General features: G+C 44.8%; 3 protein-coding genes across 7 annotated transcripts; 2 read left to right on the top strand and 1 right to left on the bottom strand.

The window, feature by feature from the left end:
• The first annotated feature begins 393 nt into the window (after positions 1-393).
• Positions 394-33987, top strand: ENTPD4 (ectonucleoside triphosphate diphosphohydrolase 4). 3 transcript variants are annotated; one of them, XM_069766665.1, is made up of 13 exons: positions 394-568; positions 2275-2380; positions 2839-3036; positions 7291-7496; positions 20972-21122; positions 21510-21613; positions 21721-21780; positions 21863-22017; positions 28105-28271; positions 28354-28678; positions 29329-29414; positions 29542-29703; positions 31286-33987. In XM_069766665.1, exons 2-13 carry the CDS (start codon positions 2373-2375, stop codon positions 31512-31514), a joined length of 1851 nt encoding a protein of 616 aa, XP_069622766.1. In that variant the 5' UTR covers positions 394-568; positions 2275-2372; the 3' UTR covers positions 31515-33987. The 3 variants fall into 3 exon arrangements, with proteins under 3 accessions (XP_069622766.1, XP_069622768.1, XP_069622767.1); XM_069766667.1 differs by having other exon boundaries at positions 21863-21993; XM_069766666.1 differs by having other exon boundaries at positions 543-567; positions 2269-2380.
• A 54144-nt stretch (positions 33988-88131) lies between these two features.
• LOXL2 (lysyl oxidase like 2) lies at positions 88132-168939 on the top strand. Its single transcript, XM_069766668.1, has 15 exons — positions 88132-88244; positions 130249-130330; positions 132253-132624; positions 134575-134750; positions 140937-141148; positions 142113-142335; positions 148049-148232; positions 148322-148473; positions 149128-149295; positions 149868-150033; positions 150108-150351; positions 157966-158081; positions 158576-158712; positions 167859-167970; positions 168062-168939. Exons 3-15 carry the CDS (start codon positions 132288-132290, stop codon positions 168139-168141), a joined length of 2307 nt encoding a protein of 768 aa, XP_069622769.1. The 5' UTR covers positions 88132-88244; positions 130249-130330; positions 132253-132287; the 3' UTR covers positions 168142-168939.
• Positions 168940-169240: 301 nt separating this feature from the next.
• Positions 169241-204951, bottom strand: R3HCC1 (R3H domain and coiled-coil containing 1). 3 transcript variants are annotated; one of them, XM_069766670.1, is made up of 8 exons: positions 204813-204951; positions 199609-199753; positions 192846-192983; positions 188583-189891; positions 185057-185229; positions 177781-177851; positions 172534-172629; positions 169241-169917 (listed from the first exon to the last, which is right to left on the bottom strand). In XM_069766670.1, exons 2-8 carry the CDS (start codon positions 199734-199736, stop codon positions 169793-169795), a joined length of 2040 nt encoding a protein of 679 aa, XP_069622771.1. In that variant the 5' UTR covers positions 199737-199753; positions 204813-204951; the 3' UTR covers positions 169241-169792. The 3 variants fall into 3 exon arrangements, with proteins under 3 accessions (XP_069622771.1, XP_069622772.1, XP_069622773.1); XM_069766671.1 differs by lacking the exon at positions 204813-204951 and adding an exon at positions 204551-204738; XM_069766672.1 differs by having other exon boundaries at positions 169661-169917; positions 172538-172629.
• Positions 204952-281000: the final 76049 nt, after the last annotated feature.

A 281000-nucleotide genomic window follows, 5' to 3' on the forward strand; every position in this document is an offset into this window, starting at 1 on the left:
TGATGGAGGTTTCTTCAGCTTTTATCACAGTCTGTGGTAACCGGACAGAACAAGACGCGTCCGAGAGATTCCCCCTCCACAGACTGACACCGGGAGTGTGAGCCCCGATTAATATCGCACAAGTCTCTGCGAGTCAGTGTGAACCAGCCCGTACAGGGACGTGTGAGCAGCCCACAGACTGTAACGGGTAGAATGTGTGTATGGAGCAGTGCTACCCGGGAAACACCGCACACAAGTGAGGAAAACCGAGGTGTGAACGAGGCCGGAGGCAGAGAAAAGACGCACCGACCCCTCAGCTCACTGCTCTTGGATCTCTGCCCGCTGCAAAGATGGCGCCTTTGAGGCCGGAAGTTCCCCTCAGCATGAAATCTCGCGAGCTACAGACAGGTGCTCGGTGGTTGCTAGGGTCGCCTGGTTACCGGGCCTGTGGCTGGGAGGACGGCCCGCCGGCAGCGGATACACCTCCCCTCATCCCTCCCCTGGGAAGAGACGTCTACCTGACCGCGGTGACGTGTCCTTCTCTCGACGGTGGCGGCTGACAGCACCGGGGGAGGCGAGGAGCGAGCAGGTAATGGCGGAGAGGAGGGCAGTGAGTCAGAGGCTGTCATATAGACGGCTGTGTGTAGTGATGATACGTGGCATCTGTATGTACAGTGATGTGTGACGTGTGCAGCCGTGTGTTGTCATACGTGTGATGTCTGGCATTTCTGTGTGGGGTCCTAGACCGGTCCTCCGTGTATATAGCGGCAGCTTCTGCCTTCAGGGGCCATATTGCCTTGAGTTGTCATGTCTGGTACACGTGACGCGTGTTATTACCTGCAGTGTGTTAGGGTATGTGCACACGTTCAGGATTGCATCAGGATTTGGTCAGGGTTTTCCATCAGTATTTGTAGCCAAAACCAGGAGTGGAACAATTAGTGGAAAAGTATAATAGAAACATATGCACCACTTCTGTATTTATCACCCACTCCTGGTTTTGGCTTACAAATACTGATGGAAAACCCTGACCAAATCCTGATGCAATCCTGAACGTGTGCACATACCCTTAGAGGCCATGGATGTCCTGTGTAGAGCAGAGGAGCCTCCTGTCCTCTCACATGTCTGCTGCTCTCTCATTGCAAGATCTCTCTGTGACACATGTAGCGCCCATGTACAGGAACCCTGTTTGCTTCCCCCGTCCCCGTGGGCAGGAGGCTCGTTTGCTTCCCCCGTCCCCGTGGGCAGGAGGCTCGTTTGCTTCCCCCATCCCCGTGGGCAGGAGGCTCGTTTGCTTCCCCCATCCCCGTGGGCAGGAGGTTCGTTTGCTTCCCCCATCCCCGTGGGCAGGAGGTTCGTTTGCTTCCCCCATCCCCGTGGGCAGGAGGCTCGTTTGCTTCCCCCATCCCCGTGGGCAGGAGGCTCGTTTGCTTCCCCCATCCCCATGGGCAGGAGGCTCGTTTGCTTCCCCCATCCCCGTGGGCAGGAGGTTCGTTTGCTTCCCCCGTCCCTGTAGGCGGGAGGCCCGTTTGCTTCCCCCATCCCCGTGGGCAGGAGGCTCGTTTGCTTCCCCCGTCCCTGTAGGCGGGAGGCTCGTTTTGCTTCCCCGTGGGCGGGAGGCCCGTATTGCTCCCCGTGGGCGGGAGGCCCGTATTGCTCCCCGTGGGCGGGAGGCCCGTATTGCTCCCCGTGGGCGGGAGGCCCGTATTGCTCCCCGTGGACGGGAGGCCCGTATTGCTCCCCGTGGGCGGGAGGCCCGTATTGCTCCCCGTGGACGGGAGGCCCGTATTGCTCCCCGTGGGCGGTTGGCCCGTTTTGCTCCCCGTGGGCGGGAGGCTCGTTTTGCTCCCTGTTGAGGTTTGTTGGGTGCAGCCGATATAAGGATACAACAACCTCTAGCTCCGGATGAGGATTTGCTTCAATGTCTCGTTTTGGGTAGCGATGTTTTCTCGTCTCATTCCTCATCGCGTTCCACATTCATTTCGAGATCTCTGTTTGCAGCGATTGAAAGGACATTTCCATTGCTAACATGAAGAGGATGAAGACTCCTCCGTGTAACGTGCAAGCACTTGGTGCCCAGTCACAGCTTCATCTTCTACGGAAGCAATGAAAGATGCTATGTAGAGACCTAAAGCAGGGTCTTTAAAAATGGCGGCTTATATACTAGGATATGGCAGCACTTTTCCCTGTGCCATGGAGGAGCTCTGATGACACCAGAGAAGCTGTCAGTCTGTATCCTCACCATGAGGAATCGCCCGGACCCCTTGTGTAACGCTGCTCTGTGTGTTTTCGGTGCAGGTGGAGAACATGGGTAACCCTTCAGTGCAAGAAATTCGGTAGCAAAGAAGCAAATATGGGTTGAATGTGAGAACTGCTCATCTGAACGTCAGTTCACAATGGGAAGGTGAGTACCAGACCCGAGGAAGAAGTGGTGGGAATTTCGTGGACAGTAACCATGGCGAGCGTGGCCATACAGTTTACACAAGTGTCTGCAGACAGCTATACCTCACTCGCCTATACACATGGACACTCCACTTGGCCGACTGTGCAGGTGTTCTCTAGTATAGTGCTGCATCTTCATTCACTGTCCCTTATTTTTCCTTGCACAGTGGAGCCCCAGGCCCCCGCAGTGCAGAGGAATGCAGCCGCCCCCCCATCCACTTTTGTCTGTGCAAAGCAACCACCAGGCAAAAAAAAGATGGGGGCCAGTATATATCGTCTATCATGTCTTGCATAAAGGGCAAATTCAGTCATAATTTTGGTCAGATGTTAAGACCTATCTCTGAGCAGCATCAGGGGGGCTTATTGTTCTCATTCTAAAAAGCAGTGGTCATATTGGTTCTGTTGTGTTTGTGCCTGCAGGTTAAGCATATCCTGCCTCCTCCCCGCTTCGTGGCACTTTAGTATATCCCCCGGTGGGTGCCCCCGTGCCCTGAATACCACCCTGCGGCAGCTGGTGATTATTGGTGCTGTGGTTAGCATCCTGTTCTTTCTGATCTACTCTCTACTACTGGTGAGGACTAAGTACGGCCGTTCCCAGCGAGACCGACGCTATCACAGGTAAGATGTTTTGGGCTTTTTTTCTTTTATATTATAAACTTGACTATAAAGAAATAATCCAGCCCCCAGCCTGCCCGGAGGAGAGGAGGGTTTTAAAAGAAGTTGCTTTTTGTGCACTTTTGCTCTCGTTATTATAATCGGTCACATCCTTTCTCCATACTGTAGCTTGTACTGGCTTCTTGCCTCAACAGTGCAGCGTTATCTTCTACTTATATTTATCTACTCTAAGCAATGAAATGATGACGTCCGCCATTATACCTCCTTCTCCACCTGTTACAGGGGTGGAAGCGACAGTGGCACTAACCAGTCACCCATTAGCAACATGTTTGGCAGTCATTTACACAGGCGGACCACTCTAATGAAGCGCACTGAACCCTCTGTGATCATGGGCAATTCCCACACATCTTGTGGCGGTCTAATAGCTGCAAAATATGGGTCCGCGGACACTCAAGTACGTCACCCGAGCACCCACGATACTCTGTTCATATCCGAGCACCCCAAGTAAACAAGGAGTAACGAGCACTTGAGCTTATCACTATTAATTACTCGTATGCTAACAGTTCTTGGTAGCATGGGTCCTGTTTACACAGGATGAGGCTGTGCTGAGAATGATGATGTTTTTGTGCAGCATAAAAGATTATTTCACCTTTTCTGCTCACTTATCAGGTGATTGCGAGATTTCATAGACTTCACGATTATGAGGAAAAGAGCTTTCCTAGGAATACTTGTTCACAATAGTCTTGCAGTGTAAAAAGTCTCAATATTACTAATCAGATATACAGGGCAGCATAGTCTCAATCATGAGTCTGGCATAGTACTGGAGCAAGTTCACTCCTGAATTGGCAAAAGCTGCACATAATGTAAATTGTGCCGTTTGGGTAATGGGAGCAATTGGGGAACACGGAGCACATTGTGTATTTATTTATTTATACGCTCCCTTTGCGTCCCCCCCCCCCCCCCCCTTTCATTCTCCTATATAGGTAGATACACAACAGCCAGCCATCAATTGCCTCCCAAGGGGGCAGTATGAGGTCCACAAATACACCAGAAACATAGTCTTCATGTTTAATGATGAGCGAGCGTGCACTGATAAGGTGTTATCTGAGCATGCTCGAGTGCTAAGAGTATATTCGGGGTGCTCAAAAATATGTTTGAGTCCTCGCTCCTGCATGTCTCACAGCTGCATGATGGCCACAACACATGCAGGGATTGCCTGTTTCTTAAGGTACCGTCACACTAAGCGACGCTGCAGCGATACCGACAACGATCCGGATCGCTGCAGCGTCGCTGTTTGGTCGCTGGAGAGCTGTCACACAGACCGCTCTCCAGCGACCAACGATCCCGAGGTCCCCGGTAACCAGGGTAAACATCGGGTTACTAAGCGCAGGGCCGCGCTTAGTAACCCGATGTTTACCCTGGTTACCATCGTTAAAGTTAAAAAAACAAACACTACATACTTACCTACCGCTGTCTGTCCCCGGCGCTCTGCTTCTCTGCTCTGGCTATGAGCGCCGGGCAGCAGGAAAGCAGAGCGGTGACGTCACCGCTCTGCTTTCCGGCCGCTGTGCTCACAGCCAGAGCAGAGAAGCACAGCGCCGGGGACAGACAGCGGTAGGTAAGTATGTAGTGTTTGTTTTTTTAACTTTAACGATGGTAACCAGGGTAAACATCGGGTTACTAAGCGCGGCCCTGCGCTTAGTAACCCGATGTTTACCCTGGTTACCAGCGAAGACATCGCTGAATCGGTGTCACACACGCCGATTCAGTGATGTCAGCGGGAGATCCAGCGACGAAACAAAGTTCTGGACTTTCTTCCCCGACCAGCGACAGCACAGCAGGGGCCTGATCGCTGCTGCGTGTCACACTGGACGATATCGCTAGCCAGGACGCTGCAACGTCACGGATCGCTAGCGATATCGTCTAGTGTGAAGGTACCTTTAGGCAGTGCTCTATTCGCTCATGACTTGTAGCAAAGCTTCAGCATTAGTCGTCTGATGACAGATACACCATAAGGGTATGTGCCCACGCTGCTGATTTTCCTGCGGATTTTTCCGCAGCGGATTTGGAAAATCCGCAGTGCAAAACCACTGCGGTTTTCACTGCGGATATTCTTGCAGTTTGTTCTGCGGATTCTTCTGCGAGTTTTCACCAGCACTTTCCTATTGGTGCTGGTTGAAACCCGCTGCGGAATCAGCACAAACAATTGACATGCTGCGGAAAATAATCCGCAAGGCTTTTTCCGCAGCATGTGCACAGCGGGGTTTTTTTTCCCATAGGTTTTCATTGTACTATAAACTTTGGGAAAACTGCTGCGGATCCGCAGCAAAATCCGCAGCGTGTGAACACAGCCTAAAAGTGTCTAGTGTCTTCTAGGATTAGAAAAAAGGATCTGTTTTTTTTTTTTTTCAGAAACAGCGCAATTTTGTCAAGACATGTTAAAATATTTCTAGTTACTATATATACTATACCATATATAGCAACAGGACAATAATACACGTTAAAACAGCACTCTATTGGGATCAGCCCCTCTCCATCCAAGGTTTCAAAGGTTTTCACCACTTTTCTTTTTTCCTAAATACTCTTCTCCATATTAACAATAAGATCAGACTGTCTGTAAAATTCACGTAGCGTCGGCAGTTCTTCACTTATCCAGTGTCTGCCGATCAATTTCCACGCAACATATAACAATCTGGCTATCGCTAGCTTGTGACAATTGAGCTCCTGGATCTCCTCCACATACCCCAAAATACATACCGCAGGGTCCCTTTCAATCTTACAACCATATATTTTCTCAATTGCTTCCCCAACTTGTAACCAATATGAGTTCAGCCTCGGACATTGCCTCAACATGAGTAGGATCCCTGCCTCCTCGGACTGACACCTCGGACACTCGGAGGTCAGTCTCAATCTGGCTGTATAGAGCCGGATTATCTGGAGTCCTATATACTCTATTGAGCACGTATATCTGCGAGAGTCTACCCAGCTCAGTTAATGGTAATTGGGGAAATATACTCCATGATCTCTTCCCATTTATCCTCTATACTTTCCAGCTCTTCCTCCCATTTCTCTTTTGCTTTAAGGTACCGTCACACTTAGCGACGCTGCAGCGATACCGACAACGATCCGGATCGCTGCAGCGTCGCTGTTTGGTCGCTGGAGAGCTGTCACACAGACCGCTCTCCAGCGACCAACGATGCCGGTAACCAGGGTAAACATCGGGTAACTAAGCGCAGGGCCGCGCTTAGTAACCCGATGTTTACCCTGGTTACCATCCTAAAAGTAAAAAAAACAAACAGAACATACTTGCCTACAGCCGTCTGTCCTCCAGCGCTGTGCTCTGCACTCCTCCTGTACTGTCTGTGTGAGCACAGCGGCCGGAAAGCAGAGCGGTGACGTCACCGCTCTGCTTTCCGGCTGACCGACGCTCACAGCCAGAGCAGGAGGAGTGCAGAGCACAGCGCTGGAGGACAGACGGCTGTAGGTAAGTATGTTCTGTTTGTTTTTTTTACTTTTAGGATGGTAACCAGGGTAAACATCGGGTTACTAAGCGCGGCCCTGCGCTTAGTTACCCGATGTTTACCCTGGTTACCAGTGAAGACATCGCTGGATCGGTGTCACACACGCCGATTCAGCGATGTCTGCGGGGAGTCCAGTGACGAAACAAAGTTCTGGACTTTCTTCCCCGACCAGCGACAGCACAGCAGGGGCCTGATCGCTGCTGCCTGTCACACTGGACGATATCGCTAGCCAGGACGCTGCAACGTCACGGATCGCTAGCGATATCGTCTAGTGTGACGGTACCTTTAATCAGGTATCTTTTTAGAAAGGTATACAACAACACTTTGTAGATATCTGAAACCACTCCTTTTGTCCCCCCTTCGCACATAGTCCACCAGAATATCATTATGAATCTCCATATTACCAACAACTGAACCAAAATCCTTTGAACCGAACCCATGCCATTCACCTCCCTCCAGCCTCTCATCTGTTGACCCTGCGCTGCCAAAAAATAGATCCAAGGGTTCAGAAGTGTCAGTCCCCCTCCGTCCTTATGTCTCTGCGGTAATTCCAACCAATTGCTGTTTTTTCCCCCAAACAAGAGCCCCTTACACTTTAATGTGGGTCTTTTTTTCTCTCTTAATTATTTTTTTTTTTTTCTGATCAGACAGAATTTGTTTTCCAATGTAAGCCTGATTGTAGTGATGTGTGTGGGTTCTTCACATTGTTTCACTCAGCTGTTATTTTGCCGTTTAGATACCTGGCTCGTGTTACCGATATGGAAGCCACTGACACCGGCAACCCCAACATTAACTATGGGATAGTGGTGGACTGTGGAAGCAGCGGATCACGGATATTTGTATACTGCTGGCCCCGACATAATGGCAATCCACATGACCTGCTGGATATAAAGCAGATGAGAGACCAGAACAGGAAGACTGTGGTGATGAAGATCAAACCAGGTAATGACCCAAGGGATGAGATCCCGGGCCTACTGGTGGATTACTTGGCTGTAGTCAGGGTTTGGACTCACAATGTGTATGGAGGCATCTTGACGCCTCACAGCAGCAGATATTGGGGATGTGGGGGTTGGTCGGATGGCAATGTTTTGAGATGTTGGCAGAGGGGTCTGTTGTCGTTGGCTGATTACCCTCCACTGAAAAGTGGCTTGGAAACTGTGCGTCCTTGCCTTTCCTGAAAGGTCATCCCAGGATAGGCTACCAGTGTCTTGCTATCTTATGTACCTGACATGATCTCTTCAGTGATGGTACATCTTCTTTCTCCTCCCCCATTAATACTGGGTCTGTAATTATCCCGCCACATATTAGAGAAGCGTAAGCAGATAATGCCCGTACTGCTGCATCTGGAGTTATAATAAAGTGCCAAGTTCTGAGATTAGTGACGTCTTTGGGAAACCCACAGGGTAATCTCACTGGATCCAGTATACAGGAGGGACCTCTAGGGTTACGGACAGTGTTTCAGTGTTTACTTGCCTTCTAACCCATGATATTGCATTATCTTTTGGGTTTGTTGAAGTTTTTTACATTTTTGCTTATTTTTCATGCAGTGTCGTATTTGAGTCTTATGAGCCCTGGGGAAAAATGTGGATCTACCCCTCCCCTGTCAGCTGATGTCCTGTTATCAGTCCTGCAAAATCACAATCCCCAGCCCCCACCTATTGCTGCTTTTAGAGCAGTTCTCCTAATAGCTACTTGTTGAAAAGCCATGTTATCTCTTTATGCTAACATTATAGTGATAATAGTGTAGGAATCAGAACAAGCATGGAGTGTGTTTCTTTACAATAATAAAACTCTACACAAGTTCTGCTAATTCTACAGCTCTGCCAGTGGCCAGAACTGTTACTTAAAGGTACCGTCACACTAAGCGACGCTGCAGCGATACCGACAACGATCCGGATCGCTGCAGCGTCGCTGTTTGGTCGCTGGAGAGCTGTCACACAGACCGCTCTCCAGCGACCAACGATGCCGGTAACCAGGGTAAACATCGGGTAACTAAGCGCAGGGCCGCGCTTAGTAACCCGATGTTTACCCTGGTTACCATCGTTAAAGTAAAAAAAAAAAAACGCTACATACTTGCCTACCGCTGTCTGTCCTCGGCGCTCTGCTTCTCTGCTCTGGCTGTGAGCGCTGGCCAGCCGGAAAGCAGAGCACAGCGGTGACGTCACCGCTCTGCTTTCCGGCCGCTGTGCTCACAGCCAGAGCAGAGAAGCACAGCGCCGGGGACAGACAGCGGTAGGTAAGTATGTAGCGTTTTTTTTTTTTTTACTTTAACGATGGTAACCAGGGTAAACATCGGGTTACTAAGCGCGGCCCTGCGCTTAGTAACCCGATGTTTACCCTGGTTACCAGCGAAGACATCGCTGAATCGGTGTCACACACGCCGATTCAGTGATGTCAGCGGGAGATCCAGCGACGAAACAAAGTTCTGGACTTTCTTCCCCGACCAGCGACAGCACAGCAGGGGCCTGATCGCTGCTGCCTGTCACACTGGACGATATCGCTAGCCAGGACGCTGCAACGTCACGGATCGCTAGCGATATCGTCTAGTGTGATGGTACCTTAAGGAGGAAGGAGAGCTCAGGGAGGAAGGAAGAGAGCTTTGGGGGTCAGGGATGGAAAAAGGAGAGCTCAGGACGGAGGGAAGAGAGCTCATGGGTGGGAGGGAGGAGAGCTTGGGGAGGAGGGAGGAAAGCTTTGGGAATCGGGGAAAGAGCTTGGGGGGGGGGGGGGGGGTGCAGAACTCCAGAGGGGAGGGAGGAGAGATCGTTGTGGGAGGGAGGAGAGATCGTTGTGGGAGGGAGGAGAGATCGTTGTGGGAGGGAGGAGAGATCGTTGTGGGAGGGAGGAGAGATCGTTGTGGGAAGGAGGAGAGATCGTTGTGGGGATGGAGGGAGTCGAGCTCGTGGGGGGAGGAGGAGATCCTAGTGAGAGATGTGTACAGAATTTTTGCTTTCTTGGCCTTTTTTCAGAGAATATGAATAACAGTAAAACTTTTTCTCCACTCATGGTTAGTGGTTGGGGGAAGCCATTTATTGTCAAACTACTGTTTTCTCTTTTTAAATCATAATGACAACCCAAAACATCCAAATGACCCTGATCAACAGTTCACATACCCTGGTGATTTTGGCCTGATCACATGCACAGAAGTTGACACAATTGGGTTTGAATGGCTACTAAAGGTAAAATCCTCACCTGTGACCTGTTTTCTTATATTCAGTGTGTGTGCATAAAAGCTGAGTGAGTTTCTGGGATCAGACTCTTGCATCTTTCATCCAGCCACTGACGTCATGGGGAAAGCCAAAGAATTGTCAACGGATCTACGGGAAAAGGTAGTTGAGCTGTATAAAACAGGAAAGGGATACAAAAAGATATCCAAGGAATTGATAAATCCAGTCAGCAGCGTTCAAACTGTGATTAAGATCCAAGAAGTATCGTTTCTCCTTGCGGAGAGTGACATAAGCATGTCGAGGTGAAGAGACTTAAAGCCGCAATGCGCCTGTGGGAAATATGCAAATTGTCTCTTCAGAGAGGAAGAGGACTAGAACTCTAGTGCCACCTATTGGAAGTAGCAATCCTAACAGTCAATGTCGACTCTCCACTTTGCACTGACGAGGGGCAGTACCCCGAAACACAGTGTCTGCAAATTGAGATTCTGGTTTGGCTATTATCCTAAAGGTACCGTCACACTAGACGATATCGCTAGCGATCCGTGACGTTGCAGCGTCCTGGCTAGCGATATCGTCCAGTGTGACAGGCAGCAGCGATCAGGCCCCTGCTGTGCTGTCGCTGGTCGGGGAAGAAAGTCCAGAGCTTTGTTTCGTCGCTGGACTCCCCGCAGACATCGCTGAATCGGCGTGTGTGACACCGATTCAGCGATGTCTTCCCTGGTAACCAGGGTAAACATCGGGTTACTAAGCGCAGGGCCGCGCTTAGTAACCCGATGTTTACCCTGGTTACCATCGTTAAAGTAAAAAAAAACAAACGCTACATACTTACTTACCGCTGTCTGTCCCCGGCGCTGTGCTTCTCTGCTCTGGCTGTGAGCACAGCGGCCGGAAAGCAGAGCGGTGACGTCACCGCTCTGCTTTCCGGCTGCCCGGCGCTCACAGCCAGAGCAGAGAAGCAGAGTGCCGAGGACAGACAGCGGTAGGTAAGTATGTAGTGTTTGTTTTTTTTACTTTAACGATGGTAACCAGGGTAAACATCGGGTTACTAAGCACGGCCCTGCGCTTAGTTACCCGATGTTTACCCTGGTTACCGGCATCGTTGGTCGCTGGAGAGCGGTCTGTGTGACAGCTCTCCAGCGACCAAACAGCGACGCTGCAGCGATCCGGATCGTTGTCGGTATCGCTGCAGCGTCGCTTAGTGTGACGGTACCTTAAGTCATGTGACAAGGCTCGTTAAAGAGTTGACATTGACTGTTAGGATTGCTACTTCCAATAGGTGGCACTAGAGTTCTAGTCCTCTTCCTCTCTGAAGAGACAGTTTGCAAACTGTGATTAACAAATGGAAAATCAGGGGCTCTGTAAAAACAAAGCCATTAAAAACAAAACCATTGTCAGGTAGACCAACAAAAAATGTTGTCCACACCACAACTGCCAGGAAAATTGTGGATGCAAAGAAAAACCCACAAATAACATCAGCTGAAATACTGTACTTTCTAAAAACTAGCGGTGTGGCTGTTTCAAAATGCAAAATAAGGAGGCACGTGAAGAAAAATAGGCTGCATGGTCGAGTCACCAGGAGAAAGCCATTACTGTGCAAATGCCACAAAGTATCTTGCCTATAATATGCAAAACAGCACAGAGACAGGCCTCAAAACTTCTGGAACAAGGTAATTTGGAGTGATGAGACCAAAATTTAACTTTTTGGCCACAACCATAAATGTTACATTTGGAGAGAGGTCAACAAGGCCTATGATGAAAGGAACACCATTCCTACTGTAAAGCATAGAGGTGGAACGCTGATGTTTTGGGGATGTATGAACTACAAGGCACAGGAAACATAGTTAAAGTTGAAGGAAAGATTAATACAGCGCGTTATCAGCAAATACTGGAGGCAAATTTGCACTCATCAGCCTGGAAGCTGCGCATGGGACGTACTTGGACGTTCCAACATGACAACGATCCAAAACACAAGGCCAAGTCGACTGGCTACAGCGAACAAAGTGAAGGTTCTGGAGTGGCCATATCAGTCTCCTGACCTCAATGTCATTGAGCCACTCTGGGGAGATCACAAGCGTGCAGTTCATGCTAAACAGCCCAGAAATTTACAGGAACCGGAGGCTTTTTGCCAAGAAGAGTGGGCAGCTTTACCATCTGAGAAAATAAAGAACATCATCCATAACTACCACAAAAGGCTTCAAGCTGTCATTGATGTTAGAGGGGGCAATACATGGTATTAAGAAATGGGGTATGTGAACTTTTGATAAGGGTCATTTGGATGTTTTGGGTTGTCATTCTGATTTAAAAAGAGAAAACACAATAGTTAGACAATAAATGGCTTCACCCAACCACTAACCATGAGTGGAGAAAAAGTTTTGGTGCCATTATTCATATTCTGTGAAAAAAGGCCAAGAAAGCCAAAATTCTGCCGGGGTATGTAAACTCTTGAGCACAACTGTATGTTGTCACGAGTGCAAAATGCTATTCATAAAAAGGCTGGTGTCTAGGAAACACAACCCCCCCCCCCCCGACCTTGCGTAAATAAAACAGGTATAGATAGCTGATTTTTCCCTATTGTTTATTGAGAAAGTTATCAATAAGAAAGAAAAAGTATAAGCAGCGTGTGCAGCCTATGTACCCGTTGTCTGTGAGTCCCAGGATTAATGCCACAGGGATTTTTAGCCATGACCTGTAACCTTCTGTCACTTTTTCCATGGGTGGAATATCGGGAACTGATCATCTGTTCATACTGGAGATTTCGGTGAGCTCTCACTTGTTTGTCGTTCATCCCATCTTTGCACTGAGCTACCAATGCTTTATATATCCTATATATCCCCTGGTGTAGACCGGCAGAAGCAACTCACAGAGAAGTATCCGATTTGTTGAGCCATGAATGTGTCTTGTGCCCGGTAATGACTTCTATCGTCGTTTTACTGCCTCTATATAAAATGACCTTATCACTGATCTCCTTACTAGCGGACTAGTCTGTAAGCAGCCGTGAGAGCTTCCAAAGTAACCGCTTGCCAGCTCATTTATTATTAACTCCTTCATGACCCAGCCTATTTTGACCTTAATGACCTGGCCGTTTTTTGCAATTCTGACCAGTGTCCCTTTATGAGGTAATAACTCAGGAACGCTTCAACGGATCCTAGCGGTTCTGAGATTGTTTTTTCGTGACATATTGGGCTTCATGTTAGTGGTAAATTTAGGTCAATAAATTATGCGTTTATTTGTGACTAGATGGCAGCCCGATTCTAAAGAATCGGGAGTCTAGAATCCATATATACTTTATTTATTCAAATGTAAGAATAATACAATTAATAAATAATAGTAAGAAAGAACAAAAATAATAGGCAGTATATGGAGAAAACACCAAACAAAAGTTCAAAATTGGTGTGAAAATGTCACTGAACCACTTCACAACTAAATATATATAGTTTTGGTAAATGGTATTATCATTTTTTTGACGAAATTCGGCAGGAGCTTGAAGAGCAACGTCACTGGGCCCGCCTCCACGCAGTAGAAACTTGCTGTGAGGTAAAAATTCAAAAATCACACCAAAATGGCGGGCGGAGTGTGTCACAGTACGGCACGTTTCTGATTGGTCGCTCGCAGCAGGCGGCAACCAATCAGACACTGGACACTGTTGACGTCACTTAGCTCCGGACATTAGCTCCGGACATTAGCTCCGGACATTAGCTCCGGACAAAGCCACGGAAGTTGGCACAAATTGCAGGAAGTAGTATTCTAGGCAATTATATATTAGATAAAAACGGAAATTTGGCGAAAATTTTGAAAATTTCGCAATTTTCACATTTTGAATTTTTATTCTGTTAAACCAGAGAGTTATGTGACACAAAATAGTTAATAAATAACATTTCCCACACGTCTACTTTACATCAGCACAATTTTGGAATTTTTTTTTGCTAGGAAGTTATAAGGGTTAAAATTTGACCAGCGATTTCTCATTTTTACAACGAAATTTACAAAACCATTTTTTTTAGGGACCACCTCACATTTGAAGTCAGTTTGAGGGGTCTATATGGCTGAAAATACCCAAAAGTGACACCATTCTAAAAACTGCACCCCTCAAGGTACTCAAAACCACATTCCAGAAATTTATTAACCCTTCAGGTGCTTCACAGCAGCAGAAGCAACATGGAAGGAAAAAATGAACATTTAACTTTTTAGTCACAAAAATGATCTTTTAGCAACAATTTTTTTATTTTCCCAATGGTAAAAGGAGAAACTGAACAACGAATGTTGTTGTCCAATTTGTCCTGAGTACGCTGATACCTCATATGTGGGGGTAAACCACTGTTTGGGCGCACGGCATGGCTTGGAAGGGAAGGAGCGCCGTTTGACTTTTTGAATGAAAAATTGGCTCCACTCTTTAGCGGACACCATGTCACGTTTGGAGAGCCCCCGTGTGCCTAAAAATTGGAGCTCCCCCACAAGTGACCCCATTTTGGAAACTAGACGCCCCAGGGAACTTATCTAGATGCATAGTGAGCACTTTGAACCCCCAGGTGCTTCACAAATTGATCCGTAAAAATGAAAAAGTACTTTTTTTTCACAAAAAAATTCTTTTAGCCTCAATTTTTTTCATTTTCACATGGGCAACAGGATAAAATGGATCCTAAAATTTGTTGGGCAATTTCTCCTGAGTACACTGATACCTCATATGTGGGGGTAAACCACTGTTTGGGCACATGGTAAGGCTCGGAAGGGAAGGAGCGCCATTTGACTTTTTGAATGAAAAATTATTTCCATCGTTAGCGGACACCATGTCGCGTTTGGAAAGCTCCTGTGTGCCTAAACATTGGCGCTCCCCCATTAGTGACCCCATTTTGGAAACTAGACCCCCCCAAGGAACTTATCTAGATGCATATTGAGCACTTTAAACCCCCAGGTGCTTCACAGAAGTTTATAACGCAGAGCCATGAAAATAAAAAATAATTTTTCTTTCCTCAAAAATGATTTTTTAGCCTGGAATTTCCTATTTTGCCAAGGGTAATAGGAGAAATTGGACCCCAAATGTTGTTATCCAGTTTGTCCGGAGTACGCTGATACCCCATATGTGGGGGTAAACCACTGTTTGGGCGCACGGCAGGGCTCGGAAGGGAAGGCACGCCATTTGGCTTTTTAAATGGAAAATTAGCTCTAATCATTAGCGGACACCATGTCACGTTTGGAGAGCCCCTGTGTGCCTAAACATTGGAGATCCCCCAGAAATGACCCCATTTTGGAAACTAGTCCACCAAAGGAACTAATCTAGATGTGTGGTGAGGACTTTGAACCCCCAAGTGCTTCACAGAAGTTTATAACGCAGAGCCATGGAAAAAAAAATAAAAAAATAATTTTCTCAAAAATGATCTTTTAGCCTGCAATTTTTTATTTTCCCAAGGGTATCAGGAGAAATTTGACCCCAAAAGTTGTTGTCCAGTTTCTCCTGAGTACGCTGATACCCCATATGTGGGGGTAAACCACTGTTTGGGCACATGCCGGGGCTCGGAAGTGAAGTAGTGACGTTTTGAAATGCAGACTTTGATGGAATGCTCTGTGGGCGTCACGTTGCGTTTGCAGAGCCCCTGATGTGGCTTAACAGTAGAAACCCCCGACAAGTGACCCCATTTTGGAAACTAGACCCCGAAAGGAACTTACCTAGATATGTTGTGAGCACTTTGAACCCCCAAGTGCTTCACAGACGTTTACAACGTAGAGCCGTGAAAATAATAAATCATTTTTCTTTCCTCAAAAATGATGTTTTAGCAAGCATTTTTTTATTTTCACAAGGGTAACAGGAGAAATTGGACCCCAGTAATTGTTGCGCAGTTTATCCTGAGTATGCTGGTACCCCATATGTGGGGGTAAACCACTATTTGGGCACACGTCGGGGCTCGGAATTGAGGGAGCACCATTTGACTTTTTGAATACGAGATTGGCTGGAATCAATGGTGGCGCCATGTTGCGTTTGGAGACCCCTGATGTGCCTAAACAGTGGTAACCCCTCAATTCTACCTCCAACACTAACCCCAACACACCCCTAACCCTAATCCCAACTGTAGCCATAACCCTAATCGCAACCCTAACCACAACCCTAATTCCAACCCTAACCCTAAGGCTATGTGCCCACGTTGCGGATTCGTGTGAGATTTTTCAGCATCATTTTTGAAAAATCCGTGGGTAAAAGGCACTGCGTTTTACCTGCGGATTTTCCGCGGATTTCCAGTGTTTTTTGTGCGGATTTCACCTGCGGATTCCTATTGAGGAACAGGTGTAAAACGCTGCGGAATCCGCACAAAGAATTGACATGCTGCGGAAAATACCGCGCGGAAACGCTGCGTTGTATTTTCCGCACCATGGGCACAGCGGATATGGTTTCCATATGTTTACATGGTACTGTAAACCTGATGGAACACTGCTGCGAATCCGCAGCGGCCAATCCGCAGCCAAATCCGCACCGTGTGCACATAGCCTAATTCTAAAGGTATGTGCACACGCTGCGGAAAACGCTGCGGATCCGCAGCAGTTTCCCATGAGTTTACAGTTCAATGTAAACCTATGGGAAACAAAAATCGCTGTACACATGCTGCGGAAGAACTGCACGGAAACGCAGCGGTTTACATTCCGCAGCATGTCGCTTCTTTCTGCGGATTCCGCAGCGGTTTTACAACTGCTCAAATAGAAAATCGCAGTTGTAAAACCGCAGTGAAATGCGCAGAAAAAACGCGGTAAATCCGCCATAAATCCGCAGCGGTTTAGCACTGCGGATTTATCAAATCCGCAGCGGAAAAATCCGCAGAGGACCAGAATACGTGTGCACATACCGAAACCCTAACCCTAGCCCTAACCCCAACCCTAGCCCTAACCCTACCCCTAACCTTACCCCTAACCCATTTTGGAAACTAGACCCCGAAAGGAACTTATCTAGATATGTGGTGAGCACTTTGAACCCCCAAGTGCTTCACAGACGTTTACAACGTAGAGCCGTGAAAATAATAAATCATTTTTCTTTCCTCAAAAATGATGTTTTAGCAAGCATTTTTTTATTTTCACAAGGGTAACAGGAGAAATTGGACCACAGTAATTGTTGCGCAGTTTATCCTGAGTATGCTGGTGCCCCATATGTGGGGGTAAACCACTGTTTGGGCACACGTCGGGGCTCGGAATTGAGGGAGCACCATTTGACTTTTTGAATACGAGATTGGCTGGAATCAATGGTGGCGCCATGTTGCGTTTGGAGACCCCTGATGTGCCTAAACAGTGGTAACCCCTCAATTCTACCTCCAACACTAACCCCAACACACCCCTAACCCTAATCCCAACTGTAGCCATAACCCTAATCACAACCCTAACCACAACCCTAATTCCAACCCTAACCCTAAGGCTATGTGCCCACGTTGCGGATTCGTGTGAGATTTTTCAGCATCATTTTTGAAAAATCCGTGGGTAAAAGGCACTGCGTTTTACCTGCGGATTTTCCGCGGATTTCCAGTAAATCCGCCATAAATCCGCAGCGGTTTAGCACTGCGGATTTATCAAATCCGCAGCGGAATAATCCGCAGAGGACCAGAATACGTGTGCACATACCGAAACCCTAACCCTAGCCCTAACCCCAACCCTAGCCCTACCCCTAACCCTAACCCTAACCTTACCCCTAACCTTACCCCTAACCCTATTCTAACATTAGTGGAAAAAAAAAAAAATTCTTTATTTTTTTATTGTTCCTACCTATGGGGGTGACAAAGGGGGGGGGATGGTCATTTATCATTTTTTTTATTTTGATCACAGAGATATAATCTATCTCAGTGATCAAAATGCACTTTGGAACGAATCTGCCGGCCGGCAGATTCGGCGGGCGCACTGCGCATGCGCCCGCCATTTTGGAAGATGGCGGCGCCCGGGGAGAAGACGGACGGACCCCGGCAGGATCGGTAAGTATGATGGGGTGGGGGGAGAGCACGGGGGGGGGGGGGGGGTGAATCGGAGCGCGGGGAGGGGGGTAGAACGGAGCACGGGGGGTGGAACGGAGCACGGGGGGGGTGGATCGGAGTGCAGGGGGGGTGATTGGAGCACGGGGGGGGGGTGATTGAAGCACGGGGGGAGCGGACAAGAGCACGGGGGGGAGCGGAGCACAGGACAGAGGGGAGCCGGAGCAGTGTACCGGACAGATCGGGGGGCGATCGGTGGGGTGGGGTGGGGGCACATTAGTATTTCCAGCCATGGCCGATGATATTTCAGCATCGGCCATGGCTGGATTGTAATATTTCACCCGTTATAATAGGTGAAATATTACAAATTGCTCTGATTGGCTGTTGAAAGTGAAACTGCCAATCAGAGCGATCGTAGCCACGGGGGGGTGAAGCCACCCCCCCTGGTCTAAACTACCACTCCCCCTGTCCCTGCAGATCGGGTGAAATGGGAGTTAACCCTTTCACCCGATCTGCAGGGACGCGATCTTTCCATGACTCCACATAGGCGTCATGGGTCGGATTGGCACCGACTTTCATGACGCCTATGTGGCGTCATGGGTCGAGAAGGGGTTAAAGCATATGTATAGTTTGGCAAATATTTGTTTCTTCCTCCATTGCATTTAAAAGACAAAATCTTTGAGTGGTCATCAATAGGAAATCTCTGGGGGTTCGGCGCACGCTGCAGCACCCCACGATCGTCTGTAATCCAGCATCAGCCAGATATAATGGTGGCTAATGGAATGATTACATTTCTACAATATGAAGCCTGAACCCCGGCTGAACGGTGCATTAGGCTCTGTAATGCTTTTCTCAGCAATAGTCCGTTTCTGTGTTAGAATATGATTTAGTATAGGACTTTGTCACTGGGAGTCCTGTGCCGTACAATATTACAACGGCACTGCCTTTATCCAGGCACTAGGTGGCGCTGGCGTTCACATTACTGCATCATCCGTGGTCTCTGATTGCCCGAACCATGTTTGGTGCAGGCGTTGCACTCCTCACATCTGGCCCTGAGGGGCTTTAAAAGATCTCTTTAGCCCATATGAGAAAACTAGTGCTATTAACAGCCTGTGATAGTTACGGCCTTGTTAGACATTTCGCACTGCTTCATATTATGCCGCTGTCTAGAAGAGATCTGTCCTCATATCTGCACATTCCAGCCATACTCTCAACTACAGCCGAGGAATCCCAAACCTTCACCTCACTGACAGGAGGCCCCATTACAGGGACCCTTCCTCATTGCTGCGCTCCATGCATCTCTATTAAGATCATCAGCTTTTCTGCAGCGTCAAGAATATGATTACTGAAGTATTGGCCAAAGGGACTCGCTAAACCAGTGTAGGACGGGAAAAGGGAAACGTCTCCTTTGTAAACAACGATAGGAAATGAGACCTTTCACCAGATCTATTGTCTGACATGTAAGAAGAATGAGGGGACGTGTTCAACGTAGGCAAAAACTCACAGAAAACAGGCTCTTATGCAGATACTTATTACCGGGTCTGATGTGGAGTTGTGGAGTCGCTTCCTCCACTGGATATCCTCCCTTACAGAGGCGCCCAGTCAGCCTTTATGTAGGGTAGCGGCCTTTATGTAGGGTAGCGGCCTCTATGTAGGGTAGCGGCCTCTATGTAGGGTAGCGGCCTCTATGTAGGGTAGCGGCCTCTATGTAGGGTAGCGGCCTCTATGTAGGGTAGCGGCCTCTATGTAGGGTAGCGGCCTCTATGTAGGGTAGCGGCCTCTATGTAGGGTAGCGGCCTCTATGTAGGGTAGCGGCCTCTATGTAGGGTAGCGGCCTCTATGTAGGGTAGCGGCCTCTATGTAGGGTAGCGGCCTCTATGTAGGGTAGCGGCCTCTATGTAGGGTAGCGGCCTCTATGTAGGGTAGCGGCCTCTATGTAGGGTAGCGGCCTCTATGTAGGGTAGCGGCCTTTATGTAGGGTAGCGGCCTTTTATGTAGGGTAGCGGCCTTTATGTAGGGTAGCGGCCTTTATGTAGGGTAGCGGCCTTTATGTAGGGTAGCGGCCTCTATGTAGGGTAGCGGCCTCTATGTAGGGTAGCGGCCTCTATGTAGGGTAGCGGCCTCTATGTAGGGTAGCGGCCTCTATGTAGGGTAGCGGCCTCTATGTAGGGTAGCGGCCTCTATGTAGGGTAGCGGCCTCTATGTAGGGTAGCGGCCTCTATGTAGGGTAGCGGCCTCTATGTAGGGTAGCGGCCTCTATGTAGGGTAGCGGCCTCTATGTAGGGTAGCGGCCTCTATGTAGGGTAGCGGCCTCTATGTAGGGTAGCGGCCTCTATGTAGGGTAGCGGCCTCTATGTAGGGTAGCGGCCTTTATGTAGGGTAGCGGCCTCTATGTAGGGTAGCGGCCTTTTATGTAGGGTAGCGGCCTTTTATGTAGGGTAGCGGCCTTTATGTAGGGTAGCGGCCTTTATGTAGGGTAGCGGCCTTTATGTAGGGTAGCGGCCTCTATGTAGGGTAGCGGCCTCTATGTAGGGTAGCGGCCTCTATGTAGGGTAGCGGCCTCTATGTAGGGTAGCGGCCTCTATGTAGGGTAGCGGCCTCTATGTAGGGTAGCGGCCTCTATGTAGGGTAGCGGCCTCTATGTAGGGTAGCGGCCTTTTATATAGGGTAGCGGCCTCTATGTAGGGTAGCGGCCTCTATGTAGGGTAGTGGCCTCTAATACGACTTCCTTGTGTAGCTGTCTCACTATTAGGAGCAGCAATGCTATAATGTGAACACCTTCTGCTCCATGTCACCCCGGATTTCTAGCACACTGTCCTCCCCTGCTGCAGATCCTGCTAGATTCAGAGACTGACGCCATTATACACCAATGGATCATCTACTCAGATTTATTAGTAAAAATAATTGATCAGAAGACTAGTAAACCTGCAGCCATGTAGTCCTCCATAGTCATGATTTCTGTATAACACCGCCCCCAGCACTGATTGGCAGCTTTCTGTGTACACTATGCATAGGCAGAAAGCTGCCAATCAGTGCTGTGGGCAGGGTTATACAGAGCTCAGCATTCAGAGAACAAAAACAGGGATTTTTTCAAAAACTTCAGCACATAGCCCAGTAAGTGACACATCACTGGAATCGAGGTGCCTACCCCTACATCATGCTGCTCTCAGATGGGTAATCAAAAAGATGGTGACAGATTTGCTTAAGGCACACAACAACTATGTCATGGTGCCTCCAATTTTCAGTACATGTTTTCATGACACATTTTGCTGTAATTGGGCACAAAGCCACATCTAACCAACCAGCATTTTACTTGTAGGTATTTCGGAGCTTGCCACCACCCCAGAGAAAGCCAGCGACTACATCTCGCCGTTGCTGAACTTCGCCTCCAGCCACATTCCCAGGGAAAAGCACAAATCGACCCCCTTGTATATTCTGTGCACTGCAGGGCTGCGGATCCTGACTGAGAGGTGAGAGGTCGGCCTTCCAAACATCCCTCAGAGTAAAGCTCCCAGCCTCACGTGGTCACATACTTCTCTGGTGTAGGATGTTACCACACCAGGCCTGACATCTTACACAGCTAAGGAACTGCTATAATTTGTAAAGCGCTGCGGAATATGTTGGCGCTATATAAATAAAAATTATTATTATATTATTATTAACTGCTCATCGGTGGTTCACCAGAATGTGGAAATCTGCTTAGTATTGCTTCAGCGCAAGATGTGCAGACCTCTGAACTAGTGTGGTTTGGCATCTGTGCCTGTAATATATTTCCGCCTACTTTTTTTGGTAACTCTACATCTGACCCACATCCTTGTCCACAACATACATGTACTTAGTGCACTTGTTTGTTTCAGCCAGCAGGAGGCGATACTTGAAGATCTGCGGACGGATATCCCCGTACACTACGACTTTCTTTTCTCCGACTCCCACGCTGAAGTCATCTCTGGAAAGCAGGAAGGTATGGTAGATGACCCAGACCGTACGGAGCTCCGTCTTCCCATAATAAGCCATGTTTGCATCGTGTGTAGTGGTGTTTGCCTCACAGCCATGTGTTGGATTTTCTAGGAGTGTACGCCTGGATTGGCATCAATTTTGTTCTTGGTCGCTTTGATCACATAGAAGATGGTGAGAACATTTCCAGATTGGAGGAGAACACCTTCAAGTCATTGCTTTCTCTTTGCTTACCTGTCACTTTAAATCCCCACAGAGGATGAAGCAGTGGTTGAAGTTAATGTGCCCGGCAGCGACAAAAAAGACGCCATATTGCGCAAGCGTACAGCTGGCATTTTGGACATGGGTGGGGTGTCCACTCAGATCGCATATGAAGTACCTAAAAGTGTAAGCTTTGCCTCCTCTCAGCAGGTCATTATCAGTAATACTTTACTTTTTCATTTGCTTTTATTATGCTTTTTTAATTTTATTTTTATAGTCACTAGAGACCAATAATAAATATCTCGGGGCGTGTAAGTTACTCCTATGGGTTCACATAACCTGGTTATAGGTGGGCCGATTCTAACGCATCGGGTATTCTAGAACATGCATGTCCACGTAGTATATTGCCCAGCCACGTAGTATATTGCCCAGCCACGTAGTATATTGCCCAGCCACATAGTATATTGCCCAGCCACATAGTATATTCCCCAGCCACGTAGTATATTGCCCAGCACAGAGCCACGTAGTATATTGGCCAACCACGTAGTATATTGGCCAACCACGTAGTATATTGCCCAGCACAGAGCCACGTAGTATAGAGATGTAAAAAAAATAAACATATACTCACCTATAGCCCGTTGAAGTCCTGCTATAATAATAATATAATAATAATAATAATAATTTTTATTTATATAGCGCCAACATATTCCGCAGCGCTTTACAAATTATAGAGGGGACTTGTACAGACAATAGACATTACAGCATAACAGAAATACAGTTCAAAACAGATACCAGGAGGAGTGAGGGCCCTGCTCGCAAGCTTACAAACTATGGGGAAAAGGGGAGACACGAGAGGTGGATGGTAACAATTGCTTTAGTTATTCGGACCAGCTATAGTGTAAGGCTCAGGTGTTCATGTAAAGCTGCATGAACCAGTTACCTGCCTAAGTATGTAGCAGTACAGACACAGAGGGCTATTAACTGCATAAAGTGTATGAGAACATGATGCGAGGAACCTTTTTTTTTTTTTATTATAAATAGGCCACACAGGGATCGTTAGGTTAATGCATTGAGGCGGTAGGCCAGTCTGAACAAATGAGTTTTTAGGGCACGCTTAAAACTGTGGGGATTGGGGATTAATCGTATTAACCTAGGTAGTGCATTCCAAAGAATCGGCGCAGCACGTGTAAAGTCTTGGAGACGGGAGTGGGAGGTTCTGATTATTGAGGATGCTAACCTGAGGTCATTAGCGGAGCGGAGGGCACGGGTAGGGTGGTAGACTGATACCAAGGAGGAGATGTAGGGTGGTGCTGAGCCATGGAGTGCTTTGTGGATGAGGGTAGTAGTTTTGTACTGGATTCTGGAGTGGATGGGTAGCCAGTGTAATGACTGGCACAGGGTAGAGGCATCGGTGTAACGGTTGGTGAGGAATATGATCCTGGCTGCAGCATTCAGGACAGATTGGAGCGGGGAGAGTTTTGCAAGAGGGAGACCGATTAGTAGAGAGTTACAATAGTCCAGACGAGAATGAATAAGTGAAACAGTCAGAGTTTTTGCAGAGTCGAAATTAAGAAAAGGGCGAATTCTAGAAATGTTTTTGAGATGCAGGTAAGAAGAGCGAGCCAGTGATCGGATGTGGGGGGTGAATGAAAGGTCAGAATCAAGGATGACCCCAAGGCAGCGGGCATGTTGCTTTGGAGTAATGGTGGAACCGCACACGGAGATGGCAATGTCAGGCAAAGGTAGGTTAGTAGAGGGAGAGAACACGAGGAGTTCAGTTTTTGACAGGTTTAGTTTCAGATAGAGGGAGGACATGATGTTAGAGACAGCGGTAAGACAATCACTGGTGTTTTCTAAAAAGGTCGGTGTGATATCGGGAGCAGAAGTGTATAATTGGGTGTCGTCAGCATAGAGATGGTACTGGAAACCAAATCTACTGATTGTTTGTCCAATAGGGGCAGTATACAACGAGAAGAGTAGGGGGCCTAGGACTGATCCTTGAGGAACCCCAACAGTAAGGGGAAGGTGAGAGGAGGAGGAACCAGCAAAACATACAGTGAAGGATCGGTCAGAGAGATAGGAGGAGAACCAGGAGAGAACGGTGTCCTTGAGGCCGATGGAGCGGAGCATAGTGAGGAGGAGCTGATGATCCACAGTGTCGAATGCTGCAGAGAGATCCAAGAGAATTAGCATGGAGTAGTGACCATTAGATTTAGCTGTTAGTAGGTCATTAGAGACTTTAATGAGGGCAGTTTCAGTAGAGTGTAAAGAGCGGAAGCCAGATTGAAGAGGGTCGAGAAGAGAGTTATCTGAGAGATAGCGGGTAAGACGGGAGTGGACCAGGCGTTCGAGGAGTTTAGAGATGAAGGGAAGATTAGAGACAGGTCTATAATTAGCGGCACAGTTTTGATCGAGGGATGGTTTTTTAAGTAATGGATGTATGATGGCATGCTTAAATGAGGAGGGAAAAATACCGGAAGTGAGGGAAAGGTTGAATATTTTTGTTAGGTGAGAGGTGATAGCCGGGGAAAGGGACTGGAGGAGATGTGACGGAATGGGGTCACTGGTGCAAGTGGTCGGGCGAGAAGATGCAAGGAGCCTGCTTACTTCTTCTTCTGTAACTGCTTCAAAGTCAGAGAGTGAACTAGATGCAGTGGGGGAGGGAGGACAGTGCATGGTATGAAGAGATTGGGAGATGATTTCCTGTCGAATGTGGTCAATTTTTTCTTTGAAGTAATTGGCCAGATCGTCAGCACGGAGATCCGTGGTTGGGGCCTGCTCTCTTGGGTTGAGTAGGGACTGGAACGTGTCAAAGAGACGTTTAGGGTTATTGGACAGGGAGGTGATGAGGGTGTTGAAGTAGGTTTGTTTGGAGAGGTGAAGGGCAGAATTGTATGTCTTTAGCATGAACTTATAATGGATGAAATCTTCGGGTAGATTAGATTTTCTCCACAGACGTTCTGCGCACCTGGAGCACCGCTGCAGGAAACGTGTTTGCAGCGTGTGCCACGGTTGTTGCCGTCTGTGCCGAGTTGTTTTATGTATAGGAGGAGCAGCTTCATCCAGAGCACTTTGCAGGGTTTCATTGTAATGCTTCAGAGCAGAATCAGGACATGAGATGGAGAAGATTGGGGCCAATGAGGACTGCAGGTTCTTCATAAGTTTCTGGGTGTTAATGGCCTGTATGTTTCTATAAGTGTGGAAAATGGGGGTGACCTGAGCTGGATGGCAGTTCTTGATAGAGAATGAAAGAAGGTTGTGGTCAGAGAGCGGGAGAGGGGAGTTTGTGAAGTCATCCACTGAGCAAAGTCGGGAGAAGACCAAGTCAAGGGAGTTTCCATCTTCATGTGTTGGAGAGTTAGTATGCTGCGAGAGGCCAAAAGAGGAGGATAGAGATAAAAGGTGAGAAGCAGATGGGGAGAGGGGAGAGGCAATGGGGATGTTGAAATCACCCATGATAAGGGTGGGGGTGTCACAGGAGAGAAAGTGTGGAAGCCAGGTGGCAAAGTGATCCAGGAACTGATGAGAGGGGCCGGGAGGACGATACACCACCGCCACTCGCATGGAGAAGGGGACGTAGAGTCTGACCACATGGACCTCAAAGGAAGGGAAGACAAGTGAGGGTACTTGGGGGATAACTTGGAAAGTACATTTGGGTGAAAGGAGCAGACCAACGCCTCCACCTGCTCTGTTGTCTGATCTTGGGGTATGAGAAAAGTGTAGTCCACCATATGAAAGAGCAGCAGCAGCGGTGGTGTCTGACTGCTGGATCCAGGTTTCAGTAAGAGCCAGGAGATTAAGAGAATTAGAAAGGAAGAAGTCATGAATGAAGGAGAGTTTATTACACACAGAGCGAGAATTCCAAAGGGCACAATTGAAAGAGACAGCAGGCATGCAGGGAATATTAATAAGGTTAGAGGGGTTTCTGGGTGTAGCAATTGGGAGGTTTGACTGGCTATAACATGGGGGGCCGGGGTTTGGAGATATGTCTCCAGCGACTAGGAGAAGGAGGATCGAAAGAGTGAGCAGATGGTTAAGTGATTTGTGAGAGCGTCTCTTGTGTTGGATGTTGGGACTGAATGGATCTGTGCTGTTAAGCAATGTGAATAGAGCATGAGTGCTATACATAGGAGAGGCAAGGACAGAGGGGCCGATATGGATGGAGTGTAGAGAGTTAATGCGAGGGCGGTGAATGTACTATACTTACCCTTCCGCAGCCTTTCTCGCTCCTCGCCACGCTCCCGGGATCGCTTCATTGCAAGCGCCAGCTTCCGCCCCAGGGCTGGTGTGAGCAGGGCCTATGATGACGCCGCGGTCACATGACCGTGACGTCACGGCAGGTCCTTGTCCCACACCAGCCCAGGGACGGGAGCGGAAGCTGGCTCTTGCAATGGAGCGGTCCCGGGAGCGTGGCGAGGAGCGAGAAAGGCGGCGGATGGTGAGTATAGCAGTTTTTTTTTTGCTTTTTTAAAAATTATTTTTAACATGACATATTTTTACTATTGATGCCGCATAGACATATATATACACACACACACACACACACACACGTATACACACACACACACACATATACACACACACACACACACACACATACCTCATACTTGACCCTCACTGAGAAAACCATGGATGAACCAGAGTCATAAAACGTGGCTGTAAATCACTTAGTAAGGTCTATTGTACATGTGGCTGTATGATTTCAGAAGTCGGGAAACAAGAAGCCGGAGTAAGGGTACCGTCACACAGTGGCATTTTGATCGCTACGACGGCACGATCCGTGACGTTCCAGCGATATATCCGTGACATTCCAGCGATCTCGCTGTGTCTGACACGCTCCTGCGATCAGGGACCCTGCTGAGAATCGTACGTCGTAGCAGATCGTTTGAAACTTTCTTTCGTCGTCTAGTGTCCCGCTGTGGCGGCATGATCGCATGGTGTAACAAAGGTGTGCACGATATTGTATACGATGTGCGCATAGTAACCAACGGCTTCTACATCGCACATACGTCATGAAATTATCGCTCCAGCGTCGTACATTGCAAAGTGTGACAGCAGTCTACGACGCTGGAGCGATATTGTTACGATGCTGGAGCGTCACGGATCGTGCCGTCGTAGCGATCAAAATGCCACTGTGTGACGGTACCCTAACAAGTAACTGATGTCAGATTTCATCTAATGGATGTCTCCCTGGAATGACTTCTGACGTGCTACAACTTGGCGGAGCCTTTCTTTTTTATTGGTTTAGTGTAGATTACATTATCACAATCTCTAGGAACAAAAGTCGAGCACTGTACACGTGGAAAACACTAATTCCTGAGCAAACAAGGGGGTTAATAATACAGCAGACAATAAAAGCATTCACACGCATAGCGCTGCAGTAACTACTGCGGTCCTTCATAGTGATGTACTGTACTACACTGGTGGTGCGTCCCCCATTTATAGTGATGGATGTATTATACAGGAGGTCCCCGGATCTACAAACCTAACTCATACATCGAGCAGACGCTCCTGGACTTTTCAAGGATTAACTGCTCAAACAGCCGCGTGAGCAAGGCTGTGATGGAATGAAAAGTAAACTTGTCGCTTTTTTGCAGCTTCATCCTGCTCAGGGCTCATTTATAAAGCCGTTCTGCTGAATCCGCCTGACAGCTGTACATCAGGACAGGGGGACTGACTGTGCATGCAGCAGGCCTGAAGCAGAAGAGGGGGGGGAAAAGCCCCTTGTGCTCAATCAACTGAGATGTTTTTTGTTTTTCTCCTGTCACAGCCCTGCTCCACGGCTGAGTGAGCACATCGGGTATATGCTGTGTTCTCAATGCTGCTCCCCTAACATCCAGGACACCTGTCCCAAGCAGTGTTTCTTCAGGCTGCAGCCCATCCTGAAACGTGACTAGGATGGGTTGCAGCTTGAAATATGTGACGGCAGCCATTTTTATCACGTTCTCTGTGAAGAAGTAAATATATATTTTTTTAGTCGTCCCTGATTTAGACATCATTGTCTCAAATACCTAAGCCCTGGACAGCACACATGCCTCTCTCTAGTATCAGAGAGCTGCTTCAGGGGGAAAAAGACCGAGTAAACTAGCTGCAACATTATAACCCTAAATTATTGTCCATGGGAGCTCTTACTCCTGCACCTCATGTTGATGGGGATGAAAGTTTCCTTGTGGACGCATTCTTCTGTGTAAGACCTTTCTATCCATTAAGTGCTTGCTGTGTTTCCATGTGGGCTGCATGTACTGTTCGCACTTAGCTGCCATCTGACATCTTTCCCACCTTTCCATCCGTCCGCAGGAAGACATGGCTAAGAACCTGCTGGCAGAGTTCAACCTTGGCTGTGATGCCCACGAGACCCAACACGTGTACAGAGTTTATGTGGCCACTTTCCTAGGATTTGGGGGCAATGCTGCTAGACAGAGGTATGAAGAATACATCTTCTCCAGAACGATGGAAAAGAACAGGTCAGTGTCAGACTCGGTCCATTTATAAATAAAGGCCACGTATGGCAGTAAGGAGTATTCTGATCACTGATGTTTCTGCCAGGCTTCTAGGGAAGAAGGTTGGGCTGAGCGAAGATGTGCCATATCTGGACCCCTGCCTTCCTTCAGACATCCCAGACACAATTAAGCAGGGGGGGCAGACCTTATTCTTACGCGGCACGGGCGACTTTCATGTCTGCCGTCAGATCATCCAGCCCCTAATGAACTTGTCCAACGAGACGCAGACCACATTAAATGGCGTTTACCAGCCGCCTCTGCCCTATCACAACAGCGAGTTCTACGGCTTCTCCGAGTTTTACTACTGCACAGAGGACGTACTGCGCATGGGGGGCGACTACCGATCAGAGCGATTCCTCCCGGCAGCAAAGGTAAGGGGAGGACAGCTTCAAAGGAACCTGTCAATTCAGTCTGATCTGTGGACAGCACAGTATAGAGGAGGAGAAGCTGAGCGGAAGATATACAGGTTTGTGGGAAAAGATTCAGTAAAACTTGCCTTTTAATCATTGAAATCCCTGGAGGGGTCCAGTGGGCGGTCATGTTAGTGGTTGACAGCTATTTTGCATGCACAGTCCTGCTGGGAAGACTGTCGATCACTTAGTAGGACCGCCCACTGGACTACACCAGAGATTTCAATTATTAACAGGCAAGTTTTACTGAAACTTATCCTACAGAAATGTATAACATGATGCCTGCAGATCAGAGGCAATTCTCAACCTGACAGGTTCCCTTCAAGACAGTCTTAAAGGAAAACTCCCACTATAATAAAATAATCATTCCACATTACATACTGATAAAACTATCATGGGGCAATATGTGGACACAGGTCTCCAGCAGATTTGGGCAGTATGATCACGCACCATGGATAGTGGAATATTTGCATTTTCCAATATGGCGCTAATGGGTTGGAAAGGCGTTTGTTTTGGTGATTTTTCTGGGGCAACAACTGCGTCCAATGGAGACCATGGGTCCAATTAGAGTGCTAGTTAAAAAAAAATTTAAATTATTTTTTTTCCTTTAGGATTACTGTGCCACAAAATGGTCAGTTTTAAAGGAGAGGTTTAATCGTGGCCTCTACGCATCCCACGCTGACCTGCATCGGCTTAAGTGAGTATCGTACAGACCAGTCTTCCCCATATTATCCCTGGTGAAAGAGGGGCGATCGCTCAGTAACATGTATGTGTGAATATGCGATAACTGAAGAGAGGTGACGTATGGTTTTTCTTTATTCTAGGTACCAGTGCTTTAAATCTGCCTGGATGTATGAGGTTTTCCATACAGGCTTCTCGTTCCCCTCCAACTACAGCAACCTCAAGACGGTCCTGCAAGTGTACGACAAGGAGGTTCAGTGGACGCTCGGAGCCATATTATACCGGACTAGATTCTTGCCATTGAGGTAAAAAGTGGGGGGGAAAGCAATAACTTTTTTTAATGTTAGTCATTAATAATAAGCTTAATTAATTAATAATTGGTCTCATTGGTTGCATGGGTTCTTTTTTTTTTTTTTGCATCTTTTTTATGTTGCCTGCATTGGTTTCCTGAATTTAGGCTCATTGAAGCACTTGCAAGCACCGGAGTGTAAAGGCAGATTTTTGTGACTGTATAAAGACCGTCATATAAACGTCAGATGGATATATTGGAGAAGGCATGATGTATATGGGAAGATCAGGGCGCCCCTAATCCTGGGGTGTACAATGTCTGGAATACTGGCCATTACCAAGAAACCAACACTAAGCCGGAAGGGAGTTTGCTGCACTTGCAGAGCAACTCTAAGGCCACAGTCAGTATTTGGTCAGTATTTTACATCAGTATTTGTAAGCCAAACTCAGGGGTGGGTAATAAATACAGAAGTGGTGCATATGTTTCTATTATACTTTTCCTCTGATTGTTCCACTCCTGGTTTTGACTTACAAATACTGACCAAATACTGGACATGTGAACGTGGCCTTAAGCGATCCGTGACGTTGCAGCGTCCTGGATAGCGATATCGTTGTGTTTGACACGCAGCAGCGATCTGGATCCTGCTGTGACATCGTTGGTCAGAGCAGAAAGGCCAGAACTTTATTTCGTCGCTGGATCTCCTGCAGACATCGCTGAATCGGCGTGTGTGATGCCGATTCAGCGATGTCTTCACTGGTAACCAGGGTAAATATCGGGTTACTAAGCGCGGCCCTGCACACTACATACTTACATTCCGGTGTCTGTTGCATCCCTCGGCGTTCTGCTTCCCTGCACTGTCAGCACTGGCTGGCCGTAAAGCAGATTACAGCGGTGACGTCACCGCTCTGCTTTACGGCTGGCGCTTAGACAGTGCAGGGAAGGTGACGGCGAGGGACGCGACAGACACCGGAATGTAAGTATGTAGTGTTTTTTTTTTTTTTTAACATTTACACTGGTAAGCGGCCCTGCGCTTAGTAACCTGATGTTTACCCTGGTTACCAGGGGACTTCGCATAGTTGGTCTCCAGCGACCACACAGCGATGCTGCAGCGATCGGCATCGTTGTCTAGATCGCTGCAGCGTCGCTTAATGTGACGGTACCTTTAGTAAAGTGACCTATTTAGCTATTCCAGACATTCCTGTCTGCTGTGAATTGAGCAGCGTTGGAAATAACCAAATTAACTACTTGACAGATCGTAAAAAAATTAAAATTGCTCATGAGTCACGGCCACTTAAAGAATCACTCCCATGCATATATTTATTACATTTGTATGCGCATGTTAAGCCCAGCCTAGCAGAGCGAGCCCCATGCAGGCAATGTCTCCTCCTTTCTAGATTGCGAGAAGGTGACTCCTCATTTTCAGGATAGGTGGGAGTCTTACAGTATTTTATAAATGTCCCAGACCGTGATACCACCTTAGGTTTTCTTGTGGCTCTTCGACCAGAAAAGATTGTGCCACCCGGACTCCATTCCTTAGGTGTTTGCATAATGCTGTGATCTCCTCCCCAAATCTCTCCTTGTGCTCTTGTCGCCCTCAGGGACATCCAGCAGGAGCAGTTCCATGGCAGCCACCCTCACTGGCGAGGAGCGTCCTTTGTGTACAACCATTACCTGTTCTTGGTCTGTTTCCTCGTGGTCCTGCTCTCCATTATGTTATACCTGCTGAGGCTGCGCCGCATCCACCGCCGAATGCAGAGGAACACCTCATCTTCTGCCCTATGGGTGGAGCAAGGGTTGCAGCCGCCAGGGCTTCCCAGCCCCTTGTAAAGTACTACTTGCAATATGTTGCACATCTTCCTAACCCTGCTGGATGGAAAGGCCTCTGACCTGACGGTCACTCCTAAAGGGACCTGTGTGAGCTGTCCATTGGGTCCTTGTAATGGTGAGGGGTTGGATATGGTACAAGAATGGCATTATGGGGGTAATCATGGCTCTTAAATCGGCCATATCCAACATGAGAAAAGGCAACTAATTGAAAGCCATCTTTTAAGTCTCAGGGTCTTCTATCTTGTCAGTAATTTTAGGGTGAGGCTCATGTTCCCCATTAACTGCAAAGAGCCTGTGAATGATCCATGTAAGCTTCTGAAAATTCTCACTGAGTAACCCGGGAAAGGCCGGTAGGAAGCTCCATATCCTCTTTACGGACACATAAGGGCAACCATGACATGAGCTAAACCAGGACTTGTTCACTGGGTGCCAGATCTCGCACATCCGCCGCCTCGTCCCTCACTGATGTCTCTCGTTTCTAGAAGATTCAAAGGATGGTCATTGATTAATCCACGCTATAATGCCTTCTCCGGGGGAAAGGGGCGATCTCACTAAGTTTTCACCTCTGTCTATACCTGCTGCTTCCATCAAAGCTTTGCCTCCTTCTCTTACTGCTCTTATGACTTTGTATGCCTCGTAGGAACAGCTGCTGCTATCCGTGACCGGTCGCTGAAGAGTTAAACGGCAGGGGGATAAATGTGGCTGATGATTGTGTAAGTGCAAGCATTTTCTGAGGACACCTGTTCCCTACAGTAAAAGGATTCCTAAATTTACAAATAAATGCTTGCAGATGCGGTCTCCCTCCCAGGAATGGAACTGGCAGGACACGTGTCAGTCCTCGGTCCTGCTAAATGCCTTAAAGAGGGGGTTCTGACCTCCAGTACTGACCCCAATCTACGGATACAACCTCTGGATCTCTGGGCACCCTGTACCTTTTATGTCCTATTTGTTATGCCTCATTCAGACGTCCAGTTTTCACAAGTGTTCGATTCATTTTCTCCATTATAGCCTTTAGGGCTGTTCAGAAGTCAATTTTTGATCCAAGATGTGGAAATTTGCCCATTCAAAAAAAACAATGGGTCCGTAAAAAAAACAACACACAGATGCCAAGTGCTGTCTATTCTCTTACTGTTTAATGGGTAGAGGCTTGGATTTTGATGAAAAATGCAATATTTAGTCTCTTATGCAAAAAATATGGACATCTGAGCATTAGTTGGGTGGAATATATACAGTGGGGGAAATAAGTATTTGATCCCTTGCTGATTTTGTAAGTTTGCTCACTAACAAAGGCATGAACAGTCTAAATGTATATAATTTATACAATGGATTTTATTTTTGATATTCTATCTCTATTAAAATTAGCCTACCTTTAAAATTATAGACTCTTGTCTTTGTCAGTGGGCAAATAAACAAAATCGGCAAAGGATCAAACTCTTATTTCCCCCATAACTTTTCTGGATTTTGGCAGTAGGGCCCAAGCCATATCCGTGGCAAGTAATGTTTTTGTTTCCCTTTTTCGGTTAAAGGCATAAAATATTTTATGGTTAGTGAGCTAGTACACCACCAGTCGGCACAACAAAGAGGCGATCTATGGTTTGGCCCAACTCCGTCACTGCAGTATGAGGCGCAGCGCCATCCTTATGGGTGTGGCTGCATCAGGTACTGCAGCTCAGACAGTCCGGTAGGTGCCATATCTTGAATTTATATCGTGGATATTTATTTTTTTTTCCTCCTCTATACCCAGAATGGCTCAACATTACTGCCATATTTAAGTTGAGCCACTGCTGTATGAAATCCGAGGTTGTATTTTTACATACGAGGCAATTGGTGAAGCTCGGGGTCGGTAGTGGGGTCTGATGCATAATCTGCACAGGAGGCCGTACTTGTGTGTGTCTCTGTATAGAGAAGTCTATTCCCTGGGGTAAGTCCTGATTTCCATAGTTCTCTGCATATGTATGTGGATACACATAGAAGCAGATGATGGAGACACTTCTGTCCATTGTTGCTTTATGGATTGAACTTCTCCTTTCAGTGGATTGTCACAGAGTAAATACTAGTAGCTATTGCTCTGCAATTCTAATGTCCCGATGGACCTCGGACGGGGACGTGTCCCATAAACAGCTTCTTATTTTCCTTTAATAACTGTTTGGGACATTCTCCATTCTCCGAGTGTTGACGTCAACCAGATTCCAGCTGGAAAGACGGACTGCAAAAAAACGCCTGATTCTTGCCAGCCCGGTCTGTTATCCTCTGCCCAGATCTCCGTGTTCTCGCTCACTTGCCTGTCCTCCCCATTCTGCTCTGTCCATGGCTTCTGCTTGATCTTCACCTCTCTACCTGCCTTGTTCTTCCTGACGTCGCTCCTCCCAGGTCCATTTGAAGTTCACTTGTGAATGTGTTTTTTTTTTTCTCTTTAGTTGTCATCCCCTTTGTTAATTTATCATTTTTTTTTTATTATTTAAAGTAAAAATCGAAAGAAAAAAAATCCCTTTTGTAATTGTGTTTTTGTTCTGAAGCTGCAGACCTTCACAGAAACTTTCTTGTCTCCAGCTGGAAGCTTCATGCATTTATTAAATCAAGATGTCTCCTGCCTCCAGGACCCTCCTCATACCGAAAACACGTGAGTGCCTGTGCAACTTGGTAACAACAGGGTGCCGGACATGGAGACACGGCAGAACGTTAGTTGTAAAGCCCCACTCAAATACTTAATGTCACGCATATTGTTTGTAGGATTGGGAGTACAGTCTGCAATTAACCCTGAAAAAACTTCATAGGAAAGACTTGTCTCCTGGGCAGTATTTCATTGTGGGTGTACATACATACTGTGTTATGTCATGTCATGTAGACCCCAAAACATAACTGTGCAAGTATAGGTGGGCTTCATTATTGGTAGAGAGACTGCTACAAGTGGTTCTCTACTTCTGCCCCTACCTGCACAGGGTACAGAGCATGCCCACAACAGTCTCTCATGGAAGTCAATGAATATATTCATTCTGGTTCCTATGGTATGGTGAATCCAGTCTAGCAGCTCAGTTGAGGTGGTGGCCCATAATGATTTACAGAAAGTAAAGTAGGAAAGACTGGCTTGCAATATTCGTTCTAGCTCATCCCCAAATTGCTGGATGGGGCTGATGTCCGCGCTCCGTGCGGTCGGTCATGTTCTTCTACACCAGACCCGTCCAGCCTTGTCGTTATGGAGCTCGCTTTGTGCGCTGGGCACAGTCATGATGAACATAAAAGAACCTTCCAAAACTGTTCTTATAAAGCTGGAAACTACAATTGTATACTTCAGCAGAACGGAAGGGCTTAGGCCGACCCCTGAAGGACAACTCCATAGCATTATCCCTCCTCCACCAAACTACAGCTGGCACAATGGGGTCAGGCAGGTGCCATCCTTCTGGATGTGTGAGCTGTCACTTCTTTTCCACTGCTCCAGGGGCTCTGCATGTTTTACACCACTCCCAACGGACGCTTGGCATTGTCCTTGGTGAGGACAGGCGTACGTGAGCTGCTCGACCATGAAGACCTTAGGAATACTAAAGGAGGTAGGAATGTCATGGACTGACGTGGTATCTTGGTGGCTCCTATTACAGGACCGTGCTGGTGTCGGGGAGTTCTGCACCACCAGCCGTTCTGTCACATCTTAGTAAAGCAGATGGCATGATGGCAGCCGGAGGTTATACATCGGGGGGGCGGCAATGGGACTGAATAACAAACCTGAATTCAGTGAGTAAGAGGTCTCCCAATACTTCTGTCCATATAGTGAATGTCTGATATCTTCCACAAGATTTTTGGTGATTATACACTGTTGCATTATGATGGCTGGACTGTCATATGAATCCTTCCTAGTGTCTGATAGATTTCACATGTCCAAACGCAGATGTCTATTATGTGCCCCTTTCTTTCTCCTTTAGCCCCCATCTTCCTGATGTCTGTCATTTGTCCTTGTCCCCTTGATGTCATGGCATCCCACTTGGCTTTTGTCTCAGCCACACCCTGTGTTTTCAGCTACAATGACGAGAGAGGATGAATGATGATAGAATGGATTTCATTAATCCTAATTTTCCTGACCCCATCCGGCCTCATGGGCTAGATTACTTGTGTAACAGCATGTGCCGGTGCTGGTGGCTGATCTTCACAAAGGCTCTGTTTGTGTTTATTTACGTGTCACAACAAGGACCACAATAGCTTCTTGAGACCATTAGGCAGGAGGCATGAAGGCCATACAATACTAGGTGTCTTGATCTTTGACCCTTCATGTGAACTTCTGAGACATATTGACACCAAAAATCTCTCCTCTTCATGGATACTTGAGTACGTCATTCATTCACTACACTGGGTCACAAAGACCAGAGAAAAGGTGATAATGCCACCTTGTCCCACCCAGTCTGCTTACTGCTCATGGCTATAAGATGCTCTTCTTATCCTTGGTAACCTTACACCTAGGTTATATATCCATGTTATGACTACATTATAGCTCTACCGTCATCTCTGAGCATGACCTTGTGCTCTAAGTGTCAAAGGCTCACACATCTTCCTTGTCTCGCTGCCGTTATGCTTGAGTTCACCTGTACTTAACCACTCCATGACGAGGAGGCTTAGGCCTTCAGGATGAAGCTTCTTGGAATGGAGCGTTCTGAGAGTCTAAAGTGGTTGTACACTCTCATATCTCCACGAAGCCTCGGAATGGTCCAAAAATTGTGACAGGAACTACTTCTACATGGGCAAAAATTGCCAGATGGATTACCGTACATCAACAATACGGAGTCCTTTGTACCAGTGCAGAATAAGGGGAGCGTATCGTGAAAAAGTTTCAAATCTTGTTTTGCTCAAAAATGCGAGGTTTTTGCAATTTTTAAGCCGCTCTTGCCATTTTTGTAAAGTTGACGTGGTTACCTATACAAATGAGGGTTAAGCATTGTTTTATTAACAACCTGATAGTGAATGGTTAGACGTACAGATTCGGTAAGTTTATCATGCAACACTTTGGTGAAATGCAGCTACAAGCAAAAAATGTTAAATTCACTAGTGGTAATTTTCCCCCAATGTCTTTCACAATTGTCACGCTTTATATAAAAGTCAAAGGCCATAATTCATCATTTGCATTTTTTGTTGTTTTTTTTCTTTTACGTCACTTTTTTGGTCTCGTGTAGGGATGAGCCAACCTGTGGAAGTTTGGCTTCGACCACACTTAGTCCAAAGTTTGGTTTGGGTGCAAAAACTGCACCTGATCCTGAACCACATAGAAATCAATGGGGACCTGTACTTTGACACTCGAAAATCTCTCAAAAATGTTTTTTTTTTTTTTGGAGCTGTTTTGTGACTCCATAGCACAAAAAGTTACACGTTGAGCAAACTGGCACAAAAACTGTGCGAACGGCATCAACTGGAAACCCCAAACTCCTGCCCAAAACTGCAAATGTAAGTAAAAACAAGTAAACACCTAAAATAGGCTTAAAAAAGTGCAAATTAGGCTACTTTCACACTGGCGTTTTTTTGAATATGTCGCAATGCGTCGTTTAGGGGAAAAAACGCATCCTGCAAAGTTGTTTGCAGGATGCGTTTTTGCCCCATAGAGTAACATTACCGACGCATTGCGACGTATTGACACACGTTGCAACCGTCGTGCGACGGTTGCGGCGGACCGCCGGGAGCAAAAAACGTTAAATGTAACGTTTTTTGCTGCCAACGGACCGCTTTTTCCGACCGCGCATGCGCGGCCGGAGCTCCGCCCCACCTCCCCGCACCTCACAATGGGGCAGCGGATTGTGCGGCGCATCAAATGCGTAGGAATCTCGGCCTGGCGCAATACGAATCCGACGCTAGTGTGAAAGTAGCCTTAAAAGAATTGGGCAAGTTGCTAATTTTTGGCCTTGTCTAAACTTGCATAACCCTTTTCATTTTTTGCACTCCTGTACAGCCACTTTTCCAGCTCGTTTCTCTTCTTTCTAGAGTAGTAGTCCCAAATATTAGAGTGAAAGAGATAACTGGGACCCCTGTAGACCGGCATTTGGGACAACTAGCAGCCCATGCACCCCTGGACTAGTCCTTTAGTGTTTCTCATCTATCGTTGTGATATAATGGGGAACCTTTTTTCCTTGAGAGTGCCAAGCGTAAGGAGACCCATAGGCCTAGCACTGCTCGTTTTTTAATTTAAATGTGCAAATATCCTTTATAGAGAAGAGCATGAACTCTCGTGCCCCCTAGCAGTCCTAAAAGTCAGTATCCATCCTTTAAGGAGCCTTGCTGCATTAGGATATAAAGTAGAACAAGATACTGTTTGCAGACATGTTCCTGGGTCTTTACCCCTCAGCAGTGTAAAGCAAACAACCCATTACATATCTGCGAATATCTGTTTTGCATTTTTAAATTTGCAGACACATGTTTTGGAGTGTTTGGTTTTCACTGATGAGGGTAAAACAAAAGAAACGTGTCTGTAAATGGCGTGTCTGGTTTGGCTTTTTATCATAAGGCTATGTGCCCGCGACTTGGAAGTGGCAGCGCTTTGGACGCAGTGCATGTAAGCGGAGTCCAAAGCGCTGCGGTCTATTGGGCGCAGGTAAATTCGCATGTGTTCACTGAACCCGTCGGATTCACCAAGTCAAATACAGTCTATTGCTGAAATTTCTCTGCAGTTTCTCCGGAAGAGAAATTGACTTGCTGCGGTCTGGAGAGACGCTTCGCATGTCCATCTCCGTGGGTGTCTCTGGACGCATAGTGGACATGGAATTTCTTGACAACCCATCCAAAATGCTGTAACAGCTGGACGCTGCACAAGTATGTAGCATCCAACTCGCAGCATTTACTGATCGTAGGCACTTACCCTTAGTCCTGGAAAGGCTCATTAAAGGGTCAATATTGACTTCTATAATTGCTGCACCCAGTAGGTGACTCTAAAGTTCTAGACTAGTGAACGGACGTGCTGGGATAAGGTGTTATCTGAGCATGCTCGTGTGCTGAGGGTCTTCAGCGTGCTCGAAAAATGTTTATCGCAGCTGTTAGACAGCTGCAAGACATACGGGGATTTCATGTTTGTTGGCTGCAACCGCTGCGAGAAATGCAGCTGCGGTGCCTCAAACATAGTATTTCAGCACGCCGGAGACACTTGGTTTGCACACGAACGTGCTCGTATAACACCTTATCCCAGCACGTTCGCTCATTACTATTCTGGACCTCTTTCTGAAGAGGATATTTTTTTTTTTAAATTCGTTTATTAATTTCAGAATAGACAAACATTGCACATATTACATTTATCATTATTAAACATACCATCAGATACAAATGATTACAAACATCATCGCATCCAAAGTTCAGAGGCAATAGACTGTGCATGTTGAATCACTAGTACCTACAAAATACCTACTATACAACTTAAACAACTTTAACCTTTAGTAATAAGTCGCCAAAAGAAAACAGATTCAAGTTTGCTCTGCAACGATGTCCCCAAACCCCATGCCCCCCTCCCCGTGCATATATCTAATCCACGCAGACTACAGAGTATGATGAGATGAGTTCCATCTACCCCAAATTTTTTCGAATTTACCTGGGCATCCTCTATTATGGTACAGTGTTCTTTCATATGGGATAACCGAGTTCACCAGGTCAATCCAAGCTCTGAGAGACGGGGAGGAGCTACCCATCCACCTTAATGCCAGTACCTTTCGTGCTAAGAAGAGCGTTTCTCGAAGGAAGATCCCAGTATGGTGATCCCAGGTCTCTGTATCCCACACCCCAAATAGGCAAGTCAATGGTTCAAGTGGGACAGGGATTAACAATAAAGACGTTAACAATGTCGTGACTTCTTTCCAATAATGAAGGATTACCGGGCACCGCCATATCATGTGGGTAAAATCCGCATCATGTGCGTGACACCGTAAGCAGTCTGACGTCTGAAGGCGGCCCATTTTAAAAAGTCGTGTCGGAGTCAGATAAGTCTGATATGTAATATATAGCTGGGTCATCCTATTGTTAACTGAGGGAGAAACTTTAGTTGGAGATTCCAAAATATCTTCCCACTCCTCTCCCAGTGTATCGGGAAGGAGTCCCTCCCATTTCTTTTTTAAGGTGTTAATAGTGAGCCCATCTCCCACGGATAATAGGTATGTGTATAAAGAGGAAATGAGCCCCTGAGGACCCTGTGATTTGAGAATGCCTATAAGGGGTAAAGATGAAATTGCTCGACCTGCACCTGCATTTCGCATATGTGACTGGAAAGCTGACCTCAGCTGTAAATAACGGAAGAATTGAGATCTTGGGATATTGCAGGTATCCCGCAATTGTTCAAAGGACACAAAAACATCTTGGTTATACAAATTACCTACCGAGAGAACACCACATGAGATCCAGAACTCAGTAGACGGGTGATTTAGTAATTCTGGAAAATAACTATTATACCACAGTGGCATTTCGGCTATTATATCTGTATATTTAATAACTTTTTTAATTTGTCTCCATATTAATCTCGCTTGTCGAAGCAATGGCAGCAAACGGGGAGCACTGACTTTCTCCATTTCCAAAAAACCCAGTGGACAGTCAATACGGGCAGAATGGATTATATGGCTTTCTGAATTAGGTAGGGAGTTGCTAGGCATCCATTTGCTTATCGCCCTAGCCTGCCCAGCAAGATAATATAGATAAAAGTCTGGTAAGGCTGCCCCTCCCCCCCTTGTCGGTCTCTGTAGAGTAGATAGCTTGAGTTTGGGTCTAGTCTTCCCCCATATAAAGGACGTGGTCAGGGAGTTTAAGTTTGCAAAAAAAGATTTGGGTATTGGCACAGCACTATGTTGGAGACAATAATTAAATTTGGGGAGCAATATCATCTTAACTAAATTAATGCGACCTGCAACGGAGAGAGGGAGTTTGCTCCAAGCTATGAATTTAGATTTGGCCAGGTCCAATAGTGGATAAATATTAAGTCGTAGGTCCAGCTGACTATATTGAGACATATGTATTCCTAGATATTTGAAATTGGAGACTACAGGTAGTGACGAGAGATTTTCGAGACGGGGCATCGGCGCATGAGACAGAGGCATCAGAGCAGACTTATCCCAATTGATATAGAGACCAGAGAATTTGCTAAAATTATCTATAGTCGTTATTACTCGCGGTAGTGTTTCTTCTGTTTTATCCATAAATATGATCATATCATCAGCATATAAACCGATGGTGTCTACACGATCCGCAATACTTATTCCCTTGATATCCGTGGAAGACCTTATGCGTATTGCCAATGCTTCTATCGCGAGGGCAAAGAGGGCCGGGGACAGAGGACATCCCTGACGGGTTCCCCTATGTAAAGTAAAAGAATCAGAGATAGAATTATTCACAATTACCCGTGCCCTAGGATTCCTATATAGTGTATCTATCCCTCTAATAAATTTATCTCCAAAACCGTATTTCTGCAGACATGCAGAAAGAAAAGGCCATTCAAGGGAGTCAAACGCTTTAGCTGTGTCTAGGGATGCCAGAGCCCAGTTATTATCCAATTCTAGGGAGCTATATTGAATCACTGATTGGACCCGCCGAATATTAATAGAGGTACTTTTCCCAGGCATAAAGCCTGTTTGATCTGGGTGTATAAGATCTAATATGATTGTATTTAGTCTAGTGGCCAATATTTTAGTGAAGATTTTATAATCTACGTTCACCAATGATATGGGGCGATATGATCCACATTCCAAGGGGTCCTTTCCCTCCTTCTTAAGTACAATGATATTTGCATCATAAAATGTTTCAGGCATAATTTCTCCCTCCCATATATTCTGAAGCACCTTCAATAAGAGTGGTGCCAGGTGGTCCCGATATTTTTTATAGAACTCAACGGGAAACCCGTCAGGTCCAGGGGCCTTCCCGGTGGCCATATCCATTATAGCCTGTTCCACCTCCTCCAGAGTAAACTCGGCTTCCATAAAAGCTTGCTGGGTTGGGCTCAGTAAGGGGAATGCCATGTCTGATAGATAGTCTATACATTCAGGGACCCCAAGACCACTACCCGATTTGTACAGTGACTTATAGTAATTACAAAAACTTTGAAGAATTTCCTCGGTGGAGGATACCAACGAACCATCGAGTGTCCGAATCTGTAGTACCGTGTTGGAGGTGTTATGCTGACGTACCAAAAAAGCTAGGAGTTTACTGGCCTGATTCCCCATTTCAAAATAAGACTGACGGGTAAAAAATAATTTACGTTTTGATTTAGTGTCTATATTTTGGGTGTATAATCTTTGGGAAGTGAGCCACTCCACCCTGTTGCCGTTAGTTTGATTGGCCACATAGGCGGCTTCCGAGTCCTTCAGCCGTCGCTCAATCTCGTCATCTTCCCCCGCCGTCACCCTCTTTATATAGGAGATTGTAGAGGACAGACATCCCCTCAAATATGCCTTTAGAGTGTCCCAGAACAGATTGAGATTCGAGGGGTCTGGGTGAGTAGAGACAAAGCAGTTTAACTGATCAACCGTTCTATCACTAGCATCTATTAGTTTCAGCCAGAAGGGATTCAATTTCCAAGGTATATTATTATTTGACTGACCGTATTTAAGTTTGAGAACAATTGGGCTGTGATCTGATATCCCCCTGTTACCATGTTCGACACTATTCACCCACAGCGCTAGGTCGCTAGATCCAAATATGTAATCTATACGGGATAGAGACTGTCTAGTTGAAGAATGACAAGTATATTCCTTTATCTCAGGGTGACGTATTCTCCATAGGTCTAACCATCCGCTACCGTTCATAAATGATGCCAATTGAGAGGGAGATTGAGAAAGGGACCCCCTTGACATCTCACCGTCTAGTCTCAGTCTGTCTTCAAGATTATCCATGACTAAATTAAAGTCTCCCATACAGATAACACTAGCATTAGGATAATTTAGGGAGAAACCCAGTGCCATGCGGAGAACCGATATGCCGGCCGGGGGTGGGTTATAAACACATAATATCACATATTCCTTCATATTAATAAAGGCATGAACAAAAACAAAGCGACCCTCGGGATCGCGTCGTGACTCTCTAGCCTCCCACCTGACATTCCTATGTACCAACAGGGAGACCCCTCTGGAGTAACTGGTGTGAAATGCGTGAAGGGACCACTGCACCCACGGCTTTTGCGTACACTTAGCTGTGTCTCTGGTCAAATGCGTCTCCACAAGTGCTACAATATGTGGATGATACCTTTTAATTTGTGAAAATACCTTAATTTTCTTTCGAGGAGTCTTAATACCCCGTATGTTCCACGTCATACATACAATCTCAGATCCCATATCTACGTTCGGGAAAAGGCATAACATACACCACAGCCTGGGCGGGAATCAGGAACATCATACAGAGCATAAGGTTATCACTGGCGACTAATAAACATAACAAACAATTGAAATTGAAACTGGTGTAAAATACCAAACCAAACAACATTTGAACAGTGGAGGAGTGTAATCCTACACTCCTATAGTTGAGTAGAATAGGGGATACCCTCACTGGAATCAGCGTCCGGTATAGTTGACAAACTCAGCACCCACATAGAGAGCTCTAGATTGTGTTGCCATCAGATAGAAAGAGCTACTCAAGAGTCCGGGGTACTAGGCCCCTTGTATGACCGTAACCATTCGACCGCCTCCGCCGGGTCAGTGAAGAACAGGGAGGAGCCTTCATGAACAATACGGAGTCGAGCTGGATAAAGCATGGAGTAAATGATGTTTTTATCCCTGAGCTGCTTTTTGACTTCCATAAATCGAACTCGCTGCTTTTGAAGTTCCATAGAGAAGTCCGGGAAGATTGATATAGTGGCGTTATTGAACTTAATAGGGGCCTTCTGCCTTGCCAAGCGAAGAATTGCATCCCTGTCTCTGCAGTTAAGGAGACGTGCCAGAAAGGGTCGGGGCGGAGTTCCAGGAGGAAGAGGTCTCGTTGGGACCCTATGGGCCCTTTCCACAGAAAATGTTGAGGAGAATCCGTCTCCCAGGGAGGTTTTAAGCCAGTCCTCTAGAAATTGCTCAGGTTGCTGACCCTCCGAGCGTTCTGGTAGGCCAATAATTCGGATATTATTACGGCGCAGCCTGTTTTCCAGGTCATCTGCCTTTTGCTTCCAGGCATTCACAGAGCCAGTGGCCTTTGATAACTTAGCCTCCATTGGGGCAATGGTGTCCTCTATCTGAGACACCCTTGTTTCAACCTCTGAAATACGCCCTCTCATAGTTTGTATATCTTGTCGCAGACGGCCCACTTCAGTATGCACGTCTTCTATTTTCTCAGTGAGAGAGGACCTGGTGAGAGATATAGCCTGCATCAACTGCTCAGATGCTTGTTTAAGAGTCAGTTCGTCTTGTTCTCCCTCCTCATTGCTGTCAGAAAGACGATTTTTGCGTTGACTCTGCGTGGGATTATTTCTGAGAGAGCGTGTATTATCTGGGGCATCTTCTCTGGCATATTTCCTCAACTTGTCAGCAGCCCCCGCTCCTTTAGGATGATGCATGGTGATTGGCAGAAGATCCCCACCAAATGACCAAATTTATTATTATGGCAGTCTATTCTCCACTAGCAGACCGGACAGGGCCAAACACCGGGATGCACCCCCGAGAGGCAGCAAACCAAGCAAAGAGTCTCAGATATCTGCAAATGTATCAATTTAGGAGTTTGCCCAGGCACTGTGTCCCAGAGCAGCCACAGTTCCCCAGGAAGAACAGCAGGGAGGGGGGAACGATCCCTCCAAAGTAATGGTGCAAGCAGGGGTTTTGATAAGGGGAGTGCAGGGCCCAATTTTCCAGGGCGCACACCGCTCTGCCCCTTTTAGTGTTTCAGGCCGGTAGCTCACCTCCTGAATGCACCGCAGTCTTGCTATATAGCGCCTCTCTCCTTGCTGCTGGAGAGTGCGCTGTGGTAATGGCCGCCGTCTCCCAGGGCCCGCCCGCCGCTCCAGACCCGGCACCTGTCTCCTGCTCCTCGATGTTCCACAGCGTCCCCGCTGTATGTAAGTGCCTGCCGTGCCCCCCGGGGGATCCACCCGGCTTCAGCCGCCGCCGGCACTGCGTCCCGCCCGTCGGAGCCGCGCTTAAAGATGGCCGCCGCAGCCCAGGGACCTCGCCGCTCCTCCAGACCGCCACAGATATCGGCTCTCCAGCGTTCCACCGCCGCCACCCGGGGGGGTCGCCGGTCTCCCGAGCTTTCAGAGCACCGCCTCAGCCGGTGCAGCTGCAGTTCAGGGGGATAAATGGCCGGATTCAGATCAGGATAATGGGAGCCTCCAAAAGGTGCGTCTTCTCTCTTGGCTTACATAGCCACGCCCCCCTGAAGAGGATATTTGCATATCCTCTCTCTGTGGTACATGAAATCCCATACATTAGCATGATGTCATTTGGTGACGTTGGCCACTATATATTCACACATGCCAATGTTGATGAGAAAGATAGACAATTATATATATCTATATATATAATTGTCTAAGGGTTTTTCCGTCTGTCTGTCTTTCTGTCTGTCTGTCCTGGAAATCCCGCGTCTCTGGTCGAGGCCTGGCGGCCTCGACCAATCAATCAGAGACCGGCACAGCATCGACGTAGAAATCCCGCGTCTCTGATTGGTCGAGGCCGCCAATCAGCAACGGGCACAGCGACGATGATGTCATAAAGGACGTAGACATCTCACTTTTCTGATTCAGCGACGGGCACAGTATCGACGTAGATGTCATAATGGTTGCCATGGCGACGATGATGTCATAAAGGTTGCCTCGACCAATCAGCGACGGGCACAGTCTGCCGCAAATTCTGGAATCATCATTGTCCATATACTACGGGGACATGCATATTCTAGAATACCCGATGCGTTAGAATCGGGCCACAATCTAGTATATATATAATTGTCTAAGGGTTTTTCCGTCTTTCTGTCTGTCTGTCCTGGAAATCCCGCGTCTCTGATTGGTCGAGGCCGCCATGCACAGCATCAACGTAGAAATCCCGCGTCTCTGATTGGTCGAGGCCTGGCGGCCTCAACCAATCAGTGACGAGCACAGTGACGATGATGTCATAAAGGACGTAGGCATCCAGCGTCTCTGGCGGCCTCGACCAATCAGCAACGGGCACAGCGACGATGATGTCATAAAGGACGTAGAAATCCCACGTTTCCGATTCAGCGACAGGCACAGTATCGACGTAGATGTCATAATGGTTGCCATGGCGACGATGATGTCATAAAGGTTGCCTCGACCAATCAGCGACGGGCACCGTCTGCCGCGAATTCTGAAATCATCATTGTCCATATACTACGGGGACATGCATATTCTAGAATACCCGATGCGTTAGAATCGGGCCACAATCTAGTATATATTTATATATATAACTAGCTATTGAACCCGTTCTACGCCCGGGTGGCGAGCATTTATATTGGTATATTGTCTCCATCCTGTCATGTGCTGCTCCATCCTGCGTCCCCATCCTGTCATGCGCTGCTCCATCCTGCGTCCTCATCCTGTCATGTGCTGCTCCATCCTGCGTCCCCATCCTGTCATGCGCTGCTCCCATCCTGCGTCCCCATCCTGTTATGCGCTGCTCCCATCCTGCGTCCCCATCCTGTGCTGCGCTGCTCCCATCCTTTGATGCGCTGCTCCCATCCTGCGTCCCCATCCTGTGCTGCGCTGCTCCCATCCTTTGATGCGCTGCTCCCATCCTGCGTCCCCATCCTGTCATGTGCTGCTCGTGCTGCTCCATCCTGCGTCCCCATCCTGTCATGCGCTGCTCCATCATGCGTCCCCATCCTGTCATGCGCTGCTCCATCCTGCGTCCCCATCCTGTCATGCGCTGCTCCATCCTGCGTCCCCATCCTGTCATGCGCTGCTCCATCCTGCGTCCCCATCCTGTCATGCGCTGCTCCATCCTGCGTCCCCATCCTGTCATGCGCTGCTCCATCCTGCGTCCCCATCCTGTCATGTGCTGCTCCATCCTGCGTCCCCATCCTGTCATGCGCTGCTCCCATCCTGCGTCCCCATCCTGTGATGCGCTGCTCCCATCCTGTGATGCGCTGCTCCCATCCTGCGTCCCCATCCTGTCATGTGCTGCTCCATCCTGCGTCCCCATGCTTATGTGCTGCTGCATCCTGCGTCCCCATCCTTATGTGCTGCTCCATCCTGCGTCCCCATCCTTATGTGCTGCTGCATCCTGCGTCCCCATCCTTATGTGCTGCTGCATCCTGCGTCCCCATATGTGCTGCTCCATCCTGCGTCCCCATCCTTATGTGCTGCTCCCATCCTGCGTCCCCATCGTTATGTGCTGCTCCATCCTGCGTCCCCATCCTTATGTGCTGCTGCATCCTGCGTCCCCATCCTTATGTGCTGCTGCATCCTGCGTCCCCATCCTTATGTGCTGCTCCATCCTGCGTCCCCATCCTTATGTGCTGCTGCATCCTGCGTCCTCATCCTTATGTGCTGCTCCATCCTGCGTCCCCATCCTTATGTGCTGCTGCATCCTGCTTCCTTATCCTTATGTGCTGCTCCATCCTGCGTCCCCATCCTTATGTGCTGCTCCATCCTGCGTCCCCATCCTTATGTGCTGCTGCATCCTGCGTCCCCATCCTTATGTGCTGCTCCATCCTGCGTCCCCATCCTGTCATGCGCTGCTCCATCATGCGTCCCCATCCTGTCATGCGCTGCTCCATCCTGCGTCCCCATCCTGTCATGCGCTGCTCCATCCTGCGTCCCCATCCTGTCATGCGCTGCTCCATCCTGCATCCCCATCCTGTCATGCGCTGCTCCATCCTGCGTCCCCATCCTGTCATGCGCTGCTCCATCCTGCGTCCCCATCCTGTCATGTGCTGCACCATCCTGCGTCCCCATCCTGTCATGCGCTGCTCCCATCCTGCGTCCCCATCCTGTGATGCGCTGCTCCCATCCTGTGATGCGCTGCTCCCATCCTGCGTCCCCATCCTGTCATGTGCTGCTCCATCCTGCGTCCCCATGCTTATGTGCTGCTGCATCCTGCGTCCCCATCCTTATGTGCTGCTGCATCCTGCGTCCCCATCCTTATGTGCTGCTCCATCCTGCGTCCCCATCCTTATGTGCTGCTGCATCCTGCGTCCCCATCCTTATGTGCTGCTGCATCCTGCGTCCCCATCCTTATGTGCTGCTCCCATCCTGCGTCCCCATCCTTATGTGCTGCTCCCATCCTGCGTCCCCATCCTTATGTGCTGCTCCATCCTGCGTCCCCATCCTTATGTGCTGCTGCATCCTGCGTCCCCATCCTTATGTGCTGCTGCATCCTGCGTCCCCATCCTTATGTGCTGCTGCATCCTGCGTCCCCATATGTGCTGCTCCATCCTGCGTCCCCATCCTTATGTGCTGCTCCCATCCTGCGTCCCCATCCTTATGTGCTGCTGCATCCTGCGTCCCCATCCTTATGTGCTGCTGCATCCTGCGTCCCCATCCTTATGTGCTGCTGCATCCTGCGTCCCCATCCTTATGTGCTGCTCCATCCTGCGTCCCCATCCTTATGTGCTGCTGCATCCTGCGTCCTCATCCTTATGTGCTGCTCCATCCTGCGTCCCCATCCTTATGTGCTGCTGCATCCTGCTTCCTTATCCTTATGTGCTGCTCCATCCTGCGTCCCCATCCTTATGTGCTGCTCCATCCTGCGTCCCCATCCTTATGTGCTGCTGCATCCTGCGTCCCCATCCTTATGTGCTGCTGCATCCTGCGTACCCATCCTTATGTGCTGCTCCCATCCTGCGTCCCCATCCTTGTGCTGCTCCATCCTGCGTCCCCATCCTTATGTGCTGCTCCATCCTGCGTCCCCATCCTGTTATGTGCTGCTCCATCCTGCGTCCCCATCCTGTTATGTGCTGCTCCATCATGCGTCCCCATCCTGTTATGTGCTGCTCCCATCCTGCGTCCCCATCCTGTTATGTGCTGCTCCATCCTGCGTCCCCATCCTTATGTGCTGCTCCATCCTGCGTCCCCATCCTTATGTGCTGCTCCATCCTGCGTCCCCATCCTTATGTGCTGCTGCATCCTGCGTCCCCATCCTTATGTGCTGCTCCATCCTGCGTCCCCATCCTTATGTGCTGCTCCGTTCTACGCCCGGGTGGCGAGCATTTATGTTGGTATATTGTCTCCATCCTGTCATGTGCTGCTCCATCCTGCGTCCCCATCCTGTCATGCGCTGCTCCATCCTGCGTCCCCATCCTGTCATGTGCTGCTCCATCCTGTGTCCCCATCCTGTCATGCGCTGCTCCCATCCTGCGTCCCCATCCTGTGATGCGCTGCTCCCATCCTGTGATGCGCTGCTCCCATCCTGCGTCCCCATCCTGTCATGTGCTGCTCCATCCTGCGTCCCCATCCTTATGTGCTGCTCCATCCTGCGTCCCCATCCTTATGTGCTGCTGTATCCTGCGTCCCCATCCTTATGTGCTGCTCCATACTGCGTCCCCATCCTTATGTGCTGCTCCATCCTGCGTCCCCATCCTTATGTGCTGCTCCATCCTGCGTCCCCATCCTTATGTGCTGCTCCATCCTGCGTCCCCATCCTTATGTGCTGCTCCCATCCTGCGTCCCCATCCTTATGTGCTGCTCCCATCCTGCGTCCCCATCCTTATGTGCTGCTCCCATCCTGCGTCCCCATCCTTATGTGCTGCTGCATCCTGCGTCCCCATCCTTATGTGCTGCTCCCATCCTGCGTCCCCATCCTTATGTGCTGCTCCATCCTGCGTCCCCATCCTTATGTGCTGCTCCATCCTGCGTCCCCATCCTTATGTGCTGCTGCATCCTGCGTCCCCATCCTTATGTGCTGCTCCCATCCTGCGTCCCCATCCTTATGTGCTGCTCCATCCTGCGTCCCCATCCTTATGTGCTGCTCCATCCTGCGTCCCCATCCTTTCATGTGCTGCTCCATCCTGCGTCCCCATCCTGTTATGTGCTGCTCCCATCCTGCGTCCCCATCCTGTTATGTGCTGCTCCCATCCTGCGTCCCCATACTGCCTCTGACCCGCTCGGCGCCGAGTGCTGGGGGGCCTGAGCAGGCGGGGACACCGGCGCGCTGTGGGGGTCAGGTGCCGGTATCGCCGCCAGCTCAGGCCCCCCAGCACTTACTATATTCACCTGTCCTCCGTTCCATCGCTGAGCGCCGCCATCTTCCCGGTCCTCTGGCCGTGACTGTTCCGTCAGAGGGCGGCGCCGGCGCGCATTAAGCGCGTCATCGCGCCCTCTGAACTGAAGGTTACAGGCCGAAGTCCGGGAAGATGGCGGCGCTCAGCGATGGAACGCAGGACAGGTGAATATAGGCGATACTCACCCTCCTGGCGGTCCCTGCTTCTCTGTTGGAGATCGCGGTGTGCGTTCAGTGTGAACGCACACCGCGATCTCCCGGGAGCGTCACTCTGTGAGGCCCAGACTGCGCCGGCGCTTGCGCCTGCGCAGTCTATAAAGGCTTCGGACAGAGTGACGCTCCCAGCGTTATATTATAGATTGTCTAAGGGTTTTTCCGTCTCTGTCTGTCTGTCTGTCCTGGAAATCCCGCGTCTCTGATTGGTCGAGGCCTCGACCAATCAGCAAAGGGCACAGCGACGATGTCATAAAGGTTGCCTCGACCAATCAGCGACGGGCACAGTCTGCCGCGAATTCTGGAATCATCATTGTCCATATACTACGGGGACATGCATATTCTAGAATACTCGATGCGTTAGAATCGGGCCACAATCTAGTGTATATATATATGACATAATCGTCGCCATGCTGTGCCCGTCGCTGATTGGTCGAGGCATCAGACGCGGGATTTCCAGGACAGACAGACAGAAAAACCCTTAGACAATTATATATATAATTGTCTAAGGGTTTTTCTGTCTGTCTGTCCTGGAAATCCCGCGTCTCTGATTGGTCGAGGCCGCCAGGCCTCGACCAATCAGCGACGGGCACAGCATGGCGACGATGATGTCATAAAGGTTGCCTCGACCAATCAGCGACGGGCACAGTATCGACGTAGATGTCATAATGGTTGCCATGGAGACGATGATGTCATAAAGGTTGCCTCGACCAATCAGCGACGGGCACAGTCTGCTGCGAATTCTGGAATCATCATTGTCCATATACTACGGGGACATGCATATTCTAGAATACCCGATGCGTTAGAATCGGGCCACAATCTAGTAGATATATATATATCTATATAGATAATTATAGAATTTTCACAAGTTTGTCCCTCAGTACACGGCAGTAGCAGTGGGGTCAATTTCTGACACTTCTGGATATATGCATCAGCTCTTCAGAATCCGTCCTGGAAAGTACAGAAGAGTTGCAAAACACATATCAAGATAAGAAAAGTGGCACTCAACCAGTACGTTAAAATTCAGCAAACTTTATTCTGAGGGCATTAAAATTCAGCGAGGAGACAAAATACCACATGCCTGCTATGTAATCTGACTGTAGCATGATGTAGAGACAGAGACCCTGATTCCAGCACTGTATCACTTAGTTTACTGGGTGCAGCAGTTGTGATATAATCAGTTTTCTCTGCAGCAGAGCTCTGAATGCTGAGCTGTGTATAACCCCACCCACACCACTGATTGGTTCTGTCTGAATACACTATAATGAGTGCTGCTAATCCGTGCTGGAACAGGGGTGGACTAGGAGGCACGAGGCCAGTTGTCCCGCAGTCGTAGTCTGCTGGAAATAAAACCCCACAGGTGAATTGAAACAACAAAACAGCCCAGTAAGTGACACATCACTGAAATCAGGGTCTCTACTACATTATGGTGCTCTCAGGTTAAAACTTGTCGACGGATTCCTTTTACCGCCCTTAGAACAGACCTGGGTCAGGCCAGTCTCACATGTCCAGATAATTCCGGTACCGGAATTATCCGTGTCAGTGTGCTCACGTGGCACATCAGTGTGGCACACGAGCGGCATCCGTGTGCCGCCCGTGTGCCGACTGGGTACCACACGCACCGTGCAGGAGACAGCGCTACAGTTAAGCGCTGTCCCCTGCATCTGGTGCTGAAGCCCCATTCATTTCTTCTCTCCAGCAGCGTTCGCTGGAGAGAAGGAATGAATCCTCTTTTTTTTATTATTAATTTTTGTTTTTAAAATAAAGTTGCTGGTAATCTGCCCCCTCCCACCCCTTGTGCGCCCGCCCGCTGGCATTAAAGTACTTAGCAAAAATGAGCGGTCATGTGGTGCCGCTTATTACAGTAATGAATATGCGGCTCCACCCCTATGGGAGGTGGAGCCGCATATTCATCACTGTAATGTGCGGCACCACATGACCGCTCATACAGGACAAGCAGCGACGCTGAGAGGATGTAAGCGCCGAGGGAGCTGGGTAAGCATTTTAATGGCAGCGGGCAGGCGCACAGGGGGTGGGAAGGGGCAGATTCCCGGCAACTTTATTTTAAAAACAAAAATAAATAAATAAAAAAAATAAGATTATTCATTCCTTCTTTCCAGCGAACGCTGCTGGAGAGAAGAAATTAATGGGGCTTCAGCACCACACTCGGGGGGGCGGGCGCTTACAGTACCGCTGACTCCTGCACGGCACACGGACAACATCCGTGTGCGGTACGTGTTTTACACGGACCCATTGACTTTAATGGGTCCGTGTAATACGTGCGCTCCCACGAACACTGACATGTCTCTGTGTTTTCCAAACGGACACATGGTCCGTGAAAACACGCTGACATATGCAGAGACACATTGATTTTAATGTGTCTACGTGAGTCAGTGTCTCCGGTACGTGAGGAAACTGTCACCTCACGTACCGGAGCCACTGACGTGTGAAACCGGCCTAAGATGCATCTGCCCGATTTCGCCAGTATCCTTTGGTTGCAAATAGTGGAGAATATAATGGTGGAGGAGGGAGCCACCCGCTCCTTTCATCATCATTCAGTGTGTGCAGCTGAGACCACAGACGCAATGATGTCACTACAACACATCTGTGGAGAGCATCCGGGCACACAGCAACGACCGGAGCAGTGAGCTGGCGGTGGGGTTTTGTTTTCTTAGTATGTGTGCATCTGCATATAGGAGGGCTATGTGGTGGCTCATACTTTATTTTGGGTCAATCTGTGGGGGCTCATATTGTATACAGGGAGGGCTGTGTGGGGGCTCATAATGTACAGTTGTGGCCAAAAGTATGGACATCCCTGCAATTCTGTCAGATAATACTCAGTTTCTTCCTGAAAATGATTCAATCACAAATTCTTTGGTATTATTATCTTCATTTAATTTGTCTTAAATGAAAAAACACAAAAGAGAATGAAGCAAAAAGCAAAACATTGATCATTTCACACAAAACTCCAAAAATGGGCCAGAAAAAAGTATTGGCACCCTCAGCCTAATACTTGGTTGCACAACCTTGAGCCAAAATAACTGCGACCAACCGCTTCCGGTAACCATCAATGAGTGTCTTACAATGCTCTGCTGGAATTTTAGACCATTCTTCTTTGGCAAACTGCTCCAGGTCCCTGATATGTGAAGGGTGCCTTCTCCAAACTGCCATTTTTAGATCTCTCCACGGGTGTTCTATGGGATTCAGGTCTGGACTCATTGCTGGCCACCTTAGAAGTCTCCAGTGCTTTCTCTCAAACCATTTTCTCTATCGCCTCATTGGGGGACACAGGAACCATGGGTGTATGCTGCTGCCACTAGGAGGCTGACACTATGCAAATAAAAAAGTTAGCTCCTCCTCTGCAGTGTACACCCCACCGACTGGAAGTAGGATATTCAGTTTAGCTTAGTGTCAGTAGGAGGTGGACACGGGTCTTTCATTAGACCCTTATCTACCTCAATGTGCGTCGTTTCTTTTCAGGTACCACGGAGGGATACAGGGTGGTCAGTCACACCTGTAGTCCCACAAAGAGACTATGAGTACGGCGTGTACTGCCACCCCGTATCCTCATATGTCTGGTCGGCAGGACCCCAGCCCCTAACACAGAAGCGTGCTGAGGTGATTCAGACCCGGGCCTGCCTCCGTCTCCCACCCACTCGCCCACCAGAGCCTGTCGGTTCGAGGAGACACGGACGTCCCACTATGCTGGATTATCGGACGTCCGATCTTGGATGGGGAGGTACTCTCTCTCTCTCCCCCCAGGTACAGAGATAAGAAGATCACAGAAGAAAGAAGATCGGGAAAGAAGAAAAAAAAAAAAAAAATTCCTTTATTTTAATAGTGGGCCCCTTAATTCAGATTACCTTTGCAGCAGTTTTAGGGCTTTCCTCAACACTTCCCCCGTGCTCCGGTGGTCATGGGATGTAATCTAGGTCCCGGCCTCTTCCAGGCCTAGCTGCAGAGTGGGGCATCGGGGGTCTTTTCCCCTTTAATTTTGCGGGTATTTGGGGCTGCAGGCATTGTTTTGCAGCGTTTTTCAATCCTCTGCGCCGCTCCCCCATCCTCCGGCGGTCACCAGCTCTAATTTAGGTCCCAGCTTCACTCGGGCCTAGCTGCAGGGCTGGCTCCGCCCCTCTTCTTCCTGCTTTTCGGGCGGGCTTTTTTCCCACCTAGCTCTTAGTCAGCTCCTTCCTGCCGGGACTTAGCTCCGCCCCGGCACTTGGCTCCGCCCCCTGGTTCCGCGATTTAGCTCCGCCCCTTTTTCCTGTCTCAGAGCAGGCTTTTCAGCATGTGTCCCTGCAGTGTGCGCTTTTTCACTCCTGGTCCTGGACACCCTCTTGTGACTGCCATTTTTCCTATTGATCCAGATTGTACTTGTTTCCTGTGGAGCCTTCTCTTCCTGGCACAGCAGCCCTACAGTCTGGAGCTGAATACAGGATGACTGCACCTACTGTGAGTAGCTGCTCTGCAGCCCGACACTCTCCTCGGCTCTCCTATTCCCTAATGTTCTGGCATCAGTTAATGGGTCTGCTCATCATGAACCCACCGGCCAGGAGTTCCTACCCCGGGTGAGACAGAGGCCCCTATCCCTGGGTGGGCTTTCCTTCTGTCTCGGTCTGTGGCGGACTTCACCAGGATGTCACGTCCCTGGTGTCCGTGCTTGACAGATTGTCCCTCCCAGCCCCCCGCAGTTGCCAGTGGGTCACAGGATTCTCCATCCGGCCTTTTCAACACAGGTCACAAGAGATCCAGACAGGAGCGAAATTCTGTCTTTTTCCCGATCCATCTCGCCCTCCGGTCTGGCACGGTGAGATCCCTCTTCCAGATCCTCCTCTCCCGAGTCAGACGGGCGTCCTCGGTCATGTTTTCAGAGGAAGATTCAGACTTTGTTTCACTACAGGCCTCTAGCATGAGTGATAGGGTGCAAAGCCTTATTATTGCAGTCAACCAGACCTTAGGCATCATGGATACATCTACGGAACCCGCAGAAAAGGCGGTTTCGTTTAGACGGTCAAAACCAACTTCCAAGGTCTTTGCTCTACACACTGAATTTGTTGTGGTACTTGCCAGGGGAAAGGTGAACCATACCAGATGCTTTCAGACAGGGAAGCGTCTCGGCATCATATATCCCTTCTCCCCTGAGCTCATCGCTAACTGGACTGATTTCTCGGCAGCGGACTCGTCGGTCCCCAGACTGTCCGCCAACATGGTCCTTCGACTTTTCTAATGCAGCATCCCTCATGGATTCCAAGGATACAAGTATAGAATCGCTGGAAAAATCAGCCTTTTGAAGTGGCTGCTTCTGCTTTGTGCCTCGGCCATTGCCTCTACCTGGGTCTCAAGGACCACAGCTAGATGGACCAAACAGCCTTGTAAGGGTACCACGGCTGGACCTCTTCCGGGGAAGCTGGCCGACCTGACGTACCAGATTTCCTATGCAGGGAAATATTTGGTAGCTGTCTCCCTAGATGCGTGTCTTGTGCAGCTCAGGTATCCAGCAATATGGTGACCATCTGGCGGAATATTTGGCTCAAGACATGGCAGGTGGACTTGTTTTCAAAGAAGTCCCTTACCAGCCTCCCTTTCCAGGGGGCCCGTCTTTGACTACATGCTGGAACAAATTATTAAGGACGCAACGGGAGGCACGAGCGTCGCTGGCCTCCCCTGATATGGCAGTTCAGCTCCCTTTTTGTCCTTTCGCTGGTTCGTGGCGTCAGAATATTCCTCTGGCTAGCACAGACCGCGGTCTCGCCTGGCTAGAGAAAAGGCTTCCTTCAAGCCTACCCCTTCCTGGCGTTCCCTCAATTCCCATGGTAGGTCCACCATGCCCAGACCTGGCAGATCTTCCTTGGCATAACTCGTGCTAAGGGCCCAGTGTTCCTCCCAGTTTGGGCGGGCGTCTGTTTTGTTTTTTTCTTTTTTGCAGGGATGTTTGGCTTGCCTCAGTCGAGGTCAGGGAGGTGGTATCCTCTGGATACAAGATGGGGTTCGCTTCGCGGCCCCGGAATCGCTTCTTCGAATCCCACCCTCTACAAGATCCTAATCTGATCCCAGGTTTCTTTGTGTCCATTGCATTTCTTCTTTGTTCGGAGGTTATCGTTTCCATCTCAGTAGGAACGCTTCACAGGTTTCTATTCAAACCTGCTTGTAGTGCCGAAGAACAACGGCGCAGTTCGACCCATCTGGTTCCTAAGTTAGTGAACAAAAGGTTCTGCCTGCGGCATTTCAGGATGGAGTCCCTCTGTTCAGTATTGGCTTGCATGGAACCACAGGAATTCCTGTTCTCCATAGATATCCAAGAAGCCTATCTCGATGTTCTGATTTTCCCAGCACACCTGTGTCTCCTGCGTTTCGTGGTGCAGAAGAGTCATTTCTAGTTCATCGCCCTGCCACTCGGTCTTGCGACCGCACCCAGTGTCTTCATAAAGATCATGGCTACATTTATGGCCATTTTGAGGATCACGGGCCTAGTGCTCATTCCGTACCTCGAAGACATCAAGGCTCCGCCCCCCTCTCAGGCCCAGGAGAGTGACAATCATCCGACTCCCTGTCCCGTTTCTGGTGGCTGGTCAGCAGAACAAAGTCTTGTCTTGTTCCGAGTCAGTGCCTCGTCTTCTAAGGCATGCTGTTCAACACCTGTCAGTTGAGGGTTTTTTGTTATTTTTTTCTTCTCAAGGAGAAACGGGCAATTCTCCAGGACTGATTTTTCTGCAAGGCCCTTGGCTGCCTTCCTTCCGTTCAGCAATGAAGGTCCTGGGACGAATGGTGGCAGCATCGGAAGCGTTCCCTTTTGCGCTGTTCCACTTCAGTAGGCCATCCTTTCTCAGTGGGACAGGTTGGTGCTGTCTCTGGATCGTCCGATTCGGCCTTCCGTCCGATTCTAATGGTCTCTCAGCTGGTGGCTGTCATCCCCTCTCATTCCCCAGGTCCGGTCCTTCCTTCTCGCCCATGGCAGGTGGTGACGACGGTCGCCAGCCTTCCCGGCTGGGGCACGGTTTCCCACAATCCGTCAGTTAAAGGGGCGTTGGTCGGAGCAAGATTCCCCTCTGCCGATCGACATCCTTGAGATAGCGGCCATTCTTCTGTCCCTGAGTCACTGGGAAAAGGTTCTCAGAGGTCTGCCAGTCAGAATCCAGACGTCCAATGCCACGGCTGTGGCATATGTCAAACACCATGGAGGGAATCAGTCTCTTGGAAATGGCGGAGGTATCCAAGATCCTCTTCTGGGCAGAGGCGACGGTTCCGGCACTATCCGCAGTGCATATTCCCGGTGTTGGCAACTAGGCCGCGGTGTTTTTCTCTGCCACGAGGGCCTTTCGGCAGGAGAGTGGTCCCTGCATCGGGAGGTCTTCCTTCAAATTTGCCTTTGATGGGGATCTCCGGACGCGGATCTCTTGGTGTCGCGACTGCTTAGGAAGGTTCCACCGTTTATTTCCAGGTCCGCGACCCTCTTGTAGTGGAGACCGATGCTTTGGCCATTCCTGGGTCGCATTTTGTATTTCCCTATCTGTTTCCTCCCCTTCCCTTCTTCCCAGGCTGTTGAAGATCATTGCGGAGGGGGTGCCGGTCTTTCTGATCGCACCAGATTGGCCCAGAAGGTTCTGGTTCGCTGAGATCGCCAATCTCCTCGCGGACTTCCTCTGGAGGCCCCAGACAGGCCAGATCTTCTGTCCCAAGGACCGATCTGCCACCAGAGTTCTTGGTTGCTCAATTTAACATCTTGGCTGTTGAATCCTTCCATTTGGCCTTTTCTCAAGGCGGGACTTGATGCTGGCCTTGACCTTAGTCCTCTAAAGGGTCAGGTAGCAACGCTTTCCATTCTCTTTCTGAAGTCCCATTTCAGAAGTCCTTGACTTCCCGTTCTCAGGTCAGATATTTAGATCTGAGAGACCTCGGTGGTTGATACCTCTTAATGGCTAACTGAAAAGATGGTAGCAAATTGCAAACCTTCGAGACTTCTCAGGCCTCTTCATCAGGCATAGACTAATTCAATTCCAAATATTTTATCTACTGGCTATCACGGTACAAGGATATATATTCGTCCCGTTCTCAGGTCAGAACTTTTCTTCAAGGAGTGGTGCATGCAGCTCTCTTGTACCGGACTCTCGTGGATCCCAAGGAGCTTAATCTTGTTCTGGAGGCTGTGGGGTTCCCCCCCCTTGAACCTCCCCATGAGGCCTCACTGTCTGTTCTGTCCTGCAAGGTGTCGTTTCTGGTGGCCATCACCTCCATTAGGCGCGTCTCGGAGTTGGTGGCTCTCTCCTGTCGCCCCATTTCTTGGTTCTTCACCAAGATAAGGTAGTTTACGGCCATCGTCGCCTTTTCTTCCCAGGGTGGTGTCCTCCTTGTTACTTCAATAAGATCGTCCTTCCCACCTTTTTGTTCTGCTCCGACCTAATCTCTGGAGCGTTCGCTGAACAGGCCAGACCTGGTCAGGGCGGTGAGGATCTATTTGTCTAGGACCACCTTCTTTAGGAAGACGGACCGTCTATTTGTCATTCCAGACGGTGCGCCAAGAGGCCTGCCAGCCTCCAAGGTTATGATTGTTCTCTGGATCAGACCTGCTATTCTGGAGGCTTACCAGGTCAGGAACAGAGTGACTCCTCCTGGGATTAAGACTCACTCTGCCCCGGGCAGTGGGCGCCTCCTGGGCGGTACACCATGGGGCATCTGCCCTACAACTTTGCAAGGCAACCTGGTGTTCCATTCTCTCATTTGCCAAATGTTATAAGCTCCATACCTACGCTTTGGCAGTTGCCAGCCTAGGCGGAAGGATCTTGCAGGCGGCAGTGGTAAGTTCTCCGACCTGAATGGAGTTTTTTTCTGCTGTTCCCACCCCAGGGACTGCTTTGGGACATCCCATGGTTCCTGTGTCCCCCAATGAGGCGATAGAGAAAACAGGATTTTTGGTTGCTTACCGTAAAATCTGTTTCTCGGAGCCTTCATTGGGGGACACAGCACCCTCCCAAGTTGAACAGCTCTGTTTTATTGTGTTATATTGTCACAGTTTGACTTTCTATCTTTAACATGTTACTTCTCCTACTGCTTTTTTCACTAACTGAATATCCTACTTCCAGTCGGTGGGGTGTACACTGCAGAGGAGGAGCTAACTTTTTTATTTGCATAGTGTCAGCCTCCTAGTGGCAGCAGCATACACCCCATGGTTCCTGTGTCCCCCAATGAAGGCTCCGAGAAACAGATTTTACGGTAAGCAACCAAAAATCCTGTTTTCTAGTGCTTTTTGAAGTGTGTTTTGGGTCATTGTCCTGCTGGAAGACCCATGACCTCTGAGGGAGACCCAGCTTTCTCACACTGGGCCCTACATTATGCTGCAAAATTTCTTGTTAGTCTTCAGAGTTCATAATGCCATGCACACGGTCAAGCAGTCCAGTGCCAGAGGCAGCAAAGCAACCCCAAAACATCAGGGAACCTCCGCCATGTTTGACTGTAGGAACCGTGTTCTTTTCTTTGAATGCCTCTTTTTTTTTCTCCTGTAAACTCTATGTTGATGCCTTTGCCCCAAAAGCTCTACTTTTGTCTCATCTGACCAGAGAACATTCTTCCAAAACGTTTTCGGCTTTTTCAGGTAAGTTTTGGCAAACTCCAGCCTGGCTTTTTTATGTCTCGGGGTAAGAAGTGGGGCCTTCCTGGGTCTCCTACCATACAGTCCCTTTAAATTCAGACGCTGACGGATAGTACGGGTTTACACTGTTGTACCCTTGGACTGCAGGGCAGCTTGAACTTGTTTGGATGTTAGTCAAGGTTCTTTATCCAACATCTGCACAATCTTGCGTTGAAATCTCTTGTCAACTTTTTTTTTTCCGTTCACATCTAGGGAGGTTAGCCACAGTGCCATGGGCTTTAAACTTCTTGATGACACTGCGCACGGTAGATACAGGAACATTCAGGTCTTTGGAGATGGACTTGTAGCCTTGAGATTGCTCATGCTTCCTCACAATTTGGTTTCTCAAGTCCTCAGACAGTTCTTTGGTCTTCTTTCTTTTCTCCATGCTCAATGTGGTACACACAAGGACACAGGACAGAGGTTGAGTCAACTTTAATCCATGTCAACTGGCTGCAAGTGTGATTTAGTTATTGCCAACACCTGTTAGGTGCCACAGGTAAGTTACAGGTGCTGTTAATTACACAAATTAAAGAAGCATCACATGATTTTTCGAACAGTGCCAATACTTTTGTCCACTGCCTTTTTTATGTTTGGTGTGGAATTATATCCAATTCGGCTTTAGGGCAATTATTTTTGTGTTTTTTCATTTAAGACAAATTAAATGAAGATAATACCAAATAAATTGTGTTTGCAATCATTTTCAGGAAGAAACTGAGTATTATCTGACAGAATTGCAGGGGTGTCAATACTTTTGGCCACAACTGTATATTGGGTCAACATATGGGGTCTCAATGTATATAGGGAGGGCTATGTGGGGTCTCATAATGTACACTGCTGAAAAAAATAAAGGGAACACTTAAACAACAGAATATAACTCCAAGTAAATCAAACTTCTGTGAACTCAAACTGTCCACTTAGGAAGCAACACTGACAATCAATTTCACATGCTGTTGTGTAAATGGAATAGACAACAGATGGAAATTATTGGCAATTATCAAGACACACTCTATAAAGAAGTGGTTCTGCAGGTGGGGACCACAGACCACATTATTATTATTATGATTTATTTATATAGCACCATTGATTCCATGGTGCTGTACATGAGAAGGGGTTACATACAAGTTACAAATATCACATACAGTAAACAAACTAACAATGACGGACTGATACAGAGGGGCTAGGACCCTGCCCTTGCGGGCTTACATTCTACAGGATCACATCTCGGTACCAATGCTTTCTGGCTGATGTTTTGGTCACTATTGAATGTTAGGTTACTTTCACACTAGCGTCGTACGACACACGTCGCAATGCGTCGTTTTGGAGAAAAAACGCATCCTGTAAGGTTGTCTGCAGGATGCGTTTCTTCCCCATAGACTAACATTTGCGACGCATTACCACACGTCACAACCGTCGTGCGACGGTTGCGTCGTGTTGTGGCGGACCGTCGGAACAAAAAAAGTTATATAACGTTTTTTTGTGCGTCATGTCTGCCATTTCCGAACGCGCATGTGCGGCCGGAACTCCGCCCACTCCTCCCCGCAACTCACAATGGGGCAGCACATGCGTTGTAAAACTGCATCCGCTGCCCCCGTTGTGCTGCGTTGTCACAGGATACGTCTGCCCGACGCACTGCGACGGGCCGACGCTATTGTGAAAGTAGCCTTAGTTGTGCTTTCACACTTGTAGCATGAGACGGACTCTACAACCCACACAAGTGTCTCAGGTAGTGCAGCTCATCCAGGATGGCACAGCAATGCGAGCTGTGGCAAGAAGGTTTGCTGTGTCTGGCTGGAGGCGCTACCAGGAGACAAGCCAGTACACCAGGAGATGTGGAGGGGGCCGTAGGAGGGCAGCAACCCACAAGTAGGACTGATACCGCAGCTTTTGTGCAAGGAGGAACAGGAGGAGCATTGCCAGAGCCCTGAAAAATGACCTCCAGCAGGCCACAAATGTGCATGTGTCTGCACAAACGGTTAGAAACCGTCTCCATGAGAATGGTCTGAGTGCCCGACGTCCACAGATGGGGGTTGTGCTCACAGCCCAACACTGTGCAGGACGCTTGTAATTTGCCACAGAACACCAGGATTGGCAAATTTGCCACTGACGCCCTGTGCTCTTCACAGATGAAAGCAGGTTCACACTGAGCACATGTGACAGACGTGAAAGAGTCTGAAGATGCTGTAGAGAGTGATCTGCTGCCTGCAACATCCTTCAGCATGACCGGTTTGGCAGTGGGTCAGTAATGGTGTGGGATGGCATTTCTTTGGAGGGCTGCACAGCCCTTCATGTGCTCGCCAGAGGTAGCCTGACTGCCATTAGGTACCGAGATTAGTGATGAGCGAATATACTCGTTACTCGAGATTTCTCGAGCACGCTCTGGTGTCCTCCGAGTATTTTTTTTAGTGCTCGGAGTTTGTTTTTCTTGCCGCAGCTGAATGATTTACATCTGATAGCCAGCATAAGTACATGTGGGGGTTGCCTGGTTGCTAAGGAATTGGGTTCCTCCTAATGCAGGACAATGCTAGACCTCATGTGGCTGGAGTGTCAGCAGTTCCTGCAAGATGAAGGCATTGAAGCTATGGACTGGCCCGCCCGTTCCCCAGACCTGAATCCGATTGAACACATCTGGGACATCATGTGTCGCACCATCCACCAACGTCACATTTCACCACAGACTATCCAGGAGTTGGCGGATGCTTTAGTCCAGGTCTGGGAGGAGATCCCTCCGGAGACCATCTGCCGCCTCATCAGGAGCATGCCCAAGTGTTGTACAGTAGAGAGGTCATACAGGCACGTGGAAGCCACACACACTACTGAGCATCATTTCCTTGTCATGAGGCATTTCCACTGAAGTTGGATCAACCTGTAGTTTGACTTTCCTCTTAGATTTTGAGCATCATTCCAACTCCAGACCTGCATGGGATATTGATTTTGATTTACACTGATCATTTTTGTTTTATTCTCAATGCATTCCACTCTATAATGAATAAAGATTTGCAACTGGAATATTTCATTCACTGATATCTAGGATGTGGGATTTTTGTGTTCCCTTTATTTTTTTGAGCGGTGTATATTGGGCCAATATGTGGGGGTCTCATTGTATATAGGGGGGCTATGTGAAGGCTCATACTGTATATAGGGGGCTGTGTGGGTGCTTATTCTGTATATGGGGGTGTCGGCATTCTTAATTCTGCTCAATATCTAGTAATACAATTAATATGAAATAATTAATGTTAATATTGAACAGAATTAATTTCAGCCTATTGGTTTGACACTCCACAGCAGTCATGGTCTCTCATGTAACCACTCAAGAAAATTTAATTGCCCACCCCTGCCTTAGAATAAAGTTTGCTGAATTTTAACACTGGTGAGAGCCGCAATTCATCTCCTAATCCTTGTTCTGGATGCATTAACATTATGGAGTCACTACAATCTTCTGCCGTGATGATGAAATCCAGGGGTAGAGCAGCCAAGTCCTTCCAGACATCCAGTACTTGGAGGGGTCGGTGTTGGGGAAGCTCCCAGTTACATTCCAAACGGGATCCAACAATCGGAGAAAAACATTAGTTGTGATAATACGAAAGGGAAATGTACAAAACACTGAGAAACAAGAACACAAGTGACGTGTGTGACCTTTGTCGGGCTGCTGTGTTTTTCTGCACAATTCTCTAAACTATCCTAATAGGAGCGTCTCCTACCAGCAAAATGAAGTCATGCGTCTGATATTACATCTCCACCTCATTCACATTATTCTAAAGACAAATGATGTCCTTCCTGTTCTAACTTAATATCTGAGGAAAGTGTCTTGGGTTTTTTTTTTGGTCTGGCGGGATGATTTTGACTTCATTCACCTACAGTTATCAGATTCATAAACCCATTTAATTATACATACACGACATCCAACTAAAGGGCTGGAATTTCTCTGGGGTATCAGACGTCGAAAATAGAGAGGGGTTCATTAGTCTATATGATTGGCCTGTCTAAAATGATGCGTTATTTGGGTGCACTTGCAAGTGTAGATGATGAGAATTTTTGTCTGGGCTAGCGCATTCCAGACAAGTGGTGCAACATGAGAGAAGTCCCGGAAGGGAATGTGCTGTCTGGATTATGGGGGACTTTTATTGCTATCACACAATGTCTTACATTAACCAAATTTCTACACTGGCTCCTGTTTTACACTCCAACAGATCCTAGGATCAGCCACCAACAATGTGATATCCAGTCTCTTGAGTGTAAGACAGTCCTGAGGATAGATTCTGTCTGGTCCTATCAGAACTTTCACTGTTCTATGAATTTAAGGTCCAGGAAGGATGAAGCCGCAGTGATTGCAGCTTTTTGGGGGAGTTTTTCATTTCCTGATGCTCTTCATGAAGCGGTTTTAAGGAGTCATTGAAGCTTTTTGGAGGAGTTTTTTTCTTTTTTTTTTTTTTGCAGCCTTCTGATTAGACTGTGCCAGGAGGCCCATCAATGAAGTGACATGCACTCTATTTTTTTTCATGCACAAGGCGTTTTTCGTATTTTGGAAAATAAAGATGCTAAAGAAAATCTTCAAATTATGAACAACAAAGAGAATTAACATTGAAATGAATAGAAAATGTTTTTCAAGCTTTTTTTATGAGATTTTGGAGGCTTTTTTTTTATAGAGTGGATCTGTTCAAACTAGAAAAAAAAACTGCACATAGCCACAGGCTTCCTTTTGTTATGTGGAACCTTGTTTCCGGATCACAATGATATATTTTTATTTGGAAAAAAAATAGTGATATCGGTCTCATTGTGAGATGCCACCATGTGTGTCATTACCTGCAGACCATCATTACCAGATTTGTTGACGCTCAGATCACCACCTAGAGGCGATTCAGAGGTACTGCAGCCAAATATGCAGTCTTGGCTATAGTGTTCAATTATGTCACATATTTAAAGGAAATCTTTCACCAGGTATTTGATACCTCATATGAGTGCAGCATAATGTAGGGGCCAAGACTCTGATTCCAGCGATGTATCTCTTAGTTTACTGGCTGCAGCAGTTGTGATACAGTTAGATTTTTAGATGTAGCGGAGCTCAGAAAGCTGCCCTCACCCACACCACAGCTTTCTGTGTATATTTTATACTGACATTAAGATGCTTATCAGTGCTCATTGCATGGCTGGACCAGGGCTCATGTGGGCACTAGTCTGGGCTGTCATAATCTCCTGGTGATAAAACAGTCGTATTGAAACAACAGCACACAGACAAAGGGCTCTTTCACACGTCCTGATATTTCCGTTACTGGAAAAAACAGTACAAGAGATATACGTGTGTGCAAGTGATTCATATGTGTGGCGCCCGTGTGCTACATCAGTATCACGTGTATCGATGCCTGGGAATCAGTGGTACTGTTTGCGCTGTTCCCCAGTGCCGGGTGCTGAAGACAACTTACATCATTGTCCGCTGCTCGTGTTGTGATCAGCGCAAGCAGAGGACAATGTTAGAGAGTTGTATTCAACTGATGAGACAACAGTGAGAGCAGGAGCGGCTGATGGGAGTATTCATCAGCAAGTGCAGGCGCTGTAAATAAATAAAAGAAAATGGCATGGGTTGTCCTGTATTTTTGATAACCAGCCAGGCAAAACTGAAAGCTGCGGGCTATAACCCTAAGCTGTCAACTTTAGCAAGGCTGGTTTTCAAGAATACATGGGTCTCCCACTCCATTTTTTTTTTTAATTATTTAAATAATTTCAAAAAACTACGTGAGATCCCCCCCATTTTTCACGACCAGTCAAGCTAAAACAGAAAAGAGGGCTGATATTCTACCAACCTAAAAATGGCAGCCCATGGCCACCCCAGAAAAGGCACAACTATTAGATGAGCCAATTCTGGCTCTTTGCCTGGCTTTTCCCACTTGCCATGTGGTTGATGTCACCTTTGTATTGCCCGGTGATATCAAGCCCACAGCTTAGTAATGGAAAGGCGTCTGTAAGATATCTATCCATTACTTATCCTATAGTTATATTGTAAATAAACACACAACCAGTAAAAAATCCTTTATTTGAAATCAAAACAAAATACTTTTACATTTAAAAATAACAAACACGGTAACACTCACCTGACACCCATTCTATTGAAGCCCTCGTCTCCTGTAATAAAATAAAAACAACCATATCCCTCACCTATCCGTCGACCTGTCCCACACTCCGTGGAAACACACTGACATTTGCGCAGACCCAGTCACTGGAATGGGTACTGGAGACAGTGACGTGTGAAACCTGCTGACAGATTACCTTTAAAACTATGTAAAATAGCGCCTATACCAAAAGTAGTAGGATGTGCGGCCAATGTTAGAGCGATCTCAAACATATGGGTTTCCGACTGTAGAAAAACTACAGCTCTCAGCATGCCCTGCCAATGTCCGCTAAACGCTCGATCACTGGTAAGACCTTCAATAACCCATAATCGATACAAAAAGTGAACTCGGAGCTGAAATGTTCCGGAGAACACTTAATGGGTCTACCAGCAACATGAATAATCGACAGTACATTCCGTTTTCCATGTTTTTATTGCAAATTAGCCGTTCCCAAAAAGGAAACTAATCTGCGTATATTTTTTTTTCCCAAGGACCATTGCTCTACACCAGATCTCCACAAGAAGAGCCAACACCCCCTGAAAGGATGATGTTCCTAAAGTGTCCACCTGATGGCGACAGCAGCTACAGGCAGGAGAGCTGCAGCAGTTCTCATAGAATGTGAGGATATTTCTCATTCTGTGTTCTCTGAACTGTTTCCAGATGTTCATCATTGCTGCTCCATAAATTATACACATCATAGGAAGAAATGGGCATTTTCCATACAGTGACTACATTCCTGTACAGTCATGTACTGCTATGGATGAATGGCTATGTCACTGCCTGTAAACTTTGCCTTTCTGGTTCAGCTGTGTGTCATCAGTGGCTGCCGTGACTATTGCCAGGAAAGTGGCTGCTTCTGTGCCAGATTCTCCCTGCGATGGCCAAACACGAGACATGTTCCTTTCTGCTGCGCATCTGTGGAAACTATTTAAGAAACTGAGAATAATCCCACAAGAAAGCCAATAGCCGCAAGTACATCAGCACATGAAGTGGGGGTCCCCTATGACATGCTTTTTTCTATAGGGCCCCACCTGTCCTGTACATTTAGGAACTATATAGTCGCATCATTGCTTAGATAAAAAGGAATCCCCTAATCTTCGGGAAAAAAAAGGGCCAGATGCTCCTGGGCTAGGAGAGGGTGAATAAGCAATAATCTCGGAGGCGGCCTCAATCCATAGGGTGAAGTTTGTTTTCAGACTTCTTTGCCCCTTTTTAGAAGCACGGATCCCTTATAAGAATCCCTCACCTGATCTGTGTAAACCTACTTCTGGGTCAAATATGTCTACAAATTGTCCCGATTCTCCTGCTCTGTAGCTTGACATACCCTCTTTCGCCTCTTCATCAGCATTTTGACAGCACCGTAGGTGTAAGAACTTTCTTTTTCCCATTTTCGAGGTTTCATTACACCTGCCATTGTCCAACTACAAACCTGCCTCTTTGTTATCTGTCAGAATCTGAGAGACAAAAACCTGCACTACATCAAATAATCCATCTCGGCTTCCCTGCTTCAATAGACTGATTACACTTGACAGCAGACAGTAGACAGTAATTTTTACAGAAAAGAGACACCTATGATTCAAAATGTTTAACGAAACCCAATTGTAAAAAAAATAATGACTTTTAGCTGCAAATGCATGCATTTATACAAAAAAAAACCTTTTAAGACAATTTCCGTGCTTGCAAAAATTTTGTTCCTCTGGAGAGAATAGTCACACTTCTCATCCAGTAGTAAAGGACATGTAGCCTCTTTCCAACCCATGCGTATACATGTAATACAGTGACCACCGGTGACATTATACACAGAAGCACTGTATATAGTGTCAGTGTACAGGTAATACAGGAATCGCAAGTGATATTATACACAGGAGCTCTGTATATACTGTCCATGTACAAGTAATACAGGGAGAACTGGTGACATTATAAACAGAAGCATTCTATATAGTATCAGTGTACAGATAATACAGGGATCACCAGTGACATTATACACAGGAGCTCTGTATATAGTGGCAGTGTACAGGTAATACAGTGACTCACCATAGACATTATACACAGGAGCTCCGTATACAGTGGGGCAAAAAAGTATTTAGTCAGTCAGCAATAGTGCAAGTTCCACCACTTAAAAAGATGAGAGGCGTCTGTAATTTACATCATAGGTAGACCTCAACTATGGGAGACAAACTGAGAAAAAAAAATCCAGAAAATCACATTGTCTGTTTTTTTAACATTTTATTTGCATATTATGGTGGAAAATAAGTATTTGGTCAGAAACAAACAATCAAGATTTCTGGCTCTCACAGACCTGTAACTTCTTCTTTAAGAGTCTCCTCTTTCCTCCACTCATTACCTGTAGAAATGGCACCTGTTTAAACTTGTTATCAGTATAAAAAGACACCTGTGCACACCCTCAAACAGTCTGACTCCAAACTCCACTATGGTGAAGACCAAAGAGCTGTCAAAGGACACCAGAAACAAAATTGTAGCCCTGCACCAGGCTGGGAAGACTGAATCTGCAATAGCCAACCAGCTTAGAGTGAAGAAATCAACAGTGGGAGCAATAATTAGAAAATGGAAGACATACAAGACCACTGATAATCTCCCTCGATCTGGGGCTCCACGCAAAATCCCACCCCGTGGGGTCAGAATGATCACAAGAACGGTGAGCAAAAATCCCAGAACCACGCGGGGGGACCTAGTGAATGAACTGCAGAGAGCTGGGACCAATGTAACAAGGCCTACCATAAGTAACACACTACACCACCATGGACTCAGATCCTGCAGTGCCAGACGTGTCCCACTGCTTAAGCCAGTACATGTCCGGGCCCGTCTGAAGTTTGCTAGAGAGCATTTGGATGATCCAGAGGAGTTTTGGGAGAATGTCCTATGGTCTGATGAAACCAAACTGGAACTGTTTGGTAGAAACACAACTTGTCGTGTTTGGAGGAAAAAGAATACTGAGTTGCATCCATCAAACACCATACCTACTGTAAAGCATGATGGTGGAAACATCATGCTTTGGGGCTGTTTCTCTGCAAAGGGGCCAGGACGACTGATCCGGGTACATGAAAGAATGAATGGGGCCATGTATCGTGAGATTTTGAGTGCAAACCTCCTTCCATGAGCAAGGGCATTGAAGATGAAACGTGGCTGGGTCTTTCAACATGACAATGATCCAAAGCACACCGCCAGGGCAACGAAGGAGTGGCTTCGTAAGAAGCATTTCAAGGTCCTGGAGTGGCCTAGCCAGTCTCCAGATCTCAACTCTATAAAAAACCTTTGGAGGGAGTTGAAAGTCCGTGTTGCCAAGCGAAAAGCCAAAAACATCACTGCTCTAGAGGAGATCTGCATGGAGGAATGGGCCAACATACCAACAACAGTGTGTGGCAACCTTGTGAAGACTTACAGAAAACGTTTGACCTCTGTCATTGCCAACAAAGGATATATTACAAAGTATTGAGATGAAATTTTGTTTGTGACCAAATACTTATTTTCCACCATAATATGCAAAAAAAATGTTAAAAAAACAGACAATGTGATTTTCTGGATTTTTTTTTCTCAGTTTGTCTCCCATAGTTGAGGTCTACCTATGATGTAAATTACAGACGCCTCTCATCTTTTTAAGTGGTGGAACTTGCACTATTGCTGACTGACTAAATACTTTTTTGCCCCACTGTATAATGTATAGTGTACAGGTAATACAGTGACCACAAAAGATATTATAAACAGGAGCTCTGTGTATAGTGTATTGTGTACATTTAATACAAATATCAGGGATCACCAGTGACCTTATACACAGGAGCTATGTATATAATATATAGTATACAGTGTCAGTGTACAGGTAATATAAGGATCACCAGTGACAATATACACAGGAGTTCTGTATACAGTGATCAGTGACATTATACACAGGAGCTCTATATATAGTGTATAGTGTACAGATAATAATGACAACCAGTGACATTATACATAGGAACCCTGTATATACTGTCAGTGTACAGGGATCACCAGTGATATACACAGGAGCTCTGTATATAGTGTCCGTGTACAGGTAATACCGGGATCACCAGTGACATTATACACAGGAGCTCTGTATATAGAGTTAGGGTAGAGGTAATAAAATGATCATCAGTGACATACAGTATAGACCAAAAGTTTGGACACACCTCATTTAAAGATTTTTCTGTATTTTCATGACTATGAAAATTGTAAATTCACACTGAAGGCATCAAAACTATGAATTAACACATGTGGAATTATATACTTAACAAAAAAGTGTGAAACAACTGAAAATATGTCTTATATTCTATGTTCTTCAAAGTAGCCACCTTTTGCTTTGATGACTGCTTTGCACACTCTTTGCATTCTCTTGATGAGCTTCAAGAGGTAGTCACCAGAAATGTTCTTCCAACAATCTTGAAGGAGTTCCCAGAGATGCTTAGCACTTGGCCCTTTTGCCTTCACTCTGCGGTCCAGCTCACCCCAAACCATCTCGATTGGGTTCATGTCCGGTGACTGTGGAGGCCAGGTCATCTAGCGTCCCATCACTCTCCTTCTTGGTCAAATAGCCCTTACACAGCCTGGAGGTGTGTTTTGGGTCATTGTCCTGGTGAAAAATAAATGATCGTCCAACTAAAAGCAAACCGGATGGAATAGCATGCCGCTGCAAGATGCTGTGGTAGCCATGCTGGTTCAGCATGCCTTCAATTTTGAATAAATCCCCAACAGTGTCACCAGCAAAGCACCCCCACACCATCACACCTCCTCCTCCTCCATGCTTCACAGTGGGAACCAGGCATGTAGAGTCCATCTGTTCACCTTTTCTGCGTCGCACAAAGATGCGTCGCACAAAGACACAGTGGTTGGAACCAAAGATCTCAAATTTGGACTCATCAGACCAAAGCACAGATTTCCACTGGTCCAATGTCCATTCCTTGTGTTCTTTAGCCCAAACAAGTCTCTTCTGCTTGTTGCCTGTCCTTAGCAGTGGTTTCCTAGCAGCTATTTTACCATGAAGGCCTGCTGCACAAAGTCTCCTCTTAACAGTTGTTGTAGACATGTGTCTGCTGCTAGAACTGTGTGTGGCATTGACCTGGTCTCTAATCTGAGCTGCTTTTAACCTGCGATTTTTGAGGCTGGTGACTTGGATAAACTTATCTTCAGAAGCAGAGGTGACTCTTGGTCTTCCTTTCCTGGGGCGGTCGTCATGTAAGCCAGTTTCTTTGTAGCGCTTGATGGTTTTTGCAACTGCACTTGGGGACACTTTCAAAGTTTTCACAATTTTTCAGACTGACTGACCTTCATTTCTTAAAGTAATGATGGCTACTCGTTTTTCTTTACTTAGATGCTTTTTTCTTGCCATAATACAAATTCTAACAGTCTATTTAGTAGGACTATCAGCTGTGTATCCACCAGACTTCTGTACAACACAACTGATGGTCCCAACCCCATTTATAAGGCAAGAAATCCCACTTATTAAACCTGACAGGGCACACCTGTGAAGTGAAAACCATTGCCGGTGACTACCTCTTGAAGCTCATCAAGAGAATGCAAAGAGTGTGCAAAGCAGTCATCAAAGCAAAAGGTGGCTACTTTGAAGAACCTAGAATATAAGACATAATTTCAGTTGTTTCACACTGTTTTGTTAAGTATATAATTGCACATGTGTTAATTCATAGTTTTGATGCCTTCAGTGTGAATTAACAATTTTCATAGTCATGAAAATACTGAAAAATCTTTAAATGAGAAGGTGTGTCCAAACTTTTGGTCTGTACCGTATACAGGGGCTCTGTATATAGTGTAAGCGTTCAGGTAATACAGGGATCACCAGTGACATTATACACTGGAACTATGTATATAGTGTACAGTGTACAGGGATTACCAGTGACATTATACACAGGAGCTCTGTATATAGTGTCAATGTACAGGTAATACAGGGATCATCAGTGACATTATACACAGGAGCTCTGTGTATAGTGTACAGGTAATACAATGATCACCGGTGACATTATACACAGGAGCTCTGTATATAATGTACAAATAATACAGTGATCACCAGTGATATTATACACAGGAGCTCTGTATATTGTGTCAGTGTACAGGTAATACAGGAATCACCAGTGATATTATACACAGGAGCTCTGTATATAGTGTCACTGTACAGGTACTACAGGGATCACCAGTGATATTATACACAGGAGCTCTGTATATAGTGTCACTGTACAGGTACTACAGGGATCACCAGTGATATTATACACAGGAGCTCTGTATATAGTGTCAGTGTACAGGTAATACAGTGATCACCAGTGACATTATACACAGGAACTCTACAGCTAACATAGGGATCACCAGTGACATTATAATGTAAATCCTTAGGAGAAAGTAGCAAACCATTATATACAAATCCTGAGTATGCCCACACAGACTGAAACACTGCAGATTTTCTGTAACAACAAAATCTGCACCAAATCGGAAACGTTTAGTTGCAAAAATGTTGCAGATATGCTGAAGATTACTCTCTGTGCATTGCAGTTCTGCAGAATAACGTGACATGCGGCAGATTTATAATCCACACCGCATGTCTATTTACACTGTTTGGATAAGTACCAATACTATGCCTGCATAGGGGGACAATACTCTTTATGGAGGGGTAAATTCTCCCTATGTAAGCATCTGAATTACTAATGTGGTTTAATGAAAGTTGTAGTATATTAGAAACTCTATTCTCGTCATTTTTCTGGTCTGTCACTTAGAGAACTTTTGTATTATTAAAGCCTTTGATAAATGACATAGTCCAGGCGGTCAGACAGTCAGGAGACACAATGGAGATGCTTGTGATGATGGCCTCTTTCTGACAGCAGCCCGGGTCTAGTAGTGATGTGATCAGTCATATATCTGCAGGGTGAAGCCCTGGACATGTGTGCTCACCTCCAGATGCAGGGCTGAGTCACAGAGCAACCTCTCCCTGGAGGAATGTGTCCCTGTCACCCAGCCATGCCGTGTCCAGGAGCTCAGGGGAGCTGTGGAGAGATGAGGGGAGGCAGCTGTTAGAGAGCATGTCCCAAATCTGTTTATCTTCATCAATCCTGAGCGATCCATCACTTCCGGCTTTTCTTTGCCAAATTTCCAGAAACTCTCATCTATTCCCTGACATTCCTAATCTCTTTTCATGGTAAGCAGTGTATACAGACGTCAGCATAGCGGAGAGGCCCAGTCATCGGATCCCTCGTCTACCTCTGCAATGTTATACAATCTTATACAACATATGGATGATATAATGTTATCATCACAGACAGGCTAACTGCCTGGACTTCAGCTGCAGATTCCCTTCAGCTTCCATCTGAAAATACCAGAGGATGCCTCGGTAGGCCCCGGATCCATTACAGTATTGGGCTCCAAAGTCAAGCTGAAGAAAATCCCATTTGAAGGTGAATTTGAAGCCTGAACGCTTGTCACTGTTGCAGAATTCAGCTTTCAGCAGCATCACTGAGACATTATTGGAGAATGAACTGTTTGGGACATAAACCAAGAAAAATCTGCATCGGCATTGAGAGTAGGTCTGTCTGAAATTAGCTTTCTTTTTTGTCTAATGCTCTATTTATTTGTTGGCCTTTTAATTACCATTTATTGAGGTCCAATTTGGGGCCTGGAGTATACATTATGGTGCACATAACCCTCATTTTAGGGTATAAATGATTCAATAAGGTGACATAGGTATTGTCCGTTAGTCAGTCGATAAATTGATTGCTTACATGGGCAATGACCGGGCATGAGCGTTCTTATGAATGCTTATTGGTCAGTGTTAGGCTAGGGTCACATGAACGTATTTTCTGTCATCCGAGAAAATTGGTCTGATTGAAGAATGGTAGGGCTTTATTAGGGTATCCTTGATGCCTGCTCCAATCACCCATGTTCATACCAGTCATGAGGAAGGACATCAGCCCAAACTTAGTTGCCTCTGCAGGCCCTACATAGCCTCAGTAGGTTCTCCTCGTAAGCTATGTCCACCGCTTTCTGGAGATGGCTCCACTTCTAAGGATGTGTTCCCACTTTGAAATTTTTGGTGAATTTTTGGTGTTGTGGATTTTCTGCACCCATTAAGTAAAATATGTTTCTTGTGTTTTTACTACAATATGCAGTGTAAAACTCATGGTGGGAATGTAACCTAATGCTCTGAGGCCTGACTGAGGATCCCGCGGCACCAGATCAGAGACTTTCCTGATATGACATACAAGGGTGTGTACCTACATGGCTGACGCAGCGCCGTCCTTGGCAATCTGTCCGGCAAATGACTATGGGAATGTTAGCCGTAAATTCAAGCAACCAAACTGTTTTCCAAAATTGACCATTTTATAGCCCATTCCAACGTCGTGTGACACATGGGCATCTGTTATTGGCGTTGATGGATTCTGTGACAATTGTCTTCAGTGCATGGTGATGCTAAACACACGTGTGTACAATTACTGGCATGTAGACGTGTGTGGCCATCATCTCCGGAGGGAAGAGTTGCATCTCCTGGGGGGAGCATTAGAGATCCGGCACATGACATTACCGATGCAGTCACACTGTGGTCAGTGGTCTGGAGACAATCCAGAGGCCTCATCCCTGATGTGTAAGCGTCACCCTCAGCTGCTTCCACCCCAACTATACAGTCACGGTCACCCCATGTAGACCAACCAACTCCATGATCTCGGCGTGGGAGCTTCATCCTTCTACAGGACAACATGCTTAGAGTATCTTACAGGTGAAACCTTTGAAGAATCTCTAGGGCCTCTCTGCTTGTACGTATCAGGACTTCACTGGGGAAAAATGTAGTTTGCAGCCCAAGCCCTTCATCTAAATTCTCTAGCCAAATCAGTATAGCTTGTAGCCACTCTTCTTCATTTGCGTACTTGGATAGGGAATAACCTACTGATCACTGGGTACCTAACCATTAGGAACTGCAGCAACATTGAGAATTGGGCTCCAGAAACCTTTGCAGAGCCTCATCTCAAATTGGGCGGAGGTGCGCATGCTTGGTCATTCATTGACTATGTGACTGCTGGGGAAAGCCGCTTATTGGACAATTTATGCCTCCCTTATTGGATAATTTATGCCCCAAAATAATTGTCCTAGGCAGCACATCTCCCCAAGAGAACAGGGGATGTGCTGCCACAATATGCAAAGAGTATGGGAAGCAACCTATCTTATTATCCATTGTTCAACCCCTCTTAAAGTTTGCTTGAGCCCATCTAAAAGGGAGTTTCAAAAGTCACTCAGAACCGCTGACCTCACTAATTGGCTGCAGCGATGTCAAAGTGACATCAACGCTGCACACCACGTATACTATGGGAAACAATGGAGCTTAAGGTACCTTCACACATAATGATTTCGTTAACGATATCGTTGTAACGTCACGCTTTTTGTGACGTAGCAACGATCCCGCTAACGATCTCGTTATGTGTGACAGCGACCAACGTTCAGGCCCCTGCTGGGAGATCGTTGGTCGCTGGGGAATGATCAGGACCTTTTTTTGGTCACTGATCACCTGCTGTCATCGTTGGATCGGCGTGTGTGACACCGATCCAATGATGTGTTCACTTGTAACCAGGGTAAATATCGGGTTACTAAGCGCAGGGCCGCGCTTAGTAACCCGATAATTACCCTGGTTACCACTGTAAAAGTGAAAAAAAAAAAAAACAGTACATACTCACATTCCGATGTCTGTCACGTCCCCCGCCGTCAGCTTCCCTGCACTGACTGTCAGCGCCGGCCGTAAAGCAGAGCACAGCGGTGACGTCACCGCTGTGCTCTGCTTTACGGCCGGCGTTGACTCAGTCAGTGCGGGAAGCTGACGGCGGGGGACGTGACAGACATCGGAATGTGAGTATGTAGTGTTTTTTTTTTTTACTTTTACAATGGTAACCAGGGTAAATATCGGGTTACTAAGCGCGGCCCTGCACTTAGTAACCCGATGTTTACCCTGGTTACCCGGGGACTTCGGCATCGTTGGTCGCTGGAGAGCTGTCTGTGTGACAGCTCCCCAGCGACCACACAACGACTTACCAATGATCACGGCCAGGTCGTATCGCTGGTCGTGATCGTTGGTAAGTCGTTTAGTGTTACGGTACCTTTACAGGGAAAGATTTCACTTTCTTGGATTGCTTCTGTCGGGAGAGATTGCTCTCCATAAATCTTATCATTAGCCAGTTATACCCTTTGTGAAGGGTCTCAAGTTAATATAATCTTGTAAAACCCCTGGACGTCTCATACGTGGATTTTTTTTTACATCCTGGTGCTGACAATCGCAATTTAAGATAATTACTTCCACACTTGGTCCTCTGGTCTTATTCCTTCCCTATCACACGGACCGCAGACATGGAATGCTGTACGTCTTACAGTAAATTACACGGTACTAGAAAGCACAGATGAGCGCCAGATACGCTTATAAGACCGCAGAAATGGTGAGCGATAATTTATGGGGGTCTATTAACGCCATACTGCAGACGCTTACGGATACCGGAGTGGCAGAGCTGATTTTGTTATTGGGCACAACACATGGGAATATTACATTATACACCGGACTACATCAGCCTGTGACAAATCTAGCACTGCTACATCCATACACATAGCAGCTAGTGCTCTAATACTGGATCTTCTCACTCTGGATTGTCCTTGGTATAATGTGAGATCACTTCTGTTCAGATTTTTTTTTTCAGCATCTCATTGAAATCATGCAATTGTTTAAAGCGGGCAAATTCCCATCTCGTGTGGCTCACGTACGCAGCACATGTGGATTTTATAAGAGGCCAATTCCATGAAGGATGGATCAGTGCAGTATGAAGAGATGGCCGGAAAACACTGGCGCTTTTCCACTGCAGATGTTATTACTCCTGGCGCATACACTTTGTATTAACCTGGTGTTAAGCGGCAAGAAATGAGAATTTCTCATCTACAATGATGACTATGGTTATGGATATATGGACAAACCTCCAGGAGATGTGGTCCATGTCATGATGTTCTTAATGGGGATGAGCTACAATACCAGGCACAGCCAGGAGTGGCGCTGTTTCTAGGATAATAAGTAAACTCTTTGTTGTAAGTGTACAACTCTGCAGAATATGTTGGTGCTATATAAAATCCAACTCTCCCATGGATGAGAAGAGAAAACTCCCAGATGCCAATATTATTACTCACTTTCCCCCAGTCCTGCACTTCTGATCACTCCCTGGCGCCCCACAGAAAATTGTCCTGATGTTTGCTGTCCTGGTGCAGGACGTTCTGTGCAGCAACACCAGGGAGCGATGTGGAATGTAAGCACAAAGGGCCTGGTCTGAAGTCTGTATAGATCGGGGGCTCTGTTTCGGGGTCTGCTCTAGTATATGTAAAGATGTGCAGTTTGTATACATTGGGGTTTCAGTTTGGAGTTTCTACAGAGAGGTATCTAGTCTGGGCACTTTATACAAGGGGACATATTCAGCGGGGATCTGGTGTGGTGTGACAGAGAGACATAACTTACATGGATTGTCCAGGAATTTATCAATGATGGCCTATCCTTAGGATGCTGTTCCCTGTGTTAACAGCAGCCCGAAATGCTCATTTGTGGGGCTGCACAGCACAGTTCCATCAACAGAAGTGTCTTCTGCTAAGTACTGTATATCCTCTGTGCACTGATAGTACCCAGCTGCGGACATTATACAGTTGAGGGAGCTGTGCATTATCATGTCACCACCGACCACCCACAAAGTATGATGCCCCTACACTGTTTTCCCATACAGTATGATACACCCAAACTCCTTCACACAGTATGATGTCCCCACACAGTATGATGGCACCACAGTGTTCCCCGACACAGTATGATACACCCAAAGTTCTCCACACAGTATGATGTCCCCACACAGTATGATGGCACCACAGTGTTCCCCGACACAGTATGATACACCCAAAGTCCTCCACACAGTATGATGTCCCCACACAGTATTTATTAAAGGGACACTGTCACCTGAATTTGGAGGGAACAATCTTCAGCCATGGAGGCGGGGTTTTTGGGTTTTTGATTCACCCTTTCCTTACCCGCTGGCTGCATGCTGGCTGCAATATTGGATTGAAGTTCATTCTCTGTCCTTCATAGTACACGCCTGGGCAAGGCAAGATTGCCTTGTGCAGGCATGTACTACATAGGACAGAGAATGAACTTCAATCCAATATTGCAGCCAGCATGCAGCCAGCGGGTAAGGAAAGGGTGAATCAAAAAACCCCAAACCCCGCCTCCATGGCTGAAGATTGTTCCCTCCAAATTCAGGTGACAGTGTCCCTTTAATGCTTATTTTCTTACTACTATGCTTCTGTAGATTATCGCCTTGATAAAGGCCAATTTTGGCCGAAACGTTGGCTTACTGTATGTCTGGTCTTCTACAATAAAAAGATACTATTGGCAAATTGACTTTTTGATGTCCTCGGATTGATCTATACTATTACAATTTTTTTCTGAGGACTACATAATATTTATCTCAGATCAATTGATCTTGATCCCCTTGATCTGTTTTTGTATACAATTTTTTTGGGGGGTTATCTAAGCTAAACATTATGTCGCTGAGCACGCTCTCATACAACCAATTAGAAGCGGAATCTATCATTGCGCAAGTTAATGTACCGGGCCAATTCCTACATACCCCCGCAGATCAGATGAAGACTCGTGATCTTGAAAGAGTATGGAGAAGGAAGACGGCTCTTCAGCTTCATTATGTGACACTGACCGAATATCATAAGGTTCAGCGTATACCAAGAGGCCTACGGGTCTCACTCAGACCTACCCTTTTTTCTGAAAAAGATTATTTTTGTGATAAATTTGAAGCAATTTTAAACAAATGTTCTTTGGATCTTATTCTCCTAACGGTGGACTATCTCCATAAAGAAATTCCTATTATCGATACGGAAATCGGCAATATTGAACAACAACTTCGCAACACCTTGTCCCAAGATGAATTTAATAAAATTAAGACTCAGACTGATAAAACAATCAATGAATTTCAGCCCCAACTTCAGAAATGGAAAAGGCTAAAATTAATTTGTGATACTGATGATTATCAACGTGGAGAGGTATATCGTTGGACGAACAGGAATTTGGAGTCTACTAATAGGAGGACCTCAAGAGGTTGGAACTCTCCCTTTTCTTCTGGTTCTGGAAGCGACAGCTCCCGATCTTCTTTTCGTTCTTATGATCAGAGACAGGGACGTAATCCTAGGACTAGAGGCAACAGACGTCATCCAGTGGGTTCTGAACCCATTGCTACAAGGATGCAGACTCGTTCACAGGTATCCAATGATCAACTTGTATATAATATTTCATCATATATTTTGTCTCCCACTGAACATTCCGTTTTACAGAAGGGTCTTTCGTTTTGTCCAACCCCCCCTTTTAATGATTTATTTTAGATCAGGAGCTTAATCGCTTCTATAGATCCCTCCGTCTTAAAGTACATTTCTCTAGTTTACAAGCATCCACGCCGATACCCCAGATTACCACTACATCTGGTATTAATAACGAGATACTTACTTTGAAGAAACTCAATCTTACCAAACTTAGTTCGTTCTCTCCTCCCAGAACATATCACCCTATTGAAACTTTTATTTCACTTGTCCAGAAGGACGTACGCAAACAGCTAGTTGACATTCACCATAGTCTCTTCCATGTGAGTAGCAACATGTCGAGGTCGGAGAAATTACCTATCAGTAGTCTTAGGTCCTATAAACATTTGATAATTAAACCCGCGGACAAAGGCGGAGCGATAGTCGTAATGGATAAACAGTACTATATAAGTGAGATTCGCTCACAATTGAGTGATTCCGATACCTATCTCTTTATTGCTCATGATCCCTCTTTCAATATTGCAAAAGAAATTCAGACTATATCTCATCAGTTTAGTACTCTAGGAGTGATTGATCACAAATTGGGTGAATTCCCGATTAATGCATATCCTATTTGTCCAGTATTGTACACAGTACCCAAAATTCATAAAAATCTCACTAGTCCCCCAGGGAGATCGATCGTGGCCTCAACTGAATCACTTCTTTCTCCTTTGGCAATTGTTTGGGAAAACATTTTGTCTCCATTAATGGGTCATATTCCCTCCTTTCTCCGAGATACATCTCACTTTTTGACCTATATTTGTGATTTAAAAATAGTGGCCACTGATTGCTATCTGGTAACTTTAGATGTCAGTAGCTTGTATACAAATATTGATAATGAGAAAGGGATCCAAGCTGTGGAAAATTTTCTTAATAATAATACCCAGTTTCATTATGATTTAAAGAGGGTTTGTGGGACATTACTTACACTTATTCTAAGAATTTTTTTCTTTTTGAAGATGAGTTTTTTATTCAACGTAATGGCACTGCAATGGGCAGTAACGTGGCGCTACCTTATGCCATATTTTCATGGCCGAATTTGAGTCCAAATTTGTCTCTTCCAGCAATATTGCATACTATGGAAGAGGTACATAGACGATATTTTTCTTATATGGTGTGGAGACATTGAATCCCTATTGTCCTTTCATCAGTCCATTAATCAGAGCGTAGTTAAATTAACCTTCACAATACAATATGATCATAAATCTATTTAGTTTTTGGACACTCAAGTCATCATTAATGAGGATGGATCATTCATTATGCACTGATTTATATGTCAAACCAACCGACAAGAATAGTCTATTGCTTTTTACGAGTTGTCATCCTCGTCATATTAAAAGGGCTCTCCCCATATCACAATTTCAGAGGATAAATCGTATTGTATCTGACCGTTCTCAACGCTCTTTGAGATTAAATGATATGGCCTCTAAATTTCGCAATCGAGGTTATCCAGATACTCTTCTTAATTTTTCCTCCGATACCTCATCCTTCTAATGTACTACGTTCCAACATACGGAGAATGGCCTTTGTGAATACTTATTATTGTTTTTCAAATGTATCCTTATTATACTTTTTATTTTTTTATTTCTTAGATATTCCCTGACATATTTTATTCCTTTTACATAGCGCAGCAACTAGTGCTCCCATTTTTTGTTTCACTACGGGTCTTTCCGGTACGCAGTTATCTTCTTTTTCTTTATCTATGCCATGTTCTTATATAGCGTTTGTCAGCATTTCCTCCCGCTGCTGCCCCTCCGCCCAACCATCACAGCGCATGTGCGTTCTGATGGGTCTGCGCTTGCGCAATGGCTCTGAGGTCTTTCTGCCCTCCTTCCGGTTTTGCCCTCCTTCCGGTTGGCGCACAGCGCTTTCGCCATAAAAAGATGCCGTTGCTGTTACACGGCACACCATTTCCTTATTGCGGCTGCATCCTGGACCCTGCATTTCTCACTTCACCAGGTATTGTCACTTTTCATGTTATGGTTGCTTTCACTTTTTCAATTTTTTCTATGGCACTCACTCCTGTGTACTTTATTTTATCGTTTCAGTTTCACTTCCTGTACCACCATACAGGTAATCATGGATTTTCCTGATCATTTTTCTTTTTTCTTTATTCACCAGATCCACCTTGGACTATTTATATATGATTTATCTCTTTCCTTTTTTCTTTTGTCCCATATACTTATGATTATATATAAGTAGGGGTTCACACACTATTTGGCCATATTGTTTTTGGTAGCTACAAGAGATTATATTATTATTGTGGTTTTCCTTATGGCGGTGTTGACGTCGCTCTCTGTATATATCGATGGTGTTATAAAATATATAGATGCATTATGCACAGGTACTGTGATACTTGTTTATGGAATTTTGTTTAGATATTATTAGGTGAATATGCATTTTATTTACTTCTGATTTGTTTTTTTGACCAGCATATCTTTACAATTATTTGATGTACGGTATTTGTTCATTTTTTGATGCATTCATTAATTCTTATTTTCTTACTACTATGCTTCTGTAGATTATCGCCTTGATAAAGGCCAATTTTGGCCGAAACGTTGGCTTACTGTATGTCTGGTCTTCTACAATAAAAAGATACTATTGGCAAATTGACTTTTTGATGTCCTCAGATTGATCTATACCCACACAGTATGATGCACCACAGTGTTCCTCCGCACAGTATGATACTCCCAAAGTCCTCCATACAGTATCATGTCCCCAAATACTATGATGGCACCACAGTGTTCCCAGACACAGTATGATACACCCAAAGTCCCCCACACAGTATGATGTCCCCACACAGTATGATGGCCCACAGTGTTCCCTCACACAGTATGATACTCCCAAAGTCCTCCACACAGTATGATGTCCCCAAATACTATGATGGCCCACAGTGTTCCCCCACACAGTATGACACACCCACAGTCCTCCACACAATATGATGTCCCCAAATACTATGATGGCCTCACAGTGTTCTCCCACACAGTATGATACTCCCAAACTCCTCCAAACAGTATGATGGCCCCACAGTGCTCCCCAGCACAGTATGATACTGCCAAAGTCTTCCACACAGTATTACGACCCCACAGTTTTTCTCCATACAGTATGATACTCCCAAAGTCCTCCACACAATATGATGCCCCCACACAGTATGATGGCCCACAGTGTTTCCCCACACAGTATGATACTCCCAAAGTCCTCCACACAGTATGATAGCCCCACAGTGTTCCCACACACAGTATAATACCCCCGCACACTACATGATGCCACCATTGTTTCTTCACATAGTATGATGCCCCCAAAGCACTCAACACAGTATGATGCCCCTACAGACCTCCACATAGTTTGATACCCCCACATAGTATGATGACCCCAAACAGTATGATGCCTCTACACACATTAAGATGCCTCCACAGTTCCTGTGCGTCCTTCACATCCCTGCTGAGCTGGTCCCTGCTGTACAGTCAAAAGACCTGAGAATGCCACATGAGGTGAAGGTCTTTGCAGGTCTCCAGGCTCAATGCTGAAGTAGGTTTCTGATGGCTCACTCCTCCACCATTATGCTCAACTGTATCTGTGTCCCGGGAAAACAGATACCGTTGAAGCCAGGACATACCCCTGACCTCCAAGACAACAGGACTTCTCCCGAAATTCGGGTCTGTTCCCTGGATATGGGATGATTGGGAGGAATGTATTTAGTGTACATGGATAATTCTAACAGGAAGGACTCGTATCTTGTGAAAGTTTTGAGAATAATTAGGAACTTTCCCCTCTGGAGGATGATTGCTGCACGTTGATTCTCCCTAAGAATCTGTCAGTGATAAAGTGGGTTTCCAGGGAGATCAAAAATGTTCCAGTAGTAAAGGAGTGAAAAATCATCATGGACAAAGCAGCCAATAAAGCCCCTGACACCCCCCCTCCACTGGACAAAGAGCTGGGGTCACGAGGCGGTGACCCTTATACTTTGGCTTGGTATGTCAGGGATGGTCTGTAATCCATACTACACTACATATGCTTTACATGTGAGAAGGGGTATACATAATAAAAACAAGTACAGTAATCTTAACAATGCAAGTCACAACTTAGTAAAGGAAGAGAGAGGACCCTGCCCGCGAGGGCTCACATTCTACAAGGGATGGGTGAGGATACAGTAGGCGATTGGTGGTTACTGCAGGTTGTAGGCTTGTCGGAAGAGGTGGGTCTTCAGGTTCTTTTTGAAGGTTTCGATGGTAGGAGAGAGTTTGATGTGTTGGGGTAGAGAGTTCCAGAGTAGGGGGGATTCACGCTAGAAATCTTGTATGGGATTGTGGGAAGAGGAGATAAGAGGGAGTCGAGAAGGAGATCTTGTGAGGATTGGAGGTTGCGTGCAGGAAAGTACCGGGAGACGAGGTCACAGATGTATGGAGGAGACAGGTTGTGGATGGCTTTGTACGTCATGGTTAGGGTTTTGTACTGGAGTCTCTGGGTAATGGGGAGCCAGTGAAGGGATTGACAGAGGGAAGAGGCTGGGGAATAGCGAAGGGGACAGGTGGATTAGTCGGGCAGCAGAGTTTAGAATAGATTGGAGCACAGAGCGTGAGGTTACATGCGGGAGATGATGAGGGCATGGACTAGGGTTTTTGCAGATTGTTGGTTGAAGAATGTGCAGATGTGGGAAATATTTTTGAGTTGAAAACGGCAGGAAGTGGAAAGAGCTTGGATATGTGGTTTGAAGGCGAGATCAGTGTCAAGGATTACCCTGAAGCAGCGAGCTTGTGGGACAAGAAGGAGTGAGCAGCCATTGACATTGATGGATAAGTCTGGTGGAGGGGTAGAGTGAGATGGGGGAAAGATGATGAATTCTGTTTTGTCCATGTTCAGTTTTAGAAAGCGAGCAGAAAAGAAAGATTAAATAGCAGACAGACATTGTGGGATATGTGGCCCCCAGACTGTAGGTTGTGCACCTGCTATGCTGCAGTTCACACTTATCTATAATTTGTGTAGTAGATTAAGTGATTTTCTAGTCAGTGGGCCATGCCTTCCTGCAAGACAAATCTGGTGATCTGACCCCTGCAGGCTATAACATCAGAGCCTGCTATTAATTACTCCTCCTAGTTCTCCGACAACTCGCAGATACTTCATGCATAAACAAGAACTTGTCCTTTCCATGTATGTTCTAATGGTAATTTAAGGAAAAAGTGTGAGTGACATGGGGGAAAGATGATGAATTCTGTTTTGTCCATATTAAGTTTTAGAAATTTAGCAGAGAAAAAGGATGAAATAGTGGACAGACATTGAGGGATTCTGGTTAGTAGGGAGGTGATATCGAGTCCAGGGACGTAGATCTGTGTCATCAGCATAGAGGTGATATATATAATTTAAAGATTTATAATAAATGAGACCCATACAGAAGGTGAATCACAATAGTCTAAAAGTACAAATGGTTGTGTTGCCCATAGCAACCAATCACAGCTCAGATTTAATTTTCTAAACTGCTCTTATATCTGATCTGTCTGCCTTATTAGTGTAGACAGAGGTAGAGAAATCATATTTGCTCCTTAGAGAAGAAGTCCATGTGTTAGGGCCAGGGTGGGGAATGTTTTTTTTTGCCAACGGCCATTTGGATATTTATACCGCCCTTCGGGGGCCGTCACACGCTAACTCCGCCCACAAAGTACGCCAGACGCTGGTGCAGCGCCCCAGAGACCTGGTCGTTGCAGTATGACGCTCTGCCGCTAAGGGGAGTGATGGTACGTCTGATGGCACTAAAGGAGTTCTTCTGACCAGGTATCACCAGCACACACTACACTTCACACTCCGGCCACTAGGGGGAGAAAAAGGCTTTATTTATTGGGCCACTCCTCACACTGGTAAAACTAGGGGTTGGATAGGAAGTTAGTCAGAAGCTGACTGGGTTAGATTCAGGCAACATCCCGTGGCAGGGGGTGTTGCAGGGAGAAGATTCAGGGGGGTCCCTGTCAGGCGTGGGAACCTGGCAGGTACCAGAATAGAACGTTACGGAACCGCGCCTGCACACCCCACGGCGGTATCCTAAGAAAGAGACAGCGAAGGATATTGTGGAACAGTGAGAAACTAGATCAAGCACAAAGGAGAGTCAGTAGGAGTCGTGCCCGGAGAACGGCAACATCCTACTGAGGAGCGTAGCCGGTGGCCGGAACACCGAGGAAGTAACTGACTTCAGGCCTTACTTCAAACTCCGCAGGACAGTTAATTATAGGTTGGCTGTCTACCTTAAAATTTCCTACGCAGACATAGGGGGCAACACGTGGAGAGGGGCATCTCTAGGGTCCCGGAAGAGCTCCGAGCCTTCCGGGTGCGTCCTAGCCATAACATACCTGGGGGACGAGAAACTAGAAACATCTGGAACAAAAGAGAAAGAATTAGAAAGAACTAGAAAGAACGAACGAACAAGAACAGAAGTTGTGAGGACTATTCCGAATGCTCAGCAGGGTAGCACTACAACACACAGGTGCTATTGGTAGGCAACGATTTCCACCTGTAAAGGGAACTCTGGATGTGCCTTCGGACCGGCCGGTCTCAGACAGCCCTGTTAACTGTGCTCTGGATTGCGGATCCTGAAATCTTCAGTAAAGAGGTAAAGAGACTGCAACCTTGTGTCCTCGTTATTGTCTGCACCTCACACCATCACATCTACATTACTGGGAAGCCCTGGGGATATACTTTACCTGTGGGAAGGTATACCATCTAGCTGCCATTCCATCACCCCAGCGGACCCCAAGCAGCGTCGGTCATCCTGACCGAACACCACAGGTGGCGTCACGAAACCTTGACAGACTGTACCACCTTTCATTGGACGCCCCTTAGCAGGGTCACGGACCGGGTCCAGCCACCATGACAACCCCAGAACTGAGACCTGTGGCCCTGTGTCCGGGGGCGCTCCACTGGCACTGGTGGTGGACGTAATCTGTCATTGCGCATGAACAGTAGTGAACACTGTGTGCATATTCTCACAGAGTAAGAAGAAATGAAAGGGCCGGCAGCCGGCAAAATACAGCTGCAGCAATCACTGCAGCCCTGATAAAAGGTCATCAAGGGCGGTAAACAGCCAGAGGGCCTGAGGCTGTCCACCCCTGCGTTAGGGTCTTGAAAAAATAGATAAATGATGGATAGATAATAGATGATAGATAGATAATAGATGATAGCTAGATAATAGATGATAGATAGATATGCAGGGTCCTGGTCGTTGGAGTAATATCATTCTCCTCTAGGTGGGAGTGATGTTACGTTTGGAGGCAATAAAGGAGATCTCTTTACCAGGTAAAACCAACACACAACACAATTCACACTCCAGTCCACCAGGGGGAGCAATGCTCCTATTTATTAGGGCACTCTTCACAATTAGGTAAAACTGGTGGTCTGGAAAGGAAGTTAGACAGAAGCTGGCTGGGCTTCTCCCAGTTAGTTGCTATCTGAGCTCCGCTCAGGTAGTTGGTCCCTGACAGGGGTGGGATTCTGTCAGAGGCCTAGACAGAAGGCCACCGAGCTGCGCCTGTGCCACGTGCAGCAGCTTTCTAAGAAAGAGACATTGAAAAAGAACTGTATTGTAGAGAATGAGAAGAAGTCATAGCAAAAGGAGAGGAGACCAGAAGGAGTTCTGCCCTACACAGGCTGCCTCCTTCTGAGGCACAGGATCTGGTAGCCGGAACACCGAGGGAGCAACAGTCCTTTATGCCTTGCTCCAGAGACCGTCAGGACAGCTAATTCCACGTTACCTGCCCGCCCTATACCCAGGAGGCAAGGTGGCACCACTTAAAGGCTGGGGCATGATAGAGTCCCTGGAAAACGCCTCACGCCACCGGTCATACGGGTTTGTCCTATCCATCTGGAGGACAGAGAGAGACACAACATCTAGAACATCTACAATAGTTGTGAGGACCTTATGAGAGGCTCAGCAGTAAGGTACTACAACACCCAGGCGCTTGAGGAAGGCTACTGATTTCTACCTGGACAAGGGGACTCTGGATTTGCCTCCAAACCGGCCGGACTCTGCCTGCCCTGTGATCTGGTGCCCTGGACTGTGGATGCTGAAGCCTTCAGTAAAGGTAAAGAGACTGCAACCTTGTGTCCTCGTTCTTCACTGCGCCACTCACCATCCACCATCTACACACTGGGAAGCCCTGGAGACATAGTTCACCTGTGGGAAGGTATACCATCTAGCTGCCATTACCCCAGCGGACCCCTAAGCCACGTCGGTCACCCTGACCGAATACCACAGGTGGCGTCACGAACATTTCCCCTGTAAAGACCTTTCCCTTTTACAACGGACCTCCTGAGGGCCACAGACCGGGTCAGCCACCGTGACATCCCCTTGAGAACCGATAGATGATAGATAGATTGATGATAGATATAAATATAGATAGATATAGATAGATGATAAATAGATCAATGGATACCAGATGTAATACTAAGGCTTGGTGCACATGAACGTATTTTTTGTCATCCGAGAAAATCAGATCAACTATGCAAATGGTTACAGTGTGATCTGATTTTCTCAGATGAGAAGATGGAGAGAAAAAAGTCTCCATCTTCTCCATCGTGTCAGTGCGCAGAAATCGTACTGCACTCATAAGTCATCCGAGTACGTTCTGATGTTTCCCACCCACACAGTGACTTACATGGCCGAGTGCGCTCTGAATATCAGATCAATCTGGGGAATGCTGCGACTGTTTCCTAGGACAGTCATTGTGCGAGAAAAAAAAAAAATCGCACATGTGCACAACCCCATAGAATAACATTGGTCCGGGTGCGATCTGATGTTTTGCCGGACCGCACTTGGACAGTAATTACGCTCGTGTGCACCTGGCCTATGAGAGTCTGCGGTAGCAGAGCTGCGGTTGTTGTGTGGTGGAACACAGTAGGATATTATTGGGGCAATCACTGATATTAGATCAGCATTAGCGCTGTAGCAGAGCGGAGGATGTCGTCTCAGTGTTACACGACACATTCAGCTCTGCTACATCTGGGTCCCTCAGGCACAGCGCAGCTTCAGGTTTCACACCAGACATTATTTTGTGTTTGTCCTCAGTTGGAACATTTCTTTGTCCACTTACATTAATAGCAGAGGACCCATGATTAACCCCTCAGGGGCCAGTGTGTGGGCTCCTGCACAGCTACTAAACTCAGATTACAGCTCCCAGCCATGAGCTCACTGGTTAGGATGGGAGTCTGCTGGGGGCTGGGAGAGGAGGGGACAGGGAGGGAGTTCAAAAAGTGTGCTGGAAAGTTAGAGACTTCAGAGGAAACCTCCATAACACAACCAGGGACCCTCATCACCCCAGCACTGAGCAGAGGCAGGATCTGTGGGGGCTGCTGAGGACTTGTGAGTGTGCACTCAGCCTATGGGGTGGAGGGAGAGAGTAGTGGCCCTACCAGAGCCCAGGACAGCCTGCAAGGTCCATTACAGGAGAGGCTCTGCAGGGTTACATTGTTGTCTATGGGGGAGAGATGCTCTGCAGGGTTACATTGTTGTCTATGGGGAGAGATGCTCTGCAGATGTTACATTGTTGTCTATGGGGGAGAGATGCTCTGCAGATGTTACATTGTTGTCTATGGGGGAGAGATGCTCTGCAGGGTTACATTGTTGTCTATGGGGGAGAGATGCTCTGCAGGGTTACATCGTTGTCTATGGGGAGAGATGCTCTGCAGATGTTACATTGTTGTCTATGGGGGAGAGATGCTCTGCAGATGTTACATTGTTGTCTATGGGGGAGAGATGCTCTGCAGGGTTACATTGTTGTCTATGGGGGAGAGATGCTCTGCAGGGTTACATCGTTGTCTATGGGGAGAGATGCTCTGCAGATGTTACATTGTTGTCTATGGGGGAGAGATGCTCTGCAGATGTTACATTGTTGTCTATGGGGGAGAGATGCTCTGCAGATGTTACATTGTTATCTATGGGGGAGAGATGCTCTGCAGGTGTTACATTGTTGTCTATGGGGGAGAGATACTCTGCAGGGTTACAGTGTTGTCTATGGGGGAGAGATACTCTGCAGGGTTACATTGTTGTCTATGGGGGAGAGATGCTCTGCAGATGTTACATTGTTATCTATGGGGGAGAGATGCTCTGCAGATGTTACATTGTTATCTATGGGGAGAGATGCTCTGCAGATGTTACATTGTTTTCTATGGGGGAGAGATGCTCTGCAGATGTTACATTGTTATCTATGGGGGAGAGATGCTCTGCAGATGTTACATTGTTATCTATGGGGAGAGATGCTCTGCAGATGTTACATTGTTATCTATGGGGGAGAGATGCTCTGCAGATGTTACATTGTTATCTATGGGGAGAGATGCTCTGCAGATGTTACATTGTTTTCTATGGGGGAGAGATGCTCTGCAGATGTTACATTGTTATCTATGGGGGAGAGATGCTCTGCATATGTTACATTGTTATCTATGGGGGAGAGATGCTCTGCAGTGTTACATTGTTATCTATGGGGAGAGATGCTCTGCAGCTGTTACATTGTTATCTATGGGGTAGATATGCTCTGCAGATGTTACATTGTTATCTATGGGGTGAGGTGCTCTGCGGATGCTACATTGTTATCTGTGGGGGAGAGATGATCTGCGGATGTTACATTGTTATCTATGGGGGAGAGATGCTCTGCAGCTGTTACATTGTTATCTATGGGGAGAGAGGCTCTGCAGATGTTACATTGTTATCTATGGGGGAGAGATGCTCTGCAGATGTTACATTGTTATCTATGGGGAGAGAGGATCTGCAGTGTTACATTGTTACCTATGGGGGAGAGATGCTCTGCAGATGTTTTATGGACATGGTGAGATACACTGTTATACATGGGTGGAGAGATGTTCTGCAGATTTTATATGGCCAATTGAGATACATTGTTATCTATGGGTGGAGAGATGCTCTGCAGATGTTATATAGGCATGTGAGATACACTGTTATATATGGGGAAGAAATGCTCTGCAGATGTTATATGACATGGTGAGATACACTGTTATATATGGGGTAGAGATGCTCTGCAGATGTTATATGGGCACGCTGAGATGCAATGTCATATGGGTGGAGAGATGCTCTGCAGATGTTGTATAGACTTTTGAGATACACTGTTATAAATGGAGGAGAGATGCTCTGCAGATTTTATTTGGACATGTGATATACACTGTTATTATATGAGTGAAGAGATGCTCTGCAGATATCACATTGACAGTGATAAACACTGTTATACATTATATGGGTGGAGAGATGCTCTGCGGATGTTAAATGGACATGGTGAGATACACTGTTATACATGGGTGGAGTGAAGCTCTGCAGCGGTCACATTGTCATGATGAGATGCAATGTTATATATGGGTGCAGAGATGCTCTGCAGATGTGATATGGACATGCTGAGATAAACTGTTATTATTATATGAGTGAAGAGATGCTCTGCAGATATCACATTGACACAGTGATATACACTGTTATACATTATATGGGTGGAGAGATGCTCTGCAGGTGTCATGGAGGCATGTACTCGGGGAGTGACATCCAGCTATGACAGATAAGTGATGCTCCTTGCTCTATTTGTACGTGACTTGTCTGAAGTGATGCTCTGCAGAAGTAATATAGTTTGTGATGAGTAAAGTCACTTGCACAAGGGCGATGATCTACAGCTGTGGTGAATGACATGTAGACGTCGCTTTAGTAGGGTAATGCTCTGCAGCAGGTATATAGTTTATGGCGAGCAATGCTCTGCAGCGGGTATATATAGTTTATGGCGAGTAATGCTCTGCAGCAGGTATATAGTTTATGGCGAGTAATGCTCTGCAGCGTGTATATAGTTTATGGCGAGTAATGCTCTGCAGCAGGTATATAGTTTATGGCGAGTAATGCTCTGCAGCGTGTATATAGTTTATGGCGAGTAATGCTCTGCAGCAGGTATATAGTTTATGGCGAGTAATGCTCTGCAGTGTGTATATAGTTTATGGCGAGTAATGCTCTGCAGCAGGTATATAGTATATGGCGAGTAATGCTCTGCAGCAGGTATATAGTTTGTGGTGAGTAATGCTCTGCAGCAGGTATATAGTTTATGGTGAGTAATGCTCTGCAGTAGGTATATAGTTTATGGCGAGTAATGCTCTGCAGCAGGTATATAGTTTATGGCGAGTAATGCTCTGCAGCAGGTATATAGTTTATGGCGAGTAATGCTCTGCAGCAGGTATATAGTTTATGGCGAGTAATGCTCTGCAGCAGGTATATACAGTCATGGCCAAAAGTATTGACACCCCTGCAATTCTGTCAGATAATACTCAGTTTCTTCCTGAAAATGATTTCAAACACAAATTCTTTGGTATTATTATCTTCATATAATTTGTCTTAAATGAAAAAACACAAAAGAGAATGAAGTAAAAAGCAAAACATTGATCATTTCACACAAAATTCCAAAAATGGGCCAGACAAAAGTATTTGCACCCTCAGCCTAATACTTGGTTGCACAACCTTTAGCCAAAATAACTGCGACCAACCACTTCCGGTAACCATCAATGAGTTTCTTACAAAGCTCTGCTGGAATTTTAGACCATTCTTCTTTGGCAAACTGCTCCAGGTCCCTGATATTTGAAGGGTGCCTTCTCCAAACTGCCATTTTTAGATCTCTCCACGGGTGTTCTATGGGATTCAGGTCTGGACTCATTGCTGGCCACCTTAGAAGTCTCCAGTGCTTTCTCTCAAACCATTTTCTAGTGCTTTTTGAAGTGTGTTTTGGGTCATTGTCCTGCTGGAAGACCCATGACCTCTGAGGGAGACCCAGCTTTCTCACACTGGACCCTACATTATGCTGCAAAATTTGTTGGTAGTCTTCAGACTTCATAATGCCATGCACACGGTCAAGCAGTCCAGTGCCAGAGGCAGCAAAGCAACCCCAAAACATCAGGGAACCTCCACCATGTTTGACTGTAGGGACCGTGTTCTTTTCTTTGAATGCCTCTTTTTTTCTCCTATAAACTCTATGTTGATGCCTTTGCCCAAAAAGCTCTACTTTTGTCTCATCTGACCAGAGAACATTCTACCAAAACGTTTTAGGCTTTTTCAGGTAAGTTTTGGCAAACTCCAGCCTGGCTTTTTTATGTCTCGGGGTAAGAAGTGGGGTCTTCCTGGGTCTCCTATCATACAATCCCTTTTCATTCAGACGCCGACGGATAGTACGGGTTGACACTGTTGTACCCTCGGACTGCAGGGCAGCTTGAACTTGTTTGGATGTTAGTCGAGGTTCTTTATCCAACATCCGCACAATCTTGCGTTGAAATCTCTTGTCAATTTCTCATTTCCGTCCACATCTAGGGAGGTTAGCCACAGTGCCATGGGCTTTAAACTTCTTGATGACACTGCGCACGGTAGACACAGGAACATTCAGGTCTTTGGAGATGGACTTGTAGCCTTGAGATTGCTCATGCTTCCTCACAATTTGGTTTCTCAAGTCCTCAGACAGTTCTTTGGTCTTCTTTCTTTTCTCCATGCTCAATGTGGTACACACAAGGACATAGGACAGAGGTTGAGTCAACTTTAATCCATGTCAACTGGCTGCAAGTGTGATTTAGTTATTGCCAACACCTGTTAGGTGCCACAGGTAAGTTACAGGTGCTGGTAATTACACAAATTAGAGAAGCATCACATGATTTTTCGAACAGTGCCAATACTTTTGTCCACCCCCTTTTTTACATTTCGTGTGGAATTATAGCCAGTTTGGCTTTAGGACAATTCTTTTTGTATTTTTTCATTTAAGACAAATTAAATGAAGATAATAATACCAAAGAATATGTGATTGCAATCATTTTCAGGAAGAAACTGAGTATTATCTGACAGAATTGCAGGGGTGTCAATACTTTTGGCCACAACTGTAGTTTATGGCGAGTAATGCTCTGCAGCAGGTATATAATTTATGGCGAGTAATGCTCTGCAGCAGGTATATAGTTTATGGCGAGTAATGCTCTGCAGCAGGTATATAATTTATGGCGAGTAATGCTCTGCAGCAGGTATATAGTTTATGGCGAGTAATACTCTGCAGAGGGTATATAGTTTACGGTGAGTAATGCTCTGCAGCGGGTATATAGTTTATGGCGAGTAATGCTCTGCAGCAGGTATATAGTTTATGGCGAGTAATGCTCTGCAGCGGGTATATAGTTTATGGCGAGTAATGCTCTGCAGCAGGTATATAGTTTATGGCGAGTAATACTCTGCAGCGGGTATATAGTTTATGGTGAGTAATGCTCTGCAGAGGGTATATAGTTTACGGTGAGTAATGCTCTGCAGCAGGTATATACAGTTTATGGCGAGTAATGCTCTGCAGCAGGTATATAGTTTATGGCGAGTAATGCTCTGCAGCACGTATATAGTTTATGGAGAGTAATGCTCTGCAGCAGGTATATAGTTTATGGCGAGTAATGCTCTGCAGCGGGTATATAGTTTATGGTGAGTAATGCTCTGCAGCAGGTATATACAGTTTATGGCGAGTAATGCTCTGCAGCAGGTATATACAGTTTATGGCGAGTAATGCTCTGCAGCAGGTATACAGTTTATTGCGAGTGATGCTCTGCAGCGGGTATATAGTTTATGGCGAGTAATGCTCTGCAGCAGGTATATAGTTTATGGCGAGTAATGCTCTGCAGCAGGTATATAGTTTATGGCGAGTAATGCTCTGCAGCAGGTATATAGTTTATGGCGAGTAATGCTCTGCAGCAGGTATATAGTTTATGGTGAGTAATGCTCTGCAGCAGGTATATACAGTTTATGGCGAGTAATGCTCTGCAGCAGGTATACAGTTTATTGCGAGTGATGCTCTGCAGCGGGTATATAGTTTATGGCGAGTAATGCTCTGCAGCAGGTATATAGTTTATGGTGAGTAATGCTCTGCAGCAGGTATATAGTTTATGGCGAGTAATGCTCTGCAGCAGGTATATAGTTTATGGCGAGTAATGCTCTGCAGCAGGTATATAGTTTATGGCGAGTAATGCTCTGCAGCAGGTATATACAGTTTATGGCGAGTAATGCACTGCAGCAGGTATATAGTTTATGGCGAGTAATGCTCTGCAGCAGGTATATAGTTTATGGCGAGTAATGCTCTGCAGCAGGTATATACAGTTTATGGCGAGTAATGCACTGCAGCAGGTATATAGTTTATGGCGAGTAATGCTCTGCAGCAGGTATATAGTTTATGGCGAGTAATGCTCTGCAGCAGGTATATACAGTTTATGGCGAGTAATGCACTGCAGCAGGTATATAGTTTATGGCGAGTAATGCTCTGCAGCAGGTATATAGTTTATGGCGAGTAATGCTCTGCAGCAGGTATATAGTTTATGGCGAGTAATGCTCTGCAGCAGGTATATAGTTTATGGCGAGTAATGCTCTGCAGCGGGTATATAGTTTATGGTGAGTAATGCTCTGCAGCAGGTATATAGTTTATGGCGAGTAATGCTCTGCAGAGGGCGCATTGTTTGTGGGAAGCCAGCAGTATTTGTCACTTGTATTAGGTGATGCTCTGCTTATGAACAGGAGAACATGTGGCTTCTTATAAATGTGTATGACACGTTACTGGAGTAATGCTCTGCAGTGACCATGATTTGATGCTCTGCGGGGGTTACCCAGGTCATTGTCAGTGGCGTCTGTGTGTCACTTGAACTGAGCAATAAGCTGCAGCGATTGCAGATCTGTGAAGTGTATATATGTATATCACGTGTATGGAGTGACGCTCTGCAGCTGTTATACATGATATAAGAAATGAAGTGTACGTGCCACTTCTTGTTTGGAGCGATGCTCTGCAGAAGTGATGCAGCTTATGGTGAGCGTTGCCACTTTTAAGTGATGTTTACCTAATGATCTTCCCACAACATTGATGCTCTGCAGATGTTGCTGTCTTTTGATGAGTGATGCTCTGCAGAGGGCTCCCACAGATTCTCCTCTGAGGATGAAGCTGATCATAACAATCCTCATAAGAAATGTTCTTCATAATCAAAGATTTAAATTCTTCAGATTCCCCTGAGGTCACAGTCAGGGTCTCGGACTCGGTGTAAGGATAGTAAATATCCTGCCTGTGTCCCTCAAGGTGTATGGCACCTTATGGTATATAGCACCTTATAATATATGGCACCTTATGGTATATAGCACCTTATGGTATATAGCACCTTATAGTATATGGCACCTTATGGTATATAGCACCTTATAGTATATGGCACCTTATGGTATGTGGCACCTTATGGTATATAGCACCTTATAATATATGGCACCTTATGGTATATAGCACCTTATAGTATATGGCACCTTATGGTATATAGCACCTTATAGTATATGGCACCTTATGGTATATAGCACCTTATAGTATGTGGCACCTTATGGTATATAGCACCTTATAGTATATGGCACCTTATGGTATATAGCACCTTATGGTATATAGCACCTTATAGTATATGGCACCTTATGGTATATAGCACCTTATAATATATGGCACCTTATGGTATATAGCACCTTATGGTATATAGCACCTTATAGTATATGGCACCTTATGGTATATAGCACCTTATAGTATATGGCACCTTATGGTATATAGCACCTTATAGTATATGGCACCTTATGGTATATAGCACCTTATAGTATATGGCACCTTATGGTATATAGCACCTTATAGTATATGGCACCTTATGGTATATAGCACCTTATAGTATATGGCACCTTATGGTATATAGCACCTTATAGTATATGGCACCTTATGGTATATAGCACCTTATAGTATATGGCACCTTATGGTATATAGCACCTTATAGTATATGGCACCTTATGGTATATAGCACCTTATAGTATATGGCACCTTATGGTATATAGCACCTTATAGTATATGGCACCTTATGGTATATAGCACCTTATAGTATATGGCACCTTATGGTATATAGCACCTTATAGTATATGGCACCTTATGTTATATAGCACCTTATAGTATATGGCACCTTATAGTATATGGCACCTTATGGTATATAGCACCTTATAGTATATGGCACCTTATGGTATATAGCACCTTATAATATATAGCACCTTATAGTATATGGCACCTTATGGTATATAGCACCTTATAGTATATGGCACCTTATGGTATATAGCACCTTATAGTATATGGCACCTTATGTTATATAGCACCTTATAGTATATGGCACCTTATGGTATATAGCACCTTATAGTATATGGCACCTTATGGTATATAGCACCTTATAGTATATGGCACCTTATGGTATATAGCACCTTATAGTATATGGCACCTTATGGTATATAGCACCTTATAGTATATGGCACCTTATGGTATATAGCACCTTATAGTATATGGCACCTTATGGTATATAGCACCTTATAGTATATGGCACCTTATGGTATATAGCACCTTATAGTATATGGCACCTTATGGTATATAGCACCTTATAGTATATGGCACCTTATGGTATATAGCACCTTATAGTATATGGCACCTTATGGTATATAGCACCTTATAGTATATGGCACCTTATGGTATATAGCACCTTATAGTATATGGCACCTTATGGTATATAGCACCTTATAGTATATGGCACCTTATGTTATATAGCACCTTATAGTATATGGCACCTTATAGTATATGGCACCTTATGGTATATAGCACCTTATAGTATATGGCACCTTATGGTATATAGCACCTTATAATATATAGCACCTTATAGTATATGGCACCTTATGGTATATAGCACCTTATAGTATATGGCACCTTATGGTATATAGCACCTTATAGTATATGGCACCTTATGTTATATAGCACCTTATAGTATATGGCACCTTATGGTATATAGCACCTTATAGTATATGGCACCTTATGGTATATAGCACCTTATAGTATATGGCACCTTATGTTATATAGCACCTTATAGTATATGGCACCTTATGGTATATAGTACCTTATAGTATATGGCACCTTATGTTATATAGCACCTTATAGTATATGGCACCTTATGGTATATAGCACCTTATAGTATATGGTACCTTATGGTATATAGTACCTTATAGTATATGGCACCTTATGGTATATAGCACCTTATAGTATATGGTACCTTATGGTATATAGTACCTTATGGTATATGGCACCTTATTGTATATGGCACCTTATTGTATATGGCACCGTATTGTATATGGCACCGTATTGTATATGGCACCTTATAGTATATGGCACCTTATGGTATATGACACCTTACAGCATATGATACCTTATAGTATATGGCACCTTATTGTATATGGCACCTTATAGCATATGGAACCTTATAGTATATAGCACCTTATAGCCTCTCCTGCTGCACTTTCGTATGGTGGCTTCCACCTTTCTCACACCCCCCGCCCCAGCAGCAAACATGGCAGAGGAGTTGGTTTTCTCCTGTCAGATACCTGCTCCTTCACCCCAATCCCACTGCCACCCTCTGTAACCCTCCCTTCCTTTGAGGTGCACTCTGCGCATCTACTCCCCCTCCAACCTCCAACTGGCTGTCATCTACCGCCCCCCAGGGCCAGCCACCACCATCTTTGACCACTTCACCACCTGGCTACTTCATTTCCTTTCCGCGGACATCCCTACTATCATCATGGGCGACTTCAACATCCCCATTGACACTTCCCTCTCAGCTGCCACTAAACTTCTATCTCTAACTTCCTCCTTCGGCCTCTCTCAATGGTCTTCTACAGCCACTCACAAAGATGGCCACACACTGGACCTCTGCTCTCTATCTAACCTCTCTAACTCACCTCTTCCTCTCTCTGACCACAACCTTCTCACATTCTCTTCCCTCTCCACTCCATGTCTACAATTCCCACCCCACAAACTTTCACACCCTTGCAGAAATCTTAAACACCTTGACCTACATTCATTCTCTGAATTCCTCCTCCCTCTCACAGATATAAGTTCCTTACACAATGCGGATGACGCTGCAGCTCTATATAACAACACAATAGCTGTAGCTTTGGAATCTGCTGCCCCACTCACACATACCAAAGCTCACAAAATCAACAGACAACCCTGGCACACCAGCCTGACCAAAGAACTGAGGCGAGCTTCCAGGGCTGCTGAGCGCAGATGGAAAAGATCCCACTCCAACGAGCACTTCATCGCATTCAAACAGTCCCTCACTACTTTCAAGACCACACTCGCCACAGCTAAACAAACCTACTTCTCATCTCTCATATCCTCCCCGTCTCACAACCCTAAACAGTTATTCAACACCTTCAACTCTCTCCTCCGTCCCCCAGCACCTCCTCCCTCCCCACTCATCTCAGCTGAAGACTTTGCCTCATTTTTCAAGCAGAAGATTGATAACATCAGAGACCGTTTTGGTCAACAACCCCCGGAGCCCTTCCTCCCGACTTCCCAGCCCTCCACCTCCAAAACCAACTTCTCCACCATTACAGAAGATCGACTCTCCACTCTACTCTCAAGATCACATCTCACCACCTGTGCACTTGACCCGATCCCATCCCACTTCATCCCAAACCTCACCACAGTCTTCATCCCAACCCTATCCCATCTCTACAACCTATCACTAACAACTGGTGTTTTCCCCTCAAGCTTTAAACATGCCTCCATCACACCTATCCTCAAAAAGCCCTCTCTTGACCCATCCTCTGTATCTAGCTATCGCCCTATATCACTTCTCCCCTATGCCTCCAAGCTACTGGAACAACACGTCTACCTTGAACTGTCCTCCCATCTCTCTTCTTGCTCCCTCTTCGACCGCTTACAATCTGGCTTCCGGTCACACCACTCCACTAAAACTGCCCTAACTAAGGTCACCAATGACCTCTTAATCGCCAAGAGCAAGCAACACTACTCTGTCCTCCTCCTCCTGGACCTGTCGGCTGCCTTTGACACAGTGGACCATTCCCTATTATTACAGACCCTCTCATCCCTTGGCATCACAGACTTGGCCCTATCCTGGATCTCATCATACCTAACAGACTGGACATTCAGCGCCTCCCACTCACACACCACCTCCTCACCTCGCCCCCTATCTAGTATATAGCAGCCACGTAGTATATAGCAGCCACGTAGTATATAACACAGCCCACGTAATATATAGCACAGCTCATGTAATATATAGCACAGCCCACACAGTATATAACACAGGCCACGTAGTAAATAACACAGGCCATGCAGTATACAACACTGCCCATGTAGTATATAGCAGCCAGGCAGTATATAACACAGCCCACGTATTATATAGCACAGGCCACGCAGTATATGACACAGCCCACACAGTATATAACACAGCCCACGCAGTATATAACACAGCCCATGTAGTATGTAACACAGCCCACGTAGTATATAGCACAGCCCACGTAGTATATAACACAGCCCACGCAGTATATAACACAGCCCACGCAGTATATAACACAGCCCACATAGTATATGGCAGTGTGAGCACCATATCCCTGTTAAAAAAAAAATTAAAATAAATTTTTTTTATATACTCACCCTCCGTCGTCCACCGAAGCTGTGCCGATGCGCGCGATGCCGGCGGCAGCATCGCGCGCATCGGTGGACGGCGGAAGGTGAGAATAGCACAATTTTTATTTTTTTTATTATTTTTAACATTATATCTTTTTACTATTGATGCTGCAAAGGCAGCATCAATAGTAAAAAGTTGGTCCGGGATGGGGCGACACACTGGCGCTGACTGGAGGGGAGTAGGGAGGGGGAACTGACTGGAGGAGAGTAGCGAGGGTCCAATTCGCGGCCGGATTAAGCCTGTCGCTGATTGGTCACGGCCTCTCGGCCACGACAAATCAGCGACGCGGGATTTCCGTCACAGACAGACAAACAGACAGACAGACAGCCGGAAGTACCACTTAGACGATTATATAGATAGATAGCACCTTACAGTATATGGCACCTTATTGTATATGGCTCCTTATAGTATATGGTACCTTTTTCGCATATAGCATCTTATTGTATATGGTACTTTATAGCACATGGACCCTGTTAGTGTATGGCACCTTATGGTACAGTTAGGGCCAGAAATATTTGGACAGTGACACAATTTTCGCGAGTTGGGCTCTGCATGCCACCACATTGGATTTGAAATGAAACCTCTACAACAGAATTCAAGTGCAGATTGTAACGTTTAATTTGAAGGGTTGAACAAAAATATCTGATAGAAAATGTAGGAATTGTACACATTTCTTTACAAACACTCCACATTTTAGGAGGTCAAAAGTAATTGGACAAATAAACATAACCCAAACAAAATATTTTTATTTTCAATATTTTGTTGCAAATCCTTTGGAGGCAATCACTGCCTTAAGTCTGGAACCCATGGACATCACCAAACGCTGGGTTTCCTCCTTCTTAATGCTTTGCCAGGCCTTTACAGCCGCAGCCTTCAGGTCTTGCTTGTTTGTGGGTCTTTCCGTCTTAAGTCTGGATTTGAGCAAGTGAAATGCATGCTCAATTGGGTTTAGATCTGGAGATTGACTTGGCCATTGCAGAATGTTCCACTTTTTGGCACTCATGAACTCCTGGGTAGCTTTGGCTGTATGCTTGGGGTCATTGTCCATCTGTACTATGAAGCGTCGTCCAATCAACTTTGCAGCATTTGGCTGAATCTGGGCTGAAAGTATATCCCGGTACACTTCAGAATTCATCCGGCTACTCTTGTCTGCTCTTATGTCATCAATAAACACAAGTGACCCAGTGCCATTGAAAGCCATGCATGCCCATGCCATCACGTTGCCTCCACCATGTTTTACAGAGGATGTGGTGTGCCTTGGATCATGTGCCGTTCCCTTTCTTCTCCAAACTTTTTTCTTCCCATCATTCTGGTACAGGTTGATCTTTGTCTCATCTGTCCATAGAATACTTTTCCAGAACTGAGCTGGCTTCTTGAGGTGTTTTTCTGCAAATTTAACTCTGGCCTGTCTATTTTTGGTATTGATGAATGGTTTGCATCTAGATGTGAACCCTTTGTATTTACTGTCATGGAGTCTTCTCTTTACTGTTGACTTAGAGACAGATACACCTACTTCACTGAGAGTGTTCTGGACTTCAGTTGATGTTGTGAACGGGTTCTTCTTCACCAAATTAAGTATGCGGCGATCATCCACCACTGTTGTCATCCGTGGACGCCCAGGCCTTTTTGAGTTCCCAAGCTCACCAGTCAATTCCTTTTGTCTCAGAATGTACCCAACTGTTGATTTTGCTACTCCAAGCATGTCTGCTATCTCTCTGATGGATTTTTTTCTTTTTTTTCAGCCTCAGGATGTTCTGCTTCACCTCAATTGAGAGTTCCTTTGACCGCATGTTGTCTGCTCACAGCAACAGCTTCCAAATGCAAAAACCACACACCTGGAATCCACCCCTGACCTTTTAACTACTTCATTGATTTCAGGTTAACGAGGGAGACGCCTTCAGAGTTAATTGCAGCCCTTAGAGTCCACTGTCCAATTACTTTTGGTCCCTTGAAAAAGAGGACGCTATGCATTACAGAGCTATGATTCCTAAACCCTTTCTCCGATTTGGATGTGGAAACTATCATATTGCAGCTGGGAGTGTGCACTTTCAGCCCATATTATATATATAATTGTATTTCTGAACATGTTTTTGTAAACAGCTAAAATAACAAAACTTGTGTCACTGTCCAAATATTTCTGGCCCTAACTGTATATGGTATTTTATAGTATATGGCACCTTATGTTATATGGCAACTTATAGTATATGGCACCTTATGTTATATGGCAACTTATAGTATATGGCACCTTATGGTATATAGTACCTTATAGCATATGGCACCTTATGGTATATGGCTCCTTATAGTATATGGTACCTTTTAGCATATGGCGCCTTATTGTATATGGTACCTTATAGCATATGGTACTTTATAGCACATCGACCCTGTTAGTATATGGCACCTTATGGTATATGGCATCTTATAGCATATGGCACCTTATGTTATATGGCAACTTATAGTATATGTTACCTTATAGCATATGGCACCTTTTGGTATATGGCACATTTTAGTATACCGTACCTTTTGGTATATGACACCTCATTATACTGATCCATGGATAGCACTAAGTTGTTCAGCAGCATCACAGCACTCCTGGTTTACTTGTTCCCATTCATATGTCCCCCCCACCCCAGCTACACACTGTGCTGCTGACTCTGCTGCTTTACCAATTAGGGGTCCTTCCTGCCTGTGATGGATATTCCTGCCGTCTGCTCCCCTCTGCATTAACCCCAGCAGTGCAGATTAAATAAATCTGACCGAGTACTATGAAGATATTTTGTTAAATTAATAAAATGCTGCCTTTGTCTGCACATGGTGATTCAAGTATAAAGTCCAAAGTACTGGTCATATAAGAGGGTGGTGGCCCACCAGAGGATTCTCCTGTTCTCCTGTGGGCCAGTCCAAGCCTGCTCTAGGCCATACCTATCCTGTATTAGTCAGTGCTCGAGAATGATCTTTTTAGGGAAGACTTGTTGGAAGATGTTTTCTTTACCATAGTTAGTGATATTTGATAAACTCTGAAAGCTTCACAGAAATATTTTGTTTGTAATGTGACTGCTTCATTGGAAACCACTCAGAAGATGTTCGTGGTTCATGATCTCATGTATGATTTCCTAGATAAAATCAGGGATATAAGGATTATGGATTATGGAAATTAACATTTTAGCATCGTTTGACGTCACTTCATTGTATACGTCAATTGAACATGACAAGGGTCTTACAGGCTGTCAGGGTGGCATTATCGGGCTCGAACATGGCCCCGGATTGTGCACAGCTGGTCCTCACACTGCTTGAGTTCATCCTCAAGAGGAATTATTTTGGAATATAGGCTGAACTGGATGGACAAATGTCTTTTTTCGGCCTTACTAACTATGTTACTATGTTACTATGTTACTTGCAGTTAAGGGGTATCGCCATAGGGTTCAATGTGGCCCCCACATACGCTAACATCTATATGGAGTCCCCCAAGGCTCTGATCTAGGACCCCTACTCTTCTCAATCTATACACTTGGCCAAGGACAACTCATAAAGTCACATGGATTTCAGTACCACCTTTATGCTGATGACAGATCTACCTTTCTGGCCCAGACGTCACTGCTCTTCTGTCCAGAATCCCGGAGTGTCTATCAGACATATCCTCCTTCTTCTCCTCTCGCTTATTCAAACTCAATGTGGACAAATCTGAACTTATCATCTTTCCTCCATCTCATAGATCTTCCTTAACTGACCTATCTATCGCAATTAACGACATCACGCTCTCCCCCATACCGGAAGTCCGCTGCCTCGGAGTAACCCTTGACTCTGCCCTGTCCTTCAAACCACACATCCAAACTCTTTCCACCTCCTGTCGCCTCCAGCTCAAAAATATCTCCAGAATCCGTCCTTTCCTCAACCGTCAGTCTATGCTTGTGCATGCCCTCATCATCTCCCGCCTGAACTACTACAACACTCTTTTCTGTGGCATCCCTGCTAACACCCTTGCACCTCTCCAGTCCATTCTTAACTCTGCTGCCCGACTAATTATTCTCTCTCCTCGCTAATACTCCACTTCCCCCCTCTGCAAATCTCTTCACTAGCTCCTATTCCCTCAGCGTATCCAGTTCAAATTAGTAATGCTAACCTACAAAGCCATCCATAACCTGTCTCCTCCATATATCTCTGAACTAATCTACTGATATCTTCCCTCACGTAATCTCCGGTCCTCCCAAAATCTCCTTCTCTCCTCCACACTTATTTGCTCCTCACCCAACCGCCTCCAAGACTTCTCCCAAATATCCCCCATCCTCTGGAATTCTTTGCCCCAACACGTCTGAATATCAACCACATTCGGATCCTTCAGACAGAACCTGAAAACCCACCTCTTCAGGAAAGCCTACAACCTGCAATGACCCTGCTCCCTCCTCACCACTACCGGAGCTACTGTCTCACCAACACCGGAGCTCCTGCAACCCTCAACCTACTGTCTCCTTCCCCACAATCCTGTAGAATGTAAGCCCGTGAGGTCAGGGTCCTCGTCCCTCTGTATCAGTCTGTAATTGTTAATTTGCTGTAAGTGACATCTGTAATTTGTATGTAACCCCTTTTCATGTACAGCACCCTGGAATCAATGGTGCTACAGTTAGGTCCATATATATTTGGACAGAGACAACATTTTTCTAATTTTGGTTATAGACATTACCACAATGAATTTTAAACAAAACAATTCAGATGCAGTTGAAGTTCAGACTTTCAGCTTTCATTTGAGGGTATCCACATTAAAATTGGATGAAGGGATTAGGAGTTTCAGCTCCTTAACACGTGCCATCCTGTTTTTAAAGGGACCAAAAGTAATTGGACAATTGACTCCAAGGCTATTTCATGGACACGTGTGGGCAATCCCTTCGTTATTTCATTCTCAATTAAGCAGATAAAAGGTTTGGAGTTGATTTGAGGTGTGGTGCTTGCATTTGGAAGGTTTTGCTGTGAAGTAAACATGAGGTCAAAGGAGCTCTCCATGCAGGTGAAACAAGCCATCCTTAAGCTGCGAAAACAGAAAAAACCCATCCGAGAATTTGCTACAATATTAGGAATGGCAAAATCTACAGTTTAATACATACTGAGAAAGAAAGAAAGCACTGGGGAACTCATCAATGCAAAAAGACCTGGGCGCCCACAGAAGACAACAGTGGTGGATGATCGCAGAATAATCTCCATGGTGAAGAGAAACCCCCTCACAACAGCCAACCAAGTGAACAACACTCTCCAGGGGGTCGGCGTATCAATATCCAAATCTACCATAAAGAGAAGACTGCATGAAAGTAAATACAGAGGGTTCACTGAACGGTGCAAGCCACTCATAAGCATCAAGAATAAAAAGGCTAGACTGGACTTTGCTAAAAAACATCTAAAAAAGCCAGCACAGTTCTGGAAGAACATTCTTTGGACAGGTGAAACCAAGATCAACCTCTACCAGAATGATGGAAAGAGAAAAGTATGGCGAAGGCGTGGTACAGCTCATGATCCAAAGCATACCACATCATCTGTAAAACACGGCGGAGGCAGTGTGATGGCTTGGGCATGCATGGCTGCCAGTGGCACTGGGTCACTAGTGTTTATTGATGATGTGACACAGGACAGAAGCAGCCGAATGAATTCTGAGGTATTCAGAGCCATACTGTGTGCTCAGATCCAGCCAAATGCAGCCAAACTGATTGGTCGTCGTTTCATACTACAGATGGACAATGACCCAAAACATAAAGCCAAAGCAACCCAGGAGTTTATTAAAGCAAAGAAGTGCAATATTCTTGATTGGCCAAGTCAGTCACCTGATCTCCACCCAATTGAGCATGCATTTCATTTGTTAAAGACTAAACTTCAGACAGAAAAGCCCACAAACAAACAGCAACTGAAAACCACCGCAGTGAAGGCCTGGCAGAGCGTCAAAAATGAGGAAACACAGCGTCTGGTGATGTCCTTGTGTTCAAGATTTCAGGCAGTCATTGCCAACAAAGGGTTTTCAACCAAGTACTAAAAATGAACATTTTATTTAAAATTATTGAATCTGTCCAATTACTTTTGGTCCCTTTAAAAACAGGGTGGCACATGTTAAGGAGCTGAAACTCCTAAACCCTTCATTCAATTTTAATGTGGATACCCTCAAATGAAAGCTGAAAGTCTGAACTTCAACTGCATCTGAATTGTTTTGTTTAAAATTCATTGTGGTGATGTCTATAACCAAAATTAGAAAAATGTTGTCTCTGTCCAAATATATATGGACCTAACTGTATATATATAAATAATATTAATATGGCGGTATTGGAGGACTTGTATCTGTATAGTTCCAACTTCTGCCACCATGTCTGAGCCCGGTGGCGCTACATAGACAACTTTTTTGTTATATGGGAAGGGGGATCAGATAATCTTCTTAAGTTTCAGACGGAACTTAATTGTGTATATCCTGAGTTGCAATTTACTTTAACCTACTCTATGGACCAAGTTCAATTTTTAGATACCATGGTGTATAAAAATGGTAACATCTTGGGTACTGATTTGTTTGTAAACGAGACTGATAGGAATAGTTTGCTCCATTTTGATAGCAATCATCCACGTGAGATGATTAATTCCCTTCCAAGGAGTCAAATGATCCGTGTATGAAGGATTGTGTCTTGTGAGGAGAAACTTAATTTGAGGCTAGAGGAAATGTGCAATAAGTTTATCTCAAGAAGTTATTCTAGTGATAAAGTGGTGCAATATAAAAGCAGGGCAATGGAATTGATGCGGGCAGAAATACAAAAGAAAAAAGTAAGGCTATTAACTAACGGATTCTGTTTGTTTCTACCTATGGTCCAGCTAGTAGATGGATTGGAGGTATCCTTAGAAAACATTGGATGCAGCTACATAAGGGTCTACCATCCATTCCTGAATTTGCTCTACATCCATGCTCTCATATAGACGTGGCTGTAACTTGAAGAATAGATTGGTTAAAGGGAATCTCACCTCATTTTTCGTATATAAGCATCGCCATCAGGGGCTTATCTACAGCATACAGCATTAGGTTCTCTAATCAGCCAAACTGTTTTCAGCTGTGCTAACATACTTGCACAAGGGTTTTCAATGGTATTCTAACCATCCTTTAGCCTTCTAACACAGCAAACACAAAGTAACATAAGAACACTGGAGTGATGGTTTTTGGAAATGGGCCTCTATACACATGAAGATATTGCATTACATACCAGACGTTTGCAGCTAGAATAGTCATTTACCACATTAACAATGTATAGTGTGTATTTCTGAATCATGTAATGTTAGTTTCACTGGAAAAAAACTGTGCTTTTCTTTCAAAAATAAGGAAATTTCTAAGTGACCCTAAACGTTTGAACAGTAGTGTGTATCCTGATTTCCTTTTTTCTTCAAATATGTATACTTTAATTCCCCCCATGCTCTTTGATGTATATTTAGCATTCAGTTGGTTTCTTGTTTTTAATTTCTCAATTTTATTTTATCTGTAGTGACCTTCCTGGGGGGACGACTGGAGGATATGGGGACTGAGATTCCTGAAGATTGATTTATCTATCCTATTTACATGTGGCAGTTGAACTACATGTACCAGTGGGACTAGATGTTGTTAGAATAAATTATTTGTATCGTCACTCCCCATAGCCTCTGCTACTCCCCTTATTATTTTTTTATTATTTTTATTAAAGATACCTATTTTTTATTTTTGCATTTTGTCATCGGTGCAGTTTTGTAATAATGTACAGCAGGATGGTCTTGGAGCGTTGATCGATCATCTATGCATCTCGTTTAATAGAGGGTTAATAGTTTCTAACCGCGCTATACTTAAGGTGCCATGGATATGGCTGTGTATATTTTTCGTCTGTTTCCAGGATAACCGGTCTGGCGCGTGCACATTCTGCTCGTCATCTCCGGACTGATGCGGCGCGTGCGCTCCTTGCTTGGCTTCCTGGGAGCCCGATCACGTGACATATGTCATGTGGCCGTGCCCGGGTGACGTTGAGCGGTGGCGCATGCGCGGTCTATCGCTTATGGTCCAGATATTGGCCGGCGTCTGACGCTATGCTTATTTGTGTGAATAGGGACTGATTTCATTGGTCGGGGTCAGTACTGCTCTAGATGTATATGGGTCACATGGATGGATTGGTCCGTGGTCGCCGTGACCACGGTTAGGCTTAACACCAATTGGATCAACAACATTGATGTACAAGTAAGGTACAATACCAACTTTATTTAATATATAGATTTTCCCTTGATTAGGTATGGGGATTATGCACTAAAGCTCTATCTTTATAAATCGTACACTATACAGTGCAGACCAAAAGTTTGGACACACCTTCTCATTTAAAGATTTTTCTGTATTTTCATGACTATGAAAATTGTACATTCACACTGAAGGCATCAAAACTATGAATTAACACATGTGGAATTATATACTTAACAAAAAAGTGTGAAACAACTGAAAATATGTCTTATATTCTAGGTTCTTCAAAGTAGCCACCTTTTGCTTTGATGACTGCTTTGCACACTCTTGGCATTCTCTTTATGAGCTTCAAGAGGTAGTCACCGCGAATGGTTTTCACTTCACAGGTGTGCCCTGTCAGGTTTAATAAGTGGGATTTCTTGCCTTATATATGGGGTTGGGACCATCAGTTGTGTTGTGCAGAAGTCTGGTGGATACACAGCTGATAGTCCTACTGAATAGACTTTTAGAATTTGTATTATGGCAAAAAAAAAGCAGCTAAGTAAAGAAAAATGAGTGGCCATCATTACTTTAAGAAATGAAGGTCAGTCAGTCCGAAAAATTGGGAAAACTTTGAAAGTGTCCCCAAGTGCAGTGGTAAGTCGACCACTCCCTCCCACTACATATCCTTTCTTCCCTTTGCATCAAAGACTTTGCCCTCTCCTGGATCTCATCATACCTTACTATTACTAACCACATATTTAGCATTTCCCATACTACTTCCTCATCCACCCTCTCTCTGTCGGTGTCCTACAAGGCTCTGTCCTGGCACCCATACTCTTCTCCATTTTTACCTTTGGCCTGGCACAACTCATAAAGTCCCATGGCTTCTGTTACCATCTATACGCTGATGACAAACAGATCTACCTCTCTGGCCAGATATCATCTCTCTAGTGTCCAGAATTCCAGAGTGTCTATCAGCCATATCCTCCTTCCTCTACTCTAGCTTCCTAAATCTTAATGTGGACAAAAGTGAACCCCTCATCTTTCCTCCATCCCACCCAACTCACTTACCCAGTCTATTAGTATAAATTACATCACGCTTTCCCCTGCATTGAAAGTCCGTGGCCTCAGTGTAACCCGTGATTCTGCCCTGTCCTTCAAACCACACATCCAAACTCTTATCACCCTCATCTGCTTACAACTCAAAAATATTTCCAAAATCCATCCTTTCTTCAATCTTGAATCTAATGTTAGAAGCTGCCCTCATCATCTCCCACCTCAACTACTACAATATCCTCCTCTGTGGCCTCCCTGATAACAGTCTTGGACTTTCCAGTCCATCCTTAACTCTGTTGCCCAATTATTCCACCTCTCTCCTCACAACTCCTCTGCTTCTCCCTATTGCAAATCCCTTCATTGGCTCCCAATTCCTCAACATATCCAGTTGAAACTACTAACACTGACCTACAAAACTGTCCATAATCTGTCTCTGCCAAATTTCTTTGAGCTAATCTTCCAATATCTTCCCATACGTACCCTCCGATCCTTCCAAGACCTTTTTCTCTCCTCCGCTCTCGTATATTCCTCATCCAATCAACTCCAAGACTTCTCCCGAGTATCCTCCATCATTTGGAATTCTGTGCCCCAACATATCCGATTATCTGCCACATTTGGAAGTTTCAGATGAAACTTGAAAACCCACCTCTTCAAGAAAGCCTACAGCCTGCAATGACCATGCTGCCATCTCACCACCACCGGAGCTGCCGCAACCCCCCGACCTACTGACTCCTTCCCCATTGCCCTGTAGACAGCAAGCCCATAAGGGCAGGGTCTTTTCCCCTCTGTACAAGTCTGTCATTGTTAGTTTGTTCATTGTAGATTATATTTGTTTTTAGTATGTAAACTAACCTCATGTAAAGCTCCATGGAATCAATGGTGGTCTAAAAATAAATAATAATAATAATAGTAATGTCCATATATGATCTCCACTATGCTTGTTGGTAATGGATGGATATTATCATCTTCTATCCATGTGATTGGCCATCCAAAGTTATTAATTCCTATGAAGTTGAAGATGAGCATCTTGAAGACATCTGTGGATCTCCTTCCCTAGAGAAGAGTCAGACCATAATACAGGCTCTGACAATCAAATATGGCTGACCTGATTGTTTCACGAATGGGATCTTAGCGATGAAGAATTTTTTAACATTATGAAGAAACTGTAAGAACCTATTAGATCATTTTACTTGCCCATTGACCTCAATGAAGTATTGTCCACATTACCAACATTTGACTCAAATAAACCATCTGTCAAAATAACTAACTTTCATGCTAGAAATACCTTTTTGTTAGACATCTGCTGGACTGATCATATAATCACATTGGCTTCCAGTCATAATTAGCGTTTGTGAAAGCTTCCCCTTTTATCAAAAAGACCTACATTTATGTGGTACAAACCGCGATGCCAATCTACATTTCAAGAATTATTTGTCATGGAAATAGACATTTATCAATGTATACGAAGCATGTCATTTTTCAGTTGATCAGTTTCCTAATCTTGAAGATTAAAGTGGTCTAAGCTTTCAGTACAGAGCTCCAAATCACCAGTGAAAGCACAGTAGGAAGAGATAATATGCTGGCTGCCTATAGCCACCACTAGGGGGAGCTGAGGAGCCTACTGCATACTGTACTAGCATTGAGCATATGCAGGTAATTACCATGTTGTTGTTTTGTTTTGTTTTTTAAATCTATGTCAATATTTGGAATTTGGAGCTTTATTGAAAAAGAGGAGCTTCATCTACTATTAGGATATATTAAGAAATAAATCTGCATTACAAATTATATTTAAGCATGGTATAAAGAGATGGACATACAAATTGAGAGTACTGGCCGTCTAAATGTCCATTGTAGGTTCCCTTACATGCAGTAGGGGCCTTTGTCGCCTGTGTTCAGTGCCGGACATGTTATTGTCTATGTCAGCGTGCTACTTGGGTTTGTTCCATGTAAAGCACATGCTTCGAGGACACATAGGGAGGGATTGCTGCTCCCAGACACACTCCTCATCTGTTCTTAGAAGGAGAAATCATGCCGGAAATTTGCTCGGTTTAATTAACTTTATACAGTATGTACTGTACAGACTTGTTTGCCAACATTCTCATAAAAAATGTACATCTCCAATTTCTCAATTTCTCTGGAGTAGAGCATAAAAGGATTCCTCAACTGAAAATATCCTCTTTTATTTTATGAAATTGTAATTTATGAAGGTATTATTGTTTAGTCTGGTGATTATAATCCATCTATTTCAAAGACATCTTCTGGTCATTATAGTCCATCTGGTTGATAGACCGCTATGGTTGGTTCAGTCCATCCAGTTGGGTGACGTCAATGGTTGGTATTTGCTATACTAAAGTAATAGACAAAACTGAGCTGAGTGACAGCTGTGGTCTGTCCAGTCCATGGTTCAGTGACAGCTCTGGTCTGTGCAGTCCATGATTCAGTGACAGCTGTGGTCTGTCCAGTCCATGGTTCAGTGACAGCTGTAGTCTGTCCAGCCCATGGTTCAGTGACAGATGTGGTCTGTCCAGCCCATGGTTCAGTGACAGCTGTGGTGTGTCCAGTCCATGGTTCATTGACAGCTATGGTCTGTCCAGCCCATGGTTCAGTGACAGATGCGGTCTGTCCAGCCCATGGTTCAGTGACAGATGCGGTCTGTCCAGCCCATGGTTCAGTGACAGCTGTGGTGTGTCCAGTCCATGGTTGAGTGACAGCTGTGGTCTGTCCAGTCCATGGTTCAGTGACAGCTGTGGTCTGTGCAGCCCATGGTTCAGTGACAGCTGTGGTATGTCCAGTCCATGGTTGAGTGACAGTTATGGTCTGTCCAGCCCATGGTTCAGTGACAGCTGTGGTGTGTCCAGTCCATGGTTCAGTGACAGCTATGGTCTGTCCAGTCCATAGTTCAGTGACAGCTTTGGTCTGTCCAGTCCATGGTTCAGTGACAGCTGTGGTCTGTCCAGTCCATGGTTCAGTGACAGCTGTGGTCTGTCCAGTCCATAGTTCAGTGACAGCTGTGGTCTGTCCAGTCCATGGTTCAGTGACAGCTGTGGTCTGTCCAGTCCATGGTTCAGTGACAGCTGTGGTCTGTCCAGTCCATGGTTCAGTGACAGCTGTGGTCTGTGCAGCCCATGGTTCAGTGACAGCTGTGGTATGTCCAGTCCATGGTTGAGTGACAGCTATGGTCTGTCCAGCCCATGGTTCAGTGACAGCTGTGGTGTGTCCAGTCCATGGTTGAGTGACAGCTGTGGTCTGTCCAGTCCATGGTTCAGTGACAGCTGTGGTCTGTGCAGCCCATGGTTCAGTGACAGCTGTGGTCTGCCCAGTCCATGGTTCAGTGACAGCTGTCTGTCCAGTCCATGGTTCATTGACAGCTATGGTCTGTCCAGTCCATGGTTCAGTGACAGCTGTGGTGTGTCCAGTCCATGGTTCATTGACAGCTATGGTCTGTCCAGTCCATGGTTCAGTGACAGCTGTGGTGTGTCCAGTCCATGTTTGAGTGACAGCTGTGGTATTTCCAGTCCATGGTTCAGTGACAGTTATGGTCTGTCCAATCCATGGTTCAGTGACAGCTGTGGTCTGTCCAGTCCATGGTTCATTGACAGCTATGGTCTGTCCAGTCCATGGTCCAGTGACAGCTGTGGTGTGTCCAGTTCATGGTTCAGTGACAGCTGTGGTCTGTCCAGCCCATGGTTCAGTGACAGTTGTGGTCTGTCCAGTTCATGGTTCAGTGACAGCTGTGGTCTGTCCAGCCCATGGTTCAGTGACAGCTGTGGTCTGTCCATGGTTCAGTGACAGCTGCCTGTCCAGCCCATGGTTCAGTGACAGCTGTGGTCTGTCCATGGTTCAGTGACAGCTGCCTGTCCAGCCCATGGTTCAGTGACAGCTGTGGTCTGTCCAGTCCCTTGTTCAGTGACAGCTGTGGTCTGTCCAGTCCCTTGTTCAGTGACAGCTGTGGTTTGTCCAGTCCATGGTTCAGTGACAGCTGTGGTCTGTCCAGTCTCTGGTTCAGTGACAGCTGTGGTTTGTCCAGTCCATGGTTCAGTGACAGCTGTGTGTTGTGAATTCTGTGGCAGAGCTCCCTCCTGTGGTCACAAGTGGTACTTCGGCTGATTCTCTCTGGGAGCTTCCGTTTGTGGAGGAAACTGGTACTGCTGCTTCTGAGTTTCCTCCCTCAGGTGATCTGGTGAGGTCGTTAGGTGCTTCTCTACTTAACCCCACCTAATGCTTTGATTCATGCTTCCTGTCAATGTTCCAGTGTTGGACTTGTGTTTCTCTGGATCATTCCTGTGGCCTGCTGCTCTGCATAGCTAAGTGCTTCTTTGCTATTTGTTGCTATTTTTTCTGTCCAGCTTGTCTATTTGTTTTGCTGGAAGCTCTGGGACGCAAAGGGTGTACCTCCGTGCCGTTAGTTCGGTACGGAGGGTCTTTTTGCCCCTTTGCGTGGTTTTCTTTAGGGTTTTGTGTAGACCGCAAAGTTATCTTTCCTATCCTCGTTCTGTCTAGAATATCGGGCCTCACTTTGCTGAATCTATTTCATCCCTACGTTTGTCTTTTCATCTTACTCACAGTCATTATATGTGGGGGGCTGCCTTTTCCTTTGGGGTATTTCTCTGAGGCAAGGTAGGCTTATTTTTTCTATCTTCAGGCTAGTTAGTTTCTCAGGCTGTGCCGAGTTGCATAGGTAGCGTTAGGCGCAATCCACGGCTGCCTCTAGTTGTGTTTGGAGAGGATCAGGGATTGCGGTCTGCAGAGTTCCCACGTCTCAGAGCTCGTTCTATTATTTTGGGTTATTGTCAGATCACTGTATGTGCTCTGACCTCCATGTCCATTGTGATACTGAATTGCCTTTCATAACAGCTGTGGTGTGTCCAGTCCATGGTTCAGTGACAGCTGTGGTCTGTCCAGTCCAAGGTTCAGTGACAGCTGTGGTGTGTCCAGTCTCTGGTTCAGTGACAGCTGTGGTCTGTCCAGTCTCTGGTTCAGTGACAAGGTGTTTTCTGGATATGCAATGTTTCCATTGTACCTGTGTGGAGTTTGGGCATCGCCTACTGATGTTTAGTGCATTCCTTAATAGGTCACTTAAAGGGTAACATCATAATCTAAAGCAAAGTATACAATAATCCTTTAGTCAATTGACATGTCTGTCCTCCAATTCTTCCCTCATCCAGGACTACTGTGTAGTTCTACAAGACTGCGATACCTGTCACCATTAGTAGAGTGGTTTCCTATCACTTTTCCTTGTCTATGCTCCATTCCTCACCTTCTCCTTCATCTGTCATCTAAGCTTCGCTTTCCTCCATGTCACTCCTCCCAGCAGCGCTCTCATTACTAAATGACTTTTCAGGATGATGTTGAATAACCTTCCGGGGCTTCAGATCTCCTCCACTACAGATGCTCTTTGTCTTTGCTGTTCCCTATATTGACATTAGCTGCAGTAGTCAGTTTGCGGGGTCTGACTTGCTGTCTCAAGGTTAATAAATTTCACAAATCATGGATAAATTGTGTCACTGCAAAAGGTAGAACCACACTGTACTGCGAATGGAGATAATGCAACCCTCCTGCACGCTGGACTTCTCCCTAAAGTCGATATTTCATAAAAATTAATTATTGCGATTTTCCAAATCAGTAAAACACGCTGCACTTTTGAAACAATTTTAGAAAATCACAGCAACACAACTCATTACCATTCCTTTGAGCCATGGGCGGGCATATCATTGGTACAAACAGGTAAAAAGTATCAGATCACCGTTCCATTGAATACTGGTAGTCAAGCGATAGTAAGTTTGGTGCAAATCCAAATCAATCAAATCCATTATCATCAAATGGAAAGAACATGGTACCTCAACAAGCCTGCCAAGAGTGGACCACCCTCCAAAATTCTCAGCCCAGGCAAGGAGGGTAATAATCAGAAAGGCAGCACAGAGACCAAAGGTAACCCTGAAGATGCTGCAGAGTTCCAAAGCAGAGCCTTGAGTATCTGTCCATACGACCACAATAAGCTATACACTCCATAGAGGTGGCCTTTATAGAATAGTGAGCAGAAAAAGCATTTACTTGCACACAAAAATGGTAAGGCTCGTTTTGAGTTTGCCAAAAGACGTGGGAGACTCCCCAAATGTGTGGCGGTAGGTGCTTTGGTCAGACGAGACCAAAATGTAACACAGCTCATTACCCCAAAAATACCGTCCCCACAGTGAAACATGGTGGTGGCAGCATCATGCTGTGGGGATGTTTTTCGGAAGCAGGGTAGAGAAAATGGCTAGAGTCGAGGGGAAGATGGATGGTGCAGAATAGAGGGATTTTCTTGAGCAAAATATGTTTCAATTCACCTTTCAACAAGACAATGACCAAAGCATACTGCTAAAACAACACTCAAGTGGTTTAAGGGGAAACGTGTAAATGTTTTGGAGTGGCCTAGTCAAAGCCCAGACCCTAATCCAATTTAAAATCTGTGGTCAAACTTGAGGATTGCTGTTCCCCAGAGGAAACAATCTAACTTGAAGGAGCTAGAACAGTTTTGCCTTGAGGAAGGGACAAAAATCCCAGTGGCAAGATGTGGAAAGCTCATAGAGACTTATCCAACGGGACTTGCAGCTGTAATTACCAGAAAATGAGGCTCTACAAAGTACTGACTTTAGGTGGAGTGAATAGTTATGCACACTGAAGTTTTCAGTTATTTTGTCCTATTTGTTTGCTTCACAATAAAAAGAAATTAACATATATATTTAGAATTATAGTTATCGTGTGACCATTAAGGATAGAAAACCAACAGTGTGATACTCGAGTTCAGATTAAATATTTATTAATGATATAAAAAAAGACAAATAACAAATGGATCTCTCAACAGGGAAAAGGTTACGGGAGCCGGGAGGTAACAGTATAATGCCGAGAATTCATGATTAAAAAGCAGCAAGATGAAAAAAATGTATAAAATTGCCCACTGTATATGTAGAAAAATAATACTGATTCAATACATAATATATAATGAAAATTCAATATTGAAATATAATATCATTATGGGGTATAGATTGGACACTGCCATCATTTGATAAGCCGGAACTATTACAGATCAGTGATAACAACATTTATATGTATATTTAGTGTCAGAGTCCACAGTGGAAAAACACATTTCACAGATAAGGGCAATAGAAAGAAAACCAAATGTTCACAGTTGTAGGCATGTTCTTTACATGAACTGATGCAAACCCTCAAAAAAAAAAAAACCGTGAAGTTGTGAGGTGGCAAAATGTGAAAAATAGAGAGGAGAGATAGAGGTGGTGAATACTTTCACAAGCCACTGTATATGCCACTGGTTTGAATGGACTGTGTAATACTTCATTTCTCCTGTGGAGGTGCTGCAGGGAAATGAAACACTTACTGCCAGGTTTCTAGGAAAGTTACAGCTGATTGCAGGGAGTCCCAGCAGGGGGACACTGTGATCAACTTATGGCCCAACAAGTATGAATTGCCCAAAGTGGAGAACCATTTTAAGGTTGTCTGTCCTCCTTTGGAGCCAGTTGAACTAGGAGCATTTGTAGCAACTATCCTCCATCTGCACTTTCAATATGGCCTGAGGCTAGCATTGAAGATTAGGTTCATTTAAAGTATTTTCTTGTCCTGTTTCTGGCCCCAGGGGCATTGTTCCTGCCAATCATGTACATATATCAGTGTAAAATGAACCATATGTTTCCAGATTTCTATATACGGTACTATGATAGTAAAATGAGCATTCCCTAAACAAGACATATTCTAGACCAGAATCCAGCTCCGCATCTTCAGGTTTTTTACCTTTAGGATTTGCTATAGACAAATCTGAGGTGCATTTTTTTAACCCTTGGCAGAGTTTAGAGGCTGTCATTCAAATTTTTGCCATTGCACCTTTAGTCTCTCTATAATCTGGATCTTTTTCGCGTAGAATTTGTGCAAAAAAATAAGCATGCAACAGATTTTATAACAGTTATTTACCAAAACAAAGTCCAAAAAAAAAGCTCATCCATAAATAACATATAGAAAACCACGACAAAAAAATATGGACCAAAGAGCAATATAAGATATGAATAATACAAATTTATATTAAGAGCATACATTAAAATTGTAATAGAAATAATGCAAAAAATAAATAATAATAAATAATAATAAATAATCTTTATTTTTATATAGCGCTAACATATTCCGCAGCGCTTTACAGGTTGCACACATTATCATCACTGTCCCCGATGGGGCTCACAATCTAGATTCCCTATCAGTATGTCTTTGGAGTGTGGGAGGAAACCGGAGAGCCCGGAGGAAACCCACGCAAACACGGGGAGAACATACAAACTCTTTGCAGATGTTGTCCTGGGTGGGATTAGAACCCAGGACCCCAGCGCTGCAAGGCTGCAGTGCTATCCACTGAGCCACCGAAAAAGAAAAAAACGAGAAGGGTATTGTGACACCATTGGGTGCCACGTCCACAATGGAAGGTGTATAGATATATAAAGTTAGTAGCAGGCAGACTAAAAATGGTGGGTAGAATTATCTATATAACAGGATGGAACACATCCACGGCATAAAAAATACCTAACAAATAGCAGTAGAAAGGGCAAAAATTAATAGAGAGAGAGAGAAGGCTCACATTATATCCAATAAAGTGCCGAGTGCATAATGATAATAATAGCTGTAAGGTCCCCCGCCTCTCTACACCTGCTCCATGTTCTATCACTATGGACGCCCTGGATCTACCACTCGGGACCCTGACTAGTCCCACAGTCTCTGTCCGTTTTAGGTTCATACCTTTGGCACTTATCAAGCTAAGGGTTTCTTGCGACACATCATCCTGTCTAAGGACCCCCTTAATGTAGAAGGCCACTCTTTCGCTTCAGTAAATTCCCGTCTCCTTCTAGCTGAGGATCACCCTTTGACAGCACTGCACATGGGTTGTTCTCCAACTTCTCACTGACCTGCTTTCTCTGGCACTAGCCCCACTGTGGGCTAGTCCCAAACATTAACTGTATCATAACTCTCCCTGTCTCTGCCAGCTACCTGTTGCTGGGCAGACTACAGCTTCATACTAACAAAGTAAGACATCTCTACACCCTAAGCCTATTACACCTATAATGCTTATCCTATACTATCATATCCTATACTGTACATTGCTTACATTACTTCATACATTACATAGGCAGACATCTTACAATTCACATGACATACTATGTACAAAAGACGCAGGACATTATTCAGATTACACATCACGTTATACACAGCACTGATGTCTTCAAGAGGGAGCAGGGCAATATGTCCTCCTCCTCACACGTACACCCTAAGAAGACTGGCGCGGGCCCATCCTTTGGCTACGTGCTTAAGTACCTTTCCATGTCAGCTATTCCAGGCGGTGCTAAACGTTGCTGGAAACACGAGGCAGGTGCTAGTGCGGAGGAGACACTTTAGGTAACGTCCCTGAGGCGAAATTCATTTAAAAAAAAAAAATGAAAACCACAACAGAGAGCTCACGTGACACCGCCCCGAGGGTATGGATTGTACACGCTGGATGCAGTTGGGGCCTTCAGGGAACTTTCTATAAAAATATGATCTATTATCTCCCAAAAATATCATACGTGTAAACTGTGAGAACCAGGTGTAACCCCGATGATCGCTGTAACTCCAGATTGTAGACTCGTCTCCATCATTATTACCTGGTCTAGTGAGGAGAAGTAGTCAGTCCTCCGCCGCTGCAGTGGTCCGCAACAGCCCGCAGTGGCAACATCATGTCCAACATTCATGCAAGCGCTGCTGCCAATCACTAGGCCGCAATCATCACCTTGGCATATGATTATGATTGGCTGCGGCAGTCAAGTGAATAATGGACCTGACGTCGTTTGGTGCAGGAATGAAGGGGCCAACGGAGCGGCAGAAGTGAATCCGCTGGGAAATTGAATAATTAACGCTTATTTTATTTTTTACTCATTTCTATCTGTTACTCCATTTAAAAAAAAAAAAAAAAATCAGAGTTAACCCCTGTAAGCATATGACATTTCTTCTTTAGTCTTGCATGTTGGATCATGTATTGTGCTACTTTAGATTTCCTTGGTCATCTGTTATACATGAAAATGCCGATAGTCTTGTGTTAGAAGCTTCCATTCACGCTGTGACTAAAGTCAGATGGCCGTATAAATTGGACTGAGATGGAACCGCAATGCTCAGACTGGCCCGAGAATGACAGCTGCATAGAAATATATGGAGCTTTCACACTCGGGTCTGGAGACCCCCGGCCAGTCCGTGCACTGTGGTCCGATTTATATGGCCGTCTGACTGCGCCGAGGAAACCTTCCACCCCCCCCCATAGGCTACAGTGAAGGCTGACGGTGTATACATTTATATGGCTCATGGCTCGGATACCTGTGATGAATATCTGGAGCGTTCATGTGATGTCCGTTTCCTTTTTGACTCTTCTCTATGAAATATTAATATCTACTAGCCATGGAAGCTAAAAGAACTCTGTCTTTGGCCTCCGACTATTTAATGTATACCTCGGGAGCTTCCTTTGCTGCATGCTGCAAACGTGCACAGCTAGGAAGGCCCTAGCACTTGAAAGGATTAACTACTTTTAGGGCCTGTCTTTGGTTATTAAATGCATGGATTTGGGGCTAAAAATGATTTCCGCAATTAGGTTTCTTTAAAAATGTTGCACCATTTACCTTCTATAGCCTCTGTGTTGCACTGTCTATTTCTGGCTGCAGAATGAGCAAATTGAGAATCAGTCAGCGAGCTCATTCAGATTGAATAACGGGAGAGTTTGTAGATTTTATAGGTTTTTTTTTTACCTTCTCTCAGATGATTTAAGACTGCAGGCTACATCAAAGTTGAATGTGCAGCGTAAAAAAGAACCTTTCAAAGCCAAACGGTGCAAAATTTGTAACTGAACCCAATTGCAAAAATGATTTTTAGCCTTAAATACAAGTATTTAAATAATAATAATTGTCCCCAAAAGTGGGCAACCCCTTTAATGATCTTATCATACCCTCCAACCTTCCTCCAACATCCATTCCACATATATTTTCATGCTTTTTCATTAGTCACTTTTTAGTTTCGTTAGTGTTTCCATAACTGTGACTTCTGCAGTGCCGCCACTGATCCAATAAAGACAGCAGTGCCGCCACTGATCCAATAAAGATAGCGGTACCGCCTCTGATCCAATAAAGACAGCAGTGCCGCCACTGATCCAATAAAGTCCAATATCAAAAATTACTGCACACTTGAAGCTGGTATGATGCAAATATATAACAAGTTTATTGTGTTCACAAAACAGGTTGCCACAAAAAGGAAACAAAAAGTGCAGATAGAAACCCAACGTTTCGACCCTCCTGGGCCTTATTCATGGGGTTACTGTGTATAGCTGGATGACCCGTGCGGGCAGCACTCCTGAGGCTTGTAGTGACGTAAATGGAAGGTGCTGGATGAGCAGCGCTCCTGCGCCCTGCTGCTGTGGCAAACCCCATGAATAAGGCCCGGGAGGGACGAAACGTTGGGTTTCTATTTGCACTTTTTGTTTCCTTTTTGTGGCAACCTGTTTTGTGAACACAATAAACTGGTTATATATTTGCATCATACCAGCTTCAAGTGTGCGGTAATTTTTGATATTGGACTGTTTTGGACCACACGGTCTGTTTTACCAGCACCTACTTACCTCTGTCCCGAGTGCACACCATTATTTCCTTACTGATCCAATAAAGACAGCAGTGCCGCCACTGATCCAATAAAGATAGCAGTACCGCCACTCATCCAATAAAGATAGCAGTACCGCCACTGATCCAATAAAGACAGCAGTGCCGCCACTGATCCAATAAAGACAGCAGTGCCGCCACTGATCCAGTAAAGACAGCAGTGAAGCCACTGATCCAATAAAGACAGCAGTGCCGCCACTGATCCAATAAAGACAGCAGTGCCGCCACTGATCCAGTAAAGACAGCAGTGCCGCCACTGATCCAATAAAGACAGCAGTGCCGCCACTGGTCCAATAAAGACAGCAGTGCCGCCACTGATCCAATAAAGACAGCAGTGCCGCCACTGATCCAGTAAAGACAGCAGTGCCGCCACTGATCCAATAAAGACAGCAGTGCCGCCACTGATCCAATAAAGACAGCAGTGCCGCCACTGATCCAATAAAGACAGCAGTGCCGCCACTGATCTAGTAAAGACAGCAGTGCCGCCACTGATCGAATTACCATGCCCCAGCTGAAAAGTTCCCCAAACTATCAGCAATGCTAACTATCTTAACTAGCAGTCATAGTTTCCCCACAGTGCCCCTATAAATGCCAGCTGGTATCCTATTAAGTGCCTGATATAGTGGCATAGTGCCATAACATTGACATCACCAGTTTCCATAAGACAGAAGGACAAGCATTTATTATCTTCTTTCATGGCGGTTCTGTTATGTTCATTACTGACAGGAGATATTTAGCACCATTAGGATTTACTCAAGTAAAGGGCCTTATTAAATCTTGTGGTTTGGTCTGGTTAGTTCTAAAGATGATATATTTCTTGGAGTTCCCCTTTAATCTTCACCTTTCATCATCTTCCTCCCTGGACCCATCTCAGCTCCACCGAAATAACTGGGAGATGACATCACTGGAATATGAGGTTTTGTGTGAGAAGAAGGCCTCCGGGCCCGGTCAGACCCGTCTCTGGTAACTGGAGATGCATTTGTGGAACAGTAAACTTGCCGGGAAAGCAGAAATTTCTATACATAGAGTAGGGGATAATAATGTACCGGTGCTGAGGAGCAGGGAATACAGTGTATATGGGCGAGACCGGCACTGACTGTTGGTATCACAGCATGTCCTGCCAGTGATTATATGCCCTGTTGTGCCACTCGCTGTTCATAGATATGTCATTACTTATTGTGTCAGAGCAAGTGGCAATGGCCATACTTCAGCAGTACGCCCGCCATGTTGGACCGGTGATAGATATGGGCTAGTGTTGTGTATATGTGGTTAGGTAGCAGCGTGTACATACCATACATAGGGCCAGTATTATCTGAGGGTTTGTGTGCACTTAGGTGTCCCGGGTGCACATGGATCCCTTATACCTCTTTTTATTAGAACGGGATAAAACCGCTTACTCAGGACAAGCAGACACAGGCTCGGTGGGTATACACAGGGGTCTGTCATCGTGATTGGGCCTGGGGCCGACACACAGGAATCTGTGATCAGAGCCTAATAAAGTCTTGACTCCCATATGGCCGGTGCCTACAGCGCTGCGCACTGCCTGTGACTGCTCACGACGAGGCAGACGCCTGACACTGAGCAGACGTTCAGTCCACAGATATTGTTATACGCTTTTCATTCTTTTCTGACCCCATTGACTTCATTTATATATGTCTTGACGAAAAATTCAAGTTTACCTGTTTCTTTCTTTATATGTGCTAGTTCACATGAACATCTTCTCACTCGGACAAATAAAAAATGAAACCTGTGCTAGTCTTTTCGAAACGAGACTCACCTATACATTCCAATGGTGCGCAAAAAAAAAGGATGGAATATGGACACCATCCATTTCAAACTGATCCATTGCAGTTATTAATGTATCCGGCCTTGTGTAATTTTGCTGTATAAATACAGATACCATATGTCAAAAACGGACATAAGGATGTCGCGCAAGTGACGATACGGGTGACAAATCATCCACCTTTTGTGGATGAAAAGTGGGAGATTTCTCAACTTAGCCTGATCCATAGATATGATCGTGCTACATTTATATTAAAATCAGACTTCTCCATTTTTTAAGGGTGTCCACAAACATGTCGACAGCCCCATAGATTATGATGGGTTTGTTTTCGACTCATGATCAACAAATACAGTGCATAAAACATGGGTGTCTAAATAAGGACTTACTGGAAGGCAAGGTCTAGGAAATAACATGGGCATCACCAGAAAAATTTGGCTTTAGTTAGAATGAAGAAAAGCTTATGGTCGGAGAAATACCAAAGAGTAAGGATATTTCTGACATTCCAGCGCCTTACTGGCAATAACTCTTGTCTCCTTATCAGCTGACTGTCATTTTAGATTGTCAGACATTTCTCCTTCAAGTCTACATCAAAAGATCCTAGAAAGTGGTGTCGGGACCAAAACCTTGATGTAGTAGTCTGCTGTACAGAAGAGACTTTATTCATCCTCCTCACATCTGAAGATCTCTTCCACTGGAGACCACCCAACTAACCGTCCACTGTCCCCGTCTGATCTCCCCATGTACGATGATTGCTGGATCTTACCAAGGCATTGTGGTCTAGAAAAACAGTGATGTCAGTCTTTCCATGGATAGTGGTGCAACAGGGAGAGTAGAGAACAAACATGTATCTTACCAAAGAAATCATCCTAGAACTAATGAGAATACCATACACATCCACGTACAATAGGCTTCACTCATGTAATAAAGACATTTCCAGAGGAAGTGATCTATAGTTTTAGGCTAAGCCTCGCTTAGAAGGTCAGGGGTGTCTTCTAAAAGCTGAGCTCCAGTTACATACAAGTATGTAGCACATTTGTCATGTAACAGACCTGACATTGTCAAACAACTACAAAGATGAATAGAGAAAAACATTACAAATCGTGTGGGGTGTGAGGTTCAACAGTGTCTTGTGAATACGGATTGTAATGTTGGGAGGTATCGTGTTCTGGTGGACACCACATGGCCTTCATCATGTGGTTATGCATTATTTCCATTGGTCCTCCTTGTTATACTGTTATATTGCCAGAGTTCTAGCCATACGTCCTCTTACCTAGATCAAAGGTTTATTTGATGCCATAGCCAAGTATTTTAGTGCCTGGTTCCGGATAGTTTTACAGTTACGACATTTATGGTGCATGTCTGTAATACGATGTCTGGACTGGCCATGGGTCTCCTGACCCAAGCACAACAGCCTCGGCCCAAGAATGATGGATGTGTGAAACCAGTCTAAGACAAAGTGACTTGTTGGCACCGTTCATCCCCAAGGGTATTACCCTTCTCGTGGCGCCACCCTTGCCATGAGTTCCAGGACCCTGACCTTTAATAACCGGCTGGTCACAAGGGCATTTTGTTTTTATTTTAAAGGGGATTTGTCAATAGGATCTACATTCCCAAGCCGTCAATATGGGCATGGGCATAGAAAGATGAATCAAATGATACCTTGATATCTGTGATCCCATAAATGGTTCCTGAGTAATCCACATTTTTCTTATATGCAAAAGAGCTGAAAAGATCTCCATGCCAGATTAATGTAAGTAAATAATTGATTTCTTGGGAACCATTCATCTGATCGCTAATATCAAGGTATCATTTGATTCCGCTTTCTATGACCTTCATGTCCATATAGATGGATGCTCTTGCCTTCAAGAAGTAAACCCATAAACGACACTACTAATGATGGGCAACCAACACTTTGGGATCTGCAATCATATTGGTTGTCATCCAGTTGTAGTCCATCAGTGGTGACCGGTTTCCAAGGAATGAAACCCAGCGCTTACAGGCTCTTTGCCAGATCTTTGGATCCCATCAGCTTTAGTTCTTCCTCTTATGCCACCACATGGGAGAGCACCAGTAGCCCAAGGTTGCTGCTTGTCTGAACTGTCAATCAATCAATCAGGACCCCCGCTGCTCTACAACACCTAGGAAGTGGGGAGGCTAGGAAGCTGTGCGCTCCTGAAGATTGATGATGAGAATAACCCTTTAATAGAAATTCTAGGTTGACCAAAGGACTGTTTATTGTTAATTGTGGGCTCCAATTACCATTCACTGGGTATGAATGACAGTCTTTCTGAGAAGGTGACTGCTCATATGTCTGGGGTCTCAGCAATGTTTGTTTTTCTGTCTACATTTAGATCTTATATATGTGAATGACATTCACAGACACAACGTAAGCAGCCGCAGATGGTTGCATAGCCTCTCTTATTTGTATATGGTCAGGATAAGATTTCCGTGTATCACTAGATCTCCAGTTTTTTTAGACGTTTCCTTTTTACGTGACGACAAATTACATGGCAGTGTGGTTTTACAGCGAGCGTGTGGGGGTGCTGCAAGGTGCTCCGTAAATATTTCCAAATGACAATAAAATCTAAGTACAGTATGTGCATAGTCAGTGCACGTCTCACAAGGCATGGAAAATAATGTGTAACATCCCGGCCCGAGTCCCCTTGTAAGAACGCCTTACTGTATGTGCAAGATACATAACTGGTGATGTGGAGGACGAGCACCGGCTGTGGATGTACGATCAGGATGGGTATAATGGGCAATTGCCCAAATAACACCCCCGTAATCCTTATATTCTGATGACTCAGTGGTTAGTACTGTTACCTCACAGATATTCCAGGTACGCATCCAGCTCCACGGAACCATCTGTATGGACTTTGTATGGGTTTACGTGAGTTTTCTCGGCGTACTGTAGTTTCACCAAAAATTTAGATCGTGAGCCCCAATGTGGGTGTTGATATTCACTGTGCAGCGCCCTGGAATATGTTGGAGCAATAAATAAAATACATGATTGAAGAAACTTCCTAAACAAGGGGTCAGCTAATAGTAAACTGTAGGGCTGCATAGAATTTCATTGTGGGGTCCAACCTTGGATTCAGTTTATATGGAATGTAAGAAAAATCCATTTCTATGAAATCTGAGGTATTTGAAGGCACAGTAGGGCCCTTCTTCTGAGCAGAAGCTACCCACTGTCTTATCAGAAGATATAGTAAAGAGCCTCCACCAGTGGAGCCACAGAGAAGAAAATGGCAAAGCCGCTTCAGGAAAAAGTTGCCAGTGAAAATTCCAATGGAGAAAACCTTGTCTGGGCGCTCTTGTAGGCCATTTTCCCACGTGCGGAAATGCTGGGTTTTTTTTTCTGCCTACTTCTTACAGGTGCTTGCACCATAACATACAATACTGTTTATTACATTGTTTGTTTTGTTGTTGATGTGGAGAAAAACGCAGATAAATGCCAGAAAAATTCTGCATTAAAATGTTTGTTTCTGATGTGTTTTCTGTCTATTTTTCATACTTTCAAACACTGCTCAGCTGCTTCAAGAATTCATATACTATCTTTTTAAAAAAGTTCAGAAAAGCAAAAAAAAATAGCATTTGCCATCGAAAAAAATGCTACGTGTGAACAAGTTCTAGTACAGTTCTGTATTTTAATGCAATGAGCTCCTCACAAAGGATTTAGGGTAATAGTATGTGCACACATTGCATTTTTGTTGCTTTTTTTCTGCATAATTTTGTCACAAAACCTTGTACCAGCAAAATCTCATGCCCACGTGGCTGCAGATTTGGGCCACGTGCACACATTGCGGAAAGTGGTGCAGATTTTTCCGGACTGATTTTGGTAAATCCGCAGGTAAACCGCACTGCGCATTACCTGCGGAATTACTTCGGATTTACCGAGATTTTTTGGCGGCTTTTGTGTAGATTCCTATTATGGAACAGGTGTAAAACGCTGCAGAATCCGCACAAAGAATGAACATGCTGCGGAATAAACAACGCTACGTTTGCGCGCAGTTTTTTCCTCAGCATGTGCACTGCGGATTTTGTTTTCCATAGGTTTATATGGTACTGTAAACTCAGGGAAAACTGCTGCGAATCCACAGCGGCCAATCCGCTGCGGATCCGCAGCAAAATCCGCAACGTGTGCACATACCTTTACAGCATGTCATTTTTTTTCAGTGTTTTTACAGCATTTTTTCACCATAGAAAACAATGAGGAAGTGCAAATATGCAGCAAAAAAAATCAGCAAACCCTGATTTTTGTAAGCAGCTTTTTTATAGCCAAGAGAGCAGGTTTTGCCTGCAAAATTAAAGCTGCAAAAATGCAACGTGTGAACATAGTCTAAAAGTGATTTGAAAAAAAATATAGAGAAATAATTGAATTTTAAAATTTGAATTCACTTTTATTATTTATATTATTATTATTATTTTTTTTTTTATTTACTGGAATATTATAGGCCTTGTGAGTGGCAGCCAGCTATAGCATTACATAGTATAACAAGAAGTCTTATTGTTCTGCAGTAGAGGAAGTCAGAGGTGCGGAACAAGTGCCGTCCTGTCCCCCTCACCCATAAAACTTCAGCTGTCTGACATTTTACTTCTGACAAGGTGTGGAAAAAGTTACTTTATGCAATAAGGATTCCTGCAGGAATCTGAGCTCAGGATTTATGTGTGGAGCAATGTTCCTGTAGTGATGGGCCTTGTGATGGCTGCTGGCTCTACCAGCTCAGCAAGTATCATGCACATCAGGGGTATCCCCCTGTTCCTACTTCCAGTGATGTCATTTTCGGCATGACTTCATTATGGAAAAATTCAGACTCAGGAACCCCCCCTCCTACTCAGAGTAGTCTAGGAGAGTCAGACAGGGAGGGGGCAGCTTCTGTAAGGCTGCAGGGGGAAGGGGTACAGGAAGACTTTGTTTTCCAAGGGGATATGAACTTCCACCTACTCATAATAATCATGCTATCGAGGACATTCTGTACATTACCACGCTCATAGCACAGGGCCAGTCCCCATAGACGCCAGATGAAATTCAATGTTTCCTATGAAGCCAGATCACACTGGTCTTCTTTACACAACTCCTTTTATATTCTCTATATTCAGGTTTTTGGTGTCAGTCAAATGGGTCATAGTTCAGCTTTTTTTCTCCAAGTCAATATACCTTCATCCTGTATTTATTATATCCCGGGTAAGGAAAAGTGGCCTGTTGCTTATCTTGAACCCCAACCCCTCGGCTACACCCTTCCTCCCTTCCTTTAATGCCTCTGTATATATAGTAGTCGGCTACTTTTTCCTTTAGGTTGTGGAGAAACTAGAAACGTCACCAGTAGTGATGAGCGAGTATACTCGTTGCTCAGGTTTTCCCGAGCACGCTCGGGTGGTCTCCGAGTATTTGTAACTGTTCGGAGATTTCGTTTTCATCGCCTCAGCAGCATGATTTGCAGCTACTAGACAGCTTGAACACGTGGGGATTACCTAGCAACCAGGCAACCCCCACATGTACTCAGGCTGGGTAGTAGCTGTAAATCATTCAGCTGCGCGATGAAAACGAAATCTCCGAAACTAACAAATAATCGGAGACCACCCGAGCGTGCTCGGGAAAACCCGAGCAACGAGTACACTCGCTCATCACTAATCAACAGCTCTAAATTCTAAAAGAAAAATGGTTCTGGTGTCAGTAACAACCAACAGCTCTTATTGTTTTTTTTTCACAATGGTGAGTATACTGTGGTTGCTATGGGCAACTAGGCCACGTTTCCTCTGAGACAGGTTTGAGGCCTAGTGTCTGACTGTCATATAGACCTGGAGTCTCTCATCATACTCAGCATTTTTCTATCAGTTTCAACTTGCAAATATTAGAACAATCTAAGCATATTTCACATTTACAGATGGGTGAACATTCCAACGGAATATTACAGATAACACCACCCTGTTCATATACTCACCTCATACATCGCAAATGTAAAGGACAGGAAAGAGGGCCACTTAGCAGCACATTTTCAACACCCTTACCCCTGCTCAGTCCCTTTTGTGCTGCCATGGTAGTGCAGTGCCCCTATTGAAGTTTCTTATTGTTCCCACAGAGTTTGATACCCCTTTTATGATCTTCGTGCAGTATGACACTCACACACTGCTCCTTAACACTTTATGGTACCCAAACATGCCTCCAACACACATTGATGCTCCCTAATTGTCTCAAGGAGCACAGTATGATGCCCCGCATACACAGAATGATGACTCCCAAAGTCTTCTCTCCAACACAATGATGCTCCCACACACAATATGATGCCTCCTTCCCTACTAGTATGGAAACCCTCTAGTCCAACAGCAATTTTCCTCATTCCCACTATGAGCAGTGTGCTTTGGGTGCTATCTATGTCCTAGCGTAGGAAGCCCAATGTAGTGACGTCTTGTATGGAGCTGCACAGCCTCCATATGCTGTCACACAGGCTCTGTAATTTATTGTATGTACAGAGATAGTTCCGTATGATGACATAACCCCTGGCATGCTGCCGCGTGAAATTGTAGGCACATGGAGGTACAGTAATGCCTCATGCACCTCTTTGGCAGCCTTGTTATGGCTAAACAAAATAGAGATTTAACACAGCCGTTTACATGAGACCTTTCTAATGTCATAGTGACAGCCATCTACTCAGGAAACCCAGAGTGGAAAGCTGCTCATGGAATACCGTACTTCTCTGCCTCTGGCATACTCAGCTAGGCCATATATTAAATAATAATAATAATCTTTATTTTTATATAGCGCTAACATATTCCGCAGCGCTTTACAATTTTGAACACATTATCATCACTGTCCCCGATGGGGCTCACAATCTAGAATCCCTATCAGTATGTCTTTAGATGGTTGGCCTTCCTTTTAATTGGCAAGTTGTAAGTAAAACCTTAACGACCTGTGCAGTCCAAATCACTTGTGGGGCGTATAGATCAGGCTTAGGAGCTGAGCCCCCTCGATACCTGGCAGACGTTGGATGTGTCATCCGTCAGTAATAGCAACTGGAGTTACCTAAGCTCTTATATGTGTGAAATAACAAACCAAGCAGATACTCGCCTTCCTGGGATCCATCACTGGATCCCTTCCGCTGCTCGGGTCTCTGCCTTTTAGCTTCAGTCATAACGTCACATTGCCATCTTGCATCACCTCTTCAGCAAATCACTGAAATCAGTGAAACGATCTGCTTGGATTTCGGTGTTTTGCGAACTGTCGATGTGGCATCACCGCTTCAGCCGAAACACCGAGATCCAAGCAGCTGCAGATAGTTGGTGCTGCAGCCGGAAGATGATGACTACCTGCTCTGTTTGTAATTTTAGGTATTTTAAGAGTGTTTGGGGTGCACTTTCTTTAAAGTGGGAAATCTCGTAAACCATTTAAAGCTGTGATCAATCACTGACTGCAGCACTGAAATGGCTTGTAGTTTGACGCAGGAGCTGGGACCCAGCTGTCAGACACAGCCAGACTTCCCAGAGAGAAGGCAGAGAAGGTTTATTACCACCTCTGCCTTCCCAATCTGTGTATACACAATGTTGAATGAGCACTGTGTATATAGTATAGGAAGCGCTAACAATTAGTGATGAGCGAATATACTCGTTACTCGAGATTTCCCGAGCACGCTCGGGTGTCCTGAGTATTTTTTAGTGCTCAGAGATTTAGTTTTCCTCACCTCAGCTGTATGATTTACCTCTGTTAGCCAGCATAAGTACATGTGGGGATTCCCTAGCAACCAGGCAACCCCCACATGCACTTATGCTGGCTAACAGATGTAAATCATTCAGCTGCCGCGATAAAAACTAAATCTCCGAGCACTAAAAAAATACTTGGAGGACACCCGCGAGTGCTCGGGAAATCTCGAGTAACGAGTATATTCGCTCATCACTACTAACAATGCTTCCTTCTTTGGACTCAGTAATTATGTCACTGTTATTGTTAATTGCTATTACTCTCCCCTGTAAAATAAATGGGATCCTGTTTATAAAAGTATATTTTATGGAGAGGGGAACGAAATTTAAAATGCATTTTAGTAGTCCTTTGTAGTCATAAAAATAAATGTAAAAAAATGTGGGAAACAGATATATATTTCTTTTTTTCCCCCTGATATAGCCCACTATTGGCAGCTTGTACTGAGCAGTGTGAGACCTCATCAGCAGGAGGAAGGCGGGATACTGAGGCGCTGTTAATCAGGGTAAGTGGGTGAAGATTGAATTATAACTTTCAAAATAGATTGTACAGCTATTAGGTCATGGACTATGCAAGTAAGTACATCAGCCTCATCAGGTATAAGACACAAAATGAGAATGCTTGGTCTGGGGGAAAATGTGTGTAAATGGGTTAGTAACTGGCTTAGTGATAGAAAGCAGAGGGTGGTTATAAATGGTATAGTCTCTAACTGGGTCGCTGTGACCAGTGGGGTACCGCAGGGGTCAGTATTGGGACCTGTTCTCTTCAACATATTCATTAATGATCTGGTAGAAGGTTTACACAGTAAAATATCGATATTTGCAGATGATACAAAACTATGTAAAGCAGTTAATACAAGAGAAAATAGTATTCTGCTACAGATGGATCTGGATAAGTTGGAAACTTGGGCTGAAAGGTGGCAGATGAGGTTTAACAATGATAAATGTAAGGTTATACACATGGGAAGAAGGAATCAATATCACCATTACACACTGAATGGGAAACCACTGGGTAAATCTGACAGGGAGAAGGACTTGGGGATCCTAGTTAATGATAAACTTACCTGGAGCAGCCAGTGCCAGGCAGCAGCTGCCAAGGCAAACAGGATCATGGGGTGCATTAAAAGAGGTCTGGATACACATGATGAGAGCATTATACTGCCTCTGTACAAATCCCTAGTTAGACCGCACATGGAGTACTGTGTCCAGTTTTGGGCACCGGTGCTCATGAAGGATATAATGGAACTAGAGAGAGTACAAAGGAGGGCAACAAAATTAATAAAGGGGATGGGAGAACTACAATACCCAGATAGATTAGCGAAATTAGGATTATTTAGTCTAGAAAAAAGACGACTGAGGGGCGATCTAATAACCATGTATAAGTATATAAGGGGACAATACAAATATCTCGCTGAGGATCTGTTTATACCAAGGAAGGTGACGGGCACAAGGGGGCATTCTTTGCGTCTGGAGGAGAGAAGGTTTTTCCACCAACATAGAAGAGGATTCTTTACTGTTAGGGCAGTGAGAATCTGGAATTGCTTGCCTGAGGAGGTGGTGATGGCGAACTCAGTCGAGGGGTTCAAGAGAGGCCTGGATGTCTTCCTGGAGCAGAGCAATATTGTATCATACAATTATTAGGTTCTGTAGAAGGACGTAGATCTGGGGATTTATTATGATGGAATATAGGCTGAACTGGATGGACAAATGTCTTTTTTCGGCCTTACTAACTATGTTACTATGTTACTATGTATGTTAGATCATTTTATGCCTCTTTGTATTGTAAAATCTGCTGACAAGTTAACTTTTATAGCATGTTGATCACAAAGGCAAGCACTTGAAAGGAAACTCTTCTATTAATAATTTTTCCACTTTTTCTACTGTACCACGGTAAAAAGTACCTTTGTAGTCGCCAATGAGCTGGAATCTCACAGCTTCATGCCAAGGGATAACAGAAGCCAAATTCTCTTAGTTAAAGATGTGCGTTGTTCGACACTTAACCAATCAGCTCAGAAAAGGTTGATACAACGAAGTTTCTGAAAAGCCCCTATATCCTGGGAATTTAGGAAATTATCTTTTTACTCATCACAAGAATGTGCACCAGGATGCCTTAAAGTGAAATTGCCCTTTAAAGGTAGACAAAAATGTTGGGTCTTTTTAATAAACTACCGCCATCTAGGACAAACCTATAATAAGATATAGCACCATGATGTGAATATCTATAGAATAACTAACAATTGCATCTTTTACATAGAGGAGCTCTACATATACTGTATAATTTGACTATAATAATATATTTCTCTACTTGTGTAATATATTTTCAAGCCCCTAAGTGCTGATATCAGGGGGTAGCTACATAGAGATGTTTGTGTGCACTTCATGGGTCTCATCTATGCTCTATATATAGATGTCTTTCCTTTCATTACAGGTTTGGTGTCAATACCGCCACTTTTCCTATAAACCATGTTGGTGGCTCCCGTATTCCTATTCTTCCTTGCTCTTACTGTACCCACATTGGGGCAGTATGAACACTGGCAGTACTATCCTGAATATTACCAACAACAAGCGCCTGAGCCACAACCCACCAAGCCACCTAAGGAACCCCCAAAAATCCACGTGCGGCTGGCAGGAGAGAAACGCAAGCACAACGAGGGGAGAGTGGAAGTATTTTATAATGGAGAGTGGGGCACTGTCTGCGATGACGATTTCTCTTTGTACGCCGCTCACATAGTCTGTCGAGACCTGGGCTACATGGAGGCCGTTTCATGGGCGCCAAGCTCCAAGTATGGCAAAGGAGAAGGTAAGCACATTGTAGGAATTTTCCATTATACCTTTTAGAAATATTTCTTCATCTGCCAATCTGGCCCAGCGTGGGTAGTATGCTCTCATATAAGTATGATAAGTCCTGTAACTAAATTATTACTGGCCAGTATTGATAAGAAACAACCACTTGGCAAATAATTGGAAATATGCGCTGTGTCTAAAATGTTACTTGAGACGTAACTTAAAGATCCCTGGCGCCAGCATGCAAAGTGCGTATCTTCCAACTGTCCTGGATCCAGAGAGACAGTCCCAAATTTGGGGATCTGTCCCACGAGGTCGAGGGTATGGCCTGACTTCAAATATATCAGTTGAACACAGTGGTGCAACAGGGGCCATCAGATCCCTACTGCATTGTTTGGTCTTGGTAGACTGAAGGACCTTTAAGTCACTGGATATTGTCAGGACATAAGAGTGGCAGCCGAGACCAGAGAAGCATGGAAGCAGGACATACAGGAAAGTGGAATACTTGTGTGGGGGGCATCATACTGTGTGGTGTAAACACGGGGGCAGCATCAAAATTTCTATGTGGGCACATATAAAGTTTTAGGCAACACTGGGGTATTGATTTAAAAATTGCTGCATCACACTATATGTCCCTCTTTCTTATATTTCAAAATTAGAAGGTATTAATGTGCCATTTTAGTACAAGCATTCATTATGGTGTTTGGCCCCCTCAGACAGTGAGGGCTGGGTGCGATTTGTTCCTCTCTAAGGAGATGGACATATTGCCCGCATTTCCCCCTTGAAGAACAAGTATGTTATTGTAATGTGTAATGTGAATTGTGCTATATGTTAATGTCGTTAATGATGTGTGTTTTTCGACAGTAGGGAAAGTGAGAGTTAATGGTTGGGACTAGCCCAGAGTGTGAGGGACCGAGATGAAGGGATAGAGATAGTTTCCTGTCAGAACGTCAGTAAGGGCCTAATGAGAGTAGAAAGCAGACATAAGGTCTAATGTGAGGAGTGCCTCATGACGTGGGTGTCCCTAATGTGAGAGGAGACCGATCTAAAAGATAGTGAGATCCTAGCAGAAAGTAAAAGAGAAGTTTCTGAAGGAACAGACTGATCGACTGAAAATGGATTCTGGGTCAGGACGCCTAGCAGTACAGCCCAGAGTTTATAACTCATAAAGGTAATGGGCCTAGGCGGGACAGAGTACGTAAGATGAAGAAAGTGCCCTGTCCAGAGCGTCGAGGACAGAGAAGTTAAGTACCGGCCATATTGGCAATATAGTTCCCTAGAGGGGAAAGAAGACATTGAACTGCGGGTAGAGAACTGGACTATAGTACTGAGCTGGGCTGGGGTGAAGTAGAAAGGAACGTTGAAGATATAGGACAAGTGAGTAAAGAGGAAGGGATTGAAACTGTGTGTGGAAATATGCTCCGTATTTTTAAGGAAACATTTATCAAGTTATGTATCCGCTATCTACTGCATATAATACCCCCCCAGTTATCACTGAGTAAAAAGTTTCATATGAGTGGTGGTCTCACTCACTGAACTGTCAAACATCTGGACCTGGCCAACCAAAGTCATCGGAAACATGTGGACTGCAAGGGGCGTAGCGCCTGCATAGCACAAGTCCACACACCCAGCCAGGATGCCCACCTTCATGTAACGTGCCAGGGCATAAGAGATGAGTACCTCACAAATGGCTACCTCCCCGCGCCACGTTACAACCCTACACCCCATACATCTACATGCCTGACTCTGGTACTGCAAAAAAGGACTAAACACTGGATCACCCATTGATCTATGGTTGGTCATCATCATTTCTAATAATTTCAACCGTCCTATCAGGGCTACATATTCTATGCAGTGCATGATAAATGTGGTACTAGGATATGTCCATAGAAGTCAGTGGAAATGATATGTGATTATTGAAATGCTAGACCATGATGTGATGTGACCACGCTTACTGTCTCCACAGGACATATCTGGATGGACAACGTGCACTGCAGAGGGAGGGAGAGAAGCATTGCTGAGTGCAGCCACAATGGCTGGGGAGTGACGGACTGTAAGCACAGCGAGGACGTGGGAGTACAATGCAGCGACCGTAGGATTCCTGGATTCAAATATGACAATGCTTTGGTGGAGAGACTGGAGGTGAGGGATCAATTACAATTTTTAACAATGGGAGTTAGAATCTTCACATCATCCTTATTATTCGGCCTTATTCATATGTCACTGATTTTATTTCCTGCTCTCCAAAAACAGGCCAGTTTTCATCAGTGCCTCTGATCCATCTTACACCCATTTCTTTATCAGTGTGTCCATTTTTACCACATGTGGCTTTTTTCTGCATGTCCAAAAATAAAACCGATGGAGGTTTCCCAAACGTTTCCTAGCAACTTGTCAGTGAAAAAAACATTTTGGCGGAACCATTCTTTTGAGTTTGGTCCACAAGTGGGAACTGACATGTATGGGAAATCAATCACTGACAAAGAACAGTATACAAATGATGAAGAAGACCCGACAGTGGAGACGGCGGCCCAACATAGAGGCTTCTCTGCCTTCTCTACATTGGTCTTGTTACCTTGCATTGGACTTCCTGCTCTATAGCTATCAAAAGATAAAGAACAAGGAAAGTTGGCCTAATGCCGCCCATTCGCAATAGACAGATCTGCCATTTGAGCGATCGTTTAACGGACAGCCGTCTCCCCCGTACAGATGTCCACTCGACAGGTCAGCTAATCTCCTCACCGAACAAAAGGAAAGGATCATGTGATTGTATTCCAATGACCAGTCCTCTGACATAGTCTATCGGGGGACAATCAGTAGGTCCCCATCAACATTAAATGCTTATCTGATTCCGTCCGATCCAATGTTTTTTGGGGCCTCCTCTCGAAGAATGGTTGCAAAACAGGGTGTTAAGAGTCCTCAAGTGCGCGATGGTAGCATGAGAACCATCAGCAGATGCACGCCCTCTCCTCTATGCATACTCTTGATTTAGGCTGGTGTCCTTGGAGGACTTGTTGGACTCAAGGGACTGGTCGCTCTGATGAGAAGACCCATGCGGACAGACATGACTGTGACATTAATCACATACTCATGTAATATTTTTCATTAATCACCATCATGGTGTCCATCACACACACAGTGTGTATCTCATACATTCCTTGGAAAATAATGCACATCGTTATTATACCTCCTTCCTATAAAAGGCAGCCCTACTATACATTATATTAACTCCTCATATACCAGGCCTGGCCGTCGCTGGGTATCCTGGTTCAGCTACGGCCTACAGAGTGGGAGCGGACCCCCGCTGCATTGCGTGGGCTAGCGTACAGTACACAGCTCCTAGCTCACTGTATGCACAGCACTGTACTGTGCTGCATACACGTCCTGCTGAGACTGTCTCACGCTCGGCCATTGTGATCCAGAAAGTATTCGAAAATTGCTTATTTATCAATTTACCAATATAATGGGGTGAAGAAAATGCTCACTGTAAGATCTGTCTGTATCCATTGACCCTACAGAGACATGAACGAGATCTAAAGGAAAAATGTTACTTAGAAAATTGCTATTCTTGCCATAAAGGAGCTCCGGGGTGATTCTTCAGCTTCACTCATGGGCGGCTGACATTGCCCAATTTATGTCCCCAATCAGTTTTGGCATGATATGAGGGATTTGCTTTAGGTGCGCCCCTGCCAATGTCCCCTGGGCGCTGCTTACTCTCTGCTCAGGCTGAGCTGCCGCCTGTCTGGACCCGGTATTGCTGCCCACAGTGTTTGGTCTGGGTGTCGTGTGAAGCGTCTGGGTCACAAGTTCAGTTTCTCTTCTGCATGAAGAAGCTGTGTTTGCGGAGAGTGTGGTCATAGCTCAGCGAGGGTATATATAGCAGGCAATCTGCACACTGTGTGTACACAGCTCAACACTGGAGGAGTGTGCGGCGGTAGGTTTAGGCTCAGTTTTTCTACAAATCTCCAGTCATTTTTCCATCAGACATGGTGTCAGAGCAGATAAGTCCTGTTTGCCCGACTCTGGGTTGCTTTCCGTGTGAACCCATCTGTTGATGTTTCTGTGCATTTCTGCAGAAAGTTCATCTTGTCTCCTTAGGACAGGTTCAGTGTTATGTCTCACCTGGTCAGGTGGATTCTCGAAAGGCTTCGGTTTCGGATGAGATGTTGAGCAGCACAGACAGATGACATTGGTGCTGTGGGATGGACAGGCTGGATCAATGGAGGCAGTAATGGCTGGCTGGCAACTGGAGGAGTTAAGTAGTAGTCCACAGGGTAGCTGCAAATTCATTGAAGGGAGACTGATGAAGCAGAGTCACAATAACTATACAGCTGTGAAGTCTTGTACATATAGCAGAGCCAAGAAAAGAAGCAGAGCTGGTTAAAACTACTGAAGTAGCAGAGCCCAGCAGCATAGCAGAGTTAAAGGGGTTGTCTACTTTCCAACAGTGTACTAAGTAGTGGCGAGAAAGCTAACTACCTGAATACTCAGGCAGTGTGTTGCTGCCTGAGCCAGTCTATAAAGCCTGTGAAATGGGATGTAAGAGAGTCATTCTAGGTTATCATGGTATCTCAACAAACTCAGGAAAAGAGAAGGGCGGCCAATGAGGAAAGAAGATGGAGGGTCCGCCGCTGGAACCAGTGATATTTAGACATTTAGACAGTTGTTGTAAAACTCTGGTCAATCATGTCTGTAGATTGCAGAAGGGTACAGGAGTTGCCCGGTATTGCATGTATTACCCTGCTTAGTAAAACAGACCAGGCTCCTGCATGCAGTGGAATTGGAGACATATATTTTAGAGGTGTAGGATGAAACTCATAGACCCCAGCATGGGTATCTGTATCATCAAGACAGCAAAGATAGCAGTTATCGGGCCCTGGCAAATAATCTTTACTGACCACATTACCTTTGCCAGGCTTTATTTGCCTACACATGGCTATCACTAATACATACAGTATATATACAGTGGGTACGGAAAGTATTCCGTATCACATGGTCATAAGTATTCAGACCCTTTGCTTAGACACTCATATTTTAGTCACATGCTGTCCATTTCCTTGTGATCTTCCTTGAGATGGTTCTACTCCTTCATTGGAGTCCAGCTGTGTTTAATTAAACTGATAGGACTTGATATGGAAAGGCACACACCTGTCTATATAAGACCTCACAGCTCACAGTGCATGTCAGACCAAATGAGAATCATGAGGTCAAAGGAACTAGCCAAGGAGCTCAGAGACAGAATTGTGGCACGGCACAGATCTGGCCAAGGTTACAACAGAATTTCTGCAGTACTCAGGAGCACAGTGGCCTCTATAATCCTTAAATAGAAGAAGTTTGGGACCACCAAAAGTCTTCCTAGACCTGGCCGTCCAGCCAAACTGAGAAATCGTGGGAGAAGAGCCTTGGTGAGAGAGGTAAAGAAGAACCTCAAGATCACTGTGGCTGAGCTCCAGAGATGCAGTAGGGAGATGGAAGAAAGTTCCACAAACTCAACTATCACTGCAGCCCTCCACCAGTCGGGCCTTTATGGCAGAGTGGCCTCTCCTCAGTACAAGACATATGAAAGAAAATTAGATTATGTGGTCTTATGACACGAAAATAGACCTTTTTGGTGATAATTCTAAGCGGTATGTGTGGAGAAAAGCAGAAACTGCTCATCACCTGCCCAATACAATCCCAACAGTGAAACATGGTGGTGGCAGCTTCATGCTATGGGGGTATTTTTCAGCTGCAGGGACAGGACGACTGGTTGCCATTGAAGGAAACATGAATGCGGCCAAGTACAGAGATATCCTGAATGAAAGCCTCTTCCAGAGTGCTCTGGACCTCAAACTTGGCCGAAGGTTCACCTTCCAACAAGGCAATTACCCTAAGCACACAGCTAAAATAACAAAGGAGTGGCTTCAGAACAACTCTGTGACCATTCTTGACTGACCCAGCTAGAACGCTGACCTAAACCCAATTGAGCATCTCTGGAGATTCCTGAAAATGGCTGTCCACCAACGTTCACCATCCAGCCTGACTGAACTGGAGACGATCTGCAAGGAAGAATGGCAGAGGATCCCCAAATCCAGGTGTGGAAAAACTTGTTGCATCATTCCCAAGAAGACTCATGGCTGTACTAGCTCAAAAGGTGCTTCTACTCAATACTGAGCAAAGGGGCTGAATACTTATGACCATGCAATATTTTAGTTTTTCTTTTTTAATAAATTTGCAAAAATTTCTACATTTCTGTTTTATTTTAGTCAAGATGGGGTGCAGAGTGTACATTAATGAGAAAAAAATGAACTTTTTTGACTTTACCAAATGGCTGCAATGAAACAAAGAGGGAAAAATTTTAAGGGGTCTGAATACTTTCCGTACCCACTGTATATAGGCATTTAGATATTTCTTGATTTATGTCCAGTTATAAATAGTTCTTTTCATAATGGAAAGAGACGTCTATAAAATACAATATGTGTGTGTCTAAACGGGCCCTGTGGGGTTAAAACTACATCTGGCAGACACCCCCTATAGGACCGGGCCTCCCCCTTCATTCTGCTGTGGTCACGTAGAGCGGAGCGCTGACTGTGACTCACTCTGGGGGTGTAGATGGCTATAACAGAGCGCTGTTATCCCGGACCCTTGGCTAGACTGCTGAGCTAACACTCCTTACAATGGCAATCCCAAAGTGGTTCATCTCATATTTATCTTACTATTGGTGAATACTAATTGAAATAACTCATAAACCTAGAAATACATTTACGAAAGACTACACCGTACAGGCCACATTCAGTACCCCATCATACAGAATACTCTATCTAATGATCCCAGACTCAGGGGTATGTTATATATCTGCTCAGTTTACTGTGGGGACCTCCTATCTCTGGAGGATCGGGCATCTGTATCTTGCACAGACACCCTATTGATTATGGTATGATGCTTAAAGGGTTATTCCCCGCTTCATAATTGGGTATATTGTTAGATAGTGCTTGCGAATACAAGCAATTTTGTAATTTACTGCTTATTAAAATTTTCATCCGTGGTTGAGCTATTTACAGTTTTATTTGGTTTACAGCTTATTGCCTTGGAAACCGACCACTGCTGCTAGACAATAGAACATGCATAGTGCTTACAAGATCTCCTACAGTGAGCTTATAAGCACTTCTTTGAAGCTTGCCAGGATTCCTGAAGCGACCTGTTATCTCCCAATCATCATCGTGCTTACAATCTAGACAGCAGTGGTGGTCGGTCTCTTAGGCAACGAGCTGTTAATAAAAGTGGTAACATCTGAAGAACGACTGCAAAATTTTAATAAGCAGTAAATTGCAAATTTTTTTTTTTTTTACAAGCATTACCTGACAATATGCATCTATGAAGATGGGGATAAACCTTTCACTAACCCTGTGGAGAATATGATCACTTGCTGCCAGGTTTCCCCCACATTACAGGTGATTGCTGGGATTACACAGTGACGGGTGTAACGGGGTCTACCAAGCTGGGGTACCTCTTTCAGTACCACCCCGTGTTTCAGGAGATCCAATCTGCTTTTCCTAGATTCTGAATGAAGGATGCTGGCAGGAATTTCTTGATTACATGAGAGCATACAAAAGCTGACTGCTTCTCTACGTATTTCCAGTCTAAGAACAACCTTTATTTACAGCACACAGAATATAAAACACAGATACACAGGGCAGGCCAATAGGAAAACAGCTGGCCAGACATACATTACAATAGCCGCAGGGGGCCGGAGCCTTCTGGTATTTACTGTGGGAATTACAAAGGTGGGGGGAGGTCAGAAAGAGAATATCTTGTCCAGGGGTGCAGCCTGTGGACTGATGCATTTCACATGGAAACTATTATACATACATACTGCATAACATTCTTGGTGCTGGGGGGTTCTGTAACAACGGGGTCATCTTATTTTGACAGAACCATTCCGAAAACAAAAAAAATAATTTTGTTGGGAAAATTGTGGAATTACTAAAAATGCATTTTTTATATTCTGGTTGAGTTCCAGATCATGTGGAGAAATGTCACTTTATTTGAAGCGTTTTGTGCATCATATTTTCTTAGTAATTTCTCACTAATTAGTATTTTTCTGGTGTAAGGTGAGTCATTTATAAGCCCCAAGTAGGGGCCTAATGAACCAAATGTTATATAGTGATTTTCTATGTTATGTGCCTTCGATATCTGAAAACTTCTGAAATTTTTGATGCGACTGTTACAGTTTTGGAGTGTCCATGCAGTTACATTGATACTCCCCCAATACACGTACTGCCTAGTTTGCATAAGGCTAATGAGAATCTAATTCCCAGGCCAGTTTCTTATTACGGATTTCTTTCACACTAGGAGCTACATATCCAGGTTGAAGATGTGCGTATCCGCGCAATCCTTGGCACATATCGAAAACGTATCCCTGTGACAGAGGGCTATGTAGAAGTCAAGGTAGATGGCACCTGGAAGCAGGTGTGTGATACCATGTGGACCCAGAAGAACAGCAGAGTGATATGTGGCATGTTCGGTTTCCCCGGAGAGAGAAAGTACAACCAGAAGGTGTACAAGTAAGTGGGCTATCCTCACAAAAATGTAAATGTGAGGACGATTCTAGTCTACATGGGACGGGAAAACTGCAGAACTCTGCAGGGGGTTAGAGTAACTGAATGAGATTTCCATACGGAAATTGACCTTCTGATTCTCAAAGGCGAACTTTCTCCTTCCATTGTTGGGGAGTTCAATCCACATTGAATCATGCCCCAAATACGCATGCCATTTTTGTTGTATTTCCCAGCGGATTTGCCTTATGTTCCTCATGGATAAACCCTTGGGTGTAACATATCCTGATCACTGGAGGACACAGACAGAAGAGGCCCCTGTGCAAAAACAATATATGGGCCCTTTACAGTCCATTAGTTTACCATAATGCATAATTCCAACTGCTTTGGAGCTGGATGTTGCCCCCTTAATAGAAATGAGCGAACCCGAACTGTTAAGTTCGGGGATCACACTGGACACCTTGTGTCCAGTGCTGAACTCTGAACATGGACTTCTCCCAGGAGTCCATTTTAGTGTTTGGAGTTCCAGGAGAGCAGAGCGAGAGAGAGATCTCTATCCGCTACTACAATCATTTTACAGCACCAAAGTTTGGGTCCCCATTGACTTCTATGAGGTCCAGGTTCAAGTTCAGGTAGAGCTCTAGTACCTGAACCGAACTTTGGACAAAGTTCGGTCTAATCTGATGAACCTGAAGATCCACAGGTCCGGCCATCCCTACCCCTTACCTCCTGTGTCCCTGTTCGGTAGCTCTGGTTAGACCAATGATATGTCCGTCTTGATACTGACTAAGAAAAGCCTACAAACACCCATTAGAAGGTAATAGATCTTCTTAACGCCATCTGTTGTTCTCAACTGGATCTGCAGCATCCATCTCTGAAAACATGGTCGAGATTAGTGGTGTTCTGCCTCCTGTTTATTCTGAGCCTAATGTATTGGTTGTCCTTTCACTAACTAAACTACATCTTTCTCCAGAATGTTTGCGACTCGTAAGAAGCACAATTATTGGCAGTTCTCAGCTAACTGCACCGGAAATGAGGCGCACATCTCCACCTGCAGTGTGGGGGGATTCCTGACCGCTGATACCACCTCTAACCAGACGTGCTTGAATGGCGCTCCTGCTGTCGTTAGCTGTACCCCTGGAAGAGCCTTCGCCCCGAGTCCAATCAACGGCTTCCGCAAAGCATTTCGTCAAGAGGTACAACTGGGATATGTCACTAATGAATGAAATAGATTGTGTCCATGGTTTATAACCAAAACCTAAAAATGTTGTTATCTGTCCTGAAACTCTTAGTCTAGCTTCCTACCGAGTATTTGGTGACTTTTAGATGTTACAGATTTTCTGACACATTTCTGCACCTTTTGGCTAAATTTGATTACTTGTTTTTTTTAGTTGCGTTCTTAATTCCTTTTTTTATGTGTGTTTTTATCACGTTTTTGACACTACTTTTTTTTTTTTTTGTCTCTTTTTGGTGTGTCATGCTTTAAATAAAGCTGCTCTGTGTGTGACACTTCCTGGTATTTGGCTTTGACAAAACTTTATTTACACATTGCATAGACCAGTGATGGCGAACCTTTTAGCGACCGAGTGCCCAAACTGCAATCAAAAACCCACTTATTTATTGCAAAGTGCCAACACGGCAATTGAACCCGACTACGGAGGTTTTAGTTTAGAAAAACAAGTCCTACAATAGCGCGCTATACAGTCTATAGCAAAGAGCTTGTAAGCGCTGCACTTTAAGCCTAGGATACTAGCCACCGATTGCAGTGGAGGTCTGTTCTTGAGAATGAAGGGGATTTTTATTCAAAAGTAAAATTGCCAAGTTGTTTTGTTTTTTACAACCTCTTTGCAATTGTAACCCTTTATCGTGATGAGAATAACCCTTTAAGAATGGGATGTCAAAATAAATACACAGAGGGCCAAAATTAAAAGCTTTGACAAAGTCACGGGCCAACCTTGATATTTGTTAAAAAAAGGTCTACTATTGAGGAAGTTTTTCCCTATAAATAAAACGATTAACTTTTAGAATTATAGTGGAATAACAGAATATGTTATGTAACAGCAGTAAAAAGCATATGGCCCAATGGCCTAATTTAGATATGTGATAACACAGGATAACAAAACTTGAATAAAACAGATAATAAAGCAGGATGCAAACAAAAGTGCTCCCAAACACAGTATGATACCCCCGCAGTGAATTCCTCCACGCACAGTAGGATGACCCTACTGAACCCCCTCTTCCATCAATTCCCCCAACAAAGAAAGGTGGCCCCATCACAGTATGATTCTCCAACTATACTCCCTACATAACCCTCCATGTAGTATAAGGGGCACAAAAAGCCCTTCATACAGTATAATAGCTCCACATAGTCCTTCATACAGTGCACTGGGCCCCACATACAGTGGGGAAAACAAGTACTTAGTCAGCCACCAATTGTGCAAGTTCTCCCACTTAAAAAGATGAGAGAGGTCTTCAATCGACACTATAGGTAGACCACAACTATGAGAGTCAAAATGAGAAACTAAATCCAGAAAATCACCTTGTCTGATTTGGCAAGATTTCTTTTGCAAATTATGGTGGAAAATAAGTATTTGGTCATTATCAAAAGTTCATGTCAATATTTTGTTATATATCTTTTGTTGGCAATGACACATCAAACGTTTTCTGTAAGTCTTCACAAGGTTGGCACACACTGTTGGTGGTATGTTGGCCCATTTCTCCATGCAGATCTCCTCTAGAACAGTGATGTTTTGGGCCTGTCGCTGGGTAACAGACTTTCAACTCCCTCCAAAGGTTTTCTATGGGGTTGAGATCTGGAGACTGGCTATGCCACTCCAGGACCTTCATGTGCTTCTTATGAAGCCACTCCTTCGTTGCCCTGGCGGTGTGCTTGGGGTCATTATCATGCTGAAAGACCCATCCACATTTCATCTTCAATACCCTTGCTGATGGAAGGAGGTTTGCACTCAAAATTTCACGATACATGGCCCCATTCATTCTTTCATGTACACGGATAAGTCGTCCTGGTCCCTTTGCAGAGAAACAGCCCCAAAGCATGATGTTACCATCCCCATGCTTCACAGTAGGTATGGTGTTCTTTGGATGCAACTCAGCATTCTGTCTCCTCCAAACACGATGAGTTTTGTTTCTACCAAACAGGTCTACTATGGTTTCATCAGACCATATGACATTCTCTCAATAATCTTCTGGATAATCCAAATGCTCTCTAGCAAACTTCAGACGGGCCCGGACATGTACTGGCTTAAGCATGGGGACACGCATGGCACTGCAGGATCTGAGTCCCTTGCTGCATAGTGTGTTACTGATGGTAGTCTTTGTTATGGTGGTCCCAGCTGTATGCAGGTCATTCACTAGGTCCACCTGTGTAGTTCTGGGATTTTTGATCATTGTTTTTGTGATCATTTTGACCCCACGGGGTGAGATCTTGCGTGGAGCCCCAGATCGAGGGAGATTATCAGTGGTCTTGTATGTCTTCCATTTTCTTATTATTGCTCCCAAAGTTGATTTCATCACACAAAGCAGCTTGCCTATTGCAGATTCAGTCTTCCCAGCCTGGTGCAGGGCTACAGTTTTGTTTCTGGTGTCCTTCGACAGCTCTTTGGTCTTCACCTGTTGTGAATTCTGTTGTCGGGCTCCCTCCTGTGGTCATGAATGGTACTTCGGCTGGTTCTATCCATGGAATTCCTCTGATGGCTGTGGGTGTTTCTGAGTTTCCTTCCACAGGTGACGAGGTTAATTCGTTAGCTGGCTGCTCTATTTAACTCCACTTAGATATTTGCTCCATGCCACCTGTCAATGTTCCAGTATTGGTCTTGTTCACTCCTGGATCGTTCTTGTGACCTGTCTTCCCAGCAGAAGCTAAGTGCCTGTTTGTTTTTCTCTGGTTTGCTATTTTTCTGTCCAGCTTGCTATTTTGTTTGTTGTCTTGCTTGCTGGAAGCTCTGGGACGCAGAAGGAGCGCCTCCGCACCGTGAGTCGGTGCGGAGGGTCTTTTTGCGCCCTCTGTGTGGTCTTTTTGTAGGTTTTTGTGCTGACCGCAAAGCTACCTTTCCTATCCTCGGTCTGTTCAGTAAGTCGGGCCTCACTTTGCTAAATCTATTTCATCTCTGTGTTTGTATTTTCATCTTTACTCACAGTCATTATATGTGGGGGGGCTGCCTTTTCCTTTGGGGAATTTCTCTGAGGCAAGGTAGGCTTTATTTTTCTATCTTCAGGGCTAGCTAGTTCCTTAGGCTGTGCCGAGTTGCATAGGGAGCGTTAGGAGCAATCCACGGCTATTTCTAGTGTGTGTGATAGGATTAGGGATTGCGGTCAGCAGAGTTCCCACGTCCCAGAGCTCGTCCTATATTATCAGTAACTATCAGGTCATTCCGTGTGCTCTTAGCCACCAGGTCCATTATTGTCCTGACCAACAGGTCATAACATTCACCATAGTGAAGTTTGGAGTGTGACTGTTGGAGATTGTGGACAGGTGTCTTTTATACTGATAACAAGTTCAAACAGGTGCCATTACTACAGGTAACGAGGGGAGGACAGAGGAGCCTCTTAAAGAAGAAGTTACAGGTCTGTGAGAGCCAGAAATCTTGCATGTTTTTAGGTGACCAAATACTTATTTTCCAACATGATATGCAAAATAAATCTTTCAAAATCAGACAAGGTCATTTTCTGGATTTGTTTTCTCAATTTTGACTCTCTTAGTTGTGGTCTACCTATGATGTCAGTTACAGGCCTCTCATCTTTTTAAGTGGGAGAACTTGCACAATTGGTGGCTGACTAAATACTTTTTTCCCCACTGTAGTCCTCTATACAGTATAATGGCCCCACATAGTGCTCCAAACAGTGCAAGGGGCCCCACATAGTGCTCCATACAGTATAATGCGTCCCACATAGTCCTCCATACAGTATAATTGCCCCCACATAGTGCTCCATACAGTACAATGGGCCCCACATAGTGCTCCATACTGTATAATGGCCCCACATAGTGCTCCATACTGTATAATAGCCTCACATAGTGCTCCATACTGTATAATGGCCCCAGATAGTGCTCCATACTGTATAATGACCCCACATAGTGCTCCATACAGTATAATGACCCCACACTGTACAGTGGCCCCACATAGTGCCCCCATATAGTGCTCCATACTGTATAACGACACCACATAATGCTCCATACAGTATAATGGCCCCATATAGAGCTCAATACCGTATAATGGTCCACATAGTGTTTCTTACAGTATAAAGGCCCCACATAGTGCTCCATACTGTATAATAGCCTCACATAGTGCACCATACTGTATAATGGCCCCACATAGTGCTCCATACAGTATAATGACTTCACATAGTGCTCCATGCTGTATAATGACCCCATATAGTGTTCCATGCTGTATAATGACCCCACATAGTGCTCCATATAGCTCCATACAGTATAATAGCCTCAAATAGTGCGCCACACTGTATAATAGCCTCACATAGTGCGACATACTGTATATGGCCCCACATAGTGCTCCACACTGTACAATGGCCCCATATAGTTCTTCATACAGTATAATGACTCCACATAGTGCTCCATACTGTATAATGGCACCACACAGTGTTCCATACTGTATAATGACCCCACATTGTGCTCCATAGAGTATAATGGCACCACATAATTCTCCATACAGTATAATGGCCCCATATAGAGCTCAATACTATATAATGGCCTACATAGTGTTCCTTACAGTGTAATGGCCCCACATAGTGTTCCATGTTGTGTAAAGTGAACAGTGATATGCATTAATGATGTTGGTATTGTGTGCTGCCCAACAGTACTGAAAGATAAAGTTTGAGGCTAGCCCAGAGTGGGAGGGGGGAGTGAAGGGATAGAGACAGTTTATTGTCAGGATGTCGGATAGGGCCCAAAGTGCGTGAAAAGCAGTCCTAAGATCTGGTCAGTCAGCAGAGCCATGTGATTTGGGTGTCCCTAACGTGAGAGGAGAGTGTGACAGAGAATAGCAAGATCTTAGTGGAGAAAAGTGCCTGGAAGGCAGAATAAACGGCTGGAGACAGGTGCTGGGAAAGGACGCCTAGCAGTATGGACAAGAGTTTATAACTCATAAAGGTACCGGGCCAAACAGAACTGAGAAGATGAAGAGAGTGACCCGGGCGGGAGTTCCAAGGCATCATTAGTAGAGAAGCTAAGTACTGGCCATATTGGCAACCTCGTTCCCTTGAAGGGAAAGAAGATGCAGAACCATGCGTTGAGAATAGGACTCTTGCTTACTGGACTGTAGTACTGAACTGGGTTGGGGTGAAGTAAAGTGAAAAAGAGGAGAAAGAACAAGCGAGTAATAAAAAAGGGAATAGAAACTGTGAGTGGAAAATGCTCCGAATTGTGAAGGAAACGTTCATAAAGTTATGTACCCGCTATCTACTGTATATAATCCCTCCCAAGTTATCATTTAGTAAAAAGTTTATTTTTGACTGGTGGTCTCCCTCATTGAATTGTTTAACATCTGGTCCTGGCCAACCAACGTCATCGGTAACATGCTGTCTACACGGGCGTTGCGCCCCCATAGACAAAGTCCACACACCCAGCCAGCACCCCCACCTTCATGTAACGTGTCGGGATGTAAGAAATGAGAATCTCGAGAACGGCTACCACCCCGCGCCACGTTACACACGAGACATAAAAGATACCAGAAGGTAACAATTTTTCAACTCCTTGGGAAGGTTGTAAAAGGGACTTAATCCAACACAACTTTGCCTACCATAAGAGGGAGCAGATGGTGTGTGCTGTGATACGACATTTTGCCTCTATGCTATAAGATTCTTGATGAGACGGTGCTTATCTTAGGGATTTATATTGCCTTTTTCTCACTTTGGTGTTATTTTTACTCTGTTTTATAGCAGCCACTTGTACGTCTGAGAGGTGGAGCCAATACTGGCGAAGGAAGAGTGGAGGTTCTGAAGAATAATGAGTGGGGAACGATCTGTGACGATCGGTGGAACTTGGTGTCTGCTAGTGTGGTCTGTCGGGAACTTGGGTTTGGAAGTGCCAAAGAGGCCTTGGTGGGAGCACAGCTGGGGCAAGGTAATGTAAGAACGGAAGCAGAGATATATGAACTACTGGATGATGGAAGGATGCAAAAGTGACTCATGCTGCCGTACGTCTCTTCTTAGGAATGGGCCACATTCATATGAGTGAGATCCAGTGCACTGGTTTTGAAAAGTCAATTATAGACTGCAAATTTAACATCCACTCCATAGGCTGCAACCACGAGGAGGACGCTGCAGTGAGGTGCAACATACCGGCCATGGGATTTCAGAACCAGGTGAGATAAAGAAGAAATGTTGAAATCTACTGCTTCTATAGGATTGTACATTAGTGAGGGTCCCTTTGTAGAAAAACCATCATTATTTTTTTTTTCAATTAGAGGGCAAGCATAAGGAGTAGCCGTAGTTTTATTTTTTTTCAATAAATCGACATTTCACGTGAAAATAGGAACTTTGTAATACATCTTATTGGATAGTGGATTGATCATTCATTCTGAATTCAAGGGTAAAATCTGTCTTCAGTGACTACAGACTTTCCCACTACTAACATAAGAGATGACAGTTGGTGCTTATGGTTCTATGGAGAAATGTAACTGTCGTTTCAGGAGAACTTGCAGCAGAATGTCTGTGTTCCTCTAGCTCTTCCCTTCTCCATAGAACTTTATAAGCACCAAATGTCATCTCCTTTCTCAGATTTTACCCATGAATTGTTAGTAATCTCCTTTCTCAGATTTTACCCATGAATTGTTAGTAAAGATGAATCCAGGAGGAAGAAGAAGCAAATTTCTCTGAGTTATATAGCAAAGTTGCTTATTTTCATGTGTATTATTGCTTCATGAAATAAAAATTCACACAACGGTTATTGTATATTATTGCCAATCCGTGTATTTTAATGTTCGCTATAACTCTAGAGTGTTTGTGCTTCTACACAGGTCCGGCTCAATGGCGGCCGTAACCCCTCAGAGGGACGGGTTGAGGTGCTGATGGAACGTAACGGCACGCTGCAATGGGGAACTGTGTGTAGTGACAACTGGGGTACCATGGAGGCCATGATTGTGTGCAGGCAGCTCGGATTGGGTTTCGCCAGCCACGCGTTTCAGGTGAGCACTGAACATGAACCCTACACGGTTTACTGATGCCATTGCTGTTTTTCTTCTAGTCTATTTTGGGTAATGGTGCGCCATCACTTATGTAACTGGTTTGACTTGTAATTATTACAGCTAATTATGTAATTGACTTTTCATGCACTGTCACCTTCATGTTGGCTTCATGCCTCAAGGATATTCATGGTTCCTGACGAATTTCCAGGCTACTTTTTGTGCCAACTAATATTTTTCTTTCCATTTTCCATGCCTTGCCTACTTACAGTGGGTAAACAAGCAATGCTGGTGCCCAGTCTCTGGTGACTTAGTACCAGTATCCCATTCTGGTGACCTAGAAATGTCGCAGTCATCCATCAAGTCCTTTTCAGAGGTCCATCTTTTCTCTAACTATAGCAAGTAATATGGTGGTTTAATATAAGAACCCGAATATTTAGTGGTTTCCTAACCAATATTACTAGTTGACTATTGGAGCCAGTGAAGACAGAGCTTGCACCAGTAGGTGGTGGGTTCTTCAGTAACAAAGGAAAACCCGTCTAAGATCCAATCTGACAAGATGCATATCTCTCCAGGAAACATGGTACTGGCAGGGAGATGTGACTGCAGATGACGTCATCATGAGTGGAGTAAAATGTTCAGGCACAGAGATGTCTCTGGCACATTGCAGACACGACGGACCCAACATCAATTGTCCCAAAGGTGGTGGACGTTTTGCAGCTGGAGTGTCTTGTGCTGAAAGTAGGTATTCAGTATCTGTACACACATGATGTAGCTGGAGATCACCAATCTGACACTACTATTCCTTCCCGCAGCTGCCTCAGATCTGGTCTTAAATGCCCCACTAGTTGAGCAGACCACATACCTGGAGGACAGACCCATGTTCATGCTTCAATGTGCACATGAAGAGCGCTGCCTCTCCTCCACAGCTGACCGCACCAGCTACTCCACAGGATACCGCCGCCTCTTACGATTTAGCTCTCAGATACATAACAATGGACAAGCAGATTTCAGACCCAAGACTGGCCGCCATGCATGGGTATGGCACGAATGCCACCGGTAAGTGACTGAGGAGGACAATATGGGTTTTCCCATCTTGTATAAATGTGTAGTTGATGCATATCCCACCAATGGGAAAGGCATCTAGCTCAACAACAGGGGCTTGAAATATGCCATTGTCAGTGGAGCGATGGTCGGAATTCCTATTCATTTTTATAGGAATTCTGACAACCTCTCCACTTATACAGAGGTGGTAGGGCCCCAATATCAAGATAGATGGGTTTACCATTGATGTACTATACATTACACCATATTCTGTGGATAATTAACATGAGGAAAAAAGATTTGCAGGATTCTGGTCCAACAACATGTTGGTTGTCCATGGCCGCTGGACTAGCCCTGTGAATCCTCTCCTACCTGCCTGCCAGCCTACCTGGTGTCTCTTCGGATTAGTAGGCCCAATGTGATGAAATTTGTGCATCGATCACTAACGATTACATCAGGCCAGGCCTATTAAACAGAAGAGGAGGTGGGGATGCTGACAGGTATGTGACGGTTCGTAGCTACTGTATCTGGTTTGGCAGCTACTTCCTAAGAATCTTTTAATCTTTTGCTCATCTGTAGTGGATTTGACATAAATATACAAGATGGGAATACCCTTTTAAATGGTGACTTTCTTGATCAAAGTAATTAACTTTTTATTTTCCTTCAAAACCAATGTAAAAATGCGACCATGTCAGTCATGGGTGGAATTTCCAATGTGACCTTCCTACTTCCCATTCAGTCATTTTTACTTTCTTCTTGGGTTCTAAGTCCAGAAATGTTCCAGTAAACACTCAGACCGCTGAGCTGACCTATTACAAAAATAAACCTTATTTCCCTCTTAAAATAAACATATTTCGACCTGGAACTTTTCCCTTTCCCTTTTCCACTCTCATGAACCTGGTGCTTTTTCTTGCTGTTATTTTCTATTGATCGGAATTAGATTAGTGGCTCTAAATGGAGAATTTCCAAACAGATGAAAGCCAAAATCTTAAATATAGTACTAAGGTGCACTCAGGTCGGGCTGCTCCTCAGTACATCCCACCCCTAAATTATAAATGCCAAAAAGAGCCAAAGGCGAGGAATACGGGATCAGAAGAAAGAGCAACTTGTGTTCCCGGCACCGGGTGGGGTGGCGACATAACTATGGTTTAGTGGAAGGTACAACCGTGGCCCAGGTGGAATGAGGTGGGAAGGAGGAATCTGTGTGTTGTGGCTCTGGGCCGTAAAGGCACGGGATCAATAGTCAGAGATTATTTCGAGGGCAGGCAGGAGATTCTACAGAACATGCTGTGCTAAAGGGGTTGAAAAATGCAGGTGTCAGTGCTGGGGGGCGTAAAATAAACTCTCCTTACCTTGATTGACCCCATAATAGAGAGAGCAGTACATTAAATAGCTGCCAGACAAGAAGATATCATCTAGGTGATCACGTTCCTAGAAGTAATCAAGTCTGTTGCACGAAAAGAATCAAATATATCACGACGGAAGAATGTAATTTTTTTTTTTATAAAAGTAGTACAAGGGCACCAACAAAAGAAAAACAAAGACGCATGACTGAGCCAAGGACGAGATAGTTTTCATGATCTGACGTCAGGATTTAAAAGGGAGGAATTTTGGTGGCAGCCGCAAAATGAAAATGAGCCAATGAACGATCCGTTCATCGATGGTACGAAATACATCACAGACTTTTTTTAGCTGAAGATGCAGCCAGTGCTGATCATTTGCCAAAAAAATCCAATATGCCCTACGTTTGTTGGTAGGAAGTCTTTCGAAATGACAAATCGATCGTTTTGGTCGAAATTGGCCGACTTTTATCTGATGTTCATGGATTCCTTTACCAACTGAACCGAGACCATTAAAAAGATCCCTGCAGAGTCCAATTTGTAGGCCAAAATATATGACATGCTAAGGCCTCATTCACAAGTCAGCATTTTTCAAGTAATGTATAAATAAGTAATTAAATGACAAAGCTTCTGCCATACTTTGCAATGATAAGAAAGCACTCGGGTTGTACACTGATGCTGGTGCTGTGCGTGTTTTTCACGGACTTGTACTGACACATTTCATCCATGATACCAGAAAAAAAAAAAACGGCCACATCTTTGCGAGTTTTGCATGGACAACCGGTCCGTTAAAGAACACGAACATGTGAACAGATCCATAGACTATAATTTGTACATGTTGTTTCCATGAAGAACACGGATGCTGACTGAGGCCCGAGACTGTTTTGCATGACTCAAAGCGGCAGAGTAGGATCCTCAATAGAAAGACTCACAAAGAGCTAATGTATCGCCATAATGGTCACAACAGTTGATAAGAAAAAAATCAATATAAGATTAACATTTCTCATATCACAGCCTAGCTCCATTTTATCTCTAGTGATCATATCAAGCATTCAGCATACTTTACCCCCCATTCTCTGTATATTCCCTGCCCTCGGGCAGCCTCTTATACATTATGTACGTGATAAGTATCTGTATAAGCTCCTCATACTTCTCCCAATCTTTTGCGATCACTGCTGTACATATTAAAGGGAACCTCTCAGGACATTTTAACATGTGGAAATAGTGATTTGGCTGGTTAGGTGCTTGTCCCCGTGTTACGGAACCACTCAGCACCCAGAATATGTTGTGCAGTTATATGCATGTACAGTCATGGCCAAAAGTATTGACACCACTGCAATTCTATCAGATTATACTCATTTTCTTCCTGAAAATGATTGCAAACACAAATTGTTTGGTATTATTATCTTCATTTAATTTGTCTTAAATGAAAAAACACAAAAAGAATTGTCCTAAAGCCAAATTGGATATAATTCCACACCAAACATAAAAAAGGGGGTGTACCACATTGAGCCCTGGAGAAAAGAAAGAAGACCAAAGAACTGTCTGAGGACTTGAGAAACCAAATTGTGAGGAATCATGAGCAATCTCAAGGCTACAAGTCCATCTCCAAAGACCTGAATGTTCCTGTGTCTACCGTGCGCAGTGTCATCAAAAAGTTTAAAGCACATGGCACTGTGGCTAACCTCCCTAGATGTGGACGGAATAGAAAAATTGACAAGAAATTTCAACGCAAGAATGTGCGGATGTTGGATAAAGAACCTTGACTAACATCTAAACAAGTTCAAGCTGTCCTGCAGTCCGAGGGTACAACAGTGTCAACCCGTACTATCCGTCGGCGTCTGAATGAAAAGGGATTGTATGATAGGAGACCCAGGAAGACCCCACTTCTTACCCCGAGACATAAAAAAGCCAGGCTGGAGTTTGCCAAAACTTACCTGAAAAAGCCTAAAACGTTTTGGAAGAATGTTCTCTGGTCAGATGAGACAAAAGTAGAGCTTTTTGGGCAAAGGCATCAACATTTTACAGGAGAAAAAAAGAGGTATTCAAAGAAAAGAACACAGTCCCTACAGTCAAACATGGCGGAGATTCCCTGATGTTTTGGGGTTGCTTTGCTCTCTCTGGCACTGGACTGCTTGACCGTGTGCATGGCATTATGAAGTCTGAAGACTACAAACAAATTTTGTAGCATAATGTACAGTCATGGACAAAAATTTTGAGAATGAGACAAATATTATTTTTTCCAAAGTCTACTGCTTAATTTTTTCTAATGTCAATTTGCATATACTCCTGAATGTCAGAGTGATCATCTTAACAGCAATTACTGTACTTGCAAAGTCAATATTTGCCCAGAAAATGAACTTTAACCCCCAAAACACATTTCAACATCATTGCAGTCCTGCCTTAAAAGGAGCAGCTAACATCGTTTTAGTGATTGATCCATTAACACAGGTGTGGGTGTTGATGAGGACAGGGCTGGCGATCAATCAGTCATGATTAAGTAAGAATGACATCACTGGACACTTTAAAAGTAGGCTGGTGCTTGGTATCATTGTTTCTCTTCAGTTAACCATGGTTATCTGTAAAGAAACACGTGCAGCCATCATTGCACTGCACAAAAATGGCCTAACAGGGAAGAGTATCGCAGCTACAAAGATTGCACCTCAGTCAACAATCTATCGCATCATCAAGAACTTCAAGGAGAGAGCTTCCATTGTTGTCAAAAAGGCTCCATGGCGCCTAAGAAAGACCAGCAAGCGCCAGGACCGTATCTTAAAACTGTTTCAGCTGCGGGATCGGACTACCAGCAGTGCCGAGCTTGCTCAGGAATGGCAGCAGGCTGGTGTGAGTGCTTCTGCACGCACTGTGAGGCAGAGACTCTTTGAGCAAGGCCTGGTTTCAAGGAGAGCAGCAAAGAAGCCACTTCTCTCCAGAAAAAACATCAGGGACCGACTGATATTCTGCAAAAGGTACAGGGAGTGGACTGCTGAGGACTGGGGCAAAGTCATTTTCTCTGATGAATCCCCTTTTCGATTGTTTGGGACATCTGGAAAACAGCTTATTCGGAGAAGAAGAGGTGAGCGCTACCACCAGTCTTGTCTCATGCCAACTGTAAAGCATCCTGAAACCATTCATGTGTGGGGTTGCTTCTCAGCCAAGGGAATCGGCTCACTCACAGTCTTGCCTAAAAACACAGCCATGAATAAAGAATGGTACCAGAATGTCCTCCAAGAGCAACTTCTCACAACTGTCCAAGAGCAGTTTGGCGCCCAACAATGCCTTTTCCAGCATGATGGAGCACCTTGCCATAAAGCAAAGGTGATAACTAGATGGCTCATGGAACAAAACAAAGATTTTGGGTCCATGGCCTGGAAACTCCCCAGATCATAATCCCATTGAGAACTTGTGGTCAATCATCAAGAGACGGGTGGACAAACAAAAACCAACAAATTCTGGCAAAATGCAAGCATTGATTATGCAAGAATGGACTGCTATCAGTCAGGATTTGGTCCAGAAGTTAATGGAGAGCATGCCAGGGAGAATTGCAGAGGTCTTGAAGAAGAAGGATCAACACTGCAAATATTGACTTGCTGCATTAACTCATTCTGTCAATATAACCTATTGGTACTCATAATATGATTGCAATTATATTTCTGTATGTGATATAAACATCAGACAAACACTAATAAAAACCAGAGTGCAGCAGATCATGTGAAAATATAATTTTGGTGTCATTCTCAAAACTTTTGGCCATGACTGTAGGGCCCAGTGTGAGAAAGCTGGGTCTCCCTCAGAGGTCATGGGTCTTCCAGCAGGACAATGACCCAAAACACACTTCAAAAAGCACTAGAAAATGGTTTGAGAGAAAGCACTGGAGACTTCTAAGGTGGCCAGCAATGAGTCCAGACCTGAATCCCATAGAACACCTGTGGAGAGATCTAAAAATGGCAGTTTGGAGAAGGCACCCTTCAAATATCAGAGACCTGGAGCAGTTTGCCAAAGAAGAATGGTCTAAAATTCCAGCAGACCATTGTAAGAAACTCATTGATGGTTACCGGAAGTGGCTGGTCGCAGTTATTTTGGCTAAAAGTTGTGCAACCAAGTATTAGGCTGAGGGTGCCAATACTTTTGTCTGGCCCATTTTTGGAGTTTTGTGTGAAATGATCAATGTTTAGCTTTTTGCTTCATTCTCTTTTGTGTTTTTTCATTTAAGACAAATTAAATGAAGATAATAATTCCAAATAATTTGTGTTTGCACTCATTTTCAGGAAGAAACTGAGTATTATCTGACAGAATTGCAGGGGTGTCAATACTTTTGGCCATGACTGTATGATAGGTTCCATGTGAGATGCATGTCCCCAATGCATCAGCCCACAGGCTGCGCCCCTGGGCAGAGGGGACACGATATTCCCCTTTTGTCCACCTTCCCCCCACCTTTGTAATTCCCACAGTAAATATCGGCAGGCTCCGGCCACCTTCGGCTATTGTAATGTATGTCTGGCCTGCCGCTTTTCTATTGGCCTGCCCTCTGTATCTGTGTGATATATTCTGTGTCCTTTGAGTAAAGTGTTGTCAGACTGGAAATACGTGGAGAAGCAGTGATCTTTTATATGTAACCAAGCAATTCCAGCCAGCGTCCTTCATTCAGACTCAAGCCAAAGCAGAGTGGACCTCCTGAAACACGGAGTGGTACTGAAAGAGGTACAAAAGCTTGGTAGACCCCGTTACACCCCCAATAAAAGTGAGACCTTTTTGTAGAGAACTGGTGTGCCAGTCATGAGAAATCTAATGTACAAGTTATATGCAAATCAGGCTGGGGGCGTGTCAGTATAATTAGAAGGCTTCATCCAAACGTAATGACATGCCCCCAGAGCACTTCTTGCCTAATTTGTAAAGGAATTTTAGCCTAGATTTCTCATGACTGGCATATCAGATCTTTAAAAAAAAAGGCATAATTTTTATTGGGGAACAAGTGCCTATACAGCCGAACCACTACTTCTGCATGTAAAAACATGCTGACCGATTCCTTTTTAGAAAGTTCTAATGTCATACCTAGTGTGGGTTTTCTTCAGGTCAGTCATAGCAGAGGTTTTACACAATCGCAGCTAAGCATGGGACGTCCCAGTTACAAAATAGTTACCCCTCCTCCACCTACCATTCCTAGCTGTAGGATACAGGTTCATCCCAGCACAAAATACAGATGCACAATATTCTTATTTTCTTAGGGTCTTTGATTTATTTTCAGAGCACTACATGTAACCAATAGATGAGCTTGTTTGGCTACGAGGTTTAATCCTTAGCAGTCCCTCTTTTCCACCGGAGGACTCGTACATTCATGTTCTTTCTCCTGCGCATGGCCCTGTGTGGTCGTGGGTTGTTCCGATCATTAGCGGTCACCAACGGTAGTTGAGAAGAGACCCCATTGGTGAGGCAGTAGACACGGCGTTTAGGCAGCATGCACATGATGTTTTAAGTTTTCCCCCTTTTCCTAATAATATTGTGGTAGGAATGTATTTGTAAGATGCTTATTAAGGGAAGTGAAGACCCCGATATATCTCGTTAAGACTTGGGTCACAATTGGACTTTGACATCTAGGAATAGCTAGCAAGTTACACAAGAGCTGGATATAGGCTACTTCACATATTATACAAAGAAAAGCAAAATAGTAAACTGCACTGATCACAAATACAGAAATCTCCGCCGATACTCCCGAACATCCTAAGACGTCACCCAAGGCTTCTCATCTGCCCAACACCCCAAAATCTATATCCTCTATAAACATGTGCTGATCTCCCAGTGCAGCTTTCATTAGTGCAATGGCGGCTTCTTTTCAGTTTTTCCATATGTAACGTGTTAGGCCATATGGTCCTTTTCTTGCATTTTATGAGGTCCTGATGTGTTTATTACAGAGAGGCTCTTAGATGTCTTATAGGAGCAGGAAAGATGGAGGTAAAAGGTTAATTAGTGTCAGCATTTTTCTTTTCTTTTTTCATCACAACAGGTTCAATGTTTTTTTTTTATATATATTTTTTAATTTCTTTTGCAACTTTTGCTTTCATCTCATCCACGTAAAGTGGACAGATACAGATATGTTTTTGGAACACTGCAGATATTCTCACTTGTATTTCACAATTTCCCCCTCCAGATCACAGAGCTAAATATATATATATATATATATATATATATATATATATATATATATATATATGTCTTTTCTCTGGTATACATAATAATTACCTGCTCTAACAATATATGATAGATTCATGACTTTATGATTTTCTTCTTGCAGCCATTATCACAGCATGGAAGTTTTCACTCACTACGACCTTCTGAGCTTGAATGGGACCAAGATTGCTGAGGGACACAAGGCCAGCTTCTGCCTGGAGGACTCAGAATGTGAAGCAGGTACAAACTTCATTTATGTGGCCAATTTTTTCTTTTTCTACAAACGGATCTAAGCAAAGAAAAGAAGAAAAACTTATGTTAGGATATGGACACATTGAGTCTTTTCGCTGAGTTTTTGGAGTAGAAAATCAGATGTGGAGGTTCAGCTCAGTTTATGCTCCAAGAACTCAACAAAAAGACATGGTGTGCACACATCCTGTGTTTTTGGAGAGAAACGCCACATTTTTGTGGAAAATTTGGAGAGTTTGGGCAAAAAAAGACTGTGGCACCTTGCACACTACCACGTTGCTCATCAAGACCGGTGTGAAAAACGCTGATCTTGACGAGTTGGGGCCCCAATGTCAACATACCCCTTGGGAAAAAGTCTTATGGCTAGGATTCTTCTCTTCCTCTGTACGGAGCAGACCTCAGCTAGGTCTTTGTGTCTCCCAGAGATCACTTCTCCACTCTCTCGTGTCACTCAAGCTCATCTCTTCCCTCCCTCGTCTTTTCAGATACGCAAAAGCAATATGTATGCGCTAATTTTGGAGAACAAGGCATCAGCGTTGGCTGCTGGGACGTCTACAGACATGACATTGACTGTCAGTGGATAGATATCACAGACGTGGCTCCTGGAGACTACTTCTTCCAGGTAAGTTCCACACTACAACTCCTGCAAGGCGTCATATTTTAGAAACTAATACTCTCCATTTGTAGTCCCATATGGATGTATCATTTTTGTTGGCATTAACGCAAAGGGAAAATGCAGCCCAAAGAGAGTATGTATAAAAGCAGGAGAGGAGCAGACTGATTTATAGTTTTGAGGGAATTGATACAGGCTCCAATCTATCATTGAGACTCAATTCATCATTTGCAAATTTATTGAAGTCACTTTTTTTGCCTTGTGGCATTCAATGATGTTTTTTGTACCAAATTGTGCAAAATGGTTCATAAATATAGAGCAAATATATATATATTTTTTAAAAAGCTCATTTTTGTTGTTAAAAGTCTAAGTTCTCTAAAAATATACCAAAGTTGTGCCAGAACCTTTTACTCTAGAGTAAGAATGCAAAATTTGATCAAAGTTGCTATTTGTATAAGCAAAATTAAAAATCAAAAGATTTGCACCATTTCTAAGTCTTATCATAAATCTTAGAATGAGGCGCATATACTAAAGCCACCAAGATCAAATTATATATATAAAAAAAAAAACTAGACAAAAATGATGAATCGGTGCCTTTAGCATAACTTGAAGCGATGTAATCCTCTGCTCATTCTGGGCCTGGGAGGCCATTGGGTGCTCCTAGTCACTGATTTTTGATTGGCAACATCCCAAAGCCTACCCATAGAAACTTTTAGGATAGAGGGTTCACTTGCATGTCTCAGCCAGGCGTGTAAATCTACACTCAGCATTAACATTGTCAAATTTGCACTGTCCTTGTCCGTCAGTCTGTCGGCAGCCGTTTCTTCTGTGCCCAGCAGCCTCGGCTTACGTCAGGACATTTGGCGAGCCCTACTGACTAGGTCTCTCACGACGCCATGGGGCACAAAAGGCGCTCAAGAGATGGACTGCAGAAGTGAAAACAACCCTGATCTGCTTACCACAGAGGAAGGGACTGCATGCTGCACCGGGGCAGTGCAAATGTTTTAATACAACTCTGGTGCCAACTCAGCATTACAATGTAACACTAAATCATTACACGAGAATACCACAACAGCGTGCTAACATATCCCACCCTGTAATGCCGCCGTCACCCATATGTTCCCGATTCAGCAATATCTTATAACTACTTCCTGCATTTCATCCTTGAGACGTGGACAGAAAATGTGACGAGGAGGAGAGTGTTTATCAGTTGGAATTTAGCTACTTCACCAACAAGGAAAAAAAAAAAAAATCTTGGAAAGTGACCAAGAGACGCAGCTGGATGTCATACTGTAGTCAGGAAAACTATTACTCATGTTGAAGATGTCTTGGAACTTTCCTTACCGTTTTTTTTTTTTTTTTTTCATGATTTAGTAATTTATTAAGAATCAGCTGAGAGGGACGTGCAATAGACTGTGAGCTCTTCAGCCAATAAACTTTTATATTATATAGAGTCATTACAGAGTGATCTATTTGAAGTGTTTATTTCTGTTAATGTTGATGATTATGGCATACAGCCAGTAGCATAGCTACCGGGGGGGGCAGAGGGTGCGGGTGCCCTGGGCCCGCTGCTCAGAGGGGGCCCACCCAGAGCTATGCCACTGTAACCATAGTTACATTATGCGGCAGAGCAGGGAGAATCGATCTCCCTGCTCTGCCGCCCGGCCGCTTTGGGGCCCCTGAACAGGCTGGGGGGTGATGCCAGTGCCAACAGTGGGCCCCCCGCCTGTCATCGCAAGGTCAGCTGTAGCGGCATTTAGCCGATACAGCTGACTACAATGATGAGGGAAGGAGCGCTGCGCTCTGATGTCGCCGACGCTGACAGCGGGCGCGATGATGTCACTTCCCGGCGTCCGCTGTCAGGAGATGAGCGGGCGCTCAGAGCAGCGCAGGAACAAGGAAAAATAGAGGTGACTTTTTTTTTTATGGGGTGCTGCCTAATACTAAAGGGTCTGCCTATAGGGGGGTCTGCCTAATACTACAGGGTCTGCCTATAGGGGGGGTCTGCCTAATACTACAGGGTCTGCCTATGGGGGGGTCTGCCTAATACTACAGGATCTGCCTATGGGGGTGCTGCTTTATACTACAGAGTCTGCCTATGGGTGCTGCCTTGTGCTATAGAGTCTGCCTATTGGGGATGCATTAGACAGTATAGAGTTTGCCTATGGGGCTGCCTTGTGCTATAGAGTCTGCCTATGGGGCGTGCATTATACAATATAGAGTAGGCCTATGGGGAGTGCATTATACTATATTGATGACGATCTGGTGCATTATACTATATGGAGGCTATCTAGCGGGGCATCAAACAGTGTGGAGATTACAGTGAAGGGGCCATCATACAGTGTTGGAGCCATCAAACAATTTGGAGGCTACCAAGGGGTCAGTATACTGTGTGGGTGGTACTATACAGTGAGGGGGCATTATACTGTGTATAAGAGCATTATACTGTGTACAGAGGAGCTGTACAGGGGGGCAGACTCGGGACATTATTAAATGTAAAGTGGGCACTTGTTGTTATAGGGGAACTCAGGTTACTTTGACTATTGATCGGGAACACAGGGCAATATTACTTTCTAGGGGGCAAAATATGGCACTGTTTTCTAGGGCACTTGCACCCGGCATTACTATATTATAGAGGGTTACTTTAGAATTTAGAAGGCACAGAGAACCGCACAATAGGTGCAGTAATAGGGACACATACGGCAGCAGAGGCTCAGTATTGGGGTATCAGATGTAGTAATAGGGACACATACGGCAGCAGCGGCTCAGTATTGGGGTATCAGGGACAGTAATAGAGATACATACGGCAGCAGAGGCTCAGTATTGGGGTATCAGATGTAGTAATAGGGACACATACGGTAGCAGAGGCTCAGTATTGGGGTATCAACAGGATGAGGAGTTTGTGCAGGTTAGGAATAGATGGTGATGGGGCTGGAATGTGAAAAGTGAGTGAAACGTGTCTGTTGTATTCTCGGCAGCCGTTGTGGCTGGAAGAAGTTGTCATGTCGGTCTGGGCCAGATGGGAAAGACCGGAAAAACCGGATTACTTACCGGTAATGCTCCTTTATAGAGCCCACGACAGCACCCACTGAGAGAGGGGATCCGCCCCTAGGAACAGGAAACCTACAGCGAGATAAAAGGGGCGGCCCCCCCCCTCGCTCCTCAGTTGTATTACAGAGAAAAAGGAGGAACCGCCACCAGGTTTTAGTTAATATGCTCCATAAAATTATATATACATATCTACTATCTTACATAATGTACACTTTACCATATATAATTGACCTTCCACCACGGAACTACCACGTGCCACTTTAATAAGGGAGGGATGTGAGTGGGTGCTGTTGTGGGCTCTATAAAAGAGCATGATCGGTAAGTAATCCGTTTTTTTCTCTTCGCCACGACAGCACCAACTGAGAGATTTACAGAGACAATCACCTGGGTGGGACCACCATGTCAAGAATGGATACTCCAAAAGCTAAATCAGATGAAGATGACAGGTCTAATCTATAGTGCCTATAAAAGGTAGAAGACGACGACCAGGTTGCGGCCTTACATATGAGTTCTATTGGAACGTCCGCCCTTTCGGCCCAGGAAGCAGATATGACCCTTGCGGAGTGTGCTCCCACATTTTCTGGTGGATCTCTTCCTCTGGCTTTATAGGCAAACATTATGGCATCTCTAATCCAGCGAGACAACGTATTTTTCGTGACCTTGGTCCCCTTCCCTGAAATGACACAAAGAGAGCCCTGCTCTGCCTCCAGGCCTTAGTCCTATCCAAGTAGGCCAGAACAGCTATCTTTACATCCAGGGTATGAAGTCTATCTTCCTCTGGTGTCAAAGGATTTTCATGAAATTTAGGCAGGAAAATTTCTTGTGACCCATGAAATTTAGTAGCCACTTTGGGGAGATATGATGGGTCTATTTTTAAGACTATCCTGTCAGGAAATATTGTCAAAAAAAGAGGAACAATTGATAAGGCTTGAAGATCACTCACTCTCCTAGCGGAAACTAAAGCCACTAATAATATCGTTTTTAAAGTGACAAGTTTTATTGAGGCTAAAAGGTAGAGGCTCAAACGGGCTCTCGGTTAACGCATCCAAAACTAATTTTAAATCCCATGGAGGGACAGGGTCTGAACGCTGGCAAGCAGATATAAAACAAGATACCCATCTATTACCTGCAACATCATGATTATAAAGGGCCCCTAGAGCTGAAATTTGAACTTTTAGGGTGTTTACAGAGAGGCCTAATTCACATCCTTTTTGTAGGAACTCCAATATGGGATATATAGGAATTTCAGTAGCTATATCTGAAGTATGAAACTGTAAAAATTTCTTCCACACTTTAGTGTAGATCTTTGTTGTGGATGGCTTTCTACTTTTTAAGAGAGTATTAATTAACCCTTCAGAGAAACCTCTAAGTTTTAATAATTGCCTATCAAATTCCATGCTGTCAGGTTCAGGCCTTTGACCTGAGGGTAGAAAAAGGGGCCTTGAGAGAGTAGATCTCTGGTTTCTGGAAGAATCCAAATGGTCGGACACTGACATTGCTTTTAGCCACGAAAACCATGGCCTCTTGGGCCAAAACACAGCTATTAAAAGTACCCTTGCACCTTCCTCTCTTATCCTCCTGAATACTATTGGAAGAAGATTCCACGGAAGAAAGGCATAGGACAAGATGGAATGCCCATGGTATCTGCAGGGCATTAAATATGTCTGGATTGTCCTGCCTGTACAACGATGCAAATGTTTTGAGTTTCCGGTTTTGTCTTGTTGCAAATAAGTCTATTTGAGGTACTCTCCATCTGGCAGTTATCATCCTGAAGATCAGTCTGTTGAGTACCCACTCCCCTTATGCAGGGTGTGGCGGCTGAGAAAATCTGCTCGGGAGTGGTCTATGCCCCTGACATGTACTGCTGAAAGAGATAAGAGATGTTTCTCGGCTAGAATCATAATATCTGCTGTTATGGCCATGAGGGTGTTTGACCGCGTACCTCCTTGATGGTTTATGTAAGCTACTGAGGTTGTGTTGTCTGACTATCCTTGTATGAGAGCCTTGTAGCTGCGGAAGAAAGTTAAACACTGCATGATATATCGCCTTCAACTCCTTCACACTAGAAGAGTCATTAGCCTCTATTCTAGACCACCGACCTTGGACTACTTCGTCCTTAAAGTGTACGCCCCAGCCAAATGGACTAGCGTCTGTGGTGACTATGTTTGAGGGAACCACCACCCAAGGAACCCCGTCTGAGATATTCTTCGGATTTAACCACCATCTAAGGGATTGGATTACATCTGATGGCACAGAAATATAGAACGATCCAGTTGCCCCTGTAGTCTACTATCTTCCTGTAATATAAAATTTTGTAATTTCCTAGTATGCAGTTGAGCCCACTGCACTGCAGGGACACAAGAGGTTAATGAACCCCATAAAGACATGCCTTTCCTTAAAGACATACTACAATTACTAATAGTTTGGTCTACTTTATCAATTATAGATGACTTTTTTTTTTGCATCAGGGAGGAGACATTTTTGACTGAGTCCAGATGAAGACCTAGCAACGTCTGGCAGGTGACAGGCCGTAATCTAGATTAATCAACCAGCCGAGCTCCTGTAAGGAAGATACTATAACCCCAGTCTTTGTTCACATTGAAGGGAAGAATTACCCACTATTAAGAGCTCATCTAAGTATGGAATAATTAAGGTATCCTTAACCCATAAATACGACATTACTTCCGACATTAATTTAGTAAATACGCGGGGTGCCATAGATAAACCAAAGGGCATAGCTTTGAACTGCAGATGACGTATGTGACCTCCCATTGTGACTGCTACCCGGAGAAATTGTTGATGCGATTTATGTATGGGCAGATGATAGTATGCATCTTTAATATCTAATACCGCCATATAACAACCGGGAAACAACATTTTCCTTTCTCCTGCTTTAGTTAGAATATCATCTAACACTTTCCTAAATAAGTACTCACCCTCACAGGGTATAGAGCAGAGTTTAGCTCTGGATTGGGCATCACCTTTCCAATTTTTTAACCATAGAGCTCTGCGAGCTGTATTGGTTAAGCTTGCCGTTCTAGCCGCCAGACGAAGAGAGTCTATAGAAGCGTCAGATAAAAATGCTGCTGCTCCTTTAATTTAGGAAATGGAGGAACGTAACCTGTCCCTTGACATGCCATTTTTTATATTTTGGTCTGGCTGGTCCAGCCAAACAAGCATTGATCTTCCTGTGCAAGTGGCTGAAATTGCTGGTTTGAATGCAGCTATGCAATTTTCCCCAAGATCTTTTTAACCGTGTGTCTGATTTACGATCCATCGGATCGGATAGAGTTCCAGCATCCTCTACCGGCAAAGACGATCGACGCGAGGTGGAAGCCACAGCTGCATCAACCTTTGGTACTTTAGCCCAGGAGGTTAGATCATCGTCATCAAAAAGGGTATCGTCTTTTTGATGTTACAGGCCCAAACCCTTTTTGTCCCCGTTTGCTCCACTCTTTTTTTTACACCAGATCTTTAACTATTTGATTTACTGAAAAACCTCTTCCCCTCTTTTGGGAAAGACCCCCGAACATGATCTCTTGAGGAGTCTGGGGTTCTTTAGATTCAGATAGGCCCATCGTGTCTCTCACTGACTTAACTAGATTGTTGATACCATCAGTAGGGAAACAAATATTCCTCCTCCTCCGAGGATATGGACTCCTGTGAGTTATCAGAGTTAACTTCACCGCTTTCGGAAGAGGTTTCTGCTCTAGGAGAGGCCATTCTCCTACTGGAATTCTTCTCTACATTACTACTAGAATGTCCTAATGATTGAAGCTCTTCACGGATCATTAAACGAATATCCTCCATTTTAACCGAACCCTCTTCCTCGAGGGTAGAAGCGATACAAAATTAGCATAACCTTTTAACACAAGTATCTGGGAGGGGTTTCAGAGCACAAAGCACATTGTTTGTGTTTGTTTTTCCCACTTTTTTTATCCTATGAATATAAAAAAAACAAGAAAAATAGGCAGTCGTTTAGTTCCTAGAAATCTTATTAAATCACTTACCCCCGGTGAAAGATCATCATAAAATACCGGCTGAAGGGAAGGCCGCTGGGATTGAGGTGTGGGACGGGTTGATTTTCTATCCTTCCCTGTTGAAACACTCCGTTTAGAGTGTCCACTATCTCCTTTCTTGCTGTTATCACGAGTAGGTGACTCTAGCCCTTCCAGTGGGCGCACAATACTGTTACTTGGGGATGACATGGTAGCGCGCCCATACTCCTTCAGCTTGTGCTTATATAGTACTAATTATCAGAGGCAACAGCTTTCCTTCCTCGCCCTTTTTTTTTCTGTAGACAGGGAGGAGCCACACCCTCTATAAGGTATGTGAAAATGGCCGCTGCGCTCACCCAAGAGCTCCCAACACATTAGTCTGACCTTTACTTCAGGGCGACCGAAAACTGCAGGTGCTGTGTTTGGACAATCGCGGCCGCTGCAGGACGCGACCTCCACCTCATGTGCGCGCCACACGCTACTCACCGGCGCTCCCATGCCGGCCGGCAATACAGGTAGGTGTTCCGCTTTCATTAACACCGCGTCCACCTCACCTCTTCATCGGCGGGTGACAGGATGTTTCCACAACCAGTACCCCAACAGAGACCCTGTTGCATAAGTGAAGGAATGACTCCTGTCATCCTATACAGAGGAGAGGGGAGCCATGTAGGAACCTTCCCCCGACCCGGTCACCCGCTCTGCAGCCCCTGCCGCTCTATCAGAATCTGGACAGGCAGTTACCAGGCAGGCATTCCTCTTCATAGATTCCAATTTCAGAGAACTCTCTCTGCAACTCTCCCATCTAGGAACAGGAAACCAAGTGAGGAGGAGCGAGCCGCCCCTTTTATCTCTCTGTAGGTTTCCTGTTCCTAGGGGCGGATCTCCTCTCTCAGTGGGTGTTGTCGTGGCGAAGAGAAAAAATGAACAATTCGATCATAAAGAATGTCAGCGGTAAGTCATTATCTGTAACTGTGCTGTGATTTTATATGTTCTGTAGGACTGGTATCTACCACTGACCATATGGCGGTAATATCAATATTGTTCTTTATATAGAGATTATTTTCAGTAACATCTATGTCATCTGCTGAGGTTCTCCTCCACTATTCGGGTGCGTCATCGAGTTGTAATGAAGGTTACCTGGTTAGGGGCCCACTCAGAAGCTTCGCCCCCCCCTGAACCAAAACCCTAGCTACACCTCTGCTTAGAGCCAATGAAAACCCAAAAGTTATTATCTCAGTTAATTAGAATAATTAACAAAAAATACCAGAAAAGGCTGCCTAAATGTTTAAAAAGGTCCCTTAGTCTGTTTCAGTAGGCTCCACAATCATGGAGAAGACTGCTGACTTGACAGAAGACCAGAAGGCAGTCATTGATTGACACTCCACAAAGAAAGTAAATGTAGCATTTAATTTGGAAATCAAGGTCCTAGAGTCTGGAGGAAGAGTTGAGAGGCCACAATCCAAGCTGCTTGAGGTCTAGTGCGCAGTCTTCTTCAGGTCAAAATATCCACCTGAAGAAGACAGCGCACGCCGTTGAAACACGTTGTGGTTTTACCCTAAACTGGTGTCTGTGTTCTCCTTCTGCGCTCCTGAGACCGGTTATTCTGTTCCTGTTAAAAGTGGAAATTGGCCCAGTAAAAGCAAAAGGCCTCATCAGTTTCCCTTCACTATAAGGCTTTGTAATTGACTGTACCAGACCTGCACAGAAATGTTGGACTAAAGGAGGGTTTATGCTAAAGGCTCGCCCTTGGGCTTGTGCACACACTGCAGATTTATTGCATTTTTTTCCCTTTGATCACAAAATCTGAAGGGTTTCTGGTTACCAGCAAAGTGAATGAGAATCCTGAAGGCTCCTGCATACGAGCATGTCAATTCTTTCAGCATCTTTGTTGCAGATTTCACACCTAATGGGTGGGGAAAAAAAAAATGTTCTCAACAAAAACTCATGGGGAAAAAAAACAAAATCAACAAAAACAACCTTCATCCTCCAATCATCTACCTAAATAAAATTCCAAGTCAATCAGATTGGGAACGCAGTGCCATATAGTGCTCTACAGCGGTCATGTGCCATTTACAAAGACCTGAATGTTGCCTATTTTTATTGCAGGTAATAATTAATCCGAATCAGGAAGTTGCAGAATCCGACTACACCAACAATGTGATGAAGTGTCGATGTAGATACGATGGCCAGCGTGTCTGGATGTACAACTGTCATATAGGTAGGTGCCCGTATCAGTCGCTAGCCATGCCCTTGTGTGCCTCCATACGTTACATGGACACATTTACGGACCGGTCTGTCTTTTCTTTCAGGTGGCTCTTACAGCACAGAGACAGAAGAGAAGTTTGAACAATTTAGTGGGCTCATAAACAATCAGCTGTCGGCCCGGTAGGAATGACACAGATGCAGTCATGTCTTCTACATCCAGGAGAGAAGAGGAATACAGCCTCATGCCTTCCAGATGGGCCTTTGGGGGGTGGGAGGTCAACCGCTTGTGGCACCTGCAAAGTGTGAGGCACGTGGCAAATTTTGGCTAATTTTACATTCCCTGGTACAAACAGAGGTAACCCAGATCGATCACCGGTGTGAACCAACTTTTCCTGACTTCACTCCGATCCCCTGTGTGTCACTATACAGATATACGATGTATACATGTCACATAGTCATAGGATCTCCAGGCCAGTACGCTGGGTGCAGGACTACCACAATTCTTCCAGAAAGACATTACAGGAAATTCCACTTGATCTAGGGCCTGAGAATGTGACAGACGAGTACTGTAGCAGCAGATTTACCATCTGCTGGATTTATCTCTGCACTGCAGTGTGGTACTAGTCAGCAACCAGCAGCCATGACGGCGTGAAACATGGACCATCAGGATCTCTCTCGCTCTCCTTACTGGGACCATTAGATCCACACTTCATGGGCACCCACTTGGTACTTATGGTGCTATAAAACTCTACCAATGGGTCTCCCAGCACTTTGCCGATTTCCAGATCATGGTTACACGTCCTTCAATGCCAGACCTATGCCTATGTTGTAGCAGTGACCTGTAGAGCTAGACGTTAGTGTCTGTACTGTACTCACATGGGCCAGAAAATGACAAACCTTCTCCCTCTCAACACTACCAGCTGCCATCATTTAAAAAAAAAAAAAAAAAAAAAAAAAAAAGAGCACAGTGTCCACTCGAATATATACTATCCTTTCTGTGTATGTCTAGGAATAAATAATAACTTATTATTTACTCTTGCTTTTCATCACTTAATAACCCATCAGCATGCTTCAATCACTGAGTCGCTATAGCAGGAATCAGGATGCCATGTTGCTTTCCCTGGCACTGATGAAGGGGGAAATAAACTTGGTTGTGAATATATGTGTATTATTTCCTACAGACGAGGATGAACATTTATAAAAACAACAACCAAACCCAATAACCAGGAGGTGTTATTACGGTCACATGCTGTAGGTTACCAGACAATATGGCCGCGACATGGTTTTGCATTGCAACTGGTTTTATTAAACATTTAAAACAAGTGAACATTGAGGTATTGCTGCTTTAAGGCATCTGGAATGGAAGACTAGACCCCCGGCTGCCTGCTTCTGACACAAATTTATGGGATAATGGACTCATCTGCTTAATCAAAAACATACAACAACTTGTCTTTAAACATCTGGTTGGGCTAGAACAAAAACAGATATGTTGCCCCTTAGGTATCAAAAAACAGTGGGGCAATTTAGTGGCTAGACCCCCTAGAACGTCCATGCCATTCTGGGAGGTATTCTGTCCCAAGTAGAAAAAAAAAACTGAGGTCGAAGCAAAATAATATTAGCACCTTAAAAAGTAAGAACCCCAAAATCTGTTCTCTGGAACTAACCCCACCCAAATACCCTCAAAAAAAGAAAAGCCAAAATACACCCACAACATTCTCTGTGCAGCTGGAGAAGAGACACCCCTCTCTGCAGAAATCACCCACCACAAGGCGACCTAGACGAGCCAGCAGTGCACATGTGGCTAGCACATGCAGGTCCTCAGGAGTAACAGCCGGCTAGGTTCGGTCTTCCTCTAGCACAAATTCTGCAGACATTTTTGGCATTGCCAGCGCTTGGTACACCATTCTTCTTGCCACAGTTGAGTCAGTTCTTGGTCTTTCCTTACGAGGCTGCATGAACGCTGCAAGAGAGGAACACCATGGATACACATAAGAGGAGGCACTCTGTAATAAGACATTTCCATAAATGCAGACCTGTCACCAGAATTCAAAATACAAGCTACATACTTCATAAAATACATCGTAGCCCTGATGAGGCAGAGGCACTTACTTTGAAAATCCATGTCAGATTGGCTGGGTAGAATGCTGACAGTAAAGAGGTTGTCTTGTCATAAACTAATAAAATTGCAAAGTTCTTGTAAAAACAAGCACCTGTCTTATTATTAATGTTAATTTATAAAATTGTTTACTGCATGTTGCCTAGGTTACCGACCACAGTGGTGTCCAGTCTTATAAAGAATTGTAAGCGCTGCGCTTCTTGCCTAATACAGCTTGTAAGCGCTGCTCTGAAGCTTCCGCGGGTACGGTGAGCTCCGGGAGACAAGATGAGACAACCCCTTTAGGATTGGTATCTTAGGAGTCCAGCTATTGAGCGAGAGTCCAATGTATTAAGCCTTTGCCTAAGTGGCTTGTACTGAGCAGTGGAAGATCTCAGCAGGGAGGAGGGACACTGAGGAACTGTAATTTAGGCTGGGTAGGTAGACATTTGTAAGCCACAGAGATGAGAAAGTAAGTGCACCAACCTCATCAGGTCTAAACAATTTACTAATGCATACAGTTTGCATTGTGAAGTCTGGCCACAGATCCACTTTTAGGTGTGTGCACATGTTCGGGATTCGTAGCAGAAAGATCTGCTGCAAATGCTGATGTGTTGGCAAGAAAACCACTGCGTAAAATACACACACAGTTTGCAGCTGAGGGCTGACCCATAAGAGTTTCCCCAGCAAAGATAATGCGGAGCAGGACGACTTTTTCGTCTTCTCCACCAGGAGCTTCATTCTTACATACGAGAGTTTGTTGATCTTTCAGAGAAGAATCTTTGGCGATCCTCAGCTCTGTTTAAGTTCGAAACTAAACATATACTAATATTTTTTTTAAATTTAATGCAATTAGCATTAGTATGGGATTTCCTGAAAAAGGGAATAGGCAGACAGCAGAAAGTCATGTATCAGACACGGATTTCATTCATGCGTGTGATGATGTTACTATAAAAACTTCCAGTGATTCAGCATCTGAAAGATGTGGAATCAGCGTGACTTCAAGGGCATTTCCACCAGTGCCACCACGTCCCAGTCCTCTTATCAGATCTAGACAGGAGTTTTCACGCAGCTTTTCAGAGATGTTAGAAAGAAAAGTGAATGGATTGGCCATGACTTGTTAATTTATCCACAGAATTAATGGGAATCTGCCTGGGACGGAGCTCACCTACAACAAGAGCGGAGCACATACTGAATCATTTAGTCAGAAGCAATTAGGAGCTGTGCATGCCGGCCAGAAGACGTCTGGGCAGGAAGGAATTAATTACTACATCCAAACATCATCACTAATTCTTATTGCACTTTACTTAACCCATTCTTCATGGGATTTTAGGAAGCGATGGTCGCCGAATATGAATTTCCCATATTCGTGGCATATTGCTACACTATTCGTGCCCAATTCATGTTCGATTCCGAACATATTCGGTCATTTCTACTCCCATAGACTCTAATAAAGTTCGGCAAATATTGCAAAAATATTCGCCACTGATCATAATCGGAACCGAACTTTGAAAATTTCGCTCAACTGTACTGATAACTACATGGTTCTCCTCAGGAAGATGAGGATTCACGATGATGGGCAATAGCCCAAACCTACACAGGCTTCTCCAAGCAAAAGTTGTCTGAAGAAACCAAGTCATGAAGCCCAGCCAGAAAAAAAATTTTTTTCAATAGGAAGAGCCGTATTAAAAAAAAAAAAAATTTTTTATTCAGAAGTATAACTCAGGCAAGGGTTACATGGCAATGTTAGGACTGGCCGACAGCTCGTGACCGCTGCATAGAAATGCATGGTCATGGTTGGGATTGGAGAACCTACGGCAAAGTCCGAGCTTTGCGTTGTGATCCTCGTCCATCTGACTGCTCCCTAAGGAAGCGTTTCAGCTGTCATCCACATACTAAGCTTCAGTAAAAATAGATGTTTTCACATGCGAAGTACTATGAGGCATAAAATCTTGAAGCGCCACATCACTCGGAGAGGAGGTAGTATTTCAGGCATCTGCAGAACATTGACATGTGGTGCTGTTCACGGTAACGTTGTCATGCATTCATCGTAGATAAGAAAAGCGGCAAACGGCCAAAATCTAAGTAGTAACATATGCGACTATAACGCTGATGCCCCAAACTGAGTCCACGCTGGGAATTATTAGCTTACTGGAACGATTAGAGGTGGAGGAGGATTACTCCGGTCTCTTCTGGTTACACACTTTGTAATACAATCACACACCAAGTCCAGGAGGCAAAAATCAGGCCCCAAATAATTATACAGGTATTCCAGAACACAAATAATAAAAAGTAAACTTTATACTCTATTACAAAGCAAAGAGGACTTGTTACCAGGTCGTAAATGGCCAGTTTTTGCTCCCATGAGTATACAGGCCTTGATTCTTCAATTTTTGTGTTACAAAAACTTTTGAAAAGTCGCAAAAATTTTTGAGTGACGAGAGGTTGTGGAAACATTTTAGGATATACTCTTTTCCTCACCTACTCTTTCATAAGCCCGGTACTTGGACTGGCGGCTGCCTTGAGACAGAGGGCGGAATTTCATAGCTGGGTGCTTCTGGCAGGAGGCGGCAAAGGCTGGAACAGAAGGCAAATGTTACATGTAGAATTGCATGCAGGAGCAGGATTAACACTAAAAAAAAAGCAAAAAATAAATAAATAATAATAATATGATAAAATAGGTCCTAAGCAGGGCCATAACTACCATTTTCGTGATATTACTAAAATGATATTTGAAGAATAAGCATAGGTTAGGGGACAACTTACTGATCGCTAGGGAGCCATGGTAAGGTCTGGGTCACATTAGCGTATAACATGGTATGCAATATGCTAATGACCCTCGGCTCCATCTCTGCTCTGTGCTCCGATCCTCTCGATTGAGAAAATGGCAGCACAGCTGTGGAGTAGACGGAGAAAGTACCGTCATTTCTCCATCTCCTCTGCTGCCGGTGTCTGCGGGAATCGCACTGCACTCAGGTGACATTCGAGTACAATGTGATGGTTCACATGCACCAATAGTCTTGTATGGAGTAATGCGAACCAATTCTCGCAGCATGCTGCGATTGTTTTCGCGTGCCGAATCTGCACGACAAAAATATTCACAGATGTGTACTGCCCCAAACATTAAGAGCCGAGTGTAATCCAATTTATCGTATTGCACTAGTCCCATTTATTCACTTGTGAGTGAGCCCAGATTCAGACCCGATCCTGCACGGAGCAACGGTGCATATGCCCAACCTCCACTCCATCTACTGACTATGGAACTGCTGGAAATAACAGTGCCGCAATGCGTTTTCTCCAGTGGACACAGGCAGACTAGACTGGGGATATAGCTTTTCATTCTTGGAATATGCCTTTAATGGCTGAACAATTTATGGTACAAAAACCTCTTCTAGTGTAAAAAAGTCTTTCAGACTAGCCATAAATGCTTCTGAAAACATGGCAGCACCAATCCGAGTCCAAACAACCATTCAAGATGGTGCAAGAGTGGCTGCCCTTTATGGTAGCTGGGCATCCTGCTGGGCGCTGAACGAGTGCAGGAATACACATGGCCTTGATTTACTAAGGAAATCAACTAGATGTAATTTACAACATTGATGAAAACTTTCCATACTTGATAGCTGAATCTAATGGGATTGCAATGTAACCACCCAAACACGAAGACCACAATTTGTATATCCATCCGTATGACCCCCGCTCAGTATCGTGCATCTGGTGCTTGCACCAGCATATGGATAAGCCCGCATGTGGCCAGCTTTTCTCTGTCCTATTATTTCACATCAAGTGCAGGAATAGAAACTGGTTATTAAATCTAATATTAAAGAAAAAACACCACAAACATTAAAAAGTAACTGCTGTGCCATCTGTTCCTACAGATCAGTCATACAGAGAGGTATTTACTGGGGTTTCCCATAAATTCCAAGAACAGGCAACAGAAGAAACATGGCCGAGTATACACACCTAGCACTCCCCCCATTCCCTATAATGGAGAACATATGTACGGTACACACTTCCCAAATTAGGGAACAATGTACAAAGTAAACCCATTACAGACTCGATCTGAAGTGTGCCCATATTACGAGACTCTGAGGTCAAGCTCTACCCACGGCACCAGATTTACATCTCAGGAGCCTGTAGGTGCAGATTCTCTGGCAGCTTAGACTCTGCCCAAGAAGAATCCACACCTTTAGGTTATGTCCAGATGACGAGGAAACGCCATGGATTTGTGGGGTGGATTGCACTCAGCAAATTCATAGCAGTTACCAGTAGAAGATATAGGAACCAGGTTTTGAAGGCCTCATCTAGAAAATAGACTGCACTTTCTGCAGCCTTCCTCATCTCACCCATTGTGGCCTCCGTTCAGCACTGTAAGGTGGCCAGATGTACGTTAGAAAGCAGCCAGCCATCTTTTCATGACACCCCTATACAAAAACGTTCAGGCAAGCATTCAAGCATTGTCAATGGGAAGTTGTTGATTGGTCACGTGTTTCGGCCAAAACTGGCACCTTAGGGAGTGGAGAGAGAACCGTCGGGTGATTATTTTTTCAGACAGCAATCTAATGGGTATGGGAGGTCCAACACTAGGCTTGACTGAAGGCTCCTGTGTTGTCTAAGAGAGCAGCCCGTCCCCCCTTCCCCGCAGACTGGGAAAAAAAAACAAAAAAAAAAAACGCTTTTTTGCTACAATGGCGCTAACGCATGGTACCATTGCATTAGCAATAGAGGTCTATGCACAGCGAACGTGTCAGTTCGCTGTGCGTTAGACCCAACGTACCCGTAAACGCGGACGAGGGTGCATCACAAAGTAGCGCATCATCGCTAACGCATGCCTATTTTGACATGCGTTAGGATAATGTAAGTCTATGGGTGCGTTAACGGATCCGCTACATTGCTTTAGTGCCGCTAAGTAAAGGATTGCCCTAACGCAATGTGAACCTAGCCTTAGGCTGGTTTCACATTTGCGTTTTTAGCCGCAGCGTTTGTACCGCATATAAACGCATGCATCGTGTTTTTCTATATTTAACATTAAAAACGCATGAGTTTTTTTTGTTCGCGTTTTGCCGCGTTTGACGATGCATGTGTCTTTTTGTCGCTTGCGGCTTGGCGCGGAAATGCAACATGTAGTAATTTTAGAGGCGTCTATTTGTCGCCAGGAAACGCATGCGTTCGATTGCGCACGGTTTGCGTAAAAAAAACCATTGCTGTCTATTTAAACGCATGCGTTTTTAAGCACATGCGTTTGGTTGCGTTTTTGAACGCATGCGTTTCAATAGAGAAAAACAAGTCTAGACACTGATAAGCCACCCCCCCACCATCAAGGTGATAAAGGGAGCCAAACCCTAACCCTAGCCCTAACGGGAAAATGGAAATAAATACATTTTTTTAATTTTTCCCTAACTAAGGAGTTGATGAAGGGGGTTTGATTTCTATTTATAAGGGGTTTTCTAGTGGATTTTTATGATTGGCAGCTGTCACACACTGAAAGACGCTTTTTATTCCAAAAAATATTTTTTGCGTTACCACATTTTGACAGCTACAATTTTTCCATATTTTGGTCCACAGAGTCATTAACATATTTATTAATGACCTTGTAGGGGGCATTCAGAGTAGAATTTCAGTATTTGCAGATGACACTAAACTCTGCAGGGTAATCAATACAGAGGAGGACAATTTTATATTACAGGATGATTTATGTAAACTAGAAGCTTGGGCTGATAAATGGCAAATGAGCTTTAATGGGGATAAATGTAAGGTCATGCACTTGGGTAGAAGTAATAAGATGTATGATTATGTGCTTAATTCTAAAACTCTGGGCAAAACCGTCAATGAAAAATACCTGGGTGTATGGGTGGATGACAAACTCATTCAGTGGCCAGTGTCAGGCAGCTGCTACAAAGGCAAATAAAATAATGGGATGCATTAAAAGAGGCATAGATGCTCATGAGGAGAACATAATTTTACCTCTATACAAGTCACTAGTTCGACCACACTTAGAATACTGTGCACAGTTCTGGTCTCCGGTGTATAAGAAAGACATAGCTGAACTGGAGCGGGTGCAGAGAAGAGCGACCAAGGTTATTAGAGCAGAGGTCCCCAACTCCAGTCCTCAAGGCCCACCAACGGGTCATGTTTTCAGGATTTCCTTTGCATTGCACAGGTGATGCAATTATTACCTGGGCAAGACTAAGGAAATCCTGAAAACATGACATGTTGGTGGGCCTTGAGGACTGGAGTTGGGGACCTCTGTATTAGAGGACTGGGGGTCTGCAATACCAAGATAGGTTATTACACTTGGGGCTATTTAGTTTGGAAAAACGAAGACTAAGGGGTGATCTTATGTTAATGTATAAATATATGAGGGGACAGTACAAAGACCTTTCTGATGATCTTTTTAATCATAGACCTGAAACAGGGACAAGGGGGCATCCTCTACGTCTGGAGGAAGGAAGGTTTAAGCATAATAACAGACGCGGGTTCTTTACTGTAAGAGCAGTGAGACTATGGAACTCTCTGCCGTATGATGTTGTAATGAGTGATTCATTACTTAAATTTAAGAGGGGACTGGATGCCTTTCTGGAAAAGTATAATGTTACAGGGTATATATACTAGATTCCTTGATAGGGAGTTGATCCAGGGAACTAGTCTGATTGCCGTATGTGGAGTCGGGAAGGAATTTTTTTCCCCAATGTGGAGCTTACTCTTTGCCACATGGTTTTTTTTGCCTTCCTCTGGATCAACATGTTAGGGCATGTTAGGTAAGGCTATGGGTTGAACTAGATGGACTTATAGTCTTCCTTCAACCTTAATAACTATGTGAGGTCTTGTTTTTTGCGGGACAAGTTGACATTTTTATTGGTAACATTTTCGGGCACGTGACATTTTTGATTGCTTTTTATTCCGATTTTTGTGAAGCAGAATGAACAAAAACCAGCTTGTGAAATTTCTCATCATGCGTACCAAAAGCGCAAACGTAGGAAAAAACGCATGTAAACGCGTACAAACGCGGCTTTTTTTAACCGCATGCGACAACGCATGCGTCTAAAAAACGCAGCATTTGTATACGTTTACATGCGTTTTTTTCACCACTTGCGGATGCGTTTTAAACGCTGCGGATTTAAACGCAAATGTGAAACCAGCCTTAGGCCTCATTCACATGTTTGATTGTATCATATGCGGGGAGGAGGGAAATCGGACTTATTATTCTGATGAGAGTTTGATCAGAGTGTAATATGAACCTCAGATTTTTTCGTGCAGTGAGAAATTTAATTAAAAAAAATAAATACAATTCTGCATTCTGACAGTCCGTGAAAATCAGACCGCACTGGGATGTCAGTGTGCTAAGATTTCTTTCACGGACGCACTGACTTGCATCTGCCTACTTGATCTAAGAGGAAAGAGAGAGAAAAAAAAAAAAAAAAAGTTCCATCTGTGAAAAACACATAGCACTTGTATGCAAAAATTGGACATCTGAATGAGGCTTTAGTCTGGGCTTCTCACAGGCTGTTTCATCTCCCACCATATAATTTCAGCTTACCATAGACACTGCTATTGACATCCACGACTGACCACCTATCGCTAAGCAGTGGCCCCATCTATGGATGAAATTTGCAGAACAGAAAAACCCCAACATTGTGAGTGACATAATATCCATAAGAGTCCAGGTAATGCGCCTCCGGGCAGTGCTGGGCTCCCTCATTCCTTAGCGTTCACGTCAAAATGACAACTCACCTTCCTCAGGGCTAGAAAATATTCCCAGGGCATGAGCGTCATCAACAAACTCCAAGCAGAAGCCTTTGTCTCTGCAAAGCAGGGGAAAAAAATATAACACTGGCTGCTTTCCATAAAAGTTCTCATTTCATGGCATTAACAAGGATTGATGATAGGAACAAATTGTGCAATAAGATTCCTAGAAATTATCTGCTTAAAATCACAGTTTCATAAATCTCAAAAAAAAGAAAAAGAAATAAACTTGGAGCATTTCTATAAAATGCAAAAGCTAGTCCTAAATATCCCAGGTTCAGTAGCACAGATCATTATTGCTGGCAATATCCCGCCATTCCAGCAGGCCATACTTCTGTCCCAATCTTACTTCTTAGTGTTGCATTCTCTCTCCGCTCTACCACTTCACTTGTTTTGGAAGAATCCATGCACGTTTTGCTGAACCATCGCTCGTGTGGCCAGCCACAGACAATTCTGCATCGACTCTCTAAACAGGCAATAGAGTGCACTGCTCTAGCTAGATAAAAGGGCTTTACCCTTACGAATTGTGACACTTTTGTAGAAATGAGCCTTTAAGTTCTCTGTAACTCACACATTAGATTAGGCTAACCTAATGGCTTCCCTTATCCATGTAGCTAGGGTATCCCTTGTCACCGAGGCCTTTCCTAGATCCCTGAAAAGGAAACAAGGACTAACTTTTCCTCCACTGAATTGTCACCGCTAAGTATTCTACTAGAGCTAGACTAACATCTAGTGTGTGAAGTTTAAGATCATAAAAAAGGAGGGATGAATAATCTGGCATCTATGAAACTTTGCGGCCACTTTCGGTCTGGTCTTAAACAACCCCATCTTCAAAATTCTGTGGAAACAATTGGTTAACTGATGGTTGAAAACCTTGGCTGACAATCTATCCAATAGTTCACAAGGGGGTTCAGTTAAACCTTCTAAAACCAAGTTCAAATCCCAGAAAGGCATCATTGGACTAGGGATTGGTCTGGACCCATCAAAAGAGCCAATCTAGTTATAGTCAAGTTATAGTTGTACAATTCCCCTAGGGCCAAAATCTGGACTTTAAAGAGTGCTCGTAGATATACTCAAATATTCAAAAAGTTTAGGGTCACCCAGAAAATTGTGTTTTCCATGAAAACTCATACTTTTATTAATCAAATGAGTTGCCAAATGAATTGAAAATCTAGTCCAGACATTGACAAGGTTCGAAAAAAAAAATTTTATTTCACAATTTTATCCTTCAAACTTTGCTTTCGTCACAGAATGCTCCCTTTACAGCAATTACAGCGTTGCAGACCTTTGGCATTCTAGCAGTTAATTTGCTGAGGTTATCTGGAGAAATTTCACCCCATGCTTCCAGAAGCCTCTCCCACAAGTTGGTTTGGCTTGATGGGCACTTTTTGCGTACCATACGGTCAAGCTGCTCCCACAACAGCTCAATGGGGTTGTGATCTGGTGACTGTGCTGGTCACTCCATTACACATAGAATACCAGCTGCCTGCTTCTTCACTAAATAGTTCTTGCATAATTTGGAGGTGTGCTTTGGGTCATTTTCCTGTTGTAGGATGAAATTGGCTCCAATCAAGTGCTGTCCACAGGGTATGGCATGGCGTTGCAAAATGAAGTGATAGCCTTCCTTATTCAAAATCCCTTTTACCTTGTACAAATCTCCCACTTTACCAGCACCAAAGCAACCCCAGACCATCACATTACCTCCACCATGCTTGACAGATGGCGTCAGGCACTCTTCCAGCATCTCTTCAGTTGTTCTGCGTCTCACAAATTTTCTTCTGTGTGATCCAAACACCTCAAACTTGGATTTGTCTGTCCATAACACTTTTTAATCTTCCTCTGTCCAATATCTGTTCTTTTGCCCATATTAATCTTTTCCTTTTATTAATTGGTCTCAGATATGGCTTTTTCTTTGCCACTCTGCCCTGAAGGCCAGCATCCCGGAGTCGCCTCTTCTCTGTAGACGATGACAATGCCGTTTTGCGTGTACCATTTAATGAAGCTGCCAGTTGAGGACCTGTGAGGCGTCGATTTCTCAAACTACAGACTCCAATGTACTTGTCTTGTTGCTCAGTTGTGCAGCGGGGCCTCCCACTTCTCTTTCTACTCTGGTTAGAGGCCTGATTCTGCTCTCCTCTGAAGGGAGTAGTACACACCGTTGTAGGAAATCTTCAGTTTCTTGGCAATTTCTCGCATGGAATAGCCTTCACTAGGGTTGAGCGACTTGTTTTTTTAGGGTCGAGTCGGGTTTCACGAAACCAGACTTTCTCAAAAGTCGGGTCGAGTGAAATCGGCCGATCCTATTAAAAAGTCGGGGGTCGGCCGAAACACGAAACCCAATGCAGTGCAATGGGATACTAATGGTTCCCAGGGTCTGAAGGAGAGGAAACTCTCCTTCGGGCCCTGGGATCCATATTTATGTGTAAAATAAAGAATAAAAATAAAAAATAGGGATATACTCACCCTCGGACACGCCCTGGAACTAACCGGCAGCCTTCCTTCCTAAGAATGAGCGCGTGAAGGACCTTCGATGACGTCGCGGCTTGCGGTCACGCGATCAATCACAAGCCGCGACATCATCGAAGGTCCTTCACGCGCTCATTCTTAGGAATGGAAGCTGCCGGTTACAGCGGTTAGTACCAGGGCGCGTCCGAGGGTGAGTATATCCCTATTTTTTATTTTACACATAAATATGGATTCCGATACCGCAAATATCGGCCGATATCCGAAACTTGCGGTATCGGAATGAAACGCGACTTTTGCGCGAAGATCGCCGACCTCATGGCCGACCCCACACAGGGATCCGGTCGGGTTTCATGAAACCCGACTTTGCCAAAGGTCAGCGACTTATGAAAATGGCCGACCCGTTTCGCTCAACCACTTCTAAAAACAAGAATAGACTTGAGTTTCACATGAAAGTTCTTTTTTTTTCTGGCGTTTTTGAGAGTTTAATGGAACCAACAAATGTAATGCTCCAGATTTCTCAACTAGCTCAACGAAGGTCAGGTTTATAGGTTCTCTAATCAGCCAAACTGTTTTCAGTTGTGCTAACATACTTGCACAAGGGTTGTCAAGGTTATTCTAACCATCTATTAGCCTTCTTACACAGTTAGCAAACACAAAGTACCATAAGAACACTGGAGTGATAGTTCTTGGAAATGGGCCTGTATACACCTAAGAAGATATTGCATTACAAACCAGACGTTTGCAGCTAGAATAGTCATTTACCACATTAACAATGTATAGAGTATTTCTAAATCATTTAATGTTAGCTTCATTGGAAAAAAACTGCTTTTCTTTAAAAAAAAAAAAAAAAAAAAAAAAAAAGGAAATTTCTAGGTGCCCTAAACTTTTGAACGGTAGTGCAATTCCTCTAGAAAGGCCCAGTTTCAAACCTAATATTATTCTTTATTTATATAGCACCATTAGTTCCATGGTGCTGTACATCAGAAAGGGGTTACGTACAGTTATAGATATCGTTTACAGTGAACAAATTTACAACAGACTGGTACAGGGGGGAGAAGAACCTGTCCTTGCGGACTTACATTCTATGGCATGAATTGGTATTTCACTACTCTAGCAATAAATACATACATCCCTCTTCAGTAGTCACTAGTTTTCTGCTTTAAAGCAAAGTAGATAAATTCAGGATAAAGCGTCCGAGTCAATAGCGCCCTTTCAAATCCCAGGCCGTCAAATGAAGGCCTGTTTGTCGATGGAAAACTGGACCTGGACTGAGCAGATCTGGGATTTCTGGTAGGATCCATGGATCGGATAACGACATTCTTATCCATGAAAGCCAGGGTCTCGAGCCAGAACAGGGCTATTAGAATTACTCTAGCCTGTTCCTCCTGAACCTTCCTCAGCACTACTGGAATCATCTTTAACAGAGGAAAAGCATAGGACCGGTCGAAGTCCCAGGGAATCTGAAAAGCATCTACCGAGTGGCCTTTACTTGCCTACCAGCAAGTCCTGACGGGAGTTGTCTGGAATATAATTGAGCCCACTGGAGAGCATGAAGTAAAAGTCCCTAGCTGCTGTTACTAAGGCCAATACCTTGCCTATCTTTTCTTCTGGTAGGAAACAGGTCGGATTCACATAGGCCAAAATAAGACCTAAAAAGATTGATCTCTCAATGGCTCCAGTTTAGGACTTTTTTTAGGTTTAGAAGACAAACTAACTTTTCCAGGACGGCCCTGACTCTTACAAGCAGACAGTTGCAGTGTTCTTTCGACCTGCCCACTACCAGAAAATTGTCAAAGTATGGAACTATTAGTGTATCTTGTTCCCGGAGACGCGCAGTCACTTCCACTATGATTTTCATAAAAACCCACAAAGCAATGGGCAGACCGAACGGTAGTGCTCTGAACTGGAAATGCCTGACCTTGTTTATAGGTAAGGCCACTCAGACATTTCTGATCTTTCGCATGGATTGGAACATGGTAATAAGCATCCTTAAAGGGACACTGTCACCTGAATTTGGAGGGAACAATTTTCAGCCATGGAGGCGGGGTTTTTGATTCACCCTTTCCTTACCCGCTGGCTGCATGCTGGCTGCAATATTGGATTGAAGTTCATTCTCTGTCCTCCGTAGTACACGCCTGCACAAGGTAATCTTGCCTTGCACAGGCATGTACTACGGAGGACAGAGAATGAACTTCAATCCAATATTGCAGCCAGCATGCAGCCAGCGGGTAAGGAAAGGGTGAACCAAACCCCCCAAAACCCCGCCTCCATGGCTGAAGATTGTTCCCTCCAAATTCAGGTGACAGTGTCCCTTTAAGCTCTAGCATACTCATGCAGCAAGCTGGAAATAGCATCTTTATAGCAGATTTTATAGACTCCACCTTGAAGGGTCTGTACACCGGAAATTTGGTTAACCCCTTCAGATTTACTCTAGTTCTGAAGGTGCCATCTGGTTTCTCGATCAAAAAGAGGGAATAAAATCCCCTGCCTTGTTCTTCTAGCGCTTCTGTGAGGACCTGCTTCTGCACTAAGCTCAGAACCTTCGCTTTCAGGGATAACTGCTCCTCGCAAGAACTTCTGAACCATGGTACTCTGAAATTCAGGAGTGTTCCTCTGCAAACCTTCAATCTTAAAGCCGGCTTCTAGTTTCCAGTACCCAAGGATCCGGGCACTGGAAGAAGTTTTCTCTCAAGCAGGCAGGAAGAGGGAAACTCCTACCTGGGGAAAACGTGTCACTTGGGACGATTTTCTTGGCCCTGATGTGTGGGCTTCCAAACATGAAACCTTTATTTTTCTCACTTTTATCCTTCCACTTTCCCTGATCTCTAGGAGGTCTTCCCCAACTAATCTTCCGAAAGGACCTCCTATATTCTGGGATAGACATGGCAGGAAATACTTTAATTTTATCCTCTGCCTTGTCTAAGATATAATCCAGAGTTTATCCAAAGAGAAATTGCGCATCGCATGGGATTGAACACAGCTTGGTCTTGGACTGAACGTCTTGCGGCCAGCTTTTAAGCCATAGTGTTCTATGGGCAGCACTGGAGAGGCTTGCTGACATGGCCGCCAGTCTCATGAATGGGAGATTAGCCAGACTCTTTTCTATTGAGACATGATCTTTAAATTTGACCCCTTAGTTGCTGTAACAAGATCATAGTTTTGGCCATACAAGTTGCAGAAACGCTGGCTTTACACCACCCACCGCGGACTCTCCGTTCAGCTTCATATATCCATCACCTTCCTACCCAGGGGGTCCTTTAGAAAGCCCATATCCTCAAAGGGAGTACACTTTCTGGACAATTTGGCTACATCTATTTTAGGGATTTTATTCCATATGCCAGATTCCTCTTCATCAAAGGGGTACCTTCTTTTAGAGGATGATGGTAACGAACTTTCTTCTGTTTTTTTCCCCATTCCCTATTAAGGAGCATCTGAATTTTCTCATTAATGAGAAACGTGTGTCTTTTGCTCTAATCCGCTGAAAATGATATCGTGAAATCGATCTGGGGGTTTTAGTATCCAAGACACCCATGGTTACGCTCACTGCTTTCACTAACTTATCCATGTCTTCTATGGGAACACGCCTACCCCCCCACATCACTATCAGAGGATGACGAAGAATCATCTGATCCACTTCTGTCTTTGGATCTTATAGCTTCATCTGAAATCAGTCAGTTGTCGCCCAGACTTTCTTCCTTCTATCACTTTCCTTCTGAAAAGCGTCTTAATGGAATCCATGGTGAAGTTGGGGGATTCTTCATAGATGGTTTTCTGTATCCAATCTGGACAGACTTTTTTCTGATGTGAACCAGGTAACCTATTCCTTCATAGCGCACACTCCTTATTTTGGAGTTTGGAGCTACACTTTAGGCCTTTCCTAGTAATTAAACACACATAAAAAAAACCATTTAACATTGTGAACTTTCACGCAGATCTCTCACCATTCTGATGTTCAGTCTAAGGTACCGGAATAGGAGGCTGGAGCAAATAACATGATTTTTCTCGCCTGGGGGCAGTGGATTCACAACCTGCTCTGTTCTTCCGGCTGATCTTACTTCTGTCATTTGTGTGGCTCCTGTGTCCACTCGGATGCAGTCGCTGCTGTTGATGCTCCATATTACCAACGTAAGACGAGCCGGAGCAAACCCGCTGTCTGGCGGTCAGACCTCAGTATAAATGAGAGACCAGCCACAGCTACTCCTCCAGCACCACCTCCGGACCCTCCTGCAAGGGTTTCTTCATATTTCTGGGTCAGACCTCTCCGGCATGCTCAACCTCAGGGTGCCCAATCATGTGCAGACCCTGTTTTTTGTGGCTGCTTACATATATTCAGGCGCAATCTTCATCGGGGAGCATAGCTTTGAAATCCACTAGTCAGCGGCGCACCTTGCGCACGCACACACCAGGGTGACCAGAGTCTCAGGCGTGCTTCACATCAGGGCACAACAATCAAGATCGCCCAGCATATGCGCAGTCTGGAACGACGAAGCGGCCGGCAGACATTGGAAAAAGAGGTCTCCGCCTACACGCGTCCACACACCTGCACCAATCGCTTCTACGCTGTAATAGCGCGAAACGGCAGCCGTCGTCAGCACCTGCTACTGCACACTCCTGTCCTCACTCTCCCGGCCATGACATTTTAATCGTTATTGAAAAAAGAATGGAATTTTAAGGATCGATGAGTGCCATCCATCTTTTTCTCTACTATGAAGTTCATTGCCATAGTTTTACTCTACTGGTTGCTAAAGAAATCTATCCATGTCATTATCAAGAAAAATAAAATCCTGAACAACATTACCTGTATTCCTTAAAGTGCTCCATGAGATCCTCAGCACTGAGCTCAGGGGAGAAACTATATACTTCAATAATGTGTCCATATTTCCCACGATCCACTTGAACTTCAGAAAATTCTGAAAAATCTCCTTGAAGAGGTTGTATATAGACGTCCTTCTCACAAACGTTAGCATGTATCTAGTGGAAGCAAAGGCAAAAAAAAAAAAAAAACAGATTAAGAGGCACACATATGAATATCCTCCTGAACTTCTTCATAGTCACCACTGGGTGGCACCATCTAACCTACATTGTCGCGGTATTCTTTTACAAAATCCTATGTTACTGGAGTGATTTATTTTTAGTGCCGAGGGGCTCAGAGAGGAGCCCAAAACCACAATATTTCCCTCGGTCACCAATACCCTGGACATTTGTAGTCAGGGACTTGCTTGTCAGACTGGTTACAACAATTAAAATCACATTCAGATGTTTTATAGCTATAGCGGACGCCGCATTCCCCAAGGAGCACCTAAATGTAACTTACTTGTAAAATTCTATTGAGGAAAATACATTTTTAAAACTGATTAGCAGAGTCCGCAACAGGCGGGAAGATTCACCACAGATTTTACCCTTTTACCGTGACTTAAAATCTGCAAAGTCTATGGCATTTCCAAAAGAAAAAAAAAAAAAAAGCAAAGTACCATAGATTGAAGATTTTTGAAAAAGCTATTCTCCAGTGTTTCCCCCGAAAATAAGCCCGCAGGGTTGACAGGATTTTTTGAGTATGCTTGAAATACTAAGGATTGTCTGTCTGCTGTCTCTAACATCATGTCCTCCCTCTATCTGAAACTAAATCTCTCCAAAACTGAACTTCTTGTGTTTCTCCCCTCTACTAACCTCACTCTACCCAACATCGAAATTACCCTGGAGGGTTCAACCATAACTCCCAAGCAGCATGCCCGCTGTCTTGGGGTCATATTCGACACCGAACTTTCCTTTACTTCCTATATCCGATCACTCACTCGCTCCTGTCACCTGCATCTTAAAAACATCTCCAGAATCCGACCTTTTCTCACCTTTGAAACTGCTAAGACTCTTACTGTCGCTCTTATTCATTCCCCTCTGGACTACTGCAACTCTCTTCTGATCGGTCTCCCTCTTACCAAACTTTCTCCTCTCCAATCCATCTTGAATGCTGCAGCCAGAGTCATATTTCTGTCCAGCCGCTTCACCGATGCCTCCATCTTGTGCCAGTCATTACACTGGCTACCCATTCGCTGCAGGGTCCAGTATAAACTCATCTCTCTCACCCACAAAGCTCTCCACAGTTCTGCACCGCCTTATATCTGCTCTCTCATCTCCGTCTATCGCTCTACACGTGCCCTCCGTTCTAGAAATGACCCAAGACTAACATCCCCCGTAATTCGAACCTCGCACCTCCGTCTCCAAGACTTCTCTCGTGCTGCGCCAACTCTCTGGAATGCACTTCCCCAGACGATTAGACCCCCTTTAAATTTTTCACTCTTTGTTTCACTGCAGCCATTTGGTAAATTCAAAAAAGTTCATTTTTTTCTCATTAATGTACACTCTGCCCCCCATCTTGACTGAAAAAAAAACATATGTAGAAATGTTGGCAAATGTATTAAAAAAGAAAAACTGAAATATCACATGGTCATAAGTATTCAGACCCTTTGCTCAGTATTGAGTAGAAGCTCCTTTTCAGCTAGTACAGCCATGAGTCTTCTTGGGACTGATGCAACAAGTTTTTCACACCTGGGTTTGGGGATCCTCTGCCATTCTTCCTTGCAGATCCTCTCCAGCTCCGTCAGGTTGGATGGTGAACAGCCATTTTCAGGTTTCTCCAGAGATGCTCAATTTGTAGATTGTGAGCCCTCGCGGGCAGGGTTCTCTCTCCTCCTGTACCAGTCGTGACTTGTATTGTTTAAGATTATTGTACTTGTTTTCACTATGTATACCCCTCCTCCCATGTAAAGCGCCATGGAATAAATGCCGCTATGATAATAAATTTGGTTTAGGTCAGGGCTCTGGCTGGACCAGTCAAGAATGGTCACAGAGTTGTTCTGAAGCCACTCCTTTGTTATTTTTGCTGTGTGCTTAGGGTCATTGTCTTGTTGGAAGGTGAATCTTTGGCCAAGTCTGAGGTCCAGAGCACTCTGGAAGAGGTTTTCATCCAGGTTATCTCTGTACTTGGCCGCATTCATGTTTCCATCAATGGCAGCCAGTTGTCCTGAAAAACACCCCCATAGCATGATGCTGCCACCACCACCATGTTTCACTGTTGGGATTGTATTGGGCAGGTTATGAGCAGTGCAGAGCAGAATTATCACCAAAAAGGTCTATCTTCGTCTCATCAGACCAGAGAATCTTATTTCTCATAGTCTGGGAGTCCTTCATGTGTTTTTTAGCAAACTCTATGCAGGCTGTCATATGTCTTGCACTGAGGAGAGCCTTCCGTCGGGCCACACTGCCATAACTGGTGGAGGGCTGCAGTGATAGTTGACTTTGTGGAACTTTCTCCCATCTCCCTACAGCATCTCTGGAGCTCAGCCACAGTGATCTTGGGGTTCTTCTTTACCTCTCTCACCAAGGCTCTTCTCCCACGATTGCTCAGTTTGGCTGGACAGCAGGTCTAGGAAGACTTCTGGTGGTTCCAAACTTCTTCCATTTAAGGATTATAGAGGCCACTGTGCTCTTGGGAACCTCGAGTACTGCAGAAATTCTGTTGAAACCTTGGCCAGATCTGTGCCTTACCACGATTCTGTCTCTAAGCTCCTTGGCCAGTTCCTTTGACCTCATGATTCTCATGTCGTCTGACATGCACTGTGAGCTGTGAGGTCTTATATAGACAGGTGTGCCTTTCCAAATCAAGTCCTATCAGTTTAATTAAACACAGCTTGACTCCAATGAAGGAGTAGAACCATCTCAAGGAGGATCACAAGGAAATGGACAGTGTCTGAGCGAAGGGTCTGAATACTTATGACCATGTGATATTTCAGTTTTTCTTTTTCATTAAAATTTTCAAAAAATTTCTACATTTGTTTTTTTTCTCCAGACAAAATGGGGTGCAGAGTGTACATTAATGTGAAAAAAATGAACCTTTTTGAATTTATCAAATGGCTGCAATGAAACAGAGTGAAAAACTTAAAGGGGTCTGAATACTTTCCGTACCCACTGTAAACCTTACTCCAAAAATACCTTTACTGTGGCTGACATCCTGAACAAACAGTATTATCCATGAGGTGGTCAGGTCTGGGGACTTGCAGTTGGGCCGAGATATGTGATAGTAAAAGAATGTAATATTCAGTCATGTGAATAAGGACCAACGTCTAAAAAGGCAGTGTCCTGCTTATTCAATGAAACAGATGTACGTAGTTGGGAGTGCACGTTATCTAGGAAGTCAACCTCACATCTGGAGGCGACTTTACCTTTAGTTATATACCCGATACCATGTCTAGAGGCTCCATGGGTGTCCGTGATCACAAGTGTGTGCTGCCTTATACACTACATTAACAGGTAATGTGGTCACCACTCACCTCCACCATGAGCTGCTCCAACAACTTCTGTTCTTCATCATCTTGTACTGTCTGCTTGCTTTCCTGAACACGGTTCTCTGCGGACTCCTCTTCTATACATTGGGGTGTTTCGGATTCCCAATTACTCCTGGATTGAAATTCATAAGATAACTCGACCAGGGGGGGCATCGCTCCATAGTCTGCCTCCTCTTCTGGCTCCATCCCAATATTGGCCTCCTCCTGTACCTCTACATTCATCTCTTTCTCATCCTTAACTATCTCTGTCATCTCTCCCCGCTCTTGAGGCAGTGCAGGTATTATTGCCTCCTCCTTAGGCTCCGCTGGCATCCACACTTTCTCCTGAGTCTCACCTGACACCTCTGCCTTCTTATGAGCCATTGCATGCCTCCCTTTATCTTCACGAGTCACTGCTCTTATTTTTGTCTCCTCCTGAACCATCATCACTATCTCTGCCTGCTCCTGACTCACTAGTGGTATGGATGCCTCCTCCTGAGGCTCCACTGGCATCTCAGCCTCCTCGTTATCCACCTCCTTCCTCCAGTTTTCTTCATGTCCCTCTGCCCTCACCTCCTTATCCTCCTGTTCCACCACTTTCATCTCATGTAAATCCTTAGTTATTGAACTTAGCTGTGCCGCCTTCTCATCCCTCTGTGATCTCTCAATTCCTCTCATCTCAGATACCACTTGGTCATCTACAGATCTCACCGATAACCCCCCAGCCTGTTCCTCGGCCACATAATCTTGTCTCATATCCAAGTCACTTGGTCCTCCTGCAGAGTCTGCTGCCGCTACCTGACCAGGTCTTCTATCCTCACCTTCATTTTCATTAAGTTTCTGGCATATTACCAAGTGGTCTTGTCTTGCACTACCATTGACCTCCATCTTTCCTGCAATCTTCTCCTGAACCCCTTGGCGCTCTGTCTCACACTGAACTTCCTCTTGTCCCTCCGGCATCTCTTGGCTGCTTGCACTCAACTCTGCCTCTGACACTTTTTTACTCTGCAGCAGCTCGCCATCTTCATTGTGCACACACTGCCCATTTTCATTGTGCACAGACTGCCCATTTTCTGGTGCATTGATCTGCCGTTGGCCCTTTACATGACCCTTCCTATGCTCCCCTCTGCCTCTTGCCCCGTGCTTTCCTCCAGATGCATAAGGGTCTCTGTCTGGTTTCTTATCCTTGCGCTTCCACCAGTTTTGCCGTCCCCGGCCAGACTCCCATTTTCTGCTGGGTGAGGCTGAACTCCAAAATCGGTCACGATTTTCATTCCGAGATCTGGTCCTGGATTCTCCATTCTCTTGAGATCGCCTGCAGGAACAGTATATACACACACAACTTATATACATGGTGCCGTGCTAATTTTACCAATGTTTAACACACTTTACTTCCTCCATGGTGAACGCATGTGAGGGATTGTATTTTGCCTTCTGAACGGTTATTGGAACATTTTTGTACAGAAAGCTTTGATTACTTTTTATTGCATTTTTCAGGGGGAAATGTAGTGCAGTTCTGGGAGCTATGAATTTTTTATTTCTTTGTGAAGTTCATTTTAATTAATTTTATATTGTGATAGATGGGCATTTTTTTTACTGACATGGCAACACAAAATGTGCTTATTTTCTTTTTGTGGATTGGAAAAAGAAAAAAAAAGAAAATAAATTAGGTTCCAAAGAGACTTAAACCTGCAATCGTTTGGCTGCTTATACTACTACTACCCCTGGCGGCAAAAATGATGGAATCACCGGCCTTGGAGGATATTCATTCAGTGGTTTCATTTTGTAGAAAAAAAAAGCAGATCACAGACATGGCACAAAACTAAAGTCACTTCAAATGGCAACTTTCTGGCTTTAAGAAACACTAAAGGAAATCAAGAACAAAAAAATGTGGTGGTCAGTAATGGTTACTTTTTTTAACCAAGCATAGGGAGAAATTATGAAATCATTCAATTTTGAGGAAAAAAATATGGAATCATGAAAAACAAAAAAATACACTCCAGCACATCACTAGTATTTTGTTGCACCACCTCTGGCTTTTATAACAGCTTGCAGGCTCTGAGGCCTGGACTATGAGGGTCACACAGGACTCTCCATCAATCTGCCTCCAACCTTCTCTGACTGCTGTTGCCAGATCAGCTTTGCAGTTTGGATTCTTGTCATGGACCATTTTCTTCAACTTCCACCAAAGATTTTCAATTGGATTGAGATCCGGACTATTTGCAGGCCATGACATTGACCTTATGGGTCTTTTTTCAAGGAATGTTTGCACCGTTTTTGCTCTATGGCAGGATGCATTATCATCTTCAAAAATGATTTCATCATCCCCAAACATCCTTTCAATTGATGGGAAAATAAGTGTCCAAAATATCAACATAAACTTGTGCATTTATTGAAGATGTAATGACAGCCATCTCCCCAGTGCCTTTACCTGACATGCAGCCCCATATCATCAATGACTGTGGAAATTTGCATGTTCTCTTCAGGCAGTCATCGTTACAAATCTCATTGGAACGGCACCAAACAAACGTTCCAGCATCATCTCCTTGCCCAATGCAGATTCATCACTGAATATGACTTTCATCCAGTCATCCACAGTCCACGATTGCTTTTCCTTAGCCTATTGTGGCCTTGTTTTTTTCTGTATATGTGTTGATGGATTTCGTTTAGCTATTCTGTATGTAAATCCCATTTCCTTTAGGCGGTTTCTTACAGTTCAGTCACAGACTTTGACTCCAGTTTCCACCCATTCGTTCATCATTTGTTTTGTTGTGCATTTCCTGTTTTGGAGACATATTGCTTTAAGTTTCCGGTCTTGACGCTTTTATGTCTTCCTTGGTCTGCCAGTATGTTTGCCTTTAACAATCTTCCCATGTTTGTATTTGGTCCAGATTTTAGACACAGCTGACTGTGAACAACCAACATCTTTGCAACATTGCGTGATGATTTACCCTCTTTTAGGAGTTTGATAATCCTCTCCTTTGTTCCAATTTACATCTCTCGTATTGGAGCCATGATTCATATCAGTCCACTTGGTGCAACAGCTCTCCAAGGTGTGATCACTCCTTTTTAGATGCAGACTAACGAGCAGATCTAATTTAATGCAGGTGTTATTTTTGGGTATGAAAATTTACAGGGTGATTCCATAATTTTTTCTCTATGCTTGGTTAAAAAAAAAAAAAAAAAAAAAAAAAAAAAAGTGTAACCATTACTGACTACCACATTTTTTGTTCTTTAGTTTTGTGTCATGTCTGATCTGCTTTTTTCCTACAAAATTAAACAATTGAATGAACTGAATGAACATCCTCCAAGGCCGGTGATTCCATAATTTATACTCCAGTACTGCAGTATATAGTGAAATTCAGTGTCTCTTATGTAGCCTAGCCAGAGGAAGGAGGATCTTCAGGACACCCCTAGACTACAATGGTGATGCACTGGCATCCTGCAATTGTGTCACAGATGGAGGGAGGGCGATGGGACCCGAACATTAAATCCATTTTCATGTCATAACTATCTAAACGGTTAAACAGCAGCAATTAGATCTGTTAGACGCAGGTTTCTAGGCCCGCTCCATACACCCAATGTAGGATACACAAGCAAGTCCTTTGTTGTGTTAGAAGAAGAAAAAAAAGTCACACGTGAAAAGGCCATTTGACTATAATGGCAGTCTGTAGAATTCCAAATAAAAATGGACTTGTCAATGGCATCTTCTGCAGCCAGGAATATATTCAAGAAGAGTTTTAATTCCACTCTCAGACAATAGATAAAACTGTGCACATCACACCCATTAAAACGTCAGCAGCATCTCAAGTTTTACCCAGATGAAGCAGAACTAGGCGAAACTTGAGTTAGGAAGATTTTTAAGGTTGTAATATATGCATTTTTATACAGAGTTTAAAGATTTGAGATTGTTCCCTGGGCAAACAGAGGAACATGGACCACCACCGATGATTTACGCTCACGGAAAGAGGAGGCTCCCTAAGTTTTGAAACTCAATCAAGCGAAATGAAATACTACCAACAATTATCATGGATACTGATTACTTTTAGAAAGGGTATTCTCATTTTAGACCTCCATGGCATATCCACAATATTTCTACTAATGGCATATCCACTGTTAGGACCTGCACCTACAGGGCCTGAAGACAAGAGTACCCCATTGCTTGAAAATAAAATGTAATATTGACAACCGTTCTTAAACACCATGGGACAAGTATTGGCAATAGAAAAAAAAAATGTAGGAAACCTTAGCAAATTTACAACTTCTCACCTGATACTGGCTTGACAGATGACAGTGCGGCGCTGCCACCCCTCGCCTACTGAAAAGCTAGCTAGTGTATTATAAGCCTCTGTGAGCTTGTGGATCAGAAAGCGAAGGCGGCTAGAGACCGGCGGGAACAACAGGACGCTGCAAGAAAAAAAACAAACAACCCACAATGGATAGACCTTAATAATGCGGAATATTAACTGAAAATTATCAGGAAAACATATGCTGCTCACATCCAATCCAATAGAGACCATGGAGACTGCACTTAAAATCCTTATTAATACTTCCAGACAGATTTACCAGTATAATAATGACAGCGCAGCACATGATTGTGTTACCATCATGGTTCTAATAAAGTGACATGGCCCATATTGCTGAAGAATAAACATATGGCTAAGAAGAAAAATGCCTTATCCGCTCTTGCCAGTGGGCACTGGCTGGGCTTTATTGGAAGACCAAGATGGTGGTGACCGGGAGTCCTTCAGGAAACCCCCGGATGCCAAGACAACCCATCGGCACCCTGCGATTGGGTTGCTTAGGGGCTGATGTATTTAACAAACCCATGGCTGCAATTGCAACTCATTGGCTCACACGATCACGGTGCAGGGGCCCAATGGGCACATTAAATGTGCGCCCTCTCCGGTTTGCATTAATAAAATGCCGCTGTCACATTGACAGCATTACTTAGAGATTAACAGCAGCACGCAACAATTCATTACACCTGATGCTGTTAAAGGGAGAAGACGCAGCACATGCCGGCAACGACGCAGCCCCTGTTCAAAGAGAGGACCTGACATGTGATGCACCAGGACATGTGACGGGAAGGGGATTAAAGTACAGCTTTATCATTCGGTCGTTGCAGAATACAGCCTGTAGTAACTGAATGTTGTCACCAGGGGGAGACTGAACACTAGAAATATAGCTTGTGGCTGGGAATTAACCCAGTGTACAGAATACTGCAGATCGGAGTCTGCACTGTACAACATGAGGCATGAGCTCCATTATCACTGGCTTCATTATAGCAAAGACAACGTTTGCATCATTAAGCGCTTCCCATCTTTAAGACCCTATAATCCATCGTGCATCATGACTGATGCATTTTTATATGGGATCTGAAGGTAAAGGACATTTCCACAACTTAAGCGCAGTGACTAAAAATCCTAAGAACAAACACGCGAAATGCAATAAATTTCCAAAATTGCTTGCTGCTCTGGCTATCTCCCCTAAAAACCTGCCTTTCAGGGGCTTTTGTAGACTTGGTTGCCATGGCTAGGTGCTGTAGTTCTTTTAAGACAGGCGGCACATGCTCACTAGATACCGGCTATCCTTCTATAGTGGGCATCCTCTTACGGGGCAGTGCGATTGCATGGGTTGGACATGGGCGCTGTGCACCCACTCATGTGCGAGGAGGAACAGCTCTCCTCAAACTGTGCTTGAACATACCTGTCCATATGGGTTATAAGGGACATCATGCGCCTACAAATACAATATAAACACAAGTGGGCCAATATGTCTACTGTCTGATGGGTTTGTCTTTATCTGGACCTTTGGGGCCATTACTGTATCAGAGCAGAGCCTCAGTTATCCTATCTACAAGTCATATTCACGAGCCGTTATCTGCTGCTATAAGAATCCATTCGAGTACGATCCCATGTAGAGAAAACGCGGAACAGAGAAGGTATAAAATAAATAAATAAATAATGCATAAATGGACCAGCAATGTACACTCTGCAATGCACAGAAGAGGACAGTTGGGGCCGGTGGCATGCCTGACCCACTGGTCTGTACTCCGATGCGGCTCGCAGGGGGAACGATGGCCACGGCACCATCGGAGGAGCGTATGTGCACTCAGCCAGCAGCGCTTACAAGTGCCAGCTCTTCGCCCAAGAAATTGGTCAATGCAGAGGTGGCTGGTAATCTAGTCAAGGAGCTGTAAACCATAAAGTTATCAATCCCTCCATTCTTGGTAACCTAGGATTGTTAAGATGCAAACTTCAGAGTTGCTCGCATTTAGGATAGTTTTTCGGACTATAAGACGCACCTAGGTTTTAGAGGAGGAAATTAGGGGGGTAAAAAAATTGAAGCAAAAAAATGTGGTCAATTCTGTACTTCATATTCCCTTATCCTGGCAGGAAGGGTCCCCCTCTTCCCTATCCTGGCAGGAAGGGGCCCCCTCATCCTTAACCTCTTATGATTGGTCCCACCCCATCCTGGTATGCACGGCGCTATTATAAAATATTAAAATAAACAAGCCATCAGGCTGTGTGCCCACATTCCGGATTTTTCGCTATAAAAACGCGATAAAACCGCGAAAAAAAAACGCTCACATTAAGCATCCTATTAAAAGAATGCAATCCGCATTTTGTATGCACATGCTGCGTTTTTTTCTGAGCGGAAACGCATTCCGGAAAAAAACGCAGCATGTTCATTAATTTGCGGAATCGCGGGGATTCCGCATACATAGGAATGCATTGATCAGCTATGCCCGCCATGCGGGAAGTAAGCGGATCATGTGCGAATGGTACCCAGGGTGGAGGTGAGGAGACGCTCCTCCACGGACTGGGCACCATATCACTGTTTAAAAAAAAAAAAAAGAATTAAAATAGAAAATAGTGATATACTCACCTTCCGATGGCCCCCGGAGTCCCCCCGCCTCACAGCAGTGCACGCGGCGGCTTCCGTTCCCAAGGATGCTGTGTGCGAAGGACCTGCAATAACGTCGTGGTCACGTGACATCATCCCAGGTCCTTCGCACACAGCATCGTTGGGAACGGAAGCTGCAGTGTGCACCGCTGAGATCGAGGCAGTCGGTAGGTGAGAATAACCATTTATTTTTATTTTTTTTTATTATTTTTAACACTCTCTTTTACTATTGATGCTGCATTGGCAGCATCAATAGTAAAAAGTTGGTCACACTTGTCAAGCACTATGTTTGACAAGTGTGACCAACCTGTCAATCAGTTTTCCAAGCGATACTACAGATTGCTTGGAAAATGCTAGCATTCTGCAAGCTAATTAAGCTTGCAAAATCCTAGTGTTTAGCGGGAAAATGCATGATAATTCCACATACGATATACAAGCGGCAGGAGTTGCGGAATTGCCGCGGAAATTCTGCAACGTATGCACTTAGCCTTAGGCTAGGTTCACATTGCGTTAACAGCAGCCCGTTCAACAAATGCGTTAACAGGCTGACGACTTGTCATACCGCTAGCGCAGATAGAGCTAGCAGATGCTCTATCTATGCTAGCAGTGACGGACCCGGAAACGCAGCAGCCCGCGTTCCAGGGTCTGTCACTCAATGACGGCACATCGCTAGCGCACACCCATTGTGGGCGTGCGCTAGTGATGCGTCCGCCATCGGGCTTCATGGCGGCATTAACGGACTGCGTTATGCCGCAGTGTAACGTAGTCCGTCTAACAGACTGCTAAAACGCAGTGTGAACCTGGCCTTATACTTACTTTTCCAGCGCTCCCTTGCAGCGTCTTGTTCCAATGCCAGCAGCTGCTTTATGCTTGTAAGCAGCGCATCGCAAGGATGTCATGCGTTGCATGCATGCCAAAGGGCAGCTGCCGGAATATTCGCTGCTCTGAACGCCGGGACTGTGTGTGCGGAAAGCAGCGAGTATTCATTGCTCTTTAGTAGCATGCAGTGTCAGCCAGAGCCTTCCTGCAGCTGCCGGTGGTCATTTGTACTGCTACTTAAGAGAAATGAATATTCACCGCATTCCAAGCCCATAACAGTCTCGGTGTGTAGAGCAGTGAGTATTCCGGCAGCTGCCCTTCGGCTTACAAGCAGTGCATGATGTCCCTGCGATGTGCTGCTTACAAGCATAAAGCAGCTGCTGGCATCAAAACAAGATGCTATTTTCTGATGGGGCCATGCATACCAGGATAAGGATGGGGGCCATGCATACCAGGATAAGGATGGGGGCCATGCATACCAGGATAAGGATGGGAACCATGCATACCAGGATAAGGGTGGGGGCCATGCATACTGGGATAAGGATGGGGGCCATGCATACCAGGATAAGGGTGGGAACCATGCATACCAGGATAAGGATGGGGGCCATGCACATCGGGATAAGGATGGGGGCCATGCATATCGGGATAAGGGTGGGAACCATGCATACCAGGATAAGGGTGGGAACCATGCATACCAGGATAAGGGTGGGAACCATGCATACCGGGATAAGGATGGGAGCCATGCATATCGGGATAAGGATGGGGGCCATGCATACCAGGATAAGGGTGGGAACCATGCATACCAGGATAAGGGTGGGAACCATGCATACCGGGATAAGGATGGGAACCATGGATACCGGGATAAGGATAGGGGCCATGCATACCGGGATGCCATTAAAGAGAAATAAATATTCACTGCCCTTCATGCCATGGGCATAGAATGCAGTGAATATTCATTTCTCTTTAGAAGCGGGCACAGGATTAGCCACAGCAGCTGGCTCCAGCCTCCTGTGACCCGCTGCTCCACCAATGCCGCTCCCCCTCCTCCCCACCACAGTCAAAGAGTCAGTACATCCGGACTATAAGATGCACGCCCCATTTTGCGGGGGAAAAAAAGCGTCTTATACTCCAAAAATTATGGTACTTTGCAGTTTTAACCATTTATGAACATTAGACGATCCTTTTAACCACTTTATGACAACGGGCGTAAAAATACGTCGATGTCGGACTCCTTCCCTCACTGACAGCGGCATTTAACATGTTCTTCCGGCAAGCACGCCAGAAAACCCGCCTATCGGCACCCGTGTCACATGACCTTAGGTCACCGATGGATTGGCATGACAACCAGAGGTCTCTAGCAGACCTCTATAGTTGTCACTGCACGGTGATCGGCGCTCATAGCAGCAAGTCAGCATTTCTGCTGCATACAGGTAATCTGATCATGGAGACTATTGAAGCATGCCAAAAGTAAAAAAAACAGAAAGGCTTTTAAAAATAAATAAAATGATATAGAATATCACATGATCGGAGGTCGGCAATGCTTGTACCTTGTAACCATAGAGGTCCTTGAGACCTCTATGGTTACTGATCGCCGATAGCTGTGAGCGCCACCCTGTGGTCGGCGCTCACAGCACACCTGATTTTCTGCTACATAGCAGCGAACAGCAGATCGCTGCTATGTAGCAGAGGCGATCGCGTTGTGCCAGATTCTAGCCTCCCGTGGAGGCTATTGAAGCATGGCAAAAGTTAAAAAAAAAAAGTTAAAAAAAATAAAAAAAATATATAAAAGTTTAAATCACCCCCCTTTCGCCCCAATCAAAATAAATCAATTAAAAAAAAATCAAATCTACACATATTTGGTATCGCCGGGTTCAGAATCGCCCGATCTATCAATTAAAAAAAAGCATTAACCTGATCGCTAAACGGCGTAGCGAGAAAAAAATTCGAAACGCCAGAATTGTTTTTTTGGTCGCTGTGACATTGCATTAAAATGCAATAACGGGCGATCAAAAGAACGTATCTGCACCAAAATGCTATAATTAAAAACGTCATCTCGGCACGCAAAAAATAAGCCCTCTCCTGACCCCAGATCATGAAAAATGGAGACGCTACGAGTATCGGAAAATGGCGCAATTTTTTTTTTTTTTTTTTTTTAGCAAAGTTTGGAATTTTTTTTCACCACTTAGGTAAAAAATAACCTAGTCATGTTAGGTGTCTATGAACTCGTAATGACGTGGAGAATCATAATGGCATGTGAGTTTTAGCATTTAGTGAACCTAGCAAAAAAGCCAAACAAAAAACAAGTGTGGGACTGCACTTTTTTTTGCAATTTCACCGCACTTGGAATTTTTTCCCCGTTTTCTAATACACGTCATGGTAAAACCAATGATGTCGTTCAAAAGTACAACTCATCCCGCAAAAAATAAGCCCTCACATGGCCAAATTGACGGAAAAATAAAAAAGTTATGGCTCTGGGAAGGAGGGGAGTTAAAAACGAACTCGGAAAAATGAAAAATCCCAAGGTCATGAAGGGGTTAAGGACTCAAGTAGATGGCTAAATGTGATCGTATACAGAGCAATGTAACAGCGCTGTGCTCGTTTTATTTAATTTATTTTTTCCTTGGACAGACTTTCCAAGGGAGATGGGGAATTTGCAGCATGCCGGAGTTTGATCCAATATTCGGATTACAACATGGCCGTGCAAGTCAATGAGTGCACGGAAAACAATGGACTGCATTCACATGACATCTGAGTGCAGTACTATTTCCGCACTCTGATTTCAGTATGTCATTTGCATAACTGTCCCAATTCTCTCGGATGCAAGGATCTATGGCAGTCTGTCCCTGCCCCAATACTGAGGCATCACCTGCAAAGTTGCGCTCCTTCATCCCCCCTCCTGCACATGGGCTCAAAGCCAATCTGGGGAGACACTCCTATATAATCAGCAATATAATCCCCCTTTTATCTTATGACGTTCCACCATCTGGGACCAAATGACCCGATTCTTGTGACGCCTTACATCTACTGACATTACTACACAGTGTGGGCAGCATGGTGACTCAGTGGGTAGCATTGCAGGGGTCCTGGGTTCAAATCCCACCAAGGACAACATCTGCAAGGAGTTTGTATGTTCTCCCTGTGCTTTGAATGTGGGAGGAAACTAGAGAACCAGTAAGAAACCTATATAAAAACATCCTGGAAAGGCACAGTGATGATGGAGTCTGTGTTGCGGAATATGATGGCGCTATACACGCAGAGCATAATATTAATAATAATAATAATAATAATAATAAAAAATACTCACGCCTTCTGGTTTCCCTGTTGGGAGAAGTGGTCTAGTTCTGCACATACAAGTGTGTAAAATTCATGTTCCTCCCCAATAAGCTCCAGCTCGTCGATGAACGATGGATCCAGCATGACAGGGGTCAACATCACGAGATGAGACAAATCTGAGGAAAGACAGAAAACACATGAATGTACAATCCTACAGAACCTCTCAGACTATGAGGTGGGCAGCGCTGAGGCGTTCTACAGGAGAAAGCCAGCAATGTGCATTATGGAATTTTTTTTTTCATCTGATGTGGAGGAGGCACAATGGCCCACCGGGGTCGAGGCGAATTCACTGATGGCCAACCACCAATCTATAGAAGAAGTATTTGTGCCCAACACCCTTGGCTCGCCATGCACAGACACCTCATCATTCATGAAGCCGAGGAGAATTAGTGAATGAGGTTGCAATATTTGCTTTTAACGGAACAGTGTTGCCCCCCCCCCCCCCCCCCCCCGCCAATAATACTGATGGGCCCTGTGCGCCTCAGTCCAACCCTAGGAGGGGGCATTGTCAGAGCAAAATAACCATGCATATGACATGAGTCACATTAGTACGGGTCCAAAACCAACAGGTCCGCACTGGGATTTCAGGTTCACATTTTGTCAACATGCAGCAAAAAAAACCCAAAATTACGGATAAAGCTTCCATCTAACACCAGGGTACATAACCTCTCCTTCCCCGTCATACCTCATTCCTCATGCCCTTTATTAATGAACAACTTACCCTTTCCCTGTATTTACCAAAAACTAGAGAAAAGACGCCTGAGGTAAAAAAAAAGACGCCTGAGGTAAAAAAAAAAAAAAAGACGCCTGAGGTAAAAAAAATACACCTGAGGTAAAAAAAAAAAGACACCTGAGGGTGGCCTATCTGGGGTTGATATACCAGTTAAAAAAATACATTTATATATTTATTTACATATGGAAATGCCCCCTACCCTACCTTATGTGGGGCACGATGTATGAGATAATGACAAAAGAAAAAAAAAATATACGAAAATAAGTGTAATGGGAAGGGGAACACGATTAAAAACATTTTTGTGACATTTTATGGTCCTGATTTTGACTTATCGTTAAAGCAGGTATTGCACGACATTTTGATTCCCTCCACACGCCAAAATCAAACAATAAAATAAATAATCCAAACATGACAAATAAATGAGGCCTCACGCATCATGAAGAAAAAAATGCCAATTTTTTTTTTTAATGCAGTGCAAATAATCGTAAATTGTGCTCAGTCTAAGCTGCCGTCACACTAGCAGTATTTGGTCAGTATTTTACCTCAGTATTTGTAAGCCAAAACCAGGAGTGGGTGATAAATGCAGAAGTGGTGCATATGTTTCTATTATTCTTTTCCTCTATTTGTTCCACTCCTGGTTTTGGCTTACACATACTGAGGTAAAATACTGAACAAATACTGAGTGTGTGAACATGGCCTTACAGAAGGGACTGGAGACTGCTCTAATTACTGCCATCTAATCAATTAGGTGCCGCTATCAATCACTGATGGCTGCATTTGAACAGATGATTGTTGGTCCTCACGCATTTTGGCGCAATCATCATCATCCTCCCCAGTGACACAATCACAGGGTGTCCATGGGCTGCCATTGTAGTCCCCGATTTCTGCCATGATTAGTCTAAGAAGCCCAGATGTAGGAGAACATCAGATTCCACTATATACTGCAATACGGTGGGATCACAACACTTAGTACAAGCGAAGAAACGATCTTAAGATTTAGTCTTAATCGGGCTTCGCGGTCAGGTCAATTCCCAAGGGAGATGCTAGAAGCAACTCTTATAATGATTCCGAAATCTGAGAATGAGGCGGAGGAGGTCAGAAATTTCAGGCCAATATCTCTCATCAACACGGATGTCAAGATCTACTCTAAAATCATGGCCACAAGGCTGAGAGATATACTCCCCAAATTAATCAACAGTGATCAAACAGGTTTCATAAAAGACAGACAAACATCCGATGGGACTAGAAGGCTTATAAATATTATCCATAAAATTAATTCTACTCATACCCCGTCAATATTGGTAGCCTTGGATGCTGAGAAAGCTTTCGACCGAATTAACTGGTCCTATCTAAAAAGAGTCCTTTTGAGATTTGGTTTCGATAACTCATGGGTGGATTCGGTCTTTTCCCTCTACTCCAGCCCAAGTGCTAAAATCTACATTAATAATAGCCTCTCCAAGCCTTTTAGGATAGGAAACGGAACGAGACAGGGATGCCCATTGTCACCCCTGCTCTTTGCCCTGGCAATTGAGCCTTTGGCGGAGGCAATAAGACAAAATATTAATATCACGGGAATTGAATCCACACTCAGACAGTTCAAGGTTAGTTTGTTTGCGGACGACATGTTATTGTCCCTCACGGACCCAATTAACTCTACCAGAGCTTTAATAGAAACTCTCAGAGAGTTTTCCCTGATCTCTGACTTCAAAATCAACAACCATAAATCTAAAATTTTGCAGTTCCACATGACTGACGATTTGATAGAGTCTGTTAAGAAGGAATCGGACTTCTGCTGGGAGAGGGAGGAAATCAGTTACTTGGGGGTAGTATTTAGGAGGAATATTGCAGACACAGTCAGCGCGAATTGCAGATCACTATTGTCCACTATTACAAAAGATCTACTGGCATGGGAGAACGTGGGCTTAACTTGGTTTGGAAAAGCATTGGCAATCAAAACAATAATTCTACCTAAGCTGTTGTATTTGTACAGAACTTTACCCTTGATCTTTCCAGCAACCTTCTTCAGAGACTGCAATAAAAAAATCTTTGAATACATCTGGAAGGGGAAGAGGGCCAGAGTCTCCAGGGAAATTATGCACAAAAGTAAGTCCAATGGGGGAATGGGAGTCCCGAACATACACGCCTATTATTTAACAAATTTGATCAAACAGAGCCAACTTTGGTTAATAGAGGGTATAACACCTGCATGGATGGATTTGGAGGCACAGATCCACGATACCAAATCCATAAAGAGAATCTTCCTCGAACACATATTTAATCTAAATAATCATAAATCAAAACATCCGATCTTATCGGCAATAGTGTGTGCTTGGGGATCCCTGACCAACCAAAAGGACAAAACAGAGGGGAACCCTGGAGACAAACTACCATTGACATTGATAGCTAATGCTTTAGGGACCACTTTCCCAGAAAACTGGATAAAGGTTGGCATAGACAAGTTGGGTGATCTGGTCTGTGATAATAAAATCAGGTCCTTTTCAGAAATAAAGATTTAGTCTTCTAGGGAGGTGCACTTATATAAAATAAAAAAAATTATAATAATTTTTAAATTATTTATTTTGAGTTGGGAAATGGAAAAAAAGTACTAGAAAAAAAAAGTTAGCAAAAAAAATGTTTTTTTTTTTGTTTTTTTTTTTTAACTTTTAAAAATTGCTTAAGGAAAAAAAAAATCCCACATCAATATATAGGTTTGGTATTGAATGTCCAGGTTAATTTTACCACACAACGAAGGCCGTAAAAAAACTTTTCCAAAAAGATTGCAGTGTTTAGGCCTCACGTAGAATTTTTTCTCACTGAAAGCAGCTCTTAAGAGAAAACAACTGCAGAGTCGCATGCAAAAAAGGTACAATTCACATGTAGAGACTCCAATGAAGAGAAAATCCCAAACCTGGAACACGTACGGCCCCGGATAGTGAGGACACATTTACGGCCTGTGACACACGTAACGCCCCCGGACAGGGAGGGACACGCGCACCGACCCCCAGACAGGGAGGGACCCGCGCACCGACCCCCAGACAGGGAGGGACCCGCGCACCGACCCCCAGACAGGGAGGGACACGCGCACCGACCCCCAGACAGGGAGGGACACGCGCACCGACCCCCAGACAGGGAGGGACACGCGCACCGACCGCGGACAGGGAGGGACACGCGCACCGACCCCAGACAGAGAGGGACCCGCGCACCGACCCCCAGACAGGGAGGGACCCGCGCACCGACCCCCAGACAGGGAGGGACCCGCGCACCGACCCCCAGACAGGGAGGGACCCGCGCACCGACCCCCAGACAGGGAGGGACCCGCGCACCGACCCCCAGACAGGGAGGGACCCGCGCACCGACCCCCAGACAGGGAGGGACACGCGCACCGACCCCCAGACAGGGAGGGACCCGCGCACCGACCCCCAGACAGGGAGGGACCCGCGCACCGACCCCCAGACAGGGAGGGACCCGCGCACCGACCCCCAGACAGGGAGGGACACGCGCACCGACCCCCAGACAGGGAGGGACCCGCGCACCGACCCCCAGACAGGGAGGGACCCGCGCACCGACCCCCAGACAGGGAGGGACCCGCGCACCGACCCCCAGACAGAGAGGGACACGCGCACCGACCCCCAGACAGGGAGGGACCCGCGCACCGACCCCCAGAGAGGGACACGCGCACCGACCGCGGACAGGGAGGGACACGCGCACCGACCCCCAGACAGGGAGGGACACGCGCACCGACCCCCAGACAGGGAGGGACCCGCGCACCGACCCCCAGACAGGGAGGGACCCGCGCACCGACCCCCAGACAGAGAGGGACACGCGCACCGACCCCCAGACAGGGAGGGACCCGCGCACCGACCCCCAGACAGGGAGGGACCCGCGCACCGACCCCCAGAGAGGGACACGCGCACCGACCGCGGACAGGGAGGGACACGCGCACCGACCCCCAGACAGAGAGGGACACGCGCACCGACTCCCAGACAGGGAGGGACACGCGCACCGACCACGGACACGCGCACCGACCGCGGACAGGGAGGGACACGCGCACCACCAAGGATTATGGAGAAGCAGGGCTGGACATGGTGTCATTCATTTTCTTTAGGTAAAGTTTCTTAAAACTGAAGCTGGTGCCCATAACAAGCAATCAGATCGCAGCTTTCAGCTGTCTAAAGCTTACTGAGAAATAAGAGCTGGAGTCTTCCAGGCTGCTATGGAAACTAATCCAGGGTAACTGTTCCCGTCTGGATAAGTCTCTCCCATTACTTAGGACACTTCTATGGAGCGGCAGAAGAGCCAGACACAATATAATAGGTCACCAAAAGCGATATGATGGTAGGGAACTACACTTCCCAGCATGCACTGGGCGGCGAGGATGGCTGGGGCCTTCAATTGAACAGCTACTTGTACGCTAAGCCGCTTCGTCCCCAGGCGGTACGTGCCTTACACCGGGGCCTGCGGGCTGTCAGTCTCTGGCGCTGGTACTGTCTCTTTCCCTGGAGACCTTGTTACGGCACAGAAGGGTCCCCTGGAATTCAGCGTCTCTGACTTGTCCTTGAACTTGCACAGCGACCTCTGGTGGTGCCTCTTATTTTTTATTGGCGTGGTCACAGCGCCACCTAGTGCTTGGTGAAACAAATATAAAGGGGAAAAAATACGTTTCTGAATTCTGAGGGGCACAGGCAAGATTATTTTAAGCCCTTAACGACCAGAGGTATTTTTGGTTTTTGCATTTTCGTTTTTTGCTCCCCTTCTTCCCAGAGCCATAACGTTTTTTCTTACATCATGGAGGCCGGGCTGAACTGCGGTGACCTCAGGACTGTGGGAAAATGCCAGTGATGATATTGTACGAGGCTGAAGTTGGTTTCTTATTCGTTCAGTTTCTTATTCGGCAATTTTTTCTTTTCTGCTTTTTATAGGTTTAACAACTAAAAATATTCATCACAATAATAACATACAATGCAGTGAGGAGCCCTGATGTGAATACGCTTAAAAACGGCTACAAAAATAATAAAACTGGCACAAAAATGGGCATCAAAGTGGGCACCAAAGAGCGCTGAAGAAAGGGTTAAATGCCTTTGGGCCACTGATCTAACACGGCAGACATATAGAACAGGGCGCCCCACATCCAAACCAGTTATTTCTAGCCTGGCCCAAATGGGTTCTGGGCATCAGAACTGGCATCAAAGTGGGCAGACAGTCAATTTTTGCCATTTGAATAAGTAACTGATGTTTTTAAGGGGTTAAATGCCTTTGGGCCACTGATCTGACACATAAAATATACAGATAGTGATGCCATGCATCAAACCCAGGTCCCTCCAGCCTGGCCCAAATGGGTTCTGGGCACCAGAACTGGCATTAAAGTGGGCAAACAGCCCATTTTCTCAGATTTGAATAAGTAACTGATGTTTTTAAGGGGTTAAATGCCTTTGGGCCACTGATATGACACTTAAAATATACAGATAGTGATGCCCTGCATCAAATCCACGTCCCTCCAGCCTTGCCCAAATGGGTTCTGGGCACCAGAACTGGCATCAAAGTGGGCAAACAGCCCATTTTCACACATTTGAATAAGTAACTGATGTTTTTAAGGGGTTAAATGCCTTTGGGCCACTGATCTGACACTTAAAATACACAGATAGTGATGCCATGCATCAAACCAAGGTCCCTCCAGCCTGGCCCAAATGGGTTCTGGGCATCAGAACTGGCATTGAAGAGGACAAACAGCCCATTTTTCACAGCTTTGAATAAGTAACTGATGTTTTTAAAGGGTTAAATGCCTTTGGGCCACTGATCTGACACTTAAAATATACAGATAGTGATGCCCTGCATCAAACCCAGGTCCCTCCAGCCTGGCCCAAATGGGTTCTGGGCACCAGAACTGGCATCAAAGTGGGCAAACAGCCCATTTTCACACATTTGAATAAGTAACTGATGTTTTTAAGGGGTTAAATGCCTTTGGGCCACTGATCTGACACTTAAAATACACAGATAGTGATGCCATGCATCAAACCAAGGTCCCTCCAGCCTGGCCCAAATGGGTTCTGGGCATCAGAACTGGCATTGAAGAGGGCAAACAGCCCATTTTTCACAGCTTTGAATAAGTAACTGATGTTTTTAAAGGGTTAAATGCCTTTGGGCCACTGATATGACACTTAAAATATACAGATAGTGATGCCCTGCATCAAACCAAGGTCCCTCCAGCCTGGCCCAAATGGGTTCTGGGCACCAGAACTGGCATTAAAGTGGGCAAACAGCCCATTTTCTTAGATTTGAATAAGTAACTGATGTTTTTAAGGGGTTAAATGCCTTTGGGCCACTGATCTGACACTTAAAATACACAGACAGTGATGCCCTGCATCAAAACCAGGTCCCTCCAGCCTGGCCCAAATGGGTTCTGGGCACCAGAACTGGCATCAAAGTGGGCAAACAGCCCATTTTCACAGATTTGAATAAGTAACTGATCTTTTTAAGGGGTTAAATGCCTTTGGGCCACTGATACCACAGTGCATACATACAGAACATGGAGCCTCACATCAAAAACAAGTCCCTCCAGCCTGGCCCAAATGGGTTCTGGGCACCAGAACTGGCATCAAAGTGGGCAAACAGCCCATTTTCACAGATTTGAATAAGTAACTGATGTTTTTAAGGGGTTAAATGCCATTGGGCCACTGATACCACAATGCATACATATAGAACTGGGAGACCAACATCAAAAACAGTTCTCTTCAGCCTGGCCTAAATGGGTTCTGGGCACCACAACTGGCATCAAAGTTGGCAAACAGCCCATTTTTGCAGATTTGAATAAGTAACTGATGTTTTTAAGGGGTTAAATGCCTTTGGGCCGCTGATATGACACTTAAAATACACAGACAGTGATGCCATGCATCAAACCAAGGTCCCTTCAGCCTGGCCCAAATGGGTTCTGGGCACCAGAACTGGCATCAAAATGGGCAAACAGCCCATTTTCACTGATTTGAATAAGTAACTTATGTTTTTAAGGGGTTAAATGCCTTTGAGCCACTGACACCACAGTGCATATGTCAGGAAATAGGAAGAAGTCCTGATTACTTCAATTACACATACAGAGCTCTGAGCTGCAATTTCCTCTGCCTGCCAGCACAAGGCTGGAATTCTAAGCCACTTTTTCTCCCTCCTCCCACTATACGGCCGTAATGTTAGACGAGCCTGCCAGCTTCATTGACGAATTTATATGGCCCTGTGCTGCTGTCACGATAATGCCAAAAAATGTCATTCTGTGAATGTAGTTTCAGAAGGACATGGCGAACTACACACACACACACACACTCACAATTCAGCTGCGACCCCTTGATCTCCACCCCACCCCTCAGCTTCACACCTACCCGAAACAAAGCCTATGATAGAGACTGGGCAACCTGATACTAATGGTGGGCAGGGTGTGGCTTTAAACTGCAGGTGACCAATCCGGCAAAGCCACCCGTTGTCCCTCCCCTCTCGCTCAGGAATGCCTTTGTCTGAGACCTTGGAATAAAGTAAAGAACTATCAGATCAGTGCATATCATTAACCAGCCCTTTAGTGATGTCACAAGCTCAGAAGTATAAGTCGCTATACTCTTAGCCCAGCCTTCTTGGCCGGGAAGCGATCTAACACAGCTTGGCAAAGCTGTTCCATGCATCTGGAAGTATTTATCCTCCTAAGCCACAGGCCAGCCAAGATGGTACCATGACATAACCTGTAAGTTCTCTTTTCAACGTTAATCCTATTTTATTTTGTAATCTGTAATGTACTGTATTTTCTGGCGTATAAGATGACTTTTTAACCCCGGCAAATCATCTCAAAAGTCGGGGGTCGTCTTATACGCCGGGTACGGCATGTGCAGGGAGCGGTCCTGTATGGTTCCCAGGATCTAAAGGAAAGGAGACTCTCCTTCAGGCCCTGGGATCCATATTCATGTAAAAAAAAAGGGATATACTTACCCTCCGACGACCCGCGGCTCTCAGCGGGGCAAGCGGCGGCCTCCGATCCTAAGGATGCATTGAACGAAGGACCTTTGATGACGTTGCGGTCATGTGACTGTGACGTCACAGAAGGTCCTACGCTCAATGCATCCTTAGGATCGGAGGCCGGCCCTTGCACCGATGAGAGCCGCGAGCCGTCAAAGGGTGAGTATATCCCATATTTTTTTTTTTATTCTTTTACATGAATATGGATCCCAGGGCCTGAAGGAGAGTCTCCTTTCCTTTAGATCCTGGGAACCATACAGGACCGCTCCCTGCACATGCCGTACCCGGCGTATAAGACGACCCCCGACTTTTGAGATGATTTGCCGGGGTTAAAAAGTCATCTTATACGCCGGAAAATACAGTACGTTACAGATTACAAAGTAAAATAGGATTAACGTTGAAAAGAGAACTTACAGGTTATGTCATGGTACCATCTTGGCTGGCCTGTGGCTTAGGAGGATAAATACTTCCAGATGCATGGAACAGCTTTGCCAAGCTGTGTTAGATCGCTTCCCGGGCCAAGACAGAAGGCTGGTCTAAGAGTATAGCGACTTATACTTCTGAGCTTGTGACATCACTAAAGGGCTGGTTAATGATATGCACTGATCGGATAGTTCTTTACATTATTCCAAAATCTCAGACAAAGGCATTCCTGAGTGAGAGGGGAGGGACAACGGGTGGCTTTGCCGGATTGGTCACCTGCAGTTTAAAGCCACACCCTGCCCACCATTAGTATCAGGTTGCCCAGTCTCTATCATAGGCTTTGTTTCGGGTAGGTGTGAAGCTGAGGGGTGGGGTGGAGATCAAGGGGTCGCAGCTGAATTGTGAGTGTGTGTGTGTGTGTAGTTCGCCATGTCCTTCTGAAACTACATTCACAGAATGACATTTTTTGGCATCATCGTGACAGCAGCACAGGGCCATATACATTCTTCAATGAAGCTGGCAGGCTCGTCTAACATTACGGCCGTATAGTGGGAGGAGGGAGAAAAAGTGGCTTAGAATTCCAGCCTTGTGCTCGCAGGCAGAGGAAATTGCAGCTCAGAGCTCTGTATGTGTAATTGAAGTAATCAGGACTTCTTTCTATTTCCTGACATATGCACTGTGGTATCAGTGGCCCAAAGGCATTTAACCCCTTCAAAACATCAGTTAGTTATTCAAATCTGTGAAAAAGGGCCGTTTGCCCACTTTGATGCTAGGTCTGGTGCCCAGAACCCATGTGGGCCAAGCTGGAGGGACCTGGGTTTGATGCATGGCATCACTGTCTGTGAATTTTAAGTGTCAGATCAGTGGACCAAAGGCATTTAACCCCTTAAAAACATCAGTTACTTATTCAAATCTGTGAAAATGGGCTGTTTGCCCACTTTGATGCCAGTTCTGGTGCCCAGAACCCATTTGGGCCAGGCTGGAGGGACCTGGGTTTGATGCAGGGCATCACTATCTGTATATTTTAAGTGTCATATCAGTGGCCCAAAGGCATTTAACCCCTTAAAAACATCAGTTACTTATTCAAATCTGAGAAAATGGGCTGTTTGCCCACTTTAATGCCAGTTCTGGTGCCCAGAACCCATTTGGGCCAGGCTGGAGGGACGTGGATTTGATGCAGGGCATCACTATCTGTATATTTTATGTGTCAGATCAGTGGCCCAAAGGCATTTAACCCCTTAAAAACATCAGTTACTTATTCAAATGGCAAAAATTGACTGTCTGCCCACTTTGATGCCAGTTCTGATGCCCAGAACCCATTTGGGCCAGGCTAGAAATAACTGGTTTGGATGTTTGGCGCCCTGTTCTATATGTCTGCCGTGTTAGATCAGTGGCCCAAAGGCATTTAACCCTTTCTTCAGCGCTCTTTGGTGCCCACTTTGATGACCATTTTTGTGCCAGTTTTATTATTTTTGTAGCCGTTTTTAAGCGTATTCACATCAGGGCTCCTCGCTGTATTGTATGTTATTATTGTGATGATTATTTTTAGTTGTTAAACCTATAAAAAACAGAAAAGAAAAAATTGCCGAATAAGAAATTGACGAATAAGAAACCAACTTCAGCTCCGAATAAGAAACTGAACGAATAAGAAACCAACTTCAGCCTCGTTGATGTTGTAAGGTGGACGACTGGACCGCGGGTACCTGCATGCCGGGTCCGGAACTGTTGAGGCTGCATCCCCTGTTCCCGGGGGAAGCCTGAGTGAGCCTTCCTCTATTGTCTGGGGGAAGCCCTAGAGAGGTGGACCTTCCTGGAGACCAAGGAGGGCAGGGAGAGACAGGAGGAAAACGCGCACAGCAGCGGGGGGATAAAAGCAGAAAGCGCGCGCAACAGGTCAGTTTGGTGCGAACCGAGGGCAGCGCACAGACAGGCGAGCGGTGCGCTCTGCTCCTGCCCCAACCAGAGAGTACCAGCGCTGCGCCGGCCACATAGAGAGGGCCCCCGTCGCCTACAGAGCCATGTACAGTCATGGCCATCATTTTTGAGAATGACACCAAAATTATATTTTCACATGATCTGCTGCCCTCTGGTTTTTATTAGTGTTTGTCTGATGTTTATATCACATACAGAAATATAATTGCAATCATATTATGAGTACCAATAGGTTATATTGACAGTCAGAATGAGTTAATGCAGCAAGTCAATATTTGCAGTGTTGACCCTTCTTCTTCAAGACCTCTGCAATTCTCCCTGGCATGCTCTCAATCAACTTCTGGACCAAATCCTGACTGATAGCAGTCCATTCTTGCATAATCAATGCTTGCATTTTGCCAGAATTTGTAGGTTTTTGTTTGTCCACCCGTCTCTTGATGATTGACCACAAGTTCTCAATGGGATTAAGATCTGGGGAGTTTCCAGGCCATGGACCCAAAATCTCTATGTTTTGTTCCATGAGCCATTTAGTTATCACCTTTGCTTTATGGCAAGGTGCTCCATCATGCTGGAAAAGGCATTGTTGGGCGCCAAACTGCTCTTGGACGGTTGTGAGAAGTTGCTCTTGGAGGACATTCTGGTACCATTCTTTATTCATGGCTGTGTTTTTAGGCAAGACTGTGAGTGAGCCGATTCCCTTGGCTGAGAAGCAACCCCACACATGAATGGTTTCAGGATGCTTTACAGTTGGCATGAGACAAGACTGGTGGTAGCGCTCACCTCTTCTTCTCCGAATAAGCTGTTTTCCAGATGTCCCAAACAATCGAAAAGGGGATTCATCAGAGAAAATGACTTTTCCCCAGTCCTCAGCAGTCCACTCCCTGTACCTTTTGCAGAATATCAGTCGGTCCCTGATGTTTTTTCTGGAGAGAAGTGGCTTCTTTGCTGCCCTCCTTTAAACCAGGCCTTGCTCAAAGAGTCTCCGCCTCACAGTGTGTGCAGAAGCACTAACACCAGCCTGCTGCCATTCCTGAGCAAGCTCGGCACTGCTGGTAGTCCGATCCCGCAGCTGAAACAGTTTTAAGATACGGTCCTGGCGCTTGCTGGTCTTTCTTTGGCGCCCTGGAGCCTTTTTGACAACAATGGAAGCTCTCTCCTTGAAGTTCTTGATGATGCGATAGATTGTTGACTGAGGTGCAATCTTTGTAGCTGCGATACTCTTCCCTGTTAGGCCATTTTTGTGCAGTGCAATGATGGCTGCACGTGTTTCTTTAGAGATAACCATGGTTAACTGAAGAGAAACAATGATACCAAGCACCAGCCTCCTTTTAAAGTGTCCAGTGATGTCATTCTTACTTAATCATGATTGATTGATCGCCAGCCCTGTCCTCATCAACACCCACACCTGTGTTAATGGATCAATCGCTAAAACGATGTTAGCTGCTCCTTTTAAGCCAGGACTGCAATGATGTTGAAATGTGTTTTGGGGGTTAAAGTTCATTTTCTGGGCAAATATTGACTTTGCAAGTACAGTAATTGCTGTTAAGCTGATCACTCTGACATTCAGGAGTATATGCAAATTGCCATTAGAAAAAATGAATCAGTAGACTTTGGAAAAATTAATATTTGTCTCATTCTCAAAATTTTTGTCCATGACTGTAGTCAGAGAAGAGAGAAAGGCCAGGCGTGCTGCAGAAGCCAGAGAGAGGGGTGCTCTGTCCTGGGAGCACCAGCGTCGCTCAGGTCAGCGTCCACTGTCGCCCGCCGCCAATAGCAGGGACCAGAGAAGGAGAGACGTGCAGTGTGTGCCCGGTGACCACCATAAAACAAGTTGTCATATATTTCGGGCCCGTGAGTACCGCGCATGTGCCACCTGAAAGAGACCGGGTGCGTGACCGTTATCTACACACTGATGTTGCCAGCTAATAATTGCCCTGAGGCTTGTGACCTGACTTCATTACTGATTATATTTGCAGAGCCATGTTTGGCTCATACAGGACTGTGGCCCGTACCCTTATCAGCCACTGCAGTATATGGACTAGGGGCAGTGGAAGGTACCGGAGACTGACCACTGTTGCCAGAAGACAGATTGTGTTTACCAGACCCCATTGCAAAGGACACCGCACCAGCCGTTGACGGTGCTATTCACTTTATGGACTGAGGAACCAGTGACTTTCATCGGAATCGCGTGATCTGTACCGTTGTTCTTCTACTCACCATATCCTTTTGCCATTTATACTGTTAATCCCTTGTTTAACCCTTTACCTTCCTGCGTGGAGTATTCCCCTGTAAAATAAAACTATCACCCCTTGCTCTGCCTCTGCCCATCACTGCATCCCGCGTTCCTGCGATTTTTACAATGTCGCCGGTGGTGAATGAGGCTCCGCTCTCAGCAGCTCATTCACCAGTGGTTTTCAGCCAGGACGGTCGCATCTTGGCACAGTCCGGGTTGAAAACTATTTAGCTTCCAGATACGGATTACGACGTGGGACACAACGACGGACAGGTATGGGTATATTTATTTTTTATTACAGGACATTAAGGGCGTCGGGGAATTAGGCGATGCAGTAAGTATGGTTTAATTTATTAAAGGAGTCTGTGTAATTTTTTTTTTCAAATAAAGGATTTTATTCTGGCTGTGTCTTTATTTAACATACTAGATGGCAGCCCGATTCTAAAGAATCGGGAGTCTAGAATCCATATATACTTTATTTATTCAAATGTAAGAATAATACAATTAATAAATAATAGTAAGAAAGAACAAAAAATGGCTGCACTTACCAGCTCTTGACAATTCTTGTTATTTAAGAAATTGCTGGGCAATAATGGACAATGTCCTTATGTGGCAAATAATAGAGCAATATACCCAATGTGGCAAAGAAGAGGTTAATAAACGGCAGTCTCTCAGTATAATAGTCAGTGAATAATAGGCAGTATATGGAGAAAACACCAAACAAAAGTTCAAAATTGGTGTGAAAATGTCACTGAACCACTTCACAACTAAATATATATAGTTTTGGTAAATGGTATTATCATTTTTTTGACGAAATTCGGCAGGAGCTTGAAGAGCAACGTCACTGGACCCGCCTCCACGCAGTAGAAACTTGCTGTGAGGTAAAAATTCAAAAATCACACCAAAATGGCGGGCGGAGTGTGTCACAGTACGGCACATTTCTGATTGGTCGCTCGCAGCAGGCGGCAACCAATCAGACACTGGACACTGTTGACGTCACTTATCTCCGGACATTAGCTCCGGACATTAGCTCCGGACATTAGCTCCGGACAGGAAGTTGGCACAAATTGCAGGAAGTAGTATTCTAGGCAATTATATATTAGATAACTATGGGATTAGTAATGGAGAGGTGTCTTATAGATGCTTCTCCATTACTAAGCCATGGGCTTGATGTCTCCTGATATTAGAGGTGACATCAAAGTCAACCCCAGAAATATTAACCCCACTTGCCACCGCTACAGGGCAAGTGGGAAGAACAGGGCAAAGTACCAGAATTGGTGCATCTAATAGATGTGCGGGCTGCTGTTTTTAGGCTGGGGGAGGGGGGGTCAATATCCATGGCCCCTTACCAGCCTGAGAATACCAGCCCCCACCTGTGACCTTAAGCAAGGCTGATTGTCAAAAATGGGGGGGGGGACCCAAGCCGTGTTTTTAATTATTTTTTTAAATAATTTAGAAAACAGCGTGGGGACCCCTCTATTTTTGACAACCAACCTTGCAGAAGCTGACAGCTTAGGGTTGCAGCCCCCAGCTGTGAGTTTTGCCTGGTTGGTTCAAGAAGATAAGGGGGAACCCGCGTCGGGTTTTTCATTCATTTATTTTGTTAGATCGCAGGCGGAGGCTGAGGAATACCCCCAATGATCCACTCCTACTGTCACTATTATTAGCAGCAGCAGGTGTCGGATGATGGGAGTAATAGTCACAAAAGTCCCCACCTGCTCTCATCGCTCAGACTTTATTATAACTTTCATCATTCTCCTATGATCGCCGGCAGAGCAAGGGAGAATGATGAGAGCCGGCTTCAGCACCTGCCGCCGGAGAACAGCGCTTACAATAGCGCTTCTTCTCCTGCGGCCGTCCATGTGGTACTGATGTGGCACACGGTTGCCACCTGTGTGCCGCAAGTATTACACACACCGACATGGATATCTCTGGTACTGTTTTTTTCCGGTACCGGAAAAAATGTGAAAGAGGCCTTAGGCTGTGTGCACACAATGAAGATTTGGCAAGTTTTTGATGTTGCAGATTTTCGGCACAATTTCTGCACCTATTAAAGGGAGCCTGTCACTTGAAAAAACGCTATTAACCTGCAGATATGGGGTTAATCTCCATATTAATAATGTTCTGATCCTGCTCAGCGCCCTCACTGAGAGCCCCACTGCCAGGGGAAAATGAACTTTTCTACATCTAATGGAAGTTTATGAAACTCAACGTAAACGCAAGAGACATTGACATGTGGATCTGAAACCTAGACCGTAGGTGAGTTTATGCAGAGTAAAAAACACAGCGGCCAAGTGACCTCTATATATCCCATCCACTTTGCTGGAGCTGTAAGATGCTGCGTTATTGACCCAGCAAAGATACCCAGCATCAAAACCTCACCGTGGGCACACAGCCCACATTTACATACAGAGATGTCGCCCTGGGGCCCTGAATCGGAGAAACCCACTCGGAGCTACTTCCGCTATTGACTGTATCGGCGTGCTTAGCATACAGTTAAACTTTGCAGTAGAGAATGACCCCTCTCCATTCTGTAGTTCGCACATCGCTTTAGGTCTATGGCCTGCAGAATGGCTGGTCCTTGACTGAGCAACATGATGATGTCATCACACCAGGAATCTTCCCTGTTTCTACCCTGGCATGATAAAATCAACGTGTCAGTCCATCTGTGCTTAGGTGAGGGCCATTATATAGTGTAGGGGCTATTAATGGTGCCCTCATGCAGAGTTGAGTGTCAGTGTATTACCTGTACACTGACACTATATACAGAGCTCCTGTGTATAATGTCACTGGTGATCACTGTATTACCTGTACACTGACACTATATATAGAGCTTCTATGTATAATGTCACTGGTAATCACTGTATTATCTGTACATTGATACTATATACAGAGATCCTGTGTATAATGTCACTGGTGACCACTGTATTACCTGTACACAGTATATATAGAGCTCCTGTGTATAATGTCACTGGTGATCACTGTATTACCTGTACACTGACACTATATACAGAGCTCCTGTGTATAATGTCACTGGTGATCACTGTATTACCTGTACACTGACACTATATACAGAGCTTCTATGTATAATGTCACTGGTAATCACTGTATTACCTGTACATTGATACTATATACAGAGATCCTGTGTATAATGTCACTGGTGACCACTGTATTACCTGTACACAGTATATATAGAGCTCCTGTGTATAATGTCACTGGTGATCACTGTCTTAGGCTACTTTCACAATCAGTTTTTAGCCGTCAGGCACAATCCTGCGAATTTTGCAAAAAATTGATCCGGCAAAAATTGTGAAAAACTGATGCAACGGATCGTTTCATTTTTTTTTTTTTTGCTGGATCCGTTTTTTGTTTTTTTTTAATCAGGATAACATTTAAATTTCCTGCTCTGGGAGAGAGGCAGAGAGAGATTTGTATGGAAAAATGCATGAAAAAAACGGAATCGGACGTGGGATTCATCATTTCACCTCACGTTTCATCTGTTTCTCGCTGGAACCATCGCTGTGCGTTTTTTCGCCTGACAGTAAAAACATTCCTATGTACATTTTCTTCGGCCGCCGGAAAACTAATTTTCGATGGATCCGGCAAAAAACGTGAGGCCATCTGACGCAATCCAGCGCTAATACAAGTCTATGAGAAAAAAACGGATCCGGCAGCAGCTTTTCCTGGCTCTGTTTTTTACAAAATTCGCCAGATTGTGCCTGACGGCAAAAGCCTGATGTGTGAAAGTAGCCTAACCTGTACAGTGATACTATATACAGAGCTCCTGTGTATAATGTCACCAGTGATCACTGTATTACCTGTACACTGACACTATAATGGGCAGCACGGTGGCACAGTGGATAGCACAGCAGCCTTGCAGCGCTGGAGTCCTGGGTTCTAATGACACCCAGGACAACATCTGCAAAGAGTTTGTATGTTCTCTCCGTGTTTGCGTGGGTTCCCTCCGGGTACTCTGGTTTCCTCCCACATTCCAAAGACATACTGATAGGGAATTTAGATTGTGAGCCCCATCGGGGACAGTGATAATAATGTGTGCAAACTGTAAAGCGCTGCGGAATATGTTAGCGCTGTATAAAAATAAAGATTATTATTATTATTACTATAATCAGAGTTCCTGTGTATAATGTCACTGGTGATCATTGTATTACCTATATACTATATACAGAGCTCCTTTGTATAATGTCACTGGTGATCACTGTATTACCTGTACATTGACATTATATACAGAGCTCCTGTGTATAATGTCACTGGTGATCACTGTATTACCTATACACTGACACTACATACAGAGCTTCTGTGTGTAATGTCAATGGTGAGTCACTGTATTAGGCCAGGGTCACACTTGCGTGTGCAATGCGAGAAACTCGCACGAGTCTCTCGCATCAATACCCGACACTGCCGCCGGCACTCACGACCGGAGCATTCAGCTGTATTTCTATGCAGCAGCACCCTCCGGTCCTGAGTGAGCTTCTCGCATTGCACACGCAAGTGTGACCCCGGCCTTACCCGTAGACTGACACTATACAGTGTATACTACGTACAGGGCTCCTGTGTATAATGGCACTTATGGTAATATTAGTATTTTTTTGTTATCAATATTGTAGTATTCGGGCTTTTTGTAGTGCTAATATGTAATCAGGTCATGGTGTGGCGGTATTTGTTCCTCGTATGTGGTATTCTGTCACTATGTGGAGGTAATATGTGGTCTGGTCATGGTGTGGTGGTATTTGTTTCTTGTATGTGGTATTATTCAGTCACTATGTGGCGGTACTATGTGGTCTGGTCATGGTGTGACAGTATTTGTCCCCTATAGGTGGTATTATTGGTCACTTTAAAAAATGTATGTGACACATTCCCTTATACCGTATATAAAAGTATACCTAAAAATATTATTGGGTATTTTAACACATTTTTAATAGGTTAGAGTAGAGTCAAAAGAGTCTACCTTGTCGTGTTGGTGGCTTAAAAAAATCTTTTGGCCAACACAAAAATTGATTTGATATGTATGTGATATTGTGTTCGATGGGAACTGCTAATGTGTGATTGGTGAGGACGTGGTGCAGGAGTGATGTTTTTCCAAGAGTGGTAGGTGAGAGTGTGGGAGGTTTGAGGGGTGGAGACAGAACTGGGGTAGAGCCTGGGCTGAGTCTCGAAGTATGGGGCCCTGAAATTCCTGATGGTAGCACTGCTTCTCCCAACAGCAGTTTTAAGATCTCTCCACAGGTTTTCAATGGGATGTAGATCCAAACTCATTGCTGGCCACTTCAACACTCTAGCGCTTTGTTTTCATGCATTTCTGAGTGCTTCTTGAAGTATGTTTGATGTCATTTTCATGCTGGAAGACCCATGACCTGTTCTCTTCAACATATTCATTAATGATCTGGTAGAAGGTTTACACAGTAAAATATCGATATTTGCAGATGATACAAAACTATGTAAAGCAGTTAATACAAGAGAAGATAGTATTCTGCTACAGATGGACCTGGATAAGTTGGAAACTTGGGCTGAAAGGTGGCAGATGAGGTTTAACAATGATAAATGTAAGGTTATACACATGGGAAGAGGGAATCAATATCACCATTACACACTGAACGGGAAACCACTGGGTAAATCTGACAGGGAGAAGGACTTGGGGATCCTAGTTAATGATAAACTTACCTGGAGCAGCCAGTGCCAGGCAGCAGCTGCCAAGGCAAACAGGATCATGGGGTGCATTAAAAGAGGTCTGGATACACATGATGAGAGCATTATACTGCCTCTGTACAAATCCCTAGTTAGACCGCACATGGAGTACTGTGTCCAGTTTTGGGCACCGGTGCTCAGGAAGGATATAATGGAACTAGAGAGAGTACAAAGGAGGGCAACAAAATTAATAAAGGGGATGGGAGAACTGCAATACCCAGATAGATTAGCGAAATTAGGATTATTTAGTCTAGAAAAAAGACGACTGAGGGGCGATCTAATAACCATGTAGAAGTATATAAGGGGACAATACAAATATCTCGCTGAGGATCTGTTTATACCAAGGAAGGTGACGGGCACAAGAGGGCATTCTTTGCGTCTGGAGGAGAGAAGGTTTTTCCACCAACATAGAAGAGGATTCTTTACTGTTAGGGCAGTGAGAATCTGGAATTGCTTGCCTGAGGAGGTGGTGATAACGAACTCAGTCGAGGGGTTCAAGAGAGGCCTGGATGTCTTCCTGGAGCAGAACAATATTGTATCATACAATTATTAGGTTCCGTAGAAGGACGTAGATCTGGGGATTTATTATGATGGAATATAGCTATATATATGAACTGGATGGACAAATGTCTTTTTTCGGCCTTACTAACTATGTTACTATGTTACTATGACCTAGGATGCAAACCCAGCTTTTTGACACTGGGCACTACATTGAGACTCAAAATCCTTTGGTAATCTTCAGATTTCATGATGCCTTGCACACAGTCAAGGCACTCAGTATAAAAGGCAGCAAAACAACTCCAAAACATCTTTGAACCTCCACCATATTTCACTGTAGGAACTGTGTACTTTTTTTGTAGGCCCCATTCCGTTTTCTGTAAACAGTAGAATGACGTGTTTTACCAAAAAGCTTTGTCTTAGTCTCATCTGTCCACACGATGCTTTCCCAGAATAATTTTGGCTTACTCAAGTACATTTTAGCAAACTGCAGTCTAGATTTTTATGTCTCTGTGTGAGCAGTGGGGTCCTCCTGGGTCTCCTGCCATAGCGTTTCATTTCATTCAAATGTGGACTGATAGATCGCGCTGATATTCATGCACCCTGAGCCTGCAGGACAGCTTGGATTTCTTTTGAACTTGATTGGGGCTGCTTAGCCACCATCCGGAATATCCTGCGTTACAATCTTTGCATCAACTTTTGTCTGCCGTTCATGTCCAGGGAGATTAGCTAAAGTGCCATGGGTTGTAAACTTCTTGATTATGTGTTGCACTGTGGACAAAGGAACATCGAGATCTCTAGAGATGGACTTGTAATCTTGAAATTGTTGATATTATTCAACAATTTTGGTTCTCGAGTCCTCACAGTTCTCTTCTCTTTCTGTTCTCCATGCTTAGTGTGGCACACAGAGATACACAATGCAAAGATTGAGTCAACTTCTCCCCTTTTCATCAGTTTTAGGTGTGATTTTTGTATTGCTCACACCTGTAACTTGCCACAGGGGGAGTTTGAATGAGCGTCACATGCTTGAAACAAAGTTGTTTACCCTCAATTTTGGAAATATGCCAACAATTTTGTTCATCCTATTTTGGGTGTTTTGAGTGACATTATGCCCAATTTGGCTTATTTTTTCCTTTTTTTTGTTTCTTGTTTGTACCTGTTATCCTGAACCCTCCTTGTCTAAACCAGCCGTCGTGTCTGAACCAGTACCTGTGATCCTGATGGCTTCCAGTCACGCGCAGTGCATTCCTGAAGTCGGGAAGCATACACCTGGCTTCAGTGACACATTGGCACTGTTAAAATGAGCGGTGTGCATGCGCTAGATTTGCATGTGCTGGCAATGAGGCCGTCTCATGCTAATTATGTTATCATGCCCACAGTAGAAAAAGGGCTGACTAGTCTGGAGAAACTAACACCCCATCGACTAGTCAAAGCGCTCATTAGCATAGGAAACGGGAAGGTTATAAATGCTTTTTTAAAGCATTTATTTAACTGAGTTACGTTGTATAGGGATGGTTAGGCAGGGAGTTTGATCATACATAGGTGAATGCTGCTGGGTTGGAGGGCATGGGGGACCTGATAGATTCTCTTTAAAATGAATTAGGGAAATTCATGACGTAAAAACGATCATCCATATTTAAGACTATAAGAATATTGTTCAAGACATCAAATGTCGGTATAATCAAAAATCAAACGAGTTCATAGAAGCATAAATAGGTACATGTAAGTATATATGACAAATGATTATACATCTATCTGCCATATATATGCAGAAATATACCAAAATAAAGTAGTATATCATTACCCAAACACCATAGGGATGTCCGCACCCCGATGCACATTTCACTTGTTGCTCTCTTGACCGCGTATCGCCAAAACAGGGTCTTTCCCGTACTCAATCTTCCTGACCCCCACACCATCCCCAGGGGGCCATTCTCCCCTTCTCCTGTAAATTTAAATTAAACACCAACACGTAAATTTCTTTGGATAATTTTGGCCACAGCGGCCATTTTATTAAACAAACAATAACATAAATAACAACATATATACCATATGTAAAAACCTGGAGGGGAGGGTTCTTGGGGGTAAGAAATCTGGCTCAAAAATAGGCATAAAGCCACCACCAACTTTAAAACCAAACACTTCTTTACCCTCAGCCGTGACCACCAGCTCAAGGGCACCATGTAACCCATTTCGGGCAAACCAAAACCCCAAAGCTCCCGAGGTAAATTCCCCGTCCAGAGCCCGTAAACAAAAGCCAGATCAACCCCGTAAAAACGTCATCACCACCTCCAAGAACCCCACCCCCCGCCAAAACTGCCACTGTGACAATGATAACGAAAACTCCCCTCTGGCAATAACTGATTAAAAAACCGAGATGAAAAAAAACCCAACTCCCCGGCTACCCCTCCATCAAACTGTTCACTTAAACTAATCCACAATAAAGGGAGGGAGGGTGGGCTTCTCTCCTGATGATTCACCTCACAAGTGATCCTTCCCGCACTTCTCCAGCCCCTGCCTCCTTTCCCCACTAGGTCCACCCCTTATTCAAAAATTTCCACCAATCACCTATAAGATCCCTTTTTTTTTTTTTTTTTTTTTTTTTTTTTTATTCAAAACTCTAAAACTCCCTTCTTGGCAACGCAGTCATGTGGGGGCTTTCATCCAGCTGCGCCCATTACAGCCCCCCTTCTTGACCGCGTATCGCCAAAACAGGGTCTTTCCCGTACTCAATCTTCCTGACCCCCACACCATCCCCAGGGGGCCATTCTCCCCTTCTCCTGTAAATTTAAATTAAACACCAACACGTAAATTTCTTTGGATAATTTTGGCCACAGCGGCCATTTTATTAAACAAACAATAACATAAATAACAACATATATACCATATGTAAAAACCTGGAGGGGAGGGTTCTTGGGGGTAAGAAATCTGGCTCAAAAATAGGCATAAAGCCACCACCAACTTTAAAACCAAACACTTCTTTACCCTCAGCCGTGACCACCAGCTCAAGGGCACCATGTAACCCATTTCGGGCAAACCAAAACCCCAAAGCTCCCGAGGTAAATTCCCCGTCCAGAGCCCGTAAACAAAAGCCAGATCAACCCCGTAAAAACGTCATCACCACCTCCAAGAACCCCACCCCCCGCCACACACGAACAGCCCTGACCACCTCAGGCTCGTGAGTGCCCCACCGCCACCAAAGCTCTCTCGACTCCTTCCTGTAGCCCGAGTGCCCATAAATCCATACCAACATCATTAAGATGCACTCCATCATCCCTCCAATAATTGCCAATCCCATCCTCCAGCTCCAAATGTCTAACGGCAATACCCCCGTTCCGAGACACAAATCCTGCCACCGCCCTATTCAGCTTCACCCGGGCTCTATTGATCCCTCTATGGGACCGTACATCACGCCACTTCCGCCTTGGTACAATGTCCGACCACACCGTCACAACACCCGGGAAAGATACCCACAACCGTAAAAAATCAAAACGAATGTCTCTGATCAACTCCCTCACTGGCCTAACTCCCAAATCATTTCCTCCAAGGTGAACCACCAAAATGTCCGGGGGTCGATCCAATCTAGCGGCGTTGGCAACTGCCGGCAACAAACTCCGCCATAACATACCCCGGAATCCCAACCATCTAATAACCACCGAATCCCTTACAAAGCCTAATTGCCTACCATTTCGCCTGACATCCGCACGAAGCGCACCCCAATGAACAAATGAATGTCCGATAATCCATGCCAGGAGGGAGGTTCGACCTGAAAAAACACAACAATGATTAACACCATAACAAGGCTCTCTCCCCCACAGACCTAATTCCTAATATAAGACAGATATCGATCCGAACTCCATCTGCCTATTCTTTTGATAACATCAACGCCTAGGCCCAGACCATCCGCCTCGGACGCAGCACCAATTCGAAATGAATGCGACCCGAAATTCTTCGGGTCAACACCCAACGATCCCAAACCCCTCTTCAACAGCGCCGTAAATTGGTAGCGCGACAAAAATTCCCCGTTCTGATGTCGTAACAAAGGGCCTGCCCTCAGTGCCGACAGACGCCAATAAGATTCCAAACAGTGCTGCGGGCACATCCCGCTACCGTCAACTCTCCCCAGCACCACTCGCCTACCCCTACCAAGCTGATCAGTCTTAGAACGCCTGATCCAAAATACAATACCTCCTGCCCAAAAGTCAACATCTTCCGCTAACAGACCACCCACCTTATTTTTATTTGGGGACACCAGCTCCCCCAGGCGCAAAGCGCCAAAGAACGCTAAAGAGAAGGCTAACCTAAACAATACAACCTCAAACTGCGAACTACAAATACCGCCCAAAGCCTCCCCAAGCCGTTCCAGCATACCAAAAGAAATCGGCCTACGCTTATCAAAAGACACATTGCCCTTCCGAAAACCCTTCAAAGCCTGCCTTATCAAAAAATCTTTTGTCAGATCAGCTGAACCTTGCAACCGAAAACCAAAGGCCAGACCCGCAACAACTTTGTTTAACCTCGAAACGGACCATCCCCATTCGGCCGCCTTACCCATCAAAGCCAGCAGAGCCATAATCTTATCGCCGTCGGATTCCACTGGGCCGCATTGGACCAACCAACCTTCCCACATCTCCCACGCCGCTGCATAATCCGACCATGTCCTGCTCGACAGTGAGGCCTGTATCAAGCGACCTCCCCTTCCGCAACAATCTGCCACAGATGCGAAGGACATCCCGCTCCTGTAGGTTCCGAATCTGGCGCCAGTTCCCGGAATCGGTCCCACTGAAAACGAGATAAAGCATCAGCTATATTGTTTTGGACACCTGGTACATGCACCGCCGAAATCCACGAATTCAATTCCAAACACCTCAACACCAATTCCCTAACCAACCTAATCACGGGGGGAGAAGAGGAAGATAAACTGTTGATAACTGACACGACACTCAAGTTATCACAATGGAATCGTACCCGACGATCCTTAAAATTCTCGCCCCAAATAAACGCTGCCACTACAATTGGGAACAACTCCAACAATGCCAAATTTTTGGTTAGCCCGTTTTGCCGCCATTCTTCCGGCCACACTCCGACACTCCATTTGCCTGCACAGTAGGCGCCATAACCGGCTCCCCCTGCTGCGTCCGTATAAATTTCACAATCAAAGGCGTTCAAATCCTCCTGCTGAATCAATGATCTGCCATTATAATTTTCCAAGAAACGCTGCCAAACCAACAGATCGTCCTTGTGCTCCCGGCTCAAACGTATGAAATGATGAGCTGCACGGACTCCCGCCGTAGCTCTGGACAACCTTCGGCAAAAAATCCGGCCCATAGGCATGATCCGGCACGCAAAATTTAAGCGCCCTAGCAACGACTGTAACTCCTTCAACGTCACTTTCCTCAATTTTCCGATTCTGGACACCTCCTGCTTCAGCAACAACAATTTGTCGTCGGGCAACCTGCATTCCATCTTTCTAGAATCGATAAGAATCCCGAGAAAACTTAAGACCGTACAGGGACCCTCTGTTTTCTCCTGCGCCAAAGGGACCCCGAAATGCCCGGACACCCATTCCATGGTGGCCAATAAATTACCGCAAACCGCAGAGTCCGGGGGGCCCACAAACATGAAGTCATCCAAATAATGAATGACCGAAGCAACATCAGAAACGTCTCTAACAACCCATTCCAAAAAAGTACTGAAAGTTTCAAACAACGAGCAAGAAATGGAACAGCCCATCGGCAAACACCTGTCTAAATAAAATTCTCCATTCCAAAAACAACCTAGTAACGGAATGCTCTCCGGATGTACCGGCAGAAGCCGAAAGGCAGACTCGATGTCTGTCTTCGCCATCAAGGCCCCCGCTCCGTACATACGAACCCATTGCACTGCCGCATCGAACGACGTGTATACAACCGAGCATAATTCCTCCGCAATGCCATCGTTAACAGAACAACCTTTTGGGTACGATAGGTGCTGGATTAAACGAAACTTATTTGGCTCCTTCTTGGGCACCACCCCCAATGGAGAAACGATCACCCCTTCCATAGGCAGCGAACTAAACGGGCCCGCCATTCTTCCTAACTCCACCTCTTTTGCTAACTTACTCGAAACAACATCCGCATGTAAACTTGCTGACCTCAGGTTTTTTGTAGAAAAGGGGACCGTATGATTCGGGTGAGGAATCCTAAAACCTTCAGCAAAACCGTCCCTAATCACCACCGCCTTCAACCGGTCCGGATATCTACTTAGATAAGGGGCCATCTTTTGAAGCCTCACCGGCGTCACCCCCATGACCGCTACCCCCTGCTGGCTTGCCCCTTGCTTTTCTGAAACATTTTGAAGCCCCGTGTGAAGCTCCGCTACAATGGGAACACACGTGCTTAAACCTGCAGGTATTGCCATACTTGCACTGGCCGTCATTGAACTGCCAGCACGTTCCCGTTTTTTCCTTCGCCCCTTGATACCCCTGTCCTCCTCCTCCCCCTTGTCCTGATTGCTGACTACTACTCCCCGCGCCCCCTTGAAAGGACTGCCCGTACCTCACAGGGGCCATCACCTTCAGCCACAATCCAATGTCCTTATGCTCCCATTTTATCTCAGGCCTAACCGCCTTCCGCTGCCTGAATTGTTCATCGTAACGCTGCCAAGCCTGGCCCCCATACGTACGATGTGCCTCACCAATAGAATCAAAGTAACAGAAAAGACCCGAGCAATTTTCCGGGAATTTTTCTCCTATCACACTGGCCAAGATAGCAAAAGCCTGTTGCCAATTAACAAACGTTTGCGGAATCAGGCGCCAACGCCTTTTTTCCTCCTCTTCCTTTTTGCTATCATCTTTTTTCCCTTTGTCCAGATTAAATTTTTCCAAAGGGAGGAGGGAGAAAATCTCAACAAATTCATCCTTCCAGATCTTCTCCTTCACCTCCTTCTTTAAATGGGCACCGAGGGGACCCTCAAAGCACACAAAGACCTCCCCTTTTGCCCGATCATCCAACTTTATCTCATCCTTCTTACCCGTCTCCGTTTGAACCGACACTGACACCCCAGCTGCCTGGGCCGACGCGGCCGCCCCAGACCTCACTAATTCACCGGAGCCCCCTCCCCTGGCTGTACTAACAGGATCCACCAACCAAGCCCCAGCAGGTGACCCTCCCATATTACTTGCTGGCCCCGCGTCCAATCGCCTCAAAATATGCGACATACCTGCCAAAAGCTCTCTAACGCCAGGAAGCCCAGAACCAGCGTCCCCTACCCCCTCCACTAACCCCACCGTACCCGGCACCGAAATAGGAATAGACATGTACTCACGAGGCTGCGCAGGTGCTGTGTCCCCACCAGCCGTGTCTCCGGAATCCCGCTGTTCGCCATCTTCTGGATGTTCGCTCTCAGATCCGGGGTCGTCGCTGCCGCTGAATTGCCCCAGGCCCGCGCCCCTGGCCTCCACGTCACCAGGGGGGACCGAGACTGGCGATACACTCCTGTCGCTGGACCTCCTGGCGGATCTTGACCTGACGGCTGTTTGCAATCCACCTCGGCCTCCTGGCCTACTTGCCCGACCGGCACCTGCCCCACGACCAACGCGTCCCGGGCCCAGCTGAACCACCGATGCCAGCCTGCCCGTCGCCCTACTCTGTCGTCTCGTGCCGCTGCCAGGCCCACCTAGGGGAGGTGAGCCCGCCGCTGTCACCGCTGCTCCATAGCTCCCCCTCACTGCTGCCGTCGCTGGACTCCTGGCTCCTCCTGTTGTCGCCGCCGCTGACTGTGCTGTAAGTCTGCTGTTCCTGGCGCCGCTGGGGGGCGCCGCACTTCCCCTCGATCCCGGACTAGGCCGCACTACCTGTGCGGCCCTCACCGCTGACGTCGCTGTGCTCCCTTCTCCTCCTGACTCTGCCGCCGCTGCCCGCGCTGTGCTCCGGCTGCTTCTGGCACCGCTAGAGGGCGCCGCACCGCCGCTCGCTCCCGGACTAGGCCGCACTTCCGTTGCGGCCCTGGCTTCCGCTGCGGCCCTGGCATCGGGCCGTGCCTGGCTGGTCGCCGCTCCACGTCGCCGCCTCGCGCCGGCAGAGCCGCCGGGTGGATTCCTGCCGGAGGGGGGGACGGGCAGGATGGTCGCGCCGCGTCCCGCAGCCCCCGCAGGGTCCCCGGAGGGGCTCCGCGGCCTGCGCCTGCCGCGCGGTGACATGTCGGGGGACAATCTTTCTGGGGGCCGGGTTCTCCTGGTCCTGCTGCCCCGGCTCCCGCAGTCGCCCAGCAGCCTGGTGAGCTGCTCTTCCAGCCATCCATCGCTCCTGGACCTGGATTCCCTGCGCAGCTGCTCCACGAGGCTGTCTATGGAGGCCATGGTGAGTAGCTGCACACTTCTTCTCTCCTGATGATTCACCTCACAAGTGATCCTTCCCGCACTTCTCCAGCCCCTGCCTCCTTTCCCCACTAGGTCCACCCCTTATTCAAAAATTTCCACCAATCACCTATAAGATCCCTTTTTTTTTTTTTTTTTTTTTTTTTTTTTTTTATTCAAAACTCTAAAACTCCCTTCTTGGCAACGCAGTCATGTGGGGGCTTTCATCCAGCTGCGCCCATTACAGCCCCCCTTCTAGAGGGAAGCAACAAACAAAATAGTAGGCCCCCTAGTAACACTAGGCCCCTAACCAGGTAACACTAATTACAGCTATGGTGGTGCACCCTAATTGTGGGTATAGGGGAACGTCAGCAGATGACTGTTACTGAAAACATCTCTATACAAAGACCAACACTGAAATTACTGCCATATAGTGACCATATAGTGGTTAATATTTGAGGGATGCTATTTGCCTCGTCTGCCTAGAACACTAAGGTTTGGTTCTTGGTGTTCTAGGGAGATAGACGACACCTGAGGAAGGCTGGGAACAGCCGACATGTGTTGTGTTTTTAATACATTTTTATTATTGTGAATTCTGGTGAATGATCCATTTTTCGAGTTTGGGAGCACCAGTTACCTGGATTTTCTCTGTCTGATTACGTTCTGTTGAAACTCCCCCTGGGAGACTTTTGCTCAGCAACCAGGTTGACTGTACCCCTCTGCAATTGTTTATGGAGTTGTGCTCTATCTGCACAACCTCAACTGGTCAGACGTTTTTCTTTTAATGGTCTCGTTACTACTCACCTAGTATGCACAAAAAAGTGCTATTCTCGCTCATGATTTTCTATCTAATATATAAAGCTGAATGTGTGTATGTGTGTATGTGTGTATGTGTGTATGTGTGTCCGGGATTGGCATCTGCACCGTCGCAGGTACAGCCACAAAATTTTGCACACTCACACGTCTGGACCCCGAGAGCGTCATAGGCTATATTGTGAGGCGAAATTTTAACCCCGCGCGTTCCAATTCACCAAACAATTTTACCCCTATCTACATAATGGGGAAAAAAGTGAAAGGAAAAGTGTTGGAAGCGTCGCAGCTACAGCAACAAAATTTTGCACAGTCACACGTATGGACCCTGAGAGCGTCATAGGCTAGGTTGTGAGGTGAAATTTTAACCCCGCGCGTTCCAATTCACCAAACAATTTTGCCCCTATCTACATAATGGGGAAAAAGTGAAATGAAAAGTGTTGGAGGCGTCGCAGCTACAGCCACAAAATTTTGCACAGTCACACGTCTGGACCCTGAGAGCGTCATAGGCTATGTTGTGAGGTGAAATTTTAACTCCGCGCTTTCCAATTCACCAAACTATATTTCCCCTATCTACATAATGGGGAAAAGTGAAAGGAAAAGTGTTGGAGGCAAATTGACAGCTGCCAGATGTGAACAAGGGGGACTTAAAGAATGAGAGCAATGGCGCAAAAGAGTATATACCGTACAATTGCTAAGGCGGGGCCATGACATGGGATACTCACCACACACGGGGATATGAACACACACACAAAATGCGCCAAACACTACCACGTGCTTGAACACATATACCACCCTCAGCACACATTTCACCACACATACACCAACCTCGCCACATAAAAGTCGAAAGACAAAAGTCGCCGCCCAAAACTCGCCACGCGCAAAACTCGCCACATACAAAAACTAGGCTCACGCAAAACTCGCCACAAGTGCAAAACTCACCTCATGGAAAACTCGCCACACGCAAAACTTGCACACGCGGAAAAATTGCCACATGCACAAAAGTTGCAACACATGCAAAAGTTGCCTCACACAAAACTTGCACATACTCAAAAGGCACCACACATAAAACTCGCCACACGCAAAACTCACCATGCGCAAAACTTGCTGCACACAACTTGCTACACTAACCTGTCACATGCAACTCGACACACAAAAAGTTGCTACACGCATGTTGCCACACAAAACTCATCTCACAAAAGTCGCTACATGCATGTTGCCACACACAACTCAACACACACAACTTGACAAACGAAACTCGCCCTAAAACACACACAGGTCTGGTATTATCCTTCAAAAATAAAAATCTGATTAATAAGCAGACAAACTACAAGAGCAACAAATGTACCATATAGGAAATACGGCAGCTGTCAGTCACATGACCTGTCTATTATGTGTATGTGTGAGCTAATATATACTGCCAGGGGGAGGGCTTCCTGTTGGCTGGGGATTTATCAGGCTGCCAATTTAGCTTACAAATACTGAGGTAAGAATACTGAGCAAATAACGTGTGAACGAGGTCTAATACAGGAGGAGATGACACACAGGTATATACTATATACAGGGGAGATAACACACAGATATATACTATATACAGGAGAGATGACACACAGGTATATACTATATAGAGGAGGAGATGACATACAGGTACATACTATATAAAGGAGGAGATGACATACAGGTATATACTATATACAGGCGGAGATGACACACAGGTATATACTATATACAGGAGCAGATGACCTACAGGTATATACTATATACAGGAGGAGACAACATACAGGTATATACTATATACAGGAGGAGACAACATACAGATATATACTATATACAGGAGGAGATGACACACAGATATATACTATATACAGGGGAGATGACACACAGGTATATACTATATACAGGAGGAGATGACATATAGGTATATACTATATATAGAAGGAGATTACATACAGGTATATACTATATATAGGAGGAGATGACATACAGGTATATACTATATACAGGGGAGATGACACACAGCAGGTATATACTATATACAGGGGAGATGACATACAGGTATATACTATATACAGGAGATGACATACAGGTGTATACTATATATAAGGGAGATGACAAACATGTATATACTGAGGTGAAAATGAGAGGTGTGCGGTGAAAATGAAAAGGTGTGAGTGCAAAATGAGAGGAGTGAGGGAAAATAGTGGAGTGATCGGAAAATGACAGATGTGAGGTCAAAATGACAAGTGTTAGGGGGGAATGAGAGGAGTGAGGGAGAAAATGAGAGGTGTGAGGGAGAAAATGAGAGATGTGAGGGGGAAAATGAAAGATGTGATTGGGAAAATGAGAGGCGTGATGGGAAAAGAAGAGAAGTGAGGTGCTATAACTATCCACAGATATTTACTATGCCCAGGCAACGCCGGGGCTCTTCAGCTAGTATATATTTCTTAATTTTATCATATTGGATCCAGTGTTTTTTACAGTAGGCAGTGAGGGTTTAGTTCCTGAGACCCCCAATGATTACGCAAAACACCGCTCTGAAATGCACAACTTCTGCAGAAGTGTGTACACGTACTGATGTACTAGTTCAATAGGAACACTATGTGTTCGACCCATGTACAGTCTCTTACACCTGGACCTCCACCAGTTCCTATAATATAAAAAAAAAGAAAAAAATTACCCTTTAGAAAAAAATGTTACCCTTTAAAGAATGTTTTAAGACTGTGCACAGTATTGAATAACGTGAGCATTGTTTTAAGACTGTCTTGAGTGTGCTTCCATGCCACTCCTAAAGAGCATTCGCCAGCGTGGGCCGGTTCTGTGTGTTTTTTTTAACTCAACTATTTTTTATTAAGTATAAAATTCCAATAAAACATTTGATATTAATACATGTATTTTCCCATTTTCCCCAACATTAACCCCCCCTTACCAACCCCTCCCCCTCCTTCCCAGCTCACGCTCTTCTCTTAACATGTCTTGTAACCGTATATACATTATCAACATGTAGTGCCTTCCATTATGAACATATAGACCATTATTGTATAGGCGAAACCACCTCAGGCCTATCTTCCCTTAACCTCCTCCTACCCCAGTTCCAGCCAAGGCGTCCACAATTTATCATACAAGACCATCTTCCCTCTTTTCTGATATACTCCCTTTTCCAGGGCAATGACCTGCCCCACATAGTTAATATATTCTCCCTTCGAGGGAGGCTCCTCTTTAATCCAATTTCTTGCTATGACCTTCCGAGCCATGTATAGTAGTCTAGCGATTGCTATTTTCAGCTTGTTATCCACAACTACCTCTTCTACATATCCCAACACGCACACCACTGGTTCCTTTGGAATTGCACATCTCTATGCCCCTTCTATCCGGCTTACAACCACCAGCCGAAAAGTAGTCAATCTTGGACACGTCTATAACATATGAAACATTCCAGCACTATCAGTCCTACATCTAGGGCACTCCGAGTAAGATCTCAGCCCAGCTTTGTATACGACATCCGGGAATCTATACACTCTGTGTTTAATATAAAGCTGGGAAAGTCTATATGGCTCATTTAGTGATAATTTTGGGATCCATTCTAATACAGACTCCCACGTTTCATCCTCTAAGCGACCCAACTCTCTTTCCCATTTAGCCCTCGTGCCAATCAGATATCCCAATGAGTGAGTATGGAGTAAATCCTTGTACAAAGAGGAGATAACACCCCTCGTTGTCCCCACTCCACAGATGTAGTCCAATACTAAGTCACTTTGGATTTTGAGACAATCTCCCTTATTCTGAGCCACAAACGCATGTCATACTTGTGCATATTGGTACCCCCCGGATATCCTAAGACCATACTCTGACTGCAGCTGGGAAAAGGGGGGTTCTGTGTGTTGCCCAAGGTTTGCGTCTTACCTTGTTACATTGCCCACCTCTTACATTATTGATTAAAAAATTGTACCAGAATTTAAATAAGTGCCAAAGATCATTTTGACTGGAGGGGTTGTCCCAAAACAAGTTATCACCTATCCACAGGATAAGTGATAGTTTGTTCAATGGTGGGGGTCTGATCTCTGGGTTCCACACCAATCGCAGAACAGGGAACTGTAGTCCTCATTAGATTGGAGTGGCAGTGCGAATACTCGACTGCTGCTCCATTCATTCCCTATGGGGCTGCCGTAAAAAGACAACAGCACCTCTCGGCAATCCCATAGGGATGGAGCAGCTTTCTGGAGTCCAACCTGCCGGTCCACTTTGTAATGGGGATTAAGGTTTCCTGTAGGGGATAAAAATTCTCTGGACTGATGATCAGTGCAGGTCCCAGCGGTTGGGCACTCACCAATCAACAAGTTTACAAACTGAAGCAAATTCAGAGAAGAGATATCAGGATGGTGAGCGGACTGCAAACTATGTCCTACAAGAAATGGTGGTTAAAGGATCTGGGAATGTTTAGCTTGCAAAAAAGAAGGCTACGGAGGAGACTTAATAGCTGTCTACAAATATCTGAAGGGATGTCACAGTGTAGAGGGATCATCATTCTCATTTGCACAAGGAAAGACTAGAAGCAATGGGATGAAACTGAAAGGGAGAAGACACAGATTAGATATTGGAAAAACTTTTTGACAGTGAGGGTGATCAATGAGTGGAGCAGGCTGCCACGAGAGGTGGCGAGTTCTCCTTCAATGGAAGTCTTCAAGGCTGGACAGACATCTATCTGAGATGGTTTAGTGACTCCTGCATTGAGCAGGCGGTAGGACACGATGATCCTTGAGGTCCCTTCCAACTCTAACATTCTAGGATTCTATGAAGTTAACAGCTATCCTGCTAAAAGGGAATTACTTGTTTTAACTGGACAACCCCTTTAATTACACACTATTTCTCTCTATTCTCCATTTTCTGGCCTCCTGTATGCAGTCTTATGCATTGTGAATGTATTGCAGCCATTCAGCCTTCAGTCATGATTCATTGCAATGTGATTTTAGGTAAAATGTATGAGATAAATCTCTAGAACGGTGGTATTAAACTTTGCCAACGACCCCAATTTTCATGGAACAAGTCAGACCGTAAAATAAGAGGCTGCCTCTAAATAGAAAACTTGCTCGCTGTGTGGGCCAGACAGTGGTGGCCTATGCTGTATGACTGTGTAGGCCATTGAAAGGATTGGTGTCTTGGCCCAGGTCAGAGGGAAATGACCGTCACATTAAACTGTGTAAAAGGATCTCAATGAATATGGAAGTGGATAGCGAGAGAGCTGTCAGGGAATAATGTCTCCTTTATGTGCAGTGCGGACACATAGGAGCACTGTCCTCCCTATGTTCCCACACACCCATCAGTATACAACTTGAATTACCCGCGTTCAGCCAAGCAAATCTGTCAGTGAAAGGGAACTCTCAGGACCCCCCAATAATGGCCATTGTAATAAAACCCTGCACTCAGGGAGGGGGTACGTCTGGAGGGCAGCTTGTAAATGAGACCACTGGGATGTCCTGACCGGGACACAACAGCTATTGTCTCCATCTTACAAGAAAATCTGTATTCAAATACACGACTGAAAATGCAATCCCTGCGGCCATGACCACACAGGGCAATAGTACCCGATCTATAGAGATCTCCAGTGGCCCTGACACAATTATCTGCCCATTATTTACCAAAGATAGAAGTATTATAAATTATATCTAACATCCATGGATTTCATGACCATGGATGTAGACAGGCTGGGAATGGAGACCTTTGTTCAGCTCTGCTCCCCATACGAGTGTTCGTGCCATCCACATGGCGGCATAGGTGGCATCTCACTAGGCAATGTCCAGTTGGAGGAAGCCCAGCGAGTGTGCCCATCACCAGTCACGAGAACAAAATGGCAGTAGTGCCAAGACAGTGCTGGATCACTTTGCCTGTGAATGGCTCCAGATTTTGACACATTGTCATTTACATATATACCCCATATTTTAGAAAATCTCTCATATTACTTTTTTTCCTTCGCAATCTAGAGTCAACAAAAATACTTGTACGTATCCTCATTATTACACATCTAGATTAGTAGGAATTGGCGATATTTGCTGGGGGTCTATAAATATTTTGAAAGACCACCATTCAGCTGGCAGGAGAAAGAAGTGTGACATTTGGCCCCCATCCAGCGATTATGTGTCGGTGTACTTTGTTTTCAGCTGTATGGAATCGTGCAATCTGCTGAATGATTCCTTATAGAGAGTGTGCCTTAAAAAAAATTGTAGTTGTTGTAATATCTACTATATAATTGTCTAAGGGTCACTTCCGTCTTTCTGTCTGTCTGTCTTTCTGTCTGTCTGTCACGGAAATCCCAAGTCGCTCATTGGTCGCAAACAGCCACGACCAATCAGCGACGGGCACAGTGCGGCCGCGAAATGGCGGCTCCCTACTCCCCTGCCATCAGTGCCTGCTCCATACTCCCCTCCAGTCAGCGCCCACACAGGGTTATTGGCAGCGTTAACGGACCGCGTTATGCCGCGGTGTAACGTAGTCCGTTAACGGTGCTTTTAACCCTGTGTGACCAACTTTTTACTACTAATGATGTCTATGCAGCATCAATAGTAAAAAGATCGAATGTTAAAAATAATGCAAAAAATAAAAAATCATTATATACTCATCTTCCGGCACCTTTCCCGCTCCTCGCGACGGTCCGGTCCATGCATTACGGTCTCGGGAGATGATGATGTAGCAGTCTCCCGAGACCGCAATGCACTCTTGGGACCGGAGTGTCACGAGGAGCATCGGTAAACACCTGGGCTGGATTCGGGGGCTGACGGAAGGTGAGTATATAACTATTTATTTTAATTCTTTTTTTAACAGGGATATGGTGCCCACATTGCTATATACTACATGGGCTGTGTTAGATACTGCGTGGGCTGTGTTATATACTACATCTCTGCTATATACTATGTGGGCTGTGCTATATACTACGTGGCTGTAGTATATATTACGTGGCTGGGCAATATACTACATTGCTGTGCTCTATACTACATGGCCTGGGTTATATATAATGCGTGGGCTGTGTTATATACTACATCTCTGTGCTATATACTATGTGGCTGTGCTATATACTGCGTGGCTGTGCAATATATTACGTGGCTGTGCAATATACTACGTGGCTGTGCGATATATTACGTGGCTGGGCAATATACGTGTCTATGCTATACACTACGTGGCTGTGCTATATACTACGTGGCTGGGCAATATACTATGTGGCTGGGCAATATACTACGTGGCTGGGCAATATATTACGTGGCTGGGCAATATACTAAATGTCTGTGCTATACACTACGTGTCTGTGCTATATACTACGTGTCTGTCCTATATACTACATGGCTGGACAATATACTATGTGGCTGGGCAATATACTACGTGTCTGTGCTATTTAGTACGTGGGCTGTGCTATATACTACGTGGCTGGGCAATATATTACGTGGCTGTGTTATATACTACGTGGGCTGTGTTATATACTACGTGGCCTGTGTTATATGCTACTTGGCTGTGCTATATTTCTCTGCTGGATCTGTTCATCATGAATCGTGGTATGTGTTAAAGAGGAGGGCCCACTGAGACTCTTTTGCTCAGGGCCCTCAAAAACCTGGAGCCGGCTCTGGCTTCATTGATTGGTCATGCCCGGACGCGAACAATCAGCGACAGTCGCAGTCCGCATGTGAATTATCGCGGAATTTGATCCACGCTTCACTAATTGGTCGCGTCCGGCCGAATCCTGTGTATAAATTGCCATATTCTGAAAACTTCATAAATAAACTACATACATATTCTAGAATACCCGATGCATTAGTATCGGGCCACCATCTAGTTCTCAATAAACACGGAATAAAACATGTCTATACAGTGTGGTAGATCGGCTCACTCAGCTGCTTAACGAGGTAGTCATTGCAATGAGTTTCATTTCAATTTTCAACTGGTTTATTAAAACAGGCTACATAAACTAGTGCAAACAAAATAAATAGACATATTCAGTCTTCTTGACATAAACAAAAAGAATAGCACTCATTATAGTCCTTAACTGTAACTGCAAGAATCTACCTGCACAGGTATACAGGGTTCAGCTCTGTTTACCAAGAGCCCAACTCAGCTTTTCACTAAAACCAGGCCTTTAACATGGCCGGTTAATTCCTCTCAGCACTTAGTATGCTGAAGCATTTTTCCAGGTTCACATGACTGAGGCGAACATCCTAGCTGACATATATCTCCCCTCCAGTACTTTACCAGTGACCTTCTCACAACATTCATGGCCAAAAGTGTTGTCACCTTTGAAATTGTTCCAGGAAATACAATTTTTCTCCCAGAAAATGATTGTAATAACACACATTTTGTTTTACTCATGTTTATTTCCTTTGTGTTTGTATTGAAACAACACAAAGAAAACAGAGAAAAAAGGCAAATTGGATATAACTTCCCACAAAACCCCAAAAATGGGCAGGACAAAATTGTTGGCACCTTTCCAAAACAACTTTGTCTCAAGCATGTGTTGCTCGTTCAAACTCACCTGTGGTAATTAACGGGTGTGGGCAATATTAAAATCACATCTGAAACCAGATAAAAAAGAGAAGTTGACTCATTCTTTGCATTGTGTGTCTGTGTGTGCCACACTAAGCATGGAGAACAGAAAGAGGAGAAGAAAACAAAAACTGAGGAGTTGAGAACCATAGTTGTTGATAAATATCAACAATCTCAAGGTTAGAAGTCCATCTCCAGAGATCTTGATGTTCCGTTGTCCACAGTGCGCAACATAACAAGAAGTTTACAACCCATGGCACTTTAACTAATCTACCTGGATGTGGATGGCAGAAAAAAAAATATGAAAGGTTGCAACGCAGGATAGTCCGGATGGTGGATAAGCAGCCCCAATCAAGTTCCAAAGAAATTCAAGCTGTCCTGCAGGCTCAGCGTGCATCAGTGTCAGTGCGAACTATCCATCGACATTTTAGTGAAATGAAACGCTATGGTAGGAGACACAGGAGGATCCCACTGCTGACATAGAGACATAAAAAGGCTACACTGCAGTTTGCTAAAATGTGCGTGAGTAAGCAAAAATCCTTCTGGGAAAGCATCTTTTGGACACATGAGGCGAAGATAGAGCTATTTGGTATAGCAAATCATTCTACTGTTTACCGAAAGTGGAATGAGACCTACAAACAAAAGAACATAGCACCTACAGTCAAATATAGAGGAGGTTCAAAGATGTTTTAGGGTTGTTTTATTGCGTCCAGCACTGGGTGTCTTCACTGTGTGTAAGGCATCATGATATCTGAAGATTAACAAAGGATTTTTTTTGTTGCAATGTGTCAGAAAGTTGGGTTTGCATCCTAGGTAATGGGTTTGCATCCAGGAGGACAATGACCGTAAACATACTTCAAGAAACACCCAGAAACGAAAGCGCTGTCTGGAGAGTTGTGAAGTGGCCAGCAATTAGTCCGGATCTAAAAAATCCCATTGAACACCTGTGGAGAGATCTTAAAGTTGCTGTTGGGAGAAGACACCATCCAAATTTGATTGACATCGAGCAGTTTGCAAAAGTAGAGTGGTCCAAAATTCCAGTTGAGAGGCTCCAGCCTGCAGAAGGTTTTTTTTTTTTCTTATGAATGTACAGATATTCATTATGCAAACTAAGGGGCAGGTCAGTGAGGGATCAGTGACCTGTCAGCAGTCTGCATTATGAATAGCTAAGCAGAGGACCACAGGAAGATCCCCCACAGGCAGCCCCGGAGCATGAGCATATCGTTAAATAAAAGCTGAAAATAAAGATCAAACAACAACCACAAGACTGATTTCATCAACCAAGTTATCATTGTAATCAGTATAATGGCACCGACCTGACACTATATGTAGGTTACTGTGCACAATCATGCTGACAGGTTCCCTTTAAGCAAGTTGAAGATGAAATGAACTCTAAAAGGCTTAAAGATAATGATGACACACTTACTTTGTATTTTAGGCAAAAAAGGAAAATGGCCAATGCAAAAGTTTGGGCACCCTGTATCGTTAGTGCCTAGTAGCACCACTTTTGAAAATATCACAGGTTGTAAATGCTTTTTGTAGCCAGACAAGAGTCTGTCAAATATTGTATGAATAATTTTCATCCATTCTTCCTTGGAAAATTCTTCAAGTTCTGTGAGATTTCTGGGTCATCTTGCATGCGCGGCTATTTTGAGGTCTAGTCACAGATTTTCAATGATGTTCAGATCAGGGAACTGTGAGGGTCATTGTAAAACCTTCAGCTTGCATCTTAGTCTTAGTCTATTGTGGATTTTGACGTGTGTTTAGGATCATTATCCATTTGTAGAAGCCATCATCTTTTCAACTTCAGCTTTTTTACAGATGGTCTTATGTTTACATCAAGAATTTGTTGAAATTTCATTGAATCCATTCTTCCATCTACCCGTGAAATATTCCCAGTGCCATTGGCTGCAACACAACCGCAAAGCATGATTGATCCATCCCTATGCTTAATGGTTGTTGAAATGTTATTTTCCTTAAATTCTGTGCCCTTGTTTTTCCACAGAGTTCTATTTTAACCTCATCGATCCACAGGACTTGTTTTTAGGCTTGTTTAGATGTTCTTTTGCTTACTTCTGAAGCTGCATTTTAAAGTGAGGATGCAGGAGAGGTATTCTTCTGATTACTGTTCCATGAATTCCATATTTATTGTGCTGGTGTTTCTAAACAGTAGAACAAAGTACCACAACTCCAGAGTCTGCTAAATCTTTCTGAAGGTCTTTTGCAGTCAATCGGGGGTTCTGATTTGGTTCTCTAGCAATCATATAAGCAGCTCTCACTGAAATTTTGATTGCTCTTCCAGACCTTATATTGACCTCCACTGTTCCTGTTATATGCCCTTTCCTAATTACTATAGGAACTGTGGAAAAGGGAACTTGAAAACGCTTTGCTATCTTCTTGTAGCCTTCTCCTGCTTTGTGGGCCTCCACCATTTTCAATTTCGGAGTGCTAGGCAGCTGCTTAGAAGAACCCATGGTTGCTGTTTTTGGCACAACATTAGATGAGGCTGGAGTTTTATGAAGCTGGGAAATTTGCATCACCTAAGGATGATAGTGAACAAGCCATAACCCTAACAGGCAGGCTAATTAAGGTATGAAACCTTGGTCAAAGTTATTTGAGCATACAAATCTCCAAAGGGTGCATAAACTTTTGCATCATCCCATTTTCTTTTTTGTAATTTTTTAAAATACGAAAGAATATATACTTGCTTGAAATACAATGGAAATGTGCCTTCTTTAACTTTAGGCCTTTTAGAGATCATTTCATCTTCAACTTGCTGAACTGCTCACAATAACAGTAATTTTGGCCAGGGGCGCCAAAACTTGAGAGAGAGAGAATATTTTAAGGCATTTTTTATTACTGCAAAGTCAAAAGTTTACATACACTAATATTGCTATGCCTTTAAACAATTCTGGACTGCCAATATGATCTTGTGTTTGGAAGCATCTGAATTAGGGCTCATACTCACCTGCGAGAAACTTGGATGAGTCTCGCACGTCAATACCCGGCGCTGCACCCGGCACTCAGGAGCGGAGTGTGCGGCTGCATGCATTCCTGTGCAGCCGCACGCTCCGATCTGAGTGCCGGCAGCAGCGCCGGGTATTAACATGCGAGACTCATCCGAGTTTCTCGCTGGTGAGTATGAGCCATTAATTAATTAGAGACACACCTATGGATGCATTTTAATGCACACCTGAAACACACTGCTTCTTTGTGTAGCATCATGAGAAAGTCTCATCAGCCAAGATATCAGGAAGAGGACTGGGTACAATTTCAAGACACCTGAAGGTGCCTCATTCATCTGTACAAACAATTATACGCAAGTACAAACAAGAAGGAATGTCCAACCATCATGCCGCTCAGGAAGGAGACAAGTTCTGTGTCCTTGAGATGAACGTGTTTTGGACCGACGTGTGCATATCTACCCAAGGACAAAAGCAAAAGACCTTATGAAGATGATGGCGGAAGCTGGTAAGATTGTGTCAATACCCACAGTGAAATGAGTACTGTATCTACATGGGTAGAAAGGCCACTGTGCCAGGAAGAAGCCATTACTCCAAAATAAACATAAAAAAGCCAGATTAATGCTTGCAAATGCACACAGGAACATAGATCTTAATTTTTGGAGACATGTCCTGTGGTCTGATGAAACTAAAATTGAACTTTTTGAACATAATGACCATCGTTAAAATTAGAGGAAAAAGGGAGAAGCTTGGAAGCCTAAGAACACCATCCCAACTGTGAAACACCGGGGTGGCAGCATCATGTTGTGGGGTTGTTTTGCTGCAGGAGAGACTGGTGCACTTCACAAAATAGATGGCATCATGAGAGAAGTAGATTATATGGCAATAGGTGGAAGGTAGGGAGTCTTATCGCTGGGATCCAAATTCCAAGAAGCTGCATGGAGTTGGAGGGTGCTAATTCTGCTGGTGAAAAACAGCACTGGATGCAGTAGAAAAAGGATTGTAGATATCACACCATCCAGGTAAAATTCACACAAGTTTATTTAATCCATGATAAAAAAGAAAGAAAAAAAACACATAAAACAGCCTGACGCGTTTCTGGTGCAGTGTGCACCCTTAGGCTATATTCACACTTTGCGGTTTTTACCGCGGAACCGACGCGATTTTGATGCTGCGGGTCCGCAGCAGTTTCCATAGCGTTTACAGTAACATGTAAACCCTATGGAAACCGCAAACCGCTGTGCACATGCTGCGGGAAAAACCGCGCGGGAACGCAGCAGTTTACAACCCGCAGCATGTCACTTCTTTGTGCAGAATCGCTGCGATTCTGCACCCATAGGAATACATTGAACCGCTTACTTCCCGCATGGGGCTGTGCCCACGTTGCGGGAAGTAAGCGGATAATGTGCGGTTCCTACACGGGGTGGAGGAGAGGAGACTCTCCTCCAGGCCCTGGGAACCATATTTGGGGTTAAAAAATAAAAAATCATGTTATACTCACCCTCTGAAGTCTTCAGCGCTGCACGCGGCCGTCCGGTCAGAGTTGCTGTGCGACCAGGACCTGCGGTGACGTCGCGGTCACATGACCGTGACGTCACGAAGGGTCCTTCTCGCACAGCATCTTTGGAACCGGACCGCCGGGTGCAGCGTCGAGGAGATCGGGACGTCAGAGGGTGAGTATAACCAATTTTTATTATTTTTAACATTACTATTGATACTGCATATTGCTGCATATGCAGCATCAATAGTATAGGCGGAAACCCGCAGCGGAAAACGCAGAACAAACCGCGATAAATCTGCAGGGAGAACCGCAGTTGTTTTGCCCTGCAGATTTATCAAATCCGCTGCGGGAGAACCCGCAGAAGGACAACGCAAAGTGTGAACATAGCCTTAGTCGTAAGATTTCAAAAAATAAATACAAAAAAACTTATATAGAGAGGAATGTCCAATTACAGTACCAATGCTGATTACATATCAAATACAACAGGAGAAAGCTACAGGTGAAGAAAAACCACAGAAGTGACATGCTGTTAAATATGTAGAACAGATAAACAAATGATGGTCACTAGGGTTGAGCGAAACGGGTCGAAAATTTTCAAAAGTCGCCGACTTTTGGCAAGGTCGGGTTTCATGAAACCCGACCCGACCCCTGTGTGGGGTCGGCCATGAAATCGGCGATCTTTTGAATCTGGAATTGGAATTCCGATACCGATTCCCGATATGTTTAAGATATCGGGAATTGGTATCGGAATTCAGATTTAAGTGTAAAATAAAGAATTAAAATAAAAAATATCACAATACTTACCCTCTGACGCGCCCTGGTACTAACCAGGAACCTTCCTCCTTCGAATCAGCGCTTCCAGGACCTTGCGGTGACGTCGCGGCTTGTGATTGGTCGCGCGGCCGCCCATGTGACCGCTCGCGCGACCAATCAGAAGCCGTGACGTCACCGCGACGTCACCGAAGGTCCTGCAAGCGCTGATTCTTAGGAAGGAAGGCTGTCGGAAAGAAGCAGGGCGCGTCCGAGGGTGAGTATATACCTAATAGGAATATACTCACCCTCGGACGCGCCCTGCTTCTTTCCGGCAGCCTTCCTTCCTAAGAATCAGCGCTTGCAGGACCTTCGGTGACGTCGCGGTGACGTCACGGCTTCTGATTGGTCGCGCGAGCGGTCACATGGGCGGCCGCGCGACCAATCACAAGCCGCGACGTCACCGCAAGGTCCTGGAAGCGCTGATTTGAAGGAGGAAGGTTCCCGGTTAGTAATAGGGCGCGTCAGAGGGTAAGTATTGCGATATTTTTTATTTTAATTCTTTATTTTACACTAAAATATGGATAGCAGGGCCTGAAGGAGAGTTTCCTCTCCTTCAGACCCTGGGAACCATGGAAACCCAATGCACTGCATTGGGTTTCGGGTTTCGGCCGACCCCGACCCCGACTTTTTTATAGGATCGGCCGACTTCACTCGACCCGACTTTTGAAAAAGTCGGGTTTCGTGAAACCCGACCCAATCCTATAAAAGTAAAGGTCGCTCAACCCTAATGGTCACTATTCAGAAAAATATCTTGGTTACCGTAGTTTCTTTGATTTCAGCTATGCACATGGAGTACTGTGTCCAGTTTTGGGCACCGGTGCTCAGGAAGGATATAATGGAACTAGAGAGAGTACAAAGGAGGGCAACAAAATTAATAAAGGGGATGGGAGAACTACAATACCCAGATAGATTAGCGAAATTAGGATTATTTAGTCTAGAAAAAAGACGACTGAGGGGCGATCTAATAACCATGTATAAGTATATAAGGGGACAATACAAATATCTCGCTGAGGATCCGTTTATACCAAGTAAGGTGGCGGGCACAAGGGGGCATTCTTTGCGTCTGGAGGAGAGAAGGTTTTTCCACCAACATAGAAGAGGATTCTTTACTGTTAGGGCGGTGAGAATCTGGAATTGCTTGCCTGAGGAGGTGGTGATGGCGAACTCAGTCGAGGGGTTCAAGAGAGGCCTGGATGTCTTCCTGGAGCAGAACAATATTGTATCATACAATTATTAGGTTCTGTAGAAGGATGTAGATCTGGGGATTTATTATGATGGAATATAGGCTGAACTGGATGGACAAATGTCTTTTTTCGGCCTTACTAACTATGTTACTATGTTACAGATCGTTCTTAAAATTAATTCCATTAGGGAACCTGGTGTTGAGATGCAGGATCCAATACGCTTCCCTCATCATTAAAGTCCTTTTCCAATCCCCTCCTCTGACTGGGGAATCAACTTTTCCTACCCAAAAAATGCAAAATGTGAAAGGTTGCCTTTGTGGCTGCAAAAAAAATGTTTGGTCGCTCCAGAATAAGAGCTATTATTGCAAGTTATATTGTATATACAGTGCCTTGCGAAAGTTTTCGGCTCCCTGGAACTATTCAGCTTCAAACATGAAGCTTCAAACATGAAGATACCAAATGTAAATTTTGGGTGAAGAATCAGTGGAGTGGAACACAATTGTGAAGTTGAACGAAATTTATTGGTTATTTAAAATTTTTGTGGAAATTCAAAAACGGAAAAGTGGGGCGCGCAATATTATTTGGCCCCTTCAACTTAATACTTTGTTGCTCCACCTTTTGCTGCGATTACAGCTGCAAGTCGCTTGGGGTATGTCTCTATCAGTTTTGTACATCGAGAGACTGAAATTCTTGCCCATTCTTCCTTGGCAAACAGCTCGAGCTCAGTGTGGTTTGATGGAGATCGTTTGTGAACAGCAGTTTTCAGCTCTTTCCACAGATTCTCGATTGGATTGAGGTCTGGACTTTGACTTGGCCATTCTTACACCTGGATATGTTTGTGAACCATTCCATTGTAGATTTTGCTTTATGTTTGGGATCATTGTCTTCTTGGAAGACTAATCTCCATCCCAGTCTCAGGTCTTTTGCAGACTCAAACAGGTTTTCTTCAAGAATGGTCCTGTATTTGGCTCCATCCATCTTCCCATCAATTTTAACCATCTTCCCTGTCCCTGCTGAAGAAAAGCAGGCCCAAACCAGGATGCTGCCACCACCATGTTTGACAGTAGGGATGGTGGTTCAGGGTGATGAGCTGTGTTGCCTTGACGCCAAACACATCGTTTGGCATTGTTGCCAAAAAGTTTGACTTTGGTTTCATCTGACCTTCTTCCACATGTTTGGTGTGTCTCCCAGGTGGCTTGTTGCAAACTTTAAATGACACTTTTAATGGATATCTTTGAGAAATGGCTTTCTTCTTGCCACTCTTCCATAAAGGTCAGATTTGTGCAGTGTAAGTCTGATTGTTGTCCTATGGACAGACTGTCCCACCTCAGCTGTAGATCTCTGCAGTTCATCCAGAGTGATCATGGGCCTCTTGGCTGCATCTCTGATCAGTCTTCTCCTTGTTTGAGATGAAAGTTTAGAGGGATGGCCGGGACTTGGTAGATTTGCAGTGGTATGATACTCCTTCCATTTCAATATGATTGCTTGCATAATGCTCCTTGGGATGTTTAAAGTTTTGGAAATCATTTCATATCCAAATCCGGCTTTAAACTTCTCCACAACAGTATCACGGACCTGTCTGTTGTGTTCCTTGGTCTTCATGATACTCTCTGTGCTTTAAACAGAACCCTGAGACTATCACAGAGCAGGTGCATTTATACGGGGACTTGATTACACACAGGTGGATTATATTTATCATTAGGCATTTAGGACAACATTGGATCATTCAGAGATCCACAATGAACTTCTGGAGTGAGTTTGCTGCACTTTTCAGTTTTTGAATTTCCAAAAAAATTTAAAATAACCAAGAAATTTTGTTCAACTTCACAACTGTGTTCCACTTGTTGTTCATTCTTCACCAAAAAATTACATTTGGTATCTTTATATTTGAAGCATGATATGTAGGAAAAGGTTGAAAAGTTCCAGGGATCCGAAAACTTTTGCAAGGCACTGTATGTTCCGCAATTTGTTTTTTGAGCTTGCTAATTGTACAGTCAATATAGTTAATTTGACATTGCAGACATCTGATACAGTAAACTACATGATTAGTATCACAATTATTAAAAGACATAATAGTGTGATTAATGGTAGATGAAATAGAAAAAAAGCTTTGTTCTATTCAGGGCATATTTTCATACTTAACATCTATTGCCCTCACATTTATGGAAGCCCTTAATAGACAGCCAGGTGGAAGGAGAACTGTGATTTTTTAGAAGTCTGGGAGATAGCATGTTGCCAAGGGTGGGTCCCCTGCATTCCAGCCTAATAATTGTACGTAAAGTGTCATCTTGGCTGGTGACAAGTAAATATTTATGAATAATCTTGCTAATTTGGGGGAACTTAGGACTGTAGGGAGTAGAGAAGGTTAATGTGGCAGGGACACTGTACGCATGAGACGTAGGTGCAGTAACACTCAGAGAAGGTCTAGGTTTAGTGGCAACAGAGTTAAAGGCTCATGTTATTCCTCGGTTACTGTAGCCTCTCTCAGACAGGCGTTTGCGGATAATGGTACTTTCATGGTTGAAAGATGCAGGGGTAGAACAGATTCATTTGGCCCGATTAATTTCTCCAAAAGGTATGGGTCTAATCGTATGGGAAGATGGGAGCTGGAATGATGTAACACCGTATTGCCAGATAGTTTTTTTGCGAAATAAAGAGGTATCTACCTTTTGTGTAATCATATTGCCGGACAATTTTATGTCAAGGAAAGAAATCTCCTTGGCAGTGCCACTGACCATGAATCTGAAATTATGGCTATTGGAATTTATATAGACAGAGAATTTTTCAATTAAAGATGGATCACCTTGCCAAACCAATAACAGATCATCCACATATCTCCGAAACCATAATACAGTGGGGCAAAAAAGTATTTAGTCAGTCAGCAATAGTGCAAGTTCCACCACTTAAAAAGATGAGACGCGTCTGTAATTTACATCATAGGTAGACCTCAACTATGGGAGACAAACTGAGCAAAAAAAATCCAGAAAATCACATTGTCTGTTTTTTTAACATTTTATTTGCATATTATGGTGGAAAATAAGTATTTGGTCAGAAACAAAATTTCATCTCAATACTTTGTAATATATCCGATGTTGGCAATGACAGAGGTCAAACGTTTTCTGTAAGTCTTCACAAGGTTGCCACACACTGTTGTTGGTATGTTGGCCCATTCCTCCATGCAGATCTCCTCTAGAGCAGTGATGTTTTTGGCTTTTCGCTTGGCAACATGGACTTTCAACTCCCTCCAAAGGTTTTCTATAGGGTTGAGATCTGGAGACTGGCTAGGCCACTCCAGGACCTTGAAATGCTTCTTACGAAGCCACTCCTTCGTTGCCCTGGCGGTGTGCTTTGGATCATCGTCATGTTGAAAGACCCAGCCACGTTTCATCTTCAATGCCCTTGCTGATGGAAGGAGGTTTGCACTCAAAATCTCACGATACATGGCCCCATTCATTCTTTCATGTACCCGGATCAGTCGTCCTGGCCCCTTTGCAGAGAAACAGCCCCAAAGCATGATGTTTCCACCACCATGCTTTACAGTAGGTATGGTGTTTGATGGATGCAACTCAGTATTCTTTTTCCTCCAAACACGACAAGTTGTGTTTCTACCAAACAGTTCCAGTTTGGTTTCATCAGACCATAGGACATTCTCCCAAAACTCCTCTGGATCATCCAAATGCTCTCTAGCAAACTTCAGACGGGCCCGGACATGTACTGGCTTAAGCAGTGGGACACGTACTGGCACTGCAGGATCTGAGTCCATGGTGGCGTAGTGTGTTACTTATGGTAGGCCTTGTTACATTGGTCCCAGCTCTCTGCAGTTCATTCACTAGGTCCCCCCGCGTGGTTCTGGGATTTTTGCTCACCGTTCTTGTGATCATTCTGACCCCACGGGGTGGGATTTTGCGTGGAGCCCCAGATCGAGGGAGATTATCAGTGGTCTTTTATGTCTTCCATTTTCTAATTATTGCTCCCACTGTTGATTTCTTCACTCCAAGCTGGTTGGCTATTGCAGATTCAGTCTTCCCAGCGTGGTGCCGGGCTACAATTTTGTTTCTGGTGTCCTTTGACAGCTCTTTGGTCTTCACCATAGTGGAGTTTGGAGTTAGACTGTTTGAGGGTGTGCACAGGTGTCTTTTTATACTGATAACAAGTTTAAACAGGTGCCATTACTAGAGGTAATGAGTGGAGGAAAGAGGAGACTCTTAAAGAAGAAGTTACAGGTCTGTGAGAGCCAGAAATCTTGATTGTTTGTTTCTGACCAAATACTTATTTTCCACCATAACAGGCAAAAAAAATGATAAAAAAACAGACAATGTGATTTTCTGGATTTTTTTTTCTCAGTTTGTCTCCCATAGTTGAGGTCTACCTATGATGTAAATTACAGACGCCTCTCATCTTTTTAAGTGGTGGAACTTGCACTATTGCTGACTGACTAAATACTTTTTTGCCCCACTGTATATCATTGAAGAAAGGATTATTGGTGGAAAAAATGAATTCTTCCTCCCACCATGCCATGTAAACAATGGCTAGAGATGGTGAGAACCTCGAGTCCATTAGCCTTTGTAGGTAAAATTTTGAATTGAACATATAGAAATTATGGCAATACTGAAGCAACATCTCAACACATCAGCCAGGAAGTTAAATCTTGGACGAAATGGGTCTTTCAAATGGACAATGACCTGAAGCATACTGCCAAAATGGTAACAAGGTGGCTTAAGGATAACAAAGCCAATGTTTTGGAGTGGCCATTACAAAGCCCTGATGTCAATCCTATTGAAAATTTATGGGCAAAGCTGAAAAGGCAGGTTCGAGCAAGGCAACCTTCAACCCTGGATCAGTTACACCAGTTTTGTCAGGAGGAATGGGCCCAAATTCCAACGAACTATTGTGAGAAGCTTGTGGAAGGAGATCCCAAACATTTGACCCAAGTCATTCAGTTTAACCCCTTTCCAACATCGGGTGTACATGTTGGACTCCCTCCCTTTGATACGGGCTCCAGCGGTGAGCCCACATCTTTCCCAGCACATGTCAGCAGTTTTGAACAGCTGACACGTGCCTGAAACAGCAGCGGGTGGAATCGCGATCCACCCGCGGCTATTAACCCGTTAAACCATGAAGCCCATTTTTCTTCAAGTGCCTCCTTATTGTGCATCTTGAAACAGCAGCATCACTAGTTTTCAGAGAGTCCTGTATTTCAGCTGATGTTATTTGTGTGTTTTTCTATGCATCCCAAAAAATATTCCTGGCATTTGTCACAGGTGAGGATACTACCTTTAGTAGTCATTCAAACCCATTTGTGTCAACTGTGCATGTTATCAGGCCAAAATCACCAGGGTATGTGAACTTTTGATCAGGGTCATTTGGATGTTTTGGGTTGTCATTATGATTTAAAAAGAGAAAACACAGTAGTTTGACAGTAAATGGCTTCACCCAACCACTAGCCATGAGTGGAGCAAAAATCCTACTAGGGTGTGTAAACCTTTGAGCACAACTGTGTTATGTCCCTTATCCTGAGCCCCATACTGGTAATATGGTAATAAGGAGAGAACAACGGAAAGGACACCATTGTAGGCATTTACTACAGGCTGCCTGTGCAAGCTGAAGATATGGATGAACTCTTTATGCATCAAATGGCCAGGTTCTCCCAAAAATATGACATAGTTGTCATGGGAGATTTCAACAATCCAGACATTTGTTGGGAATCTCTCTCAGGCAAAACTAACAGGTCAAACAAATTCTTATCCTCTCTTGCTGACAATTTTATCTTCCAAAAGGTAGGAGAGAAAACAAGAGGATCTGCTGCCCTGGTTCTAATCCTTATAAACAGGGAGGAAATGGTTGAGGAGTTAAGAGTGGCTGGGACCCTAGGAGGTAGCGACCATGCTATTTTAGAATTTTGGATAACTAGAGGAGGAAGACATGTGAAGACTCAGACGTCAAGGTTATATTTCAGAAAGGCAGATTTTAAGGGACTCAGAAAGAGAATCGGAGGGATCCAATGGCTGGATATCCTTAAGGACAAAAATGTCCAGGAAGGATGGGAAATCTTGAAAAATTAGATTCTCAAAGCACAATCGTTAACAATTCCGAAAAGAGGGAAGAATAGGAAGCATTTAAGGAAACCAGGTTGGATGAACACAAAACTTAAACACATGCTAAAAAGGAAGAAATAAATGTTTATCAAATGGAAAGAGGGAGGCATACCTAAAGAAGAATATAGAGCTGTCTGCAGAACCTGCAGGGCACAAATCAGATTACTAAAGCTGATAATAAATTAAGGCTTGCAAGAAACATCAAAAGCAATAAAAAGGATTTGGGGGATATGTCAAAAGTAAAAGAAAAGTCAAAGATGCTATAGGGTTTTTACAGGATCAAAATGATGAAATGGTAAGAAAGGATGTTGAGAAGGTAGAACTTTTAAATTCCTATTTTGCATCTCTTTTCTCTCAGAAAGAAAATCTAACATCAACTGATTTTCACTGTCCTATTAAGGGATTAGAAAAATCTAGGATCTCTATAAACAGAAAGATAATGAGGAAACACTTAGCTAACATAAATTAATTCAAGTCTCCGGGTCCAGATGAATTACACCCCAGAGTACTGAAAGAGATAGCAGAAGAAATTTTTGAACCACTTTCCATAATCTTTGAAAATTGTTGGAGAACAGGAGAAGTCCAAGAAGACTGGAGAAGAGCAAATGTTGTTCCTATCTTCAAAAAGGGGAAGAAGGTGTACCCAGGGAATTATAGGCCAGTGAATCTGACGTCTATACCAGGAAAGATCTTTGAACAAATTATTAAACAACATGTATATAAGTACCTGGATAAGAATGAAGTGATTAAACAAAGTTAGCATGGGTTTTTAACTAATAAGTCATGTCAGACTCACTTAATTTTCTTCTATGACAGAATCACTGACTCGGTGGATAAGGGAAATGCTGTAGATATAATATTTCTTGACTTCAGCAAAGCATTTGACAAAGTATCTCACACAATCCTTATTAAAAAAATGACTAAGTATGGAATGGACATGGCAACTGTTAGGTGGATTCATAAGTGGCTTAGTGATCGGACCCAAAGAGTGGTCGTAAATGGCTGCACATCCAGTTGGAAGAATGTCTCAAGTGGGGTACCACAGGGCTCTCCTGGGCCCTGTATTGTTCAACATCTTTATCAATGATGTAGATGATGGAATTGAGGGTAAACTGATTAAATTTGCTGATGACACAAAGCTAGGAGGGATAGCTAATACTAGAGGAGAGAGAGGATTCAAAAAGATATAAATAAACTGGAGCAGTGGGCAGCAACTAACAGAATGATTTTTAACAGGAAAAAATGCAAAGTACTACATCTGGGCAATAAAAATGAAAAAAAGCATATACAGAATTGGATGAATAGGGCTAAGCAACAGCACATGTGAAAAAGACTTGGGTATACTAATAGATCACAGACTGAACATGAGTCAGCAGTATGATGCAGGAGCAAAAAGGCAAATACAATTCTGGGATGTATTAACAGAAGCATACAGTCTAGATCACGTGACATCATTATCCCCCTCTACTCCTCTTTGGTCAGATTTCATCTGGAGTACTGTGTCCAGTTTCGGGCACCACATTTTAAAATAGACATCAACAAACTGGAGCAAGTTCAGAGAAGAGCGACCAGGATGTTGACTGGTTTGTAAACCATGTCCTATGAGGAACATTTACAGGATTTGGGAATGTTTAGCTTGCAAAAAAGAAGACTGAGAGGAGACTTAATAGCTGTCTACAAATATCTCAAGGGCTGTCACATTGTAGAAGGATCATCTTAATTCTCATTTGCACAAGGAAAGAATAGAAGCAATGGGATGAAACTGAATGGGAGGAGACACAGATTAGATATTAGAAAAAAACTTTTTGACAGTGAGGGTGATCAATGAGTGCAACAGGCTGCCACGAGAGGTGGTGAGTTCTCCTTCAATGGAAGTCTTCAAACAGAGGCTGGACAGACATCTGTCTGGGATGATTTAGTGAATCCTGCTTGGAGCAGAGGGTTGGACCAGATGACCCAGGAGGTCCCTTCCAACTCGAACATTCTATCATTCTATGTCTCTTATCCTAGTATATGTTCTTCATACTGGAATATATCCCTTATCCTGATCCCCATCCTGGTAATACAGTATGTCCTTTATCCTGGGCACCCGCACAAGCCCGGTCGCGACCTCTGTGACCACTATTGCTACGCCGATGTATATATATGTATATATACTGTATATATGCAGTGCCTTGAAAAGGAATTCATACCCTGTGAAGTTGAATTCATACCCTGTGAAGTTTTCCGCATTCTTTCACATTACACCCACATTACATACACAAACTTAAATGAATTTTATGGGGACTTATGTGATATATATGTAACATGACCGCCATGGCGGAGCTGCTGCTCTCTAGAGCCTGGCACTTTACAGGAAAACTGTGTCTCAGGTGTGGGGTGCATCACACTCACTTTTAGGCTGTAGGCCTCAACTGAATCCAGTCCTCCATCTTCAGGAGCCACAGCACACAAGTCAGGGGACACCAAATTCATTTCAACAAACAGAAGTTTACCGGACAGTTCAAGTTCTTCAGATTATAATATGTAGGATAGGGCACAACACTTCTTGTTACTTATTTCTTTCGCACAACACATATATAGCCCTACCATCCATTTCTTCTGGACTATCCCAATGCCCATTGTCTCCCTCAGCCCCATGGATTTCCTGTCCAGTTCAGCAGTGCAACTAGGAACTGTCACCATCGCATCTCACTTTTCCGCGTCCCTCTTCCCCTGTGCGCCAGAGGACATGATGTACCCTTTAGCCCCTATGTCGGGCCTTGAGCTCCTGGACTATCCCAACACCCATTGTTTCCCTCAGCCCCAGGGATTTCCTGTCCAGTTCAGCATTGCAAGTAGGATTTGTCACCTTTGCTTCTCACTTTTCCGCGTCCCTCTTCCCTTATGTGCCAGAGGACATGATGTGCCCTTTAGCCCCTATGTCAGGCCTTGAGCTCCTGTCATTGCTGGAATATCCACATGCGTTTCTAGTACGGCCTCCCACTGCCTCGAATGATATGTACATGATGGCCCTTGCAGCCAAATCAAATTGAACTTGACCTTGTTACTGTACTTCCCTATCTGAGTCACTACTTGGAAATGCCTGCTTTTAACTAGCACTTACCCCTTCCCACTGTCGGCTAGTCCCAAACATTAACTGGGTCTTATCCTATATCTTCAGCTAACTACAGTTAATATCATAGTAACATAGTAACATAGTTAGTAAGGCCGAAAAAAGACATTTGTCCATCCAGTTCAGCCTATATTCCATCATAATAAATACCCAGATCTACGTCCTTCTACAGAACCTAATAATTGTATGATACAATATTGTTCTGCTCCAGGAAGACATCCAGGCCTCTCTTGAACCCCTCGACTGAGTTCGCCATCACCACCTCCTCAGGCAAGCAATTCCAGATTCTCACTGCCCTAACAGTAAAGAATCCTCTTCTATGTTGGTGGAAAAACCTTCTCTCCTCCAGACGCAAAGAATGCCCCTAAGAATGTACTAAGCCTATTGTCCTTATCTTATAGCCTATCCTTATACTGAACAATATCAACATTATGCTACACCATATCACTTTACACACTAAATGCATAAAAATGCATGACACTATTCACATTACACAGTATTGACGCGATTGGTGTCTTCAGGCGTAGGAACACAGCAGCACAGTCCACCACTCTTACATATACAGTGGGGCAAAAAAGTATTTAGTCAGTCAGCAATAGTGCAAGTTCCACCACTTAAAAAGATGAGAGGCGTCTGTAATTTACATCATAGGTAGACCTCAACTATGGCAGACAAACAGAAAAAAAATCCAGAAAATCACATTGTCTGTTTTTTTATCTTTTTTTTGCATATTATGGTGGAAAATAAGTATTTGGTCAGAAACAAACAATCAAGATTTCTGGCTCTCACAGACCTGTAACTTCTTCTTTAAGAGACATACAAGACCACTGATAATCTCCCTCGATCTGGGGCTCCACGCAAAAGCCCACCCCGTGGGGTCAGAATGATCACAAGAACGGTGAGCAAAAATCCCAGAACCACGCGGGGGGACCTAGTGAATGAACTGCAGAGAGCTGGGACCAATGTAACAAGGCCTACCATAAGTAACACACTACGCCACCATGGACTCAGATCCTGCAGTGCCAGACGTGTCCCACTGCTTAAGCCAGTACATGTCTGGGCCCGTCTGAAGTTTGCTAGAGAGCATTTGGATGATCCAGAGGAGTTTTGGGAGAATGTCCTTTGGTCTGATGAAACCAAACTGGAACTGTTTGGTAGAAACACAACTTGTCGTGTTTGGAGGAAAAAGAATACTGAGTTGCATCCATCAAACACCATACCTACTGTAAAGCATGGTGGTGGAAACATCATGCTTTGGGGCTGTTTCTCTGCAAAGGGGCCAGGACGACTGATCCGGGTACATGAAAGAATGAATGGGGCCATGTATTGTGAGATTTTGAGTGCAAACCTCCTTCCATCAGCAAGGGCATTGAAGATGAAACGTGGCTGGGTCTTTCAACATGACAATGATCCAAAGCACACCGCCAGGGCAACGAAGGAGTGGCTTCGTAAAAAGCATTTCAAGGTCCTGGAGTGGCCTAGCCAGTCTCCAGATCTCAACCTCATAGAAAACCTTTGGAGGGAGTTGAAAGTCCGTGTTACCAAGTGAAAAGCCAAAAACATCACTGCTCTAGAGGAGATCTGCATGGAGGAATGGGCCAACATACCAACAACAGTGTGTGGCAACCTTGTGAAGACTTACAGAAAACGTTTGACCTCTGTCATTGCCAACAAAGGATATATTACAAAGTATTGAGATGAAATTTTGTTTCTGACCAAATACTTATTTTCCACCATAATATGCAAATAAAATGTTAAAAAAAACGGACAATGTGATTTTCTGGATTTTTTTTTTCTCAGTTTGTCTCCCATAGTTGAGGTCTACCTATGATGTAAATTACAGACGCCCCTCATCTTTTTAAGTGGTGGAACTTGCACTATTGCTGACTGACTAAATACTTTTTTGCCCCACTGTATACCAGAAAAATACCCTCCTAATAAAATATATAAACCTTTATTGATAAGCATTGAAAGTTCCCCATATGTAAAATATGGATATGTTTAGTATTGTTGTCCTGAATCAACACAAATTATGGTACCACTTAGTGCCTGGTAAGTGTGCTCTGAATTTTAATAAATCACCAACAGTGTCACCAGGAAAGCACCCCCATACCATCACACCTCCTCCTCTATGCTTCTCGGGCACCACACAAACCATCTGCTCACCTTTTCTGCATCTCGCAAAGATATAGCGGTTGATACCAAAATTCTAAATTTTTACTCATCAGACCACAGTGCAGATTTCCATGCCCGCTGATCCAATATCCAGTCCTTGTGTTACTTGGCCCAAACAAGTCTCTTCTTGTTTGTGGTCCTCAGTAAGGCTATGTGCACACGTTGCGGATTGTATGTGTTTTTGCCTCGTTTTTTCGGTGCGAAAACGCATACACAACACAACCCATTGAATTAAATGGGATTCCACAATGCTGTGCTAAAATGCGTATTTTTCGGCGGCAGAATCGCATCATGGAAAAATAAGCAGCATGCTCATTCTTTGTGCGGAATCGCAGCAATTCCGCACACATAGGAATGCATTGATCCACTTACTTTCCGCATGGGCCTATGCCCACCATGCACAAAGTAAACAGATCATGTGCGGATGGTACCCAGGGTGGAGGAGAGGAGACTCTCCTCCAGGCCCTTAAAGAAGAATTAAAATAAAAAATAGTTATATACTCACCTTCTGGCGGCCCCCGGATCTAGCCCAGGTCTTAGCGATGCTCCCGGCAGCTCCCGTTCCCAGTGATGCTTTGCAACAATGCCCTGTGATGATGTAGCGGTCTCGCGTGATACTACGTCATCTAGGGTCAGTCGCAAGACATCACTGGTAACGGGAGCTGCCGGGAGCATCACGAGGATCGGGAAGGCTGCGGTGGCCGCCGGAAGGTGAGAATATCCCGATTTTTTTTTTTAATTATTTTTAACATTATATTTTTTTACTATTGATGCTGAATAGGCAGCATCAATAGTAAAAAGTTGGTCACATTTGTCAAACACTATGACAAGTGTGACCAACCTGTCAATCATTTTTCCAAGCGATGCTACAGATCGCTTGGAAAACGCTAGCATTCTGCAAGCTAATTACGCTTGCAAAACGCTAGTATTTAGAGGAATACGCATGCCAATTCTGCATGCTTATTTCCCGCCGCAGGCAGTTGCGGAATTGCCGCAGAAATTTCCACGGCAATTCTGTAACGTGTGCACATAGCCTAATAGCTTCTTTGCTGCTATTTGACCATAAATGACTGCTAGCTTCTCACAGTCTCCTTTGGAAAGTTGATATCAAGATGTACCTACTACTTGATGTCTGTGTCTTGATGTCTGTGTTATCTGGGACCCTGACAATTTGTGGTTTCTGAGGCTGGTAACACTGATGAACTTGTCCTCTGCAGCAGAGGTAATTCTTTGTCTTCCTTTCCTGGGATGCTCCTTATGAGAGCCACTTTCATTGATAGTTTTCATGGCTGCACTTGAGGATACCTTCAAAGTTCTAGCAATTTTCCAGATTTACTTACCTTCGTGTCTTAAAGTAATGATAGACAGTCATTTCTTTACTTATTTACTGTAATTGTTATATTGCCATATTCTGTGTTATAACAGCTATAAACAGCTGAGGAGAAAAGATTTGCTAGCCTGATTACATGTTGTGTGGCTACTGTAGCTCCACGGGTGATTTCACAAAGCAAAATATGAAAAATGGAAAGATTTTGGTCTGTATCCGTGCTGCCAGCTGATGAAGAAACATCAAGTGCCAAAGATAATGTAGAATGACAGTTTTTATTTCCTGAAGAAGAAGTGTGCTACACATCAAAACGTGTAGAAAAATAAAAAAATGTCATTATACATGATCTCTGGCACTTGATGTTTCTTCATCAGCGTGGATACAAACCACAAATTTTCACTTTTTAATTTTTAGCAGCTTTGGTATAGGGCTCAGCACTCTATGGACCTATGGTCGCTTATATTTTCTGAAGGCCGGTGATTTTACAAATGAACTCTTGACAAGACATGCCTGTTCATTGGGAGCCATTCCAGGTGATGATCTGATGAAGCTGCTCAAGAGAATGCTTAGGATGTGTAAAGTTGTCATCAGAGTAAAAGAGGGATACTTTGAGGAATCTAAGGTGCAACACATTCTCTGGTCTGTTTCACACACATTTGTTTCCTTTTTGCTTCCACATGTGTTCCTTTGTGGTTTTGCTGCCTTCAGTCTGAAACTAAAATGTGCACATTCTTAAAACTACAAGGAAACCCATTGCATGAATAGCAGTGTCCAAACTTTTGACTTATAATGTATAACTAACAGCTGTGCAAACAAAGTGGTGTACAAGTTCAACAGTAACTCTACGGGTTCGTTCGCCGCTCTGTGAGAGTGGTGTAAGGATACGAGACTTAGTACTGAGGCCATACACAGTTTTGTGCGCAAAGCTCATGGAGGAGCTGGCTTCTTCAGAGCAGTATTTTGACTGATCAGTGGAGATCTCAGGACATGGACTCCCACCAATCGTCTGCACTATATAGCCCCTATAATATATAACATTTTTCTCCAATGATATATGCATGTTAACACTTAGTAGTAAAAAACGGAAGGCAGCATGTTAACACTTATACGCCGATCCAAACCACCCTCTACTCCAGTGTCTGGTTAATTCTCATCCTCCTGTTTCTTCACCACTTCGCAGGTTAGGTTGGGTTAAGATAAGCTTATGAAAAAATTGCCTTTGTTTCTGTATATGATGCTCTATGTGTCCTCTTTTCATGTCTCTACGACACCCACAATTTAAAAAAATAATAAAAAGCCCAATTTTTTTATGTAATATTTGCAATGGATCTATTTAAAACAGATGCTAGGGCTTACCTCCAAACAACCATCCCCCATCGGCGTATGCCCCGACAGGGCACTTGACTAAAATGGTGCAACGTGTGCTCTATCGTGTCTCATTTTCGGGCATATACGCCAACTGGAGGCAGACATTAAGATGTAGCAGACTGCATCCGAGTATCTACCTCCAGTAGGCGTGTACACCCAAAAATGATTCATGACGGAGCACACGTCTACTTCATCGGCACTGTTATAGTCAATGGTGGCATCAGCGCTTATTCTCTAATCTCGTTTTTCTGGGGGTTCAGACATAAGCCTTGACAGAACCAACAAACAAGGAGAAAACCACATCAATTATGCTAACATAGATTTGTTCCTTGAACCATAAAGCTAATTAGGGTGGGATGTAAAACTCTTTAGAGCCTGGAAAGATGAGGCCAAAAAGGAGAAGGGAGAGAAGTTCACAGATTATATTGTGCACCGAATTCCTCCCCTCCTAATCCATACAACAAAGACAATTTTCCTGTACCATTATGGGTAATGCATTGGATCCATATGTATCATCCAAAAACGAGAGAAGATTAACGCATGCTCATTTAACAGTCCTCATTCGCTTACTTTTCTCTGTGTGCCGTTTTGCATATTGGCAGCACATGGACTGAAAGTTATCTTGTCTGATACTTGCCTTACTGGCAGTGGTTACCCATTACCCAGCGAATCCATTTCAAAATACAGCCAATTGCATACAGAGCAATCTCAACCTGCTACCTAACGTGCAATGTCTGGTCCTCTCAACATCTTCTTCCCACATACTTGCAGTTTCCAAAGTTTCTCTCGTGCTTCCCCCATTCTTTGGAACTTGTTATCCACTGTATCAAACTCTATCCCACCATTCAAAATTTTAGAACCAACTTGACGGATCATTCAAGACACTTATCTGCTGTGCGCTGCTCCTGCCTGAGTGTGGAGACAGAGCTGTAGAGGCTTAACAGAAGTCTGTGATCCTGTACATAGAGTGGACTTTGGGATCATACAGTTAGGTCCAGAAACATTTGGACAGTGACAGAATCTTCGTGATTTCAGCTCAGCATGCCACTATTTTTTGTTGAAAATGAAACAATTGAGATGTAATTGAAGTGCAGACTTTTGGGTATAATTAAAGGGGTTGAACAAAAGTATCCTGTGAAATGTGTAGGAATCTCAACCATTTTCCTATAAAGCCTCCTTATTTCAGAGGCTCAAAAGTAATTGGACAAATTAACTTTACCATAAATCAAATGTTCATTTTTAATACTTTGGAGAGAATCCTTTGCAGTCAATGACTGGCTGAAGTATGGAAGCCATGGACGTCACCAAACGCTGGCTTTCCTCCTTTGTGATGGTTTGCCAGATTTTACTTCAGATGACTACTTCAGTTGTTGCTTGTTTGTGGGTTTTCCTGTCTTAAGCATGTGAATTGCTGCTGGATGGGGCTAGGATCTGGTGAGGGACTCGTATATTGCAGATTATTTCACTGCTTTGCCTTAATCTCCTGAGTTGCTATCGCATTAAGTTTTGGATCATTGTCCATCTGTCCTGTGAAGCGCCGTCCAATCAACCTTGCTGCATTTGGTTGAATCTGATCAGACAGAATCACCCTGTACACTGCAGAAGTCATCCAGCTGCTTCTGTCTTCAGTCACATCATCAATAAACACCAGTGACCCAGCGCCATTGGGATGGTGAACCCTCTATATTTGCGCTCATGAAGTCTTCTCTGTATAGTAGACTTAGGCTGGTTTCACATTTGCGTTTTTTGCCGCTGCGTTTAAACGCATAAAAACGCATGCATTTTTCCCCTATACTTAACATTAAAAACGGCGTTTGACGACGCATGCGTCGTTTCTATGCTTGCGTTTTTTTGCGGAAATGCAACATGTAGTAATTTCTAGAGGCGTTTTTTTGCCGCAAAAAAACGCATGCGTTTTTTGCGGCAAAAAAACGTATTGCTGTCTATGTAAACGCATGTGTTTTTAAGCACATGTGTTTGGTTGCGTTTTTAAAACGCATGCGTTTCAATAGAAAAAAACAAGTCTACACACTGATAAGCTACCCCCCACCATCAAGGTGATAAAGGGATCCAAACCCTAACCCTAGGGATCCAAACCCTAACTCTAGGGATCCAAACCCTATCCCTAACCCTAGGGATCCAAACCCTAACCCTAGGGATCCAAACCCTACCCCTAACCCTAGGGATCCTAACCCTCACCCTAACCCTACCCCTAGGGATCCAAACCCTAACCCTAGGAATCCAAACCCTAACCCTAGGGATCCTAACCCTAGCCCTAACCCTAGGGATCCAAACCCTAACCCTAGGGATCCAAACCCTAGCCCTAACCCTACCCCTAACTCTAACCCTAACCCTAGCCATTTCTATTTATAGTGGGTTTTCTAGTTGATTTTTATGATTGGCAGCTGTCACACACTAAAGACGCTTTTTATTCCAAAAAATATTTTTTGCGTTACCACATTTTGAGAGCTACAATTTTTCCATATTTTGGTCCACAGAGTCATGTCACACGCCCTCTGTAGTCCCATTGGCGGGGTCTGGATCTTGATTTTTCTCTTGTGAAATTTCTCATCATGCATATCAAAAACGCAAACGCAGGAAAAAACGCATGTAAACGCGTAAAAATGCGGCGTTTTTTTTTACCGCATACGAAAATGCATGCGTCTAAAGAATGCAGCGTTTGTACGCGTTTACATGCGTTTTTTTCACCACCTGTGGATGCGTTTTAAACGCTGCGTTTTTAAACGCAAATGTGAAACTAGCCTAAGATACTGAAATTCCAACTTCCTGGAGAATGTTCTTCACGTGAATGGATGTTAAGAAGTGGTTTTTCTTTACCATGGAAATGATACTACTATCATCCACCACTGTTGGACGTACAGGCCTTTCCCAAGTTCCCAAGCTCACCAGTGTGCTCTTTTTTTTGCAGAATGTACCAAACTGTTGATTTGGCCACTCCTAACATTTAGCTGATCGTTTTTTTCTTTCCTGTTTTTCTTCCATTGAGAACTCTTTTGACTGCATGTTGTGGGTTCACAGCATCAGCTTCCAAATGCAAATGCCAAACCTGTAATCAGCTGCAAACCTTTTATCTGCCTAATTTAATGATGGAATAAAGAGAGAATAGCCCAGCTTTTGACAATTGTCCAATTACTTTAGGTCCTGTTAAAAAGAGGCAGCTACATATTAAAGAGTTGTAATTCTTAAAGTGTTACTGCAATTAGGATGTGAATACCCTCAATTTAAGGCTGAGAGTCTGCACTTTAAGCCCATATCGATTATATATCTGTATCTTGAATATGCTTTGGTAAACAGATTACATGCCAAAACTTGTTTCACTGTCCTAATATTTCTGGACCTATCTGTATACTTTCTATACAGTTCTATACAGCCTGTACACCACTCTGTGTGCACGCTGCGGGTGGAGCTTAGCTCTTCTGCTTTCTGAGCAGTGCACTTGAGACAAGAGTATGGTGTGCTCGTTAGCGGTCTCAAAACAGCACTCGGTCACGTATTTTATCACTATTCATAGCTGTGCACAGATTTTATAAAGTGTGGAAAACCCATTTCTAGGGTTTTCTCACCTAATGAAATCATGACATATTGTTGGTTGTCTGACCTGTGTGGTTACCCACCAATTCAAACAATAAAAGGGCTGCAGCTGCAATTTAGCACTGCACTCCCCCAAAGTCTTCCCCACACAGCGGTGCTCCAAGTCATTGGCTGTGCATGGAACTGCATTACTGTGGGTTCTGCTGCAGATCCTCGCAGAGAAGGTGGCTCTGGTGTGCAGGTAAAACTACAAAAAAAAGGGTCTGCGGCTGTGTTGTTGTCACTAAAGGATCCGTAGGTGATCCAGAGGGCAAAACTCCAGCAATTACAAAGGGATGACATATCCCAGTGAGTATATCCTAGTGATATGTGGTCCATCAGGTTTACGATATTTATGACAGCACAGATATCACTGTGATTTTTGTTTTCCTAAATACCAGTAAACCACAAAAAAATACAGATAAATAACTATAGAACATAAATCCACAATACATAGAAAAATACCAGCCCTTGGAATACCTACCGCCTGATCCACAGGTATAAACAGGCTATATAAAAAAAAGCACAAAAAATGCATTTATTAATGAGGCCACTAAGGCATTTGCTACATTGGGGAGAAAATCTTCCTCATAAATTATACTTGAGATATTAAACTGGAATGTAAAAATGAAGTGACTGGGGATTACCATGGTGGAAAGGCAAGCGGTTTTATTCTCTATGTATGCCTATAATGTGTTCGTGTTTCTGCAACCCATGGGTCCACATTAATTTTAATTGGTTCCAAATTCCTGTTAGACAATTAAATCTCAAGGGCATAAAGAGTCCTGAGCTTGTGCAGGAAATTAAAACTTCTGTCCCGGCTGCCCAGATTTCCTGGTTCAGCAACTCTGGCACAAGCGTCCAATTCACTGCCAAGAAGGACAGCGATACGACTCCTGCTTCCAGCGACACAGAATAAACATGCAGGATAAAATCCTGGCCTAAATGTAATAATAAAAACACAGTTACTGATGTAGAAAATGGTGGAACTTGTAGGGTAGACCTCCAGACATGAATGTATGCACATGAAGCCGACGGCAGTCCTGAGTATTCAGTGATCGGCTATACTATGTAAAGAGAATAACACAGATGACCTTGTGACTAAAGCAGTAGATAAGGAGTGGAATAGTCAGAAAGTGGACAGTCCATTCTTGTAGTTTATGTGTTGGAAGCAGTTAAAATGAGCAAGCGTAAGAATTTTATTGATAAGATGAACACACTAAACCAGGGGTAGGGAACCTTTTTTCTGTCAGGGGCCATTTGGCCATTTATAGCATCAGTTGGGAGCTGTACAAAATGATCAACCTGAACATGGTCCTGCTATATTGGGTCTAACATTTAAGTAAATAGGTTTTTCCATCCTATCCCAATATGTAGTAGATGTAATAATATTAATATTACTAAATACCTCAAATTAGAAATGTAGTATAGTTTTTCTGATTCGCTATGTTACTTTTCTCATGTGTAGGGCATTGCAGGACCTTAGGTATCCATTACTTACGACCACTGATATAGTAACAGCTAGTTGCTAATGGTCATAACCATGGAGATTTAAGGTCCTGCAATGCCTGCTTTGAGGCAGTGAGGGGAATCATATGCAAAGATCGATATGTATCCCCCAGGATGCGCATAGAAGGACAGTGGGAATAGTGCATACATGACATAGGAGACAGCAGGGATGGTGCATACATCACATAGGAGACAGCGGGGATAGTGCATATATGACATAGGAGACAGCGGGGATAGTGCATACATGACATAGGAGACAGCGGGGATAGTGCATACATGACATAGGAGACAGCGGGGATGGTGCATACATTACATAGGAGACAGCGGGGATAGTGCATACATGACATAGGAGACAGCGGGGACTGAGCATACATGACATAGGAGACGGCAGGGATGGAGCATACATGATATAGGAGACAGCGGGGATGGTGCATACATGACATAGGAGGCAGCGGGGATAGTGCAGACATGACATAGGAGACAGTGGCACTAATGCATACATTACATAGGAGACAGTTACACTAGTGCATAAAGCACGGGGGCTGGAGAAAATGACATCGGGGCCCGTAGGTTCCCCAACCCTGCTCCAAAGGATAGACGACTAGGTCAGATCATCACCAAACCAGCAGGTCTTTTGCGGAGCTTCTAATAAGACAGTGGTTAGTGCCTACCAAAAGTGGTCCAAGGATATAGAACTGAAAAACTAGCAACTAGGTAATGGGTGCCTGATGCAAATTGATGCATGTATGAGACGCATGCGAACAGTGGTCCGATCCCAGAAAAGAGCTACTGGAATTAATGAAATGGTTAATACTGGCTATCATAGAAATACTGACCATCACAGCTTACTGTATATGGGGCTGCAGGCAGTCAGAGTGCTCAAGTGAAGCTGTCAACCACTAAAAGTGCCTACAATGGGCATGTGAGCATAAGAACTGGACCATGGAGCAATGAGAGGTGGTGGCCTGGTCAGATGAATCGCATTTTCATCCACATCATGTGTATGGCTAGGTGTGCTTCCTGGGGAAGAAATGGCATCAGGAACACTGGTTAACGGAAGCCATGAGATACTTTGGGATAACCTTGTGTTCTGACAGTTGTAGATGTTACCTTTACAGAACCAAACCACACTCCTTAAAGGCAGTGGCCTCTTTCATCAGATAAAAAAAGCTCCTGCCAGATCATAAAAACGGTTCAGTAATATAAGAGATGAAAGTCATGACTTGTCTCCCATTTCTCTAGATCTTAGTCTGATCGATCATCAGTGGAAAAAACACTAAGGGTTAATTTAGATATTCGTGTTTCCTCACATCAGCATCAGCTTTTACCATCAGTTTCTTAAATTTTACTAGGGAAAAAAAAGTTTCTCCAGATTCTCATCTTAAACAGTCTGTGAGAAATGGACAGCAAACAAATCTGAGTGCTGTCCAATTTTTCCATGGATCCAAAAACATGCATTGGCCACTTTGTTCTGACACTTGGCTCAATATCAGACTAGTCATCGCTCTTTTTTCTCCTGAGAAAAAAAAATTGGCCATGTGAACTACCCCATAAAATATATCATAGGTAGAAGTGCTATCCATGAAAAACACAGAGCACTAATGCGAAAAAAAAATGAATGACTGAATAAGCCCCAAGTCTGATCCATGGAGCTGCATTTACATATTTGGCAGGCGCTTTAATTGCCTACAGATCAGTGGAAGTCAGGGTCCAGAGACCGCCACCGATCACTCAATGGACCCCTAGTTCGGTGTGCAATTCAGGAAACTCGAGGGCACAGCTCCTGTCTGAGCGCACATACAGAGCCTATTGGATTCGTAATTGTCACGCCGTTTATGGCGATAAAGGGGCAGGACAGCGTACTGGGACCCGCACCTGTCCCTGCCACTATAAATAATAATAATAATTACAGCGCCAACTATAAAGGGGCCCCGGCTTTCCCTTATCTCAGGGGTACCTATAATGGTTAGGAGGCCTGAGCCGCCAGCGTATCCCTGTCTGCTGTGCAGGCCCTATCAGTGGCCCCCTCTCCCCCCAGGGAGGAGGACTGCACCAGTGTATTAATATGACAAGTAAACAGGGTATGCAGACAAGGTACCGTATATACTCGAGTATAAGCCGAGATTTTCAGCCCAAATTTTTGGGCTGAAAGTGCCCCTCTAGGCTTATACTCGAGTCAAGGTGGGTGGCAGGGTCGGCGGGTGAGGGCGCTGAGGCATACTTACCTGCTTCCAGCGATCCTGGCGCTCCCCGCCTGTCCCACGGTCTTAGGTGCTGCAGTTCTTCCACTGTTCAGCGGTCACGTGGGACCGCTTATTAGAGAAATGACTATGTGGCTCCACCTCCCATAGGGGTGGAGCCGCATATTCATTTCTCTAATCAGCGGTGCCGGTGACCGCTGATAGAGGAAGAAGCTGCAGCACCGAAGACAGCTGTCCGGGAGAAGGAGCGGGACGCCGGGACCAGGTAAGTATCGCATATTCACCTGTCCACGATCCAGCCGCCGGGCGCCGCTCCATCTTCCCGGCGTCTCTCCGCTCTGACTGTGCAGGTCAGAGGGCGTGATGACGCATATAGTGTGCGCGGCGCCCTCTGCCTGATCAGTCAGAGCGGAGAGTCGCCGGGACCGGACGCCGGGAGCTGCAAGCAAGAGAGGTGAGTATGGCTTTTTTTTTTTTTTTATTGCAGCAGCAGCAGCAATGGCACAGATTTATGTGGAGCATCTATGGGGAAATATGAACGGTGCAGAGCACTATATGGGGCACAGCTATGGGGAAATATGAACGGTGCAGTGCACTATATGGCACAGCTATGGAGAAATATGAACGGTGCAGAGCACTATATGGGGCACAACTATGAGGCAATATGAACGGTGCAGAGCACTATATGGCACAGCTATGGGGCAATATGAACGGTGCAGAGCACTATATGGCACAGCTATGGGGCAATATGAACGGTGCAGAGCACTATATGGCACAGCTATGGGGCAATATGAACGGTGCAGAGCACTATATGGGGCACAGCTATGGGGCAATATGAACGGTGCAGAGCACTATATGGCACAGCTATGGGGAAATATGAACGGTGCAGAGCACTATATGGCACAGCTATGGGACAATATGAACGGTGCAGAGCACTATATAGCACAGCTATGGGGCAATAATGAACATGCAGAGCACTATATGGCACAGCTATGGGGCAATAATGAACATGCAGAGCACTATATGGCACAGCTATGGGGCAATAATGAACATGCAGAGCACTATATGGCACAGCTATGGGGCAATAATGAACTGTGCAGAGCACTATATGGCACAGCTATGGGGCAATAATGAACTGTGCAGAACACTATATGGCACAGCTATGGGGCAATAATGAACATGCAGAGCACTATATGGCACAGCTATGGGGCAATAATGAACGGTGCAGAGCACTATATGGGGCACAGCTATGGGGCAATATGAACGGTGCAGAGCACTATATGGCACAGCTATGGGGCAATATGAATGGTGCAGAGCACTATATGGCACAGCTATGGAGCAATATGAACGGTGCAGAGCACTATATGGGGCACAGCTATGGGGCAATATGAACGGTGCAGAGCACTATATGGCACAGCTATGGGGAAATATGAACGGTGCAGAGCACTATATGGCACAGCTATGGGGCAATAATGAACATGCAGAGCACTATATGGCACAGCTATGGGGAAATAATGAACGGTGCAGAGCACTATATGGCACATCTATGGGGAAATAATGATCTATTTTTATTTTTGAAATTCACCGGTAAATGCTGCATTTCCACCCTAGGCTTATACTCGAGTCAATAAGTTTTCCCAGTTTTTTGTGGCAAAATTAGGGGGGTCGGCTTATACTCAGGTCGGCTTATACTCAGGTAGATACGGTAACTAAAATCTGAAACTCACCAAATGCTCACACAACCACAGAGGAAACACAGAGAAGGGAAGAGAAGGAAAAAACTAGGAAGGAAAACAGGTTTAACATGCAACCAAAACACCAATATCTGTACATAAACCTCTAAGCTCCTAATACCACGCTCCTTCCCACTTCAAGCCAGGCAGCAGAACTGATCACTGACAACAGTTGTAGTCAAAGCTGAGTCTATATAGGAGAGATTACAAAAACCAATTCAGCTGAGAGACCAGCTCTCAGTAACTTCAGCAACAAGATTTAACTCCTGCCCTGCTGGCACAAGACAGCCAGGTCAGAATTCAGGAGAAGAGCTTCTGTTCATCATGTGTGAATGAGGCCCAGAGCGCTGCGGTTCTCTGGAACCTCTCTCTCGTGGTAGCCCCGTGACAGTAATCCCCTCCATGTACGCGCTCAGGCAGGAGCTGTGCGCTTAGGTTTCTTGAGCTGCGCACCATCCAGGTTCTCACCAAAATGTAAACAATTAAAGAGGACCTGTCACTGGGTCAAAAGTTGCCAAGTTGTGCTATTATTTTATACCCACTGCGCCCCTGAGTAATCCACTTTTTTCTTTTTAAATATCCTACAGCAATACTTTTTTTATGCTGTTTTAAGGGGGTGGGGCTTAAAGGTTTCTCTGTGGGTGTGTCTATAGGTAATTACCCTGTGAGCCACACCCCCTTAGTAAAGGCCAGAAAAATGATAATTACTTACCGGTAATTTGATTTTCCAGATCCATGACAGCACCATTACATGAGAGATGGCCTCTGCCCCCAGGAACAGGAAACCTGCAGCAGAGATAAAAGAAGGGGGCGGCACCTCTCTCTTAAGTTTGTTTTCAGAGTATGCAAGGTAATCACCTTATTAGTTCAGTTATGTACAGGGCACACCTGTGAAGTAAAAAACATTCCCGGTGACTAACTCTTGAAGCTCATCAAGAGAATGCCAAGAGTGTGCAAAGCAGTCATCAAAGCAAAAGGTGGCTACTTTAAAGAACCTAAAATATAAGACATAATTTCAGTTGTTTCACACTTTTTTGTTAAGTATATAATTCCACATGTGTTAATTCATAGTTTTGATGCCTTCAGTGTGAATGTACAATTTTCATAGTCATTATTATTATTATTTATTATTATAGCGCCATTTATTCCATGGCGCTTTACATGTGAGGAGGGGTATACATAATAAAACAAGTACAATAATCTTGAACAATACAAGTCACAACTGGTACAGGAGGAGAGAGGACCCTGCCCGCGAGGGCTCACAATCTACAAGGGATGGGTGAGGATACAGTAGGTGAGGGTAGAGCTGGCCGTGCAGCGGTTTGGTCAATCGGTGGTTACTGCAGGTCATAGTCATAGTCATAGTCATGAAAATACAGAAAAATCTTTAATTGAGGTGTGTCGAAACTTTTGGTCTGTACTGTATATATTATATTCACTTTCCACAAAGTCATATTCACTCAAAAATTTTTATTTTTTTTTGTGCATCACACAACCATCACCAAGGTAGGGCGGTAATTAATGCGGTGCTGTCATGGATCTGGAAAATCAAATTACCGGTAAGTAGTTATAATTTTTTCCCTTCCCCATAACAGTACCATTACATGAGAGGAAGAAATAGAAAAGACTCCTAGGGTGGGACAACAGCAGATAACACCTTTCTTCCAAAGTCAAGATTTGAAAGTCCTAGATCTAGTCTATAATGACGGAAGAAAGTGGAAGGTGAAGACCATACTGCTGCATTGCAGATCTGTTCTACAGATGCATTCGCCCTTTCCGACTAGGATGTGGCGATGGCCCTTGGAAAGTGGGCCGTTACACCCAGTGGAGGAGGTTGCCCTGAAGAATAAGAAAGTGAAACAGCCATACGAAGCCACCGTGCGATAGTTGATTTTGAGGCCTTTTTTCCCGTTTGCCCCCTGGAAGGAGACAAAAAGCTGACGACTGCCACCATGGTTCTGATACTTCTAGATATTGAAGTAGGCAACGTCTGACATCTAGGCAATGGAAGGTTTCTTCTCCCTAGGATTTCGGATTGGCACAAAAAGATGTCAGAATTATCTCCTGGTCCCTGTGAAATTTTGAATTGACCTTCGGAAGGAAGGCTGGGTCAGTTTTTATAATTACTCTGTCATCCAGAAAAGTAATGTATGGGGGGTTTACTGAGATAGCTTGCAGCTCACTAATACGTCAAGCAGATGTAAGAGCAACCAGGAGAACTGCCTTTAGGGTCAGGGCCTTTATCGAAATGGAAGTAAGAGGTACAAAGGGAGGAGAAGTTAGGGCATATAATACTAAATTTAGATTGCAGGGAGCTACCTTCGGATGGGATTTAAAAGGTCTGGCCACAAAGGAAGCTCAAATGAACCTATAAACCCAGGGGTGATAAGCCAGTTTTTGATCAAACAACACACCTAGGGCAGAAACTTGCACTTTTAGGGTGCTAGTAGATAATCCTCTTCCTAGCCCTTTCTGGAGAAACTGCAGAACCTCAGTTATTGAGACTTCTTGGATAATATTAGACAGCCGTCGACCTGAAAATTCTAGGAATTTTTCCCAGACTTTCTGGTATTTGTCCGTTGTGATTTTCTTTCTGCTAGCGAGCAGAGTGGTAACTAACGGATCTGAGAATCCTTTTGCTAGTAGGAGTCCCCTCTCAAGTCCCAGGCAGTGACATATAGTCTGTGCACCTGAGGATGTATTACTTGACCCTGGTGTAGGAGATTTGGGATATCTGGAAGGATCCAAGGGTCCGAGATGGACATGCGTCTGAGCCAGGTGAACCATGCCGTTTGGCAAGAAGGGTGCAACGAGAATTATTCGTGTCCCGTCCTCCCGAATTTTCCTCAGGACTATCGGGATTAGCGGGAATGGGGGAAATGCGTAAGCAAGTTGAAACTTCCATTGGTGCAACAGCTCATTCACTCCTTCTGGGTTTTCCCTTGGATTTAAGGAGTAGAACCTGTTTACTTTCCGATTTTGTTTTGTGGCAAACAGATCCACTTGTGGAGTACCCCAGATGGCACAGATTTCTCCAAATATTTCCTGATTTAAGGACCACTCTTCCTGGTGTAACACGCGACGGCTTAAGAAATCCGCTACAAGGTTTTCTGCCCCTTTCCAGTGTGTGCTTGACAAGGACAAAAGATTGTTTTCTGCCCATATGAACAGCCTCATGGCTTTTTCCATCAGAGACCCTGACCTTGTTCCCCCTTGTCGATTTATGTATGACACGGTTGTGCTGTTGTCAGATAATACTACTAAATGTTTTCCTTTGATGCTCTCTTCTGCTTGGAGAATTGCCTGTCTTACTGCCGCTAACTTTTCAGGTTGGAGGATGCTGCTCTCATTGAGAGACCCCACTGGCCCTGTAGAATTTGGTCTGCTAGATGTGCTCCCCAGCCTAACGGACCTGCATCCGTAGTCAGTACCAATGGGTTTTGGACTGACCAAGGTATGCCATTTTTTATATTTCCGTCCTTCAGCCACCACCTTAGAGAGTCCCGCACTTTTGGCGATAAGATAACCTTTTCATTTAAATTGTAAGGGTCCTTTGCCTGCTCGGACAGGGTTTGCCACTGCAATTCTGTCTTATGTATTTGCGCCCATTGGACCGTTGGGATTGTTTCCGTTAGCATACTCAGAAGGGACATTGCTTCTCTTACTGAGATGAACTGGCCAGCTTGTGTCTGTTTTATCTTTTGTTGTATGGCCCGGATTTTCCTGTCTGGAAGAACACAATCTCGTCTGACCGAATTTAACTGAATCCCGAGGAATTCCTCTATCTGAAGTGGAACTATCCTTGATTTTTTTTAAATTTATTATCCAGCCCTGCCTGGTCAGCACCTCTTGTACTCTTGTGACTGCTATTACGCAGTCTCCCTTGCTGTCTGCTACAATGAGAAAGTTGTCTAAATAGGGTACCAAAGGATGCTATTTCGGAGACTATCTTCGTGAAGATTCAAGGGGCCACTGTGCCATCTGCCAGATGAACTTGTGCCATCTCTACTCCCAACCTTAGGTACTGCTGATGTTCTCCACAAATTGCTACATGGTAGTAAGCATCTGTTAGATCTACTAATGCCATGTAGCAGCCTGGATAAAGTAACCTTACTGCTGATTTTAGAGTTTCCATTTTGAATTTCTCTACTCGGATAAAACGATTCAGTGCTTTTAAGTTGAAGATTGTCCTCATCGAACCATACGGTTTTGGCGTGAGGAACAAGGTGCTGTAGAAACCTTTTCCTATCTCTTGGTCTGGTACCTTTATGGCCTGATTTTTCTTGGCCACATGAGTCATTATCATCCGCTGAGGGGGGGGGGGGGTGATGAAATATAGCTGTAGGCCCTTGGATAACAGGTTGGTTATCCACTGTGAGGTTGGTAACGCTTCCCACCGATGTACAAAGAAACAAAGTCTTCCCCCCACCCGAACTTTGGCATCATTGTTGTTTGGAATCTGGTTTATGGGGAGGCTTACTGAAGAGGAATCCTCTATCTTTCCTTTCTCTCCAGGGTTTGCCTCGCATGGACTTGTCATCTGAGCGGCCTCGTCCTCCTCTCCCTGACCCTCGAAAGGACAATCGAGAGTCACTCCAACGACGTCTAGAGAAGGGGGCTGGTGGAAATCTTTTTTTCTTATCTGCCGCTTTCTCCAAAATATCATCTAACGCTTTCCCAATGAGATACTGTCCTTCACAAGGGACAGCACAGAGCTTTACTTTCAATTGAAAGTCTGCGGCCCAATTTTTTAACCATAGTGCTCTTCGACCCGAGTTGGACAGGGTGCATGCATGAGCAGCACATCTGACACCGAGTTAGCAGCAGCATCTGCTAGTAACCCTGATGCTTTTTGCAAAGAAAGTATTGCCTCCAGTAGTCTCTCTCTTGGACATTTGTCCTTTATATGTTCACTTAACTCCTCTAACCACTTGACCATAGCGCGAGCTGTACAAGTGACCACCCCAGGCTTCAATGACCATGCTGATGCCTCCCAAGCTGATTTTAGGAAGGCATCAGCTTTTTTGTAGAGGGGGTCTTTTAAGGCACCCATGTCCAAATGGAAGCGCTATTCCCTTGGAGGTACTAGCAATAGCAGCATCTAGTCTAGGAGCTTTTTCCCATTTTTCGCAGATTTCTTCGTCAAATGGGTATTTACGTTTCAGGGTCTGCGGAACTGGCATCTTTTTGTTCGGCTTTTTCCATTCCCTATCAGATTCATTAAGTTATCATGAAAGGGAAAGACCCTCCGTTTTTTCCCCCTCCAGGTTACTTAACATGGAATCCTGGATAAGTTGCTGCTCTTTGGGCGTTTCAAAACCCATAGTAGATCTAACAAGTTTAAGTAATTTTCCTCGGATAGAACATAAGGATGACCATATTCCTCATCTGAAAAGTCCTCAGAGGGAGCAAAATGCCCCCGGTTCGTCTTCAGACTCTATATTAGAGATTTGGGCAGGTGTAGGAAGGGTTGTTTCATTTGCTCCTTTACCATGGTTTTTACCTCATCCCTAATAATGGCTTTTATACTTTGGAGTAAAGATGGTGACTCCTCGGCCACAGTTTTGTCGATACATGATTGACAAATCTATTATTCATATGTTCTAGGGAGGGCTTTCCTACACATGCTTTGTTTTTCTGTTTGGACGTGGCTTTCTTCCCCTAAATAACATGACACAGAAAACACCCTTACCAACGTGTTTTTGCCTTACAAAGGTACTCACCCACGAGAGACTTAGGGTACCTCGGTAGCTTGTGGGTTCTCCCACTGGCATAGGGGATTCCATTGTAGGGTCCGCCATATCCTCTGAGAGGCTTTTGCCGCTGCATCAATGCGCATTGCCCCTTGAAATATTATCAGGTGAGAGTGGTGTGCGCGCCTCTGAATCAACTTCCTCCTGGAAGTGTTCAGCACACCGCTCTCCCTCGGCGTGTGACGTCACTTCTGGTATGACCCGGCAGGCGTTCCATCCACTCGGCGCCAGCGTCGTGATGGACACACCTGCCCTGGACAAGCCTCTGGCCAGGACCGGCCGCGGGGACTCCAGCGGTGGGATGAGGCGCGACCCACGGCAGCTCCCTGGACACCGTGATGACGAGTGCATGCTACCGCGCCCAGCTGCCTCACGCCACAGACATTGGTCTGAGACCAGAAGTCATCAGAGGAGGATCCCTCCAGAGGTATACCGCCACAGGCTTCCACCCGCAGAAGCAGGATACCAAAACTGAGGAGAGAGGTGCCGCCCCCTTCTTTTATCTTTGCTGCAGCTTTCCTGTTTCTGGGGGCGGAGGCCATCTCTCATGTAACGGTGCTGTCATGGGGAAGGGAAAAAATTTGCACTAAATAAAAAGGCCTGTATCTCTGGAACTGTTTGGCGGATTTTAAAAAAGAAAAAAGTGGAATGCTCAGGAAGCAGCGGAAATGAAAAAAACTGGCCACTTCTGATCTTGTGATAGATCCTCCTTAACCCCTTCCCGACATATGTCATACATGTACTGCTCTGCGGGAGCTGCGTTCCCGCAATCAGCAGTACATGTATGGCGGCACAATTGTGCGGCCTCATGCTGAGCATCACTAAGGCGATCAGGTGTGGGTGTCAGCTGTGTGAGAGCTGACATCCTGCAGCAACACCCACGAACGGTGCTAGCACCAGTCGCGGGAATTTAACCACCGACGCTGCTGTCAGTAGTGATAGCAACAGAGAGGAGAATCGCGCAGGGAATGAGTTCTCTGCGCGCTTCCATCAGGACGTGATTGCATTGTCCTGATGGTCTCCATGGAGACCCCCGGCCACAAGATGGCTGCGGAGTGTTTCAGTGAAGGTGGCGTATCAGTGCCTGCTCAGAGCAAGACCTGAGACGCCTCCTTCCCTGCCTGTCAGACACTGCTCTTTTAATCTGCAGCGCAGATGCATTGCAGAATATCAGATCAGTGATCTGATGATATATTGGGACAATGTAGAAAAGCAAAAAATATATATATTTTTTAAAAAGTGTAAAATATATTTTTTTAAATCCCCAAATAAAGAAAAATATTCTTCCAATACATTTATGTAAAAAAAACAATAACATTACACATATTTTGTAATCGCTGCATCCGTAACGACCTGCACTATAAAACTGTCCCACTAGTTAACCCCTTCAGTGAACACTGTAAAAAAAAAAATAAAAAGAGGCAAAAAACAATGCTTTATCATCATACCGCCGTGTAAATAAAAAAATGGTGCCGCTGAAAATATCATCTAGTCCCGCAAAAAACAAGCCATCATACAGCTCCATCAGCAGAAAAATAAAGTTATAGCTCTCAGAATAAAGTGATGCAAAAATAATTTTTTCTAGAAAATAGCTTTTGTGCAAAAGTGCTAAAACATAAAAAAAAATATATAAATTCGGTATCGCTGTAATCATACTGACCTGAAGATTAAAGCTGTCTTACCAATTTTACCACACATGGAACAATATAAATAAAAAACCCAAAAAGCAGTTCTTGAATTGCTGGATTTTGTTCATTCTTTTTCCCAAAAATCGGAATAGAAAGTGATCAAAAAATGTCATGTGCCCGAAAATGGTACCAATAAAAACGTCAGCTTGTCCTGCAAAAAAAAAAACAAGCCCTCACATGACTGTCGGCTGAAATATGAAAAAAATTATAGCTTGCAAAATATGGTGATGCAAAAACTAGTTTTGGCAATAAATAGCATCTTTTAGTGTGTGACAGCAGCCAAACATAAAAACCTGATATAAATCTGGTATCGCTGTAATTGCACCGACCAGAAGTATAAAGTCGCCTAATCATTTATACTACACGAGGAATGGCTTAAAAAATAAATAAAACCAAATCTTCACCTGCTGTTGATTTTTTCATTCTGTCTCCCAAAGATCACAGTAAGTCTCGGTGCACATTTATCTTGCACTCTGCTCTGAGAGCTTACACTGGGGTTTCTGTGTAAATCTCTGAAATATGTGATTCAGACAGAACCTCTGGCAGAAGATTCCCTATAATGAGGCAGATGGAGGCACTATGGACACTGTCTGGCCTATGATCCGGCAGTATCCGTCTTTTTAGGATTGCATAAAAGTGCCATCGGCCACAGTTTTGTGCACTTCTGAAAAGGACACCACTGAACAGAGGCTAGACGAAGTCCAGAGTAACTCTGCTGCCTAATTATAGTGAATGGTTCCGTCGGGGGTTTCATCTGTCACATCACTCGGAGATTTAGATGAAACCCCCAATGTACTTGCTCAGTGAAGAGACCCGGATAAATGTGATCATAAATATTATGTAAAATGTTCCCAATAAAAGCGTCAACTGAATCCACAAAAAAGCAACTCCCCACTCAAGTTCATCATCTGTTAACAGAAATACAGGGGGCTTCCACATTACTGGTAGCACAAAGGCTCTGGAAAAGCAAAATGGCTCCTCACCCTCCAAAAGAAATTCAGCGAATTCTCCGCTCCCAAATCCAAATGTCCCCTCACCCTTCTGAGTCTCAGTGTGCCCAAACCACATTTAGTGCCCCCATGATTGGCGTTTCTGTAGTGATGAGAGCCCGCCTAACTTACGGGTGCGTGTCTCCAGAAATATGAGCTGGGCATAATGTACTGGTGACTGCAACGGCAATTTTCACTCAGCAACATCCACTGCTGCTGGTTTCTGGAAAACACCAATGGAGTCAAAATCATCACTACATCTGTAGGTAAGTTCCCAAAGGGTTATAATTTCCAAAAGGGGTAATTTAAGGGGGGATTCTGCTTTTCTAGTACTTAGGAGCTCTTTATATGGAATACACAAACTATTCTAGGAAAATTTGAGCTCCATGAGCCAAATAGCGCTCCGTCCCTCCCGAGTCACTCCGTATGGGTAAGTAGCACTGTACAGCCACATATGGGGTATTGTCACGTTCAGTAGAAATTGTGGGACAAATTATGGTGCCATTATAATCCATTTCCCAGTAGGAAAATGCAAAACTTGGGGCTAAAATACAATCTTGGTGGTAAAAATGTAAATTATTTTATCTTCACTGCTCAATGGTATAAAAGTCTGTGACACACACCTGTGGTGTCAATATAATCACTGTATCTCAAGACGCAGATTCATTGAGAGGTTTATTTTGTAAAATCGATTCACTTATGCGGGGGTTCTGCTGTTCTGTCTCCCTAGGGACTCTGTCAATGTAACATGGCACCCTCAAACAAGTGCAGCAAAATATGCACTGTAATATGGCATTTCTCCCCTTCTGAGCTTTGCACTGTGCCTCAAAATTATTTTTTGACGACATATGGGGTATCGGTGAACTCAGGAGAAATTGCACTACAAATTGTAAGGAGCAATTTCTCCTGTTACCCTCATGAAAATGCAAAATTTGGAGCCAAAAAAGATTTATCTGGGGAAAAAAATGTATTTTTATTTTCACGGCTTAACATTATAAACTTCTGTGAAGCACCTGTGGGTTCTAGGTGCTCAATACACATCTAGATACAGTCCCTAAGGGCTCTAGTTTCCACAATGGGGTCACTTGTGGGGGCACTCCAATCAAGACATGGCGTCCGCTAATTATGCCAGCAAATTTGACATCCAAAAGTGAAATGGCGCGCCTTCCCTTCTGAGCCCTGCCGTGTGTCAAACAGTAGATTTCCCCCACATATGAGGTATCGGCTTGCTCAGGAGAAATTGCACATCAAATGGTACGGTCCATTTTCTCCTGTTACCCTTGCGGAAAAAAAAAAATTAGGTCCAAAGGAAAATTTTTGTGAAAGAAAAGTAAACGTTTATTTGTTCCCTCCACATTCCAAAAGTTCATGTGAAGCACCTGAAGGGTTAATAAACTTCTTGAATGTGGTTTGGAGCACCTTGAGGGGTGCAGTTTTTAGAATGGTGTAATTCTTTGGTATTTTCTGTCATATAGGCCCCTCAAAGTTACTTTAAATGTGAGGTGGTCCCTAAAGAAAATGGTTTTGCAAATTTTGTTGTAAAAATGAAAAAATTGCTGGTCAATTTTTAACCCTTATAACTTCCTAACAAAACAAATTATGTTTCAAAAATTGTGCTGATGTAAAGTAGACAAGTGGGAAATGTTATTTATTAAAGGGAATCTGTCACCCCATTTTTCGAATATAAGCTGCCACCGCCATCAGAGGCTTATCCCTTTAACTATTTTGTGCGATATGACTGATTTAAGGACATAAAAATTAAAATTTGAAAATTGCGAAATTTTGAACATTTTCGCCAAATTTTCATTTTTTTCACAATAAAACGCAAGTCATATCAAAGAAATTTTACCACTATCATGAAGTACACAATGTCACGAGAAAACATTGTCAGAATCAGCATGATCCATTGAAGCGTTCCAGAGCTATAACCTAACAAAGTGACAGTGGTCAGAATTGTAAAAATTGGCCCGGTCAAGATGAAAACAGGCTTCAGGGTGAAAGTGCCTGCTAGATCTGAAAATATTCCTCAAAGTTTAGTTACTGTTTAAAGGATCTGTTGGACACCTTGTGGCATTCATGTCTGGTTAGGTCAGAGCCATTTGTGAGGCATCTATATAATAATATTACGCATGTGGTGTGTAGATGATTCATTACACAACTTGCTACTAAAAAGCACCAAAATACAGGGACTCCATGTGCCCGTCCGTGTAAAGGCTCCACAAAGAGGAAGTTTTGATCAAAGTGAAATGGAGATTAATTTTAGGTATTACTAGCTGAAGAGCCCGGCGTTGCCTGGGCATAGTAAATATCTGTGGTTAGTTATAGCACCTCACTTCTCTTATTTTCCCATCACGCCTCTCATTTTCCCCATCACATCTTTCATTTTCCCTCTCACATCTCTCATTTTCTCCCTCACACCTCTAATTTTCCCCTCACTACTCTTATTTTCCCTCACTCCTCTCATTTCCCCCTAACACTTGTCATTTCGACCTCACATCTGTCATTTTCCGATCACTCCACTACTTTCCCTCACTCCTCTCATTTTGCACTCACACCTTCTCATTTTCACCTCACACCTCTCATTTTCACCTCAATACATGTATGTCATCTCCCTTATATATAGTATACACCTGTATGTCATCTCCCCTGTATATAGTATATACCTGTATGTCATCTCCTCCTATATATAGTATATACCTGTATGTCATCTCCTCCTGTATATAGTATATACCTGTGTCATCTCCCCTGTATATAGTATATATCTGTGTGTCATCTCCTCCTGTATATACCTGTATGTCATCTCCTCCTATATATAGCATATACCTGTAGGTCATCTCCTCCTGTATATAGTATATACCTGTAGGTCATCTGCTCCTGTATATAGTATATACCTGTGTGTCATCTCCTCCTGTATATAGTATATACCTGTACGTCATCTCCTCCTGTATATAGTATGTACCTGTATGTCATCTCTCCTGTATATAGTATATACCTGTGTCTCATCTCCCCCTGTACATACTATATATCTGTATGTCATCTCCTCCTGTATTAGACCTCGTTCACATGTTATTTGATCAGTATTTTTACCTCAGTATTTGTAAGATAAATTGGCAGCCTGATAAATCCCCAGCCAACAGGAAGCCCTCCCCCTGGCAGTATATATTAGCTCACACATACACATAATAGACAGGTCATGTGACTGACAGCTGCCGCATTTCCTATATGGTACATTTGTTGCTCTTGTAGTTTGTCTGCTTATTAATCAGATTTTTATTTTTGAAGGATAATACCAGACTTTTATGTACACTTCACGCTGATAAACCCAATATTCATACACACAAGTAGGTGTATTGTAATAGTGCACTAGATTAAATGATAGTCCATATCTGAAAGGGCCCTGAGGAAGAAAAGTTGTTTTCGAAACGCGTAGGCTGTTGGTCCTTACCGCGATCCGTACTGAACCTTGTAGCCACGTGGGGCGGTCACCTGACTCACTACGTCACGCAGGTCCTAGATGCGCCGCTCACATCGCTCGCACTATACGGCGCGGTCAGCCCGGGACGCAGTGTTTTCACCCCCGACTGAAGGTTCGGTGCACAGAGGAGCCGCCACCGGCCGGGGCAGCCCTCCGATTCAAGCACTTTGCTGAAGACCTCGCTGACGCCATTCAGGAACTCTGCGAACTCACGGCATGTGACATGATCTACTTCTACCCCCAAAGGTATTGATTTTAAACTGCAGACTTTAGCGCTTAGACTATCTTTCAGATATGGACTATCATTTAATCTAGTGCACTATTACAATACACCTACTTGTGTGTATGAATATTGGGTATATCAGCGCGAAGTATACATATAATAATAATAATTTTTATTTATATAGCGCCAACATATTCCGCAGCGCTTTACAAATTATAGAGGGGACTTGCACAGACAATAGACATTACAGCATAACAGGAATACAGTTCAAAACAGATACCAGGAGGAATGAGGGCCCTGCTCGCAAGCTTACAAACTATGAGGAAAAGGGGAGAAACGAGAGGTGGATGGTAACAAATGCTATAGTTATTCGGACCAGCCATAGTGTAAGGCTCGGGTGTTCATGTAAAGATGCATGAACCAGTTAAATGCCTAAGTATGTAACAGTACAGATACAGAGGGCTATTAACTGCATAAAGTGAATGAAAACAATTTTTATTTTTTTTTTTAAATAGGCCACACAGGGATCCTTACATTAATGCATTGAGGTGGTAGGCCAGTCTGAACAAATGAGTTTTTAGGGCACGCTTAAAACTGTGGGGATTGGGGATTAATCGCATTAACCTAGGTAGTGCATTCCAAAGAATCGGCGCAGCACGTGTAAAGTCTTGGAGACGGGAGTGGGAGGTTCTGATTATTGAGGATGCTAACCTGAGGTCATTAGCGGAGCGGAGGGCACGGGTAGGGTGGTAGACCGAGACCAGAGAGGAGATATAGGGTGGTGCTGAGCCATGGAGTGCTTTGTGGATGAGGGTAGTAGTTTTGTACTGGATTCTGGAGTGGATGGGTAACCAGTGTAATGACTGGCACAAGGTAGAGGCATCGGTGTACCGATTGGTGAGGAATATGATCCTGGCAGCAGCATTCAGGACAGATTGGAGCGGGGAGAGTTTGGTAAGAGGGAGGCCGATTAGTAGAGAGTTACAATAGTCCAGACGAGAATGAATAAGTGAAACAGTAAGAGTTTTTGCAGAGTTGAAAGTAAGAAAAGGGCGAATTCTAGAAATTTTTTTGAGATGCAGATAAGAAGAGCGAGCCAGTGATCGGATGTGGGGGGTGAATGAAAGGTCAGAATCAAGGATGACCCCAAGGCAGCGGGCATGTTGCTTTGGAGTAATGGTGGAACCGCACACGGAGATGGCAATGTCAGGCAAAGGTAGGTTAGTAGAAGGAGAGAACACGAGGAGTTCAGTTTTTGACAGGTTTAGTTTCAGATAGAGGGAGGACATGATGTTAGAGACAGCGGTAAGACAATCACTGGTGTTTTCTAATAAGGCAGGCGAGATATCAGGAGCAGAAGTGTATAATTGGGTGTCATCAGCATAGAGATGGTACTGGAAACCAAATCTACTGATTGTTTGTCCAATAGGGGCAGTATACAAAGAGAAGAGAAGGGGGCCTAGGACTGATCCTTGAGGAACCCCAACAGTAAGGGGAAGGTGAGAGGAGGAGGAACCAGCAAAACATACAGTGAAGGATCGGTCAGAGAGATAGGAGGAGAACCAGGAGAGAACGGTGTCCTTGAGGCCGATGGAGCGGAGCATAGTGAGGAGGAGCTGATGGTCCACAGTATCGAATGCTGCAGAGAGATCCAAGAGAATAAGCATGGAGTAGTGACCATTAGATTCAGCTGTTAGTAGGTCATTAGAGACTTTAGTGAGGGCAGTTTCAGTAGAGTGTAAAGAGCGGAAGCCAGATTGAAGAGGGTCTAGAAGAGAGTTATCTGAGAGATAGCGGGTAAGACGGGAGTGGACCAGGCGTTCGAGGAGTTTAGAGATGAAGGGAAGATTAGAGACAGGTCTATAATTAGCGGCACAGTTTTGGTCGAGGGATGGTTTTTTAAGTAATGGATGTATGATGGCATGCTTAAATGAGGAGGGAAAAATACCGGAAGTGAGGGAAAGGTTGAATATTTTTGTTAGGTGAGAGGTGACAGCCGGGGAAAGGGACTGGAGGAGATGTGACGGAATGGGGTCACTGGTGCAAGTGGTTGGGCGAGAGGATGCAAGGAACTTGCTTAGTTCTTCTTCTGTAACTGGTTCAAAGTCAGAGAGTGAACTAGATGCAGTGGGGGAGGGAGGACAGTGCATGGTGTGAAGAGATTGGGAGATGATTTCCTGTCGAATGTGGTCAATTTTTTCTTTGAAGTAATTGGCCAGATCGTCAGCGCGGAGATCCGTGGTTGGGGCCTGCTCTCTTGGGTTGAGTAGGGACTGGAACGTGTCAAAGAGACGTTTAGGGTTATTGGACAGGGAGGTGATGAGGGTGTTGAAATAGGTTTGTTTGGAGAGGTGAAGGGCAGAATTGTATGTCTTTAGCATGAACTTATAATGGATGAAGTCTTCGGGTAGATTAGATTTTCTCCACAGACGTTCTGCGCACCTGGAGCACCGCTGCAGGAAACGTGTTTGCAGCGTGTGCCACGGTTGT

This window comes from Ranitomeya imitator, chromosome 4, assembly GCF_032444005.1.
Source record: "Ranitomeya imitator isolate aRanImi1 chromosome 4, aRanImi1.pri, whole genome shotgun sequence".
In the NCBI taxonomy this organism is placed as follows: Eukaryota; Metazoa; Chordata; class Amphibia; order Anura; family Dendrobatidae; genus Ranitomeya; species Ranitomeya imitator.

What these genes read in the sequence shown, in the direction of transcription:
- ENTPD4 (XM_069766665.1), top strand. An exon ending in CGAGACCGACGCTATCACAG is followed by an intron (nt 3,037 to 7,290) that starts GTAAGATGTTTT and finishes TTTGCCGTTTAG; the next exon opens with ATACCTGGCTCGTGTTACCG. An exon ending in GATTCCTCCCGGCAGCAAAG is followed by an intron (nt 28,679 to 29,328) that starts GTAAGGGGAGGA and finishes TTTTTCCTTTAG; the next exon opens with GATTACTGTGCCACAAAATG.
- LOXL2 (XM_069766668.1), top strand. Translation starts at nt 132,288, where the DNA reads ATGTTGGTGGCTCCCGTATTCCTATTCTTCCTTGCTCTTACTGTACCC. An exon ending in TCGCCAGCCACGCGTTTCAG is followed by an intron (nt 149,296 to 149,867) that starts GTGAGCACTGAA and finishes ATATCTCTCCAG; the next exon opens with GAAACATGGTACTGGCAGGG. An exon ending in GGACTCAGAATGTGAAGCAG is followed by an intron (nt 158,082 to 158,575) that starts GTACAAACTTCA and finishes TCGTCTTTTCAG; the next exon opens with ATACGCAAAAGCAATATGTA.
- R3HCC1 (XM_069766670.1), bottom strand. Translation starts at nt 199,736, where the DNA reads ATGTTGACCCCTGTCATGCTGGATCCATCGTTCATCGACGAGCTGGAG. An exon ending in ATCTGTCAAGCCAGTATCAG is followed by an intron (nt 189,892 to 192,845) that starts GTGAGAAGTTGT and finishes CTGTTCCTGCAG; the next exon opens with GCGATCTCAAGAGAATGGAG. An exon ending in GAGCACTTTAAGGAATACAG is followed by an intron (nt 177,852 to 185,056) that starts GTAATGTTGTTC and finishes CCTGCTTTGCAG; the next exon opens with AGACAAAGGCTTCTGCTTGG.